General features: G+C 38.2%; 1 protein-coding gene and 1 pseudogene across 6 annotated transcripts; both read left to right on the plus strand.

Moving 5' to 3' along the window:
* The first annotated feature begins 11146 nt into the window (after positions 1 to 11146).
* On the plus strand, positions 11147 to 136386 carry EMCN (endomucin). Of its 6 annotated transcripts, none has more exons than XM_045998366.1 (12): positions 11148 to 11385; positions 50281 to 50400; positions 56765 to 56842; positions 67111 to 67221; positions 79565 to 79603; positions 89804 to 89896; positions 90318 to 90371; positions 92040 to 92135; positions 95463 to 95487; positions 96866 to 96927; positions 102083 to 102156; positions 135638 to 136386. In XM_045998366.1, exons 1-11 carry the CDS (start codon positions 11316 to 11318, stop codon positions 102115 to 102117), a joined length of 783 nt encoding a protein of 260 aa, XP_045854322.1. In that variant the 5' UTR covers positions 11148 to 11315; the 3' UTR covers positions 102118 to 102156; positions 135638 to 136386. The 6 variants fall into 6 exon arrangements, with proteins under 6 accessions (XP_045854326.1, XP_045854322.1, XP_045854324.1 ...); XM_045998368.1 differs by lacking the exon at positions 135638 to 136386 and adding an exon at positions 131572 to 131591; XM_045998367.1 differs by lacking the exon at positions 135638 to 136386 and adding an exon at positions 117809 to 118475.
* A 43016-nt stretch (positions 136387 to 179402) lies between these two features.
* On the plus strand, positions 179403 to 180591 carry LOC123936875 (annotated as a pseudogene).
* The last annotated feature ends 107767 nt before the right edge of the window (positions 180592 to 288358 follow it).

Consider the following 288358-nt stretch of genomic DNA (forward strand, 5'->3'; position numbering starts at 1 on the left):
GTCTTTCTCCGATTGACTTATTTCACTAACCATAATACCTTCTAGTTCCATCCACGTCGTTGCAAATGCAAGATTTCATTTCTTTTGATGGCTGCATAGTATTCCATTGTATATATATACCACTCTTCTTTATCCATTCATCTGTTGATGGACATCTAGGTTCTTTCCATAGTTTGGCTATTGTAGACATTGCTGCTATAAACATTCGGGTGCACGTGCCCCTTCAGATCACTACGTTTGTATCTTTAGGGTAAAGACCCAGTAGTGCAATTGCTGGGTCATAGGGTAGTTCTATTTTCAACATTTTGAGGAACCTGCATGCTGTTTTCCAGAGTGGCTGCACCAGCTTGCATTCCCACCAACAGTGTAGAAGTGTTCCCCTTTCTCCACATCCTCTCCAGCATCTGTCATTTCCTGACTTTTTAATTTTAGCCATTCTGACTGGTATGAGGTGATATCTCATTGTGGTTTTGATTTGTATTTCCATGATGCCAAGTGATGTAGAGCACTTTTTCAAATGTCTGTTGACCATCTGGATGTCTTCTTTACAGAAATGTCAGTTCATGTTTTCTGCCCATTTCATGATTGGATTATTTGTTCTTTAGGTGTTGAGTTTGCTAAATTCCTTATAGATTTTGGATACTAGCCCTTTATCTGATATGTCTTTTGCAAATATCTTCTCCCATTCTGTCAGTTGTCTTTTGGTTTTGTTAACTGTTTCCTTTGCTATGCAAAAGCTTTTGATCTTGATGAAATCCCAATAGTTCATTTTTGCCCTTGCTTCCCTTGCCTTTGCCGATGTTCCTAGGAAGATGTTGCTGAGGCTGAGGTCAAAGAAGTTGCTGCCCGTGTTCTCCTCAAGGATTTTGATGGATTCCTTTCTCACATTGAGGTCCTTCATCCATTTGGAGTCTATTTTCGTGTGTGGTGTAAGGAAGTGGTCCATTTTCAGTTTTCTGCATGTGGCTGTCCAATTTTCCCCACACCATTTATTGAAGAGGCTGTCTTTTTCCATTGGACATTCTTTCCTGCTTTGTCGAAGATTAGTTGACCATAGAGTTGAGGGTCTATTTCTGGGCTCTCTATTCTGTTCCATTGATCTATGTGTCTGTTTTTGTGCCAGTACCATGCTGTCTTGATGATGACAGCTTTGTAATAGAGCTTGAAGTCCGGAACTGTGATGCCACCAACTTTGGCTTTCTTTTTCAATATTCCTTTGGCTATTCGAGGTCTTTTCTGGTTCCATATAAATTTGAGGATTATTTGTTCCATTTCCTTGAAAAAAACTGGATGGTATTTTGATAGGGATTGCATTAAATGTGTAGATTGCTTTAGGTAGTATAGACATTTTCACAATATTTATTCTTCCAATCCAGGAACATGGAACATTTCTCCATTTCTTTGTGTTTTCCTCAATTTCTTTCATGAGTACTTTATAGTTTTCTGCATATAGATACTTAGCCTCTTTGGTTAGGTTTATTCCTAGGTATCTTATGGTTTTGGGTGCAATTGTAAATGGGATTGACTCCTTAATTTCTCTTTCTTCTGTCTTCTTGTTGGTGTAGAGAAATGCAACTGATATCTGTGCATTGATTTTATATCCTGACACTTTACTGAATTCCTGTACAAGTTCTAGCAGTTTTGGAGTGGAGTCTTGGGTTTTCCACATAGAGTATCATATCATCTGTGAAGAGTGATAGTTTGACTTCCTCTTTGCTGATTTGGATGCCTTTAATTTCCTTTTGCTGTCTGATTGCTGAGGCTAGGACTTCTAGTACTATGTTGAATAGCAGTGGTGATAATGGACATCCCTGCCATGTTCCTGACCTTAGTGGAAAAGCTTTCAGTTTTTCTCCATTGAGAATGATATTTGTGGTGGGTTTTTCATAGATGGCTTTGATAATATTGAGGTATGTGCCCTCTATCCCTACACTTGGAAGAGTTTTCATCAGGAAGGGATGCTGTACTTTGTCAAATGCTTTTTCAGCCTCTATTGAGAGTATCATATGGTTCTTGTTCTTTCATTTATTCATGTGTTGTATCACATTGATTGATTTGCGGATGTTGAACCAACCTTGCAGCCCTGGAATAAATCCCACTTGGTCGTGGTGAATAATCCTTTTAATGTACTGTTGAATCCTATTGGCTAGTATTTTCGTGAGAATTTTTGCATCTGTGTTCATCAAGGATATTGGTCTGTAGTTCTCTTTTTTCGTGGGATCCTTGTCTGGTTTTGGGATCAAGATGATCCTGGCCTCATAAAATGAGTTTGGAAGTTTTCCTTCCATTTCTATTTTTTGGAACAGTTTCAGGAGAATAGGAATTAGTTCTTCTTTAAATGTTTGAATTTCCCCTGGGAAGCCGTCTGGCCCTGGGCTTTTGTTTGTTTGGAGATTTTTGATGACTGTTTCAATCTCCTTACTGGTTATGGGTCTGTTAAGGTTTTCTATTTCTTCCTGGTTCAGTTGTGGTAGTTTATATGTCTCTAGGAATGCATCCATTTCTTCTAGATTGTCAAATTCATTGGCGCAGAGTTGCTCATAGTATGTTCTTATAATTGTCTGTATTTCTTTGGTGTTAGTTGTGATCTCTCCTCTTTCATTCATGATTTTATTTATTTGGGTCCTTTTTCTTTTCTTTTTGATAAGTCTGGCCAAGGGTTTATCAATCTTATTAATTCTTTCAAAGAACCAGCTCCTAGTTTCGTTGATTTGTTCTATTGTTTTGGTTTCTGTTTCATTGATTTCTGCTCTGATCTTTATGATTTCTCTTCTCCTGCTGGGTTTAGGGTTTCTTTCTTGTTCTTTCTCCAGCTCCTTTATGTGTAGGGTTAGGTTGTGTACTTGAGACCTTTCTTGTTTCTTGAGAAAGGCTTGTACCGCTATATATTTTCCTCTCAGGACTGCCTTTGCTGTGTCCCATAGATTTTGAACCGTTGTGTTTTCATTATCATTTGTTTCCATGAATTTTTTCAATTCTTCGTTAATTTCCTGGTTGACTCATTCATTCTTTAGAAGGATGCTGTTTAGTCTCCATGTATTTGGGTTCTTTCCAATTTTCCTCTTGTGATTGAGTTCTAGCTTCAGAGCATTGTGATCTGAAAATATACAGGGAACGATCCCAATCTTTTGATACCGGTTGAGACCTGATTTAGGACCCAGGATATGATCTATTCTGGAGAATGTTCCATGTGCACTAGAGAAGAATGTGTATTCTGTTGTTTTGGGATGAAATGTTCTGAATATATCTGTGATGTCCATCTGGTCCAGTGTGTCATTTAAGGCCTTTATTTCCTTGTTGATCTTTTGCTTGGATGATCTGTCCATTTCAGGGAGGGGAGTGTTCAAGTCCCCTACTATTATTGTATTATTATTGATGTGTTTCTTGGTTTTGTTATTAATTGGTTTATATAGCTGGCTGCCCCCACATTAGGGGCATAGATATTTAAAATTGTTAGATCTTCTTGTTGGACTGATCCTTTGAATAGGATATAGTGTCCTTCCTCATCTCTTATAATAGTCTTTGGCTTTAAGTCTAATTGATCTGATATAAGGATTGCCACCCCAGTTTTCTTCTGATGCCCATTAGCATGGTAAATTATTTTCCAGCCCCTCACTTTAAATCTGGAGGTGTTTTTGCGTCTAAAATGAGTTTCTTGTAGGCAACATATAGATGGGTTTTGTTTTTTTATTCATTCTGATACCCTGTGTCTTTTTTTTTTTTTTTTAAAAGAAATTGTAGGTTTTTTTTTTTAAGATTTTATTTATTTATTTGACAGAGAGAGATCACAGGTAGATAGAGAGGCAGGCAGAGAGAGAGAGAGGGAAGCAGGCTCCCCGCCGAGCAGAGAGCCCGATGCGGGACTCGATCCCAGGACCTGAGATCATGACCTGAGCTGAAGGCAGCGGCTTAATCCACTGAGCCACCCAGGCACCCTACCCTGTGTCTTTTGATTGGGGCATTTAGCCCATTAACATTCAGGGTAACTATTGAGAGATATGAATTTAGTGCCCTTGTATTGCCTGTAAGGTGACTGTTACTGTATATTGTCTCTGTTCCTTTCTGATCTACTACTTTTAGGCTCTCTCTTTGCTTAGAGGATCCCTTTCAATATTTCCTGTAGAGCTGGTTTGGTGTTTGCAAATTCTTTCAGTTTTTGTTTGTCCTGAGAGCTTTTTATCTCTCCTATTTTCAGTGATAGCCTAGCTGGATATAGTATTCTTGGCTGCATGTTTTTCTCATTTACTGCTCTGAACATATCATGCCAGCTCTTTCTGGCATGCCAGGTCTCTGTGGATAAGTCTGCTGCCAATCTAATATTTTTACCATTGTATGTTACAGACTTCTTGTCCCGGGCTGCTTTCAGGATTTTCTCTTTGTCACTAAGACTTGTAAATTTTACTATTAGGTGACGGGGTGTGGACCTATTCTTGTTGATTTTGAGGGGGGTTCTCTGCATCTCCTGGATTTTGATGCTTGTTCCCTTTGCCATATTAGGGAAATTCTCTCCAATAATTCTCTCCAATATACCTTCTGCTCCCCTCTCTCTTTGTTCTTCTGGAATCCCAATTATTCTAATGTTGTTTCGTCTTATGGTGTCACTTATCTCTCGAATTCTCTCCTCATGGTCCAGTAGCTATTTGTCCCTCTTTTGCTCTGCTTCTTTATTCTCTGTCATTTGGTCTTCTATATCACTAATTCTTTCTTCTGTCTCATTTATCTTAGCAGCGAGAGCCTCCATTTTTGATTTCACCTCATTAATAGCTTTTTTGATTTCAACTTGGTTAGATTTTAGTTCTTTTATTTCTCCAGAAAGGGCTTTTATATCTCCAGAGAGGGTTTCTCTAATATCTTCCATGCCTTTTTTGAGCCCGGCTAGAACCTTCAGAATCGTCATTCTGAACTCTAGATCTGACATATTACCAATGTCTGTGTTGATTAGGTCCCTAGCCTTTGGTACTGCCTCTTGTTCTTTTTTTTGTGGTGAATTTTTCTGCCTTGTCATTTTGTCCAAATAAGAGTATATGAAGGAGCAAGTAAATACTAAAAGGGTGGCAAAGACCCCAGAAAAATGCGCTGTAACCAAATCAGAAGAGATCCCAAATTATGGGGGGGGGGAGAAAGGGGATAAAAAGATGTCCAGAATAAAAAAAAAATTAAAAAAAGAAAACAAATAAGGAAAAAATATAAAAAAGAAAGAAAAAATATATATATTAGATAAACTAGTTTAAAAACGTTAAAAAAGAAAAGGTTAAAAGTTTAAAAAAGTTTAGCAGAAGAAGAAAAAAAATTCGCAAGACTAAAGAATCATGTGCAAAAAGCCATGAGTTCCGTGCTTTGCTTTCTCCTCCTCTTGAATTCCGCTGGAATTCTGCAATTCCTTGGTACTGAACCTGCTTTCCTTGGTAGATAAACTTGGTCCTGGCTGGATTTCTTATTGATCTTCTGGGGGAGGGGTCTGTTGTAGTGACTCTCAAGTGTCTTTGCCCAAGGCGTTATTGCACTGCCCTTACAGGGGGCCGGACTAAGTAATCCACTCGGTTTTGCTTTCAGGACCTTTTGTTCCCTGAACGCTTTCTGTAGAGTTCCAGAGGACGGGAATGAAAATGGTGGCCTCCCAGTCTCCAGCCCGGAGGAGCCGAGAGCCTGGGGCCCCACTCCTCAGTTTGCCCCCAGAGAACAGCACCCAATCACTCCCGTATCCCCGGCCTCCGGCCGCGCTCCAAGCTCACCCAGACTGGGACCGGTTCAAGGTAACCCCGAGCTGAGAGCTCAGTCCTCGGCTCTGTCTCTGTAGCCGGCTTCCCCGTTCTAATACCTGCGAGCTCTGTGATATTCCGACACCCCCGATCCTTCTGTGAACCTGCTGGACCTGGGGCCACGCTGATTCCGCGTGGGCTTCTCCCCGGTTTAGCCTCTGGAGCAATGTCCCTTAGTGGAACAGACTTTTAAAAGTTCTGATTTTGTGCTCTGGTGCTCCGCCCCTTGCCGGGAGCCGGCCTCTCCCCCTGCAGTCTATCTTCCCATCATTTTGGATTCAATTCTCTGCCAGTCCTGCCTTTCAGAAAGTGGTTGATTTTCTGTTTCTAGAATTGCTGTTCTTCTTCTCTTTGATCTCCCGTTGGATTTGTAGGTGTTTGCAATGTTTAGATAAGTTTTCTAGCTGATCTCCTGCTACCTGATGTAGTCTCAGCCTGCTACTTCTCCGGCATCTTGACTCCTCCCTTATTTTGTATTTTTTTACAAGGTTTTCATTTGCCTTTTTATCTTAGGATGTGTTGTTGTGCCAAAAATATTTTAATTTTTTTCAATTCAATTAGCCAACACATAGTAAATCATTAGTTTTTACTGAGTGTTCAGTGATTCGTTAGTTGCATATAACACCCAGTGGTCATCACATCATATCCTCCTTAATGTCCATCACCCAGTTACCTCATCCCAAACACAACTTCTCTTTCCACAACCTTTAGTTTGTTTTCCAGAGTCACGAGTCTCATGGTTTTTCTCCCTCTCTGATTTCTTCCCATTCCATTTCGTTTCCTTCCCCTACAAACATCTCAGCTCCTTCCACAGTTTAACTATTGTGGACATTGGTGTTATGAACATTGGGATGCAGGTGCACATTCTTTTCACTACATCTATTTCTTTGGGGTAAATACCCAGTAGTGCAATTGCTGGGTCGTAGGGTAGCTCTATTTTTAACTTTTGAGGGATATCCATACAATTTTCTAGAGTGGCTGTACCAGCTTGAATTTCCACCAACAGTGTAGGAGGGTTCCTCTTTCTCTACATCCTCACCAACATTTGTCATTCCCGGTCTTGTTAATTTTAGCCATTCTAACTGGTGTAAGGAGGTATCACATTGTGGTTTTAATTTGTATTTCCCTGATTGCAGGTGATGTGGAGAATTTTTTCCTGTGTCTGTTGGTCATTTATGTCTTCTTTGGAGAAGTGTCTATTCATGTCTTTTGTCCATTTCTTGACTGGCTTACTTGTTTTTTGGATGTTGAGTTTGATAAGTTCTTTATAGATCTTGGATACCAGCCCTTTATCTGATATGTCATTTGCAAATATCTTCTCCCATTCCATAGGTTGCCTTTTAGTTTTGTTGACTGTTTCCTTTGCTGTGCAGAAGGTTTTTATCTTGATGAAGTCCCAATAGTTCATTTTTGTTTTTGTTTCCCTTTCCTTTGGAGACGTGTCTAGTAAGAAGTTGCTGTGGCTGGTTGAAAAGGTTGCTGCCTATGTGTTCCTATGAGATTTTGATGGATTCCCATCTCACATTGAGGTCTTTCATCATTTTGAATCTATCTTTGTGTATGGTATAAGAGAATGGTCCAGTTTCATTCTTCTGCATGTGGTTGTCCAATTTTCCAAGCACCACTTATTGAAGAGACTGACTTATTTCCATTGATATTCTTTCCTGCTTTGTTGAAGATTAGTTGACCATAGAGTTGAGGGTCTATTTCTGGGCTCTCTATTCTGTTCCATTGATCCATGTGTCTATTTTTGCACCAGTACCATGCTGTTTTGATGATCACAGCTTTGTAATAAAGCTTGAAGTCAGGTATTGTGATGTCCTCAGCTTTGGTTTTCCTTTTCAACATTCCTCTGGCTCTTCAGGATCTTTTCTGGTTCCATACAAATTTTGCTCCAGCTCTGTGAAAAATGTTGATGGTATTTTGATAGGGATTGCGTTGAATGTGCAGATTGCTCTGGGCAGCATAGACATTTTAACAATGTTTCTTCTTCCAATCCATGAGCATGGAATGTTTTTCCATCTCTGTGTCTTCCTCAGTTTCTTTCATAAGTGTTTTGTGGTTCTTAGAGTACAGATCCTATACCTCTTTGGTTAGGTTTATTCCTAGGTATCTTATGGATTTTGGTGCAATTGTAAATGGGATTGACTCCTTAAATTCTCTTTCTTCATTCACATTGTTAGTATATAGAAATGCAACTGATTTCTGTGCATTAATTTTGTATCCTGCTACATTGCTGAATTGCTGTATAAGTTCTAGCAATTTTGGGGTGGAGTGTTTTGGATTTTTCACATTAAGTATCACATCATCTGTGAAGAGTGAGAATTTGACTTCTGCCTTCCAAATTTGAATGCTTTTTATTTCTTTTTGTTATCTGATTATGGAGGCTAGCACTTGTAGTACCATGCTGAACAACAGTGGTGAGAGTGAGCATCTCTGTCATGTTCCTGACCTAAAGGGAACAGATCAAATCTTCTGTTTGGTGTCATACATAAAATGTCCTCACCAACTCAGCTATATGCAAATAATCACCCATGTTTTCTTCTAGAATCTTGTTTTTGTTGGTCACATTTAATTTTTTAACATAGAAAAATTTTATTTTGGTATTTGAAGCAAAATAGGGACCTGATTCTATTTATTTTAATGATTAACAACTTGTCAAAATCTGCTTATTAAGTAATACATCCTACTCATCACATGTACTATATGTTCAATTTGCCTGTATCTAATATCTCTCACACATACACATATCTGCAAATATATCTAAGTATTAAATGTATGTGTGTGTGTGTATATATATATATATATATATATACACATATACTTCCTTTTTATGCAAATGATCTATCTCTTCGGGCAATCACCATTTTAATGAATTATTTTACTTTAAAAATACCTTCTGATCTGTTAACAAAACTGACCTACCATATCACTCTTATTTTTCTTTTTCTTTTTCTTTTTTGTTGCCTAAGCCATTTAAAAATGATTACTTTGGGCACCTGGGTGGTTCAGTTGGTTGAGCATTCAACTCTTGATTTCAGCTCAAGTCATGATCTCAGGGTTGTGAGATTGAGCCCCAAGTCTGGCTCTAAGCTCAGCAGAGAGTCTGTTTAATATTCTCTCTCTCTACCTCTGCCTCTCCCCTGGCTCATGCATGCTTTCTTGCTCTCTCTCTCTAAAACTCTCTCTTAAAAAAATTATTTTCTTCTCTTTCTGTCTTTTTGTTTTTATTTAAATTCCAGCTCATTAACATACAGTGTAATATTAGTTTCAGGTGTACAATTTAGTGATTCAACACTTAACACACCCAGTGCTCATTACAGCAAGTGCCCTCCTTAAATTCTCACTTATTTAACCCATTCTCTCACCTAACTCCCCTCTGGTAACAATCAGTTTGTTCCCCATAGTTAAGAATTTTTCTTGTGGTTTTCCTCATTCTTTTTTCCCCCTATGATCATTTGTGGTGTTTCTTAAATTCCACATATGAGTGAAATCACATGATATTTGTCTTTCTCTGATTGATTTATTTTGGTTAGCATTATATTCTCTAGCTTCATCCATGTCAGTGCAAATGGCAAGAGTTCATTCTTTATTATGGCTGAGTAATATTCCTTATACATATATACACCACACCTTCTTTACCCATTCATCAGTTGGTGGACATTTGGGCTCTTTCTATAATATGGCTATAGCAGATAATACTGCTATAAACATTGGGGTGCATGTATCCCTTCACATCAGTATTTTTGTATCTTTTGGGTAAATTCCTAATAGTGCAATTGCTGCATCATAAAGTAGTTGTATTTTTAACTTTTTGAGGAACCTCCATACTGTTAAAAATGAATTTTCTTAGTTTATGTTTTAATTTTAGGGTTTTTTTCTTTCACCTACAGGTCCTGTCTTTTAAATAGACATCATATTCTATTATCAAGCATTCTTGAAATATGAATCTAGACTTTTTTCATGGAAATACCTAGCTGGTAGGGTTGAGAAGTCAAAATGCTCTTGGGACCAGCATAGCAACAAGCATGGTCAATATTAGTGGTGATGCTGTGTGCTGAGAACTCCACAGTTATGGCAGAGCAAGGAGCAGGAAGTGAGGCAATGTGAGTGCTCCACTGTGAATTCATGGCCACACCTCAGTTTATTTCTGGTAAGCGCATGTGACAACTATTCACATACATTACTATCTTTATACTATCCAGGATATGCCAAATAAAGTAACAAGTCCAAAGGCGGTCTGTTTTAGAAAATTAATTAGAAGAGAGGGTTAAATCCAGTCTTGCTTATGCACAAAATATAAACTTGGAGCTTCTTCTGAGACTTGGTATAGTTTAGGAAGAAACAAGCTAGTGTTTGGGATATTTTGATCAGTTGACTTGCTCTAACCACTTTTGTAATGAGTTCTCCTCAGCATAGTGCAGCAGTTAAATGTGGAGGGTGAGTTTTCCTCGCTATTTGCAATTAGAGCATCCTATGAAAACGTCCCTAAGTGGAAATAGTGTAAAGTGAAGAAGCAATTATTAATTTATATGGAGAAATTTTTGAGCAGTCCCAGCCCACTCCCCCCAAAATAACCTTTCCTGAGCTTTTCTCATACCTTAGGATACATCATGTTAATGGAAGCATAAGATCAACTAAGATAAAGTCCAGACGCTCCCAGGATACAGTTCAAGGCTGCTGTGTTTGCCCAGGGCAGTCCTATAGTAGGAGCTGGGCGGGGCCAGTCTGGCTGCTCAGGGGCGCCTACTGTCCCTGCAACAGCTGGGCGACACAAACACCCAACGCTAGTTTTCAAAAGCAGGGGATTCTTGTGTAACTACTTTTTCTTTATTCTTCATCGAATTCCATCAATAAAAGCCAGGAATGAGCAGTGAACGGTCACATTGTTGCTTAATTCTATTAGACATAGCCTGAAAAACCTCCCTGGACATCCCTAAGAAGTCTTCGCTCACTCGAGAGCAAAGCAGGACCTATTTAATACGGTTTGGCACTGATCTCCAGAAGGTGGTCTTTGCTCTTCTGGCTTTCAAGTTGGAGAGAAGGAAGAAAAGTTGATTCCTTGTGCATTTTGCTCTAAACTTTAACCCTCGAGCGATTTAAGCCTCTTTATCCAAAGCGAGTCTCTTGTTAATAAGGCTCTTTTTGTAACTATTCCGAAACACACTTTCAAAACAAAAGTTAGAAAGCTGTATGATCCATTCTCAAGAAAGATCTGTTTCTGTTCAGAACCCGCCCTGACCTTTTTGTTGAAGAAGAACAAAATAATGGAGTAACAAAAACACAAGTGGCTGCCAAAGGAAGAGAAAAAAAAGTTCCTGTAAGGCACTGAAACAATAAATCTCCTCTCTGCTGAACTCCCAAAGGGAGTGTGTGTATTTCCTCCCGTTCTTTATCAGAGCCCCCGAAATAAGTAAGAATGGGCAGTGGCTGCTCACACTCCGCGCACCTTTTCCATTTGCTAATAAGGCCCGGCCAGGCTGGAAGGGAGTTGTCCCTGTCTGACTCTGGAGAAAAGCGCCACTGAGACCATCCACAAGACGATCCACGAGCACCATGAAACTCATTCAAGTGACCATCCTTTGTCTTCTTCTGCCCAGTCTTTGTAGCAGTAACAACGACACAGGTACCGTTTTCTCTTATTCCTCTGACAGGGTGGATCAGAAATCACTGGGAGGGGACTAAGCCTCAGTTTATCTTCAGGGACCTTCCCCTGAAACTTGGATGCAGCAATTCCTTTGCTGTGTCGGGTGCGTGGGTATTGACCTGGAGTGCATGGAGAAGGCTCTATGGAGAGGATGTTTGTTTGCACGGGAAGGAAATGTTTGCTGGTGCAGTTGGCCTTGCTGTGTATTTATTTGATGGCACCATAAAGGTACTGAGAATGCATGACAGCATTTTTGAATAATAAAAATCTGGGGGTAAAATGCTGGTTACAAATGTACTGTTTCTCAAAAATGTTCCTCTCAGGCGTTAAGCCTAGAAATAACAAGATTGTCGAGTATGGGTGAAAGGCTGTAATCAGAAATACTGCATTGCAGATGTTGGCCTATATTTGTCCCAACTATCTTTTGGTTCTGATAAATGGAGAGGCTGGATCAAGCTGCCTGGGGAAGTAAATATTAATATCTCGAGGGGGCAGGATGGGTTAAGAGGAGAGTCATTTGATTAAAGTTAATAACATTTGCTCTGGAAATAAGCACATACCTACACATATACACACAACATTTTGCACAACATTTCAGAAATTTGCAGACAGACCACAATTTCAGAAATTTGGTAGTAAAGGGTATATATATAAACCACTATAAGCTCTGACTATATTAATGACCAGTTGCAAGAAATTATTACATATGGCTGTAGCCCTTTCTGAGAGATTCTCTGTAAGCAATTAAATTTGATGAATATTTATTAGGATCTTAGTACTTACCAGTGCAAAGAATACATAAATGAGGGGCGCCTGGGTGGCTCAGTGGTTTAAGCCGCTGCCTTCGGCTCAGGTCATGATCTCAGGGTCCTGGGATCAAGTTCCGCATCGGGCTCTCTGCTCGGCAGGGAGCCTGCTTCCCTCTCACTCTCTCTGCCTGCCTCTCTGCCTACTTGTGATCTCTCTCTGTCCAATAAATAAATAAAATCTTTAAAAAAAAAGAATACATAAATGATTAAGATTACCAACGATGTCCTTACCAATGATTGTCCTTACCAACAGTGGTAAATGTACTGTTGGGAAAAAACAAATATGTAATCCTAATACAAGACAGATTTGGCAAGTGTGAAAACCAAAGTACCAACTATCATAAAAGAACACAGTTGGGAAATATTGATTCTGAGGGGCCCTGGAAAACAATCAGTTCAATTTCATTTTGTGTGTGCTCTTTTCAAAAGTTTGTTTCCTACAAAAATTCTAATTTAGAATAATAGTGTAGGAAAAATTAGACACAGTCTTTCAACAATCTTTGTCATTAATTTCCCAAAATACATATACAAACTTAGGATACATTCCCAAACATTTCAAAATCATGTATGATTTCTTATCACGCACCTTGGCATTTCCAGAGTTAAGTTGCCACAGGTCTCAAGACCAGAAAATCTAACTTAGAAGAGTTACCAAGCATCTGATTTTTTAAAATAAAGAGTATTTATGAAGGGCCACAGAAATCAGTACATAAGCATGTAAATAACTCTTCAGTATGCAAGGGAAATCCTGATGCCATGAAAAACTCTGCTCACAAACAGGTGTCAGGTCAATATAAATTTGAAAGTCTGGGTTAGGCTGCTTACCACGCCAGCTCTTCTACCTCACTGGTAATGAGCCCAGCCTGTTAATAGTGTCTTCTTTCTAAGGAATAGTTAGCCCAAGTAGGATAATTTCTCTTTGGAGCAGAGATAATAATTACATCATAACAACCCTATTTGTTAACTTAAAGAATGTGTCTGCAAAAACTACTCCATTTGTCTTAGAAAAGGAAGTTCTAGCACAAGAGCATAAACTGACCATCTGAGTGGAGCTTGGAAGGAGTTAGAAGAGATTTTCCATCCAGGTGTATGACTTTGTCACACCTGGCTCTGCCGGTTTTATGTTTCCCTTCCCAGATAGGGCACAGGAAATGAAGCATTTCCTAAGCTGATTTATTAAGTTCTTTCCCTAACCCCCTATACCGGAAACACATTGATTTTAAAGCTTTGTACTTTGCCCAAACTTAGAATGCTTACCATATTTCCTCAGCAGGGTTGATTATTAGGGATGAGGAGGGAGGCAATTCCTTGGCCTTAAATTCACAAGTTGTCAAGAATATCCATGCTTCTTTACATAGCAATTTATTCCTAAATAATGATATTTAGAGAAACTGACTACTTTTCTTTTTCCTTCTGGCATTTTTGTCAATCTCAGATTTAAATACATACAATGTAGTCTTATGTGCTCTTTGTGAAAATCGAGTGAATCTTTCTACACAGCAGCCAGTGACCTTCTATTACTTGGTTGGTGGTATAATATTTTACCATCTCCAATTTGGAAAGCTCTTCTGTTGAAATACACAGGGAAGGTTCCTGAAAAAGAATTGTCATTCTTTCCCAAGGTTTTCTGAATTGTATTTAAAAATGAACAGCCTTTCCTTTTGTGGCTTTTAAACCCCTCTGGCTTATAAGCATAGATGGAAGAGCCTTTGACTGTCAGGACCAAGAGAAGCTAAATGAAGAGAGATTCCAAGAGAGAGGAGGCCCAGGAAAAAATGTACTCTCCCAGCACCATTTGCTTTTTGAACTTTACACGAATTTAGGAAAGATTAAAATGTATTAGGCATTTGCGAACAGGAACAAACATCATTTTATTGATATCTGAAGAATCATTGCTTGGAGAAATTCATTTGTTTGGGATTAAACATTCAGTTTCATGGGGAAAAAATGGATCGTAAAGACTGTGAGACAGACATTATGCTAAATGCTATAGATTTATAGAGATCAGTAAGACTCCGCCATGACTCTTGAAATGGGAGAGAGAAGAGAAGTAAAGCAATTATAAGTTTGATTATATTGTAGGTCTTAAGTGGTAAATAAAGAATGGTCCAGAGCTTAGTTTTCAGTGTGGGATATCAGTAAAGGCTTCATATAAAAGTGGAAATTGTGATAAACTTCGAAATTTGAAAAACAGATTTCAAATTGATGAAATTTCTTGAGTGGAAACATGAAAACCTGAGGATATTCTAATGTACACATGTCAGAAGGTCAAAGATTGGACATAGGTTAAGTTTTGGAAAATAAGGTTGGAAATAGAGCCTCAAGACATAAGCTGACTACCAGGATGAGCCAGAGGGGTTAATAGTCAATAGTTAAAATTGAATAGTTATTTAGTTTAGAGCCTCTAAATACGTTTGAATGTGAGAGTTACATGATCGGGGATATAAATTGGGAAGATTAATCTGTCAACAGAATATAAATTAGACTATTGTATTCAAGAGAGACAAAAGATAAAGAAAATAGAGCAAATGTTAGAAATTCAAGTTTGAAAGCCTATCAATAAAATAAAAAGAAGGATCTGGGAAAGCACTAAAGGAAGTAGATAGTTGGTGATTTGACATATTCTTGACCAGCAATGAGGGAGAAAGTGACTGTGATGTACAGAGAGTATTATCTGAATACTAGGAGTAGGGAAACGGTTTGGGAAGAAAAGGAGGGAAAGAGAGGTGGAGACAGTTTAAGGAGAAAATTCATGTATTTGACTTTGAACATGCTGAGTTTGAAATCCTAGTAAGATATTTAAATAGAGATGCACAGGGTAAATTAAAATCCATGGGTAGCTGGAATGCCCCTGTAGCTGGATGAGGGGGTAAGTGTTCTTTATTCTTGAATCCCAGGATTTCTGAGTCCTGCTTTTTGTAGAATTAATAACATAGAAAGTCAATTTATTTCTCACCTAGATACTCATATTTCTAACTCTCTTATGGCACTTGTTTTTTAATTCTGTCATAATTATGTGTAGGCATATCTTATTTCCTCTACCAGACTACAAGCACCTTGAAAGCAGGGACCATATATATTACCATATGTAATTTGTCCAATAATAGTTATTTTTTAAAAAAGATTTTATTTATTTATTTGACAGAGAGAGAGAACATAAGCAGGGGGAGTGGCAAGCAGTGGAAAAAGGGGAAGTAGCCTCCCTGCTGAGCAGAGACCCAGACGTGGGACTCGATCCCAGGATCTTGGGACAATGTCCTGAGCCAAAGGCAGATGTTTAACCGACTGAGCTACCCAGACACCCTTGTTCAGTAACTGTTTTAAACATATAATAAGGGCATAGCTGAATGAACACTTAGATGAATGATACAATTGCCTTCATTTTCTTTCATTTTTGATTTCTTCCAATGACAATCACTTACTAGTTTACTGCCTTGTCCTTGTGAAAAGATTATGGACACATATGATACATAGCATAGAACATGGATACAAGTGGTGGATTACTTTGATCCCTGGCTATGAAAATGGGCACCAAATATAAGAAAAGGGACTCCTTATCAAAGGTAAGCCAATTCCCAAAGTCTAGCCGGAGGAGAAGGTGATAGGTATAGATGGACAATCTAGTACCAGGTGACAGTAATTGACAAAAAATCTGGAGATGGAAACTGCTCTGACTATGATTTTGCGGGGGAAGAATATCTAAAAAGAACAGGCTCTACCTTTCCTTTTGGGGATAATTTACATAATATTTTCTTATAGTTAGAAATATTCAAGGAGAAAATTTGCTCAACCAACTTCTTAAAAATACAAAATGGCTTTTTTGAAAAACAAAGTTCACAAAAAAGGAAATTTAAGAAAGTGAAATAAATACCACACATCCTTAATTGATGTGTTATTTTAGATCACATATGAGCTGCTCTAGAGCAGATCATTTTACTTATTACTTCTGTTTAGCTTCATCACTATCAGAAAATCTTACCTAAAATAAGTGATCTGTTGTGGAAGAATGAACCAATATGCAAACAAATCCAATGGGAAAGTATTTCGTCCCCAAACCATTCGTTTAACATTCATTTTTTTCCACGACTCATTTTTTTTAATAGTCTCTGCTTAAAAGTAGATGTGATTTCATTCTAGAATTCCTGTTCTCAAAAGACTCATAACAGCTGTCACCAGTAAGTTCTCTGGCGATTTTATCTTGCTAATTTTAATTATTTAGGTAACTCAGGGAAAAGGATGATGCACATTTGAGGGTTTCAGAAAGTTTTTATTTTACTGGATCATTGCCCGTCCTTTCGTTTTCATTGATGAAGGTACATTTCAAGCTTTTAACTTTAACAAATTTTAACAATTTTAACTTGTGAATAACTATCTAATTCAAGTAACTTTTATTTATTTATTTATTTATTTATTTTTTTAGTCATCTCTTTCCAACTTCCTCTTCATCTCTGAGAACAATTCGAGATGTACATTTCTAAACACTGAATGTCAAAGCAGGAATGTACTCTAAGGGACTTTCAATTCCTGTTAGTAAGTGCCTCCTTTCCTGTTACTGAATTCCTGTAGGTCATTATAGCTCTATCAGAGTAGGATAATAATGCCTGTTGGGTGTTAAAAGAAACTCTTTCAGTTAGCAAACAAGATCCTCTTTGTGCTGTTGCAGACACATCAGCATCCATGTGAAAAACATTAGTGATGTTAATTACATCTAGAAAGGCCACTATATGGGTCCCAAATTTGGGAAAACCATAAGAAAAATCATTTTAAAAAAAGAAAAGAAAAATCATTTTCTCAACTTAAATAGAAGTTTTGTGTCTTTTGGAAATATTAGCAGAGATAATCATAACTAATCTCTAAATAGAAGCAGCCCTTGTATAAAAGTATTAGATACCTGTTGTGTCTTTCCCTATACCCTCTCTGGCTGTGCTTACTCCAGCCATTGCTATGGCAACCTGCTATGCACAAGTGTAACCTCATGTGAACTTGTATCCTTTGCTTTCCTGTCTGCTGTTATTCTGACAACAAGGCATGTGTCACTTGCAGAGCCCCTGTTGACAGTGATGTATGTCTGAACTGGAAGAACAGGAGCAGTAGCCCTCTATGAGACGAGTCATGCCAAAAGGGGGATGGAGCTAGTGAGTGAATGCTTTCCTCCTCTATTCCTGCTCCATTTCACTGCCTTAGTCCTCTAAGCTTTTCCCTGACTTCACTCTCATTTATAGACTGTCTGCCCTCAAACCTTTGTCTCAGGCTCTGTTTTCTGGGGAAATCCAGAATTTATTATTTTTCTTGATGGGAACATTTTGGTTTGAATGACAGTGTATACAAAGATATAGATCATCACCATTTCTCTGATACTCCAATTATTTTTTTTTAAGATTTTATTTATTTATTTAACAGAGAGAGATCACAAGTAGGCAGAGGGGCAGGCAGAGAGAGAGAGGGAAGCAGGGTCCCTGCTGAGCAGAGAGCCCTATGCAGGGCTTGATCTCAGGACCCTGAGATCATGACCTGAGCTGAAGGCAGAGGCTTTAACCCACTGAGCCACCCAGGTGACCCTCTGATACTCTAATTATTATTCACTACCTTTCTTCCTCTTCATTTAAAAAGCAAACAAATGAAAGTTTTATCAACCTTTTGTTGAATACATTCAATCATGTTCTAAGCAGGCCCTGTTCTAAGGCAATCATTTGCCTATTTGTATAGAGTCAGTAATGAATTAAATTGTGAGGTTGATAGCCAAAAATGTTGGAGTCATTGATTTTATTCTTGGTGTGCTGCCCATCTGAAATACGAACTGCTTTTGACATCTGTCTACTCAGTCATGTTTTGGCTTGAACCCAAATTAGCTGGGTCAAAACCCAGACTCATTTGAATTGGGTCCAAGTGAACCCAGGTGAGTATCGTCACAACATCTGACATCGACCGTCATCGTGTCTGGCCCTTCATGTAGATTCCTTCCATCACAGCATTTAAGGCCAACTTTATGATTCCCACTTTAATGATTAGGAAACGAGGCTATAAAATTATACTAGAGCAATGTGGCTTAAAATCAAACGAGAGGATGCTATTCTTTGAAATCTTCCTTATAGCTTGCTGCCTTCCAGTGTGGTGAAACTGTAGCAAGTTGAGTTTTTCGGAAAGAAGAGAGGAAGGAGAGAGACTTGGCACTTGAGTAATTCAGAAGCCACTGCTGCCTCTCCTAATATCTTCCACACCTTTAAACCACAAACTAAGTGCCACAAACGAGTTTCTGCTTGATGTTAATGATCCTCTTCAGACGTTTGATTCAATTAACTAGTAGAGGATGCATTGAAAGGAGTTGTAGGTATTTGCCTACCTATCCCTTGTTAAGTTAGTTGAAAAAAATATATAATTTTTTTGTAATATAAATGTGAGTGCAGCTGATATGGGACTGGGAGGAGAAGAAAACAAGTAGAGGAAATAACTATTAGTGAATTAATCACTTAGTGTCACATTTATAATTCTTTTGGAGCCGGAATGTCTGGGTTCAAATTCCAGCTCTCCCACTTTACTATCTTGGGGAACGTGGGCAAGTTACTTCACCTTCAGTTTTCTCAGCTGTGAAGTGGGATAAGTGCAGTGTCTACCTCGTAGGAGTATTAGGGAGATCACGTGAAGAGATGTACACAAAGCACCCAACATAGTGTCATGCACGTGAGAACTCTAGAAGGTTTGCTGAGTTTTGGAACCCAGAGACCTATATTTTATTATATCCCATTCCTTAGATAAACTGCCTTATTTCCAAATTGATTCTAATGCAAAATCAGCAAATATTTAAATAATTATTATGTTAATTCTCACAAAATGAAAAGCCAACACATTAATATTTCTCAGGGAAGAATTGGTACAAGATACTAGAAAGGTGATTGCCAAGTGATATTTTAATCACATTATATAAGGCACTGTTTGCTATATACAGATTGTATACAGTGTTTTTCAGATTTGTAGGTTATTTAACTCACTAATCCCTGAAATTCATAAATAAAATTATGTTTATTTTTTAAATTTTTTTAAAATATTTTATTTATTTATGTGACAGATCGAGATCACAAGCAGGCAGAAAGGCAGGCAGAGAGAGAGAGAGAGGAGGAAGCAGGCTCCCTGCTGAGAGCCCGATGTGGGGATCGATCCCAGGACCCTGGGATCATGACCTGAGCCAAAGGTAGAGGCTTTAACCCACTGAGCCACCCAGGCGCCCCTAAAATTATGTTTATTTTTAATGAGGATTTTAACTCTGGAGTCTGGGAATTGTCAACATCCTCACATGTTATTACCTGTCTTCTAGCACTGAGCACTGCTTAATCTACTAATATGTTAGTAGAAGGAACCTTGATTTTATTTATTTATTTTAAAGATTTTACTTACTTATTTGACAGACAGAGATCACAAGTAGGCAGAGAGGCAGGCAGAGAGAGAGGGGGAAGCAGGCTCGCCGCAGAGCAGAGAGCCCAATGTGGGGCTCGATCCCAGGACCCTGGGATCATGACCTGAGCCAAAGGCAGAGGCTTTAACCCACTGAGCCATGCAGGTGCTCCAAGGAACTTTGATTTTAATGTGAGAAACAAGTTTGGATCTAGCTTCTTAGTATGCTGAAATTGATCAAGATATTAAGTACTTCTTAGCCTCTATTTATCTAAATATGAGACAAATGATATTTGTTGACACAGTATTAGAGTTACATGGAAATCAGAATACCTATTTTAAGTGCTTTGTAAGTCATAAATTACTATTTAAATATTAGTTATTGTTATGCAAGCTAACATTTAACTCACAGAATCAAGGGATAGGTAGGAAGGCATTTCATAAATTTGAGAATTTTTCCTTATTGGCTTGGTCTATAATGGCCGTTCCACCCTTGCTCTTTTGGCTCTAATACCTTTATATGTTTCTCTATGGCTGCTACATATTCAAAGAGCCGTGTGTTGAAATAATGCTTAAGTTATAAAAACCACACGCATAAAACACAGAAAACCATTTGTATCACACATTGAGCTTATTTTTTAACTAAATGGGAAAAGAAATTGTTTTCTTTGGTATGAATTGTGAAATCGTCCTCCCAAGGCATTCAGCAAGTGTGAGGACATAAACACTGAGCTCTTAGACACTGTCCCTAGGTTCAGAGGCCACTCCTGTACCTGTCAGCTCATGGCCATTGTGAGAACTCCTCTCTCCAACAGCGAAACATCCCGCAACTATCTCTCCCTGCAAATCCAGTTTTAAAAAACGAGACCCACTATTTTAAATGCACAGAATTAAGTAATTAAAGATTTATTAATAGTAATTGCATTTTGGAGATTACAATAATGAAATTATGCGAATCCATAAGCTTCTTATTATTTTTCTTTTCTTCTTTCTTTTCCCAACAGCCTCATTTGTTGAGTATGAGTTTTATACTAAAGTTTACAACTCTATAGATTTGCAAAGTAGAAAAAAAATGACAATGCTAAAACCATTTAAAAACCTGTTATTAGATTCCATTTATAGCCTAACTGAATGTAAATCTGTTGGCAACAAAGATAATGTCCAATTGATATCTTTTCCCCAGGACCTATCTTTGGACACATAGGTGATGCTTACTAACCAGCCCTTGCTTTAATTTGGAGAACTGTCAGCAGAGTTGAAATGTACAAGGTATTCCTGGATCTGTTTTCAGTAACTTGAGGACAATATTAATTTTTGTCCTTGGCCTGTATAGTGGAGAAAAATTGTGGGTGTCTTTTGGGATACTCTCTCAGTTTCCTGAACCAATTTGCTTTGTTTTATGAAACTGACCTTATTGCTGTATAAATAGTAGAATATGCCTGCATTTGGTTTATATGGACTGTTCAAATCATATAGGAATGGTGTATCAGAATGCAAGTGTTGAGTCATTCCTATCTTTTGTTCATGAGAAAAAAATGGTATCCTATAATTCTATGTATCAATCATGGGGTAATTCTGAAACAGGTAACACTATTCCTTATGCCTACCAAAATGCAAAGTTATGAAAATGCAATTGTAAAGATGCATTGATTAAAGATTTTACCACTCTGACTCTGAGGTCTTCATTCACTATGTTGAGTAATTAACTTTATTCTAATCCTGTCCAGAGGCAAAGGCATTAGATAATTCAGTTATTCCTAAGTTTTAAAAATTCCATTGATTGGTAAATAAACAAATGCCCTTTGAACAGTTGACAGGGAGTTCTCAGGTTTTTACTTTGCCAAATAAAGACAAAAAGCACCTACAATGTGTATACCATTTAATAGTGTATTACATAAAGTCTACTTTAGCTGTATGCATATATTTGGCAATTTAACAATTTTTTTTTTCACTGCCTTTGACCAGTATCACAGCCAGCCCTGTGCAATTGTGGAGTATACTGTTGGCTAAGTCAAGAGCTCGTGGTCTTAGTCATCAGGGGCCAGAAACTTGTTGTGTGACTGAACCAAGCAAATGTTTTAACCTCTAAAGTCTTTAATTTCCCCATCAATAATAAGAGTGCAGTTTGACTAAATGATATTGAAGTTTTTTCCAGATCTACAGTTGTATGATCTCTCTGTAACAAGCGATTTCTGTATATTTTGCCTCAAGTTATCTTTCTTCACTTTCATCCTGTTATTCCTAGATTTGTTCACTTTGGACCAAGATGCTCAATTCCATCCCCTAATGTTTGTTTCCTTTGGGAATTTTCAGATAGTTCTGTAAGATAGTAACCGATTCTCATGCAACGGGTCAGTTCTCTGCCATGAGAGACAATTCTCAGAGTACACATCAACACAAGACACCTTTTTCCATTTTCCATGTGGTATTATTTGTATATAAACTGGAGACATGTGATGGTGGGAGGGATTTTAAAAAAGAAAAAAAAAGGACAGAGAGAGAGAGAGAGAGAGAGAGAGAAATTCATTGATATCCAGAAAAAGATTGAGAGAAAAGATGAGATTAAAGGAGTCTGAGAAGGTACCACAGGCTAGGAGAAAGAGAGAAAGCTTCTCGAAGAGGTTTGGAATGGGGAAATACCAGGAATGAGAAGAGGAGGGAGAAGGATGTGTAACAAATGCTCCAATGGTTTAGAAAGAATGCTCCCCATAGGACTTCTAGCCACTCTTGCCACTCTAATAGACGTGGAATTCGGTAGGGTTCTTTCTTCTTTTTCTTTTTTTTAACAAATATTTTATTTATTTATTTGAAAGGGAGAGAGAGAGAGAGAGAGAGAGAGAAGGCAGGGGGCACAGGGAGAGGGAGAAAACCTCAAGCAGACTCTGTACTTAGGGTGCAGTTCAAGGTGGGGCTTGATCCCTTAACCCTGAGATCATGACCTGAGCCCAAACCAAGAGTCAGAGACTTTAACCAACGGAGTCACCCAGGCACTCCAGTTTCTTTCTTCTCATTATTAAATCTCTTGTTAGTCCTTCATTTCTCCATCCATTCTATTTGCAAAATACTTCACATTTTTCTTTCTTTTTTTTTTTTTTTGGTCTTTTTTTATTATTTGTTTTAATTTATTTATTTTTTTCAGCGTAACAGTATTCATTGTTTTTGCACAACAACCAGTGCTCCATGCAATACGTGCCCTCCCTATTACCCACCACCTGTTCCCTCAACCTCCCACCCCTGACTCTTCAAAACCCTCAGGTTGTTTCTCAGAGTCCATAGTCTCTTATGGTTCACCTCCCCTTCCAATTTTTTTTCTTTATAAACATATAATGTATTTTTATCCCCAGGGGTACAGGTCTGTGAATCGCCAGGTTTACACACTTCACAGCACTCACCATAGCACATACCCTCCCCAATGTCCATAACCCCATCCCCCTCTCCAAACCCCACCTCCCCCCAGAAACTCCCAGTTTGTTTTGTGAGATTAAGAGTCATTTATGGTTTGTCTCCCTCCCAATCCCATCTTGTTTCATTTATTCTTCTCCTATCCCCCTAACCCCCCATGTTGTATCTCCATGTCCTCATATCAGGGAGATCATATGATAGTTGTCTTTCCCCGATTGACTTATTTCACTAAGCATGATACCCTCTAGTTCCATCCATGTCGACGCAAAGGAATATTGAAAAAGAAAGCCAAAGTGGGTGGCATCACAATTCCAGACTTCAAGCTCTATTACAAAGCTGTCATCATCAAGACAGCATGGTACTGGCACAAAAACAGACACATAGATCAATGGAAGAGAATAGAGAGCCCAGAAATAGACCCTCAACTCTATGGTCAACTCATCTTCGACAAAGCAGGAAGGAATGTCCAATGGAAAAAAGACAGCCTCTTCAAGAAATGGTGCTGGGAAAATTGGACAGCCACATGCAGAAAAATGAAATTGGACCACTTCCTTACACCACACACGAAAATAGACTCCAAATGGATGAAGGACCTCAATGTGAGAAAGGAATCCATCAAAATCCTTGAGGAGAATGCAGGCAGCAACCTCTTCGACCTCAGCCACAGCAACATCTTCCTAGGAACATCGGCAAAGGCAAGGGAAGCAAGGGCAAAAATGAACTATTGGGATTTCATCAAGATCAAAAGCTTTTGCACAGCAAAGGAAACAGTTAACAAAACCAAAAGACTGACAGAATGGGAGAAGATATTTGCAAATGACATATCAGATAAAGGGCTAGTGTCCAAAATCTATAAGGAATTTAGCAAACTCAACACCCAAAGAACAAACAATCCAATCAAGAAATGGGCAGAGGACATGAACAGACATTTCTGCAAAGAAGACATCCAGATGGCCAACAGACACATGAAAAAGTGCTCTACTTCACTCGGCATCAGGGAAATATAAATCAAAACCATAATGAGATATCACCTCACACCAGTCAGAATGGCTAAAATTAACAAGTCAGGAAATGACAGATGCTGGCGAGGATGTGGAGAAAGGGGAACACTTCTACACTGTTGGTGGGAATGCAAGCTGGTGCAACCACTCTGGAAAACAGCATGGAGGTTCCTCAAAATGTTGAAAATAGAGCTACCCTATGACCCAGCAATTGCGCTACTGGGTATTTACCCTAAAGATACAAACGCAGTGATCCGAAGGAGCACGTGTACCCGAATGTTTATAGCAGCAATGTCTACAATAGCCAAACTATGGAAAGAACCTAGATGTACATCAACAGATGAATGGATAAAGAAGAGGTGGTATATATACACAATGGAATACTATGCAGCCATCAAAAGAAATGAAATCTTGCCATTTGCGTCGACTTCACATTTTTCAAAGTACTTTTTGATCAGTTATTTATTCCTTGCCATTGCCTAGGGGATTATACAGGCTGCTGTTATTGGGTTCATTGTCAGAGAAGAGCCCAAGTACACACACATTAGAACTGAGATCCGTAAGTCTTAACATTTATTACTCATAAGAATCACTTAAGGTGTCTGTTAAAAATAGATTTTCTGGGCACCTGGGTGGCTCAGTGGGTTAAGCTGTTGCCTTCGCCTCAGGTCATGATCTCAGGGTCCTGGGATCGAGTCCTGCATCGGGCTCTCTGCTCGGCAGGGAGCCTGCTTCCCTCTCTCTCCCTCTCTGCCTGCCTCTCTATCTACTTGTGATCTCTCTCTATCAAATAAATAAATAAATAAATAATCTAAAAAAAAAATAGATTTTCCTAGGGCTCACCCTGTGATCCCAAGACTTCTTCCAGTAAAATCCATAGAACTATGCTTCCAGCAATTACTACAAATAATTTTTATACACTGGTATATGGACATACATTCTGAGAAATCCTAGACTAGACTCCAATTCCCTGACTAGCCATCTGAATTCTTTTCATTGCCCTATACCCACAAAACGACCAGAGGTGTTTTCCTTTAAATACCTTTAAAGAAACTGCTAGGGTCTAGTGCTTTTAGAGAGAATTTGACATTAATTCAGTGTGATCGTTTTTTTGTTTTGTTTTTTGGTGTTTTTGTTGTTGTTGTTGTTGTTGTTGTTTTTGGCTTGTACTAGTTTGTATAATAGAAACTAGATTTGGCCAAGACATATATTATTTGAAGTGTTGAAATCTCCATAAGAACATAGATACTATTCTATTCTATGAAGTGAGATCTTTACAGTGTCTCTTTTTCTGCTTCCTTGTCCCCTCTCCAGCTTCCTTCTAATCACTGTATGTTGGAAACAGAGTGAGGAAGGAGTGAGAAAGTTGATTGAAAGGTATTACTTGACCTGGCACTATAAATTGTGCCCAGAGGTATAGAGTGGTGCATTTTCATGGGTTCCTCAAAGGTGTGCTTTTGGGCCTCTTTCCCCTTGCAGCTCTTTGGTTCCTGAGAATGGATCCTTATTCTGGGAGTTCACTGGTTGCTCATTCCACAGCCCTAGTAATCCTGTGTTAACCCAGAGTTTCAGATTCTAAAATGCCAAACTCTCTAAATAGCTCTGAGGAACAGGATTTAAAACAGCTCTAAGTCTACTCTCTCACTCTCTCCCTTCACTTGATCCACAGGAGATAGTCACGTGTCTCTTTCTGCAATAATCCCTGCTGGGACAGTCATTCTCAGCATAGTAATAACTCCCCTGGTCCTAGACCAAAGCAGCTAGCCAGCAGTCTTTCATTCTGTTGATTTTACCAGATGTGAGTCATTGTCCCTATGTCATTCAACTATAAGGACAACATATTTTAAGGGAGGTTTGAATAGCAGAACCAGACGAGCCTTGCTCATTTGGGATGAAGGAATTGGGTATTTCTTCAAAAGAAGTATTTTGCAATAGGCTTCTATAAAAACATATCTATGTATCTCTCTCCACATTTTTATGTTCCAGGGTGGAAAAAGGGATGCAAGTGCCACAGAGCAGATTTTAGATGTTTTATTTGAAAAATTATATGTGATTATTTATCTCACAACTTTGTGATTTCTCATACATTGGTAACCAAATAAAACTTTACTGTTCACATACTGTGCCAAATATCCTGTGTCAATCTTTCCTTTGAAACAGTTAAAAACTTGAATGTGTATTTTCTCAGTTTAATGTAGTTATGCTATAAATTAATATTATAATTAGAACAATAAAATTCTCTGTATGTTTAGAAATGAAAACATTTCCTTACAAATAACCTAGGGATTGTAGAAAAAAATCATGATGGAAATTAGAAAATATGTTGAATATGAAGAGAAATAAAATATTTTATATGAAAATGTGTATTATGGAGTTAAGTCAATGGTTACAGGGAACTCTATAGTCTTAAATATACACATTAGAAAGGAAGAAATAAAAAGACAAAGTAAACCCAAACAAAGTAGGTGGGAGAAGATAAGAAAAGCAAGAGTAAAATTAATGAAATAGAAAAAATATATATAAAACAGAGAATTTCTGTATGTAATAAAATTGCTAAACTTCTGCCAATATCAATCAAGAAAACGAAGAGAAGAAACAAAGAAAAATGAAAAAGATGACATCACTGTAGTTGCTGCTAAAAATTTAAGTGGTTATCATGAAAAACTTTATGTTGATAATTTTGAAAATTTATATCAAATGAACAAATTTCAAGAAAAATAAGCCTCTTAAACCTAACTCAAGAAGAAATACAAAAGTTTGGTAGACTTTAACCATTAGAGAATTACATTGGCAATTAATAATCTTTTCACAAAGAAAAATCTCAGATCAGCTGGTGTCACCAGAAAATTATACTAAAGATTCAAATAATAAATAAATCTAGTTTAACACAAATTCTCCCAGAGACCTAAAATAGAAGTTTTACTGCCCCATTTATCTTATGAAGCAAGCTTATGGCTAAAATCAAAACCTGACAGGAGTATTATAAGAGAGGAATACTGTTGACCAACTTCATTATGAAAAAAGATTTAAAATCCAACAAAACATTAATGTGCCCAGGTTGGGATTACATTAGCAATGTAAAGTTGGTTTAAAACCAGGAAATCAGTCAGGGCACCTGACTGCCTCAGACAGTAGAGCTTGTGCTTCTTGATCTCAGGATTGTGAGTTTGAGCTCCACATTAGGCATAGTGATTCCTGGAAACAAATGAACAGAACAAAACAAAACAAAAACCCACCCAATAACTAGGAAATCAATCAACAAATTCACTAGATAGAATAAGGAGAACCACATATAATCATCCGAACAAATGTCAAAAAAACCTCTTGTAACAATTCAATATTATTCTTTGTAAAAAACATTTACGGAATAAGACTATAAGGGATTTTTTTAATCTGACAGAATAACTTCAAAAACTACAGCAATCATCGTGCATAGTGGAGAATTATTAGCTTTTCCTCTGCGAATGACAAGATAATCTTGTCCAGTAATATTACTTTTTTTTAAAGATTTATTTATTTAGAGAGCACAAGTGGCGGTGGAGGAGGGCAGAGGGAGAGGGACAATCTCAAGCAGACTTTGAGCTAAGTGTGGAGTCCCACGTGGAGCTCGATCTCACGACCCTGAGATCATGACCTGAGCAGAAATCGAGAGTCGGAGGCTTAATGGACTGAGCCACCCAGGGAACCCCAGTAACATTACTTTTATAAAACATTGTACCAAATATGCTACCTACTTCTATAAAATAAGAAAAATAAATATTACAATAATTGGAAAAGAAAAAACAAAAGCTTATATGGTATGATTGCATAAGTAGAAAATCTACAAGAATTTACTGATACATTATTAGAATTAAATACCTAACTAAGGTTTCTTGATATAGAATTTATATATATTGATTGCATTTCTATCAACAGCTATTTAAAAAAAAAGGAAATTTAGCAAAATACAATTTACAAAAACATCAAAAAAAGAACACCAAGTATATATAAATAATTCTAATAAAAGGAATGCATGACATTTTAAAGATAGACATGATTCTTAAAAGTAGAAAAATAAAATTTATTGAATGAAATTAAAGATTAAAGAAAGCTTTAAAAGTTAGAAAAATGAGCTATGTTCATTGATTGGGTAACCCAGCATTTATTTAAATGATGTTAAGTTTCTCCAAACTGACCCAGAGAGTCAATATAATTACAATAAAGTCCCAATAAATTTTATTGTGAATATAAATTTTATATGGAAATGCATAATGTCGAGAAAATCTTGAAAGTAATTCTTTTTTTTTTTTTTTTTAAGATTTATTTATTTATTTATTTGACAGAGAGAGATCACAGGTAGATAGAGAGGCAGGCAGAGAGAGACAGAGGGAAGCAGGCTCCCTGCTGAGCAGAGAGCCCCATGCGGGACTCGATCGCAGGACCTGAGATCATGACCTGAGCTGAAGGCAGCGGCTTAACCCACTGAGCCACCCAGGCGCCCTTGAAAGTAATTCTTAAGGAAGGAAAACAAAAAAGGAGAACTTGCTCTACCAGTTATCAAGTCCCATAATAAGGACATAGTTATTAAAACTGTTGAATTGGTGCATGGTAGAAGGATCAAGCAATGGTGGTGTCATTGATACCACATACATCAGTGGATAAAATTGAAAGCGCTTAAACAGACCTACAGATATGTGGATCTTTGATATAGAACAAAGATGGTACAACGGAGCAATGGGAAAGGATTGGCCTTTTTCATAAATGTTGCTGGGAAAATCAGCTAGGCTCTAGGGAGAAATTAAAATCGATTCCATGTAACACCATACACAAAAGTGAAATCCAGATGAATTACATACTGATGTAAATGTAGAATTTAAACTTAAAACTTTAAGAAGAAAATATGAGAGAATATCTATGTAACCTTATTCTAGGAAAATACATACAAAAAGACACTAAACATAAATGAAGGACATATATTCTGTTGCATTAGAATTAATTATTATGTTTATCAAAAGAAATACCAGCAAAAGTGAAAAGACAGCCACAAAATGGGACACGTTATTTGACATGAATATAACTGACCAAAAAAAGATGCAACTAGAATATAAAGAAAAAACTACAAATCAGTAAGGAAAATTAAAACAACCCAATCCCAAAACAAAAACAAAAACAGTCTTAAATAGATACTTCATTTTTGTGGGAAAACAAAAAAGGAATACAAGTATGCTCATAGCAGCATATTTTTTATGATAGACAAAAACTAGTGACAGCTCAAAGGTCTATAAATTACAAAAGTGATAAATTATAGCTAGAAATAATTACCATAAATCAGATTAGTCACAAATTACCTCTAGAACAGTGGGAGAGGGATACAATTCATAGAATATTCTCTGGAAGTTTCTGCACTCCTGGGAATATTCTATTTCTTTTTTTAAATTAATGTATCATGTATTATTTGTTTCAGGGGTACAGGTCTGTGAATCATCAGTCTTACACCATTCACAGCTCTCACCATAGCACATACCCTCCCCAATGTCCATCACCCAGCTACCCCACCCCTCCCATCCCCCTACACTCCAGCTATTTCTTAATCTGGGTCATAATTAAACCTGGTTCTGACTAATATCTATTCATGATATGTATATTTATATTTTTGCACTTTTCCATTTATGTTACTCTTTTATAATCATAACAAAAGTTAGGAGGAATGCATAAGATATAGAACTTGAGCTTAAGAAACTTAAAATTGAAGTTGGGATCTATAAAAAGGGAAATTAGCTGTCTTATTGGGTAGATGATATGACTCCTTGAGGTTTTAAGAGTGATAAATTTATAACAGAAGCTGAATATATTTAATCAGAAAAACTTAAGAAATACCAAGGGGGAAAAAAAAGCCATGGAGAGAAATATCAACAGCCTTCTGAAGCATTTGATGACAAGACCAATCTCTTTTTACTAAATAAATCTCTATTGTCACTATTCATACAATATTTGTGATTCTCCATCTTCCCCTCCGCCTGCCCCCACCACATCTGTAGTACAAAACTCTTAAGAATAGGGAAGACGCTGTATGTTTTTGTTTTGTTTTGTTTTTTGAAACTGTATACTTTAAGCTTTTATTTAGATGTTATCATTTTCCCCCAATTTTATTCTGTTTTTCTCTTGAATTTTAGGTGGTCATTCATCCTTACTTATTTAGGGTCAGAAGCTTTCCATGTAGGACTTGACCCTGCTTGGGTTTGTCACCTTGTACTGAGCTAACTTTCTGTCTTTCTATAATTATTTTAGCACTCAGAGGCATTCATCCTCTTTAATTTAATATGCATTCATTTATTTGTAAGTCTTGCTCTACCTGACTAAATGTTGACCTGAGAACTCATGTCTAGCAATGCACCTCAAGATCTCTGATTTCAGATAAGACCTCCTTGAGGCTGAAACCTATCTTGCAAAGTCCTAATCAAAGCTTGCTTGCTATGCTGCTTGTGTTCAATACAGGCTTTCATTGGTTGGAATAATATTTAATCCTCCTAGGTCTTTAACTTCATTTAAATTCAACATTCTCCAATCTCCATCTAATTCAGGTAAGGAAGTACTATTTAAAGATATTTGTAGCCATTCTAAGAAATGATAAAGTATTCATTGAAAGTATTTATGAGCAGGGGCATCTGGGTGGCTCAGTTGATTAAACAAGTGTTTGTTTGCCTTTGGCTCTGGTGTGATCCCAGGATCCTGGGATGGAACATCCAACTGGGTTCCCTGCTCAGCAGGGAGTCTGCTCCCTCTCCCCTTCTGCCCCTCCCCCCAGCTTGTGCTCTCTCTCCCTCGCTCACTCTCTCGCTCTCAAATAAAAAAATAAAGTACTTATGAACAAAGTCAAGTGCTTTGATTTCTATTGAATCATTTTAATACAGAAGCACAATTGACCTTATGATTTAATAACAATAATGTCATATTTATGCATAAATTAGTTTACAAAGTACTTTTATATATTTGATCTCCACAAAATTCTAAAAGGCAGGCAAACTGGTATATGTTAAATATTTTCAATTTGTTAATAGAGTTTTACATATTTAAGGGAATTTAACCAAACATGTAAATAGTATTAAATGTTAAAAGGTCTCTAAAATGACTGTTTAAATTGAATAATAGCTGAATATATACTCCCAAACTGAATTAACATCTATAAAACATTTTCTGCACACAAAATGTATATTTGGGGACATTTTAAAAAAAAAGCTTATACTTACCAACTTGAAAATACACTTACAGAGTTAATATACTAAGTATTATTATCATGAATATAAGATATATAAGTAAATTCTTTGGATTGATAAGGGAAATAAATCATTAATTTTATGCCATCATTTAGTATAGCCCTAGTACATAGTGGGCATTCAGTTATTGTCTGTTAAGTAAATGAAAAGTACTCATTAAGTATTTAATTGTGTGGTTTAAGAATATAATATATAGAAATTCTAAGGAGATGATAGTCATTGTAGAAAGAACTAATAAATAAGGCTTCATGCAGATGGTACAACTTCAGCAGAATTTCGAAGAAAAGAATTATCCATGTTCTCTAAAATTTTTATTAAATTTTCTAAATAGGAGCAAAAATACAGAGTAGGAAATAAAAATGCCATATTTAAAAGATGGCAAAGAAATCTGCTTATCTGTGGGGGAAATAATGGGCAAGTTGAGTGGGTAGATTCAGGTTATAAATAAAACTTAGAAGATTTTTTTCTAAAATACAGAAATTCACTTTTTAATATCTAATAATTTCTATGCTTGTAATCCAACAAATTTCAAGTATTGTGGTAGCAAGTTTCAAAGATGGCCTCCAATGATCCTTGCTTCTTGGTATTCAAGCATTTCGGTGGAACATTCTCACACTTAATTAGGGCTGACTTGCCTGACTCATAGAATTCCGTGAAAGGGATGTTGTGTGATTTCCAAGGCCTAGGCAGTAAAAGACATTATAGCTTCTACCTCAGTCTCTCAGATTGCTTTCTCTGGGGGAAGCCTGCCATCATTGCATTGTGAGAAGAGTCAGGCGACGCTGTGGAGAGACCTATTGGAGTAAAACTGACAGCCAGCATCAACTTGCCAACAATGTGAATAAGCCACCTCACAAATGGATCTTCCAGACCCATCACACCCTGAGCTGATTGCTGCTCCAGCTGCAATCTCGGCAGACTGCTATCTTGTAAGAGACCCAAAGCCAGAATTGCTCAAACCTGCTCTCAAGTTACTTCCCCGCAAAAATTGTGAGAGATAATGAACAACTGTTGTCAGACATGTGTTTAAGGATGGTTTGTTGCCCAGCAATGTGTGGCTAATGTAAGTGCCATCATTCAAACTTGTAATAGGTTCTAGTGTTGGATACAACTTTGACTGACATTCAGATCAGAAAGAACACCTTGTATCAAGGGAATTTTTCTAGATTTCAAGTTAAATTATTTTCCCTCAAGCTATATCCACACAGTACATGTTTAATTATACTGACTGAACTCATTTAGCTGATCCATTATTACTTGCTCCATAAAGAGAAAAACATCTTTAGGATTATACGTCTTGCCTTATTACAGTCTTAAAGTTCAAAGCTTTAATTTACTGTTGAAGAACTGGTGCAGATAGAACAAGAATAATGCTTCATCACCTTGTTTATAATACTGAAATAATTATAGTAGCAATAAATTTTATAAGCAACATAATTTTTCTATAGTCCAACATAGATAACTTTTTTGAAGATTTTATTTATTTAGTTGAGAGAGAGAGAGAGAGAGAACATACAGAGGGAGAGGGAGAAACAGGTTCCCTGCTGAGCAAAGAGTTGGACATGGGGCTCAGTCCCCAGAACCCGAGTTCATGACCTAAGCTGAAGGCAGACATTTAACCTACTGTGCCACCCAGGTGCCCCCCAACATAGACAATTTAAAAATTATACACTGTAATTAATGGAAGTTATAATGCTGTTTTCCTTGCAAATATATTTTACTAATGAAGTTGGCTTAGTTATCATTTGCATTTCCTAAAAGAGAAATTGCTTATATAAGAATTGCTGTGAATGAATTGTATTTGTCCATTTACATCTCTGAATATTGGTAAAATAATTGGTAATTTTTTTCATCTAGTGAAACTTCAGAAATTTTAAGGTGAAATTCTTTTCACTGTCATACACATATTGGAAAATTAGGTTAGAGATACAAATGATATTACAGAAACAAATTCAGAGAGGATTAAATATAGTTTCAGACTTTTTTCTCAGATTAAACAGTAAATCATTCCAACTCCTTTTTCTTCTCTACTAGAATCCAATTTCCATCTTTACTCATGTTAGTTCCTCTTCTTTGACGATTTTGCTCCTACTTGCTCAAAACACAGAGATCAAATTGAATTAATGTAATAAGAATCTAACCACTATTGAGCAAAATAGCAGTTGTTACTTCTTAGTTATATAACCTGATCTATCACTACAGTTCCATTTGCAAATATGAATTTAAGATAAAATATTATATTAATTCATTCTTTTTTACTTGGAGTTTCCTTTGGCTTTACATCTTTTCTTTATACTATTCTATTAAATTTGTCTACTCTTTGCTTTTGCTCTTTTGTTGTTCACTTTATATTTATTGAAACTCAACTTTATCTATATATAAACAATGATTTATCTAATTATTTTCATATTATTCATTTCCTTATTATTTAATCCAAAATACTAAAAATGCAGTTCAAAATACTATCCTTTAAAAACTTGATTTGGATTATTTTTTAAAGTGCAAAGGTCAGACTCATTTGAAATGTTGTGCTAGTTTTGTTCATAAATTGATTCTATAGTTTGCTGCCTTATAGTTTGTCTAGTTTGTTGATGGCAATGTCATGAGACAAAAATCAGAAGCTTTTCTCAGGCCTAACTTGATTGCACTAGGCCTCTATGTAGGTCTATGGTATTTAAGACATTATGTCATTATTAACCACCAACTCAGCCTTTACTTTCTACCTGTATTATTATCCCTAAAACAATGCTGGCTTCAAGCTGATTTGACTTTGGTTGTTAAAAGCAGATGGGAACAATGTATGCTAGTATGAGGAGAAAAGAGAAGAACAAAATAATTAGGGCTGACTTTCTGCTATATAGAAAAGCTATAATTTGTTGCATTTCAAGGCACTTTATGACTATAAGGTGGCCTTAAGAAGCTTTCACCTAAAACAATATTTCCAGGGCATAATATGAATATAGCTGGCAGTGCTTGAGATAATTTGGGGGATAAATGTCAGAGAATTAAATAATTTGGACTCAAATCTATTGTACTTTTGGTTATCTCAGTGTATGTTTTGTGTTCTTATATTTTAGTTATGGCCTAACACTAATTTACTTTTCAAGACAGACCACGCAGGATCAAGCATAGGACCACCATAGTTAATGGTATCTTTATGGAATATGACTGTTTTTATGGTTTTTATTTTTCTGGTTAATGACAAGAGATCTTATTCTTCTTTTGTGGTACCCTTATAATATTTCTTTTTAAAAACTGGATTAAATTTTTATTTTTTTTAAAGATTTTATTTATTTATTTATTTGATAGACAGAGATCATAAGTAGGCAGAGAGGCAGGCAGAGAGAGAGGAGGAAGCAGGCTCCCCGCTGAGCAGAGAACCCGATGTGGGGCTCGATCCCAGGACTCGGATCATGACCCGAGCCGAAGGCAGAGGCTTTAACCCACTGAGCCACCCAGGTGCCCCTGGATTAAATTTTTAAAAGTGATTTTACTTTTAAGTAAAAGAGTAATGTAGAATAAAGTAATAGAGTAAAGTAGAGTAAAGCATGTGAACAAACTCACAAAGGTGGTAGAGGAGTGGATGAAATTTTGGACACATTTTCCTGGAGATTAAACGTCAGGAGAGAGCTCAAGCCAACTTTGGCATTTTCTTCACTCTCTCTTTTGTCCTTGCTAGTAGGTTGTTAAAATGAACAAGGGTTCTGAGGACACTCTGATAGTTGGTTAGTGACTCTTCTGAACTTAGCAAAAACATTTTACCTCAACCTTTGTCACCAGGAGAATATGAAGAATGTGTTTTCAAATGTTATAGAAGTCTTTCTGGAGGTAAGAAAAAAATGCCAAGAACATAGAGAAAATGCCCCACAAATGATTCCCAGATTTTGAAGTGACCCTATATCAGGAAAAATATTATAAATCCAAATTTATCCACTATTCAACGCTACTGAGTTTACATAAGAGCAGAGATATGTTTTTACAACTAGTAATAAAGTATAAGAAATAATGATTTACCATTAAATGGAGAAAGTTTATTTCAATATGAAGTTTCAACAATGAGTCATATGTTCACTATAAAATCAACCCAAGCTTTTGCTTTCTAGTTTTAGGCAGTAGTGCTTCTATTTAAAATGACAGTAGTAGTCCTATTTAAAATGACAGAATAATTATAATATTTTGAAAATTCTGGCTATTCAGGAAAAATTTACTCACATTTGTCATTTAATTAACATTTAATAAGGGTTTGTTGTCAAATACTATACTAGTAGTTGAAGATACACAGATAACTGTTAATGCTATTTGCTAGAATTGCTTGAAATTTTATCATTCTGGTATATTTTTCATAATGATTCTAAACTAATAACCATGTTTATACAGAGTACCGTATTTCTTAGGAATTCTCAATAAAAGAAACCAATTATATATTGATAATAGTGTGAAATTACACCTATTGGCTTTCCCTTATTAATATTTCTGTTACTTTGTCAGGAAAGTAAATTTAATTGTTTTGGCATGAATTTGTCATCAAAACCAGGAAAAAAAAAAAAAGCAGTTTACAGGTAAATGTCAACTGTGATCTAATGCTAGCCCTCACACTTAGGAAATACTTTTTTTTTTTCTCCAAAGATCTGTAATTTTATTTATTTATTTTTTTTTCCATTTTATTTACTTTTTCAGCGTAACAGTATTCATTCTTTTCGCACAACACCCAGTGCTCCATGCAAAACGTGCCCTCCCCATTACCCACCACCTGTTCCCCCAACCTCCTACCCCCGACCCTTCAAAACCCTCAGGTTTTTTGCTCAACATTGCTAAGTATTGATTTTGCATTGAAATCTTTTTTCTGTAGAGTCTATTTTTTCTGATAATCTCTCCTTCCACCTATGTGAAGCAAACAATTTAGGACCTACCCTGTCTGGAAGGATTTTCTATAGAACAAATTTATGATTATCCTCTTCTCAATAAATGCATTGTCATCATCATGAATTAGCAAATCTGATTCTCATTCTAGTAAACAGCATTTAATAAAATAAGGAAATCATTTTCTGTAACAGATGTCACCACGCTCAGATTCAACTTTCATGTAAAACCTTTAAAGTGAAAACAAAACAAAACAAAACACCTTTAAAGTAAAACCATGTTCAGATTCGACATATTCTTTCCTCTGGGTACAAGCCCAATGCCCCACGATTCTGCAAATCCTTCATGTCAGGGGAAGGAGTAGGTTCTCATGCTCCCACCTTTCTTTCCAACCTCCTGCATCCCCCAAATCAGGTACGACATTTGGTTTCTTATGACCTTTTCTTTAACTTCACTTTGGCAAAATCCAAAGGACAGCCCCCCTTTCTTTCATGCATGCCCTGAAATAGCTACTTAACTGAAGTCTTGATGGGTAATTGCCAACTTTCTGCGTAGTAGCTGATATTACTGAAAGGCCAGGTTTTACGTAAGAGCCATGCAAAGTTAAGAGGACTAGGTATCCTTGGTCTGAAAAGTCCTTTGGATACTTTACCTTCTTCCTTGCCTTTTCTCTCTACCTTCTTCCTTGGCCTTTTCTCTCTCCTCTTCCCCCAGGTCTTTCTCTTACTGTTAGGGGTAAAACACTGAGTTCATTTGGCAGAGCAATTCAGTACTCTCCAAACCTTTCTCTCACATCTATTATAGTTCTGAACAGCCTTTTGAATTTCCAAAACTGCCTCTTCCAAGGGTATGCCTGACAATTTGTTTTTAGCGAAGAGCAAGTTTTCTATCCTAGTTTCTGTCTTTGCATTTTAGGAAGGATCTTGGAGTAGCTCATTATTCTAGGTAAAATTGGACAATATCATGCAATGGGGCATTACTTTTAAATAATGAGGTAAATTTGAGTAATTGAGAAGTAAAAGTATTATAATTTACTTCTTGTTCTCCTTTACTTTATATATGGATTTTTTTTTCTCCTGCTGTCACAGAGCAGACACTTCCCAACCAGGCTTTGAGAGCATATTCTGGAAATGTGTCTGTTGCCTACTATTAAATACAAAAATCTGTTGCAATGTTCAGGGTAGGCTCCTTCTTTTTCCAAAGGCTGCATCTGTCCCACAACATGCAGAGTTATTTTTAAATGTGTTCGATTTAATTAACCCACCACAAGTGACTCCTTTGTTGACATCCTAATGGAATGTTCAAAATATTAATTTGGAAAATATACCATATAAAAGCTAGACCCTGAAATCGGAAAGTGGATACTTTGACTACTTACCTGTTCTTATATAAATACATGATGGACTCCTACTGAGCGTGTGGTTCATAACAGTTTTTCCATCTCCAATGTGGAGAAACTGTGGGGAGACAGATTCAGAGGAAGAAAAGATACGCTTTTGTTCTAGCACTCTGAATTGGCATATGCTATAACCAAAAGGGCTGTAAGTCCCCTGCTCTGTCGGGGTCTTTGCTTGTTTGTTTCTTATTAGTATTTGAAAAGTGTCCCTGGGGTGACTGGGTGGCTCAGTGAGTTAAAGCCTCTGCCTTTGGCTCAGGTCGTGATCCCAGGGTCCTGGGATCTAGCCCCGCATAGGGCTCTCTGCTCCGCAGGGAGCCTGCTTCCTCCTCTCTCTCTGCCTGCCTCTCTACCTAGTTGTGATTTCTGTCTGTCAAATAAATAAAATATTAAAAAAAAAAAAGAAAAGTGTCCCTAACTTTGTGTTGCAGTGGTAAGACAAGATTTCAAATTCTGGTTGTTTTGTGATGTCTTTGATGCCTTCAGCCAAATTTAAAAAATTTTACTGTTATTGAGATACTTAGATCCACAAAGAAGTGGTCCTCAAACTTTTTGAAAAGAAACACCTTATTTACATGGGAAAATTGCAAACTCCCCTCCCCATAGGTTAATATTTGCATCCACTATTTAAGGAAGCAGAATGCTGCTAAACACTAAGCAACTATTTAAAATTTGTATTTTATTAATAACAATATAAATTATATGTGTGATTCATCTTTTTCAATACACAGACAATAATTAGTGTGAATACAGATTTTTAAAGTTTTTATTTTATCTTAATTCCAGTGTAGTCAACATGCAGTGTTATGTAAGTTTGGGGTATACAATATAGTATTGTACAATAATATATAATTGACGTACTTGCGTACGTCAGCTGGTACTAGTGTGAGACTTAGTGATCCCCGCCAGAAACTCTGCAGATCCCAATAACTCCATGCCCACAGCATGGTAACAACCATGTGCCTAAGTACTACAGCATGAAAACCTCTTTCCTCTACTACATAAACCAACTTTCTAATTTTCTTTTTTCTATCCTGCAAGCTTTCTGTTCTGCTACTTATAATCAGGTTCTCATTAGAAAATGAGAATAATGAAAAAATAATTTATAAAGTCTGGCAAAGTGGTTGTCAAAGTTAGGACATAATTGGGAAAATGTGGTTATGATTTAGGACAGGGCTTCAGCATTTTCAGACTTTTCTAGCACGAATCTGCTGACTGTGTGGGACATGGCCCTGTAAGCAGTTAATCAAGTATTTAGGGGCAATGGCAGTCAGAAACATAATTTATATGACCTAATGGTAGAACTCTAAAAGGTGCTTCATTTCATGGAGTTTTTTTATCAGAATAAATTCAAGTGTAACCTAGTTATTAACTGCACCTCTCACCTTTCGAGGCGTATCAGTGGTTTGATCTGTACAGAAACCATATAGAGTAGGCTTCCAAAATTTTGAAAACTGGGGCTAAAGAGATGAAGCTATTTGCAGAAAGTCACATTACTGGTCAGTGGCGGGGCCTGGATTGGACAACATGGCCCCAGAATCCTGCTGTGATGACTCCCGACACTACACGGCCCCTTGCTTTATAACCTCGCTAAGAGATAATTTTCCTTTATTTAGTGTCTTTTCTTACATTCATATGGGGATACTGGATATATATATTAAAAAATATCTTGATGTGAATAAAATTAAGAGGGCAAAATAGTTTTTTGATGTGACTAAGGTAATGAGTGATTTTTGCTAAGTGAGACCAAGCAATAATATATTTACAATAATACGGTGACTTTACCCCTCAACAAGAAAATAAACATTTATTTATATAATATCACCCTAAATCCAGGACAAGTAACAAATAATGTGAAAAAGTCACTAAAAAAGTCACAGCTTCAAAAGCTGTTCAAAAATTTTCTGTGCGATTTGCTATTACAATAAAAGTTGACTTTCTTCCTTTTTAATTTTTTAGTAAAATTGTTTCACCCTAATGCTGTAGTCATGGGCAAGGTAAGATCAAACTTTGAGCTAAAAGATTTTGTTTTGATTTGATTTATTTAATAATCACTTATGGATCAGCCAAAAACAGATGAAATACTACTGATGATCACTGTTTTTTTTTATTTTTAGTATTTTACAACTGTTCATTAGTTACCCTTATTTTCATAACAATTATCAATAACATTAGAGAAAAATTAGGTACTCTAAAGTCATTAAAGTAGTGGCATAACAGTACCACAACTGCAAACGTGAACTTACAGTTCTGGGATTCTAGCCAATATTGAGGAAAAGAACATGATTAAGGGATTAGAACATCTGAGTTTAGGGAAGGCTCTAACACCTTCTAACTCTGCATCTTGATTAAGTCTCAGTCACTTACCAGGACCTCAGTTTCTTCATCAATAAAGTGTAGGTAACACTTGTGTCTGTTCAACTGTTTCACAAAATTGTTTTTAAAATCAACTGATGTATTCAAACGTAATTGTTACATGAGTTTGTGTCCTTGGGATATCTATCATTTAAAGGTTTGATTTTTTGGTTTTTTTGGTTTTTTGGTTGTTTTTTTGTTTTGGGTTTTTTGTTTTGGTTTGGGTTTTTTTTTTTTTTTTTTTTTGGTCCTGGGGCGCCTGGGTGGTTTAGTTGGTTGGCTAAGTGTCTGCCTTCAGCTCAAGTTCATGATTCCAGAGTCCTGGGATTGAGTCTCCCGTCGGGCTCCCTGCTCAGCGGGAAGCCAGCTTCTCCCTCTGCCCCTCTTCCCAGGCTCATGCTTGCACTTGCTCTCCCTCTCTCCTTCTCTCTCTGAAATAAATAAAAAAAATCTTCAAAAAGCATATTTTAAAGTTGCTTTGTACCTTCAAGCAACTCTCCTCAGAGCAAGAAAAGATTGACTTTTCATAAAAGAGAAATAACTCTTTTATTATTTTATTTTACTTCTTTATAACTAAAAGCATAGATTCTCAGCTGATAACAAACTAAACAGCATTTTAAATCAACCAGAGAGTTTTTCTTTACATTTAGAGAAGAAAAAAATAAAGTAGATGAAATTATTAATAAGATATCTAAAATTTAGCTAAATACTGTTTTCTGGCTTCAAATGCAATTCTGCAAACAATTTTTGGAAATACAGTTGTCACTAATCAAATATAGACATGAGCGTGTGGCGTGTGTGCTCTCTCTCTCTCACACACACACACACACACATTGGTGAGAGGGAGTTGACTACCTTATTTGCTATGGGCTCTATTCATTCATGTAGGAATTAATTCACCTATACAAAATATTTCTTCTTATGCTTGCTCTTCTATGTTGAAAAGAAAATCCCGTAACAAAATATTCCCAACACCTATTTGAAAGTTTGTCTTTCACATTTCCCTCTAGCTCTGGGTAGATCAACACCCTAAAGGGGACTACATTTAGTCCAGGTAACATTATCAGACTACAAATGAATGTAGTCACTGTTGCCTCTTGAAATACAGAATTCCCTTTTGGGCTCAGATTTCTTCCTGGTAGCAAGTTGATGACTCCATAAAGCCATTGTGTATGACTGCTAAAATACAAGTTTCCACTAGGTATATAGAAATGCAACTTACACTTAATGATTTGCCATAATGGATATTTACATAGCAACTTCATCTTAGAGGCAATACAATTTTATTGATGAAGTGAAGTTGTTCAACAGATACTTTTTATAGAGAGGAAACTGAGACGCAGAGAGGTAGAGTGGCTCACAGCACATTACACCGTCAGCTAATGTCAGAATTGCCAGGTTTGGGTCTTGCTTCCATCTCCTGTCATGTCATTTCATGGGTATAAGTTAAAATTCTAAATGAACGTGATCTGCTGGTCAACAGTGTCTAGTGAGACCTTCCCTTCTGAGAAAAAACTCTCAGGAGAGCCTATACTTAAGACCCAAGATCTCAAGTGACTACATTCTACATTCAGAGGAAAGTTGGAGGTGCCATTAGAGAGAGAACAGAGAATGCTCTCCTTTATTATCACTGCACCTCCCTGGAGCCCAGAGAAGGGACAAGGCAGTGAGGTTCCTCTCGGGACTGAAAGGGCCCCCCCAAATTCATCCTCTTCCTGAAGTCATGAGATGGGCCCCGGGGACTTGCTTGTGAAGTCTGCTGGTGCCTACAAGAATGCGTGAAGCCTAAGCATCTTGTTTCCTTGGAAGATGTTTTTTTTTGAGCTGCGAAACCACAGGTTCTCTCTGGCCTGTTTATAGACCAGAGAGAGGGGCAGTGCGACGACTGTCTAAAAGTCTGAGAGTATGGCCAAGTTGTTCCTTTTCCCTCCTACTCCCACCCCAATAAATATTAAATACAACCTTTTTCTTTTTATGCCTCGAAAAGTTGAAACTCTTAAAACCCAAAGTTCGCTTATAATGGAGTCCACAATCTAAAATATCTCATTATTATGGATGATTTTTTTAAAAAATCACAGTTATTTTTGTGAAGGCAAATAAATGCACTGCCCTGTCGTTTCCAGCCTGACATCTGGGTGAGTAAAGGAAATTTGCCTTGTACACTTCCATCCACTCGTGAGCCAAAATATCTTGAGTTCTCAGGTCCATTTTGTAGATATTGTTGTTTTCTGTTTAAGAAACTCACCAATGCGATGCTGCCTTCCTGTTCTCCGCAGAGGGGCCAGGTGGCTGAGAAACCTGTCCACCCGCTTGGAGCCTGCCAGGTTTGGCTCTCCCTCCCCATCTCACAGATGGCTGGCAACCTGAGGAGATTCCTCTTTCGGGCACAGCTTTCTCCCTCTTATCTGAATATTTTCCTCACTGTAAGAGATGAGATTTTCTTCTTATCTCCTTAATTCATTCTACCTAGGCAATGTAATAAGCATTTTCAAAACTTGGCTGTTTGGAAAAAAAAAAAAAAAACTTGGGTGTTTGCTACAGTATTTTGTGAGTCTTAATTGAAAATATACTTCCAATTTAAAACCTTTTTTTCAAGATCTTCCTCTATCTCTAGCATCTCCATTGGGAAATGGAGAAGAGAAGTGAGTTGGGGAAAATCAGAGGAGGAGAAAAACCATTAGAGACTGTGGACTCTGAGAAACAAACTGAGGGTTTGGGTGGGCATGGGCAGGTGAGCCTGGTGGTGGGTATTATGGAGGGTACATTTTCATTGAAAATGGGATTTTCCAATTTTCCTCTCCCAAAAGAATGTTCCCTTTCAAGGCCTCATATTATATGGCCTCTGTTTTACTTAGCAGTGTTGACTTTCTTCTTTTTCAATATCCTTTCTTTCTTTTCTTCCATGAAAAAAAATTTTCCCTTGATGTGTTCAATTATCTAATTATTCTTGAAATCTCTTCTCCCAAGAAAGTAATTCTGATTATTCCTGACACATCACCTTACTTTGACTTCACTTAACATTGTACAGAGCCAGCTATGCCTAGTAATAATGAGCACCAATTCATATGCTCCATTAGCATAATCTTACGGTTGTTTCACATATGCATAGCTTGAGTATCAACATAAACTTTAAGTTCCTCTGGGAAAAAGACACATCATCACATAATAATTGTTATTTTATTTTAATTGATAAAAAATTAACTGTATTTAATTTGGTTGGCAATAAACCAAAGTGAATTTTGCTGTGATAGAAGAGAAGCCTCGCTGATGAGATACTGATAATCAAAAGGAGTTGGAGTTAGTGTCTTCTCTTTCGTGAAGGTGCTGTTTTGATGGGAATATAGCAAGTAGTACTGTATTATATTTATTTATGCGTTTGTCTCTTTCATTAAATTAATATATAAATATATTTTATTTTTATATCATTTGCAGTATATTTTTATATATTTTCAATATATTTTAATATATATATTTTCTGATCAGTGAGGAAAAATTGAAATTTTCAATTTAAACTCCACTAAAAGTTATTTATTAACAAAGAAGATAATAGGGTATCAGTCAAACAAGATTATTATACCAGCAACTACTGACAAATTACTGTAAAAAAAAGCCCTCTCACCATTGATAACACCCCAATTATGCATTACTATCACATCCAAATTTAAGATGTGAATCTATGTTCGTTACAAACTGTGATGTATAGGGGATAAGCATCCCCAAGTGATAACCGAACAATTGATAGTTATTTTATTTCAATATAAAATCTATATAAAGTTTTTAAAAGCTTGAGGAAGTGGAAATGTATAAAAGGTGGCCTGTATGGAGACAACATGAATTAGTGGGAATAATAAAAGCTGTGATCACCAAGACAGCATGGTACTGGCACAAAAACAGACACATAGAACCAGTGTAACAGAGTAGAGAGCCCAGATATGGACCCACAACTCTATGGTCAACTAATCTTCGACAAAGCAGGAAAAAACATCCAGTGGAAAAAAGTCTCTTCAACAAATGGTGCTGGGAAAATTGAATAGCTATGTGTAGAAGAATGAAACTCGACCATTCTCTTACACCATACACAAAGATAAACCCGAAATGGATAAAAGACCTTAATGTGAGGCAAGAATCTATCAAAATTCCAGAGGAGAACACAGGCAGTAACCTCTTCTACAATGGCCACGCAAATTTTTTCAAGATATGTCTTCAAAGGCAGAGGAAACAAAAGTGAAAATGAATCAAGATCAAAAGCTTCTGCACGGCAAAGGAAACAGTCAACAAAACAAAGAGGCAACACAGAGAATGGGAGAAGATATTTGCAAATGACACTACAGACAGAGGGCTGATATCCGAGGTTTATAAAGAACTCCCCAAATTCAGCACACACAAAACAGATAATCACATCAAAAAAATGTGCAGAAGACATGAACAGACACTTCTCTAATGAAGACATACAAATGGCTATCAGACACATGAAAGGATGTTCATGATCACTAGCCATCAAGGAGATTCAAATCAAAACCACATGGAGATACCACCTTACACCAGTTAGAATGGCCAAAATTAACAAGACAGGAAACAACAAGTGTTGGAGAGGATGTGGAGAAAGGGGAACCCTCTTACACTGTTGGTGGGAATGGAAGTTGGTGAAGCCACTTTGGAAAACAGCGTGGAGATTCCTTAAGAAATTAAAAATAGATCTACCTTATGACCCTGCAATTGCACTAGTGGGTATTTACCCCAAAGGTACAGATGTAGTGAAAAGAAGGGCCATTTGTACCCCAGTGTTCATAGCAGCAATGGCCACAGTCACCAAACTGTGGAAAGAGCCAGGATGCCCTCCAACAGACGAATGGATAAAGAAGATATACAATGGAGTATTATGCCTCCATCAGAAAGGATGAATACCCAACATTTATATCAACACGGATGGGACTGGAAGAGATTATGGTGAGTGAAATAAGTCAAACAGAGAGAGTCAAGTATCATATGGTTTCACTTACTTGTGGAGCATAAGGAATAACATGGAAGACATTGAGAGATGGAGAAGAGAAGTGAGTTGGGGAAATCGGAGGGGTAGACAAACCATGAGAGACTGTGGACCCTGAGAAACAAACTGAGGGTTCTGGGGTAAGTGAAGGGGTGAACCTGGTGGTGGGTATTAAGGAGGGCACATATTGCATGGAGCACTGGGTGTGGTGCCTAAACAATAAATTTTGGAACACTGAAAAAAAAATTAAAAAAATAAGATATTAAAATGCAAAATTACTTACTTTGTCTTTAATTCCACAGATTAGTTCCTCTAGGTTATGAAATTATTACCTACTAATGGCACTTTATAAGACCATTTGGTAATTAACCTTTTCTATATACTCTATATATTTCTAAAGAAATCACTCCTTTATTTCCTTAGAGAGCTTAAAATTTCTTCTAAGATTTTGTCTATGTTTAAAACTCACAAAGTAAATATTTATTCCTATAGTTCAAAGGAAAACATAAGCATTGCTTCTGTCAGAAGTGTATTCCACATGCCCAGAAAGAATTGGGGGGAAAAAAGATTTTTCTACATTACATAATACAGAGTATTCATTTAGGAATTAAATACCTTTTTTAGTAATTTGTATTATGATCTTTTGAAACTAACTTAAACTCATACATTTTCTAAGTTATAAAATGTTGGGATTCTGTTACAGTGGGATATTTTTTACAGTTCTTTTCGGGTCTCAAGTTTTATGATTCTAAGTTACTGTCATTCAGTGTTTGTGTTGATCTAGAGAAACCAAGAGCTATTCTCTCTCATAGTGGTTGTCTAGGAGACCTTAAATGTAGACTTGGTAGGGGAAAAGATAACTAGAGAGCTAGCTTCTCATTATGAGGATGGATGAAACTCTAACTTCTAGAGACCACTTGGGAGTTACTTAGAAATGTAATTACAAAACATCTCAAGAAAATTGGAGTAGATGACCTAATCATTTGAGAGGAAAAAATATGATAGTTGGTTTTTCAGCCATATGCTGAATTTTCAAAGTTCTCGTGATTTCCGTAATTAAAGTAGTTATTTTTTTTTTAAATCCCAATCTTGCTTCATCCTTTCAAAGCATAGGAAACTAAGTGTCATAGTATCTCTTGTGCTCTCTCAGCTGGTGTCTGGGTATAGGGTGGAATCAGGACAAAATGCCATCTGTTTCTCTTACAACATCCGAGGAGCAGCACTATCTGGCTGGGCATAAACAAAGATGTGAAACACAGGTCTCCTTGTTAAATCTAGCTCTAACTACTTTGGAGAAAAAGGAAAGTGAAATGCTACCTCATAATGTCTTGTAATGAGAAAATATTTCAGAATAAACCACCTTCCTCAATAGTTTATTAAGAGATCAAACCAGACCTCAAAGAAATTTATAGAAAATGCTGTAAAAACATAACCAATGATTACGTGCATCACAGTCAATAAAACCTTCAACAGCGGTAGTTAGAATAATTCTTTCCCACTGTAGAGTAAGAGAATGTTACTATTTCTAGAATTTCCCAACTGAGTAAATCTCTTATTTTTATTTTTCAAACACGGATAGTTGTAATAGATTGGAAATTGCCTTCAGAGATCTAAGTCTAAACATTTTATCGACGTTTATGGATGGACACATTTTATATGTGTATATATGTAATGACTATGACAAAATGATAGTATGTTTCAAGAAAAAAAAAACAGTGAGGTATTTTGTCTGTTTCCTCATCCTATGTACATGAGGACAAAACATCAGTGTATCTAGTCACTTCTACCCCTTTAATATCATACCCCGTCAAAGGCAGAGAGCAGGCAGGGCAGGAGAATGTGGCTTTGCATGGAACCAATTTCCCATAGCAAAATCTGTGGTAGTTAAGAGTATCTTCTCTGGATTCCAAGGGGCCTGGATTAAAATTCCAGCTGTGTTACTTCCCACTGCATAATGTGGGCAAGTTGCTTTATCTTTTTTGAGCCCCAGTGTCTTCATCTGTACAATGATGAATCATATGAGTATGGGCAAGATGGTTTCTTCTTAGAATTAAAGGAGCTAATTCACAGAAAATGTTTACATGGACCTGGCACACACTCAGTATTTTCAGGGATGGTTTGTCAGTCCTTGCCAAAGGAGGGCATTCTCTCTGATGGACAATCTGAAGAACTATTAATGGAGACATTAATGAGCACTACTGGATTAAGATTTTACTCAGGGAAATCAGTGACCAAACGTGTAGCAGTCTGGTGAGGACAAGCCTTGCAGTACATCTCAATCTTACCTCACCAGCCGTTAAAAATGTGCCTGCTTCACCTGGGTAGCTCAGTTGATTAACCGTCTGCCTTTAGCTCACGTCATGATCTCAGGGTCCTAGGATTGAGCCCTGCATTGGACTCCCTGCTCACTGGGAAGTCTGTTTCTCTCTTTTCCTCTGCTCCTCCCTCTTGCTCACATTTTCTCTCTCTCTCAAATACATACATAAAATCTTTAAAAAAATTTTTTTTAATTTTTAAATTTTTAAATTAAAAAAAAATTTTTTTTAGATTTTGTTTACTTACTTGACAGAGAGAAACCCATCGAGAGAAGGAACAGAAGCAGAGGGAGTGGGAGAGCGAGAAGCAGGCTTCCCGCTGAGCAGGAGCCCGATGCAAGGCTCAAACCCAGGAGCCTGGGATCATGACCTGATACTAAGGCAGATGCTTAACAACTGAGACACCTGGGCATCCCTAAAAAAATTTTTTTTTAATTAAAAATGTGCCTACTTGTAGTTGGCCACAAATCACTTTATAGATGTAAACTCACCAATCTCATGTGATGACTTCAAGAGGCCAGAGACATCGGTAAACATAAAAATGGGGACTAGCTGTTCAGTTCAGCTGGTGTCCTCTTATTCCGCTGCACTGGCTTCCCCATCAATTTTCCTACAGTAGAATTTCTATTTGGTAACTCTCCAGGGCTCTCCACTGACTTGTTAATAAAGTCCCAAGTCCCTGGTTTGGTGTTCAAGGTCCTTTATCATCTAGCCTCCAGTATTGTGCCAGACAAGGCCTTCTATGTACTTTCATAGCTTAGAGCAATCCAGCCAAACACAACTGTTTTCAATTCTCTCACTTCCCCTCCAGACCTTTGACCATGCCTCTTCCTCTAGCCATGTGGACGTGCTCCTTACTCTTCAAACTCTAGCTCCTAAGTCCACTCTTCAGAAAGGAGTCCTGCTCATGCCAGCAGGGTGGTCATCCTTTATCTTGTAAACTCTTGCCCAATTTTTTATCCAGTAAAATTTTTAGCCAGAATCACAATAGGAAACGTATTTTGCATAGACGCATGTTTTACTCAAATACACATATACACATACACGTGCATGTGAACTTCATGAAACAATACTTACCCTCATTATTTGCAGTATCCCTCTGTTTCCTTTCTCTTTCATTTGGCCAAAGTTCTGACTGCAGTCTACTAACTAGATCTTAATTACTCTTTACTTGTACCATAAACTGCAGTTTGAAAAACAGTGATCCACCTGCCCCACACAGATAACTTTGTTATTTATTGTGTATAGGCATTGTGTTCCTTACCAGACTGAGAGATACTCACAGGTGACACCATGTAGTACGACACAGAGTCTTTCACTAGATCTAATTTTGACTTTCACATTAGTTGCCCAGTAAGTGTTTGTGGAAGAGAAAAAGGAAAAAAGGAAGGGCAGAAGGAACGAAAGGAAGAAAGAAATAAGAAAAAAGTCTTTGAAGATATTAATTATACCCAGAAATTGAGGTTGTTACTATGTAACAAGTCAGCAGATAGGGACCATTTAAGTTATTTATAGGTGAATTTTCCAGTCAAAGTGGTATGTGCTTCTTTGAATAACTTTCTTCAACTTCAGTTTAAACTGAGAAATCAGTGTTACATCACAAACTCTGGGATGCAAAGAAAGATAGCGAGAAAAAAATGACTAATACAGAAAAGATAACGTCATGCATGCTTGCTGTGTTCCGTCTCCCTGCTGGGGGAATTGGGGGGTAGTGGTGAGAGCAAGGGCGTGAAGTGTATCCAGAAGTGAAAAAAACCTTTTGACTTGATTTCTGTAAAGCCTGTGAAAAGGCACTCTGTCATTCCTGAATGTGCTGAACACATCCATATGTGTTGAATACATCAAACCATTTCCCTACACTGCCTATAAACAAAGTCAGTGCTAAGTGCTAGCATGTCCAAGCACCACAGTCTATAAAATGAAACAGGAAGTATGCTCTGTCTCCTCACATCTGAAATATTGCTTTTCCCTGATGTGCAAGAATATTGTTTTTTTCCAGATTCAAACAGGAAAATGTTGGATAAAATTTTAAATTTGAGAAGTTATACTAATGACATGTATTTACTCTAACGACATATCCAGTTTGACTTGGATCAAGACAAAGTCTTGATCTTAAAGTCCATCCTCTTAACTAACGTGCTATACTATATATATTCTCTATGGACGAAGAAACAACATGAACACAGTGCCTTCCATGGGCATGAATACATTGTCCAAGTCCTTCGTACATGTTTGTTTGTTATTTTCTGATCTCTGATACAACAGAATTAAAAGGACCAACAAACACAGAATTAAAAGGATTATTTCCATAAATCACTGAGAATTAAGTCCCATATACTTCACTTTGAAAAAAATAGTATTTTAAGATGAGTTTTAAGAATTATTAGTAAATATTTCAAAGAAGTATTATCAAAAATAAACATATAACAACAAAACAATGTATCATCTTCATTTTGGTGCCTTTGATTGTTACAATTTAGAGAACTAAATTATTTGAAAATGCATATTTATGGTGGTTCCATTGTCAAAAATTTAGGCATGTTGCAATGTTGAATTTCTTTAAAATTTATTGAATGTCTTAAAAAAATTAAAAAATAAGATTTATTGTCTTCCTTTGGCATATTCGTAGAAAGAAAAAGGAGGGAGAAATACTTTATATCAGGAAAAGATGTACTAATACTGAAATTTTCCTGCTTAATAATTTCAATGTGCTATGAAAATATTTAGTGAAACTAAATCCAGAGAACATCCATTTAATTATTTCATCTGACAATGTTAGGTTGGCTTAAAAATATTGTTAAATTTGAAATTTGTACTTGTATTTCTCACTAGTTTTGTCAGCTATAATTTTGTTTCAGAGCTATGGACTGTTCCTGATGGCTATCTTGAAAATTCATGCTGTTGGTGAGAAGCAGATAGAGTTCGTAAATGAATAGCGAACTGAAGGCTCAACTCATTACAATTAGAAAATTAATTTCAAATCCATGCCTTACTTACTGGCTTAGCAGGAGTACACATACAGTTGGCTTTGCTTAAATGTACTCGTCTGTATTTGGCAAAATAAATGTAAACTTTAAAGCAGCTACTTTAACACAGTTTCCCTTTTGCAGATGTTGGAAATAATCCTCAAGGATTATCATCAACAATGGTTCCTTCAGCAAATGCATCTGTACTAGCAACAACCACAATGTCAAATACTGTTATGGAATCAACAACTAAAACATCTATAGGTAGGATTAACTCTTAGTGAAATTTACTCTAACTTTAACAGATAAAATTAGTAGCATCTATATAATCTAATCACCGAAAAATAATTTGAGATCTTACATCTATTGTTATGAAGGTCTGTGCTATTTCACTATTTTGAAACTTACGTGTTATTTTGGTTTGCATACAGAACCCTGAGATCACAGTAGGCTTCTTTGATGATATCCCTCTGGATCATCTCCTGTTTGAGAATAATCCTATTGTGAATGTTACATACATAAAGTTTATTTTTAGAGAATAAAAAAAAATCCCCATTTCCTTAGTCATAAAAATATGTTTTTAAATATTCCAATTGTCCACTTAAATACCACCATTAACAGGGTGAAACCATATTAATAACACACGGATCTTGTTAGTTATATTGGGCTGATAATGAACTAATTTGTAAGGTTCGGTAGCAATGTCATCATTGTTATTACTGGACTGAGTGGCAACAGCATCATGTTTTATGGTTCTAGGTATTCTTACCATTCATGAAAAGTAAAATGAGCCATTGGGGTCATTTAATTAAAAACCCAAGAGGTTATCAATCCAATGCATACTGCCTTGTCCATCCTGCAACACACATAAAATGAGGCATATCATTCAGGTTCTATAATCAATGGAGAGAGAAATATAGAATTGCTTATTTATTGCTTATGGGCAGGAACTCTGGTTAGAATGCTAAAGTCACAAGAAGACCTGAAAATCATATACCCTAACGAGGAGATAGCTGGAATTCCTCCTGCTCTCTTCCTCTCCTCTCCACTTACTCCCTGTTTAATTTTTATTCTAAGACCAAGTTCAAATAAAATGTTGAGAACCGATGAGGGCTGGTTCATGAGACTTAACTGGGGTGGTGATCCTCAAAGAAAAAGGGTCTGATGAATATAGTCTGTTATTTCCAAAATGTGCAATTCTAAGATGAAACCAAACCAATTCCCCTAGAATTCCTGTACCAAACTGGAGAAAGCTTTACACAAAGAGGGTCGCACAGGGGATTTTGTTCCCAGAATGTGGTAGGACCAATATCACCAACCAAGGGAAATTTCAAATGACACAGTCAAAAAAAAGTCAAGGACAATGGAGCCTCCAGCCAACTCCTGCACTGTATATTTTCTTTTCTTTATTGTATTGTATTGTATTATATTGTATTTTATAAGATAGAAGTTTACTGAATATACTGTAAGGGAGCAAGCAGGCAGGATAGCAAAGGGGAGATTGTCTGCCCTTTATTTTTAAAAATGATTTCAACCCTATGATTTCAGGGTTGAAGCAGAGAGGCGTGCTCCTACTTTTACCAAGTATAAGCATTTGCGGCTCTCCTCTCTCTCTCTCTCTCTTTCACTCTCTCTGTGAGTTGCCAGTGGTGTTCCTGGCATAAAATTGCATTAATCTGGTAAAAGCATGTTACTTTTGTAATAAAAAACATCACCCCAAAAGAACCAATAAAGAGAAGGTAGGTACTGATATTGCATGCTGACTCAAAGGGTTGAAGTTTTGCAATTTCTATATTAATCCTTGGAACTTATGCATTCTCAGTGAGATGATTACTATCCCTGACCATAGTGACCTGTGGTGAATAACAATGTCAAATTAACACACACCCTAATTATTATGCTATGTGACCATGGGAGGGAGAGATGGAAGCTTCAGAGAAGGAATTCAGGCAGAATTGTCATTTCTGATACTGGGAATTCATCTTACCTGCCCAGCTTGGACGGGAAACTCTCTACCTACTCATATAAACTGAGGAGATAACCCTAACAACTTTACCACTGGTGGTTCCTAAAGTGGGTCACTGAAGCCCCTTATCTGAAACAAGTCTCTTCGGAAAACACTTGAAATCAGAGAACGTACACACATACACACACGCATAGCTTCTCTAAATTTCTTTTCCGGGCACTTCACTGTCTTATATAAATCAGTTAACAAAAACTAATAATCTCCAGTCTGTGTTCTTCAAAAGTTCTCCCAGATGAGTTTTAAACTACTCACATTCAATTATACAAATTGTAAGCCAGTGAAGCTTTACTTTTTATTAAAAAATGTCCAGATGTACTCACAATAGAGCACTGTAATTAATCCCCATATGCCCATCTCCCAGAATCAAAATTATCAAAATTTTACCATATTTGCTTTATTTTTCATTTTCTTTCTCCTCCCTCCCTCCGTTGTTCCCTTCCTTCCTTCCTTTTCCTTTTTCTCTTTCTCCATTTTGTTTGGTTGTCAAGTGATTTTTTAAAAATATTTATTTATTTATTTATTTGAGAGAAAGAGAGGGCAGCAGGAGGGGCAGAAGGAGAGGGAGAGAAATTCCAGCAGACTCCCTACTGAACTCTATGCAGGGCTAGATCTCATGACCCTGAAATCATGACCTGAGCCAAAATCAAGAGTTGGAAACTTTACTGACTGAGCCACACTGGTGTCCCAGACATCATGGTCATTAGACAAAATAAAAGTATTTGCAAAAAACAAAAACAAAAACAAAAACAAAACAAAACAAACAAACAAAACATGAAAAACATCTTTATTTTTCTTTTAAGGCTTTCCAACCAGATGTTCTTATTTTAAAGTCAAAAGATACTTGATTTAATAGTGCTTAGGTCTATCTAAAGCACGTAAATTTTCTTTCTCTTGACAATGGCAGAAATTCCGTCATCAGTAAAGTGGAAAATGTGCTACTGAGATGAGAACTCTTCTCATGTAGCAATGTAGCAACAGTGGCAGAAGTGACTGACACTTTGCTTGGAGTAGGTTTCGCTTTCAGAGGCTTACCCAATAAGAGAGAAGGGACCTGATCTCTTCCTAGCTATGTACCAAGTGCTCTGCCCATTCTGTTCAAAGGCCAAGTGGCCAGAGTTAATAGCAACACTTGGCAGACACTGAATGTCATCATCATGAGATTAAATTCTTTTTTTAATAAATATTTTATTTTATTTTTAAAGATTTTATTTATTTGACAGAGAGTGAGAGAGAGAAAAAACACAAGCAGGCAGAACAGGAGGCAGAAGCAGACACCCCAATGAGTAGAGAGACCAATGAAGGACTCTGGGATCATGACCTGAGCCGAAGGCAGATGCCTAACCAATGGAGCCACTCAGGTGCCCCATGAGATAAAATTCTCAGAGAGAAAAATAACCTGAAATATCATTCTTAAAACATAATTATTATTCAGCTTGATTTTTAAGCCATTTAATAATCAAACTTTTTTGAATTAGCTGAATTAATTTGTCAGCCCTGATATTTTGCATTTCTGATACTAAATAGATATTCAGTGTCTGCTGAGGTCAATAGAGGAAGGAGCCCAGTGTTTTTGGCCATCTCTTCCATATAGGGTGCCAGTCATGGTGATGTTTACAATGGACTTCGTCTTTGGAAACTGACAAAGATAAAACTGCAAAGAAGGGAGTTTTAAAAGGCAGTCTTGTAAATTTTCTCATATTAGTGAGAAAATAGGTTTGAGTACCACATTTTTCTCCATATCTTTCTTCTTTTTTTCACTGTCTTTATATACCTTAGTAAGTTTGAGAGTTGGCTTTTTGCTTTTAGTTTATACTCATAAGATATAAAATGTTTATAAATTGGGCAATTTCTTGAAACCCTGATGTCCTAAATGGAATAAACAAAGGTCCAAGAGATCATTTTGGAAAATGTTATGGATGATAGTTTACTAAAAATTTAACAGAGTACAATTATGATATTTTAATGACTTAATCTTCTATAAATATCTTAATCTTTTATAAACATCCATAAACATCTATAATATTTTATAAACAAGATTATATAATATCCCTAAGTACATATGGCTATAGTATTCTCTTATTGTTCATATTAAATTCAATCTATTTCTTTTTTTAACTAGAATAAGTTCTTAATCATTGTTTGCACATAAAATTAACAGAAATCACAATCCTCGTTAATTAGTATGACATTTTACTTTTGCACTAATAAGGATGCATTTATACCTCAGAATTTCAACATATTTAGCACATAAGAATTTTATTATAAGTTACATGTGGAATACTTATCCATATTGGAAAGTGAATATTCATACATTAAATATAAATCTTAAATAATTGTGTTCTGTTTCTGTTATAGATAGAGTAACATTGATTAGATACAATGATCATGGTCATGATTACAGGATCACTGTTCACACACAAGTTCAGGAACTCCAGAAATGGATAGCCATTCAGTTCTTCAGTTTTCCAAAGACCAAGACGGAAATTGAAGCCAAATAGATTTGGGCTGAATGCTCAGGCCAAAGCTCAATTTTGTTACCTATCTTTCCTCTGTCAAACATGAAGTCAGGATAGCTATAAAAGGAAAGGGTCAAGGGCTTCAGAAACTCAAGAACTGCACACACTTGATACTTTTTCTATTTATATTCATGATTATTGTTATATGCAACCTAATTATTTCCTATAATCATTACTATTCTTGAAATTTCAAGTGAAATAGGAGACATATCCCAGTGAAACATATGAAACAAGGTAATTATAAAAATTCAATTTAGCCTGTTCTTGGTACCAAGAATGCCAAGAGTCATGCTGAAGTGAAAACAAATTCACCACAGCTGGCTGGAAAGGACAGTTGATTTATATCATTACATCTTCACCTTAAGATAGCATTCTGGGAACGCCTGGGTGGATCAACCAGTAAAGCATCTAACTCTTGATTTGGGCTCAGGTCATGATCTCAGAGTCATGCTATTGAGCCAATGTTGAGCTCTGCACTGAGCATGGAGAGTGGGATTGGAATTCTCTCTCTCCCTTTCCCTCTGCCTTTCTCCCAGCTTGTGTGCTCCCACTCTCTCTCTCTCTCTCTCTCTCTCTCTCAGAAATAAAGAAAGAAAGATGGCATCCCTGTGATTGGGCAATGTAAAAATCTCAAATATAGTTTTTTTTTTTTTAAGATTTTTATTTATTTATTTGACAGACAGAGATCACAAGTAGACAGAGAGGTAGGCAGAGAGAGAGAGAGGAGGAAGCAGGCTCCCTGCTTGAGCAGAGAGCTCGATGCGGGGCTCGATCCCAGGACCCTGAAGTCAGGACCTGAGCTGAAGGCAGAGGCTTTAACCCACTGAGCCACCCAGGCGCCCCTCAAATCTAGTTTTTAGGAATAATGTGTCCTTTGTTGTTTTTTTCTTTTAAAATATAACCCCATATTGGGTAGAGAAGACTTTGAGAATGTCTTAAGTGCTTCAGCACTCTCCATATATTATAATTCCTAGTATCTACATGTTATGGCCACTTTCCATTTCTATAATAACCTATCTCCTCTAATAAGAAGTGAGGAGAGAGGAGCAGAAGAGAACACCTCCACCATCCGCTTGGAGGCATTTGTCCCCAGTGACCCTTTAAAGATCTTAACTTCCTTGTGATTCCTTAGTTTCTTCTGTTATACAGATCCAGCCAGATTACCTTTGAAAACTTTTTCTGGATGGGTTTTAAAGCATTAAACTGTGCAGAGCCGAATTGTTTCTCTCCTAATACATGCATACCTTTAAGAACCAGGATTTTATATATGTCACACAATAAAAATAGAACCTATGCCCTAATCACAAAAGGATATCCTAAAATGTTTTAAGAAGGGAATGTTGACTAGTGTGGCTATCATATCTGTAAGTTGTATTCACTACATAAAGCAAATCTTTGTCTTTTCTTGGTTCCCAAGTTCTACATGAGTCCCTGCTTATCGAAAACAACATTTACTACGTGCCTACCATATGCCAGGAGTGCCTTGATACTACTCAGATTACAAAGATGACCAAGAGTTTACACTGCCCTCAAGAGTCTAGAAAAGGGTCTTGCACAGACTGGGAACTCAGTGTACGGTTCATAAATGAACAAATTATCTAATTACAAGAATTTGCAAGTTCCTTTATAATTTATGTAATTTTGGAAGTTGCAGGGTCATAATCAAATCAACAAAATGAAGTGTAATTCTGGGGGGAGGGAGGTCATATTGACCAGGTTATTTTTCTCTTGGGAAAAATAATTTTAAATCATGTGGTTTTGCAATATATATTTTTTGCATGTTCAAAGATACCCAAGTAACAATTTGCAGTGAAAATTTGCTTTGGGGGCCTATCATAGAAAAAAATGTGTGTGTGTATGTGTGTGTGTGTGTGTGTGTTTTCCTTGGGTCACCCAAGCATTCAGTCCTTATGTTCCTTACTTTGCACAAAAGGAGATAGGAAATGAAAAAATTAAAGATTGACAAAAGCTGACAGTACCTCTGTAGAGAGACTCTAGTTTACCTCCAGATTTGACTGACATTTATTCTTTGGCAGGTGAGATGAAATTGTGATTAATAATAATGTCATCTATCTTATCAAACTAGGAACAACCAGTAAGAAAGTCTCAAGTACATCTTTGCAGCCAACACATTCTTCGTTAATGGCAACACTTAAAAGTGAAGGTGAGTAATGATCATTTGCAGTCATTTTTCTTTCATGTATATAATTCATATGCCATCATAATCACTCTTCAGGAGTGGACAACGCAGTGATTTTCAGTATATCAACAAGATTATGCAACCATCACACTATCTAATTCTGGAACATTTTCGTCACTCCAAAAAGAAACCCTGTATCTGTTACTAATCACTTCCCATTTCCTCCTCTCCCTACTTCCAGGGCACTAACCTACTCTCTGTCCCTCTGCCTATTTTAGAAATTTCATGTAAAAAAACTACATAAATAGGGTCATATTGTATATGATCTTTTGTATCCGACTTTCACTTAGCAGAATGTTCTTAGGTTCATCCATGCTCTAGCATTTATCTGTAGTTCATTTATTTTTATGAGTGAATAGTATTTCATGGTTTGGATGTACCATATTTTGTTTATTTTTTAGTTGATGGACATTTTAGTTGTTTCTACTTTTCAGTTGTTACAAAAAATGCTGCTATGAAGATTCTTATACAAATTTTTATGTGGCCATGTCCTTTCCTTTCTTTTGTGATATGTATCTTAATGTGGAATTGCTGAGGCACATGGTAACCCTGTGTTTAACTTTTTGAGGAACTGATTTCCCAAACAGCTGCACTATTTTACATTCCCACCAGAAAAGTCAGAGGATATTAATGGTCCACTTTCCAATCCCTACATGTTGCTATCTATCTGTTTAATCATAGCCATTCTAGTGGGCATGAAGTGGTATCATTGTGGTTTTGACTTACATTTCCCTAATGACGAATGCTACCAAGCATCTTCTCATGTGCTTGCTGACAATTGTATATCTTCTTTGGAAAACTGTCTATTTAATTCTTTCCATTTTTTAAAAATTGGGTTGTCTTTTATCATTGGGTTGTAAGTATTTTTTTAAATATATTTTGTAGACAAGAGCCTTATTGGACAGATATTTTGCAAGTATTTTCTCCCACTCTGTAGGTTGTCTTCCCATTTTCTTGATGGTAACTTTTGAAACACTATAATCTCTAATTCTGATGAAGCAAAGTATATCTATATTTTTTCTTTCATGTAGAGAAGGCAAAACTTTACTTCTACCCATTTCAGGTTTTCATCTGGGACACTAACAGGAGACAGATTAACAAAAAACAGCTTATTAACATGGGCAGTGCACAGCACACGAGAAACCTAAAACAAAGAGTAACTCAAAGCAGTGGTTTAGAATTTTGGCTTATATAACATCTAGAACAAAGAACAGTAAGTTTGTAGAAAAATGACTGGACAAAAGAAAGTAGTTTAGGCTTCCAAAGGCAGGAAACAAACTGAAGGAAAATATCTGGAAGGAAAACTAGTGGAGTGAGTTTTGTTTGCAGAGTCCACTAGTTTCTTCTCTGGGCTGGTAAGAGTCTGTCTCCAGTAAAAGGAGAATTTATATCCTGCCCTTAAGCAGAAAAGCTTTTCCTGCATTGGCTGCCTCTTAATTGGCTGAAGTCAAAATAATTTTTATGTCAAAGATATTTCAGGGTAACATTCTGGTTTCCTTCAGTCAGTGGGGTCAAAGCTAAGAAACCATGCTCAACTCAAGGTCACAAAGATTTTTTTTTAAATTTTTTTTTTATAAACATATAATGTATTTTTAGCCCCAGGGGTACAGGTCTGTGAATCTCCAGGTTTACACACTTCACAGCACTCACCATAACACATACCCTCCCCAATGTCCATAACCCCACCACCCTCTCCTGACACCCCTCCCCCCAGCAACCCTCAGTTTGTTCTGCGAGATTGAGTCTCTTATGGTTTGTCTCCCCCCCATCCCATCTTGTTTCATTTATTCTTTTCCTACCCCGAAGACCTCCCATGTTGCTTCCACTTCCTCATATCAGGGAGATCATATGATAGTTGTCTTTCTCCGATTGACTTATTTTGCTAAGCATAATACCCTCTAGTTCCATTCACGTCATGACAAATGGCAAGATTTCATTTCTTTTGGTGACTGCATAGTATTCCATTGTATATATATACCATGTCTTCTTTATCAATTTATGTATTGATGGACATCTAGGTTCTTTCCATAGTTTGGCTATTGTGGACATTGCTGCTATAAACATTTGGGTGCACGTGCCCTCAAGGTCACAAAGATTTATGCCAGTGGTCTCTTCTAAGAATTTTATAGTATTAGCTTTTCTATGTAAGTCTTTAATTTTTGTTTATGGTGTGAGTTAGATGTCCAGTTTCACTCTTCTGTGTATAATTATCTAGTTGTCCTAACACCTTTTGTTGAAAAGACTATTCTTTCCCTGTTTAAATTGTGTAGGTGGCCATAAATGTATGCGGTTCTTTTTTTTTTTTTTCCTGGACTCAAATATATTCCATTTATCTTTGTATCTATTTTTTTAATTTTTAATTAATTTATTTATTTTTTCAGTGTAACAGTATTTATTGTTTTTGCACAACACCCAGTGCTCCATGCAACACGTGCTCTCCCTATTACCCACCACCTGGTTCCCCCAACCTCCCACCCCCGCCCCTTCAAAACCCCCAGGTTGTTTCTCAGAGTCCATAGTCTCTCATGGTTCGCCTCCCCTTCCAATTTCACCCAACTTCCTTCTCCTCTCCATCTCCCAATGTCCTCCATGTCATTAGTTATGCTCCACAAATAAGTGAAACCATATGATACTTGACTCTCTCTGCTTGACTTATTTCACTCAGCATAATCACTTCCAGTCCCGTCCATGTTGCTACAAAAGTTGGGTATTCATCCTTTCTTTTTTTATGTCAGAATCATACACTCTGCATTACCTTTTGTGTTAAGTTTTAAAATCAGGAAATGTGAGTCCTCCACCTTTTCTCTTCCTTTTCAAATTTTTTCACTACCTTGGCTTGCTTGAGTTTTCATAGGAAATTTAGGATCAACTTGACAATTTCTGCAAAATAACAACTGGGATTGTGATAAGGACGGCATCACATCTGCAGATCAAGTTGGGAGTATTGCCATCTTAATTATCTTAAATATTCCAATCCATGAATATAGGACACCTTTCTGTTCATTTTAGGTCTTCTTTAACTTCTTTTTATAATGTTTGTAGTTTTCAGTGTAGAAGACTTGTAATTTTTGTCCAATTTATTCCTAATATTTTATCCATTTCAGGCTACTATAAGTGAAATCATTTTCTTAATTTTGTTTTTGGATTGTTCATTGCTACTGTATAGAAATACAATTTATCTTCGTATATTGATATTGTACCTTGCCATCTTGTTGAATCCATTTATTTGTTCTAATTTGTATTTGTGTGTTGTGTGCATCTGTGTGTGTGTGTGTGTTCCTTTGGATTTTCTGTATATAAGATTTATTTGCAATTATATATAGTTTAACTTCTTCCTCTTCAATCTAGATGCTTTTTGTTTTTTTATATTTTTAGATGATTTTTTAAAATTTTCTTACCATTTTGCTCTTGCTAGAACCTCCAGTACAGGACTGAACAGGAGTGGTAAGAGAAAATTTCCTTGTTTTGCTCCTAATTATAAAGGAATGCTTTCATTCTCTCACCATTAAAGTATGATGTTATTGTGCATCAAATATGCCCTTTATCAGGTTGAGGAAGTCCTCTTTTGTTACTAGTTTGTTAAATGTTTTTATCATGTAAAGGTGTTAGATTTTGCCATATGCCTTTTCTCAGCATATTGAGATTGCTGTGTGTTTTTTTTATCCCTTATTTTATCAATAAGACATATTACATTGATTTCTATATGTTGAACTAACTTTGCATTTCTGAGATAAATCTTACTTTGTCATGGCATATAATGCTCCTTATATGTTTCTGGATTTGATCTGTATTATTTTGTTCAGAATGTTTGTATCTATATTCATAAGAGAAAGTGTGCAATATTTTTGCCTAATTTTGGTATCAGAGTAAGACTAGCCTCCTAGGACAAATTAGGTAGTTCCTTCCTTTACTAATTTTTGGAAGAGTTTATGAAGAATAGATCGTAGTTATTTTTTAAATGTGTGGTAGATTTTACCAGCGAAGCCATCTGGTCCTGGATTTTTCATTGTGTGTGTGTGTGTGTTTCTCTGATTACTAAGTCAATCTCTTTGCACATTATAGTTCTATTCAGATTTTCTATTTCTTCTTGACTCAATTTTGGCTACAGTTGGTGATTTCCTGAGAATTTTCTCATTTCATATAGGTTATATAATTTGTTAACATACAATTATTCATTGTACTGCCGTATAACCCTTCTTCCTTCTATAAGGACGATAGAAATATGTTCATTTTCATTCATGATTTAGTAATTTGAGTCCTCCCTCTTTTTTCTTTGTCTGTCTAAGGGTTTGTCAATTTTGTCAATCTTGTCAAAGAAGTAACTTTTTATTTTATTAATTTCTCTATTGCTTTCCTATTACTTATTTTATTTCTCTTCTCTCTAGTCTTTATTATTTCCTTTTCCTTCTGTTGGCTTTGGGGTTTGTTCTCTCTTACTAAATTTTTAAGTTGGCACACTGGAATATTAATATGAGATCTTTTTTCCCTTATAAACTGGATGTTTACACCCACAAGTTTCCTTCAGTTCTGCTTTGTTACATCCCATAAATTTTGGTAGATTGCATTTCCATGTTTGTTCATCTCAAAGTATTTCCTAATATCCCTTGTTATTTATTCCTTGGACCATTGGTTATTTAGTTTATTTTTAAATTTCTACATGTTTATAAATTTCTCCTTATTACATTTAAAAAATTCTTTCCTCTTCAGTGTATTTACTACCTTCCAGAAGTTACCATGCTCAAGCATACAATTTTAAAATTTAATTTAATGTAATTTTAAAAATAAATGATTATGGAGGGCACATATTGCATGGAGCAGTGGGTGTGGTGCATAAACAATGAATTCTGGAACACTGAAAAGAAATAAAATAAAAAAATAAATGATATAGAGGCTATTCACAGTATATTGTAGATATCCTTGCCTCTGTTAGGCAGAACATAATAAGCATAACTTTCAAATGCTTTACAGTTTTTTTCAACGTACTATTTTTATGCACTATTTTTATAATAGTGCATTTGGCTCTTATTTTAAGAAATGTGTTATCATTTTTAAAGTTTATTTTTAAATTATTATTTGAAGATGGGAAAACTGGGTTTCAGAGAGGCTAAGTGACTTAACAAAAGAAGCAAAAAATTCATGGTAATTCATAGTAAAAATTTGCAATTTCAAACCTAATATTATTTCTTCCTACTCTGCCTTCTTCATCTTACTTTTAGTATGGATAGGCAAGGTTAACATTTTATGACCCTCCTTATAAAGTAAGACAATTGTTACCTGAATTCTTTTAATTGGAAAATACATTTCCATATAAAATTATATATATGTATGGAATATGTAAGTACTACTTGTTTGAAGCAATGTGGTGGTGGTGCGTGCATGTGGGCAAGGTGGACTTCTATCCTCTTCTCTCTCTTATTGCTAACAGTAGTCTTTGAGACTTCCACACTTGAGCCCTTAAGGCTTCAGTAGTGCAGTTTAAAATTGTTTAAATAAGGTACTATTATGTTATTTAAATGCCATTCACAATAAAATTTTAAAAAGTCATATGCATTCTACAACCAGAAAACAAACAAACAATTCTTTTTGCCCACCACCTGACGTGGGAGTAACCCCATGGTGGTTGTCATGAACTATAGTTTTCAAAAGGGGCAGCTCAAATGTTCCTAAAGCTTTTAAGATCCCCATAAGCACTGTTGCCAGTTATTCACTGATGTGTAAAAACATGTAGACAAATAAGATTGGTAGATCTAAGAAAATGAAGGAAACAACTCTACCAGTATTTGGTCTGGCTCCAGAAAACACTCTTAAAATAGATTTTTTTAAAAGTGGAAAGTCAATATTTACTTATTAATGAACTCTCTAAGGAAGAACAAGGACTTAAAAAGAATTCCAAATCACTACATCCCTCTGAGGTCACCAAACCACTGCAAACCACTTGATTTCTGGGGTATATAAGCAAAGAGTCACTGTAAATACAGGTAAAACTTTGTACCTGGCCTGGAATCAGTCCCAAATTCCTATATGAACTTGACTTGATAAACTGAGTTAGAAAATGGATAGATCTGAAGACACTTAGACACCCTGTTAGCCAAGACCAAAGTGTCAGGGAGCTCTTGGTAGTCTGTTCTGGCTCATTTGCCCTGGGGTTATAACCAGGTCCCAGTCAGTCTAGCAAAAGGGAGAATATTGGTAAATGCACAATTTCAAGGGGCCCTTCATTCTACCTTAACCTACTATCTAAATGGTACAGAAAAGGAAAAGGAAATACAAAATTCACATAGAAATAAAACTCCCTTCTCTTTGTATCTCCCAGTGAGAGCTATAGTCCTACTTTACCTAGACTGTCCTCCACCATCACAATTTTGTTTTCTTTAGGATCTTTGGAACTCCATTGTAGCCTTGTTCCATTATCTGAGTTGGAGGAGCCACAGTTCTGAATTCTTCTTGAGTTTTTCGGGTGATTGGCCTACACCCCTTCACTTTTTTTCCTCTTGTGCTTAACATTTGAATTTATTAACATTCCGATGTATTACTCTTCACTCCAAAAAAAAAGATTGGAAAATCTGAACAAAATTTTAAAAAAGATCAGAAAATCTGAGCAAAATTTTAAGAAGTATTTTTTTCTAGTTCTTGCCACTGCTTTGATGCATCTCTGTAAGCCCATTGGCATAAGTAAGTACTTAGGCTTCTCACTATCTTTCTATGAGTGGCTCTTTAATATTACCCCCAGAAGTCACTTAAATGAATCAGGACATTAATTAAGTTGTATCCATGTTGCCATAGACACAAAATTTCTATAGAGCACTAGTCCATAAAATGATCTTTGGAAATGGAGGTCCTTGGACAATTGCTTTAAAAAAGACTACCCTCGGGGTGCCCGGGTGGCTCAGTGGTTTAAAGCCTACGGCTCAGGTCATGATCTCAGGGTCCTGGGATCGAGCCCCGCGGCTGGCTCTCTGCTTGGTGGTGAACCTGCTTCCTTCTCTCTCCCTCTCTGCCTGCCTCTCTGCCTACTTGTGATCTCTGTCTGTCAAATAAATAAATAAAATCTTAAAAAAAAAAAAAAGGTTACCCTCTTGGGGTTCCACAATGCACAATAACGTTTCTTTTTATATTAGTAATCCTATCACAAAAATATCCACTTGGTTTTTTTACAATCTATGCAGCTCCAGTTAATTTCACTACAAAATGTCTTTTCTTAAACATAAAACCAATTTAACAGACCACAGTAATAGTATTTTTAGCATATGTTTTAGTAAATGCTAACTTTGTAAAAAAAAGTCACTTATCCCATATTCTATTTCTAAAGACAAAGTGATCACACAAGCAGCTTTTGCTTATGTGCATTAGCTAAAACAATACTGTAATTCAAATTACATAATTCCAAAGGAATAAAACTAGTTAATCCCATGACTTGCACAATTTAACTCCATAAACCCTCTCTTTCAAATCAATTGTCAATCTGTTATAAACACATCTCTGTTCCTAATATAAATAATACTCACATTTATTGCTTTCTCCCAAAAATTTAATTTCACGAAATATAGAAAATGAATCTCATATCAATAATTCCAAAGCAATTATAAAACAGCTCTTATCTCTTATTCTGCTCAGTTCTAGCCAATAGTTTTCACTTAAGGGTATGGATGCAGTGAAGTTGTCTGCTTTGCTCTCACACTCTGGTATTGATGAGGTTTTCCAAGCATCTCATATATTCGACTCTTCTTATCCCAAGTCAAATGTGGTTTTAAAATTCTTATATTTTGTCTTCAATTCATTCTACCTATACCAAAGTTCCAAGAACTTTGGTTCAAAAACATGAACTTCAAAAACACAAGTCCTAAAAGTAAAGTCAATACTATTTTGATGTCACAATTTAAATTAGTATTTCTCAAATAAAATAATGTTTGTCAAACCTAATATAATATTATATGTATAGGCTTACAGTTCAATTTGCACTTATATACCAAAGCAGATATGTAGTGTTATCTGGGGCGAAATGGCCAGACAGAACAACTGAAAGAGAGCAAACCACATAAGTTTAAAAAACAACTCTAAGATTGGTTTTATTTTTCTGAGATGTCAATCACTTCCTGGAAGGAGTCCAGAGTCTACTAAGTGTGAACCCAAAGTGTAATTGGGAATTTTTTTTTTTAAATATTTTATTTATTTGACAGAGAGAAATCACAACTAGGCAGAGAGGCAGGCAGAGAGAGAGGAGGAAGCAGGCTCCCTGCGGAGCAGAGAGCCCGATACGGGGCTCGATCCCAGGACCCTGGGATCATGACCTGAGCTGAAGGCAGAGGCTTTAACCCACTGAGCCACCCAGGTACCCCGTAATTGGGAAAATTTTTAAAACAAAATGTTAATACAAGATTAGGATCCTCATATCTTAATAAATGTATGTCACCCATTTTCTTCTTTCTTGAATCTAGGATTTGAAACACTCAGTATACTAGTAAAATTTCAAAATTTATGGCTGTGGCAATATTTGTCTCCATATCTTTCCTTCTGTTTGTTTTAGGTGCACTGTGCATGTATATTTAAAAATATAAAGCATTCAAGATTCCTTCCATTGCCTACAGGACACTGTGAAATTGACAACCTGTCCTGAGTTGACTATGGGCTCTCATTTTACCCTCATTTGTGAAGTATATTCCACATCAATAATAGGCAATTCTTGAAGGAAACTCTTTGGCATTGTATCCCCAGTTATTCCATTAATCCATTCTCATTCTTGGAGTTCTGGTGAAAAGCAAAATCTTTACCCCACATGTCCCTTGATCCTCAAATGTTGAGTTTCTACCTTTTGGGTGATCTTTCATACTTCCATGTTATCACGAGCATCAATGTCTGCTATGATAAAATATCTCTTTATTTTCTCAAATATTTCTCTTTCAATTTATTACTTCAAGATGCATCCAGGGGTGCCTGGGTGGCGCCATCTGTTAAGTGTCTGCCTTCGGCCCAGGTCATGATTTCAGGGTCCTGGGATCTAATCCTGCATCGGACTCTCTGTTTAGAAGGGAGTTTGTTTCCCCCTTTCTCTGTGCCTGCTTCTCTGCCTACTTGTGATCTCTCTCTCTCTCTGAAATAAATAAATAAAATCTTTTTAAAAAAAGATGCATTCAAAGTTTTGCTTATTTCAATTCTTTCCTTCTCATATACAGTGTTAATGCTACAGCCTACATTTGCGCTTATATTTATATTTTGCTGGCATATCAATTCCTCAAGGCTTTTTGTGTAAAGACATATTTACCTACTGTCTCTGAGGTCTTCTTGCAAACTCTCAGTTTCTCTGGCATCAATCTCTTAATTGCACTAAGAATTTGCGTTACAGTATAGATGCTTGTTGTCATAGAATGGAAGCTGATTGGCACTTCTGGAAAACACCAGCAATTCAGTCTTTCTGCCTACTGTGTGACAGAAATCTATTAAACTGGCTTCTTCCCATCTCCAGCTAGCATCATATGTAGCTAACATTAAGCATGCAGTACCCAGCATGCCTGTCTTTTCTTCACTAACCAATGATCTCCACATTAGACTTTGAAAAGAGTGAAAAACATTAATCATTTTTATAATATTTGTGCAAATATAAATTGTTTCAAGTAATCTTATTCCCGTGTTATTTCATAATCTCAGGTTATCTTTGTTGTTAATTTTCCTTCCCTCCCCTCCAAAAAATGAACTAAGTATAATTAAAAGTTTCTTTTCAGGAATTCCTATTATCCCTTTTCTGCTGTCTATTCCCCCTACCTGAAAATTCCTTCCCAGACAGCGTGGGAACCATGGTACCATCTTCAACTACTACCACTTTCTTACCACCCCTTTTCTAGGGCAGCTGAGTGATCGAATAACTTTTGCATCAGAAAGGCTTGGATTCAGATCCTAGCTCTCTCCTATTACAAGTTGTGTGACAATGGAGAAATTAAGTTTTCTGAGTCTTATACGATCACAATTATGACTTAATTAATAGGATCACTGGCTGCCCAAATGAGATAAACTATAGCAGACATATAAAAGAGTCAAATATGCCTTGTTATCTTAACAAAATTAACCGGATCACTAAAAAGTAAATATCAAAATGTTGGATTTCTAAAACTTGATCAGACAACTTTCAGCAACTAATATTCAAGTCATAATTGGATGTTAATATTAATACTAATCAGATAATAAGACTATCTATTTATTGGTTACACCCCTGATGGCTACTTTTGTTTTTACATAATTAGGAGCCACAACCAGTGCCATCACGAAGATCGAGGTAACTGTCACAAATGCAACAGTGACAAAGATTCCACTTTCAAATGTTTCTTCAACATTACAAAGTTCCCAACACAAGAGTAAGTATAAAAAGTTACGCTGAAATGTTTAACTTATGTGGTGGATGGCATTAAACTGGGAATGTTTTCCAGCCCATAGCTACCAAAGAACCATGCTCAATGTGTCTTCTCCAGTCTCTGTCAAACAGGACAACCTTTTGGCTACTTAGCTTTGTACCATGAAACTTTATCCCTCCATAGCCACAAATGGGTGAGTGCCAGGAAAGATCAATTCAGGGCCAAGAAGTAATCTATGATATCACCTGACACAAAAAGTGAGCTTGGCAAAAAATTAGAAAACTTTCATGAAGTGGGAAAATTCTTAGAAAGAAACAAATTGCTAAAACTGACTCAGGAAGATAAGTAATGTAAAAAGATATAAAAATAATCAAAGATATTACATTGCATTAGAAATTTTTAATGGTCCCATGAAGAAAATTTCCAGCAGGATGGCTTCAATTATGAATTCTACGTATTCTCTACATATTTTCAAAAGAAATGATACCAGTTCTTCTTAAACCCTTTCAGGAAGAGGAGGAGGGAAAACCGCACAAGGCATTATTTGAAACCAACATTATCCTGGTACCAAAGCTAGAAAAAAATGAAAAGGAAAAGCAAGTAAACTATAAACCAATATCCTTCATGAACATTGAGGCAACTATCCTTACCAAACTAACTGACAACATATAAAAAAGGGACAGAAAAATAAACAAGTGAAATTTATCCAGAAATGTATGACTGTTTTAATAAATGAAAATCAAGGACAGCAATGCACTATATTAGTAAAATCAGTAGATGCAGAAAAAGCATTTGACAAAATTTAACACCCACTTTTAATTAGAAATCTCAATAAACTAGAAATAAAATGTAACTTACTCAAATTGAAAAGGACATCTATGAAAAATGTATGGTAAGCATCATTCTTAATAGTTAAATTTATTTCATGCTTTCCTCTTCTTAAGATCTTGAACACAGCAAAGATGTCCATTCTCACCACTTCTATTCAAAATTATAACCAAAGGTTCTAGATAGTACAATAAGGTGATGAGAGGTAGTAGGTAGATAGATAGATTCATTCATGCAGAAATGAAAAAACAGAATAGTTTTTCTTAGCAGACTACATCTTTATGCAGGAAATTAAAAAATCAACAATAAAACGTAGAACTAATAGAGTATTTCCTATCACAAGCTATATGATATTCAAAAATAAATCATATTTCTGTATGTTAACAGTGACAGTCCAAAAATAAAATTAAACGAATAGTGATATTTACAAAAGTATCAGAAAGGATAAAATATTTAGGAAGATATTAATAGTCAAAGTATAAGATTTGCATACTGAACTACGAAATATTTCTGTGGGACATTAAATATCTCAATAAATGGAGAGACACTACATATTCATGGATTGAAAGACTCAATATTTTAAGATGGCAATTCTCCCCAAGTTGATAAATAATTGATTTATATATTAAATTGAATCCCTATCAGAATCACAGAATCATAACAAATCATTAGAATTTGAAAAGCTGATCCTAAATAACACATGGAAATGAAAAAAACCTCAAATAGCCAAGACTGCTTTGTCAAGGGAGAACAAAGTTGGAAGACTTGCATAAGCCAACTTCAAAACTTACTTTAAAGCTATAGTAATCAAGACAGGTGTTTTTGAAATAATATTCATAGTAACATTATTCATTGGAGTCACACTGGGAACAATCCAAATGCCCATTAACTGTTGAGGTGGAATATTCCATTGGATTTTCCATCTGAAATGGATTTGGAATATTCTAAAACATAGGTTATCTATACAATGGACTACTATTCAGCAATTTAAAGGGACAAATTAGTGATCCAGGTTATAACACTATGAAGCCCAAAGCCATTATGCTCAGTGAAGGAAGACTTTAATAAAACATCACATATTTTATGATTCAATTTAAATGAAATATCCAGAATGGACATTCCAATAGGGATAGAAACCATATAAGTAGTTGTCTAAAGCTGGAGGAGGAACCAGGGATTAACTGCAGAAAGTCCCACTGGAGTTTTTTGTGTTAAAAATGTTCTAAAACTGGCTTATAGTGATGGTTGTACAATTCTATAAATTTACCAAAAATTATTGACTTGTATACTTAAAATGAGTACATTCTGTGAATTTCTTTATAAAGCTTGGTTTAAAAACAAAAAGAGATTAAGCTAGACCAATCAAATTTCCTTTCTGTGTAATGTGAACTAGGAAACCCAAACAAAAGGGTGATTAGCTGTGAAACCGGAAGCAGCAAGGTTTCAGTAGAATGAGTCTGACACAGCCATGGTGACTCCTGGGCATACCTGTGGCACGAGCAAACAGATATTATGAGGAAGTAAAATTGATGGGAAGAATGGAGAGAAAGAATGTGAGGAGATGAAGAGATCTCATGAGCGAGATGAAGCTATTCATGAGAGAGAGAGCAGTAGGACCTAGAGATCCCCTGAGCACAGACAACTTTCTATCTCCAACCATGCATATCATCACTATAAGCACTTCCTAAATCCTGATCTTTATGATATGAAGTAATCAGTACTTTTAGTCCAAATATACCCTGACTAGAAAAGCTAGTCATCTGCCCTAACAGCCTTATCATATACCATTCATTATAAACAACAGAGGCATTCTTGGCATATCCATAGTCCTTAATAAGGAGCAGCTATCAATGACTTACAGTCCCCAGGTCTTTTCTTGGGAGACCTTTAGAGTAGAAGGAGATGGCAGGTGGGAACTGCTGATGTTCCAGGCCTACCTTTATCTAGAGACACTCATCGAGCACCCATTTCCCCTGTTTCTCCTTCAGATGTAGGACATTTCCTTGTGGGAGTGTTTTGGCTTCTGATAAGTAGAATATTTTTAGGCAAAATACATCTGAAAGGCATCTTTAGCAGACCAAAACCCCATCCATTTCATACCATGATTATCCTGCATATAAACAAAGTTAAAGTAAATATGCATCTGAAAAATGTAGAGCAGTCGAAGGTTAAACTCAAATAATTTGCATTCTGCACTAATACCCACTTGCTAAGTGACTGATTAGGAATGTTATTCAGGGACCATAGTTTATTAAAATTAGCACTTATACAGAAGTGTGTGGTCAGCGCCATGTGTCAATTAGGACTCCTAATTTTCCTTTGATTTATGTATTAAAATGCCCACTGCATCTCTGTTCTGGGGACTATTGTATTTATTTAGCTTCAAAACACAGTTTGAAGTGGATTTCTTCTAAGTAGTTTTTTTTAAACACACCCACAAAGCCATTTCTTGAAATTAAGGCACCCCAGAAAGCAAGATAATGCAATAAGAGTATTTAGTGCTACCCTTTGCACTTGCCATTTGATTAACCAGTTCTATACTAAGTCCTTCAGATATGTTGTTATAAAACTCCTATTCTGGGGTAGCCGTTCCTCCCTGGATCTCTCTTGTTCCTTAAGATTCATGCTGCTTAGTATGGAATCCACTTGATATAATGACTTGGCACACATTTCCATTTGTGCCCAATGAAACCAGGAGCTAACCCAGATTCCCAGTTAGCAGAGCAATGTTCCCTTTCCATCTCCACCCATCACACACATAAGCATTCAGAAGTAGCGAAGCCAAGACAGAGAGACAGAAAGAAAACAAAGTGATCGTGGGGAAGGTTGAACAGCTGAATCTTCATCTCTCCCTTAAACACATGGCAATGGGCCCTTGGATAGTGACTAAAAGTGTTGTGGGTATTTCATCTCAAGTGCAGATTTGATTTAGAGTAGAGTTAATGAGGTTTATTGCTTTACTCCCTAGAAAGGAAGGGTATAGATCAAAAGCAAGCATGTCTTCAAAGCATTTCTCTCTAATCATTTCCTATTATCTTTTTAAAGATCTATTTATTTATTTTAGAGAGAGAGAGCACACCAGGGGAAGGACTAGAAGGAGAGGGAGAGAGAGAATCTCAAGTAGACTCTGCGCTAAGCATGGAGCCTGACTTGGGACTCGATCCCAAGACCCTGAGACCATGACCCAAGCCAAAAAAACCAAGAGCCAGACACCTAACTGACTGTGCCACCCAGGCGCCCTTCATTTTCCATTCTATTAAATTTCTGTGTATTTCTGTTTAACTATTTTATTCTGCCTGGAGAAGCCATGTTCCCAGAATCCTAGAACTTTTAAGATAGAAATTGTCACAAATTTAATGCTCTGACTTTACAGTTAAATAAATGAGGGCCTATTGAATGAATTAATAAATTAGTGCATTCACTTCAAGTCTTTTGAAGGGCATCTGTGTGCCTGGAATGCCTCTTTGCTTCTGGGAATGACCAGCAATCTTTTGCATTCCTTGGCTTGTAGATGCACCCCTATAATCTTAGACTCTGTCTTTACATGACCTTTTTCTCTTTGTCTTCCATGGACTTCCCCTCTGTGTCTCCTCTTCTGTCTGTGCATTCTGTCCTTACACAGATACCTGGAATTACCAAGATCCTTAACTTCATTACAAAAAGATCCATTCCATTAAGGTCATATTTACAGGTTCTGGGTACACATGTTTTAGGGTCAGCGGGTCTCCATTTAACCTACTCTGGAGAAGATCATTTTTTCTTTTAAGATTTTATTTATTTATTTATTTTTGAGAGAGAGAGAGAGAGAGAGAGAGAGAGAGAGAGAGAATGAGAGAGAGAGCAGCGGGGAGGGTCAGAAGGAGAAGCAGACTCCCTGCTGATCTGGGAGCCCAATGTAATACTCAATCCTAGGACTCCAGGATCATGACCTGAGCCAAAGGCAGTCACTTAACCAACTGAGCCACCCAGGCACCCAGATCAGATTTTGAACTACCTTTGCCACACCTAGATTCTGTTGTCCATGCATTTGTCATTGTGTATCTGCAGGAGTACCTTGTAGGACACTGAGGTGGGATTCAAAGGAAATGTCCATTATAGCAGTCCCTACTTCCCAACAGCTACCCTGTGGCGGGATCACATGTAAAGCTCTATTGTACAAGTACAAAACTTGCCCTCCTCCTGAGTTCCCTATTTCTGCTAAGTGCTTGAAAATGTGGCATCCTCTCTGACTCCTTTTGTCCATTTCCTGTGCCAGCACATCCTGTTGGTTTCTGAGGACAGAAGAGAAAAGTAAGAGGAAGATGGAGAGGAGAGGGCAAATGGGTGATTTTCTTGCTGGTGATTTAGTGATTCAGGTATCTGTAACCAGATTTGAAAGCAGGCATGGTACACATGGTAAGAGGCTGGTGGGAAGGGAGGACCATGGCTCTTTTTCTCTCCAGTGAATTCTCACTTGGCTGAGAACAGAAAGTGGAATAAGTGATAGGTAGAATACACATTGAAATGGGCGCTATGCCAATACATTATTTTACTGAGCAAGGACTTGGAGGAAGTACCTCTAAGGGTTTTTCCCAGCCAGAATTTTTGCTACATCAGCATATATAATATTACTGATTTAAAATCTGAAGGGAAAGCCTGGCTTTTGTCAAGTGGAAATGAGTAATATCTATGTCATCAGTAGGTTATTAAGTAAGAGTTAATAGCATTTATATATAGTAACTAGTTTATCAAATATATATCCTTCTTGTATAATTTATTCAAATACAGTATGGAATTTATTTTTACATGAAAAGCACAGATAACTGTACAATAACCAAATAGATATTTTAGATACACTGGTGGCTAAACATGAGAACAGCTTATGCCTAAGCCTTGTTTTTTAAAGCCCACAGCCCTTTTTTTTAAATTAATATATAATATATTATTTGTTTCAGGGGTACAGGTCTGTGATTCATCAGTCTTACACAATTCACAGTGCTCACCATAGCACATATCCACCCCAAGTCCATCACCCAGCCACCCCATCCCTCCCATCCCCCTCCACTCCAACAACCCTCAGTTTGTTTCCTGAGATTAAGAGTCTCTTATGGTTTGTCTCCCTCTCTGGTTTTGTCTTGTTTCATTTTCCCCTCCCTTCCCCTATGATCCTCTGTCTTGTTTCTTAAATTCCTCGTATCAGGGAGATCATATGATAATTGTCTTTCCATGATTGAATTATTTCGTTCAGCGTAATACCCTCTAGTTCCATCCACGTCATTGCAGATGGCTAGATTTCATTTCTTTTGATGGCTACATAGTATTCCATTGTATATATATATATATCACATCTTCTTTATCTAGTCATCTGTTGATGGATATCTAGGCTCTTTCCATAGCTTGACTTTTGTGGACATTGCTACTATACACATTCAGGTGCATGTGCACCTTTGGATCATTACATTTTTATTTTTAGGGTAAATACCCAGTAGAAGGCACACTGCCTTCCTGAAATAAAAATTAGGCACTTCAATCACACCAAGAGGAAGTTGGCTTATTGACTATGAAGCATGATTCTGCAGCAGGATTGCTTAGGTTCAAATAATAGCACAACCATTTATTTGTCCTGTGGCCTTTGGTAAGCTACTTAACTTCTCCGTGCCTCAATTCCCTCATCTATAAAAGAACTGTAAGATTATAACCTCATGGTATTCTTTTTAAGAATAAAATAGGGCGCCTGGGTGGCTCAGTTGGTTGAGTGTCTGCCCAGGATCCCAAGGTCCTGGGATCCAGCCCCGCATTGGGCTCCCTACTCAGCAGAGAGCCTACTTCTCCCTATCCCTCTGCCTGCCGCTCCCTCTACTTGTGCTCTCTCTGTCAAATAAATAAATAAAATCTTAAAAAAGAGTAAAAGAGATAAAATAGACAAAGCTTAGAACTGTGTCTGGCAAGTAAACACAACAAACATTAGCTATTATATTATTAATAACAATCCTCACACAAGCCAGGCAAGGTTGGTATTCGACACCAGTTTCACAAACAAGGAAACGGGTTCAGAAAGACTAAATGACTTGGCTAGGGTTAAACTAAAAGGATGAAATTCCAATGCTGTTTTTCTTGCCACGAGCCCTATAAACTCTTCACTACACCACACTTGCTCTCATTACAGCTATTTTACATAAAGTATCTAAAGGTAGTAGAAAACAACTTGCTTTTAATTGGGTGTATCATATGCTTGACAAGTAAGTGTTCAATAATTATAACGCAAATTGGCTGACTGGCTGGCTCCCTGAACACAAGCCTGTGATTCTAAGAAAGGTGATTCTCTAGCTGCCGCCCACCAGGCCAGATTTATTCTTGACTGTGGTTTTTCTCATCCTGCCCTCCTCGTTTGCATGATCCTATTCTTTCTTCCCCTCTTCTTTCCTCCACTGCTTCTTCCAATTCTACACATCCATCAAGGACCTCTACAAGATTTTGCCTCAGTATTTCCCACAACTTTATTAGTGTCACAAGATACGTAAACCATCGGCACTATTATTTATTTAGTGCTTTCTTTCAACTGATGCACTTTTTATTCTTAAATTGCTTGAAAAGAAAACCATCATAAATGAAAAACTGTTTCACTAAGCATCCACAGGAGCTGTAAAATCACTGATATAAACAAAATATAATTAAATTATAGCTAGATTTTGTTGCTTGCCAAAGGCTCTTAGTTTGAAGCTTGCTCATTCTTGTTTAAAAAAATAAATCAAGGGACGCCTGGGTGGCTCAGTTGGTTAAGCGGCTGCCTTCGGCTCAGGTCATGATCCCAGTGTCCTGGTATCGAGTCCCACATCAGGCTCCGTGCTCGGCGGGGAGCCTGCTTCTCTCTCTGTCTCTGCCTGCCACTCTGTCTTCCTGTGCTCGCTCTCGCTCTCTCTCTCTGACAAATAAATAAATAAAATCTTAAAAAAATAAAAAATAAATCAAGATAAGCACATTAGATATTAATGACACATTTGCTTTAGATTGTGATTTTGAGAGTTCCTCATTGAAATAACCAAATAAACTGAACAAAGGCTGAAAAGCAAATAGCGTTCTCGTTGAATGTTTCAATCTTATTTAATGTCGCTTTCCAGTACTGCCATAACGACCTCTCATACAATGCTATGCACCTCAGCCTTTGGGAAACAGTCATTCACCAGATCGTTCAGCCTCATTATTTCTTTTGTAAATTGCACCATTTGCCTATGCCACTTATTTGGGAACTTGTCAGAACATTTCTTATGTGGTATTTAATTCATTTGTATCATTTCATGTGGGCAGATACAAGAGGAATTATCAGGGTAACACAGTCTTAGTCACACACGAGTCACAGTTTAGCCAAACCAGAAATATATGTTGACCCTTGACCAACATGGGTGTAGTGGCGCTGACCCCCTTAATAGTAGAAAATACACATAGAACTTTTGACTTACCAAAAAGTTAATTACTAATAGCTTTCTGTTGACCTTACCAGTAACATAAACAGTCAAATAACACGTTTCTGTGTCGTATGCATCACATACTGTATCCTGACAATAAAGTAAGTTAGAGAAGAGCAAATGTTATTAAGGAAATCATAAGGAAGAGAAAATATATTTATAGTACAGTAATATATTGAAAAACAACCTGAGGGTTTTGAAGGGGCGGGGGTGGGAGGTTGGGGGAACAGGTGGTGGGTAATAGGGAGGGCACGTATTGCATGGAGCACTGGGTGTGGTGCAAAAACAATGAATACTGTTACGCTGAAAAAAATAAATAAATTTAAATATATATATATATATATATATATATATATATATATATATAAAAATCCATGTTTAAGTGGGAACACAGAGTTCAAACCTATGCTGTTCAGGGTCAGCCAACTCTTAGACAGTTATAATGAGTCAGCCAATGTGGTATACATGTGAATGATAAGGAAAACCTGAGGGATGCCTGGGTGGCTCAGTCGGTGAAGTGTCTGCTTTCAGCTTGGGTCATGATTCTGGAGTCCTGGGATCAAGTCCAGTGTCGGGCTCCTTGCTCAGTGGGAAGCCTGCTTCTTTTTCTGCCTGCTGCTCCCCCTGCTTTGCAGCTCTCTGACAGATGACGTCTTAAAAAAAAAAAAAAAAAGGAAGATTGAATTTTCATAGGAAATTATTTTTAGGCAAATCGATAAAGAATTATATATGGAATATATATGGGAATGGCCATATATATATTCTTTCTCCTTGCCTGTTAATGATATTTTCTACAGATAACTCTACATAGTCATATATGCATTTATAGCTAGAAACACAATATCCTTTATAAGATCTTTTAAGTAAATCCTATTTATCAAAATTTTTTGTCATATTGCTGTTTAAGCTTTCTGTTTTAAAAGCTAATTGAATAAAGTTTAGCTTTGGATTAATGTGGATGAAAGTTTAGACATTTTCAAGTTCATTTGCATTTCGTAAGACTTCCATATCATATTTTAAATCAAACTCAACTCACAGATTTTAAGTCACCAACCACCTTGACTAAGGTTTTGGTCTTTACTAAATATCTAAGTTTGAGAATAGCTTAACAGAATGCACTATATTCATTTGCTATCTGACTTTACTCATATCGCTATAGATCAGAGTTTGGACTTTTCTCAAAACATGTGCATTATGAAAATTATAAGAAAACCTGAGGAATAACTGCAAATGACTTCACATTTCATTAATTCACACTTAAACCATGTTCCATAGCATTCATCTTTAGTAAGCTTTTATATAAACACAACTGAGTCCAAATTGGAAGTGCTGTATGAAAACACTTTATTGTCTTCAATATAGTATCTCTTTGATTTCAGACCTTAAAAAGGCATATATTCCAGTTTTGATTAAATATTTAAAACTTGAGCAGAATTTTGTCCTCAGAATAACAATGTATATATTATCATATAAATGTCTGGATTTCTCAGTACACTCAATACAAAATGTACTATGTAGGGTTGTGAATTGGTATATATTATTTTTTTAAGATTCATCTAAACCTTATGGCACAGTTATTTTTCTTTAAATGACATGCCTCTCTAAAATTATTACACATTTCTGAAGGCCGATTTTAAAAAAACTCAAATAAAGAATAGTCAGAAAGTTTTGTCTGATACAAGCTTCAAATTTTTTCACTCTTAATGAAGTCTATCAGCAAGAAAGGTTATGACCTGATATTAATACCAAGAGGAACAAAGGGTTTTGATTTTCTTTGTATCCTAATCCTTTAGCAGCTGATAAATACTTTAAGTGTCTTCCAAATTCAGCATTATATCATTTTCAAAAGTATTTTAACTAGTTATCAAAATAGAAATTAATTCCATAGGCTTTCTATGCAGAGTGGTTTATTGGATAGAAAAATCTGTCTTTTTTAGAAGAAGAGGATGAAAAAAAGAAAAGAAAAAAAAAAAAGAAGAAGAAGAGGATGGACATTAAAATGGCCAGACCTGATTTATAGTCATTGTCCCCATCTTGAGAAAGTAGTTTCACTTTTCTCAGCTAATATTTGTAGATTTGCAGAGTGGAATGATGTCTCCTTTGCAGACACCAGCAAATAATATATGGAACTGATCCTAAGAGTCTCCTTTAAAAATGGTAGCTATCATTATCCAACTAGCAAATTTTAAATAAATCATTCTTTTTTTTCCTTAAAAATTGAATTCAGGTAAGCAGAATTTGTCTTATTTATTATTATTTTTGTTTTCTGTTCTCACTCATTCATCCCACATTTTTACTAGAGACCTGGTGGTAGGTACTAGAACTGTGTCTCTGAATAAAACAAGTAATATCTGTCCTCATGGATTTACATTCCACTGACAATAAACACATTTAAAAAAATTAAATGTCACTGACAACAAACACATTTTAGAAAAATTAAATAATTGTCACTGTAATAATAAAACACTGTCGAGCAAATGAAGCCACATAGTAGTTGGAAGAGAAATAAGGAGATGACTTTAGGTGAGGGGGTTAGAGAAGACCTCTTAACTGGTGACATCTGAGCAGAGTTACAAAAGATAGAAGGAAGACAGCATGTAGCCTGAGAGAACACCAAGGCATAGGGAAGAGCCAGCAGAGAAGCCTGAGGCATGAAGAGCCCCATAAAGTTATCTACCAAACAAGGTGAAATGGGGCTGAATGGTTGGAAATGAATTGAGCAAGGCAGAGGCCATGTCATGTAAAGATTTATCAGCCATAGTAAGAGGTATAGGGAGCCATTAGAGCACTGAAGTTTAAATTTAAATAGATTTTTCCAGGTGACCATTGCAGGGAGAGAGGTGGGTGCTAGATGAACAATAACCAATTAAATAGTATATTTGAATATATTTTGAAACTAGAGCCCACAGGGTGAAAAAATAGGAACATCAAGAAAGGCTGCTGTTCTTTGGCTTGTGCAGCTGGAGACAATGGAACCATGCATTGAACAAAGAAAGCATGGGGAAAGGCAGATTTAAGGATACCAATCAGGAGTTCTGTTTTAAGCATGTTTAATTTCAGATGCCGACAGACAGTCAAGTGAACAAACAACGGAGGCATGGATTCTGTTTTTTTGTTTTTGTTTTTGTTTTTTGTTTTTTGTTTTTTTTTTGAGAGAGAGAGAGTTCAGGGGCAGAGGGGCAGAGGGAGATAGAGAGATAGAGAATCTTAAACAGCATGGAGCCCAACCCAGGGCTCAATCTCACTACTCTGAGATCATGACCTGAGCTGAAATCAAGAGTCAGATGCTTAACCCTAACTGAACCACCCAGGTGCACCAGCAAATGGATATTTTAAACTATCGTTAATGAGCTTCTCTTTGTTTTAAAATCATTTTCTGTATTTTTCACATGACAGATTTTGTTCATGGTGCATATATGCAAAGTTGTTAAAGTGATCTTTTCATTAAAATTTTCTCAAGTAATTTTATGGTAGAAAGGTCATCTGAACTATATTTACTTTTCCCTAAGTTTGAGAGGTATCTGTCTGAACCTTCCTGAAACTTCCTCGAGTCAGGAGATATGTCATATCCTAGTGAGAATATGACACACGGCAGTGTCACTCATGAAGTCCTCTCCAAAGATAGGTAGTTGTCTGCAATATCCTGGTTTATTGAGGATGTGAAGTTGGACCAGATGCTCTAAAAGAGGATTCAGCAAACTATGGCCTACAGGCCCAATCTAGCACCCCACCTATTTTTCTACGTAAAGTTTCTTTGGAATACAGCCGTACTTACTCTTTAAGTATTACGTGTATGGTTGCATTCACAGTACAAGGGCAAAGTTGAATAGTTGCAAGAGAGACTTAAGACCCACAAAGCCTAAAATATTTACTATTTGGCTCTTTTAAGAAAAAAATTGGACCCATGCTCTGAAGTTTTTCTAACATGAAGCCTGTGTGATTTTATGATTTAAAGAAAAGTGAATTAAAAATGAAGTAGGATCTATACCCATTTACCACCCATAACAATTGGGAGAGTAAATCTGATATTCAATATCTACTTTCAGTGATTGTCTTTTCTTTTATTTCCTCTAAAGCTGAGAATCAGAGTTCAATCAAAACAGCAGGAACACCAGGTAAGTTCATTATCTTCTCTCTGAGAATATTCATGAGTAAAATCCCAGAAATGAGATAAAGAAGATCAGTCAGTGTGGGAGCATGGAAAAATAGTACAAGGGAAAAGATTACATAGCAACTAAAATGTTTAGGACAACTTGCATTTAAAAAAAAAAAAAAAGTGCAGACCAGACCATAGGATATGCCTGAATGCTCTGTGGCAAGAGTAAGTGGAACCAGCCCTGGTAAATGCATGAAGCCTGTGCAAGTGTCCTCTACCCAGAACCCACTGTTCTGGTCTGTTTCTGCGGTTGGCCTGCCCTGTCCCAGAAGTACAGTGTGTCTGTGACTGTCTTCTCTGTGTTTCCCAACACAGCCTGATCCTGGCAGCCCGAGAGTTGATGTTACAAACCACAGTTAACAGCCTAAAATATTATCACTCCAAGAAGAGCTTGTGTTTTTTTTTATCCTAAGTTTTAAACTGAATAAATTGAGGAGGATGATGCAATAGGAATTGGAAAAGATTGCTGGGCAGGGGGAGATGGAACTGTTGTTGAGTCTTTCTGTTGTTTCGAAATCGTAATTACCTGGGAAACTTCTATCTTCCTACATCCTACCTCATAGTTTCGTAAATGACAAATTTCTTAGGTTCTCATTCTTGGTTACTTTTGGTATATATAAAAATGAGAAATATGTGAAATTAACTTAGAAGCTTACGTAACTTAAAAAACTGTCAAAAAATAAAGTCATGAAAACTATGACTGAGTCTCTTTTCACAGTAAACATACTAAACGATAAGCACAGTCTACCTTCCCCATCATGTGTTCAAGGAACTCAGAACTGAAGTGTTTATGATGTTAACTTTTAATTATCTTCTACACAATATTTCTCATGAGTAAAAGTTATTTTGATATTAATCCTCTTTATTTCACCTCATCACTATATTTTTTTATTCTTATTTCCATCTACATAACCTAGAAATGCACTAGAAAAAGCACTGGGAAAAACAAAGCAAAACAAAACATAAAAGCAATGCATCCAAACAAACAGGGCAACTTTGCATTGGCTGATGGTTTGCACTGCTCTGGAGAAGTCCTTACTTTCTGTTTCATGCACTGGTCATCCAGGAGAAGTTACATATGGGAGAGAATTGAGAAGCTGCCAAAATCATCAGTTCCTTAAAAGGAGTGATTGAAGCATCCTTTAAGAGAAGAATTTACAAAATGCCAGCTTTACCTATAGTTGATTTTTAACTATAATAAAAAGTCCAACTACAGTACTTAAATTTTGAGTTATAGAAAATAGTTCCCCTAACATAGATAATAAATACGTCATTGATTTGAACAGTGGATTAAAAAAAAGTGAGACTGATTTAATAAACTATGAGAAAAATCAGTCTTAACTTCAAAGATATTTGTTATGGGTAGATTAAATCCAGACTCACTCAAAAAAAAAAAAGTGTAATGAAAGGCATTTGTTACACATGTGTTAACAACTGTAATCATTTGTTTGTCCAGTTATTTGTTTATCAAAAATTTTCAATCATTAAATTTGTGAAAGTCACTCATATGATCAAGAATAGTCATCTTACTTGAAATAATTAACATTTTTTAAGTAGAAATTGAGGGAGAATTCTAGTCTGCAGAATTATTATTGTGCTTCCTTTTTATAAATATGAGATAACATGTGTTTAGTCTTTGATTAGATCATATGTCATACATTTCACATTATGCATCCAGCTTTCATTTTCTTGGAAAAAATATGTTTTTACCACTGACTTCAAAAGTTATTATTTAGAGTATAGAAATTGACGCGTGTTTTTACATAAAAATCTTTTTGGGAATTCAAAATAAGCAAGGCAACTGTACATAAAGCATCAGTTATAAAAAATTGTACATAGATATAACATAGTCATAGTAATAGGGAAATGATTGATCAAGGTCTGAAAACATGGCCATTTATTCCACTCAATAGAGGAAACACAGCAAGATGTGGATCATTATGTTTTAACAATGCTGAGAATGGTTTGGTGTCTGAAGTATGTGAGAAAGTCAAACTTCACCTACCAACTATAACATATATGGTAAGACCACAAATTTAGTATGATACTCTACTAAATACACAGAACCATATATTTGATCAACCACCACTAACCCAGGCATTTAATAAATAGTTCTTCTGTTTCTTCACATGTAACTCTAGCTAAGAGTTATGAGTGATACTGGAGCCTGCCATTAAGGGTTACCATGAAGACTAGTCTGCATGGTAAAAAATAAATAAATACTGTAATAAATCTAGTGGCCATACAGGTCTACAATGATGTGTCATAGACAAACTTCAGACTTCTTAACCTCAGGTTAAGACTGGAGAAAGGAGAGATTTTTTTTCTCTCCCTTTAGCTGTGGTTGTGGTATACTTCAGATTTAGGAAAGCAGTGTAAGGAAGATGAGGAAAAGGTTCATGAAAGAAGTGACTGGGTATCTTCCAGATTATTCTGCCTCCTCATTTTTCTAGCTCTGAGTTCAGAGCTAATGAGGAAATGCAAAGAAAAAGTGATGCAGGACTATTTATTCCTAAGAGTTAAATGCAGGAATCATATGGCCATGACAACAATTTTAAGCAGCGACAAAATTCACTTTTCTTTAGCCTTATCATTTTTGCCACAGACGAGCAGAGATAATAATGTGCCCTTGAAAACGAAACTTGATTTCTTTGATAAGGGACCTTAGATCTGAAGAAAAATGGACCAATATGCCTCCATGGGTTGGGAAAGAAATAAATGACTAGCCCTCAATTTTCTGGAAAATACAACTATATTACTCAGGGTTCTCCAGAGAAACTGTATGTGTATGTATGTATGTATATATATATATATATACATATATATATATATATCTGTACAGAGATTTATTATAAGGAATTGGCTCATGCATTTTGAAAACTGAGAAGTCCCAAGATCTGTATCCAGGAAGCCTAGATACCCAGGAGAATGAATTGTATAGTTCCAGTCCAAGGCCTGAGAACCAAGAGAGCCAATGGTGTATGTTCCAGACTGAAAGCCAGCAGGCTTGAGACCCAGAAAGACCCAATATTTCAGTTTGAGTCCAAATGTAAGGATTTATGTCCCAGCTCAAGGCAGTGAGGCAGAAGATATCCTTCTTTTACTCCTTATTTCTTACTGAGGGGTTATCAGCATGTTTATTCTATTCAGGTCTTCCACTGATTGGATGAGAGGCATATAGTTTATTCAGTCTACTGATTCACATGTTAATAGCATCCAAAAAATATACTCACAGACATAGCCAGACTAATGCTTGACCAAATATCTGGGAACCCCATGACCAAGTCAAGTTGACACATAAAATTAGGCATTACAACCACATTCCCATAATGATCAGTACAACTTGAAAATGGTCTCATTGTACCCATCTTCTTTCCTTTTTTAACTATGTTTCACAAACTCAATTGCATTGTAGACATTAATTTTGATGGAAAATTAGAAGCCAGAACAGACATTACTAGTCCTACAAAACCTGACCACTGGCCTTTTGGAAAGGAGAATGCTCCAGCTGGGCATTTTCATTGTGCTCAACATCCTGTGAAATGCTTGAGAATTGGTTGCTGACCTCTAGGAATTCATATAACGTGAAGCATCAATCCCTCTATGCAGAAGGTTACTTACCTGAGTATTCTAACTTTGAATAACAGAATCTTGACACAATTATTCAGGTAGAATCCACTCAAGCTAAAAATATACCTATAGTAAAGCAGTATCCAGAGGTTTATTGTGTTTTGTTTTTTAACTTAGAAATTTTATAAATGTTTTAAAGATTAGTTGAGAATGAAAGGACTTACTAATGGAAAATGTCAATATTGAGGTTATAAGGTCTGCCATTAACTTTCACTTAGGAAACTATATAAATTTGGATATAGCTGAGTGGTTTCTCTTCTGATTCAGAAATCTGTGGAGTCTCTGAGAAGTGCTTGTGCCTCTCTAGTCTACACGGAAAGTCATAAGAACTCATAGTCTCAACTGATTAGCTACCCAGCATTCACTTTAAGAGCCAATACATTTCAATGTTATTACTAATGGTGTGTGCCTTATAAACTCTACAATGTGCTTTATGTAATATACTAGGAATAATTCTCTCTATCTTCTTGTATGTATCTGCGTGGTCTGGTTTGTCTTGTTGAAGGAAGGAGGTGTTTACTTTGCCTTGATGGAAACAAGTTTGTCTTGATTGGGGTCTAAATTGAAATACACTATATTTAATGTAACAAAAATAAGAGGCATAAACTCTTATCTCATTCCTGCCGAAATGCAACAGCAAGCAGCATGGATTGGTGTTTGACAGCACAGACTCAAGAGCCTACATTCAAATCCTGACTGACACCTGCTTGCTGTGTAACATTGGGCAAACCACTTAATCTCTCTGGGCTTCAGTTTCCACTTTGTAAAATGCAAATATTTATAATGTGATAGTTGAATGAGTTAATATTTGAAAACACTTAGAACAGTGCCTGAAACATAGGACCCTGAAAGGGTTTGAAAATAAAAATCTTATTTAATATTTTTCATGTCCATATTTTGAAATGCTTACTCTCTTATTAGAAAACATAACATTGGCACAGTTATATATTGTAAATCTTTTCAATGTTTTCAGGTCATGTTATTCAAATTGTGAATTTAAGATAAAATAATGTTTCTATGTTAGGGGAAGGGTAAGAACACTCTAAACCTTTAGAATGCTGAGAAAAAATTTCATTGATTTCACTGATAATGATGCTGTTAACAAATAAGTTGAACTTAACTCACTTAAAATCTGTTGGTTACCTGGTATAATGAAAAGGGAAAAGAAAGACGTTCAAGTCCTACTTGGTTTATGTTTTAGTTTCAAGCCACAGTATCTCTCATGATTAAAGCACAAGATTAAAAATATCTCAGAATGAGATGATTAACACAGTGCCTCATTCATTCTCTGTATACTGTATACAGCTTTCTGGAAATTAATGACTATTCACATTCAAATAACAAAAAAAAAAATACATGCTTCTTCAACATATAATCTACAAAGTTATGTAAAGTAAATAAATCTCCATTCACAGTTATCACTGGGTTAGAAGATTATGTTAACCAAGGTTAGTCACACTGATGACCCAAAGCAAAGTGAAAGAAATTTGAGGTAATCTTTTTTTTTTTTTTTTTTTTTTTTGCATTGTTTTAAGAGTACACCAAGTTTGGGTCACCTGGGTAATTTAAGTCCATTAAACATCTGCCTTTGGCTCAGGTCATGATCTACTAGAATATTAGCTCCTTAAATGCAATAACTACCTCCTGTATTCCACTCCATTTCTTTCAATATCTCCTATTGAACTGGAGTAGGTGTCTATTTGTTCTTATTGTAGAATAAATTAAAATATTGATGATACAATTATCTTAAACATGTGTCTGTCCAAATATGAAGACACAAATGGTACGCCCATTAATACCTTTAATCTTTAAAAGTAGTCACTTCTGCCAAAGAATTTGTTTACCCATAAAGCAAAGACTTAGAGACCCTACTTCCAGACACTGTTCTAACATTTGGGAAACATGAGTGACCAAAATATTATCCTTGTTCTCAAGGGTCTTAGTTAGAAGCTGGTCAACGTGAGGAGAAAGAGAGAATTCACAGCAGCGTAGGAAGGAGAGCTCACTAGGTGAAGAAAGGTGGGGACCAGTTTGCAGGACCGAAAAAAGTGATCAAGGTAAGCTTACCTAAAAAGATTTGAGTAAATGCGGGCAAGTAAGCTAACCCTTCCATGAGAGAAGAGCACCCAGGCAGAGGTAGAACTTGAGGAGAGATCCCGTGTGTTTCAGCACCTGTACTGAGTAAATGGGGTAGGAGATTTGCCAGGCATATTGCCTAGGCTTTGGAGGGTTATCGCAAGGACTTTGGCTTTTTCCATAAGTGGCATGGGGAAACATTGGGTGTCTGGAGCAAAGTAGTGACATGATCTGACTCATATCTTATAAATGTAAATCTGAGAACTAAGGAGAGCCTGTTAGATGAAGCAAAAATACTTTGGAAATTTTCCAGGAGAAGAATGCTGTTAGCGTGGACCAAGGTAGTCACAGGGTAGGTTGCATGAAGTCTCCAACTCTGTATATATTTTGGAGGTGAAAGCAATAGAGATTCCTGCTGATCCTGCATATGGGCTAGGATGCAAAAGATGAGGCAAAAATAGCTGTGAGGTCTTTGGCCTGAAAGATTGGAAGAAATGATTGCCAGATGGGAAGGCTGCAGATGAAGTAGAAGTTCAAGTTTGAATGTGTTGAATTTAAGATGTTTGTTATTTGCTGAATAAGCATGTGGCTTTATGAATCTGGAGTTTAAGAATGAGATCTGGGCTGGGAATATAAATTCAGGGATCAGTGGGATTGATGTTGTATTTAAGCCTTGAAAATGAATGAGATCGTCAAAGAAATTATTGTAGTTCGAGATGAGGACAAGTACTAAGCTCCAGGACCCTCAAAGATTGTGAGTCAGACAAAGAAAGGGGAAGCAGCTGGAGACCAAGAAGAATAAGCCATAAGCTCTGTTCCTGCTGCAAGCCACACGAAGATGGGGGTTAAGGAAGAGTGAATGATTTATTGTGTTAAATACTGAAAAGTTATTTTTAAAAATGAGACATGAATCCATCAAATTGCAATTAAACACTAGTCCCAATTATTTACAAGTAATGGGAAAAAATCATTGAATTTAATTGAGTTTAGCCTCTTGGATACTTAACTTTAAGTGTCCACATTTTAGAAAGAAGTGTAGGCAACATACAAGAAATAAAAATAGAATATATAATTTTACTTTCTTTTTCATGTAGAATGTCTTCTCCTCTACTGCCAATCACACTTTTCTCCCATTAACATCTATGTATCTTATATACCCCCTCTTAGAGGGCAACAGGGACTTCTCCAGTCTGAGTCTCTCCTCAGAGGAGTTTCTGACTCCCAGGAACAAGCCTGCTTCCTTATCTTTGCTAGGCTCAGTCACAGACTGGGAGCAGCCTGGGGGACGCATGGCATCAGCAAGAACACAACAGTGAATTTCAGAAAGCAGGTGGGGAAGCTTGGTCAATTACACGGCCTGTAGTTGATTTTTCTGGCTTGCAAACTGGTTTTAAATTGTGACCCAGCAGGGGCACCTGGGTTGCTTAGTAGGGTAAGCATCTGTCTTCAGCTCAGGTCTTGATCCCAGAGTCCTGGGATCAAGCCCCACATTGGGCTCCGTGCTCAGCAGGGGAGTCTGCTTCTTCCACTCCCTCTGCTGCTCTCCCTGCTTGTACTCTTTCTGTCAAACAAATAAATAAAGCCTTAAAAAATTATGACACAGCATATTTGCAATTAAATAATCATTATAATCACCAAAAGTCAGGGTCCCACAGTAAATCTATGTCGTCTAAGAGTGCTATTACTCCAGTCATTCCAGTTCCTGGTTAGAAAAAAGAAGTATCCCAAAACATGGAGGTGTCTGAATAGTCTATTGCATATATTTTTACATCAAGAATTTTTGAAGAAATGGGACAAGTTGACTGTGGTTGAAAAGTACAACTCTTTAGAGGCCTAATCACAATATAATAAAAATATTATAAAATAATATAATAATAAAATATTATTATAAAATAACATAATATAAATATCTTAGTATCAAGTACTTTTCTAAGTCATTTAAATTTAATTTTACCCATTTAACTTTACAACACTATGATATAGAACTATTAAAATCACCACTTGTCCATGTGGAAACTCAAGCACAAAGAAGTTATGTGATTTGCCCAACATTCTACGGAATGATTTGAACCTACCTACTCTGACTTAAGAATCACGCCTTTAACTACTCCACTATACTTCTCCTGTATCTCCTCTGTCAGTGCTATTTTAGTAGGAATGGAGCATAACTGAGTCTCAACAAAATCCACAAACATCATCAGCTCTGAACACATCATGGATCCCTTAGTCTTATCTTATCTTATCTTATCTTAGTCACAGAAAAAATTCCATTAGGGCCACAATCTACGAATTAAGCCAAAAATAATAATTTCATCGATATGAGCATGATAATAGACAAGTTTCCTCAAACTGTGAGTTAGTTTCCACAAGTGGGTTATGGCCAGTATTGGAAAAAATCAAATAAAAGACAATAGAAAACAAAATACCAGAAGGCATTACATGTAATAGAGGCAAAGTAAGTGTGTGTGTAGGTGTACAAGATTCAGAATTTTTTTTTAGTATTTATTTATTTATTTGAGAGAGAGCGAGAATAAGAGCATGAGTGGGGGAAGGGCAGAGAGATAGGGAGAGAGAATCTGAATCAGAGTTACTGCTGAGAGCTTAGCCCAACTCAGGGCTTGATCCCACCACCCATGAGATTACGACCTGAGCCAGAATCAGAGACATTCAACCAGTTGAGCCAGCAGATGCCCCAAGAAATGATTTATCAACTGAAGGTTGAGGTTAAAAGAAAAACAAAAATTTTAAAGTCTTTGTCCAAGGAGACAATAAATTCTTCTTTTGAGAAGGTTAACTCTATTGCCAAGCCTATGGATCATAAATAATAACAGACGGCACTGGACAATCAACGTGTGCTAAGTAGGGCAGTTTGGAGTTTTATCTAAACCACAGGGTAATAATCTGAATTGTAACCACTTAGCTTGTCTATGAGAAGAGAGTATGATAGGGTATGGAATCTTGAAAATTAACCGTTGGGAAATCCCAGGGAGCTTAATACTATTGGTAATTTAATCGGCCATCTTGTTCTCTACCAACACAATGAAAAAGGCAACATTCTCACTAAAACACTTGACACAGGAAAAAGCAGCTAAAAGTACCACGGTTTCAGCTAGTTCCCACTCTTTCCATTTAATATTTCTTTTTCTGCCTGTGTAGTGCACTAGCCTGACATTTTTCTTTGTTCTTATGGGCATATATCTAGCTTCCTCCCACAGATCTCTTGCACGGCAAGAACGGTACAGACTCTAAACATTATTCTTCCCCCACAGATGTCAAAAAAGCTTGAGCATGCAGGGCGTGCTGGGCTGTGGGTGGCAAAAAGGGAAAGATCCAAGGCAGTCATAGGCAATATCAATTTCTCTGATGCAATTATACACGTCCTCAGTACTCCTAAGGGGGCCGTAATTATAAGAAATGTCTCTTGCTTCAGCCAAGCAGCCAGCTCCATTTCACAGCACACCCACCGCCGTTAGAGCCCCATGTGGAGTATGGTGGCAGTTACGGCCTTCACACTGCAGGAACTTAAACTTCAGTGGTGAGAAAAGGCAAACAGGTGTGATCAAAGGAAATTACTTGAAACTACATTCTTTGAAAAATAATTCTTTTTCAAAATCATTCTAAATACAAACAGTGCTTCATCCCAAATTCACAAGAACAGATACTACAAATTTTTAAACATTTACATATTGGTATTTCTTTGCAACTTGTTGAGATTAGTAGATGTTAAATAATGCACTTTTATTTAGAACTTTTGTTTCAGTCCTTCTGATGAAAGGTGGCAGATGTTGAATTAAACAAATTAATAATAATAATAATGATAAACTTCAAATTCACAATTTCTTTGGAAGAAAAGAGCATGAAACAGTGGTGAAAATGCAAGCAAGCAGCAGTTATTCTAGAAAAGGCACATACGTGTAAAGAACCACTGAGTTTTAAAGGTGAAAATGAAGCAATCTTCCTTGCTATCTTCCTCAATCCTTTTAACCAAAGCTTCAGTGGCAATCTTTTATTCAGTCATTAAGAAACAGGATAAAATCTGAAGTCTTGTGCATTTATGTCTTTTTTAAGTAAGTGTGTTGGAAAAAAAAAATGTCTATCCCCCAAAGTTGTAATATCTGAAATGTGACTACTGCTTCTGAATAGATTTGCATCCCACAAGAATTTCATGCAGCGGGTGATACAGACTGCAGCCTAGGATAAGAGACTTATTCCAGCTTTCTTGGCCAATCCTTAAAGATGTGATACTGATACCCAGCTTTTGTGATCCCAACTTAAATCATCTTTGCAGGAGGAATAGAGGAACTTAAGATTTAATGTATGATTGTGTGTATCCTATGATTCCACAATAAACAGTTTTTACAGGTCCTCAGAAATGCAAACTGTAAAATCTGCAAAGAAATTCAGTAAGAAGAATTAATACTCTCATCTGACTGGATTTGTGATTTCCCTACAGGTAGCTCTCTACCTCCAGAGGGGTCAACTTCTCATACCAGTACATCACCCTCAGTCTCAGTAACAATGCCAGGAAACAACTCCCAGTTTCAAGGTATGACTTCTGTGTGCATGAGTGGACATGTGCTTTCCTTGATCCCTTCTCACCAAGAAAACCTTATGAATCTTTTTTTAACAGATTTATCGAGGTATAATTGAAATACAAAACAAAACTGCATATCCGTGGTAAAGCAAGGACACAAGGAAACTTTGAAAGTGTCTATTAACCTTGATTGTGGTGATAGTTTCACAGGTATAGGCATTTGTCCAAACTCATCAAATTGTATATATTAACTCCCTACCAATCTTGATTTACAAAACAGAGTTCTTTCAGAATGAGGGTTTTTGTTTTGTTTCCACTTGAAAACTAGAAATCACAGAGGCTTAGTTAAATGGGGTGGTTGGGGGTAGGGATTGTGAGGATTGGCATACATTAACCAAAGGTGACCTATTGTTTTTCTTTTTTAAAATAATAGGTACTGAAGATGCAAAAAACGCAAGCTCTTCTTCAGCCAACTCTTCTTACTCCAGTGAGTAAAAGACGTTTCTTCATTTGTGGCAACAAATATTCAAAATGTTTTAATGTGGCTGATAACAGAGAGGATTTGATCTTAGACAGTCTTTTGTCAACTTTGCTGAACCTGCAATTTCATTATAATCCTACCTAATTACTGCCTGTTTTGAGAATTTCCTGCTGTTGGGTCTGGTTTTAATGAGCACGCCTTTGGGATTTTTTTCTTACCCCACCGTTAAGCGATTACCACCAAGGGTTAAGGTGAATGGATGAGACTAGTCTCAAATAATCCAAAGTGCATAGGCAGAGAGCACCATAGAACTTTGAAGCTCCATAGAAGCTCCAGAGAGCTTCACAGAACTTTACCTTATGTTAAAAATGGACTTTAAAGAAATGTTCCATTTTAGCCAAAACATAAATATATCATGTAACATATGTGTGTATTCTAGGACTAAATAGAAAAAAAATCCACTCATTTCCCTAGAAATTAAGAACGAGATGAATGTATATGAAGCCAACGACAAAAGATGATCTAGATTTAGGTAAAGCCATCCCATTCAATAAGTCACCACTGAATTTATCAACCTGCTAATTCACAGCATCTTCATTTTTGGAGGCACACATGATCTCACTCAAGGCCTAATATGAAGCAAATATTTAACTATAAAATTGGAAGTAGAAGCCATCCTACAGAAAACTGGATAAATACGAGGAGGACATAAGCAAGCCAATGAGAATACTCAGCTAAACTATCACTATCACTACGGCCTCTGCATCTCTGGTTGTATGACTATGACAGCTCTTTTCATCACCGTTGTTTTAACCTGGGCAATGACTGTCACAAAAGAAGACAGATGCTAAAAGCCAAACCAAAACAGAAAGACCCTCTTCTGAATAAAAACTCACCCCAATTTACTGTCACAACACAACTCCCTTATATGTGCATGCACATACACACATACATCATTCTTGAACCATGTGCTCATTTTAGAAATCATATCCACCCTGATATGATTATTCTATTTTATGCCTTTTCTAGTTCTAAGTTATTATTATGGAAAAATAAAAATGAACGGTTCACCTTCACAGAACTTAACCTTATGTTAAAAATGGGCTTTAAAGAAATGCTCCATTTTAGCCAAAACATATATATCATATACCATGTATGTGTATTCTACAACTGAATAGAAAAAAATCCACTCATTTCCCAAGAAATTAAGAATTTCTGAGTTTTTTAGGAAGCCAACATCACACACAGCTAGAGCAGTTCCAGTATGTGATAGATGATAGATAGATCGATAGACTGATTGATTGATTCTGGTAACCGTATTATAAAGTAGTAAAGAATATAATGTGTGAATGTGGGTCTATAGTCTAGAGGACATCTTCTGCTTCTCCAGTCTTCCATCTCCTCACTTCTCCAGTCTCTAAGAAGGTGAGGAAACCAGCTCCCTTATGTTTGGAACTTTATTTCAAAAGGCTGCAAGACTGACATCAAGTGGATACATCAGAAATGACAACTAGAGGAAAATCTGAATCAGATACATCTTATTCGCTGAAAATATAGTATGTTTAATAGAGTGATGTTTAAAGAAGGAAAGATGCATGTCTGCTTTTGTTTTGTAAATTCTTTACTGTTAAATTCAATAGCCACTCTAATTGCCAATGTCTTCAATACTTTTAGGTATTATTTTGCCTGTGGTGATTGCTTTGATTGTAGTGACACTTTCTGCATTTGTTCTTGTGGGTTTGTATCGAATGTGCTGGAAGACAGACCCGGGTAGGTAACAGGGTTTTGTTTCATTTTGTTTTTTCAAAGGCGAATGTACGTTCAGTCTAAACTTGAATTTAAACTCTTAAGGGGAGAGAAGGATTACAGAAAGAAATAAAATGCCACATTGCTTGATCACAGAAATAGAGGGGAAGGGACAGAGAAATCCATTGAATGCTGATGAATGGATTAATGAGGATTACGTGCTGGTGGCAGATATTATCAGGTATGGACAGATTCTTTTTAATGAAAGAACCCCCATTTTGTGAGTGGCCAGGGGATTATGGCAGTTAACAGAGGCATAAAATGACATACCTTATCTGTAGTGAAGAATTTTTCCACTTCCATGTGATAGAGAATAGAGGTAAGCATTGTAAGAATTTAGGTGAGGGCCCCACACTCTCATGAAGGGCATTCTGTGACATAGACCGTCCTGGGGAGCAGAGCTTCCTTCCAGGGATCGTTGTTTGTGACTATGTGTTCTGCCGATTAATTCAGCTCCTCAGAATTAAACATGATTGCGATTTTTAGTGAGTTTTAAGCTTGACAATTCTTTCTTATCCTCCTTAATCTCTCCCATGGCATTTAAAGTCTTTCTTCACTTCTTTAAAAGTCTTTCCTTCTCTTCTTTACTGCTGCTCTCAACTATAGAGAACACACGGAGAGATGCTGGAGGGGAGGTGGGTGAAATGCGTGTGGGGATTAAGGAGAGCACGTGTGAGGAACATCGGGTGATGTATGGAAGTAATGAATCTCTAAATTTTCCTGAAACCAAATTTATTTTTTTAATGTTTATTTATTTGAGAAAGAGAGAGCATGAGTGAAAGGGCAGAGGGAAAGGGAGAGAGAATCTCAAGCAGACTCCGTACTGAGTGAGGAGCCTATTGCTGGACTCATTCTCACCACCCTAAAGCCATGACCTGGGCTGAAACCAAGAGTCAGATGCTTAACAGATCAAGTGCATCATGCAGGCACCCCAAAATTGATTATTTTTATAAGATATGCAAGCCATACTATTCTTTACCCCATAAAGAGTGTGCCCCTAGGGCATTAAGGGATGCTGTTCCTGCAGCCAGTCTCTGCCATGCACCACACAGAGAGTTCAGGGCACGAGCGTGACAACACAAGGCAAAGTTAACACACACACACACAAAATTAGTGTTCATTTTAGCTCTTATTGGAAAATGAGCAGAAAACAAATAAATGTCTTTCCTTTTGGGAGTTAGTGAATAAACTTCTTGATAATGTCTGAAATATGTTTCCTTAGTCTATTTCCAGAGGGAAAATAGCAATTTTATAAATCAGTTTAATTTCTCTAAGTTTCTAAACCACCAGTCCTATCTTTTATGGAAAATTGACCATCCAAGTTGAAGCCTTTGGGTGTTGAGTATGTAGGATAGGTAAAAAATTAATGTGCTAGATCCATTTGTAAAAATACCTTACACTGAAAGACTGCCTTACATAAGAAGATTTGCAAATAAGTTATTTGAAAAGTTGACATTTTCTAATGAAGAAGATGAATTGGGTGAATTGGATCATTCAGAGAAAATAAGTATAAAATTCCTATAGCTATGGAGAGTTATTGTAGAGGCATATAATACTTTATAACAAAGTTCAGCAATTGTACAATTAGCCAAATCTATTTGGTTATTGTTAACTTTGTTTTCCAAACAGAATTTTCACAGCATTGTTATTAAATTAGCACCATTAAACACCTATAGTTAATCTCTCTTTAAGTATGTGGGTGAGACTTCATCAAGTTCAGAAAATTTGTAAACCCTCTCTGCTCTGTGGAAGACAACATGAATCAGAGATTTCAGTATGAAATTAAGCTTATCTAGATAATGTTGACAGCAGTCTGAGCTTTAACCCAAGGAAGAACAGCCTATATGCAGAAGGTAATCTTTTGGTATGCATCTATCTGCTAATGAAACTACATTACAGTATTCTGAGGAAAAGTATTAAAACAGGCATGCAAAAAAGTATCAACTCATTCTGAAATAGGGTTATGAGCATCACAAGTGATATCATACATAACTCTTAAAATAGGAATAAAAAAATGCTGTTAAAATCCTACTGATGTTGGGAAGACAAAGTGAGATCGACTTAAAGAATAGCATATGGTGCCATGAGTTGAATCCTAGGGATTAAGAGTCATGATGGCATATCTTAGCCAAGGTGACAGAAATAGAAGTAGCCAAAATATCAGTGGAAATCAAACTTTTTATAGAACAATGATGGTCGGAGCACCTGAGTGGCTCAGTGGGTTAAAGCCTCTGCCTTCGGCTCAGGTCATGATGCCAGGGTCCTGGGATCGAGTCCCACATCGGGCTCTCTGCTCAGTGAGGAAGCTGCTTCGCCCTCTCTCTCTGCCTGCCTCTCTGCCTACTTGGGATTTCTGTCTGTCAGATAAATAAATAAAATCTTTAAAACAAAAACAAAAACAATGATGGTCACCGCCAGGAGAATTGTATTTAAAGGGCACATCCCAAAGACAAGGACTACATTAGAGGTGAAAGGAAATCCAAGAGACAAAAGCTGAGTACCCATGAAATAAAACCACAAAAAATTGGGAGCAAAACAAGGGGGACCCTAAGCAATTACATTAGTTTGCGTAAGGCGTCACAGATTAATGATGCAGGGTTTGACCACCAACAAATCCTCCCTAACATCCAAGGCTTTGTGCAGAATGAATCATTCCGAATTCTCACTCTACACCCCAAATGTCTTCTGTCACACCCTGGTGGAGCAGCCCAACAAAACAAAAAAAGATTAGTTACAGTTAGTAGCCTCAGTGACATTTTGCAGAGCACTTTTGAGAAGCCAAATCAGTGGGCTCCAGATGCAATTAGAAGCAAAGTCTACATTGTTGTTCACCACAAATACAGTGATTTGTGTCCCCAGAAAGAGCAGTGTATGAAGGAGAGCCAAAAATTCAACTCTCTGGTCTACAAAGGTAAAGCGATACTTTGAGGAAAATTTTTTTTCAGAGATACTGAAATTAACTGAGACATTTTCTAGTGTCTGTGGGATGTGTGATAATGGATAGTAGTTTCACATAACAATATGAAACTATAAGATTGAAATTAGTCCAGAACTAAATTCAGTGGAGTTGGCCTACTTAGGACTATCTCAGGAATGTATCAGCCGTACCTGAGGAATAATAGGAACCATATCTGAGAAAAAGACTAGTGGGGCTGGAGGGGAGACAAAAAAGTTACAAAATGGCATTATAAACATCTCTGCACAGAAAGTAGCAGAGGACTTGGGATTGTTTTTGTTTGTTTTTATAGTCAAGCTCCTCACAGCTCTAATAACCATTCTTTCCTTCCCTAGGCACACCGGAAAATGGAAATGACCAGTAAGTAGCAACATCATTTTTTTTTCCCCAGAAGCTCTGACCCTGCCTTTTACATAAGGAAAAAAAAATTAATCTACTTACACTTTTTGGTTTATTCTTTTAAAATAATTTGTGTAAAAAGCCCAAGAAACAAGGTTTGGCTCTTTGTCAGAACTCTCTGAATCAACAGAGAAATTCTAACAACTAAAAGGGGACATTGTTATCAATCTTGGATAAGGTAGTAAAATGGGAAATCAAAAGTTAAAATGCAGGGGCGCCTGCCTGGGAGGCTCAGTCGGTTAAGCGTCTGACTCTTGATTTCAGCTCAGGTCACGATCTTAATGTTGAGAGATCTAGCCCTGTGGGCTCCATGCTCAACAGGGAATCTGCGTGGGGTTCTCTCTCCCCATCTTTCTCTGCTGCTTTCCCCACTTGTGCTCCCTCTCTCTCTTTTTCTCCAAAATAAATAAATAAAAATAAAAATAGAGATGAAATGCAAAGATAGAAGAATGAATATAAGTAACTATAAGGAAAAATCTCATAGAAAATATACTTAGAGTTTTAAAAGAGCTTTTCCAGTGAAATTTTCAGTATGTTTATCACAGGGGATAACCATGACTGCACCTTGAGACAGCTCCGCGTGGCTTTATCTTAGCAGTAGATGGTTATTCTATTTTGAGTTTATCAGAACAAAAAAAAAGCAGTTGTCACCAATCAAGTCAGCTGTTACAGTCAAGGTTCTATAAAGAAATAAATTGTTTTAATGTCAAAAACAAGTTTTGTAGTTAAGACTTCTTTGTTGACCTGAAGCCTGCCTTCACGTAGTCGTTTTTGTATGTTCATCAAATAGTGGACTTTAAAAATAATATCTTTAGGTCACCTATCCTTCTTATTTATTTGAAATGGTGTATCTTGAGATGTCCAAGAAACTAATCTGGGTTTGAAACTGTTTAGAATGTGGGAAAGGATAGGTGGGAACTCTTGGTCAGAATAGATACTTTACTGCAGTAGCCACAGCTTCAGGAAAAGGGATGTCCCCAGACCTCAGCATGGGCCCAAAAGGCTGAGAAATGCCCCTATGTCTTCCCTTTCATAATGCAGGACTGGAGACCTGTGCAATATGGACCTTGTGAGCAATGTTTCACCCGGTTTTGTGTTTGATTTACCTATCATTGCTTAACAGTATGACAGAGATTTATTGGCTTGATTCTAGAAGTAGAAAGTGCTATAAAGGTAGATGTACGTCTGTATGTAAAAAGACACAGGTTTGTCATAGAAACACATAAAAATATATATTCTTGCATATCTTCTTCATTCTGTTTGTATCATGTATGTTTTCTTTCACAGACATGCAATGTTAATTACTGTGGTATTGACTTATATTTTCTGTTCCAAATAGACCTCAGTCCGATAAGGAGAGTGTGAAGCTTCTCACTGTTAAGACGATTTCTCATGAGTCTGGTAAGGTCCCAGATTGCTGATTAGCTGCAAATGGTTATTTCAAAATCTATCTTGGGTTATGTTCAAGTGAAACACGACCAAAAAGCATAATTTCTTAAGAAGAGATAATAAGTAACTCCCCACAAAGCAAAATTCTCCTATACGGAAATGATGAGTCCTAGAAATACCGTTTTTAGTAAGATCATTGGACTATTGTACTTTAAGAGGTTGCTTTTTATAATATATATGAATATGTTCCAAAGAAGGGGTAATGACTCGACAGATTTTCTCTGTGGTAGTAGCACAAAGAACTTTAATGTGCCACATGGTTTTTATTATTGCTATTGCTTTGTTTCATTTTTGGTAATGACTATGTATAGTCAACTAGAACCCGGATTCATCATGTAAAATAAAATGCTACTTTGTGTAATTTTATATAATTTTAATTGAGCTTCCCAATGAGGAGAAAATACAATCTCCTTTTGAAAAAATTTATATTTATTTTTCCCAATCTCCTACATTTAAATTGGATTTGAAATGTATAAATTTTCAAAATATAAGTGTGATTTGTATTAATTATATTTGCATCAAGAATAATGAAAAATGAGGTGCTAAGTAGCTTTCAAACATGAAAAAGCATAGATTTTTTTTCTTGTTTTGAGTAGACCATAGATTTAAAACCTCAATATTATAAAACAGATATATAAAAAATAATTATTCTCTCTACAAAACAATCCATGTGGATCTAATTTAAATAGCAAGTTACATGAATACATTCACAATATTCCACTCCCCATTTTACCTATACAAAATAGTGAAAGAATACAGATACTTGGTCAAGTGAAAGCTATGGAATAATAAACTCCATTGTATATATGTAGCAAATACAATTTTGTCAAACAAAAAGCAATCAATATTGTCCCAGTTCAAGAGCAAGATACCAATGGTTGAATATGGTCCCAACTTTAGGTGGAAAATTCTAACGAGAATAAACGACAACATGCATACAGAGAAGCCTTTAAATTTGAAGGTGCCTGGAATCTGCAGAGACATGCCCAGACTTCCCTCATGGGGGTCAATTTCTCTTATGAGAAACATTCTTCATTCTTATATCTCCTCTACTCTTTCTATGCACACATTTCTTTTAGTCCCACGCAGTTCTCTTAGAGGTAGCTATCTGAATGGGCAAAGGAGTAAAATTCATTCATAAAATAATTGGAAATCACTTACAGGTTTATCCTGGTTATTCACCAGTCTTGACTAAGTTGCCAAGCCTATTTTACCAGGTCAGGGAAGAGCAACCTACATGTGAACTAATCCTAAGTAAGGATCCTGAATGTGACCACCCATTTCCCAAGAAAAGCTCTCAGAATCTGCCTATAGCTTGCAAGAAAGCATAACAATAATTTCACATGCTCTCCTTATTTCCGTGGGGATTTAACAAAACACATGGCAGCCTCAGGGCTCTCCAAGCTATGGGAGACCCCAGCTCCATCTAAGAGGCCCTGGCTATCCTGTCAGGAGAGGCCTGGGATCAGGGCCACCTGTCCTACCTCCCATTTCTACCAGGGAAATGACAATGGACACCAGAATTGAGGCTTGGGGGTGGGGAAATTCCAGAGAACCTTGTTTTTTGGTTGCAAATTTAATATCTGACTCTTCTTTAAGGCCCAGGGAAAATTAGACATAAACTGGTTTCTCCCACTCCCATAATCACTGCAGTAACAAGTGAATAATCCATGGGGGGATAGTTAAGAAGACCCTTAGTTCTCCAAGATTCCTTTTCCTCATAAGTAAATTTTCAGGTCACAGGTCTAAGGAGGAAATATCATCGTGGCAATAATAAAATCTACTCTCTGGTCTTTTTGTTTCTGCCAATCTTAACTTAGGAATCATACCTCTTTTAATGAAATAACCTCTCAATGGTCAACCTGCCTGATTAACATGGAAGATATTTGGTGATAGGACAAAACTGAAATTGCTCATTCAGAGTCGATTTCAATAGCCTAGAATTAATAATCTAAAACATAAGATCTCCAAATGCTGTTTGTACTACAATTTTTATTAAAGTCTGCTTCCTGAAACACTCATCAACAAATCTCTTTTCACTTCCTTTTAAATGTATTCAAATATGCTTTTTTAATAAAACTATGCTCACTACACTCAACAGAAGTTACGTTGTTATAATTATTTTACCTAAACATCTTTTGTGTGACCATGACATTTTTCCTAAAATATAACTAGAATAAAATCTGAAATGAGAAGTTTGATATAAATTCAGGCTTAGTTCAATTTTCCACTATCTCCTATATAAAAATTTTTTAAAATGTAAAAAAGAATTTGATAGAATAAATATCTGACTACCCAGGACTCTGAATTGATGATTGTTACATTTTATGTTATTTGCTTGTGGCTAACAAATGAAATGTTAATGTGCCTCAGTGGTAACAAAATGAAATTTGAGCTTCAGTGGCCAAAAGAACTCATTGGCTTGGTCAGTACTTTAATTTATAAGTTCTGGTTTTATATCTCAGAATAAATTATGCCATTTTGAAGATCAATAAATCATGTTTCTAAGGAAACAGTGCTCTGCAGCAACCCACCTTCAGTGGAAATGCCAGTGGGTGCTGAAGTATCTGGGTTTCCAGAAGCCTCCAAGAACCATGATTGTTGTTCAGGTCATTTTTTCCTAATAAGACAGTTCCTTATTCCAAAGCCTCCTCTAAAGAGGCCATGGTATTTATCCATCAACATTTCTTGCTTTCTTCTAGTATGTTCTTTCTTAAGCGGGTTCTTCTGCTAAAAATGTAACCCATAAATGTTTAAAATTTGATTATTTCTTTTCTTTAATGTGAAAGAAAACATTTGCTAGAGATAATAGGAATCTGCTTTCAGAAACAAATGAGCACCAAACATGGCAGATCAAGGAGTCCTTTATGAGAACATACAAGATCCCACTCAACTTTAGTAAGAAATCTTGCTCAGTTAAACATCATCATGATGTTGATACCAAATGTCATGTGACAAGGATGCATTTTAAACATGAAGCCCACTTAACGCATATCTCAGAAGGTGAATATACATGGTCTTATTTTTAATATCAAAAACTTTAAGAATTATGAAGAAAAATTGCTCAAATTAATGAAAGAATATCTGACTTCACAGAAGAAACAAAGCATAATATCTTTGAATTTAGTTTTAAAGCACTACTTGATTTTGAACAATTTGGAAGAAGAAAAAGCAGATCTGAATTCATTATAATATTCCTCTGCTTAGAAAACTGGTAAGTTTGTATTATCTAAGATGAAGTTCAAACACTTTAGTATGTCTACAAAGGCCTTTTGTGATGCACCAAGACTTCTCTTGCTCAGTCTGTGACCACTTACTAACTCATATTCTCCAGACACCATGCATCTCCTGCCCCCATCTTTCTTGCTGAATTCAAGCTCTTTTGAAGGAGAAGATGGTCCCTTGCTCCCTTTTGTCACCCCTTCCCTTCTACTACTTCACCATTATGGCAATTACACATTATTAGTATATTACTAGTATGCCAATACTAATTAGTATGTTATAGTAATTATTAAATATACAGTCACTGTTTTGCTTATTTATTTTTACAAACAAAGAAATGTGAAGTGTGAAGATGAGCAAAAAGATCAAAAGATTTAGGAAGTCATTCACAGATTCAGCTTCTGTCTTCTCAGCTCTTCAATGTTTGGCCATTCCCTTCATTTCCACCAAAGCTTCCTTGACTGTCCTTAGTGTACGTAGTCTTTCCCACTTCTGAACTTTTTTTTTTTCACTTGGCAAATCAACATGTATCATTGCCTTGTAATATCTCTTCATGGCTTACACTGCCATTTTAATATTAGACCACATTATGCATAATAGAGAATAGGAAGAACTAGAGAATAGAAAAGACTTAAAAATTCTTCATGAAATCCAACAAAATGCAATCACTATTGGCATTGGTGTATTTCTTTCTAGTTGTTTTTTTTTTTTCTAGGTAGGTGTTTCATTCATTCACTTTTACTGTAGACATCATTATTATAACTTATTGGATTCATATTGTGATTGAATCTTTCTCATATTTTCTATTACCAATTAGACAGCACTTAGAAGGAGATATTAAGAATTGGATTGATTTTCATATGATTTGCTTTAGATGACCTTGACAAACAGTAGGGGTTCAATAAATGGTTATTTTTTTCACTTCTCATTCCTTTCCTTCATAGCCATGGATTCCAGGAAGTGCTGTGCTTTCTGCAAAATAATGATATGAGCAAAGAGTTGTTCTGGAAGGTGGCTGGGAGGGCTGTCACTCTGTGACTGGCATCTCTCAGAGCACAGCACCTAAGGGGTTCTTCAGGGGGTCCCGAGTTTGTTCTCCTCAGTCTCTGGCACTATTATCACCTCAATAGTGCTGGTGACAGGTAACATCAACAGAGTTCCCAGAAACAGGTTTCTAAGTGACAGATAAAAGCTGGAGCAAAACAATGACATTTATTCTCAAAGCCAGAAACTTTGACCCATACTGCTTTTGTATAGTATGACTGATGTTGATAGTTGAATCTACCTGAAAGACACAGGTAGTGTGAATGTGTTGATCATGGAATCAGGGGCATATAAAAACACTTGGGATCTTCAGCTTCCCATCAGCCTTGGTCAATATTTATATTGGCTGATGGAATAACATGTTATTTTGAATAATATGTCCTGTGCTGCTCTGTATATCACCAAAGGGTTTATGTTGGCCTCGAAATTCATTTTTACAAAAGTCACTCAATTATTTAAACAGAGGAACCATTCTAATGGCTTCTTGATAAAATGTCACTTTAAACATATAACATAGTTTTGCTTAGGCTCAGGGAAGAAACAAAAATCTATACCTCATTCCCTAGGGTGCCTCTCTTGTTAACTCACACCGCCCCCCCAACTCCCAGGGAGTTAGTTAGCATTGCTCCTTTAAGGATGATGTTGATGGTGGAAAAAAGCTCATAAATCTTGCTGAACAGTGTCCAAGCAATACCAAGAGAAAAGCTGTGACTCTAATGACATCCTTGTAGGAAAATTGGACTTTCCTGGAAAAACTAAAAAAAAACAAGCCAAGAAACTTTTATTTTTATCCTTATTCACTCTCTGAGCTCATAGATCAAAACACATTTTCTGTTTGTAGGTGAGCACTCTGCACAAGGAAAATCCAAGAACTGACAGCTTGATGAATCCTCCCCACACGTGAGCAATAAATATGTAAGTTTTTTTTAATTTTATTCACTGAGATGCTCATTAGTATCTGCTTTGTTAGAATGCTGCAACTTAGATTATTTCAAAGGACTTTTACAAGCTGAAAAGTTAATGGTTTGTGTCAATGAAACCATCCTTGTCTATTTGTCTAAAAACAAACTCTAAGAAGCCTTGCCGGAGGAGTGCACATATTGGAGGCTATAGAAGATTCTTCCAGTTGCCTTGCCTACCTCAGAAATGACACAGTTCACTCGGCCTGTTGGCAATGTTTTCATATAAAAGCAATTTGCCTTTACATCAGTCAGTATTTGCACGCTAAGAGTGGTGGATAGAAAGGGATCTATAGCTAACAGAGGATCCAGAACGAGAATGCTTACAAATTTTCAGTTCATTGCAGGAAAAAGATATGACACAGCAGCTGCACAAGTAAAGATATGCATCATGGCCAAAGGCTGGTTCAGGGCAAGGGTTTCTGAGAAGGCAGGTGGGAGTCCCATCTGTCCTCACACTGTAAAGACTATACCAGGATATACTTTCTCTGTGGATGCAGGAACTGTGGATGTGTACACAAGACATGTCAAACAAGGTGACCCAAAAAGGTAGTCTCAGCTGGGGTTTCTTATACCCAGCTGGTCACAAGGGCATATTGTTGCTGTATAACTAGCTGAGGGACAGAGTCTGCCAGTGTCTCTATGAGAACAGATGCAAATGAACAATCTCATTATAGCAATTGTGAATCAATAAATAATTGAAGTCTTCTGAAACTATGGTTATGAGCAACACTGTTATTCTGCATGTCCTCTGCTTTGTCCAGGAATTAGTGCAATGAAGATTCACTTCTTATTTCAGTAAAATGTCTCCGGCCACATTCTTGCATTGTGAAATTAACCCTCTCAGTTTAGCATGAGATTGTATTTTTCTTTCCTAGAATTGGGTAAAGAGGTCTTCTTCTGGTATTAATTTAGTTTTCACAAGAAGCATTGATTAAGTGCCCTCACAATTAGTGTTTGTTGCTTTTTAGAACCTGCAGAAAAAATTATCCTTTGGTAACGATGAGTAAAAGAGCAAAATACCAAATAAATATGTATATGCCCAGAATTGACCTGACCACTATTGTAGGTACTCTGGGTAGTGTCCAGAGGGAGGACCATTATTGTTGTGTTCACTCTGCATACTTAATATCCAGCCACTAACACAGGACTGTTAAAGACACATAGAGAGTGCTTGCTGAGTAAATAATGCCTGCCAATATTTCTCTGGCCAATAGCAGGAGATAGAGACAAAGCATCACCATCCAGTAGTGAGTACCAGTATCACAATGATATCTCTTTCTAGCTACCAAAGTGGATTAGAAAAAGAGGAATCAGAGTCTTACCTATCCTTTTGCATTGGGCAATTTAAGATGCAGAGTTTGGGAATTTGAGAAATTTAAGTTTGTTCAAATAGGTGGTCCAAACCTTCCTAGGGCATGGAAAGCTTCCTTGCATACCCAATATGGTTTCTTGGCAACCTTGTGGCTAGTAAAAAGATGCTTTCTAAATTATCAAAATGCTTAACTCTTTGTGACTAATGATCCAATTTAGAGGAAGACAAAGTCTTCTTTCTAGTCAGAAAGAAAAACTATACAGAGATAAGGAATATTGCTGACCCAAATAAGCTTGACAAAATAAATTATTGTCCAGTTCCCATTCCTTTCCAATTTTTTGTAATTAAAAAAAATTGCCTACCTTTAATTCTCTTTCAATTTGGAGAAATAAGTAGCTTTTGTTACTCTTCTATGTAATTTTGGAATTATGTAACAATGTTCTGAAGAATAAAGATCAGAAAATAAAGAGAAGAAACAAGTTTGACATGTCAATCCTACAATGCATCTTACTTTTTTTCAGTATGTTTTTCTTGGCAATCATTGTACTTTTAATGTAGTAACCAGTGAGAATGACCTTCTAGGTTATTAATGAGAAATCAGATTTCAACTCAGAGATTCAGAATAAATAGGAATATAGTAATCAGAACTAGGAGATTTGGGAATAAAAGTTGAGAAGTCTGGATCTGTATGCAACAGCAAACACTGATATGGAAAGTTCACAGTGTTAAAAATTTTCATCTCAAAATCCAATTCCAGAATAGTTTAATGCTCAGTGCTTCATATATTGATCCTCTATTTTGTGCAGAGCATTATATTTAATGTGATTTGGCAAGGTAGGCAAGACTTCCAAAATACCTATAATCTTTGATCCTTGCCCTCTGCAAAGCTTTGTCTAGTGGGAACATGGAATCACATTTAAGAAATAAGATAATAATAAAGAAAAAAATTAAAAGCTATGTGAGCATGATTGATACTGATTGATAAGGGTTTCAAAAATGTTATCCTTTCACTGCAGATGCACTGCTCTACTTAGGGATCATAACTTTTTAAGAATAAGAAAGGGATTAGTTTAGCCTGAACTTTGCCAGTATAATTCACTTTGGTCTCAACTACTAGCTGGTACCACCTTCAAAATAGCTATTAATGCAAAAATAATTTGTGTTGTTTTGGAGACCACCAGAATCAAAGATTAGAAATATATTAGTGATATGCATGTCCATGTATATATAGATATATCTCTCTATATATGATATAGATATATATATATATATCCTCATTTATAGTGCAAATGTGCTGTTATTTTCTTCTGAGATTAATTCTTTGATGAAAAGGAGTGGTAAGAATAACATAGCTAAAGGAATTCATTTGCTGTCACAAAGAACTTACACTAAGGCCAGACTTTGTATGCAAAAATGTGGAGCAGTCAAACTACATTCTTTTTTTTTCACTGATGCCAATAAATGAAGAAATTGGTCCATAATGATTATGGAACTGGGGACATTAGCTAATAATGTCTATATGTGGGAAGATGTATAAAGAACTAAATATTAAAAAAGAGAGTAAAAGAAAAATTATGTATATGTTAATAAATGATTAAAATTTTTAAAAATATAAACAACAGAAGGAAATTCAATGGAAAAGATAGAAATTCTATCACATCATGACTTAAAACATTCAAACAAAAAGAAATTATCATAAAGAAAATTATGAAACAAAAAAAAAAAGAAAATTATGAAACAAAAAAACAGGGGTGCCAGGTGGCTCAGTGGGGTTAGCCTCTGCCTTTGGCTCAGGTCATGATTTCAGGGTCCTGGGATTGAATCCCCCATTGGGCTCTCTGATCAGCAGGGAACCTCTTTCCCCCTCCCCCTCTGCCTGCCTCTGCCTCCTTGTGATCTCTCTCTCTGGCAAATAAAAATAAAATCTTAAAAAAAAACAAACTGGGAAAATGTTTGCAATAAATATGAGACCAGTTAACTAATATCTTAAATATACCATATACCAAAGACATTTATACAGATTCAGAAGTAGAAAAATGAGCAAAGGCCAGGAACAAGCAATTCATGGAGAAAGAAATAGAAATGGTAATATAAAATTATAAAAGAGTTACAATAATACTGAAAAAATGTGAATTAAGATAAAAAAAATTATAACCTTCAATTTACTTAAACTTTTTTCCTTAATTTTTAAAAGTCATACTGGTGAAGCAAATAATATCATATGCTGCATTTGAAAGTATAAATTAATCTTTCTGAAGAACAGTTTCTTAGTATTTTCACCAAAGGACTTAAAATATTCACAGTTGTTGCCTAGTAACTTCACTTCTAGGAAATTTTCATAAGGACATTATTTGAAATGTGATTAAAGGTTAATATACAAAGAATAGTGAACATTTAGAAAGAGTTTATGTGTCTAATGGCATGGAAATTTCAAGTAAATTATACTTTGTCTAATTGAAGACATTATTTAAGTTAGCAAAAGTAATTCTCAAGATAGTTTTTTAATTACATGCAAACATGATTAAGGTATATGTTAAATGGGTGAGAGGACAATTTTAAAACTGAAGAAAGCATTCGATTGTTCCACAACAGATTCTGTGCTATAGAAAGGGAGAGAACTAGAGTAACTTGCTTGCTCCCTCACCAGTAGGCTCTCTCTCCATTCTGTTTCAAGCCTCCTGACAGTTAAAGTAGAAAAGGGAGCTTCAGATCAAGAACCAATGATGTGGACAGACCAGTGGCTTATACGAAGGTCTCTTTCCACCGACCCTCAGCAATGTTACCCATTTTCACTCTCCTCCAAAATACAATTCACTCTACTTCTGCCATTTCTCGATGGTACCATAATGACCTAAAAGCATCTTTATGAACTTTCAGAAGAGCTTAACATGTTTCTCTACTATTTTTCTTACATTTTAAGACAAAATAGTAGGGCACATAAAGAAAACATCATGAAAAAGACCTATTTTCTCATCCTAGATATGACCCCAAACAAAATTATTTTTAATATGTATTTCTTATTATGTGCAGTTAGCTGGCATATAGTATATCATTATGATGATATTTTGATATCATTCATTTTGATGTAGTGTTCAATGATTCATTAGTTGCATATAACACTCAGTGTTCATCTCAACACATGTCTAAACAGAATTCTTAATAATGCTTTGTACTGGGCTTCACATCTGTAAGGTCTTACATTTAAAACCATTTTGCTTCTTTGCTTATAAAGTGTTGTCAGTGTTCAAGAATCCATTATGATACTTTATTATAAAAGTGATCATTTATTCTTTTTTTAAATTATTTTTATTAACATATAATGCATTATTTGCCCCAGGGTACAAGTCTATGAATCATCAGACTTACACATTTCACAGCACTTACCATATACCCTCCCCAATATCCATAACCCAACCACCCTATCCCTCCCGCACAACCCCTCCACAACTCTCAGTTTGTTTTGTGAGATTAAGAGTCTCTTATGGTTTGTCTCCCTCTCAATCCTATTTTTTTCATTTTTTCCTTCCTTACCTTCCACAACCCCCACCCTGCCTCTCAAATTCCTCATGTCAGAGAGATTATATGATAATTGTCTTTCTCTGATTGACTTATTTCACTCAGCATAATACCCTCTAGTTCCCTCCATGTCATTGCAAATGGCAAGATTCCATTTCTTTTGATGGCTGCATAGTATTCCATCATATATATATATATCTCACATCTTCTTTATCAATTCCTCTGTTGATGGACATCTATGTTCTTTCCATAGTTTGGCTATTGTGGACATTGCTGCTATAAACATTCTGGTGCATGTGCCCCTTCAGATCACTACATTTATATCTTTAGGGTAAATACCCAGTAGTGCAATGGCTGGGTCATAAGTTAGCTCTATTTTCAACTTTCTGAGGAACCTCCATGCTGTTTTTCAGAGTGGCTGCACCAGCTTGCATTCCCACCAACAGTGTAGGAGGGGTCCCCTTTCTCCATGTCCTCACCAACATCTGTCATTTCCTGACTTGTTAATTTTAGCCATTCTGACTGGTGGGAGGTGGTAACTCATTGTGGTTTTGATTTGTATTCTCCTGATGCCAAGGGACGTTGAGCACTTTTTCATGTGTGTTGGCCATCTGGACGTCTTCTTTGCGGAAATATCTGCTCATGTCTTCTGCCCTTTCTTGATTGGATTATTTCTTCTTTGGATGTTGAGTTTGATAAGTTCGTTATAGATTTTGGATACTAGCCATTTTTCTGATGTGTCATTTGTGAATATCTTCTCCTGTCTCTCAGTTGTCTTTGGTTTTTTTGACTGTTTCCTTTGCTGTGCAAAAACTTTTGATCTTGATGAAGTCCCAATACTTCATTTTTGCCCTTGCTTCCCTTGCCTTTGGCAATGTTTCTAGGAAGAAGTTGCTGTGGCTGAGGTCAAAGAGGTTGCTATCTATGTTCTCCTCAAGGATTTTGATGGATTCCTGTCTCACATTGAGGTCTTTCATCCATTTTGAGTCTATTTTTGTGTGTGGTGTAAAGAAATGGTCCAGGTTCATTTTTCTGCATGTGACTGTCCAATTTTCCCAACACCATTTGTTGAATGGACTGTCTTTTTTCCATTGGACATTCTTTCCTGCTTTGTCAAAGATTAGTTGACCATAGAGTTAAGGGTCTATTTCTGGGCTCTTTATTCTATTCCATTGATCTATGTGTCTGTTTTTGTGCCAGTACCATACTGTCTTGATGTTTGCAGCTTTCTAATAGAGCTTGAAGTCTGAAATTGTGATGCCACCAATTTTGGCTTTCTTATTCAACATTCCAAATAACACTGGTTATTTGGGGTCTTTTCTGGTTCCATATAAATTTTAGGAGTATTTGTTCCATTTCTTTGAATAAAATTGATGGTATTTTGATAGGGATTGCATTAAATGTGTAGATTGCTTTAGATAGCATAGACATTTTCACAATATTTGTTCTTCCAATCCATAGGCATGGAACGTTTTTCCATTTCTTTGCATCTTCCTTAATTTCTTTCATGAGTATTTTCTAGTTTTCTGGTTACAGGTTCTTTGCCTCTTTGGTTACATTTATTCCTAGGTATCTTATGGTTTGGGGTGCAGTTGTAAATGGGATCAACTCCTTAATTTTTCTTACTTTTACTTTATTGTTGGTGTATAGAAATGCAACTGATTTCTGTGCATTGATTTTATATCCTGACACTTTACTGAATCCCTGTACAAGTTCTAGCAGTTTTTGAGTGGAGTCTTTTGGGTCTTCCACATAAAGTATTATATTATCTGGAAAGAGTGGGAGTTTGACTTCTTCTTTGCTGATTCAGGTGCCTTTAATTTCTTTTTGTTGTCTGATTGCTGAGGCTTGGACTTCTAGTACTCTGCGGAATAGCAGTGGTGATAATGGACATCCCTGCTATGTTCCTGATCTTAGCAGAAAAGCTCTCAGTATTTCCCCATGAGAATGATACCTGCTGAGGGTTTTTCATAGATGGCTTTGATGATATTGAGGAGTTACCCTCTATCCCTACACTTTGAAGAGTTTTGATTAAGAAAGGATTCTGTACTTTGTCAAATGCTTTTTCAGCATCTATTGAGAGTAACATATGGTTTTGTTCTTTCTTTTGTTAATGTATTATGTCACATTGATTTATTTGTGGATGTTGAACCAACCTAGCAGCCCTGGAATAAATCCTACTTGGTCGTGAATAATCCTTTTAATGTACTGTTGGATCCTATTGGCTAGTATTTTAGTGAGAATTTTCGCATCTGTGTTCATCAAGGATATTGGTCTGTAATTCTGCTTTTTGATAGGGTCTTTGTCTGGTTTTGGGATCAAGGTAATGCTGCCCCATAAGATGAGTTTGGAAGTTTTCCTTCCATTTCTATTTTTTGGAACAGTTTCAGGAGAATAGGTATTAATTCTTCTTTAAATGTTTGGTAGAATTCTTAATGTTTGGTAGAATTCCCCTGGGGAGCCATCTGGCCCTGGGCTCTTGTTTGTTGGGAGATTTTTGATGACTTCTTCAATATCCTACTGGTTATGAATCTATTCAAGTTTTCTATTTCTTCCTGGTTCAGTTTTGGTAGTTTATATGTCTCTAGGAATGCATCCATTTCTTCCAGATTGTCAAATTTGCTGGTGTATAGTTGCTCATAATATGTTCTTATAATTATTTGTATTTCTTTAGTGTTGGTTGTGATCTCTCCTCTTTCATTCAAGATTTTATTAAATTGGGTCTGTTCTCTTTTCTTTTTGATAAGTCTGGACAGGGATTTATCAATCTTATTAATTCTTTTAAAGAACCAGCTCCTAGTTTTGTTGATTTGTTCTACTGTTTTTCTGCTTTCTATTTCATTGATTTCTGCTCTGATTTTTAACGTTTCTCTTCTCCTGCTAGGTTTAGGGTTTGTTTGCTGTTCTTTCTCCAGATCCTTCAGCTGTAGGGTTAGGTTGTGTGCTTGAGACCTTTCTTATTTCTGGAGAAAGGCTTGTATCACTATATACTTTCCTCTCAGGACCACCTTTGCTGTGTTCCAAAGACTTCAAACAGTTGTGTTTTCAATTTCATTTGTTTTCATGATTTTTTTCAATTCTTCTTTAATTTCCTGGTTGATCTAAAGTCATTCTTTAGAAGGATGCTCTTTAGTCTCCATGTGTTTGGGTTCTTTCCAACTTTCCTCTTGTGATTGAGTTTTAGCTTCAGAGCATTGTGGTCTGAAAATATGCAGGGAAAGATCCTAATCTTTTGGTATCATTTGAGACCTGATTTGTGACCCAGGATGTGATCTATTCTGGAGAATGTTCCATGTGCACTAGAGAAGAATGTGTATACTGTTGCTTTGGGATGGAATGTTCTGAATATGTCCGTGATGTCCATCTGGTCCAGTGTGTCATTTAAAGCTTTTATTTCCTTGTTAATCCTTTGCTTAGATGATCTGTCCATTTCAGTGAAGGAGGTGTTAAAGTTCCCTACTATTATTGTATTATTGTCGATGTGTTTCTTTGATTTTGTCATTAATTGGTTTATATAATTGGCTTCTCCCATGTCAGGGCATAAATATTTAAAATTGTTAGATAAGCTTGTTGGACAGACCCTTTAAGTATGATATAGTGTCTTTTCTCATTTCTTATTGTACTCTTTGGCTTGAAATCTAATTTATCTGAAATGAGGATTGCCACCCCAGCTTTCTTTTGATGTCCATTAGCATGGTAAATTGTTTTCCAACCCTCACTTTAAATCTGGAGTTGTCTTTTGGTCTAAAATGAGTTTCTTATAGACAGCATATCAATGGGTCTTTTTTTTTATGCATTCTGATATCCTGTGTCTTTTGATTGGGGCATTTACCCCCTTTACATTCAGGGTAACTATTCAAAGATATGAATTTAGTGCCATTGTATTGTATGCAAGGAGACTATTACTGTATATTGTCTCTGTTCCCTTCTGGTCTATTACTTTTAGGCTTTCTCTTTGCTTAGAGGACTCCTTTCAATATTTCCTGTGGGGCTGGTTTGGTGTTTGAAATTCTTTTAATTTTTGTTTGTCCTGGAAGCTTTTTATCTCTCCTTCTATTTTCAATGATAGCTTAGCTGGATATAGTATTCTTGGCTACATATTTTTTTGTTTAGTGCTCTGAATATATCATGCCAGTCCTTTCTGGCCTGCCAGGTCCCTGTGGATAAGTCTTTTGTCAATCTAATATTGTATTAGTAACCATTGTATGTTATAAACCTCTTGTCATGAGCTACTTTCAGGATTTTCTCTTTGTCACTAAGACTTGTAAGTTTTACTATTAGATGATGGGGTGTGGATCTATTTTTATTGATTTTGAGGGAGTTCTCTGTGCCTCCTGGATCAAAATAATAGGGAAATTCTCTATTATAATTTACTCCGATATATCTTCTGCCCTCTTTCTCTCTCTTTTTCTAGGATCCCAATTATTCTAATATTGTTTCCTTTTATGATATCACTCATCTCTCAAATTCTCCCCTCGTGGTCCAGTAGTTATTTGTCCCTCTTTTGCTCAGCTTCTTTATTCTCCATCATTTGGTCTTCTATATCACTAATTCTCTCTTCTGCCTCATTTAACCTAGCAGTAAGAGCCTCCATCTTTTTATTGCACCTCATTAATAGCTTTTTTTATTTCAACTTGGTTGGATTTTAGTTCTTTTATTTCTCCATGAAAGGGTTTCTCTAATATCCTCCATGCCTTTTTCAAGCCTAGCTAGAACATTGAGAATTGTCATTCTGAACTCTAGTTCTGACATATTACTAATGTCCGTATTGATTATGTCCCTAGCCATTGGTACTGCCTCTTGTTCTTTTTTTTGTGTGTGTAGTGAGTTTTTCCACCTTGTCATTTTATCCAGATAAGAATATATGAATGAGAGAGTAAAATTCTAAAAGAGTGGCAAAGACCCCAGAAAAATATATGCTAACCAAATCAGAAGGGACATGAAACCGGAGGAAGAGGAAAGGATATATGTAAAGGAGATACACACACACACACACACACACACACACTGGTGAATAGAACAGAGCCACCCATTTGATTTTGGGTGTATTCTGGTCTCTTAGAAGAAACTACCTCCCTAAATTTTAAAGAAAGAAAAACGTACATATGTACAAAAATAAGGGTAAACACAATGAAGGGATGGAATATGCCTGTAAAGATGAAAATTTAAAAAGATTCTAAAAAAGGAAGTGATAAGATAAGTTGGTTGGGAGGAGGAAAAAAAAAGAGAAGATCAGGCTAGAGCTATATTTAAGGTATATTTTGATCTATTAAAAGAAATTATATCCCAAAATTGTAAAGGAAAAATCCCCACATGTATACAAAAAATAAGGTTAAATGCAATGAAGGGGTAAAACATGACATAACAATGAACATTTTAAAAGGTATTGATAAGATAAAACAGTTTAAAAATGTTAAAAGAGGAAAGAGGAAAAGTTAAAAAAATAGAATAAGAAAAAAATAAAATTAAAAAAATTTATCTTTGCAAGACTAAAGGATCGTGGGGTAAAACCATGAATTCTATGTCTTGCTTTCCCCTAGCTCTGGAGTTCTGCAGTTTCTGTTACTCGATGAACTTGGTCCTAGCTGGATGTTCTTGCTGATCTTCTGGAGGAGGGGCTTGTCGAGGTGATTCTTAAATTTCTTTGCCTGAGGTGGAATTGCACTGTCCTTGCCAGGGGCCAGGCTAAGTAATCTGCTCGGGTTCGCCTTAGAAGATTTTGTTCCCTAAATGCTTTCCATAGAGCTTTGGAGGACAGAAATGAAAATGGCAGCCTCCCAGTCCCTGGCCCCAGAGGAGCTGAAAGCTGGAGGCTGCTTTCATCAGTGCACCCTCAGAGAAAACCAGTCAATCCCTCCCATCTCCCTGGTCTCCAGCTGCACTCTGTGCTCACCCAGCCTGTGACCGAGCATTTCTATCTCTGGTGTGCAGCCCCGTTTGGAGTCTCCAAACCCAACAGATTCCCACCACGCACTCCTCTGCCACTCCTCCCAGAGGAGGAAGGAGGGGGTCTCTCCAGTTCTGCCACTTGTGGGGTCGCTGCTCAAAGAGCAGTGGTCCGATTGTGCCTTGGATCACAGTTTAAGGTAACTCCAAGCTGAGAGCCCCCACCTCAGCTCCATCTCTGTAGCCAGCTTCCCTGCTCCAATACCTGGCAGTTCTGCTACAGTCAGACACCCCCACTCTTTCTGTGTCCCCATGGGTCCTGTCCCCATGATGGCTCCACACTTGCTTAACTTCTGGAGCAGTGTCCCTCAGTGGAGCAGACTTCTAAAAGTTCTGATTTTGTGCTTTGCTGCTCCACCACTTGCTGGGAGATGATGCCTCCCCCCCACGGTCTATCTTCTTCCAGTCTCTTCGGATTCACTTCTCCACATGTCCTACCTTCCCAAAACTGGTTGATTTTCTGTTCCTAGAATTGTTGCTCTTCTTCTCTTCTATCTCCTGTTGAGTTTGTAGGTGTTCAGAATGGTTAGATAACTATCTAGCTCAACTCCTGGGACCCAGTGTTATTTCAGTTTCCTACTCCTCTGCCATCTTGCTTCCTCTCAAGTGTGATCATTTTTTCCTTATAAGCATCATAAATTTATAAGATTTTAGGGTTGTGAGACCTTTAGTGACCATAAAGTCATGCATTGTTATTACTGAAGAAAACACACTAAATTTAGAGAGATTATAACATTGGAATAGAAGCAAATACTGATTACTGGTATATTCAAATTGAAACTTCCAACTGAGGAAAAAAAATTCATTAATGTAGCAAAATCCATGTCTTGAAAAAAGATTATCAATGTGAAGAGTACTCTAATGAAAATATCAGTTTGTTCCCATATTACTTGATGATCCTTGAAAAATATAATCAATACAGTATTAATCAAGAGCATAATCCTATTCACATAAGCCCTGGTGTTTACCTAGTTGGTCTGTGCTCCAAACTCTTGACTGCACCTGAAAACTCACCTACAGAAGAGTCTGGGTCAGTTGAACAAAAAGTGACAGAGACCCTGCTCTTTGCCAAGTATGAGACCAGGTGTAAACAGGGACATGGCATGTTGCCATGAAGAGAAGAGAAATACACATAAGGAAGATAATTTTACTTTAATATGGTGAATAATAAGATAGTGGTATGTAAAGTTAGACATGGTACCTTGAACTTAATGGCTAATTGCTTAGAAAGATGGCATTTGAGCTGAGACTTTTAGGATAAGTAACTGTAGGTATATGAAAGAAATTAGAAATAACTGGTTATCCTAGGACTATGCTATGCACATCTGCTGCTAGGTCAGTGAGCTGTTGATACTGTTCTATGGTGGGATTAATTATAGAAACTGAGTATGAGTCTTTAAAAATTATTATAGCAATTTGATATCATTGCAACATTCTATTCATGTTATTATATTTTTTAGTATCATTTTGCTGCTGATTAGAAATTGAAAAAAATATATCCGGTCCTCACCATTCATAGTTTGAGATGCACTGGCCTAGAGGATATAATTCAATATCAGAAAGGTTGGAAAATGGGGCTGAAGCAGTAGAGGACACCAGATAATGGGAGGTCTTGTTTTCCACAGTAAATGGGCAAGGACTGCAGAAAGCAAGAATAAAATATATTTTCTACACAGAATAAAATGAGGTTCTTTCCTTTTCATTAACACCATGTAGATATTTACTCATTTCAGTAGACCCCCTTATCCTGCAAACTTGGATATAAAATATCCAGGGAATCAGTTCCAAATTTTAGAGGGAGGTTCTGTTCTGCAGTCATGCCTATGATCACTGTGCTTCTATTAGAGCTATACCATGCTCTAGCATAAACTCGACCCTCTGTCTATTGCAGATACTCTGGGAGGACATCAGAAATACTCTGTTCTATGATCTTTTCCATAGACTAAAGTTTGACATGGATCCTGTGGCCATTCACTGCTCTCCAAACCATTCCCCATCATGGCAGCCATGGTTCAGTTTTCCTCCAAGTGAGGCAGAAGTATGACTAACCATCCCTACCAAAGTCCCAGCAGTCACCAACCATGCTATGAAGGAGCAGGGTGCAGGTTTTTACCCCCGGTACCAGGGCCCACCCCATCCAGATGTTTGGGAACTGCCAGTCCTGCCATCAACAACACGACAATATCTAACATTTGCCAGGTCAGACCACTTACCCTTTTACACTTAGGCACAGAAGTCTCCATCTCCTGCTCCTTGTGGGACCAACAGAGAAAGCTGTTTCTGCACTGCAAAGAAGCAAACCCCAAAGTCACAAAGAAAGCTCTGGCTCTCCTTCTCTCCTTATGAAGAAGAAGTAGAGATTTGTCTGTTCATGCTTCCCCCTGATAAGCACACAGCAGCAAAGCTTAAAAGTTGCTAATAAATGTCTCCATTTTTCACATTGTCACCCTAAGGAACAAACCTTGAACTGTGTCCTGTTAATGATAGGGTAGAGTCAAGGACTTTAATCAGAAGAGCAATATGATGATATTTGTGCTGAAGACACATCACCAAGTGTTTAATAAAGATTAATTCAAGAGAAATAAGACTGGAAGCAGAGAAGTTAAAAAAACTGTTGCAATATTCATTGCCTAAGTAAAGCTCAAGGGCTTCACCAGTTCTGCAGGTACAGTAGGGATGGAGATGAAGAGGCAGAATGGAATAGAGAAATGTCTGGAAGGTAAATGTCTCCAGAGGTCATGACTGATTGAATGTGGGCACTGGGGAATGAGGAAGATTGGGAATATAGATATGTCCATATTTCCAACATGAGTGCCTGGGTGGACCATGGAGGTTACAGCAAAGATTAGAATTGTGTGGTGAGAGGGAACAGGTTTGGCAGGCAGTACACATGTTCCAAGATGCCCAATGGATGCCTGAAACCATGGATAGTACTAAACCCTGTACATACTATGTTTTTTCCTGTACATACATACCTAAGATAGGGTTTAATTTACAAATAAGGCACAGGAAGAGATTAACAACAATAACTGATACCAAAATACAAGTTTTAAAAATAAATTGTAATAAAAGTTATGTGAATGCAGTTTTTCTCTCTCTCCAAATATCTTATTATACAGTACTCACCCTTCTTATGATGATGTGAGATGACAAAATGTCTGTTTGATGAGATGAAGGTGACCAACGTAGGTGTTGTGACGTAGCCTCGAGCTACTATTGACCTTCTGAACAATAGATCAGAAGGAGGATAGCTGCTTCCAGACTGAGTTTGACTGCAAGTAGCTGAAATCATGAGAAACAAAGCCATGGATTGGGATGGGACTGAGGTAATGTGTTTTGTTGACATGTTGAGTTTGGAAGTGCTTATGAGATAGTCAAGTGATTCCACTGGGTGGAAAAAATTCAGCAAGTTATTAACATTTCTTAACAAGAGATGGCCCCTCCAGCATCTCTACTTTCCTCCCTTTCTTGGAATCTGAACTTTCTTTTTCCACCCCCACAGGCTTAATCTTCAGCTTCTATGCTCCAGGGATAAGAAGGGATATTCAATTTGTGGACTCAATTCTGACTTCCATTCCTGCTCTCCAGTCTATGCCAGTCACCTGTCCCAATAAAGTGATGTCCAGATGACATGCAATAATTTTTGAGAATCCCAAAGAAGCTTGGGCCTCTCCTGTCATTTGAGAAGTGAAAAAGCACATTCTTACATTTTACAGGAATATTCTTAGGAGATCGAGTTTTAGGAAGGACATTTGTGAGCAGTTATCCTGACAGCCTAGGCAGGTGGGTTCATGATGACATGACCTTGGAGTTTAAAGTTTCCAGAGCCAGCAGTTCTTATCCATGGAGACTTTCTATTTTCTTGGTGTTCTTCTATTACCTGATGTTTGTATTTATTGTTTTGTACTATGTTAATGCAGGGATAATTTGCAAGTGTATTATTAAATATTAGGTAGATATCATGCCATGCCACTTTGTACATAAAGATACTTTATTTGTATTTTCATGTGTTACTTTTAATAAATAATTACTATATTCAACTCACTAAAAATAACATACTGTGACTGTGAAAATGGCAATGGTATTGTCTTCCCATAATTATGAATATTTGGGGGCTGATTATTTGAATATGAGAACTCACTAATGAAAGGCATCTGTAATAAGTGAGAAAGGAGCAAAGGATTCACAAATCAGACTCCATGAAAGGAAAGTCAGTTTACCATTTATTTGGTCTTTCTATTTGTAATTCACACTGTGACAAGGATGTAAGGGCATTTATGACACTCTGTACTGCATTCATTAAGATGATAACAGGATTGAGATTTTTCATAATCAATTTGGTTGACAGTATGAGCATTTTTATTTTTTTTCTTTAATTTTTTTAGGACTGTAATGATTTGTTCTAGCAGTTATCATCAAATCCCCAGTTTGTAGAAACCAACACTTCATAAATGTATAATTATGATATTATTTTTCAGTGTATCACTTTCCTAAAAATACCATACAATTACAACTGCCCCTCCATCAAGAACAAATTCTTCTGCTGAAAGTTGACTGATCAACCTTGACCACTTCCTGGACACAAGGGATCAAAATGTCATGTTGGCTGAAGTTCTGTGGAAAGCCTTGGAACTAATAAGCTGCCAGTGGCAGACAGCTCTTTAAGTTAATGATTACCTAAAATGTTTTCACTGCTAAATTATCTTAGTGATGTGAGAGCAGTGTAGTGGAGACAGAATGGTAGATTCAAAACTGCTTTTTAAAATTTCTTTTTTTGCACGGCATTTCAAAACTTCCAGCTTAAAGAATTCTTTAATCATCTTGGTTTTAGGTTCCTGATGTCTGGACTATTTCTAATTAAGGACACACCAAGCAAGCATGTCTGTATTACTGAACAGTATCCCGTTGTGTTTCTTTGAGAAGAGAGAAGGGAGATAGGGGCGTGGGAGAAAAGCAAACAAGAAGGTAGAGAAAAAAGCAAGGCTAGCCAATACATACACTTCCCTTGAGGGATGATTTACCTATGATCAACTCTAACCTAGAAGCCTCCAAATGGGAAGAACAAAGGCTGGAGCAGGCCAACCACAGAACATTTGTCTCCAGAAGTAAAATACTCCTTCTAAAAAGTGAAGTAAAAGTAAAAGTAAAGTGAAAACATGCCTAGAATGCTGTACTGAGCTGAGCTCCTCAATGGAAGTCTTGTTACACAGAACGTACTGCAAAGAAGCAAACTTTCCTGTAGTTTAAGTTACTACAAGTGATACATTATTCTGGCTTCTAGAAAAACCATTTACTTGACTTTTCATGAGTATTATTGGAAGAGAGTTTACAAGGATCAGAAGAGGGAAAGCTTTTTGATGGTCATAAAAGAATGCAACATGTTCTAGTTCAAGATTTTTCCATAAAGAATATGCTTTATACTAATAAATATAGCATTAAATCTTTAAAACAGTCCAAGTGAAAAGAGTATTGAGGACTTGGTGGAGATATTAGTGGCATTTTGTAATGCTAATGTCTGCATTTTTATAAATCAACTTTAAACTTCTGTTGAAGTAGCGTATTTTGTTTTCAACCAGAATTATTATTAATCAGATGGTTTTTTAAATTATCTGACTTAGGTGATCTACTTTTTATGCCTGACTTATTATAATCTTTTTATTCTGATATAGAGCTCAAAGGTCACTGCAGCAGTAGAAAGGCTGTAATTAGATCAAAGCTAAATCTTTTTATGTATTTATTCTGCATGACAATATGAATATAATTTAAGTCTATCAATAGGCAAAACATAAACAAGAGCTAATTAACTGGCATTGTTGTCATCTGAGAATAAGCAGATGCTGTTGGCCAACACAGTGGCTGTGATCAGCTAGCAGAGAAAGACTTCTAAATTCCCCTTGCTGAGCTGAAATATTCCATTACACATCTGACAAATCTATGTCTTATTTCTTGTCTACCTGCCATCATGAGGATTAACTTAAGACATCAACAAACCTTCATCAATGAACATGCTAGCTTCCCTTGATTTTCCTCTGTTGAGCCCTACTTGTGATTATTCCAAATTTTGTGAGGTTCTAAAAAGAAAACTGGATATGTCCTTTAAAACTTATGCTTTGGATGACACATATTCAAAAATATGAAAGTGTTTATTATTACCCATATTCAAGATATCCATCATTGTGGTTAATTAAATAATAATTATCCTGAGCTAAGAATTAATGGTGAATTATGCACAGATCTTCCCTTAAAAATTTCCCCACCAACACAAACTAGATTTCTCATGTTTTATTAAATGAGTATACTTTGTCATTGCTTCAGGGAGATTTGTCCTGCAGGTGGACCTGAATATATTTTCCTGTTCTGGATACTTAAAAAAAAAAACAAAAACAGTTTTGATAAATAATAGAAAAACATCTATCATGTCCATCAATGTTACATTCCTGAACTTGAAGTCAGAATTCTACTAAAGTGATCATGGACAATATCATTAGTTTCCTAACACCATATCCAAGATTCACTACATGCCAGGCATTATGTTAAACACTTCATATTCCTTATTTCAGTTAACCATCACAATAATGGTAAGAAATGATTTCTAATATTATATTATTTTTATTGTTGTTATCATCATAAACATAAACATAAGCATATCCATTCTAAAGATATGGAAGCCAAGACAGAAAGTTATAGAACTTACCCAGGTTGTACAACTAGTAAACAGCAAAAATTTGGATTCCAACCTAAATCCCAAATCTCTGTTCCTCATCACTGTACTACTTAGTCTTTTTAATCTAAGTTAATTTATCTAAAAAAAAAATGGGTGAAAGCATTATTTTCCTGGCCATAGTTAAAAACAGGGACTGCATTTATCATACCCCTATAAACAATTAAAAAACTAAACAACTGTTTCAGAGAATGAACAAAAGGCAGAACAAGACCATGATTCATGAAAAGAGAGAAACAAAATTGTTAGCCCTATGAGGGCCTGACTTTGACACATTTCAGACCAGCTGCATAGAAGAGGATCCCTAAGTAGAACCTGAAAGTCACACTGGGTTGAGGAGACATAGATTGGAGCAAGGGGCCTACAGTAGCTGGAATTCGTGGAGCAGAGTACCAGACAGGAAGGAGTTACACAATGACCTCCAAAAAATCTGCATATAGGTGACTTTCTATCTGTTGATAATGGGATATTAAACTGTGCAAACACTTAGGGTAAATCTTCATGAAACCAGGCAAAAAAGAGCTGTATGCTGAAAATTCCTAGACATCATTTAGGGCAGAAAGACATTCAGGGTCTGACTAGCTATATTGGAAAATCCTTATTCATCACCTCAACTGATGATCTCACAAGAGTCACACTTCAGTAGTTATGCTAAAATACCCCTAGAGTGAAGGTGACTCTAGATAAACCCTAGCACAGCCTAAAAATAAGCCCTGAAAAAAATGAAAAAAAAAAAAAAAAACATATTTAAAGGCTTCCCAGGACAAGGTCTGATAATCTTTGATAAAGACAGCAAAATATAACAAAGCAACACATCAACAACATAAAGTACCAAATAGTCATCATCCAATCTAAAATGATATAGATGTCCCCAAAGAAGTAAGCTGTGGATTATAATCATGAGGAAAAATTGGTTAATAAAGAGGGACTCAAAAATGTTAAAAATGGATGGATACTCACAACTAGTTCCAACTGGATAGTATTACCCTGATAAAAAAAACAGCCAAAGACATTACAATAAAAAAAAAAAAAAACAAAAAAAAAAAAACCCATGGGTCAATAGCCCTCATGAACATAAATACAAAACAAAACAAAAAACTTTTAACTAAATATTAGCAACTAAAATTCAGCAATATAAAAAATATTAAGTGAAATTTATCCTGAATCCAAGGTTTTCTGACATTTGGAAATCAGTTATTGTAATGCAACACATTATCAGAATAAAGGAAAAAAACTCATATGCTTACCTCAATAGATACAGAAAAAGCATTTGATAAAATTCAATATTCATTGATGATAAAATATCTCATGAAATTAGGATTAAAAGAGAATTTCCTCAGTCTGATAAAGTGCATTTATGAAAAGCTAACCCATATAAATGGTGAAAATAAATATTTTTCTCTAAAATTCTAAACAAACTAAACTTTCTCTCATCACTTTTATTCAACATTGTTCCAGGCTAGAGTAAGGGAGGGGGTTAAGTCCTAGCCAATGCAATAATGCAAGAGATAAAAACATACACAGACTGGTTGGGGGAACAAGGTGGTGGGTAATACGGAGGGCACGTATTGCATGGAGCACTGGGTGTGGTGCAAAAACGATGAATACTGTTACGCTGAAAAGAAATAAAAAAAAAAACTTTAAAAGGAAAAAAAAACATACACAGACTGGAAAGAAGGATGACAGAACCTGCATAAATCCTATGAAACCCACAAAAAAGCTCCTAGAATTAATAATCAGATTTGTTTTGATTATAGAATGTAAGCTCAATAGACAGAATCAATTGATTTCTCTAGTAACAAAAAAAATTGAAAAGATAGACCATTTACAAAAAAATAAAGTTGTCAGGATAAATTTTACAAAATATGTACACTCCTTATACATTAGAAACTGTTAAACTTCTGTGTGAAATTAAGGTACATCAGATCATAGTTTAAACTACTCAATATTAAGATGTAATTCTACTTAAATTGACAGATTTATCAAAATTCCATTCTAAATCAAGTTTTCATTTTTTATAGAAATTGATAATTCAAAAGTTTATTTGAAAATAAACTTAGAATTGCTAAAAAATGTTTTAAGGATAAACTTGGACTACTCACACTCCTGGATTGGAAGACTTACTATAAAGCTTCAGTAATCAAAATGGTGTAGTATTAACCTAAGATTAGAATTTAATCAATGAAACAAAATAGATATCCCAGAAATAAATAAATATATGATGTTGCCTTATACACACATGCATATATACTCAAATGACTTTTGGCGAGGGTGCCATATTAATTCAACAGAAAAAAGAATGGCTCTGGAACAGTAGTTTACTCATGTGCATAAAAAAACTAAGGTCAACACTCATCTCATATTATACACATACCAACTTGAAATGTATCATAAACTTAAACATTAAATCCAGATCTATAACATTTGCTTTCTATAGAGTCAGTAAAGATTCCCTAAATAGGAGATCAAAGGGTAAAACTAAAAGCAAAATGATAAGTTGAACTTAATAAACTAAAAATTCTGCTCTTAAAATGAGCACTAATAAACCCAGAATTCAAGCTAAAGAATAGAAGAAAATATTGGAATTACATATGTCTGACAAATGACTTTTATCTAGAATTCATGAGGAGCTCAAAAAACTTAAAAATAAGTCAACCCACTAAAAACTGGAAAAATATTTTAAAAGACAATTCACAAAAGAAGATATATGATTTTCCCATAAGCACATGGAAAGATACTTAATATCATTTAGTCATCATGAAAATGCATATTTAAAACTACAACAACATACCACTTCATATCCACAGAAAAGGCTAACGACCAATAATACCAAGTGTTGGAGGGGATATAGAAGATCTAGAACTCTCATACACTGCTAGTGCGAGTGCAAAATAATACAATCATTTGGAAAACAATGTAGCAGAGTCTTCTTAGAAAAAAACTTTTTTCAAAGTTAAATGCATACTTCTCATATGACACAGTATTCCACTTTTATATATTTACCCAAGAGAAATGAAAACACATGTCCTGGCTATACAAAGACGGATAACCAAAGGCTCATTTTAGCTCTTTTCATAATAGCCTGAAACTATAAACAATAAACAAATGGTGGTAGAGTCATACAACGGATTACCACGTAGTAATCAAATAGAACAGACTGCTGATACACCCAAAAAATGGATGAATCTCAAAACATTATGCATCATGTGGTAAAAAAGAAGCCAGGGATAGTGGTGTGCATACTTTACGACTCCATTTTTATGAAACACTAGAAAAGAAATCAGACCAGTAGCTTTCTTGAGCCAGGGATGAAGGGGGAGTGCCAGGAAATAAGCACAAGGCCATTTTTTTGAGATGATAGAAATTTTTACAGTTTGATTGTGGCGTCAGTTAGATGGTGTACATATTTGCCCAAACTCAAGCTGTACACTTAAAATGGGTATCATTTTAAGTGTAAAATAGGCTTTAGGGCGCCTGGGTGGCTCAGTGGGTTAAGCCGCTACCTTCAGCTCAGGTCATGATCTCAGGGTCCTGGGATCGAGTCCCACATCGGGCTCTCCGCTCAGCGGAGAGCCTGCTTCCCTTCCTCTCTCTCTGCCTGCCTCTCTTGTGATTTCTCTCTGTCAAATAAATAAATAAAATCTTTTTTAAAAAATAGGCTTCAATAAAATTGACTTTTAGAAAGATTTTATAAACTTTTTAATTTTTTTTTCTTTCTTAAACCTTTACTTTAAGACATTATGGAAAAATTCTACAAGTACACACGGAAAAATAAGACACGGTCACACTTAAAAGTGAAGACAATTTAACCAGAAAGCTTTAACGCCTGTCAGCTACTGTTGAAGCTAAAGTTGTGAGTCTAACATGCTCTAGTGCTGAAAAGAATGGTAATTAGTGTTCCTCTCTTTCTTCCTCATGCTCTTCTTCAACAGAATCCATACCAACCTCTTCATAACCCTTTTGCAAGGCAGCTGTTCTCAAAAGCCTCAGAACACTCTCCTTTCAGGGCATCTGGATAGCTCAGTCAGTTCAACATCCAACTCTTGATTTCAGCTCAGGTCATGATCTCAAGGTTATGAGCTTAGGGTCATGAGACCGAGCCCCACATTGGGCTCTACACTCAGTGGGGAGTCTGATTAAGCTTCTATCTCTCCTTCTCCCTCTGAGAGAAAACTCTCCTTCTTCCATGCTCTCCCCCATGGGCCAGTGAAGGCACGCTTGGCATATATACATGAGGTCAAATTTGTGGTCCAGGTGAGCCCAGAACTTAGCAATGGCTGTGGTACTCATGCACATAGTTCATTGTAGTTTGCTCACAGCATGCACACAGCTCATTGTAGTTTGGCCAGGTCTCCACCACATACCTCAGGGGGAGGCTGGTAATTAATACCAACCTTGAAGTCAGTGGAGTACCAGTCCACAAATGGGATACTTGGTCTTAATGGTGACAGCATTAACATTAACATCTTCCAGAATGATATCTCCATGGTACAAGGTAAATACCATGTATTTACCTTGGCCACATTTTACTATCTGGTTGTCTAGGTCAAAGCACATGATGATCTCTGCTACAGAGTACTGTTGATGGTGGGATTTCTCAGCAGAGATGACAGGGGCATATGTGGCCAGAGGGAAATGGATGTGGGGATAGGATACCAGGTGGGTCTGGGATTCTGTCAGATCAAATTCAGGGCTCCAGTGAATCTGAGGAAAACAGGGATGGAAGACATAATCTGGCTAATGAAGCAGATTAGTGTAGTTTGGGCATTCAAGATCAAGGTTTCTACAACAGATGGCCTCTTGTCTACCATGGAGGCACAATCAGAGTGTTCCGCTGTGATGTGGCTGGTGAGGAGATGCAAGGCTCAGTTACAGCTGTAGAAAACTGAAGGCGGGGCGGGGAGGGGAGGTGTTTGGTAAATGGAAAACAACAGTTTGGTTTTCTTGCCATTATCAATAGAGTTCCATTAGCAGGGAAATGAACCCAGAAACAGTTCACCCTCCAAAACTGTGGAAAACCAAGACATCCTGAACACCTGTGAACTGGTGGGCCAGTTTCTGAATTTAGTACAAGATATGCTCAATCTTTCCAGTGGTGTAGTGCCCTTGGATACAATTGTTGGCAGCATTTTCCTTGCCTGTGATGAGGTTCTCAAAGTGGAATAGCTGGAAATAGGTACTAGTGTAAACTTCATCCATGACCATGGATTCCAGGTGTACAAACACTGTCCTGAGCACATGCTTGTCAGGATCCATCTCACTAGGTTTTGAAGGGGTCATCTCCTCCCCCAAAAGTCTTTTGCCTTGGCATGTGGCTATTGGGCTGGCTGCCATATTCCAGGCAATGGAACTCCCAGCAGGTATTATTGATATGAACAGCAGACTGGCCAACATGATAGTGAAGCACTTGTGCATAATAGCTACCGGTTAGCAGGTACAGATGACAGAAGCAGAGAGCAGGTCCCAGTTACCATCCCTGACAAGCTGAGTTGAGGTAAGTAATGCACTGACTGTATAATTTTTTTTTTTTAAGGAGGGGTTATATTACTAAATTTCTGTTATGGGCTGAATTGTGCTCCCCAAAGTTTATATGTTGAAGTCCTTGGAGACAGGGTCATTAAAGTGATAAAGTGATGATGTTATTAAGATGGACCCTAGTCCAAAAGAGTAGTGTCCTCAAGAAGAGGAAATTAGGAGACAACACACATACAGGGTAAACCATGTGAAAATGCAATTTATAAGACACGGAAAGAAATCTCAGAATGAAATCAGCCCTGTTGACCCCTCAATTTTGGATTTCTTCCCTCCAGAATGGTGGGAAAATAAATTTCTCTCATTGAAGCCACTTGATCTGTGGTGCTTTATTATGATACCCCTAGTAAGTTAGTACAGTCCGACAGAGCTACTGAGATAATTAAAATGAGATTATGATGCACGGGGACACAAGATACAATAACCTTTCCCCTCCTTGATTTTTCTAGTGACAGCCAGGGTTAGAACTACTCATATTTGTATTCAAAGTTAATTAGTAAGACTGAGATCCCTTTCCAACACCTGGGAGAATTTCTAAACCCTTCTAGTCTACCACTAGACTAAAACTTTCTCTGTTTCCAAGTGTCATGATTCTAGGATTACCTATCAATATAAATGAGCTCTTACCAATGTTAACATTTATCTGGTAAGCTGTTAAAATATTGAAATGTTTCAATATCATTGATAAATAGCTGCTATCCTAACCTTACTCCCTCCCTAGAGCCCCCACCGCAGCCCTCTTTGTCCCTCCCTGAGAACCTCAGATCTCTCTCAGATCCAGCTCCTGAATGGATAATGTCTGGCAAAAGTGAGGCCATCTGTTCTTATGAGTTGATGCCCCATGCCACACCTGTGATTAGATATTTTGACGATCACTCATTTTAGGGATGTGATAATGAGTAAAAAGGCAATAAGGATAAGTAATTTGGAAAAAAGATTTAAATACAGATTTGTTTTATTTCTGGAACACCTTTATTTTGTTGGCCAGATGTAGGCTTGGACCACGTCAATTTAAGCAGACTTAAACAAGATCATGTTTGCAATGTTTTAAGGTACAACACCTTTACTTGTACATTCAAATTTAGGGTCAAGCCTTCATTAACCTCCTCTAGGACTGAAAGTTTGTGATAGCCATGCACTTCCTTGCTCACAAATATAAACCAAGCCTGGATGTGTGCATGTGCATATGTGTGCATGTGTGTGTGTATGTGTGTGTGAGAGAGAGAGAGAGAAGAGAGAGAGACAGAGCGCGTGCACGTGCACTCTGATAAGGGAGGAGATTTTTGGTGTGTTTGCAATATATTGGCAGAGTAAGGGCTATCTTTTGCCAGCACTGCACTGCAATATAATAATGCTGCATATAAATTTTAAGTGTAAGCACTATGCAGGATTTAGAGCATTTTGCTTAGAACTTAAACTAAAGCAAATGAAAGCATTTAAAATAAAAACTGGCAGCCAGGACCCTACTGCTCCCACTGCAATTCCACTTAGTTATCTCAAAGAGCTTAGATGATCTGATAGATCAGAGGAGGCCCAGATGAGGTTTTCCCTGGCTTTGCAGTAAAGCCCACTTACTTGCCAAGTGCTGTACAACTGTTTGTCATGTGTGTGCCACAAGAAGCAGTTTTTAATTCATGCCTCTATTACCCAAGACTAATGGTTCAGTGAAATATCAGATGAAACTCTGGCATCTGAGAATATGTGCTCAGTCTCAGCTCCATCCTGCTACTGGGATCTGGCCTACTCCCTAGAACTGGTGTGAATTTTTATTTCAAAAGAAGAACAGTTCTGATAGCTGTGCTTCCCACTCTGAGGAGGTTTGGAGTGTGAAGTATGGATCTGAAGTCTAACTGTCTGGATAGAGAAGTGTGGGAAGATTTCAAAGGTTGAAGCTTTAAGAAATGTGTGTGGGAAGGGAACAGAAATTGAAATCTGCTATTAATACCAAATGTTAATAGTTATTATCATTATTATGATCAATAAAGTTTTATTACCACCTACTAGTCCAAAGTATTATTTTAGGCACAGGAGTTATGAAAAGACATCCTAGGTGATAATTCCCTCTGAGAATGTATTGTCTGGTGCAAGAGAAGACAGATACCTTAAAGGGGAGGGCATTTCTTGACCTATGGCTACTATAGGCAGGTGAGAAGAAGTGAGGACCTGAGCATAACATTTACTGTTATGTGACACTGTTTTGTTCTCCAAGTGGCGTACGGTGGGTGCAGGACATAGGAGCAAATGAACAATGAACTCCGAGTTAGACGGGAGCTCAAGTCTAGCTTCCACATGTTAGCCTCTCAATGCTAAAATGGCGATATTAAGGTTTTGAGAGGACTTAGTAAAATAATGCATGCAAATCATTTAGGACAATGCCTACTCCATAAACCAAACATGAACAACAATCACTTCAAAACATCAACAATAACAACAAAAATTAAATGTAGCAGAGAGTTAATACAGACAAGTGAGTAGTTATACAAGGTTGGAGCATAAATATAAGCTGTACCCCAGAATTTTTTGCCTCTTTTTCTATAGGTATTGAGGAAACTCTAAAAGTATTTCAGCCAAATAGTATGGGGAAGAAACAGTTAAGGGAAGATACAACCATAGATTTCTTTTTTTTTAATTTTGCTTTTTGACTTTTTTTTTAAATGCAGGTAGGGAAAACACACAAGCAAGATTATTCCCAAAAGAATATATATGATTTGATGTTGGGAATAGCAAGCTTCAAGAGAAACAATTTAATGAAACAGAATTATATTTCCTACTCTTAATGTCTTGGTCTATTTTAGAGGGTAGTTTTGGCCAAAGATCGATAGGATTCCTTTCCTTGCTGAGCCCGATTAATGAATAAAGTATTTTACCAAAGCAATAAAATATTCACACCCATAATACACAAACATTAATCTAAATATTTCCCAAAAAATCCCTTTATTTGCTACTCAACTTAGTTAGTAATCAACTATCACCCATACTGGGTTCTCAAACTCCACTCACCTGTGTCTCTTTCCTTAATTATTTCAAAGGTCTGAGATTTTTGATAACTCCCTCCACTCTTTTCCTATCTTAAAAAGGTTAGATTTTTTAAAACTAATTAATTCAGGGTCAAGGTCTACAGATCACTGGATCTGTCCTTAGAAGTAATCTGCCTGCTTCTTTTAACCCAAGGTGATGCACAGCAATAATAACCAATTATAATCTGTACTTTCCTATTATGGACATTGGGAGGCAGGTTTCCACTATTCTCTAGAAGACATTGCAAAGTTTCACATAGGCAAAAATTCCCATGAAAGTGCAAGCTCCGATGACTTAACTAGATCTCGTACTTAATGATCACCTGATACATAAGCTCTCTCTTGGACTAGAAGAGCACACTGCTTTCTCTCTCCTAGAATGACTTTTAAGTCCACAAGGAGGAAGCCTCCACAAAATGGTGCAAAGACCCTTTGAGGTAAAGAAAACCTTACTTCTGGATTCTGCTGTGAATACAGTTTATCTAATCATAATAATGTAAGATATGCTCACAGGTTCTCAATTTTGGAATTATTCAGTAGACAGAATTTAAGGTTGAACCCAAACTTAGAAGATCCAAAATAATGGCAGAGTTGAAAGAAGTTATGGGATGAGAAAAGGCGGAGAGGTGAGAGATCCAGTAGGAACACTAATGCCTATATTTCACACAAGGAGAAAGAGACACTGTTGAAGCTAATGGAAAAAAGAATGGGTTTAATTATATCAAAGGTTAAAATAAAAACATTGAAGAGTAATACAGGCTATTTAACTTGGGAGGTAGTGTTCTTTAGTTAAATTCTCTTTTACTCATAGAACGGGGTCAATTAGCCACTACCTACAGAAAAAAACATAGATTTATTATTTGCAATTATAGTGATGAACCCCATAACAGCTGAAAACAGAAATAGTTAAGGTCATTATCTCTAGCTGGAATCTGGGACAGAGAGTAAATGTAAATCTCACTTTGGGCACTGTACTTTATCAAATAAATACTACATGTGTATTTTTCTCCTTCAAAAACCATAATAAAACAAATATACATATAGTTTTATTGTCCATATGTTAAAAGGTAACAAAATCATACCTTATATATGTAATAACAATTTACAAAAAATTTTACTGAAATTTGATTCCATTTGCCACAACAACCTCATGGATAAGTTGGGCCCCTATTATTAATTTTCCCCTTCTTAAAGATATGAAAACACATTATTGGCTTTCAACAAGATAATTTATTACTAGAGAACATGCAAACCATTTATAACTGGCCAAGAAAGCTTTGGCTTTAACCCAGGACTTCTGATGTTAGTTCAAAGCCATGTCCATCAGGGAAGCTGACATTTTTTGCTTTCCCTAGACTTGAAAAATTATGGCCTACCAGCCTTGCCTGAAACTGACAAAAATTGTCATTATGTTAACAAGAAGTCAATCAGTCACCCAAAAGTTAGGAACAAGTTATTGTTTTCAACATCCTAGCTTCATGAGAAAATAAAAAAGAATTTAATAGGTATATATTTGAAGACACATGATCAGAATATTTTGTGCTAATGGAATTATTAAAGCTTACATATTCACTGCCTAAGCAAATTATGTCACTAGACCACAATCCTATGACAATTTTTCTAAAGTCTAAGCAATGTTATTCAATAGTAATAAGTGAGCCATGTATGTAATTTAAATTTTCCTGGTAGTCACATCAAAAATTAGAAAGAAGTAGAAAAAAAATAATTATTTTAACATATACACAAAATATATATTTTTTATGAACTACAGAAGAAATACATTCTTTTTTTTTCAAATGAAGTCTTTGAAATCTGGTATGCATTTTATACTTATAACCTACCTCAGGTCAAATTCACCACATTTCCAATGCTTGAGATTCATATGCTCAAATGAGGGAGATTTCCTGACCTAGACATAGCCACTGTGTTTAATGGCTACCAACTAGGTCCAAATAGTGTAGGGACCCCAGATCTGGGATTTAGTAACTCCAATACCCAAAACTGAAAAAGCAGAATAGGAAGATAGAGCAATATCTTAAAATATCAAGAGTTCAGAGCCAGTCCTTAATGATGAGATCAAATGTTTGTCAAAACTATCCAATTCTTCAAAATGAAGTGTCACCTTTATCATCATTTTTTTAATATTTTATTTATTTATTTGACAGAGAGAGAGAAGTCACAAGTAGTCAGAGAGGCAGGCAGAGAGAAAGGGAGAAACAGGCTCCTCACTGAGCCGAGAGCCCGATGCGGGGCTCGATCCCAGGACTCTGAGATCATGACCTGAGCCGAAGGCAGAGGCTTAAACCACTGAGCCACCCAGGCGCCCCTATCATCATTTTTTAAATTTTATTTTTTCAGTGTTCCAAGATTCCTTGGTTATACACCACACCCCATGTTCCATGCAATATGTGCCCCCAGGCTTACCTATCCCCCCATCCGCCTCCCTCCAAAACCCCTCATTTTGTTTCTCAGGGTCACAGTCTCTCATGGTTCATCCCCCCCTCCTATTTCCCCCAATTCACTTTTCCTTTCCTTCTCTTAATGCCCTCCATGTTATTCCTTATGCTCCACAAGTAAGTGAAACCCTATGATATTGACTCTCTCTGCTTGATTTATTTCACTCAGCATAATCTCCTCCAGTCCCCTCCATGTTGATACAAAACTTGGGTGTTCATCCCTTCTGATGGAGGCATAATACTCCATTGAATACATGGACCTTATCTTCTTTATCCATTTGTCTGTTGAAGGGCATCTTGGCTCTTTCCACAATTTGGTGACTGTGGCCATTGCTGCTATGAATATTGAGGTACAGATGGCCTTTCTTTTCACTGCATCAGTATCTTTGTGGTAAATACTCAGTAATGCAATTGCAGGGTCATAGGGAAGCTCTATTTTTAATTTCTTAAGGAATCTCCACACCAACTTGCATTCCCACCAACAGTGTACAAAAATTCCCCTTTCTCCACATCCTCTCCAACACTTGCTGTTTACTGTCTTAATTTTGGTCATTCTAACTGGTATAAGGTGGTATCTCAATGTGGTTTTGATTTAAATCTCCCTGATGGCTAATGATAATGAACATTTTTTCATGTGTCTGTTAGCCATTTGTATGTCTTCATTGAAGTGTCTGTTCATGTCTTCTGCCCATTTTTTGATGTGATTATCTGTTTTGTGTGTGTTGAGTTTGAGGAGTTATTCATAGACCTTGGATATCAACCTGTTGTGTTTGTTAGAAGTCCTAGAAACAGCAATCAGAAAATAAATAAATAAATAAATGGTATTCAAATTGGTAAAGAAGAAATCAAACTCTCTCTCTTTTTGCAGATGACATGATTCTTTATATGGAAAACCCGAAAGACCCCACCCCCAAACTACTAGAACTCATACAGCAATTCAGTAATGTGGCAGGATACAAAATCAATGCACAGAAATCAGTTGCTTTCTTATACACTAACAATGAAAATATAGGAAGGGAAATTAGAGAATCGATTCCATTCACTATAGCACCAAGAACCATAGATACCTGGGAATAAACCCAATCAAAGAGGTAAAGGATCTGTACTCGAGGAACTACAGAACGCTCATGAAAAAAATTGAAGAAGACACAAAAAGATGGAAGAGCATTCCATGCTCATGTATCAGAAGAATAAACATTGTTAAAATGTCTATACTGCCCAAAGCAATCTACGCTTTCAATGCCATCCTGATCAAAATTCCACCAGCATTTTTCAAAGTGCTGGAACAAACAATCCTAAAATTCATATGGAATCAGAAAAGACTCCGAATTCCTAAGGAAATGTTGGAAAAGAAAAACAAAACTGGGGGCATCACGTTACCTGATTTCAAGCTTTACTACAAAACTATGATCACCAAGACAGCGTGGTATTGGCACAAAAGCAGACACACAGACCAGTGTGACAGAGTAGAGAGCCCAGATATGGACCTTCAACTCTATGGTCAAATAATCTTCGACAAAGCAGGAAAAAATATACAGTGGAAAAAAGACATTCTCTTCAATAAATGGTGCTGGGAAAATTGGACAGTTATGTATAGAAGAATGAAACTTGACTATTCTCTTACACCATACACAAAGATAAACACTGGATGGATAAAAGACCTCAATCTATCAAAATCCTAGAGGAGAACATAGGCAGTAACCTCTTCAACATCAGCCACAGCAACTTCTTTCAAGACATGTCTGCAAAAGCAAATGAAGCAAAAGCCAAAATGAACTTTTGGGACTTCATCCAGACAAAAAGCTTTGCACAACAAAGGAAACAGTCAACAAAACAAAGAAGCAACCCACAGAATGGGAGAAGATATTTGCAAATGATACTACAGACAAAGGGCTGATAGCCAAGATCTATAAAGAACTCTTCAAACTCAACACTGTATCATCTTTATCAATAAAAACTGCCTTAAATTATCTGTCAGTTTCCCTGCTAGACATTCCCTCTCTAATTTTCTTTTTGCAAAAGATTACCACCACATTTTTAATTTTAATATGCTACACATAAACTCAGCAGCTATTTGTGCTTGGTATGCATAGTGAGATTAATATTAAGAACACAGTTAAGGATGAAGTAGGACAATTTTACCTACCACTCATCAGGTTGCAAATACGTAAAGAGGAACCACCTGTGATTCAAATAGGGTCATCACTCCCTTGATCATACGCTATTAATATTTCCTTGAAGCTATTTTCTAATAAAACTGCTCAAAGAACAGGAATAAGCTTATTAAGAGGGAAAAAAAGTTAATTGGTTATGATGTGAAAATCAGGCTTAGGTTTTAAAGTCCCCAATCTACAGCATATATTTAAGTAGTTACCAGGTGACTGGATGATATCTGCTAGAGCAATCATTCTTTGTTAAATTAATAAGTTCTACTCTTATAACAAGGAGGGGCATTAAAGATAACTATACATATTAGCAGAACATTATCCATAACAAAATGTATACATGCTCACAATGCTCCATACCAACTACATTAAAACTGAAATAATTGTATTTGTAAATACAATTTAATTGGAAAATATTAAGTAGTCTCATCAAACAGATCAATGTATTCAATGCTTTGGCACACATTTGCATATGAGTTTATTTTAATAGGCTCATCATAATATAGTTCTATTAAAGCACCTTTACTGTTATGAAATAATTATCACCTGATCTTACAAATTTGCAAATCAAAACTGCCCCTTCTAAGTCAAACGCCACAAAATTCTCTTGTTATGACGTATTACCTGGGATAGCTGCAGTAATTCTAATGGTGATATGAAATACCCTCTACCCAGATGACAATGCTGGCCAGGCTCTTACCCATTCATTCATTCATTCACTCACTCACTCATTTGTGTATTATGTGTTTCATTTGCATTGTATCTGCATTGAATCTGTGACTTTTTGTCAAGGTAGATGCACAATTAGGCAACCAAAAAGTCATTATGAATTATATTTTTCAGATCTCTTTTCTCCTACTTATATTTCTCAACTTGAAGGAGATTTCCTCACCACAGCAACATATTCTGAAAACTCTCTTTTCTGTCCCATCCATTTTATTCATAAAATAAACTTACCTTTCTCAAATCTTCTCTAAATGTTCTCTGAGGGATTCTTCTGCAAGCCCTATCTGAAAACCTCCCTTCACACTCTCCTTCTTATCTTAATTCCCTATTACAAAAATCCCAGAGAACCAGGCAAAAATCTGCAAAGAAGCCAAGCAAAGAGAAATAAATGAGATGACAAGGCCTCTAACCTCTTTTAAAAATAGGAAAGATAGGGACTTTTTTTTTTTTTAAGATTTAGCTATTTATTTTAGAGAGAGAGCATGAGGGCAGGGGGAGGGGCAGAGGGAGGGCATCTCAAACAGACTCCCTACTGAGCAAGGGGCTCAATCAGGGCTCAATCTTACAACCTTGAGATCACAACCAAAGCCAGTATCAAGAGTTGGATGCTCAATGGACTGAGCCACCCAGGAGCCCCAAAATAGGGACATTTATAATTCAATTACTTTTTGTCCCATTTAATAAGCATTTAACAACTAGAAATAAGTGCCAAAAAGCAAAAATGAAATAAAGATCCATGCTTTTAAGGGGCTTCAGTCTAGTGTTGTATATATGTATATGGGGGAAAAGGTGAGTGTTATTAAAATAATTTCATCTAAATTTTATTAGTATCTGTATGAATGCAATTACTGCAAAGGAAGAAGAATGGGAAAATTGACAGCATTCTGTAATGTAAGATATGAAAGAGGAGCAAAGGAGATACAACCTAGATGATTCCCAGATGGATGCCTCTCTTTATGACTGGTTGAATAGTGGTATCAGTCGAAGAAACATAAATGTGAGAGTGAATCTGTTTAGTTTTGAAGAAGCAGAGCTGGTAATATATATTTATACATATGTATAGCCACATGGAGATGCAGTACGATTTAGAAGCTTGACTCTCAGAAGAGATATCTCAAATGGAAACTTCGCCTGAGACATCATCAGCATAGGCATAGTGGTTAAAGAGAGTGAACACACTGTCGCAGGAAGAGCTCACACAGTAGGAATAAAACAGTGGATAATTGTAGGAAAGAAACTGAGTGTTGCTGAAGGGAAGAAGGATGGAGGGATGGGATAACTCGGTGATGGACATTAAAGAGGGCATGTGATGTCATGAGCACTGGGTGTTATACAAGACTGATGAACCACTGACCTCTACCTATGAAACCAATAATACATTATATGTTAACTTAAAAGAAAAGAATAAAACGGTGAAGAGCGCCCACAGGTAAAGAATGGGCAGAAGGAAAATCAAGATTGAATAGCCACAGGTGACAAGCCAAGAGAGAGAAATGTCACAGAGGCAGAGGGAGGTGCCTATCACTAGAATGCTCAATTCCTGAATCAAACACGAGAGCTCCAGTCTAACAGATAAATACTATTTATTTGATAGGAGCTCTACTCCAAGCTCTCATGAGATAAATACCAAAAACCAGTTCTGAGCATTTGTGAAGGGATCATTTTAAGCACCTGAAATGTTGGAGAAATAACATAATGGGCATTTTATCTAGGCATTTCCCTAGATTCTAATGCCTGCATTAAGAACGTTAATGCCCGCATTAAGAACATTAATCCCTGCATTACTACTATTAGGAAGCAATATTCCTGAATCCATCTCATTTTCCTGCAGAAATGCCTTCTTTGAGTGATTCTTTATTGTTACTTCCTCAACCTTTGTAGATAATAGATATACAGAACTCCATTTTGAACAATATAGATGTGTTCTTTGCCAGATATGTTGTCCCATAGCCCTTATATAAAGACCCACACAATGGATGCCTTTTTGAATTTGTGCCATTAAAGTTTGTTTCTGCTGATGATCTGATATTATTTCCTTTATAGGACAACATGAAACCAACATATCTTCCATTTTGCTGAAATTATCAGGACACTCAGGATTAAATCTACATTAATCCATTAATTTGATGTCTGGTAACAAAAAGATTTACCTTGCTATTTTTGTTTCTTTTTAAATTGTGTTTACATGTTTAAAGCAAACTTAAATACTTCTTAGATTAAAAAAAAATCAGCTCCTGGGGCACCTGGGTGGCTCAGTGGGTTAAGCCGCTGCCTTTGGCTCGGGTCATGATCTCGGGGTCCTGGGATCAAGTCCCGCATCGGGGGTCTCTGCTCAGCAGGGAGCCTGCTTCCCTCTCTCTCTCTCTGCCTGCCTCTCTCTTAAAAAAAAAAAAAAATCCGCTCCGATTTCCCCTACCCTCTTATTCTCCCCCACATCTCTACCCCAACAAAGCTAGGGCACCTTTCCACGGTGGCTCCTAGCAATTGTTATAATGCAGTGAGTGCTTGTCTTTCTTGAAAGAAGTCCAGATATTAAACTACATTAAGGAAAGATTCTGAGCATTATCATGTCCTTGGTCCCTTTCACTATGTCCAGTGGCAAATAACTACTACCCGGGATAATGATGAATCCTTATCATCATTGAGAGATCTATCTCAGCACCATAAATAGTCCCTTTGGGTTGTTCAAGTCATTTGCATAACTAAAAGATATGGCAAAATAGTGCAATTGTTTTTTATCTCCACCCATAGGATATTTGAACACTTATCAAATAAAATCTCAAGAACATTCTTGAGCATACTATATTTCTTGATTTAAATATAAAAGTTATTTTAAAATTACCTCTGTGTGTGTGTGTGCGTGCATGCATGTGTGTGATACCAACATTTAAATTGTTGTAGGTTGCAGCAATGGATGCCACTGCTAGATGACAGTATGAAAAAATAAAGGTGTAGAAAACCTAGATTATGCCAAAGGGCACATGCAGGGGATGCAAGAAATAAAACCAACATTGGTGGGGTGGAATTCGATTTTGAGGAAAAGTGAATTGGGGTAAATCAGAGGAGGAGACGAACCATGAAAAACTGTGGATTCTGAGAAACAGAGCGTTTCAGAGAGGCGGGGGGTGGGAGGTTGGGTGAGCCTAGTGGTGGGTATTAAGGAGGGCACATATTGAATGGAGCACTGGGCGTAGTGCATAAACAAGGAATCTTGGAACACAGAAAAAAATTTTTTTAAATAAAAAAATTTAAAAATTTAAATTAAAAAACAAATAAAGTGGGGAAGGTTTGGTACGGTCAATGATGGGGTTTATATAAGTTTCTAGAGGTAAGGCCTGCATTTTGAATAAAAGTGAATGCCCATTCTTTATGATTTTAATATCCTAATCCTCACATCCTGCTTGTCTGGACTTACTCTTCTTCTACACCCTTTACTTAATAGTTTTCCAATTATATTTACTAATTAAGGTTATATGTTCCCTCAATATATCCCTCTTCTGACATCAGCTCAGAGTCCTTGAAAATCTGTGGTGATGTTTCCCCAGCAATTTCCCTGGTGGTTCATTTTGTTCTATTCTCCAAGTATTCTTAGTTTATGATTTAATTTTATCTGTACTTTTCCTCTCTTGGAGTTGAGCCAGTGTTTTAAGCCATGACTCCAAGAGATACCAAACAAATGCTGGCTGAGTGAAGCAGCAACAACACTGCTCAAACTCTAAGTTACGTGTGCTTCTGATCGCACGTGCCCGCGCGCGCACACACATACACACACACACACACACTTCTCTTTCCATAAGTACACAATAATTCCCTCAGCACTCTCTTCTAACATATCCAAGGCTATTTTAAATCCATTTCCTTGAAGGAAGTTTTATCCAATTATATAACTCTTACCCACATGTACTTCTCACAACCTCACATTCACATAGCTAACTCTGTCATTATCGCTCTGGTTTATGGTCCACCACCCTTCTGAATCTAGTATCATCCATGCATTCTAGGGAAAACTATCCTCAGTGACCCATAGATAACTGCATTTTCAAGACCTTTCCAGATAGCCTTCACCCTCTTTTTTCAGTCACATGTAACTACATCTAATTCCCTGACTGTTCTAGACTCTGGATATTACTACCTTCCCCAGAAATGCTCTTCCTCTTAGATCTTCATCCTTCAAAACTCTTAGTCTTATGATCTTCTCTAAAGACCCCATAACATAACTCAAGTGTCACTCCTTCTGTAGCTCATCGCACATTTTACATTACTTTATTATAACTCACTGCATGTTGTAATTACTCTTAATATAAAAATGTATTTTTATATTGAACCTATGCTCTTCATATTTATATAGCCACCCACAAATCCCTACCTGAAAAGAATTCTATCACGCCATAGTGATAACCTATGTAGACAAGTAATAAATGTTTGTGAAAAAAAATGATTGATCTTAATACAATTTCTTACATATCAAAATTGCCAAATCAAGTTATTAGCTTCTGTTATTTTTTTAAAGATTGCATTTATTTATTTATTTATTTGAGAAAGGGAGAGAATGAGAGAGCACAAGTCAGGGGGAGGGTAGAGAGAGAGGTAGAAACAGACTTTCTACCGAGCAGGGACTCTGAAGTGGGGCTCAATCCCAGGATCCTGAGAATGTTACCTGTGCTGAACGTAGATGCTTAACCAGATGAGCCACCCAGGCACCCCATTAGCTTCTGTTATTACTCACACTACTAAGTAGGAAGAAAATAAAACTAGCACTAGAATTTAATGAAACCAACCATAATCATGAAGCCTCATTTAAAAATTTATTCTAATTGTCCCAATAACCCAGTCATATAACAATGGTGACATTCATCCATTTATGAAGTGAATTGTTTGTTGAACACCTAGGGTATTCCAGACACTGTGAATATGTCAGAAGCAAAATGACAAACCCAACTGCCACTTAGAAATCAAAGAAAAAGATGAAAACTCATACAATTAGCTAAAGCTAGAGTTAAAATGATTAAATGGGACTGGGAAATACACCTATTATCCCACATGTATTTTGCTTCTGAAAAGAAAGCAGATATGTTCTGCAAAAGTTAGATAACAGAAAGGAAAAAATTTTTTAATTTCCTCACTCTTTGTCCCACTCCGAAGGAGGATACGAACCAACCAACACATTGAGCATGAAACCTGCTGCTGTGTGGATTCTATTTTTTTGAGGCAAACAAGATGATATTGTCATGCTTCTCCTTCCCCCAGGACATCATACTGCTCTTTCTATATCCATCTAGAGGATACAACACTCAGAAAATAACTGGCCAGAAAGTAGGAACAGGTCTTAAGCACAGGCATGTGCTTATTAATATTATTAATATCTATATTAATTATTAATATTATTAATATTAATATTAATTACTAATATTATTAATATTAATATTAATTATTAATATTCTGAGTACTACTCTTTTTCATCCAGTTCACCAATTCAATTCATTATAAAAGGAAGTTGGGTGGGGAAGTTCAAGAAGGGATATCACGTGTTGAACTTCAGTAGGGTTGCATTAGGCAAAAGGCTTTCAAACTCCAGAAATGGAAATAAAGACTATGTGCAACAATTTGCTCTTCTCTTGTCATGCATCTAAGATGGAACCAACAGAACAAATACCCAAGTGGTTGGTGAGTGAGGTCAAAGGCAATCATTATACTGTATTTGTTTATAAACTCCAGGTATAGATCTATTCCTTCAAGGAAGAGACAACAACAAGCAAGTTAAAGATATCCTATGCAGTTCAGGAGAACATAGCATAATGATGAAGACTCAGAAGAAGAACATAAGTCTGAAAGAAATCCACCACAGGAATCAGGGATAAGCTTGGAAAGAATGTAATCTCTATATCATGGAGAAACCCATATGACCCCACAGGTTAAGAGGAGAGGATGACAGCATGTGAGAGCAAGTGATTTGAAGATTCCAAGGGAATCAAATACAATAGAAGGATTAATTTTTCTTTGGAGGCAATAAAGAGTAGGGAAAAAAGAGGAAGAAGACAAAATATGAAAAAATGTCTATAATGAATACAGAAGATGTATTATTTTAATTAGAAAAGAAAAACCCATACAATTAAAGACACTAATAAATTTTAAAATCTTGATAAAATGAGTGACTTTATAGAGAACTATAAGTAGCTCAGACTTACTCAAGAAGGAATAAAAACCTGAAACTGCCAAGAATATCATTTTCTTTTTTTATATACTATCCTCTAGCATAACCAGCCAGGGGCTAAAACAGGTGCGAATTCACTGCAAGGAAAGAAGCCCTCATCCTACTCCCTCACCCAGCAGACCAGAGTTCTCTAATATTCCACACCAAGCCATACTTAACCACCCACCACGCATTGTAGACGTGCTCTTGGCTCATCTCTTCCTGAGTGCCTTGGGAAGAAGAGTGTTGTGGTTTGAGAGAGAATTTAGCTTCTCCTGAGCCTCCCTAAACTATACTAATCGCCCAATCTTGCTGTAAGTTTTTAAGGACACTCCTGTGCATCCTTTCTCCTTCATTTGTAATTATTTTTCTGAATCCCCTCTTCTCTTCTCTCATCAAGATGTATTAGTTTGCTAGAGCTTCCATAACAAGGTGCTACAAACAGGGAGTCTTACACAATAGAAATTTCTTTCCTGGTTCTGAAGGTTGGAAGTCCAAGATCAAGGTGCTGGCAGGGTTGGCGTCCTCTGAGTGCTTGCTCCTTGGCTTGCAGATGGCCACCTTCCTGCCACATTTTTTGAGTCTCTTTCTGTATATCCCAGTCTTTTGCTATAAAGACATCAGATTGGATGAGGTCTACTTAAAGCCTCTTGTAACCATATTTACCTCTTTAAAGACCCCATATCCAAATACAGTTATATTCTGAGATACTAGGGATTAGGGCTTCAACATGTGAATTTTGAGAGGACACGAGTCAGCTCAATGTACCACAGATGATCATAGCAAGTTTAGGTTCCCCAGCTGCTTAGCCCATGACCTTCCTCTGCAGTGTCTACTCCATTTACTCTGTTTTGTCTTTGTCTACATGTGACTAAGAAAACGTTGCCTCTTACCTCTATGGATATCAAATTTCCTCTTTTACCAAATAAAAATTTGTCTTGATAAAATTTGTGGTGTCCTAAAGCCTTAACAGAATCAAGACCCTAAGTCATTGTGTATAAATTCAATCAGATGTTACAGTGAGAGGGTAACATGCTGAAGAAGAAAGTGTGAAAGCTCAAAACAAAGAGGGCAGGGGCCATCATGGCACCAACCCCTTGTCTTCCAGGTTACAAAGGCTGCAGGTTGATACTCATAATGGCAGCTTGAGGGAGCTGTGCCCAGCACTTGCAGCTTTGCTTTGGTAGGTTGAGGGAATTTCCTCTGGATCTTTCTTTTTTAGCCAACCACCTATGCCATCTCCCAAGTTTCCCTCACATGCAAAAATGCTTTGTGTTGCAAGAACTCTGTCTTAATTTACCAGTTTGAAAAGTCTGCTGTCCAGTTGATGCATTAAAAGCCCAACCCTTAAGGAAAGTTCTATTATGTTTATACATCGGTCTATTTTGAAGCCGCTGTCTTTTCGATCAGCCTATTATTTTTAAATTGTCTAATGCCCAAACAAGATACCTTGGTATAAAAAGCAATGCCTTTAAAATACAGATTATTTTTTCAGCCAAGCAGATTAATCTTTGAATAATATGAGTGTTCTAAGAAATTTAAAATATCATATGCATTATCCTCCGTATCAACCATTTACATTTGACTGCCGTCCAGTGTTAGTCTGATTGATGTGCTTATGTAGATTCCGTCTCCACAACAGTAGCAAAAACAACCATAATAAGGTGGATGGTTAATTTTGTCTAACAACTTGACTGGGCCGTGGAGTACCTACCTATTTGGTTAAACATTGTCATAGTCCATTCAGGCTGCTAGAACAAAAATGCCATAAAGTGAGTGGCTTATAAACAACAGAAATTTACTTCCTGCTCTTCTGAAGGCTGTTAGTCTAAGATCAAGGCACCAACAGATTCTGTGTCTGTTGAGGACCTGCTTCCGCTGTCTTTTTGCTGTAAGCTAATGGGGTGGAAAGGGCAAGGGTTCTTTCTCTTTGGGGTCTCTTTTATAAGGGCACTAATCCCATCCACAAGGATTCCACCCTCATGACCTAATCACCTTAAAAAAAAAAACCACCTCCTAAACTATCATCTTGGTTTTAGGTATTTAACATATGAATTTTGGAGGGACATAAACATTCAGTCCTACATGTGTGTGTCTGGATGAAATTCACATCTGAACAGACAAGCAGAGCAAATCAGATCACCCTCCCTGATGTGACTGGTGCTCATTGAAGCCTGAATAGAACAAAAGGCTGAATAAGAAGAAGTGTTTCTGCTTGACTCTCTTTGAGCTGGGACATAGAACTTCTGCCTTTGGACTCAGACACAGATTATAATTCACACTACTGGTTCTCTTGGTTCTCCAGCTTGCTGATTGCAGATACTGGACTTACTTCTCAGTCTTTATAGTTGCATCAGGCAATGCTGCATAGTAAATATATATGTGTAACCTATATGTATATATATATGTATGTGTGTACACATATATGTGTGTAATACACACACACACACACACACACACACACACACACACACACACACATCTTGTTTGCTCTGTTTTCCAGGCTACTTCAAAAGCTACCAGAATAGAGCCCTTAGTAAGTCCCAGGCATCATATTACGGTCTTTACATTAAGTCCAGGTAGCCTGGTAAGCAGCTATAATGTAAGTACTCTTACTATCTCCATTTTTGCAGTTACATAGAAAACGAATCTCAGAAAGATCGGGCAAATTTCCTTAGGTCAGAGTAGAGATTCCAACCAACCCTGGTGGTCTGACTCCAGGATTCTGAGCTTAAACACTTGTCCAAACCAGCAGAAGCCAGATTAGCCAACAATTTCCATTCTGTGAATTCTCAGTTTTAGGCCCTTGGTTGAATCACGTCCTCAGAATCAAACTCCGCAACTTAACTTTCTCATCTGTAGAATGGCAACTACAGACGATGCTGTGAAAAGCAAGGAGATGACACACATTTCATTACTATTGAGGTAGTCATTGTGGTCACCCTAGATCCCTTGCTTAGTAACTCTTATTGTTATTATTGCTAATGATTTGTGTTTGTTATACCCTGTGTTATCACTAATTTAATGGTTAACCCTCACAACTCTGGACGCTTCATTAAAACTATTGCACGCTGTCATCATCTTAAGCAGCTCCATTGTAAATGAAGCTTTATCACCTATTGCTTATTTCGCAGCCTTGGCTCTGCCTGAGTCCTCAACTAGAGCAAAGAAGGAGGGGAGGACAGAGGATCAGGGTGAAGTGCCAAGTGACAGAGGGATAGCTTGGAAAATGCTTCGGAGTCAAAGAGCTCTCTCAGGAAGTAGAGCCAAGGTTTACGTTGCCACCAGACCACATCTAAGAACGGAGGCAATTATATTCCATTCTGTCTTAGAGTTTGGAGGAAGTGGCAAAGGCAACCCAAACAGGCCCAGTGCCCCCATCTAAATCTTTTCTTTGAGAATGGTACAATCCAAGTAGGCCATCCAAGCAGGGATATTAATGAAGCCACAGTAAGCATTTAAACATTAATCACAGAATGTCCATGTTCACCACCAATTAAGCATGATCAGTGAGGTAAAAATCTTTCCATCTCACCTGTAGCTTCAGAGTACTTGGCTGTTTGACTGACGGACTTCCTACCTGGGTTCGTTCTCAGGCTTGCTTAGAACAGCGCTGCTGTTTTATCAGCTCTGCTTCCTTTCCCCCCACTCCCATGCCTCTGGGAAAAGGTGGGGGGTATTTTTCTAGCTAAAGTCAAAACCTCAGTTGGCTGCGTGCAACACTTTTTTTTTTCTCATCAGCTCCCACTCCAAAATGCTTTAATCCAAAAAACTGTGAGTTGCCATGGTGACTCCTATTGTAGTTGCTAGAAGCTTTTATAAGATGCAGTCATGCTCTTATTATATTTCAGTTTTTAAAATTTCCAGCAACAACAACAACAACAAAATAAAGCTTCATTTGCTACAGTAGGAAGCGGAGTGCTTAGCAATTTGCAAGCAAAATGAAAAAGAGCTGAAAAGCGGGAAACATAGGGCCCCCCCGCAAGACCCTCAGGGAAGAAAACCTTCAGTGCAGACTGCAGAGGGGAGGTATTTCTAAAAGAGCAGATGCCAACACAGAACACAGATCCTCCTGTTCTCTCTAGCTTAAAAGATCTTCTCAATTTCCAGAGGTCTAAATAACCGACAGAGTAAGTCAGACAAAGGAAATCTCTGATGTGCACTTGAAAGACCAGCGGTCGGCAAACTACAGCCCAGGGGCCAAATATGCCCTGCCACCTGTTTTTTTAAATAATTACAGCACACAGACACATCCATTCCTTTATGTATGGCCTATGGTATCTTTCATGCTACAGTAGAAGAGTTGAGTGGCTGTGCAGAGACCTTATCACCCATAAGCATAAAACATTTACTATATTGCCCTTTACGACAAAGTGGGCTGATCCCTGCTCCAGGGCTGGGGAGTGGTAAAAGAATTAGGGAAAGAGAAGGTGGCCAAGCACATTTTGGAATCCCATTTGGATATCTGCCTTGCTTTTCCATAACACCTTATTTTAACTTGGATTTCGAGCTCTAAGAAAGTCAACTTCCCTCCTGTGTTCGCTCAGGTCCTCTAAGGAGCAGATGCCAAGATAGGGTTAGACTGCAAGAGATTTGCTGGAGAATAATCCTGTGAGGGGCAGAGTGGGGGAAGCTGGAGGAGGCAGGGGAAGGCTTTGGAGAGGGCTGCAGGTGGGACTCCAGCAGAAGGAGGGGGAAAGGAAAGAGAGTCTCATACTGCAACACAGCTCTAAAGGTTTCAGCCAGGCCTCCAGAGTCTGCAAACCAAAGTCACCCACGAGAGGAGTCCTGCCCTTACAGGAATGGATTTGCCCCAGACCAGAAACAAGTTCAGAAGGCAGCAGCAAGACCTCCAGCACTTATGCGTCCCACAGCAGTTCCAAGAGAAGGGTTCACCTGGTCCTCACCTCCCTTCCAGACCATTACTTCAAATTTAACTTACATCCAACTCGCTCCTGACTGCTGAGAGGCGGATGTGTGTGCAGAGTGCTACGTTAAGTACAGTAATGAGGAAGAAGAGGACAAAGGATAAAAAATTCACTAAGAAGTTCAAAGAGGGTGAAGATAACTTTGGAATTGTTGACCAGGGAACTGTGACCTCTGACTTTTCTCTGTGATCGTTTGGTAGGATCTCGGAGCAAAGGTAAACCTGGAAGACGCTCCTCCTGACTTCATTCTAAGCCGTCTGACTAGACAGCCCACAGAAGGGTCTACCGTGTGCTGGTTCTCAAGTTCCTGTCCCATGGGCTTCCTCTGTACGTGCTGTCTAGAGAGCTGGCCCACTGAGGGAGAGCAGATATTCTACACATGAAGTGGGACAGATGTCAAACTGCTTTCGAGTTTCCAACTATTATTCCTGCTTTACAATGGAAACAGGCAATGATGAAAAAGGGATTTCAAAAAGAGGGATTCATATATTATTTCACACAGTACAAAGGTTTGCCTCCTTTCTTTTCTTTCTTTCTCTTTTCAACCTCCTTATGTTAAAATCTGACTGAGGAGTCACTATGACCGTTAACTGATAAATCATATAGCCCAGCATCACTCCAAGAGTGCCAAAATATTGTAAAATAAATAAGGCAATGAATTGGGGTTGAAACCGATCATGCATGCTTTCTCTCTGTTCTAGCAACTTGAAAGGATGACCTGGAATCTCAAGAACATTTTGGCTCTTGCTTAAAAAGTGGAATTCTTCTAAAATAGCTACTTGAGTTTCAGAATTAAAAGACAACTTTCTTCCATGAAGGAAAATCAGCAAGTTAGCCTTCTCCTTCCACTGTTTTCTTACTGATACTTTAAAGATCAAACCATCAGACCCAGATATTTGTTCATCTGGAACCTAGGTCACTTTTCTCGTGCCCTTGTTCCTCACTGCCATGTAACAAGGTACTGCCACACTTGTCCTCCCCCCTTCAATTCTAGTTGGTATTAGGAAGGAAATAGAAAAAGGACAAATAGCTTTCTGCTGCTCTTCAAAAGTTAAAAGCTGGTAGCTTTCAGGGTCTCCCACCATAATATTCTTTCCTTAGTAATGACTTTCTTAATGAGAGCTTGCTGGTAGAAATTCTTGTTAATACTACAGAAAGATACCCAAATATCCAAACTTTCATTTTTCATCCATTATACAAACAGCAGTAAGAACAATATTAATAAGCATCGTATTCACAGATATACTTTTCAGGTCAACCACTCATACCTTATGTAAGACCCAGAACTTACTGATGAGAGTAATTTGGTAAAAATGCATTCTGAAGTTGAGCCTCCCACGATCTCACCACCTACAGAACCCATTCCAGGAAGAGCAAGGGTGTGGAATTCAAATTTACTGGAGATTAATCAAACATGAATAATTTTAAAAGATCATAATTAAAATTAATAAATGATTATGCCATCAATATATGAAGAACTCTATCCTTAATAGATTTCTCTTTCTTCAGTCCTACCTATTATAGAACAAAATACAAACCTGTACACACACATATATATAATACATATTATATACAAATGTTCACACATATATAGAGAACTCTATTTATAGATATGACTATCAGTAAGAAAGTTATTGATTAAGGAAAAATCAACAGATATTTTCCTGTGCTGAAACCTACTTCATTTGAGGTCAGTAGTTTCCAAACAATTTAGTTCCATATGCCTTTTAATTGTTTGGTTTTTTTTTCTATGAGTCCCAGGTTTTGAAATAGTTCTTCAAATGACTGGCCCTAATTAAACAGAAATTCATGCTTTCCATTTCTATTCATCAAGGAACACGTAAGTGTTCTTCAGAGCTTCCACAACAGCTTACAATAGTTACCTTATCACCGTGAGTTGATATAATTTTAGCTTGAAGACAAGAGACACAGTTTCAGCCAGCAGCTAGAGCAGCTTTATTGAAGGTAGATATAAGGTTGTTTTAAAAAATAATGAGCATCGCCTGCAGGTTTCCATTACTAACTTCACAAATCCTGGAAAAGCCAGAGACACTGTATAGAAATGATACTCCAAAACAACAGAGCTCTTTCTCAAACTCTTCTCCACCCCAGTATTTGAGAGATACAACCCACTCTTAAAAGTTACTATTGATCACAGTGGCAGATGCTATCCATGCCACCCCACAGGCAAGAAGGTGCTAGAATCTGGGGGAGAAAATGGGGCCTATTGGGGGGAGAGAGTGTGTGAGTTGAAAAAGTGTCACAGGTGACTTTGATTCAACCTTCATTTCATCTTCTTGGTTGAAAAATGACTGCTGGAAGTTATATAATTCCTGAAGAGAAAGGGAGTTTATTCAGTTATGAAACTTAAAACCTTTTCTATGAACCTGAGATGTAGCTAGATTACTAGAGAAATTCTCACGATCTGAAAAATTTTCATTAGTTTCTCTGAACTTTGGAAAAGACAAATCAAACCTTCAGTCACTCCTGAAGTCCAATCACTCTGGGAAGAGTACAGTGTGGCTCCAAAATCCTAAACACTGAGTCTGGTGGGTAGAACATCAATCACATTATGAGCACTCAAAGATGACCCAACACTCTCAAAAAATACAGGAAGAGGGGCTTTCAGGGACTGTGGCCAATTTCACCACAAATTCCTCTACATGCTCTTTTCATTCCAGCTCCTGGGTGGCCTCTTGCTTTGGAGGAAGCTACTTTGAATTTCAGATGCTAAGATAAAACAGCATGAGGATACACACTGAATGTGGGAGGCAGACCTTATTGTCCCCTTCCCTGTGATTATGAAAAATGCCTCCCACACTCCCAAACTTAACATTCCAAATGAAACAATAAACCTAAAATCCACGAATCTATTTTGGAAAATGGTAGTCTTAGATGTGCATGAAGTTGATTTTTATTGAACTTTGATAATCTGCCAGTGTCTTCATCATATTTTCCAGGGAGCTTATTATTAGCTGTACTCAAAACACATGGACACCTTGAATACATTAGAGTAATCCCCATAGCTTTATCTTTCAAAAGATTTTGAGCTAGAGCTTTGGCTAATTTTATTTTCCAGTGGAAGTCCAATCCTGCCAAGGATTCAAAATTGGAAACATTCCCAAAACCAAACCCATTTATTTTCAATACATTATCTTCCTCCTTAGAGTGTTGCCAAACATAAGAATTGTGCAATTTTTAAGCTTGTAGCTTAGGAAGTTAGTTTCAGGTAGTTGATAATTTGTATTTATGGAGCTAAGAAAGATAAAGCATAGAAGAAGCTAAAGACATAAATAGAAGGTAGCATAAACAACTGATTTCCAAATTGAACAAGCAGGTAAATTATATCTAAATAACAGAAGGGATATAGTCTACAACCACCCAACTTTTTTTTTTTTACATTGGAATTCCCTGCATAGACAACATAATTATACAGAGATGTGCTAGAATAATTGACTCACTCAACAAAATACATAGTGCATCAAAGCTTCCTTACTCTGAGACTCTATTTCACACATGAGGGAATAAAGACAAAGAATGCTTAAATGCATATTTCAGGTCACACCATGTCAGACTCAGGCCTTTGGGATTTAATTTCTTTCCATTACCATATCTAATTCCATCTGAAGATCCAAAAATGCATTTGATTCTTTATCAAAAAGTACAGAAGTGAAATGAGGAGTAGTGATTCTGGATGCAGAGGTGACCAAAGAACATGACAAGTAATGATATAGGAAAGACGAAGTGTTTATTGTATGGGCTGTGGTTGTGCTGTTAGGTAGAGGTCATTACTTAGTGGGGAAAACTTCTGGAACTAAAGCTCGTTAAAGCAAAGTATCAATTATTAGCCATCAGTAGAAGATTGACTGCATGTGTTATGTTACAGAATAAAAATGACATTGGCTACTCTGCATCTGCCTGGATGCTATTCCTCCACTTTGGAAAGACAGAATTGAGAAGAGCTTTCTCCAAAATCAGACATTTCCAATGCAACGTAAAGTTCTCTACATGGTTACATTTTAAAGATACGGTAAAATCTTAATAAATTTTGTTTCATTTCATGACATGTGATATAAATAAACTTAATTCCAATGTTGGTACAATTGTATCTGAGCTTCTGGCAACCCTCTAATGAATGATACTTCATTAAAATATTGGAAGAATAGGGACACTGGGGTGGCTCAGTCAGCTAAGCAGCTGACTCTCGGTTTCCACTCAGGTCATGATCTCAGGATTGTGGGCTCCAGCACCACGTTGTTCTGCATCAGGCCCCACATCGGCTGGGTGCTGCGTGCAGAGTCTGCATGAGATTCTTTCCCCCTCCCTTTCCCTGCCCCTACGCTCCTCCCCGTGCTTGCACTTTCTCACTCTCTCTCTCCCCCTCTAAAATAAATCAATAAATAAAATATTCAAAAATATATATAAGAAGAATAAACTTCTAGCACTCTTAAAAGCAACTAGCACTTACTACATTGTATTGAATTGAGTTTTATTAGAATATATTCCCTATGAGTTCCCTAAGGACCCTAACAGTGTCGTAGTCACAGAATTTAACATTGAAACTCAACAACATCAAATCTCTCTAATATTTAGGACAATGATTTTTATTCAGTTGAGCTGAATATAATCATCTTTTTCTAAATGCAGAGGATTGGGTATAGATTAGATGTTTGCATTTCAATGTGGAAATTATCAAGAAAAGTAAATCAAAAGAGGATCCGTTGCTATTTTCTGAGGACAGTGATGGCTCATGTGGAAGAGTTAACTGCCGCCTGCCCCCCCTAAATTACCAGAGTCTAGAGATGACATTGAGAAATGGCATCACAGTCACAGATTACATTTTCCAGCCTCCACTGCAAATGGGGTGAACATATGACTAATCCTCATTGGATTACTACATCAGTGAGAAATAACGTCCCTCATGTTGACCTAGACCACAAAATATCCCTAAGCCTACCAATTCTGTTTATGAAACTCTATACACAAACATTGTTTTCCCCTGGATACACCGAGTAGGGCTCACAACCTGTCACAACCTGTCACTCACAAATACTGCTTTCGAAGTACTATATTTAAGCAACAGGATCTGCTACTTTCAGGTGAATCCATTATCAAAGTGACTCTGTTGACATTTTTGCTGGTGGCAGATTTTTGAAGTGTTTATTCAAATCTTTATAAAATCATTATTTTTTCTCTCCAGTCAAGTAAAGGTAGATAAGTAAAAGTTGACTTTTCTCGCCCCCCACTCTTCATTCTCCTCCTGCCATCTCCTTCAACTTAGATCCTCTAAATATTTAGAGGTTTTTTTAATCCAAACAACTTAAATTTTAACTGCATTTTTATAATAATAAAATCAGTACTTTTTCCATACCTGATACATTGTTGACAACTGAAGAAGTAGGTATTAGCTTGGGTGGGATTTATGATTATGTCGCATTCTCCACTGTCTTTATTACATAGGGAACTCCAACCTGTCAGTGAAATCGACTTTTAGAAAATATGGCTCTGGTGCTGATCCTTTAATGAGACGGTAAATAGGCTGCCTTTGGAAACTAGAGTAAGTCTTTGATGTTATAAAGATGTACAAATCAAATCTCCTTTGTACATATTCCGCACAAGTTCAGATTTATGCCTTTAATAAAGCCCAGCAGTGATCTGGTTGCATGTCTGAGAACTGACAATGTGTAGTAGAATTTTCCCTGTGGGCACTATTTGCTTGCAAGCCATGAGAATAGAAGGCTACATGGTCCCAATAGAGTAAAAACATTTTCCAAAACCCTGCTGGGTAAATCAACAGTGAAATGGACTTCTAATAACGAACTGGGTGTTTAAAAACTCTGGAATAACTCAGCGATCATTTCTATCTGCAAACATTTGTTGTTGGCTAAGTACTATCATATTTCAAGAAATGGTAATATCTTGACGATTTGAATGAAATTTGGCTCCACTTACGTTCTGGAATTCTATCTGGCAAAGAGTTACCACCTAGCCCTCTAATCAATGAACTATGCCTAGTACCTACACCTGTAATACTACTAGTGGGATCTAAGGCCCCAAACTCCTCAAGGTGGATTATAAATTCCTTTATGATTTAGGTAAGTGTGTTTTCTAGCTCTTTCTCTCATACTGTCAGGCCTTCCCATCATCACTTTACTTTAGCATGCATACATATGCACACACCTTCTACTCCCCAGCCATATGAGCTGTTGGTACTAAGTGCATATATTCTTATATACACCTACTTTAGTTCTCAGCTTGAATAACATTTCTTCCAGAAAGCCATCTCTCATAGGTTTAATTCCCTGAGAAGAACAATACAGAGATTATCCCACTAGGGGACTTTTAGGGAACTCTTAAGATCCATACCTGTGGGAGTAAAAAGAAGAACACAAGATTGGACAGAAGTATAGCTATGAAATTTCAACACAAACCTGAGCTAACTCCAGAGGAAATTTTGAATCTGACTATTGGGGAGAGAGGGTCAGGAATTCATACCCACGTGAGTCTGGCACTGGGTATAGAGTGCCCAAAGAAGGAAGCATAATCATGAGCAAGGCACACTCTCATCAGTCAAGGCAGTATATGAAGGGGGGGTCTCGAGCTGCAGGCCTTCTGCCAAGGAGGACTCTCAGCCACGAAGGGATCAGTGATTCCTTCTGGAAGGGTGGTTGGGAAATTTGTCCCAGCATTTACTACAGCCCACGTCTTGCTCTGCTCTGATCCACTTCTTTCTAAAATACTTCATATCAAATACTGAAAATATTTCATATCAAATTCACAAGATGCAATTAAATCATTCTGTACAGAGAATTATATAGCCTCAAATAAAGGAGTGAGAATCCCTCACAAGAAGTGTGAAGAAAATAATTTCAAAGAAGGAGAAGATGTTAGCAAAATGGAAAACAAATACACAATAGAGAGGTTTACAAGTAACTGAAAAGACTATTAAAATTAATAGGCTTATAGAAAAAGAGAGAAAGTAGCCAGTTTAATAGTAAAAAAGCATGGCATCATTATAGAGGCCACAGACAAAAATTTTTAATTTGTATAAAATAAATTCTTAAGACATTTTAATGTTAAATTAATGAGGTCAGCAAAGTAAAACTTCCCACCACCAAACTCCAGGTCCCGATTATTTCACTGCTGTTCTACTGAATATTTAAGGAAAGATAATTCTAACTGTACACAGGCTCCTCCAAAGTCTTGAAAAAGTTTTCTGTTTCTGAACAGATTCAACTGATTTTAAGAATTAGTATTTCCTGGTCCCCACAATGTCAGTAAAAGGGAAGGAAGTTAGAGGCCAATCTTACTCATAAATATAAATAGAAACTTTCTAAATTATTAGCAACTCAGAAACACCAATGTATGTAAAGAATACTCTATCATGACAAAATTGGGTTTATATGCAAATTATTAGTTTGGTTTAATATTTAAAAATCTATCAGTTTAAGTTTATTAAGTCAAATGACCAGCAGACATATAATACATAACTTCTAAACTAATTAATTTTATGATCTTGATAAATACAAGAAGACAGAAAAAAAATGGAGGGGGGAAAACAATGGCGAAAAAGAACACAGAATAAGATTGTAGAAATCATTCCAGGTATATCAGCAATCATTACACATACAAATGCTCAAACTTGCCAGGTAAAGCAGTTTGTCAGATTAGAAAAAAATCAAGACCCAGAAGTAACCAGCACATTATTTAAATATATCAAAGTCAGATTCCCGCCTCACGTTGAGGTCTTTTATCCATTTCGTGTATATCTTTGTGTATGGTGTAAGAGAATGGTCGAGTTTCATTCTTCTACATATAGCTGTCCAATTTTCCCAGCACCATTAATTGAAGAGACTGTCTTTTTTCCACTGTACATTTTTCCCTGCTTTGTTGAAGATTATTTGACCATAGAGTTGAGGGTCCATATCTGGGCTCTCTACTCTGTTCCACTGGTAGGAATCTGTCAGAATCATGGAGGAGAACATAGGCAGTAACCTCTTTGATATCAGCCACAGCAACTTCTTTCAAGATATGTCTCCAAAGGCAGAGGAAACAAAAGCGAAAATGAATTTTTGGGACTTCATCAATATCAAATCTTCTGCACGGCAAAGGAGACAGTAAACAAAACGAAGAGACAACCCACGGAATAGAAGATATTTGCAAATGACAATACAGACAAAAAGCTGATATCAAGGATCTATAAAGAACTCCTCAAGCTCAACACACACACAAAACAGATAATCATGTCAAAAAATGGGCAGAAGACATGAACAGACACTTCTCCAATGAAGACATACAAATGGGTATCAGACACATGAAAAAATATTCATCATCACTAGCCATCAGGGAGATTCAAATCAAAACCACATTGAGATACACCTTACAACAGTTAGAATGGCCAAAATTAACAAGACAGTAAATAACGTGTGTTGGAGAGGATGTGGAGAAAAGGGAACCCTCTTACACTGTTGGTGGGAATGCAAATAGGTACAGCCACTTTGGAAAACAGTGTGGAGATTCCTTAAGAAATTAAAAATAGAGCTTCCCTATGACCCTGCAATTGCACTACTGGGTATTCATCCCAAAGATACAGATGTAGTGAAAAGAAGGGGTATCTGTAACCCAATGTTCATAGCAGCAATGGACATAGTCGCCAAACTGTGGAAAGAACCAAGATGCCCTTCGACAGATGAATGGATAAGGAAGATGTGGTCCATATAAACTCTGGAGTATTATGCCTCCATCAGAAAGGATGAAAACCCAACTTTTGTAGCAACATGGACGGGACTGGAAGAGATTATGCTGAGTGGAATAAGTCAAGCAGAGGGAGTAAATTATCATAAGGTTTCACTTATTTGTGGAGCATAAGAAATAACACAGAGGACATGGGGAGATGGAGAGGAGAAGGGAGTTTGGGGAAATTTGAGGGGAGACGAACCATAAAAGACTACGGCCTCTGAAAAACAATCTGAGTGTTTTGAAGGGGTGGGGGTGGGAGGTTGGGTGAGCCTGGTGGTGGGTATTATGGAGGGAACATATTGCATGGAACACTGGGTGTGGTACATAAACAGTGAATTCTGGTACACTTAAAAGAAATTAAAAAAAAATACATCGAAGTAACAACAGCAGTAAGAACTGAAAAATAAAAGTTGCTGCCTCTGAGGAGCTTGATTAGGACAAAGGAGCAATGGAGCTAGGAGTTTTCTTCTGATTTAAAATTTTTAAATATTAGGGGCACCTGGTGGCTCAGTCCTTAAGCCTCTGCCTTCAGCTCAGGTCATGATCCTAGGGTCCTGGGACTGAGCCCAGCGTCCTGCTCCCTGCTCAGCAGGAAGCCTGCTTCTCCCACTCCCACTCCACCTGCTTGTGTTCCCTCTCAAGAAGTCTCTCTTTCTGTCAAATAAATAAAATCTTTTAAAAAAATAAATAAAATAAAAATTGTAAATGTTAGAAATATCTTCATGTCACTACTAGTATTTATCAATACCTCGGTCTCATTTACTTCCAAATATTCCAATGATTCTCTCATTTTAAAAGTTTGCTTAAAAGTTTTTTTGCTTATCTGATTTTTAATGAGTTTGAGTTTTGGTTCTTCTGTATTGCCTTATAACTATGGAAACAAATTCTGTTCCAAGGAGTTTTAGAACAACTAAAGTTAGATTCTCGCTCCCAGCAATTTTTCTTTTCTTTTATTTTCTTTTATTTTATTTTAATTTTTTGCTCCCAGCAATTTTTGAAATGAGAGTGACTATGGTGGACTGTTGTCTAACATATAAGCTTTCTTCATTTGCTGACCAGAATCATAGCATGTCAAAGACACCCAGAAAATTCTGGAGTTTCTGAGACTCCAGCAAAAATAAGCCAAATATCTCAGTTTAAGCCCAGTGGTAATCACCAAACCTCAGATTTGTGTGAGTGCCTATATATCATATAAATCTATTGGTGTGGCTAACTGCATATAAGAAACTTTCCAAGAAATAAGATCTAATGAAAGTCTGAGTAGAGCAGGGACTGTGCATAAAATACATAAACTTACCAGTAAGTTTTCCTGAGTTGTGTGGAATTGGTATATATGTGTCAGAGGGACCAAGTGATTTGATGAATCAACTTATACATTCTTTTTATCAAAAAAAAAAAAAAAAGATGCAGGGGCACCTAGGTGGCTCAGTGGGTTAAAGCCTCTGCCTTTGGCTCAGGTCATGATCTCAGGGTCCTGGGATCGAGCCCCGCCTCGGGCTCTCTGCTCAGCAGGAAGCCTGCTTCCCCCTCTCTCTCTTTGCCTGCCTCTCTGCCTACTTGTAATCTGTCTGTCAAATAAATAAATAAAATCTTAAAAAAAAAGATGCAGTGTTTCTATCAATAGAAAAGACATTATAAATGAGATAAGATAAATTATTTTAAACAATAATAAATAGCAAACACTTCTCTAATGTTTGCCATATGCCATATCCTCCCATCTATGTGATTTTTATACGTTAATTCATTAAATCTTCACAACCTCTGAGAGAGTTGCTAAATTTATACTCATTTCATAATTTATACTCACTTCAGAACTTGTCCAAATTTACCCAGGTAAGAGGTGGAGCCAGCTTTGAATACAGGCATGTGACTGCAGCATTTGTGCTCTGAACCACCGTGACAGATAGATAACACATAAACATTATGGAAAGTTGGGAAAGTGGAGGAAAAAGTCACCCATGACCCCTTCAGTCTTATGTAACCACTGCATATTGGATACTTTTTGATACTCATGATTTTGTATCATGGTTATTTTTTTTAATATTTTATTTATTTATTTGACAGAGAGAGAGGTCACAAGTAGGCAGAGAGTCAGGCAGAGAGAGAGGGAGAAACAGGCTCCCCACTGAGCAGAGAGCCCGATGCGGGGCTCGATCCCAGGACCCTGAGATCATGACCTGAGCCAAAGGCAGAGACTTAAACCACTGAGCCACCCAGGCGCCCCTGTATCATGGTTATTATAGGACATATTCTGCACTTGGAATTCATCAATTAACATATTATAACTATTCTTTCCATGTTTTTGTATAATCATTATAATATGGTTTATGTCTTCATATTATCCAATCCTGCAGATGGAATGATTCACTTAACTGCTCTATTATTGGACATTAGGCTGCTCCACTATTTTCCTCTTGTATGTGTGTATATAACCCTATCCTCAGCATCTTCACGAACACAACTTTTACCATGTGTCTAATTGTTTCCTCAGGAAACATATTCAAAACTGGAATTGTCAAGTGATCAAAAGTTTTTATAATCCACTTCTTTTCTTTTTTTTTTCCACTTCTTTCCTTTAAAACACCTGAAATGCTTCTATTTTTCCCAAGCATTGTGTGTTACTAGGTTGTTAGTCCTCAAAATTAGTCAAATACTAAACCCCTCCGTTACAACTGCTTCATGTCAGTCCTACCTGGGGATAGCAGATTAGAAGCTCTAATTTGTAACCTTATTGAAAATCACTAATCTTTCTTTTTAAGCTGGCAATAATGTTATCCAGTTCCTTTATTTGGCACACAGAATTTTATACAGAAGAATACAATCTCTGCCAGCATAGCAGAGTCCTTTTGTTTTGCCAAAGGAAGATTGAAACTGATGATTTTCATAGTTGAAGAAGATTCTGTGGAGACATTTCCTTGCCACAGCAGGATCAAGCAAAGCTGCCATGAAACCATACCCATTTTAATTGTACTTGCTCTGCCCTAAAAGCTGACAAGTAAAGCTCCAGAGAGCTAAGAATTTCAACTTCTCCTTTTTACTGGATCAACGCATACTCACATAATAACCTTTTTGTTCTGGGCCCAGTATTTTGTAAAATTACAGAGAAGACAATTTTAGAACTGAAAAAAAAAAACTTGTCCAACTCCTTATTTTATAGATGAAGAACACGAGGCCCAGAAAATTGAACATAAATTTTTAGACATACACAGAGAATTAATGGCAAATTCAGGCTGGAACTGAATGTCTTCACTCTTATTTCTTCTGTCTCCACTTTGAGAATTGGTACCAACAAAGTCCAGGAAGACCTAATTCCAGAAAAAGTAAGGACCTGCAATTGAGGAATCAGGCTCAATCTTATATCAAGAATACATGATATTAAACAAAATTTTCTGTAAAGGAGGAAAGGTAAGTCAATAAACTTGTTGGTGTATCTTGGTTATCACATGGCAAAGGGCATATGGACATGATATTAATTAATTTAGATCACAGAATTTATTATCAGGATGACCCACTATAACAGAGAAATAATTGGTCTTCCTGAAATATGTAAGATAGAGCCTATGATGAAATTATTTTTAAGTAATTATTACATCCCCAAAGGAATAATTCACTAACATAGGCATAAGCTGATTCTCAATTTTTAATTACTACAAGTTAAGCAGTATTAGTACAGGTGAAGAGCTTTCTGAAAGTTCAGAGACGCTGCACCATCACCGTACTACCGTGCTACAGAGAGCAGTGTTTAAACCTGTAACATCAGCTCCACCTGGCAACTTGTTTAAAAACACAAAATCAGCCTCTTCGAAGCCTATCTGCAAAGAGAACCCAAGACTGTGTTTTAACAAGGTCTCCAGGTGATTCCTATGCATGTTAAAGTTTAAGAAGCATTGTTATAAAGGCAACCTTCTCAACTGTTTTGCACAGGGTGACTGCATGGGGAACTTTTAAAAATAGTTATGCCTGAGTCTCATCCCAGGTTCATATTTAATTGTCTGGAGTGTAGCCTGAACATTGTCATGGTTGAAAAACAATACTCCCATTAATTCATTTAGAGACTTTGTGCTTGGTTTCTTTTTATAAAATTACTGAGAATAGCCTTCAACCTACCCAGCTCCCCTAAGGTTTAGAACAGGGGTGTCCAAAGTGAGTGAATACAACACAACCATTAGAATATAGAATAAATATCAGAACTTCTAATTTTATTTCTTTTAAATTTCAATGTTTTAACATTTATTTTTGCCTGTGTTTATGCTCTCTATAGCATTAATATAGTAACACATACCTAAAATTTATAAATACAGAGGATGCCTTCTTTAATTATCAGAACTCATAACATAAACTTGAATGTGCATGAAAATCACCTGGGAAATGTACTAAACTACAGATTCCTGGGACCTACCTGCCAGAGATAAATTCAATTAGCCTGAGCTTGTGTCCAGACATCTACACTACAAGACATTTCCCGGATAACTCTAACGTAAATGCTCCATAGGCCACTGTTCAAGAAACACTCATTTAGAACCAGCTCCTGTTTAAGTTACAGCAAAAATAGAGCTGTCTGAGAAGGCAGAACACCCATTTAGGACCTCCAAGCGTGGTAGTATCTCAGGGGGTTAATCACGTTCGAAGGTACAAACCTCAGCTATGAAGAACAGCAGCACACTCCAAGGGATTAGTTTCCTTGGGCTGACCCTGATTATAAAGACAGCTGTGTAATCAGGAATATCAAATAGATAGCTTTCTGATGAGAAATGTAACTTTGAGTCATGGATCTTGTTAGTTGTCAATACATTATGGTGCTGCGGAAAACCAATGAAATGCAAAATTATAACAATAAATTTGCTTCTTCAGCCTAGAATCAGAGTAAGGAGAAATAATTATACTGTGAAGTTTTAACAGTTGTTGCCCTCAAAATATGATACATGGTATACTGCTAAAGGAGAGGAGGAATTTGACCAAAATAAATCTAAATGATACAAACACACCAATTTAAAGATAAAGATTGTCAAATTGTACTAAACAAAACCAACTGTAGGTTTCCTATAAGAAATCTACTTGAAATATATTAAAAGTAAAAAGATATAAAAGGAAGTACATGTTAACAGTAATCAAAAGAAAGCTGGAGTGGCTATATTAATACCTGAGCATATATTTTGGATATTAACCCTTTATGTAATAGATGATTTACAAATGTTTTCTTTTGTTTTATAAGTTGCCTTTTCTTTGGTTGGTTTTTTGTTTGTTGGTTTGGTTTGGTTTGGTTGGTTTTTTCCTGTGCATAGCTTTGTAGTTTAATATAGTCCCATATGTTGTTGTTTTAAGATTAATAATGTTGATAAATCTTTAGCCAGTCTTCTCAAGAAAGAAAGAGGGGCTGGGGGTGGTGGGGTATGACAAAAATTCAAATACCTAGAATTGAAGAGGAGACATCACTACAGAAGCTAGAGAAATAAAAAAGATAATAAGGGAATATTATAAACAACTATATACCAATAAATATGACAACTTAAGTGAAATAAACAAAAATCTTGAAAATTACCAACTGTCAAGCTTTCTCAAGAAGAAATAGCTCTATAGCTATCGAAGAAAATAATTATGTGCTTATAAATCTTTTTCGCACAAAGAAAACTCAGGGCTTAGATGGCTTTACTGATGAACACTACCAATATTGAGGGAAGAAAAAAAATCCCAATTCTACAGAAAATAAAGAAGAAAACACTTCACAAAACATTTCACGAGGCTTTCATTGTCCTATAGCCAAAACAGACAAAGATATGGCAAAAAAGAAAACTATTAATTAACATCTCTCATGAATACAGATACATAAATCCTTAAGATTTTAGCAAATCAATTTCATGTATAATACATCCTGGCAAAGAATGATTTATTTCAGGGATACAATACTATACATATGCAAAATCAAATATTCACCATATAATCAGACTAACAAAGAAAGACTCACATGAACATCTCAACCGATGCAGAAAATGCACATTTCAAAATTCAATATCCAGGGGCGCCTGGGTGGCTCAGTGGGTTAAGCCTCTGCCTTCGGCTCAGGTTATGATCTCAGGGTCCTGGGATCGAGCCCCACATCGGGCTCTCTGCTCAGTGAGGAGCCTGCTTCCTCCTGTCTCTCTGCCTGCCTCTCTGCCTACTTGCGATCTCTCTCTCTCTGTCAAATAAATAAATTAATTAAATATTTTTAAAAAATCAATATCCATTTACTGAAAAACTTCAAACAAGCTAGGAATAGAAGAAGTTCTCCTCAACTTGATAAAAAAAACATCTGTGTAAACCTATAGCCAATACCGTACCTAATGGTAAAAACCTGAATGCTTCTCTAAGATTGAGAATGAGGCAAAGATATCTACATCATCATTTCTAATAAGCATTGTTTTAGGTGTCCTAACAAGAGCATTACATCAAGAAAAAGAAATAAAAGGCATACAGATTGGAAAGGAAGATAACATGAATGTCCAAGAGGTAAATCCTATGTAATTTATGAAAATATTTTAAAGTTTAATATCTGAGTTAGCAAGATCACAGGATACATAGTTAACACAAATATTTTGTATAGTTCTATTTATTAGTAATGAACAACCAGAAATTAAAAATTTTAAATGTATCATTTATAATAGTATAAAAATTTAAAATACTAAGGATATAGCTAACAAAATGTGTATTAAGACCTTACCCTAAAAAATTCCAAAGCAATGCTGAGAGAAATTTGGAACGAAAATAGGGGTGTCTGGGTGGTGCGATAGGTTAAGGGTCCAGCTCTTGTCTTCCGCTCAGGTCATGATCTCAGGGTCGTGAGATTGAGCACCACTTTGGGCCCTACGTTCAGCTCAGAGTCTGCCTGAGATTCTCTCTCTCCCTCTCTCTCTGCCCCTCCTGCTCATGTTCTCTCTCTCTCAAATAAATGAATGATGGGCATTAAAGAGGGCACCTGATGTGATGAGCACTTGGTGTTGTATGTCTTATGTACAATGAATTATTGAACTCTACATCTGAAATTAATGATGTACTATATGTTGGCTAATTGAATTTAAATAATTTTAAAAATAAGATAATATAAATGGAAGAAATCAATCATGCTTATGAATCAGAAGTTTGTATTTTTAAGATGTCAATTCTCCTCTAAATCCTAACAGATTTTAGCAGAAATTATCAAACTGATTCTGGAATTCATATGTAAATTAAAAGATCAAAAATAGCTAAAATAATGTTATAAACAAGAATAACCTGGGAGGACTTACACCACCTCATTATAAAACTTAATTAAAAACTCAGAGTTAGGGGCGCCTGGGTGGCTCAGTGGGTTAAAGCCTCTGCCTTTCGCTCAGGTCATGATCCCAGGATACTGGGATCAAGTCCCACATCGGGCTCTCTGCTTGGCAGGGGGCCTGCTTCCCCCCCCCCCCCGCCTGCCTCTCTCCCTACTTGTGATCTCTGTCAAATAAATAAATAAAATCTTAAAAAAAAATTAAAAAAAAAAACTCAAAGTTAATCAAGAGTATGATATTGACACAAATACAGATGAACACATTTAACATAGTGGAATCAAGAAGTAGACATAGACACATATATAGCAAATTAATTTCCAAGGTAGAGGTTAGCATAATTCAGTAGAGAATAATTATATTTCAGCAAATAATGTTGGGACCCTGTTTTACTATATGCAATAAAATCAACCTGTACCTTTATCTCACACCACATACAAATAACTCACAACAGATTATAGATGTAAACATAATGGATAAAATTTTAAAACTGCTAAAATAAAATAGAGTAGAAAATCCGTGTGACCTTGAAGAAAAAACAGACTTATTTGATGAAATATAAAATGCATAAAATATTTTAAATGATAACTAATATTAAATTAAACAAATTTACTCTTCAAGAAACGCCATTAAGAAGATAAAAGACAAACCAGGGAAGCAGGAAAAATTTGCAAAACCTATATCTGATAAAGAGCTTGTATTCTAAGCATATGTAGAATATTTAATAGTTGATAATAGGAAGATATACAACCCAGTTTTTTAAAAGAGCAAAAATGCAAACAGAATAAGGATATTGTAAGATGCTTAGCCCCATTATTTATTACAGAAATGCAAATGAAGACCACAATTACACATCCCTACACACCCAACCCAATAGCTAAAACTTCAAAAAAAATGGCCATTCCAAGTATGGGCAAGGATGAGCACCAACTATCATTAGTTAGAAGCAAAAATGATAGAAGTACTTTGGAAAACAGCCCAACAGATTCATATTAAATTAAACATGTACTTACTATATGACCAAGAAATGTCACTCTTGGGTGTTTCCTCTTCCCCCCCCCCAAGAAAACCACGCATCTATACCAAGACTTGTAATGAAAATTCATACTAGTTTTATTCATAATAGGCAAACACTGGAAACACCCCAAATTCCTCAGATGGTGATGGAGAAGCAAACTGGGCTGTATCTATACAATAGATTACTACTAAGAAAAAGAAATGAAGTACTTACATAGGCAGCAGCATGGATGAATCTGAAAAGCATTTAGCATTCTAAATAAACGAAGACATTTCAGTCAATTCATGTAAAATTCTAAGAAATGATCAAACTATAGTGACAGCAAGTAGATCCTAGGTTGCCAGAGGCTGGGACTAAGGAAGAGCTTGACTTTGACTGTAAGAGGCACAGAGGAATTTGTTGAGGTGATGGGAATGTGTTATACCTGGATCTGGTTGTGGTTCCCCATTAAGATACATTCATCAGGGTGCCTGACTGGCTCAGTCATTAAGCATCTGCCATTGGCTCAGGTCATGATCCCAGGGTCATGGGATCGAGCCCCACATGGGGCTCCCTGCTCAGTGGGAAGCCGCTTCTTCCTCTCTGACTCCCCCTGCTTATGTTCCCTCTCTTGCTGTGTCTCTTTCTGTCAAATAAATGAAATCTTTTTTTTTAAAAAAAAGATACATTCATCAAAACTCATCAAATGGTACACATAAAATGGGTGAACTTGATCATGTGTAGATTACATTTCAGTACAGTTTTAAAGAACAAATCCTTTTAAAAAATAGGAGGCAAGAGACCCTGGCCATTTCATCTGTTCCTTCCCTCTGGCCACAGAGATTGTTTTGTGGAGTGTATGTTTGATCATGAGTATCATCCTTTGTCTTTTGTAGTTCTCTTTCTTTGAGTTATTTAACCAGTCAGGTGTAAGTCTGGAGCTACCTCTAGTCCTCTTACCACCACAGCATCAAGCCACCCAAAGATGGAAGACGTACTCCACATTTTCATACTCAATCCTTGTAATCACCCTTGTAACCAGATATAGGTATCAGTGCTCCACTTTATATATAAGAAAATTGAGGGCTAGAAAGTTGGCTTTCCCAAAGTCACACAACTGGCAAAGGGCAAAGCAGTGCCCTGGATCTATATGATGCCAAATCTCATGCTCATAACTACTTCAAGGTAAAAAAGAACACGGCAAAGACCTGTACATTTAGATTTTTCCATATGCCACTGAAAAACATGACATTGTGGCAGCCAAGGAATTCAATTCCTATATTCTCAATATATCTGATTTAAAAAAAATTTTGAAATCACATGACTCTAAAACCATAGTATACATTGATACAAATTGTTATCATTACTGTTCATATATGCATATTTACTAGGCTTTTAAATATTATTTAAATTGCATCAATAAGAATACAAATTGAGAAAATAATTTCAGTAAGAGTCAAACCAAATCAGGAAAACAGATTCTTTTGTCTTAAATAAGAATCTCATATGTACAAACAAGCTCACACATACATAATCATGTGAGATGTCCTATACAGATACTGACATGAAAAAAGTAGATAAACAAGAGCCTCATTAGGTATGTTCAGGAGAAAAGGACCACAGTATGTTACATTAAACTAGGACACCTGACCCGGTTAGTTTACTCCTTTTTCTTGAGCGGCATAATCATTTGAATGTCATTGTTATGCAAAAGAAAATGTTTTAAGTTTAGCTGTTACTGTGGCCATTATGCAAATATGATCCTTCTGTGTCTAGCCTCGTCTGGTTTGCAAAATTAGATATGCCCAGACATGTTTCAGAAGCTTGCTACAATAAATACAAACCCAGAATAACTGAGAGAGATAGTTAGCAAAAAATCTAATGATGAAGTCTGAGAAAACAAAATATCCAATATGGAAATACATTTAGTGGCGAAATTGAAAATAATCACATGCAAAAAAATACTGCTAAGCTAACAGATTACAATATATGGGTTTATATATGGATGCATCTGACCTAACGAAACCAACCTATTATGTTCCCAAGGCAAAGAGCTTTTGTTCTTTCACATTTAGGACCTTAGGACTTCCCATTAGAAATTCTTTATTTCAGACTGTACAGGAAGATGTACCTACCAAAGTCACTTTGATCTATTCAATTCATTTAAGAAGAAAAGTATCACATTTTATGCATTCTCAAATTGTAAGAATAGTTACCATTTCTGGAACACTTATTTTGTTCCAGCCATTACTCTAAGCACTCTAGTTACTCAAGCAATCCTCACAACAATCTTATGAGGTACACAGTGTTTCTATCCCTATTTTACAGATCAGGAGGCTGAAGCTGGGAGAGGCTAAGTTGTCGAGGATCACACCATTCTTGGATGCTAGAGGTAGGAGTCGAGCCTAGGCGGCCTGGTTCCAGTGACTGCACACTATACCACCACCCCTTGATAGCCAGTACTGGTACTATGCCTTTTTTGGCTGTTAGGAAAAATGCCACTCTGCATGGGGGGAAGGGAGGACATCTTGAAAATCCTGCTTTCAATTCTTTTGGATATATACCCAGAAGTGGAATTGATGGATCATGCGGTAATTCTATTTTTAATTTCTCGAAGAGTACTCATACTGTCTTCCCTAGCAGCCACACCATTTTACATTCCTACCAACAAGGCACAAGGGTTCCAATTTCTCCACAACCTCACCCACACGTGTTATTTACCGGGTTTCTTTTTTTTTTTTTTTTTAAAGATTTTATTTATTTGACAGACAGGGATCACAAGTGGCAGAAAGGCAGGTAGAGAATGAGGAGGAAGGAGGCTCCCTGATGAGCAGAGGGCCTGATGCGGGGCTCGATCCCAGGACCCTGGGATCATGACCTGAGCTGAAGGCAGAGGCTTAACCCACTGAGCCACCCAGGCGCCCCTACCGGGTTTCTTTTTTAACATCAGCTTTCTTACTGGCTGTGAAATACCATACGTGTTTTAAGTTCCTGAAAGGTTCTAGATTCTGTATTTTGATTTAATGACATATATTGTAGAGGACTCCGTCTTGTTTTGAATGTTTACCATGACAATGTCCTCTACTTAGAAAAGACATAAAAGGACACCATCGTTTATACCAGATGGCCCCTCAGGCATGTGATCTCATGCTCTGTCTAGGTGACCCTGCTCTTCTGGCCCACGGCTGATTAGAACAAAGGATATCCGCACCATCCCCTACCCCCCACCCCAAGCCAGAGGTGGACCAGGTGTTTTGATGCGTAAGAAGTTTTCATAAAGGGCATCAAACCATATCTCCTCTGTTTCTGTCCCACAGTCTGTCTCTGTGGTTGTCTCCCTTTACAGGATTAAACTTACGAAGTTTGAATTCCACATTAAGTCATTTGGTCCTTAATGGCAGGAGAGGTTGAAGCAGTTGAAACAGAGATGAAATGTCTGACACATTATAGCGATAGAACATTTATAGACACCAGCGGCTGATACTTGCTGAACAACCAGGTCATCAGAGCTCCTCTGCTTTCCCTAACGATGTTCTAAAGATTTTATGCACTCTTCTTTATATGCTCCCTGAGAACACTGACCTTTGGTACCTGGAGTATGCCTCTGTTCTTTACAACCTCAAAATGTCTCACATGGAGGTTTTATATATATTTTTTTAAGATTTTATTTATTTATTTGACAGAGAGAGACACAGCAAGAGAGGGAACACAAGTAGAGGGAGTGGGACTGGGAGAATCAAGCCTCCCGCTGAGCAAGGAACCCGATGTGGGGCTCTGATCCCAGGACCCTGGGATCATGACTTGAGCCAAAGGTGGATGCTTAACAACTGAGCCACCTAGGCAACCCCCGCATATAGGTTTTAAATAAAGAAATACATTGACTAATTAAAACCATTTTTTGAGTTTTAAAAGTCATTCTTGATTTCTTAAAGTAACTTGTCAAAAAGTAACTTAAATGAGATACTTCTGCTTTGCAGAATTATGTTCCTGTTTGCTGTTGCTTTAACGTACATCTCAAGATATCCTTTTACATAACTAGGAAAATCGGAAAGTAGCTACAAATGTAAGATAACTGAGAAGAAAATGAGAACAGGATACTTTGCTCTGAATTAGAATTAGCAAAAAGCAAACAGAAATTTTCCAAAATGAATACATCCACAAATACCAGTCATCATGTACTTTGTCTGGTTAAAAAATGATCAAGAAGATGGGACAGGGGAGGGAGACAAACCGTAAGAGACTCTTAATCTCAGGAAACGAACTGAGAGTTGCTGGGGGAAGTTGGGGGAGAGGGATAACGTGACTGACTTATGAATATTGGGGAGGGTATGTCCTATGGTGAGTGATGTGAATTGTGTATGACTGATGATTCAAATAATACCTTATATGTTAATTTTTAGAAATGATCGAGAAAAACATGTTTTTTCTTTGTTTTTTTTTTTTTAAAGATTATATTTATTTATTTGAGAGAGAGAACATGAGAGGGAACAAGCAGGGGAGCAGCAGGCAGAGGGAGAAGCAGGCTTCCCTCTGAGCAAGAGACCTGATGCAGGACTTGATTCCAGGATCCTGGGATCATGACCTGAGCAGAAGGACCATGCTTTACTGCCACCCAGGCAACCAAGAAAAGCAGTTTCTACATTGGATTCTAATTCCGGCTTTCAGAATATGATTTCTGTAAGCCAAGTTTTAAACTGGGTAACAAGCTAAAGGCATCCAATAACCATAAGGAAAATATAATTTGTTGTAATCATTTTTTTAATTAATTTATTTATTTTCAGCGTAACAGTACTCATTGTTTTTGCACCACACCCAGTGCTCCATGCAATACGTGCCCTCTCTATTACCCTCCACCTGGTTCCCCAACCTCCCACCCCCCACCCCTTCAAAACCCTCAGGTTGTTTTTCAGAGTCCATAGTCTCTCATGGTTCATCTCCCCTTCCAATTTCCCTCAACTTCCTTCTCCTCTCCACCTCCCCATGTCCTCCATGTTATTTGTTATGCTCCACAAATAAGTGAAACCATATGATACTTGACTCTCTCTGCTTCACTTATTTCGCTCAGCATAATCTCTTCTAGTCCTGTCCATGTTGCTACAAAAGTTGGGTATTCATCCTTTCTGATGGAGGCGTGATACTCCATCGTGTATATGTACTACATCTTCCTTATCCATTCGTCTGTTGAAGGGCATCTTGGTTCTTTCCACAGTTTGGCGACCGTGGCCATTGCTGCTATAAACATTGGGGTACAGATGGCTCTTCTTGTCACTACATCTGTATCTTTGGGGTAAATACCCAGCAGTGCAATTGCAGGGTCATAGGGAAACTCTATTTTTAATTTCTTGAAGAATCTCCACACTGTTCTCCAGAGTGGCTGCACCAACTTGCATTCCCACCAATAGTGTAAGAGGGTTCCCCTTTCTCCACAACTTCTCCAACACACATTCTTTCCTGTCTTGCTAATTTTGGCCATTCTAACTGGTGTAAGGTGATACCTCAATGAGGTTTTACTTTGAATCTCCCTGATGGCTAGTGATGATGAGCATTTTTTCATGTGTCTGATAGCCATTTGTATGTCCTCATTGGAGAAGTGTCTGTTCATGTCTTCTGCCCATTTTTTGATATGATTATCTGTTTTGTGTGTGTTGAGTTTGAGGAGTTCTTTATAGATCCTTGATATCAACCTTTTGTCTGTACTGTCATTTGCAAATATCTTCTCCCATTCCGTGGGTTGCCTTTTTGTTTTGTTGACTGTTTCCTTTGCTGTGCTTAAGATACCTGGGAATAAACCTAACCAAAGAGGTAAAGGAGCTGTACTCGAGGAACTACAGAACACTCATGAAAGAAATTGAAGAAGACACAAAAAGATGGAAGACTATTCCATGCTCTTGGATCGGAAGAATAAACATTGTTAAAATGTCTATACTGCCTAGAGCAATCTATACTTTTAATGCCATTCCGATCAAAATTCCACCGGTATTTTTCAAAGAGCTGGAGCAAATAATCCTAAAATTTGTATGGAATCAGAAGAGACCCAGAATTGCTAAGGAAATGTTGAAAAACAAAAACAAAACTGGCGGCATCACGTTACCTAATTTCAAGCTTTACTACAAAGCTGTGATCACCAAGACAGTGTGGTACTGGCATAAAAACAGACACATAGACCAGTGGAACAGAGTGGAGAGCCCAAATATGGACCCTCAACTCTATGGTGAAATAATCTTCGACAAAACAGGAAAAAATATACAATGGATAAAAGACAATCTCTTCAATAAATGGTTCTGGGAAAACTGGACAGCTATATGTAGAAGAATGAAACTCAACCATTCTCTTACACCATACATAAAGATAAACTCGAAATGGATAAAAGACCTCAACGTGAGACAGGAATCCATCAGAATCCTAGAGAACATAGGCAGTAACCTCTTCGATATCAGCCACAGCAACTTCTTTCAAGATATGTCTCCAAAGGCCAAGGAAACAAAAGCAAAAATGGACTTTTGGGACTTCATCAAGATCAAAAGCTTCTGTTGTAATCATTTTTTAAAATAATCTGCATAAAAGTTAAAAAGACACTTGCCCTTAACTCACACCTGCCCCCTGCTGGCGCACTTGCTGTAGCACCATTCTCCGAGTTCACTCACTCCCATAAAACAGAACAGATAAATGCCATTGAAGTGTACCTCTCTCACCAATCTGCTAATGTAAAAACAAAAAGCTCTCTACCAGCAGCTTTAACTGGTGGCAAAACGAGGGGAGATCCAGAGGTCATATTACATTGACATTTAAATACACAATGAAGATAATGGAGCTATTGAAATGTATGGGAACAAGATCATGGTGTAGAGCAGAAATTTCTAACATCTGGATTTGCAGATCTCAGCAGAGGTAAGTTATGTCCCCTCCAATGCATTGTGTGAGGCATATGCCACCTTGAGATCCCCATGGAGGATTAAACCAGACCACAGAAAAACCACAAACCCCTTCCTTGACTAGGCTGAAAAGTCTGAGATGGTGAATCTTCACATGTTCCATTTGTTTAAATAATTTAAAATAGGGTAGTGGGTAGGAGTAAATATTGACATACACGTCAACTAACTATAACTATGATGCTGCTTTGGTTTTAGCAGATCTTTCCTGATTAAGGGATTGGTAGTAAGAGCAGCCATTTGTTGAGTGATAATTGGGCCACCACTTTGTACTCAGGATACAATGTAAGATCTACAAAAATCCTGAGAGCTAGGAATTGTGTGTTGTGTTGTATGCATGAAGTTCAGATATTTGGCTCAAAGCACAAAACTAGTAAGCGACAGAACAGGTATTTAAAACCTATCTTGCAGGACAAAAAAAAAAAAGAAAAAACCCACAAAACTATTTTTCCACTTTTCCACTATCTCACACTCATTTTCAGAGTAGGTACTAAATACATAATAATAAATGAAGAATTTAACAAACATCTATTGAGCAAAACATGCCAAATGCTCCAGTCACAGAATGTTATCTGTTCCGTGAAAGATGCAGTGTGTATTTCTACAGTACTTTGGCTCCTGGTTCCATGTATGCAAACAAGAATCTAAAAGGCAAATGAATTCTGTCTACTATTTCTCAGCATATATTATTCTGTTTTCAGCACAGAGCAGTTTCTTTACTTTGTCTTACTTTCTCTCCAGTAAACTGTGAATTCCCTAGTCTAGACCCCAGGCACTTCTGTCGTAGGCAGCTATAACATCAGTCTACCAACAGCAAAGCCAAGGCTGTCTCTCATGCCTGCCACTCTCACATTGTGCTTCAATAAGAAATCCCACAGGTTTCCTGAGGCTCTACTAAGTATGCAGATGGGGGCTGTTCCCTTCCGGAGCTCACTCCACCCTACCTGTCTGTTCCCTCTGCTGCTATAATCCAGCTGTATCATGCATTATGTACTATGGAAGGTGAAACACACCCACCATTCCAGACAAGCTTGTTCCCTTACATCCACCATCATTCCAAAAATTCAAGCAAACTGTTTCAAGTCATATTTACACCACGGTTGCCAAAGAAGAAACACAAAGTTGGCAAAGGGCTTTCTTGCCTTTTATGAAGTCTTTTGAACAGTTCTACTTCACGGTTCACCCAAGGGAATCCCTCTTTACAATATTATTGAATTTGGCAACCCAACTGAGGCTGAGAGGCCATTCGAAATGGATTTGCTAAATCAGCTTTTATTCTGAGGCAGACAAGTGACACTGTATTCTAGCAAGATGAGCATTCCAGTTAAAAAAGAAGCTGTCCTTTGGTTTGCTCTATACCCTCTCCTATCAATATTCTTCTGTTTTTAAATCTATACTTCAAAGAGGATCAGTTCCAATGGAGGACTGGGAGACGGATCCCTTCTGAGCCAGGCAATGTTCTTTTTTATTCACAGTCGCTCCTCTGCCAAACTGCAGTGAGTTTGTTAATTTATTCTATGTGAGTGCCAACATGACAGCCAGGGAAGCAGTCTCAAGTACATCCAACAGTGCGCCATTGAAATCACATCACGGCGTATGTTAGGACACTTGCAGTATCTCTCATGCTCTTTTTCCTAAGATTGCAATCTGTAAAGACACCGTTAGCCAGAACAGCCAGTGTCCATATTTGTCACTTTGTGGAAAGGACTTGCCTAAAATGGAAAGCAACGCAAAGTAGAGCCAGGAGAGGGGGAGAACCCTGCCAACATCATGTGAGCTCTTGGAATCCACCATGCCTAAACACAGAATTATCCCTTGGACTTTCTAGTGATGCAAGCTAATAAATCCTTAGCTTTATTCAACTTAAGCAAGGTTAGTTGGAATATTTTTGTCACTTGAAAATACATGAGCTCTAAATAATGAAACAGCATACAGTTAAGAGGAAAGAAGACTGCCTGGGGTGTATTTCCCAATAGGAAACAGATGGCACTCTCAAATTGGAAAATCTTAGAGGATTTTTTTAATTAAGGTTCTATTTCCAAAGGTGTAGGTACAGTGGATCAGAACCCAACGGTTGTGCAGTAACTCAGAGCTGGTTAGAACAGTACTATAATTTCCCATAGGCCTAAGAGGACAAGAGAAAGGACCAGCTATCAGAACACAAAAGGAAAGAGTCATACAGAAAAAAAGTTACCTTGGAATAAACAATGATATTGAATCAAGGGACACAGGTGGTTTAAAGTGAATTCACAAGAGAAGAGGCATGGGAATAAACACTTGCTCTAGTTCCAATCTCCTGGCTGAGATCCCTACTGGCCATACCCAGCTAAAATTCAGAGAAGCCCAGGATGTAGCCCACACAAACCATTCTCCCAGGACAGAGATCAAAGTTGAGCAGGGTGAAAGTTGACCTGCAATTTCAAATGGAAGATATTCAACAAATCCTACATGCTTCGCCCCTCACCATTCATTCTTTTCCTTGTTCCAGCTGAAAAATACTTGTTTTCATCTCGGGGGACATATGAAATCCCATCAGTTGTGGTATTTTCATGGAGCGATAGTGACTCCATCATACTGTCACCTGTCTTTCAAGGTCACCACAGAGTGTGATTGTTGTGTAGTATCTGTCCTTCTTCATCTGGTACCAGCAAATCGTGGAGGTCTATCCATAAATCAAGCCCCTGCTTTGCCTCCACAATTAAGTAGTTATTTTGAACTCTCTGTGCAGTCATAAGTGTGGATGAGGAAAAGATGACAAAGCAAGAGAAGCAGATACAATATGAATCTGAGCCACCAGACCCTGTAACTGGTGAACATGCTCAGGACCGGATGTGTATATACTATTTCGATTTCATCGTTTATGTTCAGCTTTAAATTCTGTAGGTCAGTTGATAACCATATACACAGTGTTCAGATTGCAAGGTCATTTTCTATCCCATGGTCAAGTGGTTAGTGTCTCTCAGAACCTGTTAGCAAGCAAGGAGCTGTTTTTCAAATGGAAAATAGTTGCCAGTAAAGGACATGGCCTCATTCCAGATCCCTGTGCTGTGATTTTCCTACTGAATTTGCCAGAGGCTCAATGAATATCTTGTCTGCCACAAATGCTTCCTTTATTTATAGTGTCCCGTATCATTAGGCCCAGATAACAGAGCAACCTGTGTTGCAACCCAGACCTGCTACCGAGCCCATTCTTCCTAGAGGTTCCACTCAAAAATTGTAGCCTTACGAATTGCCAATAAATGGTAAGAGGCTCATCCCCAGATAGAAGTGTTGTCTACAAAATCCTGACTGGTTTTCGATGTATACCATTTTCTAAGTGGTGAGTGTTGGGTAAAATGTAGCAGCTTCTTCCTCACTTCAGAAAAAAGATGACATTATGCTCACTCATATTTTAGACCCTGAAATGTCATACTTTTTATTCCTAATGGTCTAGAATGCATACATCTTATTAAGGTAACTTGAGAACTTGAAAGTTCCTACTTACCAGACCCAGTTAACAATGTCATCATTATGTAGTAGACAGGTGAGATGTTTGGTGAAATAACAGAATGATTACGGTCCATCTAGGTTGCAACATAGAGTAAGAGAGTTGACATAGCCCTTGGGCAAAATAGTGGAAGTATGCTGTACTCTCTGCCGCGTTTACATGGCACCACTGATAGCACCATTCTGATAGAATGATAGCACCACTGCAAATATGATCACCACACAATCAGATTTGCTACAGTCTACTATTATTCTCCATAATACATCTGAATTTTTTTATCAACCCAAAAAGGTAATGTTAAGTAATATACGGCAAGTATAACCATTTTGTTTCTCAAAATTTTGATAATGACAGTAATCTCTGCAATATCTCCAGGAATTGAATATTCCTTTTGGTGTTATGGAAGGAAGAGCAGGTAGGGTTGGAGGCAGTTTCTGGGATTTCTACTTGATCTTTTCTACTATAACATCCCTCCCCTGCCCCCTACTTCATAGGTCAGCAGGTCAATACAAGGATTTTGTCTCTTCCTAAAACTATTAATTATGTTAAACTTTCTGGATAAGGGAATTAATTGCAGTATTTTTCCTCACCCTTCTGCTCATTAGAACACGGAACTATCTGGGCATTTACGCATTTCTCCGTGAATGGTCACCACAATAAATGGCTTCAGGTCTCCCAGGGAAGTCTTGGGGAAAGATTCATAGGACCGATAGTTCCATACTGTAATGTCTGTCTTTAAAGAGACCCGGACTACTCCTTAGCTAAGAGACTGCAGGTATATGAACCAACTTAGATTTAGACATTGTATCAAAGACATGAAGTCTACTGTAACAATCTGAGTTAGGTTTCTGTACTGTGGACCAAAACTTTTCCCTCTTACATATGTCAAACAGCCTGTACATAGGCTACCATTTATTTTATTACTAGGAATTCCCTCATCAATTAAGCATTGTCACAGATTCCTCAAATGCAAATTCCATGACTACCATTTAAATCCTGTGGCTTATTATAGTAATAGCACCCACTCCTTCTCTGACAATGAATTGTTATTAAATGTCCTCTACAAATCTGAGATTCCCATTATTCATAGCAAGATCAGTATACCCAATTACATTGCATCATCCCCTCCATTACCTGCAGTGCAAGAGGAACCATCATAGTTACTTTCATTCTGATGTGAAACAATGCATTTCTTAATGCTATGATAAATGATGAGTTCTTTGAGTACTCCCGAATGATATCACCAGGGAGTGACTAAGCAATTTTATTTATAATATATTTATTCCAATACTTATCCATTGGAATAAACATAATTATAAGACTCGTTCCTCTGCAATATACAGTGAGTTCTACATATCAGCCTAAAATTTAGTTAAGGAACCTTATAGACTATTACTGCCATTTCCAGATCCTAGAGATAACGCTTTCCATCTAACTGCCAGTTAAATGGGCCCACGTGATGATGCTGACCTGATGCAGCCTTACAGTTTTCTCCCCTGCTCTAGAACCTTTAAAATCCATTCTCACATAACCTCTTCAGGCAACTGGTGATACGGATTAGTCAATTCTTCGGTCCTTTTCTGTATGCACTTTCCTCACAGAGGCAGGTCTTAAGCTTCTCAAACTGTGCTATGTTATAAAGTAACTCTCATTTTAGGTCTAGAAAGAGTGACAGGTGGCGATGTTGGGTTGTGAGGAAAATTAACATCAGGTTATGAGACGACCACTTTCCACCGAATCACTTCAAAGCTTTTCTGCAGAGAAGGATTACTTAGAGGAAGAGAATGAGGCAGAAACTACCTCCCTAGGCAAGAAAATTTCAGGATAATTTTGAGAGTCAAAATTTTCAACCCAGTGTCTGCTCACATGTCCCAATCCCCTGACTCAGGGTGCAACTCCTTTTCTACCAGTTACCTTAGAAGAGAAACCTGACAGACCTGAGTATTTAACTCTGCAATACCTCACCCTTTACAACTACATTTTGGGCTTGTGCCTACACCAAATATATCCTGCAAGAGTAGGAGTAGAGGAATTCCTTCAAATTTTCCATAGAGGCCATCTGGTTCTCCACATGTGTTATGTAAGTTTGTATCTCTCATTTTCCCCTTAAGTAAGCTATGGAGAGAGAGAGAAGTCAGTACACTCACAGTCTTTATAATCCCTACTGTTGCATAGTGACCTTCCACTGCCACACCCTCCATCTGCATATCATTATTATACCATCAGTGATGATCTGGGTAATAGTAATGCCTCTTCACTCCACGAAGTGCCTATGTCCCACCTTCTCCTGGCAAGATAAGTATCCCTGTGCTCTATGAATTTAGGAGAAACTCGTCATAATCCTAATTTATAGGCCTATTCCTAATGCCCACTTACAGTACCAGTGAATGCTAAATACAATATTAATTATTGTGTCACTCAGGGCCATAGCAGGATGGTATATTCAAATTAGGACAATCGAGGGAAGGCTTATTACAAAAGGACAATTGGCTAAGATGTGGTATAAGAGAACCACAAGTAACAGTGCATTATCCCAAGTTTTCTGACCATCCATAATCCAAAGATGGCAATGAAGGGAGGAAGCAATTATCTGAATCTGAATGTTGACAGACAAGCATAAAAGTCCACCACGATCTAATGAATGAGCATTCCAGGGAAAAGAAACAAAAAAAAAAAATGCAGAGGACCCAAGATTACAGAGTACCTGGCATTATGGAGGAAGAGCGAGTAGGCTAGCATCTGGGACAGAATACAAGAAAGACTGTTAGGAGGTGAGGGAGGTTGTAGGCACTGCAGAATTTGTAAGTCATTTTAAGGGCTTTTGTTTTACTGTCCTTATGTTGGGAAGATTCCAGAAGGTTTCAGTAGAAGGGTGACATAATCTGACTTCCATTTTAAAAGGATCCAAAAGGATCGCACAGGAAATTCTATGGTGTTAACAGACATGAGGACTACTTAGAATATTACTATAATAATTCAGAGGAAAGGTGACAGGGATTGGGGCCAGCCTGGTGGTGGGAGGGTGGCAAAAAGTGGTCAGGTTCCACTTTTGAAACTTTTGAAAACTCAATCTAATAGAAATTGCTGAGGAGCTGAATATGGGCTGTGAGATAAGAAGGAATAAAGAATCACCCCAACTGTTTGGGCTGAGTAACTTAAGAATGCTGTTGCCATTCAGAATTGGAGAAGCCTTTGGAAAGGACAGGTTTGGTGGGGGGAAACAGGAATTTTGTTGTGGACATGTTAGGCTTGAGGAGATTTTAGACACCACGTGGAGGTGTGAGGCAGGGAACTGGTTATATTACCTGGAGTTCAGAGGAAAGGTCTAGGCCAGAGATGTAAACATGGGAGTGTCAGCACGTAGATGTAGATGGTATTTAAAGCCACGATACCAGATGAGATCACCTATGGGGTGAAAATCAATAGGGAAGAGCACCATAAATTTGAAATACGAATTAGTGTCTGAGCAAATTTTATCCTAAAATAATTATTCAAAGGATCTTTAAAATCGTGGAAGGTCGAGAGACTACTTTGTTTCTCAAGGAAATTATATAAAATCCTTATTTAAGGGTGTAAAGCATCATGGCCAAGCTGATGAAGAAATACATGGATAGGAAAGAAATACAATCTCTTTAGACTTACATTTCTTGATTCCCTCAAGTTTCACACATTTAAAATATGCCTGAAACACCTCATCGAATCATAACCAGTGCTCGACTATAGGCCTTTTGTAAGAAAACCTTTCATCTGAGTAGAATCCGAAGTCATTTCTCAAGATTTTCTTCCACAATCTCTTGGAGGCCACAAGAGGATAATTAACATGCATCTATCAGAGACAGTAGCTATGCTCACAGTATGTCCCTTAAAAAATCACCAAGCCCCATGGGGCGCCTGGGTGGCTCAGTGGGTTAAAGCCTCTGCCTTCGGCTCAGGTCATGATCCAAGGGTCCTGGGATGGAGCCCCGAATCGGGCTCTCTGCTTGGCAGGGAACCTGCTTCCTCTTCTTTCTCTGCCTGCCTCTCTGCCTACTTGTGATCTCTGTCAGATAAATAAATAAAATCTTAAAAAAAAATCACCAAGCCCCAAAGCAGCCAGTGAATACAAACTGGTGTACAACACCCCAAATCAATGCCTTCAATGGTATTCCCTAAGGGGATCTGAACCGTGAGCCTGTTCATCTGTCCATCATTCTGATACGTATAAGGAAAAGTTGCTCCCACACCAATAATTTCAGAATCTGTCAGATACATGATAGCTGGTCATCACAATGCCCCATGTCCCCCCTACCCTGGTGTTTCCCCTAGTTTGCATTTAGGAGATAACAAGGTATGAATATTAAATGACTTGTCAAGAGTCACAGAGCAAGCCAAAAATTGGCTGTCCTGATTCTTCTCCTGGATTTACCACTTTGTCTTTTCACTTCAACAAGGGATAACTTCAAAACCCCACACAATCACCACCCAATGTCAGTTTTACACACACTAATAAAACTGAAAGCAGTTTTGAAGCCAGTTTTATTTTGAACCCTTGGTCCCAGGGGCCCTTTAGCCTTAAAATTTTGAGGATTATTTTCCCAATTTTGAAAGATAAGGGAGAAAGAGCACAGAAATAAACTCTGGCTGAAACTAAAAAATTTTAAGTATATCAAGCAATATACAGCTGCAAAATCTTTTACTGGAGGCTTGTCAGAGCATACCTTATATTATTTTGTTCCCACTCTGAAATGACATAGAAATAATCATTCTTCTTGGACAAGGCTACTCACAAATTACAGACAGCATTCAACAAAGCAGCTGAGGAATATGGGGGCTCTCTGTGTGCATTCGTATCACCATAGCCAAATTCTACTTTGCTAGCCCAACAAGGTTATCGCACCTGCTCTGTCAGCCTTGTGAGCATCTGTGAACACCAGGCAAGATACTGCATGTGAAAATGTAATCACTAATAACACAAATAAAAGTAATCATAGACAATATCATAAGTGCTTATCTCTCCATCCTAACAGCCCCACAACACATCCAAGTATTATTTTGCTTGCATTAATCTATGTCATAGCTAACATGTTAGGACATTGGGAATGAGTGACTCTTGATGCTGTCCTTACTTGGATGTTAAAATTGCATCATAACCACCTTTCTCAACCATCTGGACACTGTTCAGAGATAATCCAGTTCTAAAGAGGCTCAGGAAGCATCAACAGCCTCTACCCTACAAGCTGGCTGTGACTGGAACCAAGGCCAACCCAGGAGTGCACACAGGAACTCAGGATTATTGGTCGCAATGTGGATATAGTAAAGCAGCTGGTAAAGGTAGGCAGTCAGAAACTCAGTTCCAAAGCTGCATGTGTATAACAATCACAGCTCATTTGTGTCCAATGAAGAATACATGTATAATAAATGAAATGTATACTTAATGTAAATTATATATACATAATGCAGAAGGTACAGAGAACGCAAATCAAATGCAGCCAAATTTTCTTAAAATGTTTTTATTCACACTCTCCAAAAATGACCGTTATCCATGTCAAAAATCTCTCTTTGGGAGGTAAAGGTTGATAGTGATTTTAGAGAGCTATCATGCACCTTGACCCACCCTCCTCGCATGACTATCAGGTTGGACTGTTTAAGCAGGTGGTGTGCAGGGATAAACCTTCCCATTTCTTTCTCTTCTCTTTGTTTTTCCCCCTCTAATCTTTTTTCTCTTCTTTCTTCTTCCCTCTCTTTCATTTTCATTTGTCTCCTCTTTTCATTCTCTTCTTTCCTCTTTCAGTATTTCTGCCTTCTCTTCTCTCTCTTCTCTCTCAACTAGCCTCTCTACTTTCTCATTTCCCTTTCCTGTCTCCCTTCCTCCTTCTCTCTCTTTCTCCTCCTCCTCCTACCCTTTCTTCACCTGCACCATATTGTTTGGGCTTCTGCCTCAACCTGCTAACCCAACTTCATTTTTTACTAATCTGGAAGCATTTTTTCACACTCTACCTAAATATTACCAGAGCCTTCACTACTCCTACAGCCTGACTGACTTCCTCTTAGGAGAGCATTATTTAACTGGACCCACAACAAATGGGTCCTATGGCCCAGAGTCCCTTCACATCATCCCATTCCACACAGCAGATTGGTCTCCCTGATCCCAGCATAGGCATAAGTCACCTCTCATCTCCCCATATAGCCGGGACCTCGAGCACTGGCCAGCCCCAAGACCCCTAAGAGCCCTTCATAGACAGTTCAACTTCTCCCCATTCATTTCTGACCTTGTTCTGCCATTCCCATCCTTTGCCCTCTTGTGGCTTATGTCACTGTGTTCCCCACATGTTCCGACTTTAGGCATTCCCAAGTGAAAACACCCACCCTAGAGAAGCTGATAATCCTACTGAAAAGACAGCATAGGTGTGTAGAAAGAAACTGATGACACAAAAGAAAGATAAGAACCAGTTTGGGAGTCTAGAAACAAAGAAGAGGACAAAAGAGAGGGGATTAATATGAGCTTTTGTGGTTAAAGAAACTTCACAAAGGAGATAGAACCTGAAATAAAATTTGGATTTATAGGGTTTAATTAAACAGAGAAGCTAGTGGAGAGCATTCCAGAAAGACGCAATATAAAAGTAGGTACAAAGATAGGAAAATTTATGGCATTTGGAGGTTTGTCTTATAATTTACATGTCTCTGACCAGGTCTGCTGGGCATTCAACAATGGGCCCATGAAGATGTGGAAGTCATCCAGAAATAAATGGATGCAGGCCACAGAGACAAACCAAAGGAAAGTCTCTCACAGTAACCCTAACTCCCTTCCAGAAAGGTCCTGGCATACCATAACATTCATGAGGCAATGGTAAAGCTGGATCTTCTCTACTCTGGCCCCATTCTGCATAGTCTGATTTGAGGGGTAAGTCCATAAGGATTCGTGGCCAATGAGCAAGACTCATGGTTCCAGAAAAGGTTTTCTAGACTGATAAAGACCCCAGCTAGTGACTAGGGATCCAGGAAGCATTCAGTCATCCAGCAGACATTTATTGAGAGTCCAACAATATCTTAGAGTGTTGACCATGCAAAGATGAATGCTTTGGTTCTTATCTTGAGCAATTTCACAGACTATGAGGGTGGGAATGAGATGGGACAGAAGCAGGATCTTATTAGAAACATATATACAAACAGGAAATTACAGTGGGAGTGAAGAGGTAGCTGGGTTGTTCCTGGGTCCCTTGCTGCTTTGGTTTCCCTGTCAGGTTTCCTTGCAGTGGCCTTGTGGAAAAATAATATGTCTGAATATATTCAGGTAACTGAAGATGAGAATGATGAATCCACTGAAGCATCATCAGAAGACAATGAGACAGTGTTGCTTTCTGTTACCCCCTTCTTCCCAGGGACATGTGGGCTGTGCTCCAGGAGTGTCTCAGTATAGGGAGGTGGCCGGCTGATAGAAGAAATTCTGCATGCCCCTGAGACTGGCTGGAGAAAACTAATATATGTTGTCAACTGTCCCAAAGATAACAAAGGAAAAAATGGGTGAGACTGATACTTCATCAGCCATGAAAATGAAAAGCTGTCCAGAAAGCACCTGACTTAATAATGGAAAACAACGGAACAGATCCAAAAGAATATTTTAGTACCTTTGGAAACATTGTTATGGTTCAGACCAAGAAAGGTACTAAAAATGGTCACTAAAAAGGGTTTAGCTTTGCTTTACTGAATATGAAGCCCAGCTGAAAGGAAAGTCACAGAAACTGGGATCGATGAATGATGGTGGCACTGGGAAAGTTCCTAATTCTAAGCAGCACCCAGGTGAGACTTTGAGAAGAAGGAGGGCCTTTGTTGGGCATTGTACCGAGGACATGACTGCCGAGGGATGCAGCATTTCTTTTGCCAAGATAGGGAAGTAATCATTGTCTTTATTCCCAGACCATTCCTGTCATCTGCCTTTGTTACATTTGCAGGTGATTCAGTCACCCAGTCTCTCTTTGGACAGGACTTGATCGCTAAAGGAATCGGCATTCACGTATCCAATGTTGAACCTAAGTAGGATAGCAATAGACAGAAAGAGGTGAAAGACTTGGTGGTAACCTAAGGGGCTTTGGGAATCAGGGCGGATTTGGTAAAAGTAAAAGTCAGGGAGCTGGTTTGAAAACAATCAAGGTAGTAATATGGGTGGAGGGGTGAACTTTGGTGCTAGGCATGATTCGGGCTGTAGCCCAAGCAGCACTGCAGAGCAGCTGGGGTTCAAGGGGCATATGAGCCAGTCACAGAACCAGCCAGCTCCATCAGGCAATAACCAAATCCAAGGTAACCTGCACGGGGAGTCAAATCGGGCCTTTGGTTCTGGAAATAACTCCGACTGCAGTTCTAATTCAGGTACAGCAATGCGTTAGGGATCCTTTTCAAATGCAAGGTCAGGCAGTCGTATTAATGGAGGCTTTAGCTCAAGTGTGGATTCTAAATATTCTGTCTAGAGAATGTAGACAGTAGGGTTGATATAGACTAGTGGGAATTCAAATTTTTCTAAACACGTGGTAAGTATATTATAAAATACATATGTACAAGGAATTTTCAAGATTGGTTTGTTCAGGGACGCCTGGGTGTCTCAGTCCATTAAGCATCTGCCTTCAGCACAGGTCATGATCTCAGGTCCTGGGATCCAGCCCCACACTGGGTTCTCCTCTTAGCAGGGAGCCTGCTTCTCCCTCTCCCTCTGCCTCTCCCCCTGCTTGTGTGCTCTCTCTGTCAAATAAATAAATAAAATCTTTAATTAAAAAACAATTATGAGCTGTCATTCATTTAAAAAAATGGTTTATTCAGTGTGGAGTATATTCAGCAGTATTTTGGGCCTTTTTCTTTAGAAAAAAAAAGAGGAAACACTAAAGAAATTTTATAAGTTTTGTTACATAAAGGATAGGAATATGTTTAAAAGTGAACTGCTGTTCGCCTGACTAGTAAAAACCAACACACTACAATTGCTAACAAAAAGTTTCTCCCATGGGGATGCCTGGGGGACTAGTTGGTTAAGCATCTGCCTTTGGCTCAAGGTCATGATCCCAGCTTCCTGGGAGTGAATACCACATCGGGCTCCCTGATTAACAAGGAGCCTGCTTCTCCCTCTGCCTGCTGCTCCCCCTGCCTGTGCATGCTCTCTCTGTCTCTATGACAAATAAATAAATAAAACTTTTTTAAAAAGTTTCTCCTGTAAGAGTTTATACCTGCAGGTGTCAAGTGGATTCTTTGCATGTTTAAAATAGAAATCATTGATTAGAACTACATTCTTTTCTCTTTGTTCTTTTTTAAAAGATTTTATTTATTTATTTATTTATTTATTTATTTATGGGGGTGGGGGGAGGGAATGCACCTGCAAGGAGGGGGAGGGGCAAAAGGAGAAAGAGAGAATCTCAAGCAGACACAGGCTGAGTGCAGAGCTGATGTGGGACAGGATCTCACAATGCTGAGTTCATGACCTGAGCCATGACCCGAGCCAAAAGTATAAGAGTCAAACTCTTAACTAACTGAGCCATCCAGGCACCCCATCTTTTCTCCTTGACTTAATTTGAACCCTATCATATGCATTTTTCCTTAGGATGATTCTCCATTTTCAGAGATCATGGCAACACAGTGTTCAGTTCTTTTGGTTTTGCTTTTGTTTTTTAACACTTGTCTCTCTTCATATGCAAAAATGCACTATGAAGCCTCATTTACTCTGCAATTCATCTCGTTTCAAATGTTTATGGAAGAAGCACTTCATTGAAAGTAGTGCTGTGAATACTCTGCCATAGGAATATTTCTGTCTACATGCTTTCTCATTCAAGAATTTGTCAGCACGCTGCAGAGGCTGTGTTTTTGACAGTGGCTGTCCCATTTTTATCCCCTACTCTTTATTTCATGGAGTTGTACCAATGCTATGAACACAAGCCTGTGCTATGGAACCAGAAGGCTGTTGGAACTTTTGAAATTTTGTGTGGGACTGATGGTAGCACCAAGGCATGAAAGGTTAGTATGAGCAAAAAAAGGAGAAAGGCCATGCAGAGACATGGTAGTGCATAATGGATATTTTTCAACTTGGCAAGGTGTGTCTCTCAGTCCTGTGGCTTTGGTGAGAGAGTGTGCAGATGGCAAAGATACCAAATAATGTACAAATGTTCTTTTGGCAGTTGAAGGACATCCACATCTTTTGGAAAAATTTAAGTGGGTTTTGTTCTTTGATAGCCCATGTTAGCTGAATGTATTAAACGAAACAATACTTGTATTCCCCCTACCCCTTTGTCAACTACCATGAATGCTATATGGTGTGCGTTCTTTTCTACTACTGCACTGTAAGTGTGATCATGTGAACGGAAGCTGGTGGGTTGAGAACATGAACTGAGCTTGTGGTGGACTTTGCAGGAGTATTCAAAAGCAGAGTCCACCAGTAAGTTTGGGGGTATCACAAAGAAGGGTGAAAGTTCGAATGTCTGTTAGGGACACATACCAATGCTGCTTGATGCAGTTCTGTGTCCTGTGCTTAGATGCTTTTCTAGAAGAGTTGTTAATGGTGAAAATTATTAAACAAAACTTATTTAAATAATACGAAACAGGAAATTACAATTCAATTTACCTTGGAAGAATAAAAGAAGAAAATTTACCTAGTCTGGGGACTGAGGAAGTGATCCTGAAGGAAATGACGTCTGACTTGGGTCTTCAAAGAAGTGGGAGTTTGATTGGCTCGGACATTCCAAGCCAAAGTGCAACATGAGCAAAGTTCAAAAGATGAGAAAAATGCATAAACAAGTAGCTGTATCTTGCTAGGATGAATTTTGAGGCAGAAAATTGAGGAAGATGATCAGGACAAATCACAAACAGAAGGAGCAAAATCCAAAGACCAGGCAGAAGACATTGGCTGGAAAAGGATGGGTTCTAAGTTGGCTCCAGAGCAAAAGGAATATGCAGGGCAGATTCTCGAGGGGCGTGAAGAGACAGATGCTTGTGAACACCCCGGCACCCAGGGGCCCACACCAGGCACCTAAGGCTTAGAAGAACAGAATAATTCCTATTCCAGGAGAATGATGTTCCTTATGTACCCACCAAACTTCATACTTACGATGGGAGCAAGAACAATGCAGTGCCCAAGCTTTTCAATTCCACCTGCCACGCTGCTAATGGGGGGTCTGCAGAACTAACAGTGTATATGTTTTATACATTTATTTAAATAAAAAGAGTCAATACCCAAAAAACCAGATTGGAAGTATAGGGGATGCCCTGATTTTGAAAAATATTGTTGGACGGATGAGAAGCTTTGTTTTTTCTATAGACAAATGGAAGGTCAGTCACCACTGACATCTCGACAAGGAACCCCAGACTGAAGCTTCTACTAACAACTCTAGTCTAAGAATACAGTTTAGGCAGGTCATATTTCTTTAGGCCAAATGTACAAAAAGCTGAATTTCTAATTAAAAAATAAATGGAGAGATGTTATGTTTTGTTAGGATTTCCACTATAGAATTTCTTTGCCTTCCAAGCTATATCATCACTGTCAGCGTCTGGATTTGTAAGCATCTAACTTCAGTGCCATTTTTTAGGAATAGAGCTATAGCAAGAGGTAAGGTCACCTGTGCTCAGGCTGCTCCATTTAGTAGGCAAGAAAACTACTGCTTCCCTGCTAAGAGGGGAGCCTGCTTCTCCCTCTTCCTCTGCACTCTGGCCCCACTCATTGTTCTCTCGCTGTCTCAAACAAATTTTAAAAAATCTTTAAAAAAAAAAGAAGAAGAAGAATGCAGAACTGCCACTGCTAATGCAGATATCAACATAACAACAAAAAACAACCATCAGGCAGGTCTGCTGTATTCCTGCAGGAATGCTGACCGAGAAGCTGGTGATGCTCCCGAGCTGTATAACCATCTGCAGAAAGGGGCATCCTCAGTTTTGGAACATGGGCTATAACCAGTAACTACCTCACAGGATTGTAAAACACATGCAAATCCAATGTAAATACTTTTATCGTTTATGTACTTTTGTAAATAATGATGTGTTTAGAAGCATAATGTCTACCTTTAGGCAAGAATGTAATCTACATGAAAGCAGAAGTCAAATTCAGTATCATCAGCATTACCTTCTACTTTCCAGTATAACACCTGAGACACAGCAGGTTCTCGGTGCATATTGGTTCAGTGACACCCTGGCCCCCTGTGTAAGAACATCACATCCTCATTCGAGAATGAATAAACAAAAAAATCATCAATTTAAAATTGATGTATTAAATCATATAGTTAGATCCTATCCTGGGCCCTGGGAATGCCAGGAAATAACAGGCACCAGAACAAGTTTTATGGTTTGTCTGGAACTCCGTGAGATCCCAGATCATCTTTCGCTTGCAACAATTAACATGCTCCCTGAATTTGGTAAATGCTCCCTACCTCTCCTATCAAGTCAGGCAAACTTGAATCTCTGAAAGATAGACGTAATGTTGTTTGATAGAAATAACAACAAAATAAGAATCACAAATGCTGGCTTAAATTTTAACTCTGGATCCATGAAGCTAGGCATGTATTTAGACTTTCTGGTCCTTATTTTTTCTCATTAGCTCAGGATATAACCTTTAAATGCCTTTTATTTTTATAGCTTCTTGAAATGTTCCTATTAATCAGAATTTGTTTGGATTTGTAGCCGGAGGAAGAGAGAGACCAAAAAAAATTATGTATGTGTGTATGTATGTTCTATGTACATATGTAAATGGATGTGTATACATCATATTGTAGAGTTGATGTTTCAGAAAAATGATTACTGTCAGTAGAAATGTATGTCCTTCAACCAGAATAAATTTTTCTCTCCTGACAGCAATATGTCATTCCTGGCAAAAGATTTTCATTGGCCTTCCTTGAGTCATGAGCACTAGTCAGAAGCATCCTTTAGTTTAGGATATAAGAATCGTCCAAACCCGGGTCACATTTTCATCACCATGGCAGGAAGGGAGCTAAGGGTGTTGGCACTTGGATGCCAAAGGAGTTGATTGAAAATATGTCCAGACCCACGTGGAGAGTAGGGTAATTTCCTAAAGGAAGAGATGCTAAGCAAACAAAAATAACACATGACATTTGCCATTGCTCTATAATCCCCTTTTTATGCTAATAAAGCTACATTATTTAAAGTTTGTTAACACTTATTTTTTCATGAGTATTTGGTTCAAGTTCATATTTCAGTTAATGAGAGCTTTGGCTAAATGTATAAGGTATCAGGTAGCTAGAAAAGAAGTATTGCTAATCATCTTAGTTACAGGATTTAAGGCAATAGTTATGTTCACTAAAATAAACATTATGATATAATGATAACATGGAACAGTAGGAGAACATGAGCTTTAAACTGGGCCTTACCGCTTATTAGCTGATGACCTTGGGCAGCTTGCATAACGTCTCTGACCTTGTTCCACATCTGTAAGTTATGGTAATATCCATTTCACAGGATTTTTTCAGGTGTTGAAGGCATAGGATGCAAAGTAACAGAATCGTCCAAGTCTGGGTCGTATTCCCCTCCATGTGGCAGGAAGGGAGCTGGTAATTTGTATATTACACACACACACACACACACACACACACACACACACACACGTGAGAGAAAGAGAATTGACTCACTCATTTGTGGAGGCTGAGAAGTCCTGTGATCTGCCTCCTGCAAGCTGAAGGTCCACAAATTCAGTGGCATAGTTTCAGGCCAAGTCCAAAGGCCTGGGAACAGGAGACCCAATGATAGAAGTTCCAGGCTGAGAACAGAAGACCAATACGCCTGCTCAAGCAGTCAGGCAGAGAGTAAATTCTCCTTTCCTCCACCTTTGTGCTTTATTCAGGCCCTCAGTGGCTTGGGTAAAGCCCACCCACATTAGGAAGAACAGTCTGCTTTCTGGGTCTGTAGATTCAAACGCTAATCTCATCCAGAAACACTTTCAGACACACGCTGGAACAATGTTTAACAAGATACCTGGGCATCCTGTGGCCCAATCATGTTGACACATAAAATTAACCATCACGGACACCCACTCACTAATGGCTTCTCAGTCCATGTTGAAAAGTGCAATTGGAAAGGTTTATAGGAAAAAGTGGGTACAGCCACCCTTGGCATATATGACCTCCCAAGTATTTTTGAGAAACAATTAAATGGAATTCATGATGAGGTTAAGACAAAGCCAGGTAGCTGTGTATGTCTAGAAAGTGTAACCACAAAGACTGAGACATGGCTGAAGAAGCAGGAGCAGTTTAGACGCCTCTGGGTTACGGCAACGGAATAGTATTTTGTCACAAATGTCATATTATAAAGGTAGCACAGCCTGAATGTTACCGTCTCAGAGAGGCCTTCTCCAAGCAGCTCATTTAAAGAAGGCCTCCTAGTTTTTCATTGCTGTATCCCTAGGACCTAGAACAGTGTCACACCAGTAACAGACCCTCAGGAAATACATGTTAAATGAAAGGAAGAAAGAAAAGCACAGAGGAGGGAGGAGGGAGACAGAAAGAGAAATGTTGCTGGTTCAAATTAGAATACCAGCAGAGAAGCAAAATGACATATGATGGAGATTTCAACTATATACTCGAAGCAGAGAAGCACTGTTCAGCTAGAAAGAAAAAAAAAATCTAATAAATCACTGACTCACTTTGGTGGCAGTTAATTTTTAAGGCTGAGGGTACAATAAAAGTCCAGTTTTAGGTAAGAAAGAAACCATTGGTAGATACCATTTAAAGACAAATTTATTAAGGTGATAAGCTAAATTGCACAATCGTTCCTAGTGAATTCTTACTTCAAGTCCAAAAGAAAAATAATATATGGTACCCCACAACTGGCAGGACTGGATTCTGTCTCATCTCCTAATAGAAAGCCACCTGTTACCGTTTGTCCCGTGCCTCCTGGGAGCTAGAGGGGGTTGAGCTCTAATCCCAGGAAGTGCCCTCACCTTACAGGTGAAAAGCCAAGGCTCAAAGAGGTGAAATGACTCATCCAATATCACTCAGCTAAGGGGCGGCATGAAATTAAAGTCCAAGGCTCCCTAGTTTAAGGCCTAGACATCTTCCTTTATGAAACACAGAGGTGTGCTCCCTCTGTGCAGTATGGGTGCTCTCTCAAAACTACAACTTACCTCACTAATGTTAAAAGCCTAAAAACTTTATCAAGGCCTGAGACACAGTATTATTGAAAGGTTGCTTTCAAAATGAAGTGTTTTTATTTTAATCCTGTTTTCCAATAGACTTCTATTACAATGCTGAAAGCACATTTCCATAGAAAAACAAGGCCTAGGGCATAATAAAAACATACTTATTCAAACAGAACTCTTTAAAAAATCATGTTCCAGATAAAGTTAATGTATAATGATAAAATATTCATGTAAACCAAGCCACCTAATTCAAACAAAGTGCAGAAATCACATTTATGCTTGACAATGGTTCAGCGGGCTAAAAAGAAAACAAAGGACAGAAGGGCACAGCCTTAAAAGTTATTCTTCTATGAAATTCCCTTACTTATATATCACATACAGCTCTCAGTGGCTGATATAGCTTTGTTGTGAAGCACCTATAGGATGTGGAATAGGACAACAGGGGGAAAGGAGACAGAAAAAATTCAAAGGCCGAATTTCAAAATCAGTTGAAAGAGGACTAATGAGGAAATTGATTTCTAGAAACCCATAGCCAGGAGCATCTGAAATGTGAGTCTTAGGAGTCCTCAGGCAACAAGCCAAGCTTGTTCTTTATTTTAGAAATGCATAGAATTGTTGCATGTTAAGGGCAGGAGGCAAGTGGAATCTTCCACTCCTTATTTGTGATGCAGAATAGAAGCCTGGAAAGGCCTGCTCAGTCAGGAGGGAGAGCACAGCTAGCGGGAAGGACAGGCGTTTGAGCCGTTCTGTTAAGGTATCTCTTGATCAGATTTACTTTTTTAAACCCAAAACTGTATTTCAACTAGCCTCAACGCGGTAGGCGACATTAACAAACTAGCCTTAATTCTTGATGACTATCTTTTTATCAAATTGTTCAAACGGAATGTTATCTAACAAAAAAGAAAACTTTCGGAAAACATTTAAACTCTTTGGAACAAAGATGTTTGGTAAATCTATACATAAGCTAAAAATGGTAAGGCTAAACCATCTCGCACTAGCAAGATTCAGTGGCAGGATTCAGAGCAAAGGACAGTGTACCCAGACAGGGCAGAGAAACCGTGGAGGAGAAGTCAGAGCAGCTAGGATATTATTAGCAAAGTACTTCTTTAACAGAAGCATGCCAATTGGCACAGGACATACAGGGACCAATTGGGAGTGGAAAAGGAGAAAGGATCAAAGGGCCACAGAAAATAGGAGCAAATGAGAAGGAGGGAGAGAGGAATCCGCACAGCAGAACACATTTCCCTACTTTGGCAGCTTCCCAGGACCAGCAGAAGATGGTTCTGTCAATGGTTGCGGCCTGCAAGGGTTTAAGAAATAAAACACTCCGCAGCCCTGCCAAGCTACACTTTTTTTTTTTTTTTTTTAATTTAGAAACCACTCCGACAATTCTCTTGAGAACATGAGGTTCCAAGAGTTAAGAAAGCACAGACACGAGGTTTCTGCTTCATATCTCCCTCCCTTTGCTGGGTTTCCTCCACAGACCAGACACACAGAGCTGAGAGATTACCCGACAAAACCAAGATGCTCTACACTATGTTCCTTAAGTTTTGAGCATTTTTTTTTAAATACCATTGGCAGCATTTTTTATTATTATTTTAATGGTCTGCAATTTCATGTTGGATGTTAGCATAAGCCATTTTCCACTTTCGTTGCCAGCAGCAGAACTTGGTTGGCTGCCACTCTGAACTAGTCGCACACTATCTCTCCCCACTATCTGTAACGTGACCCAGTTTTGGTGAGACGAAAGCGCTCCTGACCCTTAAGTGTAGCAGCTTGGGGGAAACTCTTTGCCAGATGTGGGAAGTATCTGACCCTCCGGGAATCACACAATGTGTAGGTCAAGTGCCAGCTCCGGGAGTAGCCGAGTATTGGGCGTAGTGAATAACAGAGGGCTGCACGTAAAGGAGGGTGTCTTAGAAGGTCAAATGAAATGAAGGAGAGCATGGCCCATGCTTATTAGTGCACAGACTGGGACTCCACATGAGGACATGACTTACGGTGCCGCTGGGGCGTCATTAGAGAGATGGAGGGGTGTGGGGCCAACACAACGGGACTACGCTCAGGGCCCCAGCAACACCACTCACTTGCCTTGTGTGTACAAGGGAGTGAATCTCAATGAGACTGAATTGTAGCATCTAAACATGGGAATGAACATTGACCTTTTCAAGACTGCTGTTTCATAGGAAGGGGTCTGTGAAAAATCCTTTGTAAACTCCAATATGGCTTGTGGAGATTAGCTTTTGTTTTGTTTTGTTTTTGTTTTTGTTGTTTTAAAACAAAGTTTATTTATTTGACACAGAGAGAGAGCACACACACACAAGCAGGGGAGAAGCAGAATGAGAGGGAGAAGCAGATTCTCCATTGAGCAGGGAGCCTGATATAGGACTCGATCCAGGATCATGACCTGAGCAGAAGGCAGATGTCTGACCAACCGAGCCACCCAGGCACCCCTGGAGATTAGCTATTAATGTTACCAAGCAAAAGCCTTTCCTTTATGAGAATATACACAACACACACACTCAAGAGGGAATACTTTCAGTTAGTGTATTATTTCAATATATTTTTATATCCTTGGCTCCAAGAACTTAAAAGTATTCTCATATGAGTATATATATTCTATCATCTGGTAGTATGTGAGATGAATTTGTTTTCCATGAAGTTAATTGAAGCATACCCTTACTGGGATAATGGGGAAACCCTCACGGGTCTCTGACCATATTCTGCTGACTGGAAAATGAAGGAGCCATTTTTGGGGTCCAAGTCATCTCCTTCATGCTGAAATATTATTCCAAAAGGGAAAATTTACAGAAAAGGACAAATATTGTAGGATTCCAGTTATATGAAGTACCTAGAATAGTCAAAGTCATAGGGACAGAATATACAATAGTTGTGAGCGGGGGCTGGGCCGGGAAGATGGCCAAGTTATGGTTTAGTAAGTTCAGAGTTTCAGTTTGGGATGGTGAAAAGTTCTGGAGATGGACGGTGGTGATGGTTTCACACAGCGTGAATGTACTAGTGCCGCCAAACCATTCACTTAAAAACGGTTCATTCGGTCAATTTTATGTGACATATATTTTACCACAATAAAATAAAAAGGAAAATTCGTTCAAAATGTTTGGGTCACTTCATATTGAATAATGATTTGAGTGAGGTTTTTGAGGAATTGTCAAATGCACAGAACTAAAAGGAATAGATCATGTTTTGTCACAAGTCTCTGAGAAAAGAAAAACAGTTATTGATGAAGATTTTTTATTTCATGGCCACTTCTGGATTGGCATGAAGCCAAACAAAGTTCAACAAGAGAAAGAGTTCACACTGATCCAATGGTCCATATTTTATTAAAACATGGCACATTGCTACATCTAAGCATACTCTGTTCCCTAACAGAGAACAGGGACAATGTTATCAGCTATAAGCGAGTTCCACAATACTAGAAAACTGATAGAAAACAAAAATCCTGAGTAGGACAAATAAAGACCATAAAGAATACCTACACTACACTGCATATATCCAAGATAAATATATGCACAAAGAACACCAGGCTGGACCCATTATGAAAAAGTTCCATATATCTCTTCAATAAATGGTGCAGGGAAAATTGGACAACCACATGCAGAAAAATGAAATTGGACCACTTCCTTACACCACACACGAAAATAGACTCCAAATGGATGAAGGACCTCAATGTGAGAAAGGAATCCATCAAAATCCTTGAGGAGAACGCAGGCAGCAACCTCTTCGACCTCAGCCGCAGCAACATCTTCCTAGGAACAACGGCAAAAGCAAGGGAAGCAAGGGCAAAAATGAACTATTAGGATTTCATCAAGATCAAAAGCTTTTGCACAGCAAAGGAAACAGTTAACAAAACCAAAAGACAACTGATAGAATGGGAGAAGATATTTGCAAACGACATATCAGATAAAGGGCTAGTATCCAAAATCTATAAGGAACTTAGCAAACTCAACACCCAAAGAACAAACAATCCAATCAAGAAATGGGCAGAGGACATGAACAGACATTTCTGCAAAGAAGACATCCAGATGGCCAACAGACACATGAAAAAGTGCTCCACATCACTCAGCATCAGGGAAATACAAATCAAAACCACAATGAGATATCGCCTCACACCAGTCAGAATGGCTAAAATTAACAAGTCAGGAAATGACAGATGCTGGCGAGGATGCAGAGAAAGGGGAACCCTCCTCCACTGTTGGTGGGAATGCACGCTGGTGCAACCACTCTGGAAAACAGTATGCAGGTTCCTCAAAATGTTGAAAATAGAACTACCCTATGACCCAGCAATTGCACTACTGGGTATTTACCCTAAAGATACAAACATAGTGATCCGAAGGGGCACGTGTACCCGAATGTTTATAGCAGCAATGTCTACCATAGCCAAACTATGGAAAGAACCTAGATGTCCATCAACAGATGAATGGATAAAGAAGATATGGTATATATATACAATGGAACACTATGCAGCCATCAAAAGAAATGAAATCTTGCCATTTGCGACGACGTGGATGGAACTAGAGGGTATCATGCTTAGTGAAATAAGTCAAACGGAGAAAGACAACTATCATATGATCTCCCTGATATGAGGACATGGAGAAGCAACATGGGGGGTTAGGGGGATAGGAGAAGAATAAGTGAAACAAGAAGGGATTGGGAGGGAGACAAACCATAAATGACTCTTAATCTCACAAAACAAACTGGGGGTTGCTGGGGGGAGGTGGGGTTGGGAGAGGGGGAGGGGGTTATGGACATTGGGGAGGGTATGTGCTATCGTGAGTGCTGTGAAGTGTGCAAACCTGGCGATTCACAGACCTGTACCCCTGGGGATAAAAATACATTATATGTTTATAAAAAAAAAAAAATGGAAGGGGAGGCGAACCATTAGAGACTATGGACTCTGAAAAACAACCTGAGGGTTTTGAAGGGTCAGGAGTGGGAGGTTGGGGGAACAGGTGGTTGGTAATAGGGAGGGCACGTTTTGCATGGAGCACTGGGTGTTGTGCAAAAACAATGAATACTGTTATGCTGAAAAAAAATAAATAAATTAACAAAAAAAGTTCCATATAAAGCAAAGGGAATTTTTGCTACATATAAAGACAGAAAATATAAAATGAATTTCAAAACCATATGAAGAAAATTATTAACTTTGTATCATCATCACTAGAAAGGAGATGATTGGGAAAACAAAGAAGGCAGTCTTTCTACTATTTAAAGAGGTATGGCATTTGAACTGAGTTAGTACAGTCTGTTTCAAAACAGGATATTGGTGAAATCATAGGTATGATGTTCTAACTGGAAGGGGAAAAAAGGACGGAATTAATTCAGATTAAGTCAATTCCTTGAAAAGGAGTCACTCACTATGCCCATAAAAGCAAGCTCATTCCCAATCTGAGTCATCCCAGTAGATTTTGTGAAATACTGGAATTCTCCAATGCCCTCACTGAACAAATGGAAGTGTCAAATTACTTCTTTTCTTAAAACAGATACTCTGGCATAATTTCCATATAAACTATTTGTTTATTTCAACCCCTACCTTGAAGGATTTTCTTTTAAATAAACAATACCTGGTCCAAATATCTCTATTTTTTTGTCTGGTAAATTGGGCAGAAAGTTTTAAGCTGTTTTATTCAAGCACCTAAGACCCCAGCTAAACTCTGAAAGAATGTGGCAACACAGAAGAAAGAAATTGTATCTTTGAGCCTTTGGAGGCCTTAAAGCTCCTTGGGGCACCAAGAGTAATTAAGATACACGAGGCCCATGGGGCGAGTGCTTCAGGGACAAACTCCTAGGGAACAGATGGACTTTCTCCAGTTCTTCTCAATATATATGTCTCTGCCATCTGAATTCTATTTCCCTTCTTCTCTTTTACCTTTGCTCTACAAACATGGTAGCTTGGTCTCAGAAGAGCAAAATTTCATTTCTTTCCTAATCTTTTTTCCCCTCCGTTTACACCTTTTTCTGCTTGTTACTGAGACAACTACGCTAGTTCTAGTTCTTTGGTTGTTTTCCTCTTTGTTATCTCCCCTTGGGAATTGGATTTATTGATCCGGTGACTACCCAAAAGCCAGACAAAAAAACACACTTCTACTGGTTTTCTATTTTCTTCTACTATAAATAGAGATTGCTTTTTCTTCCATTAAGAATTTAAAATTCAGAAATCAATCCATCTTATTTACTGTCTTACCAGAACGACATTAAGTCCAAAATGCTTTCTATATATTTGATCATTTTCATTTTCACAACTGTTGACTTTTTCACTCGATCTAATTAGATGTGTATTATTATGTCTTATCTGAGATACACATGCTCATCTCACAGACACACACACACACGTCCATGAGCACACACAACACACACCCATCTTGGTTTGAGTTCTTAGCATGCTCTCAGGAAATTCTAACAAGACTTTCCCATAAATCTAACCCCAGTAACTCATACCTAACAAAAGACAATGTGTTGATGTAAATACACATCTACAAAGTGTTATAAACCCACTTATGGGGCATTCTCAATCATAAACAACCATATCCTTTTTTTTTAATTTGTTTATTTACAGCATAACAGTGTTCATTGTTTTGGCATCACACCCAGTGCTCCATGCAGTACGTGCCCTCCCTATTACCCACCACCTGGTTCCTCAACCTCCCACCACCCCCGCCCCTTCAAAACCCTCTGGTTGTTTTTCAGAGTCCATAGTCTCTCATGGTTCATCTCCCCTTCCAGTTTCCCTCAACTCCCTCTCCTCTCCATCTCCCCATGTCCTCCATGTTATTTGTTATGCTCCACAAATAAGTGAGACCATAGGATACTTGACTCTCTCTGCTTGACTTATTTCGCTCAGCATAATTTCTTCCAGTCCCGTCCATGTTGCTACAAAAGTTGGGTATTCATCCTTTCTGATGGAGGCATAATACTCCATTGTGTATATGGACCACATCTTCCTTATCCATTCATCCGTTGAAGGGCATCTTGGTTCTTTCCACAGTTTGGCGACCGTAGCCATTGCTGCAATAAACATTGGGGTACAGATGGCCCTTCTTTTCACTACATCTGTATCTTTGGGGTAAATACCCAGCAGTGCAATTGCAGGGTCATAGGGAAGCTCTATTCTTAATTTCTTCAGGAATCTCCACACTGTTCTCCAAAGTGGCTGCACTAACTTGCATTCCCACCAACAGTGGAAGAGGGTTCCCCTTTCTCCACATCCTCTCCAACACACGTTGTTTCCTGTCTTGCTAATTTTGGCCATTCTAACTGGTGTCAGGTGGTATCTCAATGTGGTTTTAATTTGAATCTCCCTGATGGCTAGTGATGATGAACATTTTCTCATGTGTCTGATAGCCATTTGTATGTCTTCGTTGGAGAAGTGTCTGTTCATATCTTCTGCCCATTTGTTGATATGATTATCTGTTTTGTGTGTGTTGAGTTTGAGAAGTTCTTTATAGATCCTGGATATCAAACTTTTGTCTGTACTGTCATTTGCAAATATCTTCTCCCATTCCGTGGGTTGCCTTTTTGTTTTGTTGACTGTTTCCTTTGCTGTGCAGAAGCTTTTGATCTTGATGAAGTCCCAAAAGTTCATTTTTGCTTTTGTTTCCTTGGCCTTTGGAGACATATCTTGAAAGAAGTTGCTGTGGCTGATATCGAAGAGGTTACTGCCTATGTTCTCCTCTAGGATTCTGAGAGATTCCTGTCTCACGTTGAGGTCTTTTATCCATTTCGAGTTTATCTTTGTGTACGGTGTAAGAGAATGGTCGAGTTTCATTCTTCTACATATTGCTGTCCAGTTTTCCCAGCACCATTGATTGAAGAGACTGTCTTTTTTCCATTGAATATTTTTTCCTGTTTTGTCGAAGATTATTTCACCATAGAGTTGAGGGTCCATATCTGGGCTCTCCACTCTGTTCCACTGGTCTATGTGTCTGTTTTTATGCCAGTACCACGCTGTTTTGGTGATCACAGCTTTGTAGTAAAACTTGAAATCGGGTAACATGATGCTGCCAGTTTTGTTTTTGTTTTTCAACATTTCCTTAGCAATTCTGGGTCTCTTCTGATTCCATACAAATTTTAGGATTATTTGCTCTAGCTCTTTGAAAAATACCGGTGGAATTTTGATCGGAATGGCATTAAAAGTATAGATTGCTCTAGGCAGTATAGACATTTTAACAATGTTTATTCTTCCAATCCAAGAGCATGGAACAGTCTTCCATCTTTTTGTGTCTTCTTCAATTTCTTTGATGAGTGTTCTGTAGTTCCTCGAGTACAGCTCCTTTACCTCTTTGGTTAGGTTTATTCCCAGGTATCTTATGGTTCTTGGTGCTATAGTAAATGGAATCGATTCTCTAATTTCCCTTTCTGTATTTTCATTGTTAGTGTATAAGAAAGCCACTGATTTCTGTACATTGACTTTGTATCCTGCCATGTTACTGAATTGCTGTATGAGTTCTAGTAGTTTGGGGGTGGAGTCTTTGGGGTTTTCCATATAAAGAATCATGTCATCTGCGAAGAGAGAGAGTTTGACTTCTTCCTTGCCAATTTGGATACCTTTTATTTCTCTTTGTTGTCTGATTGCCGTTGCTAGAACTTCTAATACTATGTTGAACAAGAGTGATGAGAGTGGGCATCCTTGTCTTGTTCCTGATCTCAACGGGAAAGCTGCAAGCTTTTTCCCATTGAGGATGATATTTGCTGTGGGTCTTTCATAGATAGATTTTATGAAGTTCAGGAATGTTCCCTCTATCCTTATACTTTGAAGCGTTTTCATCAGGAACGGATGCTGGATTTTGTCAAATGCTTTTTCTGCATCAATTGAGAGGACCATGTGGTTCTTCTCTCTTCTCTTATTGATTCTTTCTATCACATTGATTGATTTGCGAATGTTGAACCAACCTTGCAACCCAGGGATGAATCCCACCTGGTCATGGTGGATAATCTTTTTAATGTGCTGCTGGATCCTGTTTGCTAGGATCTTGTTGAGAATCTTTGCATCCATATTCATCAGTGATATTGGTCTGAAATTCTCCTTTTTGGTAGGGTCTTTGCCTGGTTTGGGGATCAGGGTAATGCTGACTTCATGAAAAGAGTCTGGAAGTTTTCCTTCTGCTTCAATTTTTTGGAACAGCTTCAGGAGAATTGGTGTTATTTCCTCTTTGAAAGTTTGGTAGAATTCCCCAGGGAATCCGTCAGGTCCTGGGCTCTTGTTTTTTTGGAGGTTTTTGATCACTGCTTCAATCTCGTTACTAGATATTGGTCTATTCAGGTTGTCAATTTCTTCCTGGTTCAATTTTGGGAGTTTGTAGTTTTCCAGGAATGCATCCATTTCATCTAGGTTGCTTAGCTTATTGGCATATAACTGTTGGTAATAATTTCTGGTGATTGTTTCTATTTCCTTGGTGTTAGTTGTGATCTCTCCCTTTTCATTCATAATTTTATTAATTTGGGCTTTCTCTCTTTTCTTTTGGATTAGTGTGGCCAATGGTTTATTGATCTTATTGATTCTTTCAAAAAAACAGCTTCTAGTTTCATTGATACATTCTCCTGTATCTCTCGTTTCTACCTCATTGATCTCTGCTCTAATCTTAATTATTTCCCTTCTTGCATGTGGAGTTGGTTTGATTTGTTGTTGATTCTCCAGTTCTTTAAGGTGTAGAGACAGCTGGTGTATTCTGGATTTTTCAATTTTTTTGAGGGAGGCTTGGATGGCTATGTATTTCCCCTTTAGCACCGCCTTTGCTGTATCCCATAGGTTTTGGACCGAAGTGTCTTCATTCTCATTGGTTTCCATGAATTGTTTCAGTTCATCTTTGATCTCCTGGTTGATCCAAGCATTCTTAAGCAAGGTGGTCTTTAGCTTCCAGGTGTTTGAATTCCTTCTGAACTTTTCTTTGTGATTGAGTTCCAGTTTCAAAGCATTGTGATCTGAGAATATGCAGGGAATAATGTCAGTCTTTTGGTATCAGTTGAGTCCTGCTTTGTGACCCAGTATGTGGTCTATTCTGGAGAAGGTTCCATGTGCACTTGAGAAGAATGAGTATTCTGTTGTTTTAGGGTGGAATGTTCTGTATATGTCTATGAGGTCCATCTTGTCCAATGTTTCATTCAATGCTCTTATTTCTTTATTAAATTTCTGCTTCGATGAACTGTCTATTTCTGAGAGAGGCATATTAAGATCTCCTACTATTATTGTATTCATATCAATATGACTCTTTTTCTTGATTAATAGTTTTCTTATGTAATTGGGTGCTCCCATATTGGGGGCATAGATATTCACAATTGTTAGATCATCTTGGCGGATAGTCCCTTTAAGAATGATGTAGTGTCCTTCTGTATCTCTGACTACAGTCTTTAGTTTAAAATCTAATTTATCTGATATGAGAATAGCTACCCCGGCCTTCTTTTGAGGCCCATTGGCATGAAAGATGCTTCTCCATCCCTTCACTTTCCGACCATATCCTTTTTAGCATTTCTTGCTGAAATGCACAATAGTAGCAGACACAACACATGAGGCCTAAAGGAATGAGAACATTTGGCTCACATAAAAAGTAAACAGATTTTTCAAATATATTGTTTCTCAAAGAAATAACCTGGAATGTGAGAAATGAATGGAAAGAAGCATGGTTATTAATGCATTTTCTTTTTTTCAAAATCCTGAAAACCAGCCATATGTTCCACATTATGAATATGCAGATGGTCTCAATGCAGTTATTTTTCTCTAATTAAAACCATCAGGGTAAAATAATGCAGTAGTTTAGGAAGTTGATACAGCTGGGTCTCTTTCTTGCCTTCCCCAGAAGTGTACCAAAATCTCTACATGTCTATATAATTTGGGGATCCGTGCTGGTAAATGAAAAAGAGAGACAAGCCAAGCAACAGGAAGGGTAGCTTTATTCTTGCATGCTTTATGGTGAATTGTGTGCTTTGTGAAGAAAATGCATCTCACAGAGGGATCTATCTTAGATATTTTTGTGTAGAACCCACCTCTGGCATTTTGTAAGCAATAAGTTCTCTGAATTCATCACCCTTGCTATGTCTGTCCTTGATCCAATGATGATGTTGAAATCAAGTGTATCAAGTTAACCTGTCTGCCTATCTTCATGTTCCCTGAATGACAACTCAAGCTGAGCATGTCAGCTGGGGCTGGCTGAACTGCTCAAGGTCAAGCTTTGACATTCTAGTACAAGGTGCCTTACACTCCTCTTTGACTGGGATGGATGATGGATGACAAGTATATGAGCTATTACTGTACTTGTTCTTCATCTGCCAACAACTCAAACAAAGCGATTCTGTCCCAGACCTTCTCTCTTCCCTCTACACGTTAGGTAACTGTGGTTCTTTAGCTACCATAGTCCTATCTGATTTTTAAAGGCATTGGAGGATAAGCCTAAGTTTAAATTCATATGGTTACCTTGCCTGACATCATTATTCTGATGAAACCTTTTCCTTTTAACACATGCGTGTGTTGGGAAACAAGGTACTTAATCCTCACCCAAGGACTTGTTAAAAAAAAAAAAAGTATAGCCTTACATAAAATGTCCAGAATAAGGCAATATATAGAGAGAAGGTAGACGAGTGGTTACTGAGGCCTGGGGTAAGGGGTGCTGAAAAGATTGGAGGGTGCTAAGTAAAGGAAAGGGGTTGTTTTTTGAAGTGATGGAAATGTTCTAAAATCGTGGCGATGGTTGTACAACTCAGCAAATTTACTATCAAGCAATGATTGTATACTTAAAAAAAAAAAAGGATGTAGGAAAAAAATGTGTGGTGAGAAAGCAGCTCTTGTAAAGTAACATCACAGAACCTGATTTTCATTAACTCTCCAAAGCTATTACAGCTGAACTGCTCATTACGGCTCCAGGGGCTGAGGCAGGATGCGAGTCCCCCTCCCCCGGAAGAGCTTGAGGAGATGGAGTGGAGAAGCAAACACACCCACCCACTAGCCTGGAGGGTGGCCTCTACTATAGCAACTTTGAATCCTTATATGCAAAAGATGTCATTTAAAATGAAGTAATAATCCTCCCTTTTCCCGAGTACAGTGAAAAGAACAACCACCCCCACAGTAAGATGGTACTAGATGTAAACTGCACATTTCTCAGATTTCACCCAGGCATGGGAACAAACACAACTCGGAACCTGAGAAAAGACGAAGGCAGAAACATAATGTCTGATGCTTACTTCAAATGTTTCTTCCAGGAAGCACTCAGCGGCAAAGACACTCTTCTGCACGACAAAGGATTACGTACCTTTTTCAAGCACATGGGCATCTATCTGAAGACTCTACCGGTCTGAACCAGAATGATTGCATGATTTATCATAAAGTTTTCGGGGCAAAGTGCAGCCACAAATACTTTGAGAAGGTCGTGTTGGCTGGTTCATTGAGCCCTGCGAAGTTCTGCCTAAACAGGTTCAAGAGAGGCTACGGCAAAGGCAGCTGGGAGAACAGAGATTTGAGACATTTTGTACATGTCTCCTAGTGTCTAACTGCTGGTGAAAGTGACAAAGCTCTCCCTTCACACTCACTTTCTGTCTTTATTTATGACTCCAGGTCTAAGTCTGCAGTCCAAGGGGATGCTTTCTCAGCTCCGTGCCTGTTAAACTCTGCCAGTGGGGGACAAAGGGAAATTGGAAAGACTGGAAAAGGGAGAAGGCATTGGCTCCTCTTTCCTACTTCCTGGATCTCTTTTGTTTCCTGCCCCACTTAGGCTGTGGCTTTATTAGCATCCTTGAACAATACTTCTTCAGACCAGTCTGAGGTTCTAAAACTCAAGAAAGTAGCCTCATGGTATCACCTCAGGCATTCTAGAACGAGCTTTGGCATGTCCCTTCCTGACTGACACCCACTCTCAGTGTCCTGGTCTGAGGGTCACCTCTTTTGGGAGTCAGAGATATTAGTACCAGGTACCATCCACACTTCAGAGGCCCGCTTCTCTAATATTTTCTGTTGAATAATGTCAACCTCTTCTGGTTGTCTCCTTACCCTTAAGAATGGTAGCTGCTTCCTCCAGGTGGATCCAAATGCATAATTTACAGAGTCCACTAAAAAAATGAAAATGTGGACCACTTGTTCAAAAATTTCAAGATGGTGACAGCAGAGTATTAAATCACTCATGGGGCCTTTTACATTTGAGACCCTGTGCAAACACAGGGGTTACACACACACACATGAAGATAGCCCTACCAATAAGGGACTACCTCTGGGACACAATAATGTTCATTTTTGAGATTTTCAGTTCATTAATACAAAATTAACAGTTGTTCCCATTAAATTCTCTCTGTTAAAATTATTAGTGTAGTTTCTGTCTCAAGACTGGATCCTTGCTAAGACCCTATTTTTCTCTGCTTCCTGGTGAAGTAGCAATGAGAGGGTGTCTCCAGAGTGACAGGAGGCCTCTTTTTCTGCACCATCTCCTAACAGGAAAGAGAACTCAGAATTCAAGTTCCAAACCTCATCTTGGGGTTCTTGGGAGCAATATCCAAGAGGCCGTAGTTCAAACCATCCTGACACATTTCATTCATGTCTGTTTCCTAGCAATATGGCCACCAGTGTTCTGAACATTCATGATCCCTGAAATATAGTAGTACATGGTCCTGAGTTAATACACACAAAAGTAATCTAATTACATACGGTATTTACTTCCCCCAATAATTACTTAAATAGAAAAAATCTAATAGGTGGAAACTACTTAGAAGTTTAAATTCTTCAAACTCTTTGGCAAGTTGAGAATCAAATCATGCAGTAGTAAGCATTACCTTCAATAATCATTTCCTGATAAAACATTGCATCTGTCTCTTTTACCTCTTTTGGGAGCAGAGAGAAATTCCTTTGGGCAGCAGAGACTAACAGAAAGGCTATCAACTATTAACTTGAGCTCTCTCAAGGAGGGAAGCCCTTCAGTCAAGCATTCTCAACTGAAGACTACAGAATGGCGTATCCTCAAGTCCCAGTTTTATTAAAAATAAAACTTACTTTACTGAGAAGTAATAAGACAGAAAAGCATCAAAAAATCATGCCACAGTTACCATGTGATTTAGTGCAATTATACTACACAATCTCAAAGTTCTGTCAATAAATCCAAGTATCTGATACCAACCTTCAGCTACCAATTATTGAACACCTATTATGCACGGTCTTGGATTAGCATTTTTTTAAAAGATTATGTTTATTTAGTTGACAGACAGAGATCACAAGTGAGCAGAGAGGCAGGCAGAGAGAGAGGAAGAAGCAGGCCCCCCGCCGAGCAGAGAGCCCAATACCCAGATACCTGATGCAGGGCTCGATCCCAGGACCTGGGATCATGACCCGAGCCGAAGGCAGAGACCTTAACCCACTGAGTCACCTAGGTGCCCCTTAGATTAGCATTTTAACACAAATATTCTTACTTACCCTCATAACAATTCCAAAATTGATATAGTTATGCCCCCTTACTTGGGAAGGAACCAAGGATCAGATTGGTTAAGAAACATTCATGTGGTCACGATTAGTGGTGACTCCAGGTAATGCAACACAAAATTTTTCCTGATTTCTTTTAGAAACAAAGCCAAATTTCCCCAGATGTTTTTATATCATTTCTAAATTATTCAAATTATTATCAAATTACTTTCGGAAAGCAGCTTATCATCTGTGATGAATTAACTTAGTAGATCACTAAGATCCATTCTTCAAGGTGGTATCATTCCAAGCTAAGTAGATAAGCAGAGACCACCTAGTGCATAATGTAGGTAAGTCTCTAATTCTCCAATAGCTCCTCAGGTCACACACACAGAAGAAAGCACTAGAGACCTCCAAGAATTAATGTAACCCTTCAGAGTCAGGTCTACCTCTAAATGACATCAGTGTCAGATAGAATCTACTTCATTATGCACATATTTTCATGCTTCTGGATATCTGCTATTGTGTAGACAAGACATGTGAATATCTATATGAAGTCTTTGGTGTTTATTTAGGTATTTGGCATTAACCTATATACTTTCCCAGACAAGTCCTTGCCAGGCTCTTTAGTCATGCCACAACTTCCAATGGCTCTCTCTCTCTATATATAAACACATAGAGAGAGATAAGATAGATAGATACAGATATATATTATATACACCTCATTTCCTCTTACCCTTGTCTTGCCTTCTACAGTTTCTATGAACAAAGGATTCACAATATTTTTTCTGTAATTGATAATACTAAAAATAATGGCAAACGTAAGGTTTGGAATTTGTACATATGAATTAGCATGGAAAACATAACTGCGGAGTTTGGTGAGTGCTGAATTATCTGGCTAAAGGGGCCATAGGTAGTCCATTAAGGAAGGCATAGAGCAGCTTTACCACTGCAGATTCCTAAATCTGCAAATCTGTTTAAAACTCAAAGTGGAAAAGCTCTGCACCCAATCAAGCACGGTGAGCACAATTTGGAGCCTTTCTCTACTAAACACATACATTTTAGAAATGTAAAGAGGTAAGAAAAAAACCTGCAGTCTCAGAACTCAGGGAAAATACTTATGAAGGTTAATCTTATTATGCAGACTGATGGCAAGCAACGGGATCATTAAAACCATCTCAAAGCATCCAGGAGGCCTTTTTTCCCAAAGAGCTGTAAATAATATCAATCAGATGGAACAAGATATTGGGCTGAGTCAGCAAACACTTTTCCCCCATGGTTCACCCATTAACTGCATATATTTGCACTTTTTTAACATCAGCAAACTTCTCAGTCTAGAATGGTTTTTTGAGATATACAGCTCTACTCATACTTTAATAGTACACTAAAGTTGCCTGTGGTAAAGCCCATGCTATATTATCTGAAAATTTATTTAATGCAGTGACTGCATTTCTAATCACTCTTCCATATATTCTACTCTCAGTTTTGAACAAAGCCATTAACACCTTCATAAAACCCTTGGTGTAAGAACGCTCTCATGCCATTAATGGCTACTCTACAAAAGGGTGTATGCAGTGTTCTTTGCAGTGTGTATGTCTGTGTTTACTCATGTATGTCTCAGCCATAAAACTAATGCTCAAGAACGTATCCAAGAGCACGTGGAGGGGTGGGGGGGGGTAGAAAAAAGAAAATGAAAAGAGGGTACTAGAATAAAATAACAACTAGTACCTATGAAACTGGAACTTAGAACTAGTATCAGGTACCATTCTAAGTACTTTACATGTTACTTCATTTTGGTTTTCATAGCACCTCTACGAGGTAAGTACCATTATTACCCCATTTTATAGTCAAGGAAACAGAGAGTTAAAATAACTTGCCCTCACTTACACAACTAAGAAGTAGAATTGTGACTCAAATACAGGTAGCCTAACTCCAAAGTTCATGCATTTGATTATAATGTCATGTGGTCTTTTGTTACAAGTAAAAAAACAAAAAAAAATTTTTTTTAAGATTTAGTTATTTTTTTTGAGAGGGAGAGAGAGAGCATGCACATGGGTGGGGGGTGGAGCAGGTGGAGAGAGAGAGGGAGAGAGAGAGGAAAAGAAATCTCAAGCAAGTTCCCTGATGAGTGGGGAGCCTGACGCAAGGTTCAGTCTCAGGATCCTGAGATCATGACCTGAGCCAAAAATCAAGAGTCAAATGTTTAACCAACTGAACCAACCAGACTCCCCAATTAAAATTATTTTGAAAGATTATTCTAGCAGGCCCAACAACATGGGTGACTCTTCCTCTACTAAAGTCTATAATCGAGCAGAAACCAAAACGACAATCCTTTCAAACCTGCTCCCATCTTACAGAGACAGACAGATAGGTGAATAGATCAAAAGTATTGTATATATTTATATACAGAAAATAATTTAACTATCAATACCTTCATAATTTCTAGAAAAAACAAGCCAGGAAAACAGTTTGAGAATTTTTTAAATAAAAAAGAATTTTTATTTCTAATCATGCAATTATATATCCACTGAGACGTGCTAATCCAAAAAGAATAAAAAACTGGGAAGAATGTTAACAGAGAACTGCAGAAGCAGGCTGAACAACTCAAGTCCTACACACTCAAAATTGAGGTAAAATTTTCCATAGTGTTCAATTCCTTGAATTTGGAATATCCCTACATTTACCTATAAATATAAAATTCAAGGGGCACCTGAGTGGCTCAGTCAGTTAAGCAGCTGGCTCTTGATTTCGGCTCAGGTTATGATCCCAGTGTTGTGAGATCAAGCCCCAAGTGGGGCTCCACGCTCAGCAAGGAGTGTGCTTCTTTCCCTCTCCCTTGCCCCTGCCCTGCTTCTCTCTCAAACAAATTAATAAATCTTAAAAATTCCAAAGCCCCATGCACTCTCATAATTGGGTTATCTCTACTGACCATCTTGGACCTCTACTGTCACATGTAATCAAAACTTGAAAGTAAGACTATTTCAATATATTTATACAATTCTATTGGACTAACTGTTTGGGGGCCTTGGGTATGGGCAGGGATTTAACCAAAGATATAAATATGAATATTTTCCAGATCTCAACAATTCACAACTGAGAAGGAAGGCAATAGATACATGTAACTAACATGAATAACAGGCAATCTCAGACAAGTGCTCATTGGAGAAATAGCAGAAGGAAGACAAGAGCAGAAGGGCATCTGAAAATGGGAACAGTTGAGATGCTTGGGTATCAGTGGCAAGAGACACAGGAAGAGGGCATCCAGAGAAGAGTCTGCACCAGTCAAGACATGTGGGGCTCAGGGGGAGGGAAGAGGTCAGCATAGGACCCTGAAAAGCTGGTGTGTCAGGTGGGTGGATCATGGAGTTGTCTGCAGACTGAAGAGGCAATGCAAGAGCAGACTGGAGGAACTCACGTCCTTAGTTGAGAAAGCTGGACTTTTCCCAACAGTCAGATAGGACAGGCCAAGTTATAAAACCATGTGGTAACTTCTAACCATCCAACTCCTTTTTGACCGTGGAGAAGATCTAAACAAAAACAACAATAACTATAGAGTCCTTTATTCACTGATTACACAGAATTTTTGAGTGTGAAACATAGATTCCTAATGCACAATGCAATGGATCCAGAGTCAGTAAAATCAAGTTTTAGCCGTAATTACTCAAGTTATTTATGACGTGACCTTGGATAATCACCGTGGAGCTCCTCGGAGCTACAGTTACCTTGGCAATAAAGCCTGCGAACTAGACCTGCAGAATGATCCTGCCCAACCTCTCCAGTTCAAGGAAAGGGCCTCAGGGAAGGTTAGGAAAGACAGCCCTCACCCTGCCTTCCTAAGATTTACTCTATCTGTACATTGGGCTTCCAAGTAACTCTTGAGTTGAAGAAAGCATTCTAAGATTAAAAATCATTTAAGAAACACCTGACTGTCTCATTCCTTGATATCTCTTTGTATATTTTTTTTTGTTTTTGTTTTTGTTTTTCCATTTTATTTTTTTTTTCAGCGTAACAATATTCATTCTTTTTGCACAACACCCAGTGCTCCATTCAAAACGTGCCCTCCCCATTACCCACCACCTGTTCCCCCAACCTCCCACCCCTGACCCTTCAAAACCCTCAGGTTGTTTTTCAGAGTCCATAGTCTCTTATGGTTCCCCTCCCCTCCCCAATGTCCATAGCCCGCTCCCCCTCTCCCAATCCCACCTCCCCCCAGCAACCCCCAGTTTGTTTTGTGAGATTAAGAGTCATTTATGGTTTGTCTCCCTCCCAATCCCATCTTGTTTCATTTATTCTTCTCCTATCCCCCTACCCCCCCCATGTTGCTTCTCCATGTCCTCATATCAGGGAGATCATATGATAGTTGTCTTTCTCCGATTGACTTATTTCACTAAGCATGATACGCTCTAGTTCCATCCACGTCGTCACAAATGGCAAGATTTCATTTCTTTTGATGGCTGCATAGTATTCCATTGTGTATATATACCACATCTTCTTTATCCATTCATCTGTTGATGGACATCTAGGTTCTTTCCATAGTCTGGCTATTGTAGACATTGCTGCTATAAACATTCGGGTACACGTGCCCCTTCGGATCACTATGTTTGTATCTTTAGGGTAAATACCCAGTAGTGCAATTGCTGGGTCATAGGGTAGTTCTATTTTCAACATTTTGAGGAACCTCCATGCTGTTTTCCAGAGTGGTTGGACCAGCTTGCATTCCCACCAACAGTGGAGGAGGGTTCCCCTTTCTCCACATCCTCTCCAGCATCTGTCATTTCCTGACTTGTTCATTTTAGCCATTCTGACTGGTGTGAGGTGATATCTCATTGTGGTTTTGATTTGTATTTCCCTGATGCCGAGTGACGTGGAGCACTTTTTCATGTGTCTGTTGGCCATCTGGATGTCTTCTTTGCAGAAATGTCTGTTCATATCCTCTGCCCATTTCTTGATTGGATTGTTTGTTCTTTGGGTGTTGAGTTTGCTAAGTTCCTTATAGATTTTGGATACTAGCCCTTTATCTGATATGTCGTTTGCAAATATCTTCTCCCATTCTGTCAGCTGTCTTTTGGTTTTGTTAACTGTTTCCTTTGCTGTGCAAAAGCTTTTGATCTTGATGAAATCCCAATAGTTCATTTTTGCCCTTGCTTCCCTTGCCTTTGCCGTTGTTCCTAGGAAGATGTTGCTGCGGCTGAGGTCGAAGAGGTTGCTGCCTGCATTCTCCTCAAGGATTTTGATGGATTCCTTTCTCACATTGAGGTCCTTCATCCATTTGGAGTCTATTTTCGTGTGTGGTGTAAGGAAGTGGTTCATTTTTCTGCATGTGGCTGTCCAAAGAGACTAAGAATCTATACACAGAAAATTATAAAGTACTCATGAAAGAAATTGAGGAAGACACAAAAACATGGAAAAATGTTCCATGCTCCTGGATTGGAAGAATAAATATTGTGAAAATGTCTATGCTACCTAAAGCAATCTACACATTTAATGCAATCCCTATCAAAATACCATCCATTTTTTTCAAAGAAATGGAACAAATAATCCTAAAATTTATATGGAACCAGAAAAGACCTCGAATAGCCAAAGGAATATTGAAGAACAAAGCCAAAGTTGGTGGCATCACAATTCCGGACTTCAAGCTCTATTACAAAGCTGTCATCATCAAGACAGCATGGTACTGGCACAAAAACAGACACATAGATCAGTGGAACAGAATAGAGAGCCCAGAAATCGACCCCCAACTCTATGGCCAACTCATCTTCGACAAAGCAGGAAAGAATGTCCAATGGAAAAAAGACAGCCTCTTCAATAAATGGTGCTGGGAAAATTGGACATCTCTTTGTATATTTAAGGATGCATTTCTTGTTACTATCTAACTGTGCCCCTTACATATATCTGCTTGCTTTCATGAATGCATTTAATAAGGCCTAACAGGAGTTCCAGTTTTGTTTCTTTGTCAAACAAGCTTTGTGATACCTTTTCTCGTATCTGGTTCATGGGCATCTAGGTAGGCAAATAAACACTCCACAAACACAGGGCATGGTGAGTGGCATAAAATAACAAAAAGCAAGTAGAATTCTGTGGAAGATGAACTTCTGGCTTAGTTACTGTCCCAACAGTGCTCAACTCCCTGGAAAACACAGACTATTCACAGGGAGCCAAATTTGCCAAATCCTCTGTCTTGCTCTATTAATCCTCAACATCCTAGGGAGCATGGTTCACAGCGAGTTGCCTAGTCAGTAAAATGGCCAGCATACAGGGAATGAGCTGTAAACATTAACTGACAAGGATGAATAATTCTGCTTGACTTCCTGAGCAATTTAGGGACTTGGGCAAGGTCTAAAGGGACAATAGCTGGGTTTTGTAATTATGGAGGATAGATTGATTTGAGTCCAGGAGTAGCGGTGGAGATCTTCTCCCCCTGCAGCTAAGAAGGACACCCAAGGCCACTTAGAAGTGACTGATTGCTTAGAATCAGTCTTAGATTAGACTTAAGAAGTCTAATCTTAGAAGGAGTGATTGTTCCACACATGTGCACATCCCCTCTTACCAGTGCAAAATCCACCTAGGCTAGGTCCTGCTTGCTTAGGACTGTTCTTTGCTAGCTTTCAGATAGGAAATATGACCAGTTTATCTGTGTTCATGTTTTAAGGTGTTACTCAAAACTTGTACCAGATCCAGGAAGGAATTAACTCGACTAAGATAGCAACATGTGGGCAGTTCTGCTAACTGGGTCTGCTCCCCCTGCAGATACCAGAATCTTAACTGTGATAGCCAGCAGGACACTGATAAAATCTGGAGGTTCTCTTTATCCCAGACTTAGTGGGTATGAAAATAAAAATGGATTTCTTTAAAAGATTGAACCAAAACTAAAATTAGATATATTATTTTATTACACAGTTAACTTAAGCACTCAAAAAATTATAAAAGATTGGGTGTGGGTGACTCTGCCTTTGGCTCAGTTAAGCATTTGCCTTTGGCTCAGGTCATGATCTCAGAGTCCTGGGATCGAGTCCCACTCACATCAGGCTCCCTGCTTGGTGGGAAATCTCTTTCTCCCTCTGCCTCTACAACTCTGTGTGTGTGTGTGTGTGTGAAAGAAATAAACAAAATATTAAAAGAAATTATAAAGGATGTACAGTGGGAATTCTGACAGAAATTTCTAGCTCCTCATCACCACAAGTTGGTGAAAATCCTTTGTTAGATAGGGCTGAGAGAATGGTTTTTGTTCTGATGTGGTGTGAATTCGGCTTCCCCTTGTATTGCATATCCTGCTAATCTGCCCAACATGTACTCCAGTTCTACATTGCTCCGCTATGGAATGAGGTGCATTTTTATATTTGTATTACTAGGCATCATCTCTGTATTTGCTCAAAGTTCCATTTTTAACAGCAATATCTTCAGCAGTCTCATTAAGAAGTTTTCTTGACTTCTGCTAGACAATCTTTGCTGTGACCTGCTTTCCCAGGAACGATGCAAGCTTGCTTCCAGCGCACGCACACACACCTGCAATTTTTAATCTTTCAGAAGAGCATGGCCTGCTTCCTCCATATTCTTCCTAATTTACATTACTGCCATTCTGAGGTGGTGATGCAAATTATAGCCTACTTGCTTTGATAAGAATTGAAACTTTCAACGTCAAGGCATACGTTTGAAAAAATGGATTCTCCTCTAGAGCAGAATGTTGAAACTATGAAAGTTCAATGGTGATGTTATTGAATCTGGCTGCCCAGCTTCTGTTTCAAGTGGACAACCCCCAAGCTCCTGAGTCCACATGCAATTGCTTCCTGAATGCTCCAGATGGAGATCTAAAAGAAACTCAAATTCGTATTTCAAATGAAAATTCTTGAATTCCAGCTCACTTCTCAAGACCAGTTCCTCCCTCAGTCCTTCCCCAACTCTGTAAAATGACACAGATTCCAACAGTAACTGAAGTAAAAAATATAGAAGTCATCCTCCTTTCCTTCCTTTCCTGTTTTCCACTCCTAAGCCACCATAAGAGTTACAGGCTCAGCCCCCAAAATGTTTCCCACCCAACTCCCTCCTCTCCATCCCTGCAGCCACCATGCTCACCCCAGGAGCCACAGCCACTGGACAGCACCGTGCTATGACCTCCCCACTGCCCTCCCTACTCCCACATCTACACCAGCTCCGGATTACCCTGATAAAAACAGAGTCACATGGCCAAGGCCAGACTATCTACTGTAACATAACTTCAATTTGGGTTAGCCGGTCAAATTTCCTCATCTTTTCAACTCATTGGAATAGGTGCAAGAGGTTTAATCAAAGAAAACTAAGAAAGCTACAATAGTAGTAGTAGTCACAGTAAACACATGCTGCTCTCTAGACACATGCTAGGCACTACTCCAACCATCATGCATGCATTAATTCATTTCATCTTCACAGTAAACCTATGAAGTAGGGATCTTAATACCAACATATTATTGTATGTTGAACATGTGTTACATGATTGGCTTGTGTTCTCCATTGTGTGGGATACAAACGAGAGATACTGTACATTTCCTGACCTCAAAGGTGAGTTTTCTTTTTGTGGAAAGTTATGTAGAAATATAACAAATAAAATTTTTTAAAAGCCCAGAGTGACATGTATAAAACACAGATCAGATCACTTGACTCTCCTGTGGAAAACTCTTTCCATTTCACTTTGAATAAACTCACTCTTACCATGATTATATAGGATGGCCTTGCCCCGTTTCTTTCCCTTGCACAACTCTTTCCCCAGCTCCAGTCAGAAGAAACATGCTCTTCCCTCGTCCTTTCTCATAGAACTTTGGATAGGCAGCATTTTCCCACTCTTCAAGTCCTGTTTAACTGTCACCTCCTTCCCTGCCTTGTTATCTCTAGTAGCCACACTCCTCCTTTAACCTGGTCAGACCTTATCACCTTTCCTTAGATAGTTGCTTCATTCCTTTTATCATTGTCTGATTTATCATATTTATTTATTGGCTTACAGCCTGTCATCCACTTCTAGAATAAAAGCTCCATGAAGACAGAAACGTGTCCGTTTCATGTATCACTCTATTTCTCGGCACATCGTAGTATGAGGTATAGAGCAGATCCTCAGTAAATACTTGATGACGTTGGGCAGCTACTGGGCCGGGATACCAGCTCTGCCGCTTTCTGTATCATCTTCGTAAAGTTGTTTCATGTGCATTAGCCTCAGTTTCCTTGTCTGTAAAATGAGGACATCAGTAGTATCTATCACACTAGGTGGTTGTGAAGACTAATTAAAATAAAATATATAAAGCCCTTAGGAAAGCACTATCAAGTGTTTTTTATTTTTACTGGAAAAATAACTGACCCACATCATGTAAGCTCTATTACCAGTAACTGCTGTCAGGAAATGTATGAAATTTAAAAGGAATCTTGTGAAGATCATGCTAATAAAATTCTTAAAAAGGACATTTCTGAATTCATGACAAATGGTACGTGATATAGATATAATTAGGGAGTTTCATGACTCTCATTAAACTTTTCTTCAGAATTTGCTCCTCTTCCTAAACACAGATCTGAAACTAGCTCTTCAAGGCAAAGCATAATATTTGCTACCAAGGAAGGAAGGAAAGGAGGGAGGAAAGATGGGTGGAAGGAAAAAGAAAAGAAAAGAGAAAAGAAGAGAAGAGAAAGGAAAGGAAAAGAAAAAAATGGAATTCAAGTCTAGAAGATGCCCTTATTAACAATGCAAGCTAGTCATTTAACCACTCAGCCTCCACTGTTTCATCTGTCAAATAGTAACATAAAAATATCTAAAAAGGCACAGCAAGGGAATACAGTCAATGATGTTATAGTAGTCTTCTATGGTGACGGATGGTAGCTACACCTGTGGTGAGCATGGCGTAACATACAGAGGAGTTGAATCACTGTGTTGTATGACTGAAACGAATGTAACATTGTGTGTCACTATCCCCGTATAATTTCTTTAGAGAATAATTCATAAAGCTGGATGAGTTTCATAACAACCTATATAAAAACACACTGCTTCTGTAAAGACTAGCAGGGAATTGGGATTGTGAGCGATGTCTCTTCATTTGCCCTCAATTGATTGAGTCCCTTCTCTCCTAAGTGCTAGAAAAGTATTAGATGCTGAAGACACCTGGGGCCACTGAGCATAAAACGAAGCCTCACTCTCAAGGAGTTCAGAGCATGGAGGGAAGACAGCCTGCACACAAAACGAACAATGTGGTGACTGCAGTGAGGGAAGTAAGAGTTGCAGAGGCTGCTGGGGCAGGGAAATTATTAACTCCATCTGGAGTGGAGTTAATGCTGGGGAGGGCTTCCTGATCTCCTCAGCTGCTCAGACCCGAAGACTGGTCTTGTGGTCAGGAGCATTTCCAGGAGATCAGGAACACGCTGAAACTAATCTAGAGTTTGGCTCTGCTCGAGGAACACCGAAGCTGGCCTTGACACACTCAAACCTCAGAGAAACTCAAACCCCATGTGTTGTATTCCAACGTGTAAGCTGATACTGGGGCTGCCTGTACTTCTCGGAAGTTCTCTAAATTGGACATCTACAGCCAGAATAAACCACTTGGTTTTCTTGGAATGCCCCCTTTCCCTGCAATCACCTTTTATCTGTCTGCAGAAATGCTATGCATCATTCAGGGCCCGGCCCAAATCTCCTCATCCCCAAGAATCCTTCTAATGCCCTATCTGTGTTGATCTCCCTCAGCCAGTCACTCCTTGCCCTGATGCATTTTTAAGCCCCCAAATTCGTCATATCTTTCTTGTACTAAATATATATGTTGTCACATGTTTCTTGCAATTGACAGTATAAGCTACTATAATGGAAATGTGTTCCTTTCGTTTGTTTTTATTCTGCCTTGTTTTAATGTTTAGCACAATGTGGATGCTCTATCCCCAATTCCAAACTCATATTCTGGAAACAAGACCCTAAAAATAGAATGAATGCAATATTTTAAATGAAACACGTTTAGTATTTAGAAGACAGGAAGGCAACAGGCAAAACACAGGTACATCTCTATGTAAATAATTCAAAGAAGGATTTCCAACAGATACTGTCACCATGATCTGCCTAAAATTCTTTCTACGGAGTACTCACCTGATTAGATACTCATTCTGCTCAAAACCAAAAACAAACAACAACAAAAAAAGCAAATATCACTTGGTAGGATATCAGTTGCTCTTAGAAGTTACAAAGTTATTTTCAAAGACAAGCTGGATGCTAAGGATAACACAGGCTAAGTAGAGAAGCAACAAAACATTTGCCCTTTTCAATTATTAACTGAATAATCTTGGAAATAACCTTCCTCAATTCTTGGACCCTCAGAAACCTTACTACAAAACAGGCGTAATGAAGGTTTTTTTTCAGAGGACTGAGTTAAGTTTTATGTGAAAGTGTCTGGAATAGTAGGACCTCAAATTTGGTCCTCTGTTCCCCTCCCCTTACATCTAGCTGGTTTACTATTCATTAATTCATTAGCTAATAAATATTTTATTACACACTTGCTAGATACCAAGCGCTGTGGAAACTGCAGTGAGCAGGAAAGAAGGGTTCCTATCTTCATAGTGGGCAAGATGAATATTTAGCAAATAATAGCATGATTAAATACTCACTTCTATGACATGTGTGTGTTATGAGAGGAGAATGATAGAGCACCAGAAAAGTGAATAGCAGGGGGAGCCCACTCTAGCCATTGGGGATTGGTTAGAAAGGACTTCAAGAATGGTAAAGCAAGGAGCTCCTGGGTGGCTCAGTGGGTTTAAAGGCTCTGCCTTCAGCTCAGGTCATGATCCCAGGATCCTGGGATCAAGCCCCGCATTGGGCTCTCTGCTCAGCAGGGATCCTGCTTCCCTTCCTCTCTCTCTTCGCCTGTCTCTCTGCCTACTTGTGATCTCTGTCAAATAAATAAATAAAATCTTTAAAAAAAAAAAAAAGAAGAAGAAGAATGGGAAAGCATGCGTGTGGAAAGAAATTTTAGAGCATGAGGATTTTTGGTTGTCCAGCCAAAGAATTACTTAAGATCAAAAGAGTGTAAAGGTGGCATGACTGTGTTCAGAGGCACAAACAGCAGCATAGACAAGGAAAGTGTCTAAATTATAAGTGGAAGATGAGGTATTGTTGCCAAGCATTATCCAAGTGTAGTCAACTGTGAGCTCTTATATAGCAATAGGAAGCTACCAAGGTTCAATCATATTTTTGAAATGTTAGTCAACACTATTTTTTCCTAAAAATTTCCTCACTGTCGCTTCTCTGCATTTTACATACCTCACCCTCACCCCAATTCCTACGAACCCTGCACTTCTTGCCCTAGGGGAAGGATATATCACAACAAAAGAGCAAAGAACAAGAAATACCTCCCTGGGTATTGTTTCCAAAGACAAGGTCTTTAGATACAGAAAGGACTGGTGACAGAGAGAACTCTTCAGGAGCAAGAGAAGTGAGGAATGTTGGATTGCCCAACCCAGGAAGGTTGAGGACAGTAGAGTTCCTCACATTGTCTCACCTCTATCTCAAATGTAAAAAATGTCCCCCTGACCAGGGGCAGAGAAAGACAGCTGGTGGCGAAATGAAGTGCCCCTCTAGAGAGGGCACTTACTCTGTCCCTGAAATGTGGCCAAACTGAAAAATTTAGGAAAACTCCGGAAGCAGAAGAATAGATGTCTCACCTGGTAGAGCCTCGAGGAAGTGGCTCGACCCTGGGGAGGTACTGGCTGAATGGCTGGTCCAGACCCATAGTGAGCCTCACATGCCCTGTGTCAAGTGGCCTAACTTCTTGAACGATTCTTGTGTCCCAAACTCTACAGTGGAAGTCTTAAACAAAGCTGCTGGAACCAGTGGGGTTAGGTAGGTACAGAAGCATCAAGATAGTAGCAAGTCATTTAGGCACATGGCCAAGTCCCAACAGCATCACGGGTACTCCAAAACTTCCTATTTGAGCCATTTGTACAGATGATCTTGAGTCATCATCAGGATTTGAGGACATTGAAAAGACTGAGATCAAGTTACTCCACCTTCATAGCATGGGATCTAGAGATTAAAAATGGTTGTTATAGAAATACAAAAATGTATATGTAGGCACACCTTAGTTTGCAAACCGACATTCACAACAGCTATACCTGACCCATGACCAGTTCTTAGATTACAGAATTGCTTTTCCATCATCTGAGCTACTCCTGAAGTCCTTTGTTACAATTTAAGCCCCAGTTTCACTGCAAAGATTTTTTTTTTTAAGGAACATCAAACCATTATAAACTTTGCTCTTATTATTGTGAACCTATGGGTCCTGCTGTGAAGTGGCCTCCATTTGACAGGCTGCAAAGAAGATTAAAAGGACAGCAATTATGATCCTCCTCAGATGCAGGAACGGAGTTCAGGCCCCAGTGACTAGAAATCCGTATGTCCTGGTGCCGGTGGAGCTTTTAGCAGTTCTGCCTGGAGTCCCTCTTTGAAGTGTGTCCAAATGGGACTTTGAATCGCAAACACTAGCCACTCCATACTCAACTCCAGGACTGAGAAACGGGCTTTGTTTGATGGCATTTCATCTAAGGTGGTTTTTAGCTTTTAAATAAAAGAGATTACTCCAACTTCAAAGCTAGTTGTTCCCTGGCAAAGGTAATACAAATTCTTGAGGGAAGAATGGATGAAAATTCAGTTCTTTCTGGTTCCTTTCTGGGGTTCCCTTTTTTAGGTCACTTTCACCAATTATGTCCAAAAGATTCTTACTGACAGCAATTTATAGATAAAAATCCAAACCAAATGAGGTCCAGCTGCAGGGCAGAAGCTTCCGTGGTAAAGCAAGGAACAGATTAGAAGCTGGCTCCGTAAAATACACTAAGTGTGGGAATTTAGCTAAGGAACCTCAAGGAGATTTGGGCTCCAGGGAATAAGTTCTGAGTCACTCCAGCTATTTCCCGTCTCTATCCCTGTATTTATTTATTTATTTTGAATACAGGCTGGCATGAGCCCAGACCCTAGCTTCATCTCTCTGCATGCTATGTTGAGTCACCTTGGCCTTGAAGACTGAGCATGGCTTTAAGAGTTAAGGCTCATTCTAAGGTCTGTTTCTACCAACCTCCTACCACCTGGATAAGTACACTTCTATTTTATCCTTGTAAAAAGGAGATGGAGAATGTCACAGGCAGAACTTGGAAGGAAAATTCAAGCAAATAAAATGCTAAACTTCATAATAAATTAAAAGTGCTTTCAGAGTGTGTCTTAGGCAAGGCTATTCATTGTTTTGGAAGAACCAATTTTTTAATAGACAGAGTGTTGTACTCTACATGTTTTTTAAAATGCCTGGTTAACCCCATGATGACCAGCTTTTTGGCTAGCAGAGAATAATGGTCTTCATGGGAATTTGCCAGTAGTTAATATTCATAAAAATGATACTTTGCTACAGTATCTGAGAGCAGACCCGAAGAATTTTTCTAAATAGCAAAAGGACCACAAGGTACTTGCAGTATCTAGAGAACCTGAGAGAAGTGGAAATTGAAAAAACAAGTTTATATCCAGTCCATATGAATTTGCTAGGGCTGCCATAAGGCAATACCAAGACTGAGCAGCTTAAATGACAAATGTATATTTCCCCCAGTTGTGGAGACTGGACATCCACAATCAAGGAGTCGACAGCCTGGCTTTCTCCTGAGGCCTCTTTCCTTGACTTGAAGGAGGCTCCTTTCTCCCTGTCTCCTCATTCAGTCTCCTCTGTGGGCACAGGTCTGGTATCTCTTTTTGCATCCTAAAATCTTCTTCCTCTTAGGACACCAGTTAGATTAGAGTAGGACCCCCCAATGTTAACTTACTCACCTCTTCACCTCCTTAAAGGCCCTATCTCCAAATACAGTCACATTCTGAGGTACCAGAAGGTTTGGGAGAGGGGCCACAATTCAGCTCATAATATGCACACTCACATTTGATATTGCTGAATATTTTAGCAGGAATCTGCAAGGTTGAGTCTTGAGAGAAAGTAGGCCACACAAGTAGCAATATTCAGATAATGAATACTTACAACCTCTAATGTTATTAAATCAAGATATTTTCCCTCTATACTGCAGAATATGCTCTCATTCACTGCCCCAAGCCCCTCCCCAGAAAGAAAAAAAAAATATGGTAAAAATCTGTGACACTCTGAGGCTCTCAGCCAACAGGCTCTATTGTCATCTGGGGGAAGTATCATTAGTATTAGTACTGATATTTTTAAAAGGCTAATAATTCCATCATATCAGTGCTCTGCCCTCATGACCTCATTTAACTTTATTTTTTTAGATGGCCACTGTCTAAATTCGCCCACCCTGGTGGATAGGGCTTCAACATATGAATTTGAGGAGGATGCAAACCTTCTGTCCATTAAAGAAGCATCCTAAGCAAGAGAGCTTGTTTTTGTTGTTGCTGTTGTTGTTGCTGTTGTTGCTTGGGGTTTTGTTTTTTGTTTTTTTTCCCCACTCAAATGCAAAAGAAAAGATAGAGACATGGATTGAACACAACACCTTGGAAAGGTTGGGACTTCCTGAACACCCTAACACAGTGCCTGGCACACAAGAGAAGCTCAGCAAGTCTTAGTGAAAGAAAGGACAAATGAGTTATTCTATTACTTTTAGGCTGGGGTCTCAAAGTCTTAAACAGATGCTTCCAGGACAGTTTCATGGGTAATATCATCTCTCAGAGAAGGGTATTCGAACTGATTCTCTTTGAAATAGGCTAAGAGTTCCTAAAGGCCACCTATGATTACATGCTGTGCTAAAATACAGGAAAATGTAATATGTTCAGTAGGTGTTAATACAGAATCAACAATGTGAGTGGAGGAGGAGGGATAAGGAAAGAAGAGGTCCAAGCAAAACAGGAAAGGAAAGGCAGCGCTCAAATCTGTATGATAAGATTATATATATGTGTTTATATAAAACAATATATTACAATTTTTCATATTTTTTAAATGACAAGGGCCACCCATCCAGAAAGAATAGTTTAAAAGAAATGATTCCTTACAAATATAAGTCACAAAACAAACAAAGATAAGATGTCACCATGATGGAGAAGATCAAATCTTCAAATTGCAAAGAGTAAACCTGACCTCAAAACAGAATTAATAAAAGATGGCTTGTGAGCTCATCTAATGGCCTTGTGAAGAGCCAACACAGGCTTATCTAATAAAATTATGCCAAACTGGCCTCATTTTCTCTTTTGGTAAAAATGCTAGACTGGCAGCTCAACAAAATCCAACAGGCACAGGACATGTGGATTTCAGCCAAGCATCTGAAAAAGGATTCAGTAACATTTTTGTGGGCAAGATTAAGAAATAGCCAGCTTAAACCTATATATTCTAAGAATTAAACAGATACTGTTACTATGGAAATAAAGGTATATAAGTGTTTGGCACAGATTTTTGCCATGGACTCTGTCCAGAAAACTTTATCAATACCTTGACAATCTTTTTTTCTGTAAATATACTACAATTCTGGATTGAGACCTTGACAGGTCAAAATAATGGATCTAAACAGAAAAGATAAATTTCATAGAAAAAAATATGAGAGTCATACACATATGGTTAAAAGAATAGGATTTAGCAAATTTTGTGTGTGTGGTTCATGTGAAAAAAATAAATAAAAGTAGCCTGTGGCTTGGCTGATAGCAGCCTCGATCTGAGTCATGTGTCATTTAACCCTGGAAAGCTAACGATCTCTTTGGCTACACTGCTGAACGTATAGGTTCAGGCAGAGGGAGATGAGGACCGACTACATTAATGGGCTGCTGGTCTGAGGGTATCTGGAACACTGTATTTCATTTTGAGCACCATATTTTTTAAAAAGGATTCCAACAAACTAAAATGTATGCAAAGGAGAAAATCAAAGTAGTAGAGATTCTGCAAGCAACACCATAAGAATTGGGAACCGACTAAGTTTCCAGGGCTTTGGGGTAACTGACATATGTCAAACCCACCTCTACAACATAAAACAAAGCTCCACCATCTTGGGCTTGTCTGTGATCCTCGTCCTGGACCATTTGCTCACCTTCTCTCCTCCTCGTGATAACCTTCCCCCTGGTAAAGGAAAGCATTTATGCATTCACTCATTTAATATGTCCATCATCAACTGCATACCAAGCAATTCTTCTAAATATTTTAAGCATCAGGGAGCAAGACAGACAAATGTCTGTGCCTCTGCGGGGCTGACATTCCAGAAAGTAACAGACAATAAACAATAGATATTACAAATGAGTCGATTACATGGTATGTTGAAGTTGATAAATATTATGGGGGAAAGGAATAAATACAACAGTGTAATGGGATTCCAGAGTGCTGGGGGATAAGAATGTGCTATAATTTTAAGAGGTGCTTCCAGGGTAGGTCTCCCTGAAGAGAGAATGTTTGAATAAATCTTGAAAGAGTGAAGAAGTTAGCTACAGGGCTGTTTAAGAAAAAAGTGTTCCAGGGCAAAAGCCCTAAGGACTGTGTGCCTAGAAAGGAATGAGAGAAGAAAGGATAGCAGGAAATGAGCTCTGAGAGGAAGGATTTCAGGTTTTACTCTACATAAGGTGGGAATTCACCGGAGGGTTTTGAGCACAGGAGAAACATGATCTGGATTGCGGACATAAATTGGAAATTTTTAAGATATAGGTCACACTGTAAGCCATGAGACTGAATTACAGCACCAAGGGAGTCAGTGAAGAGGAGACAGAGAAGAGGAGAGGATCAAGGTTGAATGCTGGTGTTCTCTGTAGGAGGTCAAGAACAAAAGAAAGAAGAAGCAAGACAGAAAAGGAGAGTCTAACCCGTAAGACGAACCACTAGGAGACTATGGTACCTTAGAAATCAAGCGAAGAAGGTATTTCAGAGGAAGGAATGCAACCAGCTCTATCACCTGGTACTGGTGGGTGAAGATGGAAACTGAAAACTGACCATGGGTATTGGCACCATGGAGGTCATGGGTGACCTTGGCAAGAGCAGTCTCAGTAGTGTGGTCCAGGACAAAGTCAAATTGGAGTGGGTTGGAAATAGAATTGGAAGAAAGGAAATTCTCAGTATTTGCTACAAGGGGACAGTTGCTAAAAGAGAAAAGAGTCAAGGGAAGATTTTTCTAAAACGAGGACAATAACAGAACGTGTGATGGCTTTTAGAAACCACTAGAGAGTGAAAACTTGATCCAAGATAGAAGAAAGAATTGCTGGAGGGATGTCCTTTGAGAGACCATTGATGGGATCTAGTGAGAAAGTGGAGAGCTTGGTCGTACTGAAGGCACAGAAATTCAGGAAAGCTGATTATGACAGTACAGATGCTGATTGCACTTGGATGAGGTAGTGTGCATCTGGGCAAGGTCCCTTCTGCTTATTTCAATTTTCCTCAGATGGCTCTGTCTTACTCCTAACCCATGATATGAATTCTCTCACCTTGAATGTTCTTACTGTCATTGGCAAAGACCTCAGTGATTCCATCTGGCCTGAGGACCTGACACATCCACGCAGGCCCTTTGAGCGACACCCTTGCCTGGCCCATCCCAACCACCACGAGTGGGACCCAGAACATACGGATAGCTGAGAAAAGAGAAAATACCTATGAAGAGTCACTCGCTATATTTCAGTATTTGCAGCATCCGTATTTTGTGCCACTTTAATACAACAGAGTGAATGTGGAAAACCCAAGCTGTGAAATTAAAAAGTACGTGACCCAAAAACTAATTCTTCTCTCTTTTTGGGAGACATGGGGGTGAGTAAGTTCATCTGCTTAATCCCATTTCTTCATCTGTAGGTAACAGAAGGATACACTTCCCCCATCCTTTCTGGCCTCCCCAAGTGCAGAGATTTGAGCTTCTCTTAGAGCCCATCATGACCGAAGACCCTTCAGGATCTGAATATTGCAGAGATGCATGTTCCAGAAAATGTCAAACCGGAGGCAAAGAGCAGATCTGTCCTCATAGCAAAGCAGTCAAACACAGGGAGTCACCCAGGACTCCTGCGTCCAGCCCTTGCTCTTGGCGTTTGCCAGATACCCTCACCACAGGACTTTTCCCACTCTCTGGCTTCAGCTATTCCCCAGCCCAAAACCAGTTCTTGAATGGTTTCAGGAGGGCCACATCCCTCTACTGTCTGAGCCACGGCCTGCTTGTTTTTCTCCTCCTCAGTCTCCTCGCCTTTATTCTCCCTTATTCCGTCCAGCTCTCAATAGCATTACCTCACCCACAGAACGACTTGCCTTGAAAGGCAAAAGTCGTTTAAAAAACGACTTGCCTCCCTACTAAACTGCCAGGGGAGAGCATCAGTGAGCATCACTAAGAAAATCACAAGATCGGGCACACCACCCTCCTCACCTCCTCACCCTGATGCTTCCCCTCTTCTTTCTTCATTGCGTCCTGTGAATTAGTCACCGTTTCTTCAGGTCTCTGCACTACAAATTACAATAAAAGAGTTGGAACCTAGAAAACATCCTAAAGCTAAATCATCGGATTACACCCATCATTAATTGAAATGCAACAATACTAAAAATGGGCCATGACTTTATCTCTGCTCAAGCTATACCAGAATGGCATTCAGTTATGATTCCCCACACAGAGTGCAGAGGACAAGTTGCTGATCAGTGAAGTGGTATAATGAAAAGGAGGTCTGAAGTCTTCTCAGATTATCTCCTCCACCCTCCTGAACATTATTCTGTTAACAACAGTTATTTGGGTTAATGCTTTATGTCTCTGGAAGGTCTGCATTAACAGGAAAATATATAACCTAGGAAAAAGCCCATTGAGATGGCCACTCCCTATAACATATTCCAGTGAGTAGCTACTCAAATTAGTAGTCCGTCACGAATGCCAGTGAGCGGTCAGGTACATGACAACGTGCACAACACTTCCAAAGAGATGGAAAGGAAGGGTCAGAGCATGAAGAGAAATGGAGGTTGCTGCAGAGGGCACTTGAGGACGCTGGGCCAGTAAAGGAAATGCAGTAGAACCTTGTGAATTCAGGCCCTGGACACGTGAGGCTCCATAACTTAACTCCACAATTCCAATTTACTGTACAGTCAGAGGAGATGTTTTACCGATGGTGGTGAGATTGCTTAGCCGCAGAAAATAAAAGATCGAGTGGCCTTCTCTAGTGTAAATTGCAAGATCTCCAAAGAACTGGCCTTACTGAATAATTTACTAGATATGCTGAAAGAGGAACGTGTTCTAAACTCTCCAAATCAGAGAAAGGTCCCTGGGTCTTTAGTCGCAGTAAATACGAACTGACAGACCGGTTCAGCGGAGGAATGAAAGGAGATTATTATTCTGGATGAGATCACTCTGGTTAGTGTTGCTTTCAGAAGAGGGGTGAGTTCTATTTTCACAGAGAAGAATGGTATTTAACACACTCCTGTTTAATGCTGTCTCTCCTAAGACAATCACATGCATCCCTGTGACTCCTCTCAGGCGCTCTGTCCATAATTCCTGCAGCCACCAGCAGGCTGATGGTGGGCCATTAGGTGAGCATTTCTCTGCCACGGAGTCCCAGGATCCTAACCTACTGCAGTGTGAAGCCAGAAAAAGAGAAAGTAAGTGGTGTTCTGACTTCCGCTCTGGGAACGTGACATATAACCAGCCTATTTTATCCATCGAGCGGCCTTGGCAAAACTTCAAAACTAATGAGTGTCTTACCTGTGAACCTGGGAGGAGGTGGGAAACAGCATGGACAAGAAGCTCAGTTGGACCTTTTAAGTGAAGAGTCTGCTAGTTAGGTTTCTCTGAGGTCTGGAAACTGAGAAGCAAGATAACTGACCATGACCTAATCAAGAACAACTTTACTTAAAAATATAACCAATACATAAAGACTGTAGTAAACTCACCTCTAACTGATAAGCATAGCCCAAATGGAATAAATAAAGTTTAGAACTATAAACTTTCAAATAAAAATTAAGATTTTTTTTCCAGTAAGTGCTACTGTTATTCTGGTTTTCATTTTTACATTAAGGAAAACTTGAAACTTTAACTTTCATCTTGAGTGTTTACACATTCCTGACCTTGTAACCATGTGCTACTTTTTTTTTTTTTAACCAAAGCTTAACTGTTTCAGAATAATAGCAAAGACATCTAAGCACCAAGAAGTGGGCATCAGATTGCCTCCTTACACTTTTAATTACCTCTGCAAAATCCAAACAGCTCTTCACAAGCTAACATGACAGCACTGTCTACTTGAATGCCAGAAATTCTTCCCATCAGGTTCATTCTTTGCCCAAACTCCAGTTTCCACTTTCTTGAGTGTCCCTTTCAGTTCCGATCGCTATCCCTAGCTAATGCTGTCCAAACTGCACCCGTTTGCCGATGATGCCGAAATATGTAAATCACATCAGGATTCCCACTGTCCAGACCCTCATAGCCAATTGCCTCTGAACATCTCCCACTGGGCAGCCCATCTTTATCTCAAGCTTAAAATACTTCCAAAGGAAATCATCACATCTATTCCAAAATATGTTCTTGTGTGACACCATTTTCCAAGAAAATCACTCTCAAAATCTTGATACCACCTTTGTGTCATCTTCTTCTTTTCCATACCAAGTAAGTTTTCATGGCCAAAATTTTTTTTCTCTTTCCAAATCTCTCTTGTGTAAGAATCCAACTTTTCACCTATATAGACCCTCCCCAGGTTCAGGCTCCTGCTTCTCTCATTGGGACTACTGTTACACACAGTAACTGATTTCTGACATCCTGTGTCTATTACTTTCTGAATCCTCTTTCCCCCTACTCTCTCAGAATTAATTTTCTTCCTCACCCCCACTAAAATTCCCACCCATAAATTTCAAACCCACTCTTTGCCATCTGGCATGTGTTGGCTCCAGTCTTTTCTTCCAGGTTTTCCTCTTATTACGGTCCTGTTTTCTCCTCAACTGTTGCCAATATAACCACATCTATGTCAGCCAGCATGGACTCAGTTACGCTGCAGGAAAAAACACTCAAAATCTCATTTGCTTTCAACAGAAGTTTACTTGTTGCTTATGATACCAGTTCTTCTCAGTGGTCTTTGTATCTCCTCCATGGCGTCCTCATTCAAGGTTCCAGGTGAAGAAGTCCTTTCTGGAACTTGAGTCTTGTGACAGAAGGGAAAGAAGTGCTCTGTATGTTTGTATGTTTATTTCATTGGTTGACAAGGCAAATGGCCATGCCTGGTATTTAACGGAGTAGGTTGTATAATTCTTCCACATGGATGGTCCCAAAAGGGAGCATCGGCAAGTATTTTGAACAAATAATACAATTTTTCCCACCACCTTTAAAACTACAGCATAAATCCCACCATGTTTCAGGGTCATGCTTCTAGCCCACAGTTGACATATTAGGGCCAGAAAATTCTTTGTTGTAGGGTTTTGTCTGTACATTCTAGGACATTAATGACATCCCTGGCCTTAACCCACTAGGCACCACACATACTCACCCAATCTGCCAATTCATAAAGTCTCCAGACCTTGCAAAATGTTCCCTGGATGGGGCAAAATCACCCCTAGTCAACAAGATTGCTCTGGCCTGAGTCTTTCTCATTATTCTCATCACCAACAACTACAAATGATATACATTTACTGATTGCTACAAAATAGAACAGAAATGACAGAACAAAATTTTCTTTATTAAAAAAGTCAAGGGGCAGCATTGTGTCCACTGTTTCTCTGGGGGAAAAAGATCTAAAGTTTAGACACAGAAAGTCCGAAGGTTAAAACCCTGGCTTCACCACTCCCTAAGATTGTAGGTAAATTACTTAACCTCAGTTTCTTCATCTTCAAAATGTGTTCTAGAGCATTTCCCTTGCAGCATGGAGGTGATGCATCAGGGCAAACTGGTTGGTGTATGGAACCTGCTGGATAAAATGGTACGGCTGCTGCTGGCGATGGGGACGGCTAACCCCTCCCTCCAGGACACCCATTTAATAGGAGATGCTTAAAAACTCTTTGCCCTTTTGCGTGGAAATGCCAAATGTTGCTCCCAGAAAAAGAACAGCATGGCCCCACAAAATACTGCCTACGTCTGTTCCTCCATAAATAAGCCTTGTCGTCAAGAAACTTGAGCTCAGCGCCGGTGGATTTGCCATGAAACACATAAGCTTGGATATGAGCAACAGGTTTTTGCGGCACTTTCCTGGATGTCAGCAGAATCTCACAAATTAGGCAAGAAAAGTCCAAAACATATGCCCTCAGCAACTTGCCAAAAACCAATAAAAGGAATCGGTAGCAGAGCCAAAATCAAGGAGGCGGACAGGCGCCATGGAGGGCTGCAAATCCCAATAAATTCGCATGGAAATGCATTTCATTCGAGGAACAGCCTAACACAAAACCATCTCAAACGATGAAAAGAGCCCTCAGAAAGCTACACACCGTGCTGTCAGAAACATCAAAACGACAAACCTCCTCCAGATTGTTTTTGAATCCAGCCATTTGGAGCTAGATTTGTTGACAACTCAGTGGTTTCGCACTTTGGAAGTGTAACTCAACATCACAGAGCGGGCATTTTGTGGGACAGTAGCAGCTTGCCACATTATCGAACTTACGGCATTTATATCCAGGTGCAAAAAGAACTCTTCTGTTTTCTGGTTACGAAATTCATGGCATGGCGATCCCAAGTTTAAAATATGAGACAAAAAGCACCGAAGTCTCTCTCAGTTTACGAAGCAGGCTGTGCGGTCTGTTTTCCAATTAGCATGATTCCCTGTCCAGCAAAACTAGATGTGAAGGGCCTGTGGCTTTGTGTGTGGCTTTTTTTTTTTTTTCTTTCTTTCTTTCTTTCTTTTAACAACTCCGTGAGACTTTCAAGCTGGTAGAATGATTTAGATCCAGAGGCCGCGGAGACCGAGACGCTGGAATCCCCCGCATTAGCAGCCAACACCGCCAAGGCAGCAACGGAAAAGGGTTCGTGTTCCCCTGGAGCTTAGATTTCAATCCAAAGGCCGTGGTGATTCAAACTGTTCCTTTGGCGGCGAAGCTGGGGTCAGCCAGCTCAAAAGATGAAGTTTGGGTGACCCTGAGCATCAGCAGTGGGAACCCCGCTGTCCCTGCCCCGCTCGCTGCCCCCAGCTCCCAGGGCGCTGCGTCCCGGAGCTGTGAGCCAATCTCTTCCTCAGACCCGGAACTGCGGGTCTGTAGTGCTCCCAGGATACCTGCCTGCCATCTGGCCCCAAGGCTGTTTCCTCTTCGCAAGCCCTGTTGTAGTAACCAAATGGCTTTTCAGCAACAACAGGCTTGACTCAAAAATGTATTTTCTCACACTTGCAACACTTCTAACTCTGCTGGGTTAATGAGCCCCATAGGGCTCTGCCTCTGCATAGCTTACTGAATCCTAATTAGATAGTTAAAACGGATAGCAGAAAAAAAAATCTTTATTTCTGTAGCTATTATATTATGTGCAACTAAAATTCCCCAAGCAAAGCATTCCCACTTTTCAAAATAGATCATTTAGTTCCAGACTCAGAAAGTCACACTTGCTCTGGTCAAGGTGCTGGGGCTGTCATATGATATTTTTTAAGGACTGGGAAAGAATAAATACAGAGATCCTCATTCATGCATGCATTTGGTCAGTAAATATTTATTCAGCACCCACTTTGTGCCCACCACTTTTCTGGATACCCAGTAGTAAAAAGATTCTAAGGCCTGCTTGAAGTGGTGATTTAAATATTCGAGACAAACCAATGATAATGACAACAAATACTTATGTCTCTAATTAGACTAAAAAATAGAAACCAATTTGCATTTATTTTCATGTTGATTTATCCTAACCTCACTGATTCCATCATGGGTAACCAGCCAGACACATCCACTTCCTTGTATACTTTTCGGTTTATGCGCTGTTTGACTTGTTCGACTGTGAATAGAATTGTGAAGTAGAATAAAAATTATTTTTCAGGAAGTAGCTTTGACATGCAAAGCAAAAGCAAAGGCTTATCAATGTGGCTGTTTCTTCAGCGAGGATGCACTTGAATAAAAAAGACTTCTAACTGAAGGTAAAAATCACAGAGAGGAACTCATCTCATTGCTATTCTAGGACATTTTTAGAGAAAATGGGAGGAGTTTCTAAAACCACAAAAAGACGTAAAACATTCTGAAGGAAGTAAAACTGGTTTATTTGTTTATCTCCTTTCTTCCATGCACTCTAAAAAAGGCATATTCAGTTTTCCTATTTCTTCTGTATAGATATTTAAGATTGCTCAAATTACCTTACCTATTTTTAATTTGCCCTTATTTTCTTTCTTCGTTGCCAAATCTGTGTCATTCGTTCTCTTTGGAAAGAAGATTAATAATATTTCAGATGAGAAAATGAGTCAGGATTAGACATTACGTTTTCTTCTTCTCTCCCGTCTTCTTTCCTAATTGACTTCAGGGGATCAACGGATCCTACTAACATTCCCAAGCAAAATTTTGGCAAGCCAATGCTAACCAAAAGTATCACAGAACAATGGCAAACACCAGGTGGGAAAGTGAAACACTGAAACATCTGGAAATTTCACGAATATCATTTCACCTGAACAAATTCCATGAATTTTATTAGAAATCAAGTTTTTACTTTTCACCTGGATGTGTGTTTTTTAAATAGCTATAGGGCTAGACACAAAATCTTGGTGATCCAACAGCTCCTTCTTCAGTTTAGCTTTCCCCAAAAGGAAGGCATTTTTAAAAATTATTTTTATTAACATATAATGTATTATTAGCCCCAGGGGTACAGGTCTGTGAGTCATCAGGCTTACACATTTTACAGCACTCACCATAGCACATACGCTCCCTAATGTCCATAATCCAACCACCCTCTCCCTAGCCCCCCACCCCAGCAACCCTCAGTTTGTTTTGTGAGATTAAGAGTCTCTTATGTTTGTCTCCCTTCCGATCCCATCTTGTTTCATTTTTTCCTTTCCTACCCCCCAAACCTCCCACTTTGCCTCTCAAATTCCTCATATCAGGGAGATCATATGATTATTGTCTTTCTCTGATTGACTTATTTCACTCCGCATAATGCCCTCTAGTTCCATCCACGTAGTTGCAAATGGCAAGATTTCATTTCTTTGGATGGCTACATAGTATTTCATTGTATATATATATACCACATTTTCTTTATCCATTCTTTTGTTGATGAACGTCTAGGTTCTTTCCATAGTTTGGCTATTGTGGACATTGCTGCTATAAACATTCAGGTGTGTGTGCCGCTTCGGATCCCTACATATGTATCTTTAGGGTAAATACCCAGTAGTGTGATTGCTGGGTCGTAGGGAAACTCTATTTTCAACTTTTCCAGGAACCTCCATGCTGTTTTCCAGAGTGGCTGCACCAGTTTGCATTCCTAACAGTGTAGGAGTGTTCCCCTTTTTCCACATCCTTGCCAACATCTATCATTTCCTGACATGTTAGTTTTAGCCATTCTGACTGGTGTGAGGTGGTATCTCACTGTGGTTTTGATTTGTATTTCCCTGATGCTGAGTGATGTGGAGCACTTTTCCATGTGTGTGTTGGCCATCTGGATATCTTCTTTGCAGAAATGTCTGTTCATTTCTTCTACCCATTTCTTGGTTGGATTATTTGTTCTTTAGGTATTGAGTTTGATAAGTTTTTATGGATTTTGGATACTAGCCCTTTTTCTGATATGTCATTTGTGAATATCTTCTCCCATCTGTCAGTTGTCTTTTAGTTTTGTTGACTGTTACCTTTGCTGTGCAAAAACTTTTGATCTTGATGAGGTCCCAATAGTTCATTTTTGCCTTTGCTTCCCTTGCCTTTGACTATGTTTCTAGAAAGAAGTTGTTGCAGCTGAGGTCAAAGAGGTTGCTGCTTGTGTTCTCCTCAAGGATTTTGATGGATTCCTGTCTCACATTGAGGTCTTTTGAGTCTTTTTGTGCATGTGGTGTAAGGAAATGGTCCAGTTTCATTCTTCTGCATGTGCATTTTTTTGAAAAAAAATTTTTTTTTAAGATTTTACTTATTTATTTTGACAGAGAGAGATCACAAGTAGGCAGAGAGGCAGTCAGAGAGAGAGAGGGAAGCAGGCTCCCTGTCGAGCAGAGAGCCCGATGCGGGACTCAATCCCAGGACCCTGAGATCATGACCTGAGCCGAAGGCAGCGGCCCAAACCACTGAGCCACCCAGGCGCCCCTGCATGTGCATTTTTAATCAAGGTCAACTGGGACCATAACATTATAACATCGACCATCTTGATGTTTTTCCTTACAGCAGGCTGGAAAGAGAATGGAGATTCAAGGATGAACATGATAAATACCCTTCCTTGGGTCATTCTGTCTTGTATCCTTTTCCCTAATTATCTATCATTAGCAATTTTCTAGGAACACACACACACACACACACACACACACACACACACACACACTTCTCAGAGATAAGTTTGAGTCAAATGTCAAGAATAGAACATTATCTTATTATATTTAATGGCAGTGTCTGCTGTGGAATTTACCAAAGTTATCTTTTGAACTGTATGTCAGCCTCAATGGGGCAAATTTTGCTTTAGAACATAAGAGTTTGCTATGCTTATGGTTTAATTTTATAGACAGCAGAACTTCCTCTATGATGATGAGAATCCAAACTTGGAAGCGCTCCAGGAAAGACCCCATATCCAAATTCCGGAGTCTGAGGGGCAGAAAGAACACAGCACAGGCCTGGGGTGAGCAAGTGCTGAAATTGGAGCCCTGAGTCCTAGATGGGCTGCGGATTGGAGTCAGTGTAAGTGATACAGGAAACCAGATGCGGTCCCAGGGAAAGGGGCTGATAGAAACAAAAGGAAAGCAGATTGCTTAATTGGGTTTAGAATTGATGGCCAGGAGGGAAAATGCAGTGAGAATGAGAAACACAGGAGAAGGCAAGTGAGGCAGCTGGCTGTGAATGTAAAGAGTTGCAACACCACGATGCAAATGTCACAGGGTCAGCAGAAGAAGCGTTCAAACCAGAGACCAGAAACGTACATTTCCAACTGTTTCCAGAACCCACCACTGATGAGAACATGCCATGAAGGTCCTGCCAGCCCAGTTCCTCAATGGTTCCAAGAGCAGGCAGGGCTCTGTCTGTGGCAGCAGACTTTCAGGGCAGCTCAACAACCCCTTATCCAAAACCTCTGGGCTAGAAGCATTTTGGAGTTCAGAATTTTCAGATATTAAAAAGCATGCAGCAACTTACACGAATTTCCCAAAACATCATCCTGAGTAAATAACGCCAATCGCAGACAGTCCCATAATGATTCCATTTATCTAGCATTGTTGAAATAATAAAATTACAGAGGACAGATGAGTGTTTACCAATGGTTAGCAGAGGGGGAGTGCTGTGACTCTAACAGGGTAGCCCTGAAAGATCCGTGGGATGAACTCTTCCACCTCCAACTGTGGTGATGGTCATGCAAACCTACATGGGACAAGGTTACAAGGAACTAAATACACAGACGCACAGGCCAGAAAGTGAGTGTATATAAAACTGACTAAACCCAAATAAGGTCAATGACTTGGATCAATGTCAATGTCTTGGTTGTACTACTGTCCTAAAGATATGCCAGATGTTACCACGGGGTGAAATTAGGTGAAAGGTGTACTGCATCAATTATTTCTTACAACTGCACATGAATCTATAAGTCTCAAAATAAATTTTTTAAGGGCAATGTTTTAAAAGGCAATAAAGTGCATATTTGATGTCTTATGTGACCGTACAAGCCGCATCAAACATATTAATACTTCTTCAGCAAAGCATGAGAGTCTTCACTCCAACTGAAAAGCAGATTATAAAATAACGTTTCATCACCTCGGATCAGATTTTGTGGTGACGTGCGTTCAGAGTTAGTCAGGTATTGCTGACAAATGAGCCATTGAAAATACTTCAGTTTTTCAGAGCTTTTTGGATTGGAAACTGCAAATAAAAAATGACAAATTCACATAGAGGAAGGCATGGATGGATATCACTGACCAATATGTTTGATAGCTCCTGTTTCTCTTCTTCATTTCAAATTCTGCAGAGTAAAATGCGGGGATTGCAATTTTTTACTAGAATACTTCCATCTGGAAGGTTTGTGGAAAAGGTGTTTTGTGCATCTTTTTGAGAAGGTAGTGGGCAATGCCCAGAATGGAATATAGTGGAGGGAGATTATGGACAGAAAGGCAAGATCAGCGTGGAATAGGAGAACACTTCCTGAGGCTCTCCCAGTGTTTCTGCATAGCACTGTTTGTTTTCTGGGAATATATTTTCATGATATTAGAAATTCCTAAAATAGAATTATCAAGATAGAATTATCAAAAACAGAATTAGCTAGTTGAAGTTATCTCCCACTTTGTATTATACACTTCTCTGTTTCTCCTCACTAGGGTGGAAAATAGAAATTTGACCCTATTTGAAATATTCAACCATAATGCAGATACTTCATGGGCTTATAAACTTTCAGAATTAGAAGAGGAGTCAAGATGGCGGAGAAGTAGCAGGCTGAGACTACATCAGGTAGCAGGAGATCAGCTCGATAGCTTATCTAAACATTGCAAACACCTACAAATCCAATGGAAGATCGAAGAGAAGAAGAACAGCAATTCTAGAAACAGAAAATCGACCACTTTCTGAAAGTTTATCTAAATACATATATTTTTTCTTTCTTTTTTATATTTTTTCTTTATTTGTTTTATTTTTTAAATTTTTTTCTTTTTTTTTTCTGAACCTCTTTTTATCCCCTTTCTCCCCCCCCCCCAAACTGGGGTCTCTTCTGATTTGGTTACAGCGCATTTTTCTGGGGTCTTTGCCACCCTTTTAGTATTTTATTGGATCCTTCATATCCTCTTATCTGGACAAAATGACAAGGTGGAAAAAATCACCACAAACGAAAGAACAAGAGACAGTACCGAAGGCTAGGGACCTAATCAACACTGACATTGGTAATATGTCAGATCAAGAGTTCAGAATGACGATTCTGAATGTTCTAGCCGGGCTCGAAAAAGGCATGGAAGATATTAGAGAAACCCTCTCTGGAGATATAAAAGCCCTTTCTGGAGAAATTAAAGAACTAAAATCTAACCAAGTAGAAATCAAAAAAGCTATTACTGAGATGCAATCAAAAATGGAGGCTCTCACTGCTAGGATCAATGAGGCAGAAGAAATAATTAGTGATATACAAGACCAAATGACAGAGAATAAAGAAGCCAAGCAAAAGAGGCACAAACAGCTATTGGACCATGAGGGGAGAATTCGAGAGATAAGTGACACCATAAGACGAAACAACATTAGAATAATTGGGATTCCAGAAGAAGAAGAAACAGAGAGGGGGCAGAAGGTCTATTGGAGAGAATTATTGGAGAGAATTTCCCTAATATGGCAAAGGGAACAAGCATCAAAATCCAGGAGATGCAGAGAACCCCCCTCAAAGTCAACAAGAATAGATCCACACCCTGTCACCTAACAGTAAAATTTACAAGTCTTAGTGACAAAGAGAAAATCCTGAAAGCAGCCCAGGAAAAGAAGTCTGTAATGTACAATGGTAAAAATATTAGATTGGCAGCAGACTTATCCACAGAGACCTGGCAGGCCAGAAAGAGCTGGCATGATATATTCAGAGCACTCAACGAGAAAAACATGCAGCCAAGAATACTCTATCCAGCTAGGCTATCATTGGAAATAGAAGGAGAGATAAAAAGCTTCCAGGACAAACAAAAACTGAAAGAATTTGCAAACACCAAACCAGCTCTCCAGGAAATATTGAAAGGGGTCCTCTAAGCAAAGAGAGAGCCTAAAAGTAGTAGATCAGAAAGGTATAGAGACAATATACAGTAACAGTCATCTTACAGGTTAATAATGGCACTAAATTCATATCTCTCAATAGTTACCCTGAATGTTAATGGACTAAATGCCCCAATCAAAAGACACAGGGTATCAGAATGGATAAAAAAACAAAACCCATCAATATGTTGCCTACAAGAAACTCATTTTAGACACGAAGATACCTCCAGATTTAAAGTGAGGGGGTGGAAAAATTTACCATGTTAGTCGGCATCAGAAGAAAGCTGGGGTGGCAATCCTTATATCAGATCAATTAGATTTTAAGCCAAAGACTATAATAAGAGATGAGGAAGGACACTATATCCTATTCAAAGCGTCTGTCCAACAAGAAGATCTAACCATTTTAAATATCTATGCCCCTAACGTGGGAGCAGCCAACTATATCAACCAATTAATAACAAAATCAAAGAAACACATCAATAATAATACAATAATAGTAGGGGACTTTAACACTCCCCTCACTGAAATGGACAGATCATCCAAGCAAAAGATCAACAAGGAAATAAAGGCCTTAAATGACACACTGGACCAGATGGACATCACAGATATATTCAGAACATTTCATCCCAAAGCAACAGAATACACATTCTTCTCTAGTGCACATGGAACCTTCCCCAGAATAGATCACCTCCTGGGTCACAAATCAGGTCTCAACCAGTATCAAAAGATTAGGATCATTCCCTGCATATTTTCAGACCATAATGCTCTGAAGCTAGAACTCAATCACAAGAGGAAAGCTGGAAAGAACCCAAATACATGGAGACTAAACAGCATCCTTCTAAAGAATGAATGGGTCAACCAGGAAATTAAAGAAGAATTGGAAAAAATTCATGGAAAAAAATGATAATGAAAACACAATGGTTCAAAATCTGTGGGACACAGCAAAGGCAGTCCTGAGAGGAAAATATATAGCAGTACAAGCCTTTCTCAAGAAACAAGAAAGGTCTCAAGTACACAACCTAACCCTACACGTAAAGGAGCTGGAGAAAGAACAAGAAAGAAACCCTAAACCCAGCAGGAGAAGAGAAATCATAAAGATCAGAGCAGAAATCAATGAAACAGAAACCAAAACAATAGAATCAATGAAACTAGGAGCTGGTTCTTTGAAAGAATTAATAAGACTGATAAACCCTTGGCCAGACTTATCAAAAAGAAAAGAAAAAGGACCCAAATAAATAAAATCATGAATGGAAGAGGAGAGATCACAACTAACACCAAAGAAATACAGACAATTATAAGAAAATACTATGAGCAACTCTACACCAACAAATTTGACAATCTGGAAGAAATGGATGCATTCCTAGAGACATATAAACTACCACAACTGAACCAGGAAGAAATAGAAAACCTGAACAGGCCCATAACCAGTAAGGAGATTGAAACAGTCATCAAAAATCTCCAAACAAACAAAAGCCCAGGGCCAGACGGCTTCCCAGGGGAATTCTACCAAACATTTAAAGAAGAACTAATTCCTACTCTCCTGAAACTGTTCCAAAAAATAGAAATGGAAGGAAAACTTCCAAACTCATTTTATGAGGCCAGCATCATCTTGATCCCAAAACCAGACAAGGATCCCACCAAAAAAGAGAACTACAAACCAATATCCTTGATGAACACAGATGCAAAAATTCTCGCCAAAATACTAGCCAATAGGATTCAACAGTACATTAAAAGGATTATTCACCACGACCAAGTGGGATTTATTCCAGGGCTGCAAGGTTGGTTCAACAACCGCAAATCAATCAATGTGATACAACACATTAATAAAAGAAAGAACAAGAACCATATGATACTCTCAATAGATGCTGAAAAGGCATTTGACAAAGTACAGCATCCCTTCCTGATGAAAACTCTTCCAAGTGTAGGGATAGAGGGCACATACCTCAATATTATCAAAGCCATCTATGAAAAACCCACTGCAAATATCATTCTCAATGGAGAAAAACTGAGAACTTTTCCAGTAAGGTCAGGAACACTGCAGGGATGTCCATTATCACCACTGTTATTCAACATAGTACTAGAAGTCCTAGCCTCAGCAATCAGACAACAAAAGGAAATTAAAAGCATCCAAATTGGCAAAGAAGTCAAACTATCACTCTTCGCAGATGATATGATACTATATGTGGAAAACCCAAAAGACTCCACTCCAAAACTGCTAGAACTTGTACAGGAATTCAGTAAAGTGTCAGGATATAAAATCAATGCACAGAAATCAGTTGCATTTCTGTACACCAACAACAAGACAGAAGAAAGAGAAATTAAGGAGTCAATCCCATTTACAATTGCACCCAAAACTATAAGATACCTAGGAATAAACCTAACCAAAGAGGTTAAGAATCTATACGCAGAAAATTATAAAGTACTCATGAAAGAAATTGAGGAAGACACAAAGAAATGGAAAAATGTTCCATGCTCCTGGATTGGAGGAATAAATATTGTGAAAATGTCCATGCTACCTAAAGCAATCTACACATTTAATGCAATCCCTATCAAAATACCATCCATTTTTTTAAAGAAATGGAACAAATAATCCTAAATTTGGATGGAACCAGAAAAGACCTCGAATAGCCAAAGGAATATTGAAAAAGAAAGCCAAAGTTGGTGGCATCACAATTCCGGACTTCAAGCTCTATTACAAAGCTGTCATCATCAAGACAGCATGGTACTGGCACAAAAACAGACACAGATCAATGGAACAGAATAGAGAGCCCAGAAATAGACCCTCAACTCTATGATCAACTCATCTTCGACAAAGCAGGAAAGAATGTCCAATGGAAAAAAGACAGCCTCTTCAAGAAATGGTGCTGGGAAAATTGGACAGCCACATGCAGAAAAATGAAATTGGACCACTTCCTTACACCACACACGAAAATAGACTCAAAATGCATGAAGGACCTCAATGTGAGAAAGGAATCCATCAAAATCCTTGAAGAGAATGCAGGCAGCAACCTCTTCGACCTCAGCCGCAGCAACATCTTCCTAGGAACAACGGCAAAAGCAAGGGAAGCAAGGGCAAAAATGAACTATTGGGATTTCATCAGGATCAAAAGCTTTTGCACAGCAAAGGAAACAGTTAACAAAACCAAAAGACAACTGACAGAATGGGAGAAGATATTTGCAAACAACACATCAGATAAAGGGCTAGTATCCAAAATCTATAAGGAACTTAGCAAACTCAACACCCAAAGAACAAACAATCCAATCAAGAAATGGGCAGAGGACATGAACAGACATTTCTGCAAAGAAGACATCCAGATGGCCAACAGACACATGAAAAAGTGCGCCACATCACTCAGCATCAGGGAAATACAAATCAAAACCATAATGAGATATCACCTCACACCAGTCAGAATGGCTAAAATTAACAAGTCAGGAAATGACAGATGCTGGCGAGGATGTGGAGAAAGGGGAACCCTCCTCCACTGTTGGTGGGAATGCAAACTGGTGCAACCACTCTGGAAAACAGCATGGAGGTTCCTCAAAATGTTGAAAATAGAACTACCCTATGACCCAGCAATTGCACTACTGGGTATTTACCCTAAAGATACAAACATAGTGATCTGAAGGGGCACGTGTACCCGAATGTTTATAGCAGCAATGTCTACAATAGCCAAACTATGGAAAGAACCTAGATGCCCATCAACAGATGAATGGATAAAGAAGAGTGGTATATATACACAATGGAATACTATGCAGCCATCAAAAGAAATGAAATCTTGCCATTTGCGATGACGTGGATGGAACTAGAGGGTATCATGCTTAGTGAAATGAGTCAATCGGAGAAAGACAACTATCATATGATCTCCCTGATATGAGGACATGGAGAAGCAACATGGGGGGTTAGGGGGATAGGAGAAGAATAAGTGAAACAAGATGGGATTGGGAGGGAGACAAACCATAAATGACTCTTAATCTCACAAAACAAACTGGGGGTTGCTGGGGGGAGGTGGGGTTGGGAGAGGGGGAGGGGGTTATGGACATTGGGGAGGGTATGTGCTATCGTGAGTGCTGTGAAGTGTGCAAACCTGGCGATTCACAGACCTGTACCCCTGGGGATAAAAATACATTATATGTTTATAAAAAAAAAAAATTGGAAGGGGAGGCGAACCATTAGAGACTATGGACTCTGAAAAACAACCTGAGGGTTTTGAAGGGTCAGGGGTGGGAGGCTGGGGGAACAGGTGGTTGGTAATAGGGAGGGCACGTTTTGCATGGAGCACTGGGTGTTGTGCAAAAACAATGAATACTGTTACACTGAAAAAATAAATAAATTAAAAAAAAAACTTTCAGAATTAAATGGGGATCGACTTTCAAAATTTACAGGAGATCTTGTTTCAATTAAATTTGAATTCAAACAATATGGCGGGATCCTAATTCATTCACCCTTACCTGAGTCTTCAGGAGTTATTCTGTGCTATTCTCCACACTGCAGGTAGTTATGCTACTGAACTAGATAGGTAACTACAGCACTCTTTTTTTTTGGTTTCGTTGGTACAAATAAAATAATATCTGAGCTCTCTTGGGTGAAGGAAGCCCTCAATGACCTGGCCACTCCTGATCGCCTTTGAGAGTCACATGTCTCTCCATTTTGTCCACTCCAGGCTGTACCTCCACCACATTCATTACATTTTGTTTTCTGGAATAAGCCATGCTTCATTACCTTCATGTTTTTACACACTCTGTCCTTGGTATGGAACACTCCATTCTCCCTGTTCTTTATCTGGCCAAATCTGAAAGTCTTGTAATTTTCTAACATTGCCCTGTTTCCTGGAAGCCTCTGGGATCTCTCCTTTCCTCTACCCAAACTCATTGAGATGGATAGCTCAGGTATACTCTCTATCAAAGTACATGCTGCACTGTACTATATATATATCTTAATGGAGGAAACGAAATATTTCTACTTCCCCAGAGCTTAGCACAGTGTCCGGCAGGTAGTGTTCTACCTTCATGACTTCTAGCCTCCAAGTCAAAAAATTCAATAAGCAAACAGACAATAATTTGTGTTTGACAAATGGATAAACATATGACTGAATATACACATTCCTAAAAATATCAAATACAATATAAAGACCAGCAAGTTACCTAAGCTTTCTGTAACTTCTTTTTCTCAACTATAGAGTGGGAAAAACATAGTTCTTGCTTCGTTGGTAAGATTACAACTGCCAGTGCATGTAAAGCAATTGTAACTGAGTTCAATATGTAGGAAGCATTCAGCAAAGATTAAAGCTAAAAAGTACAGGTGTACATTGTGGGAAAGTTTTAATATGCTTTCTTTTTCTAAGCCATGAAGAGTGTGGAATGCTCTTAAGTGAAGGCACATTAAAGAAATGTTATTATTATTATAGTTAAGTTCATAAATATCAAATTCAAATTTCTTACAAATTATCAAATGTCAAACTATATTGTGTTTTTTTTTTAAAGATTTATTTATTTTAAAGAAAGAGTGCACGCATGCGTGAGTTGGGGGAGGGGCAGAAGGAAAGAATCTTCACATTCCCTGATAAGCGCAGAGCTGGACACAGGGCTCAGTTCCAAGACCCATAAGATCATGATCTGAACTGAAACCACGAGACAGATGCTTAACTGACTGAGCCACCCAGGGGTCCCACAACTATACTGTGTTTTAATGTTAAACATTATTTTTTTCCTTATTCCAAAAAACCTACAACTACATATAGTATTTATTGGCCTTTAGGTAAGCAGGATATTCAATTAAACACCGAGAGATTGGCTCTCTGATCATTTTACAATTGCTAATTCTTTTTAATATAACTTGTATTTGAAGAAAGTATGTGTTATTACTAATGCATTTACACATCAGTTATTTATTTAGCCAACTACTCCATGTCAGGCAATGCATTAGACAAAGGAAAAACTGTGGAATAGTCACATTTTGTGCCTTCATGGAGAGTACACGGTCTTAGAGAAAAGTGGATGTGAGATTCCTTCTTGAAAGTAAAAGAAAAAGAAAAAGGTATCACATGAATTAGCATATAATAAAAGAATCCAGGAGAAACCAGAGCTGAATAACCCATGTACTGCTAGGAATTACATTTAGCTTCAAATAATAGAAACCAGACTATAGAAGCTTAAACATATTACGACTTTATTGTTTTACTTGCTTGAAGGGTAGCTCTATTAGGTTCAGCAGAGACCAGGGGCCTATCTATCTTTCTGCTCTACCTTCATGACTTCTAGCCTCCAAGTCACAAATGATTCCTGAAATTCCAGCCATCACATCCTGCATCCTCCATCCCACACCATGTATCCTACAGGAAGGGGAAAAGTATCCAATGTGTATCTTACCCAGTGACCAGTTAGTGGCCATTAAGAAAGAAAAAAAAATGAAATGTTGGACAAACAGCTAGCAGTCTCTACCATAGCTCAAGAATTAAGGGCCAGACTATTTACAGGGGCCCCAGAGAGTTCATGGACCTGTCAGTAAAAATTAGATGGGAGCAAAGTAAATCTCTCAAAAAAGAAAGCAAAAGAGAGAAAGAAAGAGAAAAAGAGAAGAAAAGAGAATGAGGGAAAGAAGAAAGGGTATGGGGGGGGGAGGAGGGAAGGAAGGACAGGGGTCAGGGGTAAGGAGAAGGAAAGAGGGGTACCTAGGGTTCAGCATCTGCCTTTGGCTCCGGTATTGATCCCAGGACCCCAGCTGGGATCAAGCCCTGCTTCTGGGCTCCCTGCTCAGTGGGGAACCTGCTTCTCCCTCTCCCTTTGCCACTCCCACTTGCACACTCTTTCTTGAATACATAAAATCTTTTTTAAAAAAACAATAGAAAGAGAGAAGGATAGACGGGAGTAAGGAGGAAGGTAGAAAAAAAGGAGGAAAGTGAATGTATGTGTGGCTTAAGTCATGAAAATTTGGGGGGTTTTATGAGGAAAGAGTTTTTGATTCCTGTCCAGTGACAAAACAAAATTCTCTATTAGCCCTGCTTCTGAAATCAGCAAGTCAAAATGATGCCCAAAAGTCATGCAAGTGATGGATAAGCTTTGAGTAAGGGGAGAAAGAAAATAAGCAAGATGCTTATAAAACTGTATCAGTCCTTCGTGTGTAGAGAAAGATTGGTCGGCTTGCTGACTCTCTCTCCTCCCACGCCCCTGGCCAGTCTGCTAATTATATAACACGCACTCAATAAGTATGTGTTGAATGAATTAGTCACAGGGCACTTTCCCACCAAGACTGGCCATGCCCTCAGATTCCCTCTCACACATGTCTCCAGACAGCCACTACCAATGGATGAGAGATGTGGTGAGAGGGGAAACAAATCTGCCATCCTCACACAGAGTGAGACTATGCTCAGCAACCCGTCTGTTCCTTGGGAGCTGCAATATTTACCTCAGTTTTTCCATATTACAGAGAAAATGCTTTTTAGGGGGAAAATGTCAACAGGGTTAAGAGTAAATAGAGGAAGGGAATGTTTTCCTCTTGGCACAAAATATAAAGAGGGATGGTGGTAGTTAATGCCTCAGAACCAAGTATGGTAGGGGAAACACATTCCTCCTGTGAGAAAATCCCAAATGAAATTAAAACTTCAGTGAAAACATCTGCCTTCCCCACATGTACTTTCCTTCTCGCAGAGTGTGTGTGTTGCTTGTTTTAAGAGAGATCAAGATTTCTTTACAATCAAAAAACCCCATTTGCCATTTCTTCTAGATAAATGAGGGTCTACTGAAGATGATTCTCTGGGGGGAAAAAGAAGGTCACCTAAAAACATCAGAAATGCTAAAAAGAACATTTAATTAACATGTATTAAGTGCCTACTATGTGCACAGAACTGATGCACAGTTGCTATGATAAGCAAAACTGTCATTGTTTTTGCCTAACAGGGAACTAAGGAAGATAGCCATTAGTCAAATTACTGCATTTATGATTATCTAGTTACAAACTGAAGCAAGTCCTCTGAAGGAAAGGGACATAGTTCTCTGAGATCCTAGAATAACATCAAAAACAGATCTTCATTTTATTTTCATTTAAATGTATATGTGTTCCAGGGTAAGAAGGAGGGGAGGGAGTAGCAATGGGGGAATAGCACATACAAGGGCCCTGAGGCAGGAAGCAGCATAGCAGGTCCCACAAACTGATGATCTATGTGGAGAACAAGATGGCAGTGGTTCAAAATTAGGTTGAAAAACAAGCAGGGGGAGCAGCAGGTGCTTGAGGGTCATAAATGATTTTAAATTTTCGTCCTAGCTGTCATCAGAATGCATTAGAGGGTCTTAGGAAGTGACATAATCATGCTTGTGCTACAGGGTACCAAAAGGGCTTGATTCTAAGAGAGCACTCAAGTGTCAGTGTGTTAAACTGGGGTTACTAAAAACATGATACAAATAAATGAAGCAAATGAAGGAGTGAAGAGTGTTGTCAGATAAATTACTCTAGCAACAACAGGAATGATAGGATTGATAGGGGCGAAACTGGATGCTGGAGAAACATATTTGAAAAATACATACGGAAACACAGAGAATGGGCTGAACGTAAGATGCATTTAGGTAGTGAAATAGAGAGGATGGTGAAGCAAAGGATCTAGAGGGACTCCAGGTTTCTGGTCTGGATAAGTGAGTAGATGGTGTTACTGTTTCCTGTGATCAGAAACACAGGAGGAAGTCCCAGTTATAAAAAGCATGTGAGTGATCCTATCAGAATGGTTCATTTTAAAGTGTTCAAGAAACATCCAAATGTATATATCCAGAAAGAATCGGCATGAATCTGCACTTTAGAGGAAATTTCACAAATATATATAGGGATTTGGGAAGGATTAATATAGATAATAGTTAAAATGGAAAACATGAACGGATCACACAGGAAGTGTCTTCACCATGAACTACACATGAACCATTGGCATCATCACCTACAGGAGAAGTTTGAGGTAAGGGAAGATCAAAGAAAAATTCTATTAATATATTAGAGTATTTTCAGAAACTACCTTATTAATAGGAGCCTAAGAGGAAAGGGTAGAAAAATCCACTGGGTTTAGCCAGGGGGCACTTTGGGCAAAGCTGTGTAAGTCAGTGGGGTGAGCACCAGAGTGCAGTGGGAAGGAAGGATACAGGTAGGGTGACTACAGGCTGTTCTCCAAAGAATCTTGGCTAGAAAGAATGTAATGAGAAAAAATGAAAGCAAGGGAATGATATAACTCAAGAATGCAGGAGTTTGGGCACCTGGGTGGCTCAGTGGGTTAAGCTTCTGCTTTCGGCTCAGGTCATGATCTCAGGGTCCTGGGATCAAGCCCCACATCAGGCTCTCTGCTCAACAGGGAGCCTGCTTCCCCCTCTCTCTCTGCCTGCTCTCTGCCTACTTATGATCTCTCTCTCTGTCAAATAAATAAATAAATAAAAATCTTAAAAAAAAAAAAGAATGCAGGGGTTTTAGGGTGTGTGGGTGACTCGGTTGAGTGTCCAACACTTGGTTTGAGCTCAGGTGATGAAGTCTGGCTGTGATCTCAGGGTCCTGAGATCTAGTTCTGGGTCAGGCTCTGCACTCAGCAGGGAGTCTGTTTGAGAATTCTCTCCCTCTGCCCCTCCCCCCACTCATGCATATGCGAGCTCTCTTTCCCTCTCTCTAAAATGAATACATAAATCTTAAAAAAAAAAAAAAAAAAAAAGAATGCAGGAGTCCTCACAGTGAGATAGCACCTCACACCCGTGAGAATGGCTTTTAACAGAAAGATAAGAAATAAGTGTTAGCAAGGATGTGGAAAAAAGAAAAACTGCACACCACTACTGGGAATGTAAATCGGTGCAACCACTATGGAAAACAGTGTGGAAATTCCTCAAAAAATTAAAAATCAAACTACCACATATTACAGCCATTCCACTTCTGGGTATTTATATCAAGAAAACAAGAACACTTATTTGAAAAGATGTATGTTTGTGTTATATTATTTACAACAGCCAATACATGGAAAGAATCTAAACGTCCATTGATGGATGAATGGGTATAAAGAAGATGTGGTACACACCTACTCATCATTCAACCATAAAAAAAAAAATCTTAAAAAAAGAAAGAAAGAAAAGAAAAAGAAAGAAGCTATCCAAAAAATCACCAAAGTTCAAACTATGGAGTGACACTCCCAGATTTCCTGATGGTTCAAAGGTAAGCAGAGATACCATTCAGCAGCTTACATTCTGAGTTTCTTATGAAGAATTCTTTTTTTTTTAAAGATTTATTTATTTGACAGAGAGAAATCACAAGAGAGGCAGGAAGAGAGAGAGGAAGGGAAGCAGGCTCTCCGCTGAGCAGAGAGCCCGATGCGGGACTCGATCCCAGGACCTCGAGATCATGACCTGAGCTGAAGGCAGCGGCTTAACCCACTGAGCCACCCAGGCGCCCCTCTTGTGAAGAATTCTAAACAGAGGGCATCTGGGTGGCTCAGTAGGTTAAGCGTCTGCCTTCAACTCAGGTCATGATCCCAGGGTCCTCAGATGGAGTCCCACACCGGGGTCCCTACTCAGTGGGGAGTCTGCTTCTCCCTCTGCTCTCACCCTGCTCTCATGTTCTCTCTCTCTCTCTCTCTGTCAAAGAAAGAAATAAAATATTGAAAAAAATATAACTAAACAGATTGGCATCCAATAAATGTTTCTTGAATACATCAATGAATGCAGTATGGTGGCTCAGTTCTTGCACGAAATCCACTGCGTCTACTTCTTTTTATTCATGATGTAGATGGCATTTACATCCTGGCCTTCTGAGTGCACTTGTGAGTTCTGCAAAATAAATTACATCTATTAGGAAAATAAGCTCAAAATAAGACCTTTTTACCTTTCCTCCTCCCCCTCTAACATCAATGGAAACTGAAGTTTGAGGCTATCATAACATTTTAAGCTTACATTTTTGATTACCTAATTAGAGGTATTCCACACTTTTCCTGAGTTGGAAAGAAACATAATCTAAAGAATAAGGCAATAACCTTCTTAAAAATAAATCCTAAAAACAAAACAAAACTGCAGCTAAAAAAAAAAAAGATTGCTTTTCATACATATAATTTACTTGTTGGATTTTGAAAGAATTTGACCACTACCAATTCAAGGAACTGAACTATCGTACTATGTGTGGTGCAGGGTAGCATAATGTATTAGATGATGTAAGAGTAAAGGTTTGGGAATCAGACCATTGACCATTACTTCCAAATCTCAGCTCTACCTCTCTCTCCCTCTCTGCGACTTGACAATTGATAACTTTCTTTGCTTTGGTTTTATCGTCTTTAAAATGGGAACAAAATCTTTGCCTTGGGGGATTATTTAAATATTAAATACACATAAAGTGGTTTGCACATATCAAGTTCTCATTAAATAGAAGTTATGTGGACAAGGTTCCTCTTCTTACAAAGCTCACAATCTACTGGACAGAAAAGTGGGCAACACACAGTCCGAGCGACACTGCAAGTGAACGTGGGCTCTCCTCTGGGAGCCAACAAGATGGGATGAGTAATCCTACACAGAGAACTCAAAACCAGTATCAGAGAAGAGATGACATTTTACTCTTCTACTAAGGCTGTGTCCATTGTTTCTACAGAATTACTTAGACACATAATTCCACATGAATAATGCTTATTTAATGTTCATATACTGTATTATAATATTTAGTTACTGTTTGATTATAAACATATGATCAATTCCATCAAAATGGCTATAAAAGTGGTGCCTCAGTGTCTCAGTCGGTTAAGTGTCTGACTCACGATTTCAGCTCAGGTCACGACCTCAGGGCATGAGATTGAGCCTCGATCAGGGTCCACGTTCAACGGGGAGTCTGCCTGAGATTCTCTCTCTCCCTCTGCCTCTGCCCCTCCCACTGCTTGTGCTCTGCACTCTCTCTCTTTCTAAAATAAATAAATAAAATGTTTAAAATTGGCTAAAATTTCTGGTCTAAGTATGGAAATCTGCTGTGCCTTGTACATTTTCTCATCTCTCTCATGGGTCTTACTCCTCCCTGTCCTCTCTTTCCCTCTTCTCTCTTTCTCTCCCTTGTCCCCTTCCTACCCTTTTCCTCCTCCACAGGACACTTAATGGCCTAGATCCTTCAACATGGGTCTAGGATTGCCTTGAAGATGTTTCCCACACCAAGGAGGCAGCAGTGTGATCACAGAACAGAAATGAACAATAGAGCCACAAGCAAAGACAGCAAGCACCAGAAGCCACCCTGAGCCTCCAAAGCGAGCACAGCCCGACTGACACCTTGCTTTCACCCCGGTGAAACTGATTTCAACTTCTAGCATTCTGAGTTTTGAGAGACAAAATGTCTGTTGTTTGAAGCCATGATCTGTGGTGATTATGGTTACAGCCAGCCACAAGAAACTAATACACTGGGTTGCAAGGGACCCAGAACATACCCTAGACATGATTTTAAATCTCCAGGCTACCACTTTTAGCAGTGGATTTAGAAGGTATTAATAGTCATTAAAAAGTGGATATTAAGCAAAATATTTTTGCTTAAAAAATTGGGCAAAATTAAAAATCCTGAATCACTTGCTCTTACTTCCTTTACATTGTGAAGATACTCCTACTTCTAATGTTATTGTTCCTTTTCCTATTTGTAACCCCCTATCTGTACAGCTGTATAACCCCTGTTAAGTGTGATCTGGGTTCCCCTCTGCCTATTTTGTCTTGTTGTTGTTTAAAGAGTTTATTTATTTATTTATTTGAGAGAGACAGAAAACGAGAGATGGAGCAAGAGTGGGGGTGGGGCAGAGGGAGAGGGAGGAGCAGGATCCTCACTGAGCAGGGAGCCAAATGCAGGGCTCCATCCCAGGACCCTGGGATCATGACCTGAGCTGAAAGCAGACGCTTAACCTCCTGAGTCACCCAGGCACCACTTACCTTGCCTATTTTGGCAAGTATCTCTGAATAGAATTCTGGCTCATTGGGATGCCTGGGTGGCTCAGTCAGTTAAGCTACTGCCTTCAGCTCAGATCATGATCCTGGAGTCCCAGGATTGAGTCCCACATTGGACTCCTTGCTCAGTGGGAAGTCTGCTCCTCCCTCTGATCCTCCCCCCTCTCATGCTCTCTCTCTCCCACTCCCATTCTGTGTCTCAAACAAATAAATAAAATCTTAATAAAAAATAAAATAAAATCTTAAAAAAATAAAAGAATCCTGGTTCTTGCACTTCCAAATTAAATAAGGCCTATGGTCACTTGAAGGTTAATGTGGCATCATATTTTTCTAACCTTCTAACTTGAAGCAAAATGAATGAAGAACTGAAGTCTTTGTGCAATCTGGTAAAGCACCTGTGGTAAGTCATCCAAAATAATGAACCCAGCTGTAAGAATTATGTGGGAATTCCTGTTGCTTTAAGGGCTAGGTGGGCTCAGAGTAGACACTTCATAATTTGTTGATGAACAAATGCACCATTGAGTGCCTAAATTTTAACAAGTTATTTACTTCACTGGACTAAGTATTTAAAATCCAGATCACATTTTTATTAAAATTTACCTCAGAAAACGACCCCTGTAACTTCTGCAAAGGACCACTCGTGTTCTTTGACATTTAATATCAAGAATTAAAGTAGACCCTTTAGTTCTCACTAAAATTGTAAAGGCAGGTCTTAAAAGTAGAGGGGAAAAATAATTTGTGAAAGAGAAGGTGAGACTGCCCTGAAAGGTTCAAATCCATTCCTATCTCCCCTTTGCCCTACCATGAACATGCACACCGTAGCCTATAGGTGCCATTTGCTTTTTAATAGTCTGAGCCTTAATGATGATGGACACACTGAAGAAATAATCACATGGTTCTGTCTATACTCAGTTAATTGAAGGTAACTATTCTGCTGGTTTGGAATTTGCAGAACAAACAACCAGTTCTCTGATTGCACTTTTCATTAGCAGACAGTGAATCTAGGGTTGTAGAAAACATCTTGAGGCTACATCCAATGAGGGAATTACCTAAGGCAAGATGGCTATCCAGAGGTAGAAACAGTAATAAATCAGGCTTGGAATTTGGATTTAACTTCTTAAATAATTTTTAATTGAAATTAATAATGCCATACAGATGAGAAAAGTCTTGAGAAAAAACTTTCTAAATCTTAAAATTATTTTGGAAAACAAAGGTGAAACATTATTTGAACAGGCAAGAGGAAGATTCCTTGCTTAGTAAAAAATTACTCCACATTTCTCTGTAAATCAAGATGGAAAAGCACAGTATATTACCTTCAGCAATAAATATGGGCTAATCGCTCCTAAGACCATATTTCCCCCAGTAAGGTCTTCTTACTGAGACCCAGTAAGGTCTTCTCAATAAATACCAATGGTCCAAAGTTAAGTTCTTTTAAACTACAATTTGTCTTTCTGAAAACAGCAAACACATTACAAAGAATCCAAAGATCAGTGGCTCAGTGCGACCTTGTCAGTAGAGGTCGTTATATGTATCCAGCATCAGAATTATGAAGCTCTAGGGCCAAGATAATAGGCCTGCAGCTTCCAAAAGTAATTTCTGTTGTCTCTGCCCTCCCAGCTTCTGAGAAGAAATGGTCACCTACTTCTCATCTCCCTTGCGTTATAAGTGCAAATTCTGGCCTTCCTTAAAGTGAATTTTCCAAAGCAAATAGTGGAGTGGGGAAGATGAAAAGCCAGACAACAGACATACTGTCCAACAGCTTCTAACGCAGCAGGACTTCAGAGCAAAGTGGAAGGCTTCTGGTGTTTTCCTTCACATTCTAAAATCTGAATATCTGAGGATCATATGTGCAAATTTTGCCTTTGACTATTTTCTACCAAAGTCCCTGACTTTTCTCTCAAGTCACAACAGTTCTGTGTCATTCATTGAACAGAATTAATATTAACGACAACCAAAATGCCTGAAAAGGTCTTCAGTGATCATTTTAATTGGACTCCCTCCATTTAGAGATGAATTACTAGCCTCAGGTCATATAGTGAGTTTGTTGGTAACATATTCATAACTAGAGCTGGGATACATTAAGTGATTCTGGCCATCCCTCCCAAATCTTTCAAAAAGCGTAATTTGTCCTTGCCAATATGCCAGAAGCACAAGGGCCACAGAGGGAATTATCACTCCATCTCTGGATCCTTCCAGCCCAGGTCAACGGGCAGTCCCCCTCAGTCTTTTTAACAAGGCGTTTCTCCTTCCCGCACCTCCTCTGTTTCCGAAGCCACTCCCCCACCAATACCTCAACAGAGCTCTGGTTAGGAAGAGGGAGGTTTTCCAACACAGGAAACTTCCATTGTGACCTCCATCTTGTCTGGTTTTCTCTTGGCTTTTTGTTAAAAAAAAAAAAACAAAAAAAAAACAAAAAACTGTAACTGAGGTCATAGTTGTACCACACAGTTTCAACAAAAATATTGGGCACATTTGATACTTCCATACCAGAAAATTCAAAATACTAGCCATTGTGTTCAATACCGAGCACCCTAGATTTTGCAGATACTTTGCCTATAAAAGAGGAATTTTCTTCGTGTTGGTACTAAATGCCAATGAGGTCATGATATAAGTCAAAGAGGGCTCTTAGAAACCAGCGCCAACTGCATCGATAACACCATTGCTGAAGTGAGTGGGGAAATTACACAAAATCCAATAAAAAAATAATTCAGATGGACTATTGTGTCTTTAAAGAAGAATCCCTCAGGGGAAAAATAACACACAAACACTCACACAAACAACCCAGGCTTAATTAAAGTTTGTTCTCTGTCAGCGTTGTGTCTAAAGTTTTCACTTTAAATGTAGCAAAATGACCCAAAAAGTCTTTTCTCATTTTCATGTAATTTTCTTCCAGCTATTCTGTCGATAAGCAAACTGGGTCTTCAATCTGTTTACCCTCCCACAGTCTGACCAACTGAGGGCTAAAAAAACTCCACACAACATGTTTTTACCACTTCCACCCCTACCATTTTACTGCTTTGTGCAATGAACCTCCCATTGGTTCTTGTCTCGATAAGTGTCCCTCTACTTCCTACACATCAACCTTTAAAATGATTTAGTCATTCTGTTCTTTAGGCATCCTAAATTATCCACACTCTGCTCCTTCCTTCCTTTCTTCCTTCCTTCCTTTCTTTCTTTTTTTAAAAATTTATTTATTTATTTTAGAGAGGAAGAGAGAGTATGGGAAGGGGAGGCACAGAAGGAGAGAGAGGATTCTCAAGCAATTTCTCAAGGGAAAAATAACACACACATGCTTGCACGACCAACCCAGGCTTAAGAGCACTGAGCCCAACATGGGGCTCAATCTCAAGACCCTGAGAACATGACCTGAGCTGAAATCAAGAGTCAGACATTCAACTGATTGAGCCACTCAGGCACCCCTCACTCTGTTCATTTTTAAGTAATTCCCAAGCACATCCTTGCTGTCTCATCTCCCCTTTCCCAAACTAACAACTTAAGGTATTTCTTTCATAAAACATACACAAACAATGTTACCATATGTGATGGGCCACTCTGACTAGCCCTGGAAGGAACAGCCATGTCAATTTACAGATCTAGAATGGAAAACCAAAATGTGAGAGTTAAATAGCCTTTCTTTGGTGACTAGGGTAAAAATATCTAGTAACACTGCTTTCAGAATAATTTGAATAGCTCTAGGGACTTTTTTTTTTAAGATTTTATTTATTTATTTGACACAGAGAGAGAGAGATCACAAGTAGACAGAGAGGCAGGCAGAGAGAGAGGGAAGCAGGCTCTGCACTCAGCAGAGAGCCCGATGTGGGGCTTGATCCCAGGACACTGAGATCATGATCTGAGCCGAAGGCAGAGGCTTAACCCACTGAGCCACCCAGGCACCCCAGCTCTAGGAACTTTTTATCTATAAAGGCTGTTATAAATTACAATATGCTTCTCATTTTAGTCAATTAATATAACATCTATTATACAGAATTCCCCAAAACAAATATTAAAATTTTACAGAACAATGTGGTAAATAGTAACCATTTATTTAGCCCCTGCTATATACAAAAACCAAGCAATGTAAATGTCAGTTTTTTTCCCTGACATTCATCCTGGAACACAGGTATTATTGGCCGCATTTTACAAGATTTAGGTAGATTAAGGGGTAGCCAAAAGCCTCAAGTCTAGTGAATGACAGAATAGAGATGTGACTCTCATTGTCTCAGATGCTAAATCTCAAACTCTTTTAACTAACCTCAGTACTTCCCAAAAGTGTCCTACATCTTTGAATGAAGGAGAAGGAAGTCTTGGCAGAGGAATGATATTAGGATATCTACCTCTTCTTTATAAACAACATGAGATCCTACCTATGTCAAAACCCTGCAAACCTAAAATTCTCACACATTTTACAAATTCAAACATGATCTATCCTATGTGTGTGATCCTGCTTTAGTAACTCGGAGATGCCTAAAGATTTAGTGTAGATCTCTGCCAGATCCCAATATAAGTTGTTTCATGGCTTTAAAAAAAAGTCATCATACTTCAACTACAGTAAAACTGTGAATGACTGATACAGATCTCAAGCCGTTCAGTCTGGTGGAGGAAATCAATGTGTCTCAGAGAAAGTCAAGATGTTTCAATTCTACGAAGCGCATTTTCTTGACTGTTTGTAGACATCTTTGGCTAAGAAAGATGTATCAAGTCCTGGAGGAAAAAAAAAATGCTTGTTCTAGAAAACAAACATTTAGGGGGATACAGTGGATGGATGGAAGGAAAGTCAGGCGATGAAAATGGGAACCAAACCAGTGTCGTGGAGTTGACACTTTATGTATAATACCAATTTCCACGAGGTAGACTGAAGAAAGTCTTGTCTAATAGAAAAGTTTCTAGCCTAATAGACCATGAAGAAGAGCTGAATTGCTTCTCTTGGGAGCTGGTGATTTTTGTTGACTTATCTGGCCCTCTGAGGCATCAGAACACTGAATTTGAAAGACTAATTTTGTCCTGGTCTCAAGGAGATCACTCTAATCACACTTTTTTTCTCCTCAAATTCTGATTTTGCATTTAGAAACGTAAATGTTACCATGGCCCTATAATAATGTATCACCCAGAGAAAAAAAAAACATGTTTATGCAGCAACTTCCTCCGGGTCTTAAAAAATAAAAGGTGGTTTGATCCAAAAGGAACATTTGAACATCTTTAGTGAGAGCTGCAATTTCTCTCATGAAATTACTTACCATTTTCTTAATTGACTGTATTTACCCTCGTATGCAAGCCCCATGTTTGAATGGTTTCCTGTGACTCTTCAGAGGGACACTCGAGCAACAAGATCCTGTGTGTGTCACTTTATATTTGGGGAGAGAATTGCTCTTGCTCTAATTATATTGTAAAGGAGACAGCTTCATTAACCAAAGTGGCAGAAATAACAAAAGCATCTAATACTTATTCCACTTCAACATTTTACAAAACCAAATGACTCTTGCCTATTCAAAAATGCCTCTCTGGTACATTTATTAAAATGAGCTTTCAACAAAACCATTGACTGAATAGAGAAGGTAGCTTCAGCTGGACTAAAGCCTGATTTCCTGAGAGCTGAACAGCTTCATAACCTTTAGAAATTAGGAAGTATGGCAGTGTCTGCAGATTTAGAAATAGCCACAAATGAGTCATGGCAATTCAGACTTAGAGAGCACTTTCTGTATACTAGGTATTGTCGGTGCTGGTCATGCAAAAATGAGCAAATAGTTTAAACCTTCAAGAGTCCATGAGGCTCCTGGGTATGATAAGCATGGGAGTAACATTTTATTTATTTTTTTAAGATTTTATTTATTTATTTGACAGAGATCACAAGTAGGCAGAGAGGCAGGCAGGCAGGGGGCATGGGTGCGGGGAGTGGGGGAAGCAGGCTCTCCACCCAACAGAGAGCCCGATGCGGTGCTCAGTCCCAGGAACCTGAGATCATGACCGGAGCCAAAGGCAGAGGCCTAAACCAATGAGCCATCAAGGCACCCCGGGAGTAACATTTTAAAGATATGGCAGTAATACATAAATAAACTAGGGATGGTAGTAACTTAAATATCATCTGAATTTAACTCCTCATTGGATTGACCAAGAAACTATAATCCAAGTTCATACCCTTTACGAAAAGGGTAAAATCCTCTATTCGTTCTACGGCGAAGTTAGGCAAGTAGAGAGGGATCATACCTGGTGGTTTTCCTCTGCTAGCCTATTCCTGAGGAAGCCCCAACTCGTCCCCCCATAGGCATAAATAAGAGGGGAGAACTAGATAACTAGCCACGAGTTTGAGTGCTAACAGCAGAATCCATTTTGAGCCTTTTCTCAGCTCCATCATTGGAAAAACTAGCTATAAGGCATGATTTCCTTCCTTTCCTTTTTTCTTTTCTTCCTTCCTTCCTTCTTTCTAATAGTCATAAATCTAAGTATAAATATTCATTTATTGATTTCTTTGATAGTAATATTTGCATACATATAGTTCTAAGCACTTTGTGAATATTTTATCTTTAATCCTCCCAGGAATCCTATAAATATTTTTACTTTTTTTAGCTCTATTGACATATAACTGACAGAAATGTAATATATTGAAAGTAGTGTATAACATGATGATCTGATACATGTGTGCATTGTGGAAGGATTCCCTCCAGAGTTAATCACTATATCCAGCACCTCCATATTTTTTCTTCTTCTTTTTTTTTCTTTATGAGAACACTTAGTTTCTACTCTTAGCATATTTTGTATAATTTGTATAACATATTTGTATAATTTGTATAATTTCAATTATACAATACAGTTATAATCCACTGTTATCATCAAGTTATACACTACTAGATCTTCAGATCTTCACTATAGAACTGAAAGTTTATACCTCTTCACCAACCTCTCTCATTTTCCCCAACCACACCAATCTCTGACAATCACCCTTCTATTTTTTCAATAAGTTCAACTTTTCAAATTTCTTTTGGATTCCACATATAAATGATATCATGCAGTATTTGTCTTTCTCCGTCTGGCTTTTTTCACTTAACAGAACACCCTCCAGTTTCACCTATGTTGTTGCAAATGACAGGATTTCCTTCTTTGTTGGGGCTGAATAATACTCCGTTGTATACATGTCCCCCATTTTCTTCATCATTCATCCATCAACTGGCACTTAGGTTATTTCCATAACTTGATTATTGTAAACTATGTTGCAATGAACATGAAAGTATATATATATATATATATATATATATAAAAATATATCTGTCCAAATACTGATTTTATTTCTTTTGGATTCAATATCGGAAGTAGGATTACTGGATCATACTTAGTTCTATTTTTAACTTCTTGAGGAAACTGCGTATTGTTTTCCATAATAGCTTACCATTTTATGTTCCCATTAACAGTGTGCAAGGGTTCCCTCTTCTCCACATTCTCACCAACATTTGTTATGCCTTGGCTTTTTGATAATAGACATCCTAACAGATGTAAGATGGCATCTCATTGTGGTTTTGATTTGCATTTGATGACTAATAATGTTAAGCATCTTTCTATGCATCTACCTCTTCGCTATTTGTATGCCTTCTATGGAAAAGTGTTTATAGGTCCTTTGCCCATTTTTTAATTGGTTTATTTGTGGAGGATTTTACTATTGGATAGTATAAAATTTTGTATATTTTAGATATTAACCCCTTATCACATATATGGTTTGCAAATATTTTCTCCCACTCCATAGGTTGACTTTTCATATTGTTGATGTTTTCCTTTGCTGTGCAGAAGTATTTATTTTCTTTTTTTTTTCTTTTTTTTTTTTCCCTTTTTATTTATTTATTTTTTTTTCAGCGTAACAGTATTCATTCTTTTTGCACAACACCCAGTGCTCCATGCAAAACGTGCCCTCCCCATCACCCACCACCTGTTCCCCCAACCTCCCACCCCTGACCCTTCAAAACCCTCAGGTTGTTTTTCAGAGTCCATAGTCTCTTATGGTTCGCCTCCCCTCCCCAATGTCCATAGCCCGCACCCCCTCTCCCAATCCCACCTCCCCCCAGCAACCCCCAGTTTGTTTTGTGAGATTAAGAGTCATTTATGGTTTGTCTCCCTCCCAATCCCATCTTGTTTCATTTATTCTTCTCCTATCCCCCTACCCCCCCATGTTGCTTCTCCATGTCCTCATATCAGGGAGATCATATGATATTTTTTTTTTCTTAAGTAGGTTCCATGCCTAGTGTAGAATCCAAAGTGGGGAAGAACATGGACAGATCCAGCAGAGATGTAATATTAGGGACTGGCATTTTCTTCAGCAGATGGTTCTTAATAGATGACTTCCCCATAATGATGAGAGATTGCAAACAATTGTGCGAGCTTGCCAAAGAGATGAATCGCCCAGAAAAAAGAAATGCATAGCCTGTGGACTATGCTTTTCCTTGGTGTGTGCAAACATTACAGAATGGATCTACATAAAAACACAAACATCCCATTAAGATAATTCATCGAGCAGCTATCTTGCTGAAAATTGTTGAAAAAATTAAAAGAAAATAGACTGATTTTTTAAAACTTTTTAATTGCTAATTTTGGTGTCATGTAAACTTAGTTTCAAAACCAATCTAATTCTTGCTGTCGCTTCTGGGCATACAAAATGTATTGACTTGTCCTCCAACCACAAAATATCCCATGCGATTGGTCATTGATGGTACACAGAGCTCTTGTCTGACTAAAGAATTGGAAGTGTAGATCCAAGCACTCTCAGGTCCCAATTCTGAGTTCTGTTATGCATGTTAAATAATTCCCTAGAACCTATTGTCCCTTTATTTATAATAGGGATTTATTTAATTTTGACTTTGTATTTCTATATTATTATCTTATTATTCATACCATTGTTTTTTTAAAAGATTATTTATTTATTTATTTGACAGACAGAGATCACAAGTAGGCCGAGAGGCAGGCAGAGAGAGGGGGAAGCAGGCTCTCCGCTGAGCAAGGAGCCTGATGTGGGGCTCGATCCCAGGACCCTGGGATCATGACCTGAGCGGAAGGCAGAGGCTTAACGCACTGAGTCACCCAGGTGCCCCTCATACCATTGTTTTAATCCACTTCAGATCCTTGTGGAATTATTGATGAATAAATATCTGAAGAGAGAAGCATTGAGATAGAAGTGATAAATTGGACATACGGGGCCACAAAGAATACAGATGTTTAAATTGAACTTTCTGAGTTTCTTTGAAAATCCTGACCTAAGGAATTTAAAATTACATGATAAATATAATTTTGTTACTAATATTCACCAACTCCCCCCAAAAGTGTGATCATCTGAAGCGGGAACACACTCACACTTTAAGGCTCTCACATAACCGATTTCTGGAGACAAAAGACAGAAAAATCATCTATGGTTTCTACACACACAATGTTAAATTAACACTCTGAATTTTAAGAATCTTCTATAAAAATATATTTTTCAAAATAAATATATACATTTTATTTTTCTTATGCTTACAGGACGCTGTCTACTATAGGCATCAAAGACAAGAAAATGTATCAACACACACAAACACCTTGATAGTCAATTACACTGCAGAGTGGACTCATCAACAGCTCAACGTCACAGAACCTGTTCAATACCCACTCTGAAAACATGTGTCCCATCATTGGTTGTGATTGAAACCATTTGTTCCATGATTGTGTGTCATCCAGCTTGTACCTGAGTTTATCTTACAATCTTCAGACTTGGTCTATCTAACAGGTTTGGCTAAAAAAAAATGCCTGCTGCACCTGTCCTCATGCAAGTGATAGGTATGTGCTTCTGCCGTGTGTTACTTGAAGCATTGCCTCAGGAAGAAACCCCTTGCAGCTCCTCTTTTATCTAACTCATCCTGGGGATAATCCCCCAGGAAGTGCCTGGATGGCTTGATTGAGCTATGGAAAACTAAAATCTTATGCTGTGTTAACTGAGCTCCAACCTTATTATCGGAAGCAAGTCTCACCTGGCATTTGATATGAATCATGGACACCAGAGAAATAGCTCAGCGAGCAGAATTGTCTTCTGTGGCCAATCAAGTCTCACTGGACACAACCCATTGCTCAGTGTTCCTTTAACTCGTTTTCCTGAGATGTCACACCTGTCAACCAACACACACATCTTTCCAAGGACTTGCTAGGTTTAGTTTTCTCCCTGTCTATAAAGGTAACATATGTTAGCAACACTCATTGACAGATTTCAGCAGTATTTTTCCCCTAGTCGAGCTGTTAGTTCAGTTGTCAAATGCAGGCTTTTCCCTTTAGTCTTCAAAGAATTCAAAACCACAATCAGAGTTCAAGGAAAATAGCAGAGGAGATGGATAGCATATCCATCAAGATTTTCCAGCAGTTGCTTGGTTATTTACATACACTGCTTGCCCTCCCGCCATCTCTCCAGCAAGTAGGATACTGAAGACTATATAGACAGAAACATCTAGAAGACACCAATACAGATGAAGCAGTGGCCAAATGGAACTTAATTGTAAACTGTCTGTTTAATTGGGTTAGTAATTTCCTAGGGTTCATAGCCTCTTCAATGACCCCCACATTATGTCTGGGCTCTGCCCAAGAGGCCAGAAAGGTGGGGTGGTGAGCAGAGGCAGCATAAAGCTAATGACCAGATGGAGGCAGAAATGGCCCCCAAGAGGCCTCCTTCCAATTCCTAAAAACACGTAGGAAAATGCAAGCAATGGTGAAAACTGTGTTGAAAGGGAGACATTAAAGAGGAAAGTCTGAGTAGTTAGTATTTTAGAAAGTAGCAAGAATGGAGTGAGAAAAAATGGAGACAGGGCAAAACGAGGTGATCAAGGAGTTAGAGCCAAGAGTGCTGGACCTGGAGCTGAGTGTTCTTCTTATGTGGCTCCTGATGCGTCTCTGAAACAGTGTCTTCAACAACGTAAGTATATACAGTGTTGGAAACATTGACAGTCATGCAAGAGGAAAGGAAATATACTCTTCAGGACTCCAGCAGGAATATGATCTAAGAAGGGTCACTTTTATTTGACATAGAAGATTATTAGCTCCTTGCTAAAGAGGAATTTCTCTATTTATGAGAAAGTGAGGCCCTGTTTGGGGTCTGGTGAGGCCAAGGTCAGTCGTGCATCCAGAGCAGTCCGGAGTCCCATGTCCTTGATCATCAGGTTCAGGATTTGTTTTGGGCTTCCTACTGCAGCGGAATCAATTCATACTCCTCTTGCTTTTTTTAAGATTTCACTCATTCATTCATTCATTCATTTGCTTTTAAGATTTTTATTTATTTATTTGAGAGAGAAATAGAGAGAGAGAGCACAATTCGGGGGAGGGACAGAAGGAGACACAGACTCCGCATTGAGCTGGTTGTCCGACACGGGACTTGATCCCAGGCTGGGATCATGACCTAAGCTAAAGGCAGAGGTCCAACCAACTGAGCCACCCAGGTGACCCTAGATTTTATTTATTTGTTTTAGAGAGAGAGAGAGCGTGCACACAAGAGAGCAAGGAGTGGGGGACGAGGGGTTTGCGGAACAGGAGGGAGGGAGAGAGAATCTGAAGCCGACTCAGTGCGCAGCAGGAGCCAGTTGTACGGCTCGGTCCCAGGGCTCGATCCCAGAACTGTGAGATCTTGACACCAGTCAAAATCAAGAGTCCAGCACTTAACCAACTGAGTCACCCAGGCTTCCCCAATTCATACTCTTTTTTAAAAACACTGCTAATCGTGAACATGGCCATATGAGATCCTACCTGTGTTAAATCAAGAACAGAAGAAAGATTTAAAAGTTTTCTCTCCACCTCAAGAGAGTCAGAAGTGCTCACTTCATTGTAATATCAACTCATGTCCTGACACAAAGTAAAAAATTGAGGGTTTTTAAATTTTCTTTTCATAAAAATGTAAATTAAAAAAGATACGGTTAATGAAAAGCTACTATTTATATAAGGTACATTTTTATGTGCTTTTAACTCCCAGGTTAAACCAAGGGATGAAAATCCTAACTCGCCATCATTTTAAAGAAAACCATTATTGATCCACATAGTTGGTAGAAAACTGGACATGAATTACATTATGCTAGGTCCTTCGAGGAGCATAATAACTTGATAAGTCTTTGTGGGAGGCATTGCCTCATGTTCTTTGTATAGAATTTTGTACCCTTGTCTACTATTAACACCTACCTGAAATAGAAGGAGTAAAGTTCATCTCTTGATGAATGACTGTGCTCGTCCAAGTTCCCTAGGATCCTGTATCTGGCCAGTCCCCGAGTCCACATGTCCTCAGCCTGTTCATGTCTGGCAGGCTAGCAGAGCATGTTTCCTTCACACAGGGAGTGGCTGCAAACCCTCAAGGACAGCGTGCCCATTGCGATGTCCCTCTTACTTTTGAAACGTATCCATCACTGGAGTACGAAAGGTAGCATGACTAATGGTTATTAGGAGGCCACATGGTAGGATGGAAAAAGAATCAGATTTGGAACCAGAAGGCAAGTAGTCTTGTTCCAAATCTAACCCTATTAGCTAACATGACCTCAGGCACTTCTCTTCAAGTCCCCTGTCCTCAGTTTCTCATTTGTAAATGTGAGGAATGATACTGTACCATGCCAGGTTGTTCTTAAATAAAATAATAAGTGAAAGCACTTTGTAAACAATGAAACAATATACACATGTAAGAGATAATGTGTAATTAGTAATCAACATTTAATATTTTGTGGTTACAGTTTATCAACTAATTAGCTGAGTCCCATAGAGTTATATGAACTTATTCTCCAAAAGAGGCCAATTAAACAAAGACCCTGGTCTCCTTGGGCAAAAGTGCCTTAACAGAATGTTTATTCTTACAATATGGTAGTAATTATCTTGAGACTCCAGCATATACTTGAACCAAGTAATACCGTCAAGATTTTGTATCTACATTGATTTATGCATATTCCCATGTCTCTCATGGCCCATACAGAAGAATGAGTAATGACAAAAATAAATGCTGCTCCCTTGACAATTTCTGGTTTTAGAGGCCTCTTTCAGCCACATTTGACTGTGAGCCATGAATCTCAGAAACAAGACCTTCACCTCGACCTTCCCTTGGAAAGTAGGTGAGGAAAGTGGATAGGTAAGGCTCAAATATAATCTTACCTGAAGCTGATGTGGGAAGACTCCTGGTTAAGGAGCCAGAAAACCAAGGGTGTGTCCCAGCTGTGGGGGAAGCACTTGTTACACCAATGTAATACCTAATCTTTATGGAATCTGTTTCTCCATCTATTAAATGGAGGAAAGACAGGATTAGAGTTCAACTGTTCTCAACATTTTGGTGGGTCGTGGGTCTCTTTAAATATTAAAAATCACAACCACTGTATGAGAAGATATTAATATTATCTCCACCTTATTAATAGGCCCCTGAAGCTTAGACTATGTAAGTAGCACAAAATAAAATTTGCACCCAAGTTCGGGGAATTCAAGAACCACATGGATGATCTATAGAAAACTTCAGGTTAAGAGTGCCAGATTTAGAGCATGTAATCTTTCTATCTGTGCATTTCTTTTCTCAAAGTGCAAGTACATATTCTACTTGGGTCACACACAATCCCATGGCCTGATGTGATCCATTCCCTTCTAATAATAGATGGAAAATTACCTGCCAGTGGATATGCAACATTACTACCCAGTAAGATAACAACAAACCATCATCTTTTCATGTAATGCCAATTATCTCTAAGTAATAAAAATGAATTCACTTTGTTCTGTTGATATCCAGAGAAGCTGCTGCCAGTAGGCCCTGAATTTGCCCTCAGGCCACTCTCTTCCTAAATGCAAATGAGATCGGACAGTTTTGTCAGGGACCATGGATTTTTACCATTTGAGTTCTCCCCTATAGAGAGCACAACTTTTTCAAACCCAAACCAGTATCAATCAAACATTAGACTAGAATAAACACATTTTCAGACATCCAAACTCTCCAAAGATGTGCTCCATCAAAACAAAGAATTAAATCCAAAAGATCAAGACATAAAATCCAAGAAGCAGGAGCTATAATGCTAGAGAAGATCTCTTTGAATGACAGCAGAGTCCAAGGACCATAGCTAAGCAGAAAGGAAGAAACAGATTGAAGGTTAGTTTACAGAACCATTGGAGGATGTAGGAAGTCTTAACCAGAAACTTGAAGAAAGATGAGCAAAAGAAAAAAAGAAAGAAGGGGGCAATATATTCATAACAAAAATAAAAGTTTGCACCAGAAGTACAGTTAATATTTACAAAGACAAAATAATGAAGACCCTGATGATGGACTTAACCATGACGCTATTTTATAAGTTTTCAGGAAGAACAAAGGTGTCTGTGAGTGAAGAGAGGTGTAAGAAAGCAAAATCTTCACCGTCTACAGCCAAGAGGTAATATCTAAAACATAACATGGGTGGGAGCAGTAGTGTAAATAAACATGCTGTTAGAACTATTTAGGTAATTACCAGAATCAATAGCTGAAAGAGTTGAAAATGATTGTCCCTGGGGACTGGAAAAGGAGATGATGAGACGATAAAGTGAACCCCGTGCTATCATTTGACTTTTAAAATTGTATACAATAAATCCTTTGGCAAAAATAAAAAGTTAACATTGACAAGATAATAAAAGAGACTATAAAATAGACAACAGTCCTATCTGCCCAGATCTGGAAGGATTTCTGTGCTGCCCCTACTCCTCCCCACAGATCATTACACTGCCTAGTAAGCAATTCACACAACTTCTGAATTTATATGTTGTGAATTAAAAACAAAATGGCACCCGAATTAGGAAATCCTTACTAGAGATATGTTGAAAGGAGCATCCCCAAGGCAGTTTGTTGCTAAAAGGAAATGTCCAGAGTCGCTACTGCCAAATCAAGGCTTAAATACACTCTTTCCACTTTTGCCACTGTGATGGAGTATTTCCACCTTAGAAAGGATATCGAAGAGCGTGACTTCCAAGTGGCTCTCTTATTGTAAACACGGTTTTTGTCCACTCTGTCCATTTCGCAGCTAAAAAAATACTGGAATTGAGCATGTAATAAATGAAACCAAAATAACAGACTTATTTTAGGAGGAATCGTTTTGGTTTCTCCAACCGCAGACCCCAACCCCTATGACAAACATCCCATTAGTTCATGGTATGAACACTGAGGAAACCAAAGAAGACAGGGCTTGTGGATTACTCTCATTGTTACTACGAAAACAACTCTAAGTACAAAGCCTATTAAAATGCATGAGTTTCCAGATCAATGTTCTCTAGTCTACAAAGTGTGTTTATACACATATTTCACTGTTGAAAGGAATTTTAAAGCTAGCCCACCACACATCTAATGCACATTTCTACTCTACCTCTGCCAATTAAGCAACACAGCTACAGAGATCTCATTTCTTCCAAAAGCAACCCTATTCTGTACACCCCTGAGAGTTAGTAAGATCCTTCTTTGATCTATGGCTCAGTGACTCCCACCCAAAATCCTTTTATTTCCTTTGGAGTCATTAAGAAAAAGAGAGAGAGAGAGAATCTAACCTCTCCTCCACATTACAGCCCTTAAAATATTTGACGACAGCCTCCATTCCTTCCACAAGCTTCCTTTTCCCTCCACTCTTCCCCAACAGGCCTCTCAATAGTTTTTCAGCATTTCCTCGTACACTGTGCCCTGATTCCTTTCACTCGCCAGGGTGCTGTGAAGAGTAAGGCCCCATGGGCCTCTGAGCAGGAGTATCAAAGTCACGAAAACCAGGGTTTTCACTTGCATCTACCCTGTAGGTATATGACTTTGATCAAGCAGAGTCTTGGAGCTTTGGTCTCCTAATCTGTAAAAAATGGTAACAATAATACTTATCTCTTAATGATATATAACATGGATCAAGACTGATCAAGGTGCCTGCACCAAAGTAGATATTAAGAAACTGTTACATTGTTGCTGGGGTAGTCCAGCACGAATCTGTGCTATATTGTTGATTCTCTGTAAAGGGATATGCTCTATTCTCAAGATACGCTTTTGAGCCTAATCTAACCACAATTGAGCAGTATCATAATCTTGGACTCCTGGGCAGAGCCTTCATGATTGGCAGGTCTCTGTCATTTATTTACTGACCCCTCCACCTGCCAGAAGATACTACTTTCTACTAAGACCATGGAGCCCCATAATCCTCTGCAAATATCCAGCTCTGACACTAAGCAAGACTACACATAAAGGAAACCCTAGAACATGCTTTTAATTCAAAAGGTCTCTCCTGCTAGTCCCACAGGGAAGATGACAGTCTCTCAGTCATAAAAATAGAAGGAAAATGGGATAATAAAAACTGTCAGACTCTCCTTTATGGTCCATTTCTAGCAATTTAGAAGGTATCAGATGCCTACACAACCCTGAGAATATGAGTTAGGATATCCAAGATGGAGCAGTTACAAATTGCACAACAGTGCTACCCAAAACTGGACTCTACATGATTTGATGGCATATTTGGATGTCAGAGGAAATCTGTTTAAGGAAGAACTCTTGCCAGTCTTTAGGAAAATAACCAATTTGAATTGGATTCTGTTTAATTTCCTCAAAAAGGTCAAAAACAGCAGGTGACCAACAACCAAATGAATAAACATGTCCACGGGTTCTTTTTTGCATTCTTTGGTTATAACCTCTCAGGGAAGAGAAATTCATGAGGTATCTGACTTGATGGAATAAGAAACCACAATAAAAGATAGCAAGACTAAAAGCATGACTGTTAGATTAGGATAAACATCAGTGTTACATCAATTATTTGAAATGAAGGCATTGGTTTTTTGTAGACTTGAGACCACTCGATTTTTTAAAATATAATTGTTTTTTATTTGTGTGTTTTGAGGGGGTGGGGAGAAAAATTAGAAAACACAGAGAGGCAGAAAGAATGTGAAAATCTCCCATATTGCTACCACCAGAGATTAATCACAATTTTAAAACTCTGAGTATATAAGATATTTTTTACATCAATTTCAAAAGGAGTATTTTGAAAAGTTGGGTTCCATAAGGCTAGCTTATTTCTAACCATCACTGGGAAAATACTTATAAAATTATCTCTGGAATCTAGGAGCCAGAACACTAAGCATGGATTCTTGTATCTTTCTACTTAATTTTTCCTAATAATTGCATCATGAGAATGATGATGAAGAAGAAAAAGGAGGAGGGGTGGGGTGAGGAGAGGAGGAGGAGGAGGAAGAGGAAGAAAAAGATGAAGAAGAAATTTTTTCTAGATGTTCTCAGACACATAATAAGTACCCTTTGTGGAAATCAGGCAAACCATTTTAGCCTGCTCTTTGTGTTTACACAGAAGAATCATAATGTCAACCCAAGAGTAAAATTCTAATTGTTGAATAGTGAGTAGGTTCTGGAGAAAGAAAAAAGGGATGTATCCAGTGAAACCAGTTTGTTGCAAAGGAAGCTGTCTGGTAAACTCAATTATTTTTACATGATGAAAGATATACACTCAATGAAAGATATATTTAAAAAATAATGGAATGCAAGCAATGTCAGAAAAGCTAAAATTTTAGTCAAAAGAGCTAAATATAATAAAAGGGACCTTTTAAGTTAGATTTAAAGCAAGTAGAATCAGAAAGGTAAAATATCCCTGATTGCAGAAGATGGTGTTAACAGATGTCTGAATGAAGATAGAAGTCTTTCATTTGCATTCATCTTCTCCAGGGAGAGGGAGTGTGGTCTTTATATTAGAAAGCAAAAATGATCATTCGCATCCTCTCCAACTCAAGCAGAAGGGATTCTAAGGATGTTTCGCTTTTCAGCAGATTGCTGGCCTTCAGGGTAAATACCACCAGACGTGTGTTCGCAAATCCAAAAAACTTCTTGGAAGTTTCATAACGAAGAGGCAACTTTTCACAGAATGGTGTATTTGACGTCAAAAGATGGAAAACATTATATTAGTGTTAACTTTAAACAGAGCAAAGAGCAATTTTATTTAAGTTAAAAAACGAGTTTATTCGGGAACAGCAAAAGGATAGCAATGTGGGCCAAGTGAGCTATGGCAGACCATAGGCAAGTTTGAAGAAACAAAAGGAGGAGCAGCTTTTACTAGGTTTTAGGAGGACATTGGGGTGGGTTGTTCTGAACAAAAGTTTAGTGGAAAACATGATTGAGGACGTGGCAGTTTCTCACTGGCTGCCAGCAGTGGCTAGTGCTTTGTTGCTGGGGCAGGGAGGGACCTTCCTTCCTTTTCTTAATAGCAGCCGTCAAAATTCCTATGTGATCAATGTTTTCTCTTACCGAAATAATCCTTACCTTCCATCTTTCTGCTGGTCATGCAGGCTGCAATGAATGGTACATGCATGAGAGCGCCCCCTTCAGGGCTTCTGACTCCATTTTAAATCAAGTTTTGTTTATTTTCAGATTAGAAATAGAGATATGTGTACCCATAATATGAAAAATGTATGCAAAGAATTGCATTGTTACCTACAACTGGAAATAAAAAACTTTAAATCAGAAGGCCAGTGTTAGGGATGCCTGGATGGCTTAGTTAAGCATCTGCCTTTGGCTCAGGTCATGATCCCAGAATCCTGCGATCAGGTCCCGCTTCTGGCTCCTTGTTCAGAAGGGAGTCTGCTTCTCCCTCTCCCTCTGCCTGCCACTCTCCCTGCTTGTACTCTCTTTTTCTCTCTAACAAATACATAAATACAATCTTAAGAGAAAAAAAAAAAGAAGGCCAATGTTAAGGAGTATAACTTTCAGCATTTCAGCAACAGTCATGTTTACTTCTCAAATATCTAAAATCACAGATTGCTCACACAAATATGATTGATTTCATTTCAGAAAGTTTGCTTAAAAGTCAGGAAATTCAGATCAGGTTCTGAGTTACATTCAGAAGGATGAACCAAACTTCTTTTTCACTCAAAAAAAACCAATAATTCTCCATATTAGTCAGTGTGCTATGATTATTTAGAATTCAATGATGAACAAGCATTAATTTCCTGAAAGATACCAGGACAAGGTTAAAGATCATTTAACTAACATTAAGAGGAAACAATTTACAATTCTCAAAGCTGTAAATGTAATCTGGGATCCATGTTCTCTTTTCATCAGTCAAATAAAGAACAACCAAAAAAAAAAAACTTTTTAAAGTAAGTGATTAAAAATTTAAATCTATGGTATATATATATATATAGAGAGAGAGAGAGAGAGAGATGTCTATGTATATACACGGCTGTTTTGTTCTATTTATTTATTTATTTTTTGGTAGAGGATATTGAGTCACAGGATTTTTCCCAAGAAACATGCTTTTTAAAAAAATATATACATATATATATATTTATTTATTTATTTATTTGACACAGAGAGAGAGAGAGAGATCACAAGTAGGCATAGAGGCAGGCAGAGAGAAAGGAGGAAGCAGGATCCCTGCCAAGCAGAGAGCCTGATGCAGGGCTTATCTCAGGACCCTGAGATCATGACCTGAGCCAAAGGAAGAGGTTTAACGCACTGAGCCAACCAGGCGCCCCCCAAGAAACTTACTTCTGACCTGAAACGATTATCTGTCTTTAAGAATGGTCAGTTCAACCTTAGCAGTACCCCAGTGCTGTTGTTCTATGACCTAAGGGACACTCAGACTGAAATAAATTTATGGAAATAACTGTATATGGGATTTGAGATAAGGCGTGCAGGACTGTGTAATGAATGCAATGTTTTAAAAATTAGTATATATTCTACTCATTTTAAGTACATTTCCTAAAACATTTGGTTTTCTGTTGTTGGGTGGGGGAGACGGTGTGGCTAGTGATTAAAAAGGCAAAGAAACAGCGTAAATGCTGATGCTTAGCCTAGGATAAGGCAGAAAGACCCAGCTCCTGTCTTGAGATGATTTTCTAAATAATTGAATCCTGACCTCTTTTGACAAATCAGTCACCAAGTCAAGAGGAATCAGACCTATCATCTTTCTAAAGTATGGAGAGGATAACCTTGTCGTCCAATAAAATAAGCCTTGCTTAGAATCAAGAGGGAAAACAAGATCAAAGGGAAGTAAAGGAAAATTATTCCCCTTTGAGACCCAGTGATGGTGGAAAGAAGAAACCGAGGGAAAAGTGAGAAAGTAATGTGACCTGATGTGGGCCCTCAGATCTCCCTCTATAGGTTCATCTCAGATAGGAAGAATAGTGTCATATCATCAAGGGCAAACTTAGGTCAGAAACAATCTATTGTCCCCACTCCCTATTAGGAATCAGGTAAGTAAGAGATGGCTTGTTCTCAGATCTCATGAAGAAGTAACTAGTTCTGGGGTGAGGGTCTAGGGGGAGGGAATGGGAAGTGCTTCTCGGCAGACTCATCACAAAAGACTCTGTAGAGAGAACTCTAGAGCAGACCGCCAAATTCAAGGCCAAACGCCATTTCTCACCAGACCTGAGAGATCACACTAGCTCTAGCAAGGGCTTAGGTGATGCTAAGCCAGCTTCATCTCCAAAGCTGCAGGAGCCCAACCCAAGTGACGTTACACAGGTCACAAACTTCAGCTGTGTATGAGAGCAGACAAGCAACATCAGGTCAACAAGGAACATCCATTGTGGAGACCCTGCATCATCTCCACCTCCACAAGACCGCATTAAGCACACCCCTTGCCGGTGCACTTTAGGGCACAAAGCAGGGAGAGCGGGAAACTACCCAGCTGAGCTGCTTAAATTACTATATCTGATTAAGCTTTAAACCACACAGGACATTTACATTTTTATTTGCTAATTAGTAAATAGAGATTTTGGAGGAAGGCCAATTAATTATGGATACAATAAAGAAATTGCATTTTCCTTGTACCTTCTAATCGTGAGAAGAATTACATTTGTGAATCTGCTACCCCTGGTTCTGCCCAGTGCCAAAATATTTTGGTTCAAATTCTCAGTAAGTTCTACCCCAACAATGTTCCTATATACCAAGATGTCGTGGCTACTTCCTAAGGACTGCTGAAAAAGAGTGAATCCATACACTACAAAAGTAACCATAGAGGGTACCTGGGTGGCTCAGTGGGTTAAAGCCTCTGCCTTAGGCTCAGGTCATGATCCCAGGGTCCTAGGATTGAGTCCCACATCGGGCTCTCTGCTCAGCAGGGAGCCTGCTTCCTCTCTCTCTGCCTGCCTCTCTGCCTACTTGAGATCTCTCTCTCTCTCTGTTAAATAAATACATAAAGTCTTAAAAAAAAAAAAAAAAAGGAACCATAGAGTTCCCCTAGGTATAAATCTATATAAATTTCTCCAAAGACGCAACTTTAGGCTCTCAAACTTCATTTTCTCCTCCAAAGAAGCAGGGAAAACATTTAGTTCCAGCTCTCGGCCTTGTCTCCATTCTGGTGAAGTCTTGCTTCTTCCTCCTGTTTCTAGGTGTCTCCTCTGCATGTCTCAGGCTTGCTTGCCTCAAGTCCTAGATGTTGTTTCCTTTCGTCGGGGCCCTTTCTTTTTGTCCCTGCTAACATACAGGCCACTAAGATGAATCTCAGGGACATCTGGGTATCCAGTGTGTTAAGCATCTGACTCTTGGTTTCAGTTCAAGTCATGATCTCAGGGTCATGAGATCCAGCTCCGCGTTGGGCTCCATGGTCTGCTTGAGATTGTCTCCCTCTGTCCCTCCCCTCTCTTGCTATAAATAAAATAAGTAAACAAATAAATAACATCTTTAAAGAATGTATCTTAAACAGTCACTGTACATTTTCCTGGGATTTATGCTTATCATTACATTTTTGTCAGTAGTAGTTTCTGCATTTATTATTTGTTGCATTGGATGAATTACTGCTCTTTTAGTATTTTTCATTACTCTTCTTCTGAATATCTTAAACTTTTGTACTTACATGAGTACATTGCCTTTGGCTAGTTAAATTATAGTTTAGAACTTTAAAAAGTTGTATTTAATGAGCTCATAGGAAAATTTGGCTTGGGGACATTTCATAGTCTGATAATAAAGATTTTTATTCCTCTGTGAAATCCAGTGATAATCTCTCTCAAATGCAGTGAAATTTGCATAAAAAATAAAAGGAGCAGTGTCTTTTCCATTCTGTTCTTATCTAAACAAACTTTTTAAACACCAAAAATTAAATGGAGAATGGGAAAATAAATATTTCCATGAGATGGACACTGAAACCAATAAGCAATACATTAGAGAAATCAAAACTGTGTGTGTTTTCTTGTCTCATGGCCTGGATGTGGCTTCCTTTTATCAGGGCCCGTATTGGCAAGCCTCTGGCTGGCAGGCCCTAGATGCAAGAGAGAGCCCAGAACTTCCCACCTCCCTGCCGTGTAGGCTCCTTTGGAATCCGAGGTGAAAGGAAGAGAGGCAGACTGAGGGAATGCAATTTGCTCATGTAAGTGCATGTTCCCCAAGTAACATTCATGCACTCAAAAAAAATTTGGTCTCCTATTTTGTATAAGGTATTGGCCTATGTACTCTAGCATTTCCACCTTCCAGGGCCTCCCAGGCTAGGAGAAGGAGATAAGAGGTGCAGAAATTATCCTAGGGATAAGGAAGAATAAACGGCTACCATAGGCACACTCCCAACAGCAATGCCAGAGAAGACCGGAGGAACAAAGAGGCTTCCAGGGAGGTGTCTGAGAAAGGGCTCACACGGAAGATGGCTTTCGCGCTGAGCCTTGAAGGATGGGTATGATTTCCCGAAGTAGATGTGAGGATGGTGGCTTTTACAGGTGGAGAGTGAAACAAAAATAAAGACTGGGAAGACACTAAATCTGTTCGTGGCGCAGAAGTTACCAAAACATCCAAAGATAGGAGGAGAACAATGAGAAGAGCAGCAGCAGAGGGAAGGCAGAGAAAGTTCTGGGGAAGAGAAGGAAAGGTAGATTGTTGGTCTTCTCTCTTGGCCCTGCTCCGGACTCCCAAGGTGCTGTCAGGACAGCAGGACCATCTTCAAGAACCACACAACTCTGGAAGATGGGTTTGTTCAACAAACAGTAAAGTGACTGTTTAAGAACATAATCGCCTGGCCCAGGAGAAGCTGACTGTGTTAGAGTGCGTTGCCTTTCAGCTGTATTAGTTCGAGTCGGCTGATTTAAGAATCTGTGCCTCATTAGAAGTAGATCTTGTAAACAAGATCAGACAAAATTTACATGAAATGTTTTATGCAGCTGAGTTTTCCCTGAAATTCAAAGGGACTGGATTAAAAACAAAAACAATGAAAGACTGTTAGCGAGGTCAAATTTTTGTAAGAGATCTGTATATTTCACCCATGATTTTGCAGTCAGACTGTAAGCTAGGAGAAGAAGTCATCTGCTTATAGTCCATCAAAATTATGCCATTGTCTAGAACAAAGTCATTGTGCGGCCAATTAGACTTCTAAAAGGAGTATTCCAAGGAATTTGAAGAACTGCTTGTATTACCGTTTAGAAATAAGTTTGTGATTAATGTGAAAGCAAAGGATGATTTTCTGGGAACAAAGCGGTATAGTCGTTGTTTATCAAGACTGCACACAACACCACTACCCTATGTTATACCTGTGAAAAGAGAATACCCATGGAGATGATTATTCAGCAGATACGGTCCTGCTCCAACAAGACTTAGGTATCCACAGAGAAAGCGCAGAATCAGAGACCAACAGGAAGAAAGGGCAGCATACTACAGCTAGACTTTGCAAATCATCCTGATTGTCCTGTGCTACATGGCTTAGTGCAAGACTGAACCACACACTTTCTTCAGCAAATGTAGTTTAAACAGCTGTTGAGAAAGAAAAAAATCGCAAGGCCAGTACATATTAAAAGAGGACCTAGGGGCACCTGGGTGGCTCAGTGGGTTAAGCCGCTGCCTTCGACTCAGGTCATGATCTCAGGGTCCTGGGATCGAGTCCCGCATCGGGCTCTCTGCTCCACAGGGAGCCTGCTTCCCTCTCACTCTCTCTCTGCCTGCCTCTCTGCCTACTTGTGATCTCTCTCTGTCAAATAAATAAATAAAATCTTAAAAAAAAAAGAGGACCTAAATTTTCCTCTTAATGATTTAAAAAGTGCTTGACTAGAAACAGGGAGGGGGGAAAAAAGACTTCAAGGGAAAAGATGAAGTAGAAACTTATCATACTTCAGGAAATTGGCACTGAGAGAAAATGTCCATTTTATCTTCTTTACACGTGCTTGGTCAAATGCAAAATTACTACACGGTCAATGTAAGTACGGATTAGGAAAATGAATATTTGGGGAGTGCCTGGGTGGTTCAGATGGTTAAGCATCTGCTTTTGGCTCAGGTCATGACCCCAGGGTCCTTGGATCGAGCCCAAGTCAGGCTTCCTGCTCAGCGGGGAGTCTGCTTCTCCTCTCCCTCTGCCATTCCCTCCGCTTGTTCTCTCTGGCTCTATCTCTCTGTTAGATAAAGAAATAAAATCTTGGGTGCCTAGGTGGCTCAGTTGGTTAAGTGACTGCCTTCAGTTCAGGTCATGATCCTGGAGTCCCGTGACTGAGTCCCACATGGAGCTCTCTGCTCCATGGGGAGTCTGCTTCATCCCTCTGACATTCTCCCCTCTCATGCTCTCTCTCACAATCTCAAATAAATAAATAAAATATTTTTTTATTTTATTTTAAGAAATAAAATCTTTAAAAAAAAAGAAATGAATATTTTTTAAGTGATGCCAAACAGCAACAACAAAAAACTTTCCAATTCTATCTGCCTTTAGGAAAACAAACTTATTTTACAGGTGCTCTCATCATTAGGGACACAGACTGACCTAAACCAACATGGAATGACAGATCCAGAAGAGGAATGAATTTTTATCTGTGACTTTAGGCAAGATAGTCCCATAGGATACAGTGTTCTTTAATAATTCTGTTGCCAAAAAAAAATAACAAATTTGGGCCTTACAGATCTGCTCTTTTTTAAAGACAATGCACACAACCAATCAAGTCAGCCACCAATTTTTGAGGTATTTATTGAACGCTTATTACTTCCCAGATATTGTTTAGACCATGTGGAGTTTGGTGACACAAAACTGAGTTAGACACATTCCATCGCCTCAAAACTCACCCTCCTGAAAGTAAGAGGAAAGAATAGGAACAGGTAAACTGAAAAGCTAAAGTACATTATGGAAAGTTCAATTTTAAAAAGAAGAAGAAGAAGAAGAAGAATGTGGAATAAGTGCTGGTAAGGTGTAGATGTCGGGAAACCTAATTCTGCTTCCTTTTTTTTTTCCTCCGCCTTAAATCAAAATCTTTCAAATTCTTCTCTCATTCAACATACCCCAGGATTGACCTAAATGTTATCCCTGATATTCTGAAGAACATCAACCAACAGGAGAAGTCTATCTTTTCATTCAAGGAAGGAGGGTGAGAGCATCTTGCTTCTTAAACAGAAAATCAAGAATAAGACTTCTTGGCTATGATTATTTCAGCTTCTCATAGAGTGAACAAGCAGGTCTCATTTTCCCCAAGTGTCTTTTCCAAGATACAGGTCTTCCAAGAGCCTTCATCTTGTCCCCCACTAGACAATTGGCAGGTTACCTAACCTCTCTGAATGTCAGTTTCTGTCTGTAAAATGGCCACAATAATAATCCCTGCCCCCCATAACTGCTGCCAGAATTAAATGAGGTGGCAATGCCAGAAGACCAAGTCAAGTGCCTGGAACCTTTAATAAATGCTTAATAAATATTCACTAAGATTAAATAACTCAATTCCTGAAGATTATACCTATTATAATGTCCATGATCTCCCAAAAGGCTTATTTACAAATAAGACAGGCAAAGAAATAGATTCCATTGGATTTTAAGTATATTATTTTGCTTGGTATCTAGTGTTTTGAAAGCTACATTGCCAAAATTCTTTTTTTTTAATTATTTATTTATTTTTTATTTTTTTATAAACATATAATGTATTTTTATCCCCAGGGGTACAGGTCTGTGAATCACCAGGTTTACACACTTCGCAGCACTCACCATAGCACATACCCTCCCCAGTGTCCATAACCCCCTCCCCCTCTCCCAACCCCACCTCCCCCCAGCAACCCCCAGTTTGTTTTGTGAGATTAAGAGTCACTTATGGTTTGTCTCCCTCCCAATCTCATCTTGTTTCATTTATTCTTCTCCTACTTCCCTAACCCCCCATGTTGCATCTCCACTTCCTCATATCAGGGAGATCATATGATAGTTGTCTTTCTCCGATTGACTTATTTCACTAAGCATGATACCCTCTAGTTCCATCCACGTCGTTGCAAATGGCAATATTTCATTTCTTTTGGTGGCTGCATAGTATTCCATTGTGTATATATACCACTCTTCTTTATCCATTCATCTGTTGATGGACATCTAGGTTCTTTCCATACTTTGGCTATTGTAGACATTGCTGCTATAAACATTCAGGTGCACGTGCCCCTTCAGATCACTATGTTTGTATCTTTAGGGTAAATACCCAGTAGTGCAATTGCTGGGTCATAGGGTAGTTCTATTTTCAACATTTTGAGGAAACTGCATGCTGTTTTCCAGAGTGGTTGCACCAGCTTGCATTCCCACCAACAGTGGAGGAGGGTTCCCCTTTCTCCACATCCTCGCCAGCATCTGTCATTTCCTGACATGTTAATTTTAGCCATTCTGACTTGTGTGAGGTGATATCTCATTGTGGTTTTGATTTGTATTTCCCTGATGCCGAGCGATGTGGAGCACTTTTTCATGTGTCTGTTGGCCATCTGGATGTCTTCTTCGCAGAAATGTCTGTTCATGTCTTCTGCCCATTTTTTGATTGGATTATTTGTTCTTTGGCTGTTGAGTTTGATAAGTTCCTTATAGATTTTGGACACTAGCCCTTTATCTGATATGTCATTTGCAAATATCTTCTTCCATTCTATCAGTTGTCTTTTGGTTTTGTTAACTGTTTCCTTTGCTGTGCAAAAGCTTTTGATCCTGATGAAATCCCAATAGTTCATTTTTGCCCTTGCTTCCCTTGCTTTTGCCGTTGTTCCTAGGAAGATGTTGCTGTGGCTGAGGTCAAAGAGGTTTCTGCCTTTGTTCTCCTCAAGGATTTTGATGGATTCCTTTCTCACATTGAGGTCCTTCATGCATTTTGAGTCTATTTTCGTGTGTGGTGTAAGGAAGTGGTCCAATTTCATTTTTCTGCATGTGGCTGTCCAATTTTCCCAGCACTATTTATTAAAGAGGCTGTCTTTTTTCCATTGGACATTCTTTCCTGCTTTGTCGAAGATGAGTTGATCATAGAGTTGAGGGTCTACTTCTGGGCTCTCTATTCTGTTCCATTGATCTATGTGTCTGTTTTTGTGCCAGTACCATGCTGTCTTGATGATGACAGCTTTGTAATAGAGCTTGAAGTCCGGGATTGTGATGCCACCAACTTTGGCTTTCTTTTTCAATATTCCTTTGGCTATTCGAGGTCTTTTCTGGTTCCATATAAATTTGAGGATTATTTGTTCCATTTTTTTGAAAAAAATGGGTGGGATTTTGATAGGGATTGCATTAAATGTGTAGATTGCTTTAGGTAGCATAGACATTTTCACAATATTTATTCTTCCAATCCAGGAGCATGGAACATTTTTCCATTTCTTTGTATCTTCCTCAATTAATTTCATGAGTACTTTATAGTATTCTGCATATAGATTCTTAGCCTCTTTGGTTAGGTTTATTCCTAGGTATCTTATAGTTTTGGGTGCAATTGTAAATGGGATTGACTCCTTAATTTCTCTTTCTTCTGTCTTGTTGTTGGTGTACAGAAATGCAACTGATTTCTGTGCATTGATTTTATATCCTGACACTTTACTGAATTCCTGTACAAGTTCTAGCAGTTTTGGAGTGGAGTCTTTTGGGTTTTCCACATATAGTATCATATCATCTGCGAAGAGTGATAGTTTGACTTCTTTGCCAATTTGGATGCTTTTAATTTCCTTTTGTTGTCTGATTGCTGAGGCTAGGACTTCTAGTACTATGTTGAATAGCAGTGGTGATAATGGACATCCCTGCCGTGCTCCTGACCTTACTGGAAAAGTTCTCATTTTTTCTCCATTGAGAATGATATTTGCAGTGGGTTTTTCATAGATGGCTTTGAAAATATTGAGGTATGTGCCCTCTATCCCTACACTTGGAAGAGTTTTCATCAGGAAGGGATGCTGTACTTTGTCAAATGCTTTTTCAACATCTATTGAGAGTATCATATGGTTCTTGTTCTTTCTTTTATTAATGTGTTGTATCACATTGATTGATTTGCAGATGTTGAACCAACCTTGCAGCCCTGGAATAAATACCACTTGGTCGTGGTGAATAATCCTTTTAATGTACTGTTGAATCCTATCGGCTAGTATTTTGGTGAGAATTTTTACATCTGTGTTCATCAAGGATATTGGTTTGTAGTTCTCTTTTTTGGTGGGATCCTTGTCTGGTTTTGGGATCAAGATGATGCTGGCCTCATAAAATGAGTTTGGAAGTTTTCCTTCCATTTCTATTTTTTGGAACAGTTTCAGGAGAGTAGGAATTAGTTCTTCTTTAAATGTTTGGTAGAATTCCCCTGGGAAGCCGTCTGGCCCTGGGCTTTTGTTTGTTTGGAGATTTTTGATGACCGTTTCAATCTCCTTACTGGTTATGGGCCTGTTCAGGTTTTCTATTTCTTCCTGGTTCAGTTGTGGTAGTTTTTATGTCTCTAGGAATGCATCTATTTCTTCCAGATTGTCAAATTTGTTGGCGTAGAGTTGCTCATAGTATGTTCTTATAATTGTCTGTATTTCTTTGGTGTTAGTTGTGATCTCTCCTCTTTCATTCATGATTTTATTTATTTGGGTCCTTTCTCTTTTCTTTTTGATAAGTCTGGCCAAGGGTTTATCAGTCTTATTAATTCTTTCAAAGAACCAGCTCCTAGTTTCGTTGATTCTATTGTTTTGGTTTCTGTTTCATTGATTTCTGCTCTGATCTTTATGATTTCTCTTCTCCTGCTGGGTTTAGGGTTTCTTTCTTGTTCTTTCTCCAGCTCCTTTACGTGTAGGGTTAGGTTGTGTACTTGAGACCTTTCTTGTTTCTTGAGAAAGGCTTGTACCCCTATATATTTTCCTCTCAGGACTGCCTTTGCTGTGTCCCACAGATTTTGAACTGTTGTGTTTTCATTATCATTTTTTTCCATGAATTTTTTCAATTCTTCGTTAATTTCCTGGTTGACCCATTCATTCTTTAGAAGGATGCTGTTTAGTCTCCATGTATTTGGGTTCTTTCCAGCTTTCCTCTTGTGATTGAGTTCTAGCTTCAGAGCATTGTGGTCTGAAAATATGCAGGGAACGATCCCAATCTTTTGATACCAGTTGAGACCTGATTTAGGACCCAGGATGTGATCTATTCTGGAGAAGGTTCCATGTGTACTAGAGAAGAATGTGTATTCTGTTGCTTTGGGATGAAATGTTCTGAATATATCTGTGATGTCCATCTGGTCCAGTGTGTCATTTAAGGCCTTTTTTTCTTGTTGATCTTTTGCTTGGATGATCTGTCCATTTCAGTGAGGGTAGTGTTAAAGTCTCCTACTATTATTGTATTATTACTGATGTGTTTCTTTGATTTTGCTATTAATTGGTTTATATAACTGGCTGCTCCCACGTTAGGGGCATAGGTATTTAAAATTGTTAGATCTTCTTGTTGGACGGACCCTTTGAATATGATATAGTGTCCTTCCTCATCTCTTATTATAGTCTTTGGCTTTAAGTCTAATTGATCTGATATAAGGATTGCCACCCCAGCTTTCTTCTGATGCCCATTAACATGGTAAATTGTTTTCCACCCCCTCACTTTAAATCTGGAGGTGTCTTCGTGTCTAAAATGAGTTTCTTGTAGGCAACATATAGATGGGTTTTGTTTTTTTATCCATTCTGATACCCTGTGTCTTTTGATTGGGGCATTTAGCCCATTAACATTCAGGGTAACTATTGAGAGATATGAATTTAGTGCCATTGTATTGCCTGTAAGGTGACTGTTACTGAGTATTGTCTCTGTTCCTTTCTGATCTACTACTTTTAGGCTCTCTTTTTGCTTAGAGGACCCCTTTCAATATTTCCTGTAGAGCTGGTTTGGTGTTTGCAAATTCTTTCAGTTTTTGTTTGTCCTGAGAGCTTTTTATCTCTCCTTCTATTTTCGGTGATAGCCTAGCTGGATATAGTATTCTTGGTTGCATGTTTTTCTCGTTTAGTGCTCTGAATATATCATGCCAGCTCTTTCTGGCATGCCAGGTCTCTGTGGATAAGTCTGCTGCCAATCTAATATTTTTACCATTGTACATTACAGACTTCTTTTCCTGGGCTGCTTTCAGGATTTTCTCTTTGTCACTAGGACTTGTAAATTTTACTATTAGGTGACGAGGTGTGGACCTATTCTTGTTGCTTTTGAGTGGGGTTCTCTGCATCCCCTGAATTTTGATGCTTGTTCCCTTTGCCATATTAGGGAAATTCTCTCCAATAATTCTCTCCAATAGACCTTCTGCCCCCTCTCTGTTTCTTCTTCTTCTGGAATCCCAATTATTCTAATGTTGTTTCATCTTATGGTGTCACTTATCTCTCGAATTCTCTCCACATGGTCCAGTAGCTGTTTGTCCCTCTTTTCCTCGGCTTCTTTATTCTCTGTCATTTGGTCTTCTATATCACTAATTCTTTCTTCTGCCTCATTGATCCTAGCAGTGAGAGCCTCCATTTTTGATTTCACCCATTCTGATTGCACCTCATTAATAGCTTTTTTGATTTCAACTTGGTTAGATTTTAGTTCTTTTATTTCTCCAGAAAGGGCTTTTATATCTCTAGAGAGCGTTTCTCTAGTATCTTCCATGCCTTTTTCGAGCCTGGCTAGAACCTTGAGAATTGTCATTCTGAACTCTAGATCTGACATATTACCAGTGTCTGTATTGATTAGGTCCCTAGCCTTTGGTACTGCCTCTTTTTTTTTTTTTTTTTGGTAGTGAATTTTTCCGCCTTGTCATTTTGTCCAGATAAGAGTATATGAAGGATCAAGTAAAATACTAAAAGGAAGGCAAGGACCCCAGAAAAATGTGCTTTAACCAAGTCAGAAGAGACCCCAAATCATGGGGGGGAGAAAGGGGATAAAAAGAGGTTCAGAAAAAATTAAAAAAAGAAAATAAATAAAGAAAAAATATAAAAAAGAAAGAAAAAATATATATTAGATAAACTCGTTTAAAAACGTTAAAAAAGAAAAGGGTAAAAGTTTAAAAAAATTTAGCAGAAGAAGAAAAAAATTGAAAAAAAAATTAATTTAACCGCAAGACTAAAGAATCATGGGGAGAAAACCATGAGTTCCGTGCTTTGCTTTCTCTTCCTCTGGAATTCCGCTGCTGTCCTTGGTATTGAACCTGCTTTCCTTGGTAGGGGAACTTCGTCCTGGCTGGATTTTTGTTGATTTTCTGGGGGAGGGGCCTGTTGTGGTGACTCTCAAGTGTATTTGCCCGAGGCGGAATTGAACCGCCCTTACCAGGGGCCTGACTAAGTAATCCGCTCAGGTTCGCTTTCGGGGGCTTTTGTTCCCTGAATGCTTTCTGTAGAGTTCCAGAGGACGGGAATGAAAATGGCAGCCTCCTATTCTCTGGCCCAGAGGAGAAGAGAGCCCGGGGCCCCACTCCTCAGTGTGCCCCCAGAGAACAGCGCCCAACCACTCCCATATCCCCAGCCTCTGGCTGTGCTCCGAGCTCACCCAGCCTGCGACCAGTTCAAGGTAACCCCGAGCTGAGAGCTCACTCCTTGGCTCTGTCTCTGTAGCTGGCTTCTCTGTTCTAATACCTGCGAGCTCTGCGACATTCCGACACCCCCGATCCTTCTGTGACCCTGTGGGACCTGGGGCCATGCTGACCCTGCGTGGGCTTCACCCCGGTTTAGCCTCTGGAGCAATGTCCCTCAGTGGAACAGGCTTTTAAAAGTCCTGATTTTGTGCTCCATAGGTCCGCCACTTGCCGGGAGCCGGCCCCTCCCCTCACGGTCTATCTTCCCGTTTTAGATTCACTTCTCCGCCAGCCAGTCCTACCTTTCAGAAATTGGTTGATTTTCTGTTTCTAGAATTGCTGTTCTTCTTCACTCCTTCTACTGGATAAGGATGTTCAAATGAGAAACTGAAAGACACATTAGAAAAATAATATAGGGGGGCGCCTGGGTGGCTCAGTGGGTTAAGCCTCTGCCTTCAGCTCAGGTCATGATCTCAGGGTCCTGGGATCAAGCCCCGTATCAGGCTCTCTGCTTGGCAGGGAGCCTGCTTCCTCCCCTTTCTGGCTGCTGCTCTGCCTACTTGTAATATCTCTCTCTCTCTCTGTAAAAAAAAAAAAAAAAAAGAAAGAAAAAAATTTAAAAAAATAATATAGGGGCGCCTGGGTGGCTCAGTGGGTTAAGCCGCTGCCTTCGGCTCAGGTCATGATCTCAGGGTCCTGGGATCGAGTCCCGCATCGGGCTCTCTGCTCAGCAGCGAGCCTGCTTCCCTCTCTCTCTCTCTGCCTGCCTCTCTGTCTGCTTGTGATCTCTCTCTGTCAAGTAAATAAATAAAATCTTTAAAAAAAAAAAAAAGAAAAATAATATAAAGAAAATCTAGTCCTTCCAACACAGTGCCATGGCCTTGCTGATACAAAAGCTCACATTTTGGAAGTGAGAAGATTGTGAGAGAATCCTTTGGTTCCAGGGTCTATGGTCTGAAAACATCTGCCTCATAACAGCTATAAGCCATTCCTTTCCAAAAACGTGCTTGTGATCACAGAATGTACACTTATCTACAGTTTTGGCAGCCTCTCCTCCCTACTGCCATGCTCTTACTCTTTCTAATCCTGGGAATGCTTCCCCCATCTACTCTTTCTGACTGTCTCATCCATGAAGACCCACACAGATGCCATGCTCTCCCTGGAACCCCCTGGGGGGCTTCAGTTGTGACTTCTTGGTCCTTTGTGTTTTCATGACATTGAGTTTCTATCCTGATTCCACCTAACTGCACACTAGGAAGAAATGCCATCCACGTCTGCCTCTTCTAGATGTGAGCTTTCCAGGTTTCCAGATTCTTCCTTCCATAGCGTTCTATGTTGCACCCTGCCCTTTAGATGCATTGGACCATTGCTCTGAAACAGTGAGTAAAATGAAGGCTGCATTACTTCAAGTTAAACTGCACACTGCTCAGCCTCACACAACAGGAAAGACGGCGAATCCTGTGCTGGCCGGACAGCCATCTCTTTTTGGATAGCCTCCTTCGTTCATTTGCACTGCCAGAGAAACCTCGAGAAATTATTGAACCATAACCCAGCTCCTGAGCTTAAGATGACCTACTTTTAAACTTATGACCAGTGAACCAGTTCACAAATGGGATGGGCAAAACTGTTTTCAGATTCTGCTCCTGGATGCAGCCTTCCTTGGAAGGACATGTGCGGGGTGCCCTCGGGACTGCTGGGTTCATGCCGTGTTTGGAGATTCTTTCACCAAAGGTTAGCATTTAGGAGGAAAACAGGAATACACACAACTTGTGTCTGCTTCCTAAATATATTATACTTACATGTACACATGTGTGCAAATACATAAGATGTGCATTGCATAAATAGTTTATTTCAACTCATAAAGACTACTACTCTTATTAGAATGCATTCTCCCTTCACTCTGTAAATGTCTAATTGAACTAATGCTGTATCTTAATTTTTTTATGTGAAATTCTGTTGAGAAGACCATTAATTTGTTCAGTTGGTAGATTCTTCACACTTGAGTTTGGGCCTGTCATCCCAAGGACTTTGTCGTAGATCGTAATTGAGGTTGATTGGCAAAACTGGGCAACTTTTGCATGGTGCCGCTTACTATATCTGAACTCAGCACCTCATTTCTGTGGGAATTGTAATACACACAGTTTAAAAAAAAAAGGTATAAATGAGAAAAATATTTGAAGGTGTCTTTTTTCTAATAAGAGGAATGCATGTTACATTTTGTTTATTGTGGTATGATGCCTTTTCCCTTACACCTACTAACTATTCAAATTAATGTACTTACTTATTAGTTTGAGAATGTTAATTTATTTTAAGTAGTCATAGTTTTTCATAACTTCAAAGATACTTGTTTGCTGTGTCTATGTTGTTTTGAACATAATTCCATTTCCTATATACAGAGAATCACGTGTATGGAATTGTGCACACCAAAAATAAACCACTTTAAAACTAAAAACTAAAAGAAAAAAGAATACACGTGACCATTGCCTCCCTGTTTCACCTCTGCGCTTAATGTCCCTTTGTCAGTGAGCTCGGCCTAATCCTGCCCCGCGTCTGCTCTGTCTTTGCTGCCTTACCTTCTTCTTCTCTTTTTATTTAAAATATTAAAAATATGTTGCTGAAAATTTCCCACTGTAATTATATGTTAATAAAAATAATTTTTTAAAAAGCATTAAAAAATTTCCCAGCATATTATTATATCCCTTATAGATCTATTATGTTTATTGTGTATTGTCTTTACTGTCTGTTTTCCTCACTAGTAGGTAAGCTAGAAGTCTTTGCTTTGTTCATTGATGTACGGATGTGTCTGAGGGGTCTACCAAGTGTCTTGTATACAGTTGGCCCTCAATAAACTTGTTGAAGAAACAACTAAATTAGTGATTTAAGGAGGCTCTCTCTCTCTTTTTTTTTTTAAGATTTCCCCCCAGCAACCCCCAGTTTGTTTTGTGAGATTAAGAGTCATTTATGGTTTGTCTCCCTCCCAATCCCATCTTGTTTCATTTATTCTTCTCCTATCCCCCTACCCCCCCATGTTGCTTCTCCATGTCCTCACATCAGGGAGATCATATGATAGTTGTCTTTCTCCGATTGACTTATTTCACTAAGCATGATACGCTCTAGTTCCATCCACGTCGTCGCAAATGGCAAGATTTCATTTCTTTTCATCGCTGCATAGTATTCCATTGTGTATATATACCACATCTTCTTGATCCATTCATCTGTTGATGGACATCTAGGTTCTTTCCATAGTCTGGCTATTGTAGAATATTTTATTTATTCATTTGAAACAGAGATACAGAGAAATAGGGAGAGAGAGAGAAAGAGCATGAGCCAGGGCAGGAGCAGAAGGAGAGGGAGAAGCAGACTCCCCACTGAGTGGGAACCATGATGCGGGGCTCCAGCCTAGGACCCGGAGATCATGACCTGAGCCAAAGGCAGACACTTAACCATCTGAGCCACCCCGGCACCCCTAAGGAGAGCTCTCTTAACAAGTATCTCTCCGCCGGTGAGTTGGGTAAGGGTCAAAAGTAGAAATGCCAAAGATATAACATACAAAGATAAAAGAGATTTAACATGCCAAGAAAAAACTCTCTATACTTGTGTTTATATGGAGTCTCAGTTCGGTAAGGAATGGTGGGCGGGAACCCAGTGGAAAACCTCAGGCTTGCCTGCAATGTCTGAGGGCTGGTAGGTGCCCGGCTTTACCAGGAAGAAACCGGCCTACAATTGGCTGACCATGAACACCAGTGCAAAGAGGTGCACAGCATTACTTTTCCCATCTAGTCCTTTCTTGGTTGGTTTAGAGTGGGTTCTCAGCCACAGCCCTACTGACATAATGAGCTGGAAAAATCTCTGTCGTGGCGGCTGTCCTATACATCATGGGACAGTTAGCAGCATCCCTGGCTTTATTCCTGAAATATCAGCACAAATCCCACATTGTAGCAACCAATTATGACTCCAGGAATGGCCCAATGTCACCCACTGACAAATGAAGGTGAGCCAAAGTCAGCCCCTTTTTTAACAGTGTTTTAGAACCTGTTCTGGGATGAGTCTCTTTCAGTCCTTCCCTCTCTGGCCTCCCTGCCTCTTTTTTTCCTCCCTCTTTATTTCATGTCTGTTACTTGCAACTTCTCTGAACTCCCCCAACGACCCAGTTCCATCCTCGGGGATTCTCGAGCTCACAATGGTCGCCCGTCCTGGCTTTGCCTGAAAACCTGGCCATTGCGAAAGTAAGTTTAGGTCAGTCAGACTCTTCGTAGGAAAACAAGTTCATCTTGCAAATACTGATCACCTTTCATAGAGTAACTTCTGAGCACTCTAAGACAAAGTTTCTGTTTTTGTACTTCCCAGCTGCAGGGAGTAGAAAGAGAGAAGAAGAAAAAGGAACAGAGAAACTCCTTTGCTACAGAATGTCTCTTCCATCCCATTTATCTCAGAAGTGGGAAAACAGGGTTTCCTCAATGATAAGCACCCCAGAACTGCACAATCCTTTCAATATTGGATTTAAATCAGACTGACTTTCACTCTGATATTTTTGAGAAAGAAACTAAAATTACCCTCAGCCATTGATAAGGGAGCAAGATGCTGTATCTTATTTGTCCTGATGTTTTTCTATTAATTCTTAAGCATCAAAATCCTTGTCAGTGTCTAGCAGAGGCAAGAAGGGGTAGGAAAAAAAGTTAAGAAATAGTGCTGCCTTCAATCTTGATTCTTGCCTAAAAGAATTTAAAAAAAAAGCCTGCTTTAGCCTTTAAATAGTTTTGCAAGTCACATTACATGACAACACCAACTAGAAAAATACACTGTGAGCCCAAGGCATCAGCACAGAATCAAAACATCCACTATAAATATCATGGTGAATCAGATTGCACTAGGGAGAAATAAACTCGCAAGAAACAAGTTTGAGATTTTCCAGGAAGCCTTAATTCTTTCAGGGCATAATAAGGATCATTTACCGTGCAAACGCTCGGAAGATCTCCCAGCATTCAGCCACATGGACGCACACCCGCAGCACAAAGAAATGGGGAGTTCATTTTCCTGAATTCACAGCAAGGATATAAAAAGCAGAGACAGGAGGTTGATTTAAGTTGGATGCTGTTTCCCTTTTGCTTTTAAAAATCTTGTACTTTTGTCCCCCCTTACAACCAGCTCTCCATACCTCCAGACTACTTCCTTACAGATCTTTTTTGGCTTGAATATATTCTAAGTAATAGATAGCAGTCTCCCTTCAGCCACGTCCTCTGGAAGACAAGATGAAGTTGCTGTTCATTTCAATCAGCCCTGAGAATGCTTGGCTTAATCCCCACTACAACTGTGGAAAGAAGGTAGAGAAAACAGGATGGGAAAGAAAAATCAGAAGAACTTGGGCATCAGCAATTCAGAACATCCATTGGGATGCCAGGGGCAAGAAGAAGGATGCTTACTTATGAGGAAAATAAGACCAATAAACTAGACACCATAACTTTCTTTTTAAATAAATGAAAGCATGCTACACATAAACACACTGAAAATCTTTTCCTAAAGGCAGGTGAGATGTCAAGTCAAGTAAGTTTGGAGCAAGGTAATCAGACACATTTTCTTTCAGGAAGGTGAATTTGAATTAGATTTAAAAGGAAATGAGAGATACAGCTTAGGAGGAGAAATGGGACAGAATGGTTTTAGAAGAATCTTCTTCATAACATGACATATAAAGCCCCAGGGTTTAAAATAACATTTAAAACGATCTCTATTGAAATCAAATATATCATATCAGTTATATGAAAACTATGTTGTGACTCCCATTTTGCAAGTAACTAATCTCTCTGACCTTATAAACTAGACACAGTAACACTGTGTCCTATTTTCTAACTGTTTAAGTAAGAGAATGAGTCTAGATTATATCTTGAAGTCTACTAAAATGAACAGACAAAAACAATGTAGCCTCTGGGACCCTTTCCACCCTAAAGACTTACGTGGAGCACGTGTAAAGGCAAAATTTCTTCCTTTCTTCTTTATTTTGAAAACTCTCAAACTGTTTAAATTATAGTTTCTTTAAAATGTCTTGAAGAGGGGAGCCTGGGTGGCTCAGTGGGTTGAGCCTCTGCCTTCGGCTCAGGTCATGATCTCAGGGTCCTGGGATCGATCAAGCCCTTCATTGGGCTCTCTGCTCCGCAGGGAGCCTGCTTCCCCCCCACCCCCGCCTGCTTCTCTGCCTATTTGTGATCTCTGTCTGTCAAATAAATAAATAAAATCTTAAAAAAATTCTCTTGAAGAAGAAAAGAAACATAAACACATTCACAAAATGAGTTCTAGGTGTTTGAAGAATAGGCAATTATTAAAAGAATGTGAAATTAACAGGCTGTGAAGGCCCTCCCTCCCTATTTGTTTGTTAAAATGTTCTAATTCTCTACATTTTTAACTAGATGAAGACATCATATTATCCAAGAAAGATAAAAATATAGGCAATCTCCTGTATTAACAAGAATTACAAAATATCCGATACGTAGTGCCCACTCATTAATGCCTACAAACAAGAGTACTTAGAAACTGGAAGTAAGCCAGGTAGTTGTTAAAGGGGTATTAGAAGAAAGGGGAAAGGCCTAGAGCAGGAGGCACTGCTAGGAGGGAAAAACTTGCCCCAGTGAGGAAGCCAGCGCTGTCAGGCTTAGTATCTCCAAAAGCCAAAAGATGCTACTGTGCCCACAGTGGGAACCAGGAAAAAGTGCTCAGGTGGCGTAGAGAGAAAGGGTAGCAGTCCCTGAAGATAAAATTCACCTATTTTGGTTTTACCAAGGGCTCTCCTTGTTGAGATGCAGAATATTTGTTTAAGAACATAGCCATCTGTAAAGGGACTGACTGTCCAGTTCTTTTTGTCCCTAAGAGAACAGGCACGAACCCACAGTACGAGCAAACTCTTCCGTATCTCATGGACTTGAAGGTGCACATGAGGAGGCCCATTGTGCTATGTCAGACCAAAGCTCGCCTGTTCAAAAAGGAGACAAAGTCCAGGGCCGACCTACTTTTACCACTTCAAATTCTAGAAAAAATCTAATTATCAAATGGGTGACCTAGTTGCTGAGTCAACTAGTCCTGTTAGACTGTCAATCATTGATTAATTTTTCTTTTCACTTTTAATGTTTTTAAATGACAACTCTTGTGCATAAGAGAATGAATGTGTCAGCTTAATTAGTATCAGGATGCCTTGACTCTTGTGGCCCCTTCACAAATTCTGGAGCGAAATAAATGCCTAACGCATAAAAGGAGACTGACTCTCTTCTTTTTCTCCTTGTCTACTCTCCCACTCACTTTATAGAATTCCATAAAGTACAGTTTCTCCTTTTTCCTAAATTTAAGGAGTTGACAATAAGATAGGACTGAAGGAGATTTTCCTTAAGCCTAAATCAGCAAACCAAAATTTAGAATTTGTTGCATTCCTCGTACAAAGGTCAAGTCTCCTGAGCAGGGACTCCAGCCAACACAAAACCAAGAATTCCACTTCCTTCCAGAGGGGCCTGCTGTGACAAATTTTTTTTGAAGTAATCTAAAGAAGCCTTTATCCCACGAAAAATCTCCATCTGAACATGTTTACTTTTTAAAAAGTGGATATACAAAGGCTGATTCATTTTCTAAGACACATTTTATAAGCAATACATATCTCAAATGTTATTAACCAGAGAAAGTAGATTCATACAACTCTAATAATCATGCAGGTCATAGAGATCTATAAAGTCTCTGATCCTCTGCTGCCAAAAAAAAAAAAATTTAGATTTTATATCGTTCTGCTGTTAGATATCCCCAGTTTTACTCATAAAATGTTGCGCTATGAGCCCAATGTTCTGAAAATACGTGAATTTAGAAATCAATTCACAATAAGATCTTCCTAATAATGAGTTGTAATTCTTTGTCTACATATCCTTTCAATATTTCCAAAGAGGACACAACTGACCTATCATTGAAGAGACATGTGTTTGCTCTGTTCTCTATAGGAGAAAATAGCTTGGTCATGTAATTGTGTTGAGCAACACTATTTCCAGGCTTCTTTTGGTGTAAAATGATTAGCTAGGGTTAAGAATCTCCTGTAGCAACCAACTCATGCCTGAGTTAAATGAGGGACTCCTAGGACCAGCACAATTCAGGCCAATTGATGATCCGCCTTAATATACCCAACAGTGTGATTTGCATGCACAGAACACCTCCAAACGCAATGGCATGCATAAAAAAACAACTCCCCTTCCTCTCCCACTCATAAAGAAGAACCTAATACAATAATTACGCATTTAAAAAATTTGAATCTGAGTTAATTTATTTTTTAAAAAATTAAAATAATTCGCAAAATGCAATGACTCATATTTTTTGACAGATTATTTGTGATATACGCTTAAAATAGAAAAGGACACCCCACTGTGTCTGGCAGCATACAAATTAATAATCTGTAATAAATGATTCTGATCCAAAGACAAAAATAAAAGAAATACATTTCAGGAAAGAAAACCATAGACAATGAACACAGTTTGTCAGGAAGCTGTAAATTCACGTAAGAAAGATTTCTCTGATTATTTTACTCTGAGGTGGAAAAAACTCTCCTCAAGCAAAACAATCTTCCACTAGTATATAGTCTTTTCCATATTTATGTCATGTCACCTGAGTCAGGACCATATTCTTCATTCCACCAAGTAAGATGAAAGAGCTCAAGAACTACTTGGAGGTAAGAATTTAAATTGTGAGAGAAAATGGCTAACATTTAAGTGACATTCAATTTGCTTCTTTATGGGGCTTGCAAAACCCCCTCAGAACCTGATCCTTACCTCCATCCTTTTCCCTGTCATTCCCTGACAAGGCTCATTCACTCACTTCCCCTACCAACAACCTCCCCCTGTCGGCATTATACACTCGTTATTCTGAACTTCCTTTCTGCCAACGGTCGCACATAGAGCAACATGATTCTGACCTTGGTTCTATCATGTCCTACCTGTGTCAGCTGAGCCAAGTTTCCAAACTATCTCTATTCTGGAATCCCCATCCTTCTTCCTCAGTTAGAAACAATAACACCCAATCCATAGAGTCCTTGCAAAAACCAAATGAAATTGTCCCTGTGGAACACTTAGTAAGTGCCCACTAAGTATGTTGTTATGAATAGTCTTAATTCTGCTACTTATAGTGCTCATTCCACTTCTCTCCCTGCTTCATGTACTTAGTTCCCACATATCTTTCAACTCTCAGCTCAAACAGGAAATCTTCCTAGCATAGCCCCACCCCTGACTAGGTTAATACTCCTCCCATGTACTAGCACTGGTCATTAAAGGACTTAACATGACCTACTGTTACTTCTTGTTACACTGTCTGAGTCCTCCACTAAACCAGAAGCTCTACGAAGACATTCCACATCATGGCGCTCTCCAATTGATCCCCACCCCTACCAAGTCTTGGTACATATTAGTTCCTCAAAATACATTTGTTGAAAGAGGGAAAGAACTAATGAATGGAAGTTGACTGGCCAGGGAAAATCACTTCTGCTTGAACTCAGATTTTATGTTTGGAACGTATTTATGGATTCTTGTATAACATGTTTAAATAGCTAACCATAGGCTTCACTTCTCTTCCATTCTCCTAAGTTGCTGCCGCTGCTGGCAAAAAAAAAAAAAAAAAAAAAAAAAAAAAAAAAAAAAAGCAGATGTTTAACTGAGAACAAGGCAAAAGATTATTTTAAATGGAAGCCACTGAAATTGTAAATGCTTCCCTGAACATTCCTCTTTATAAGTCTCAGCAGATAAGGCAGCTTCCATGCCCCTAAATAATCTGGACCACATGCTCTGGGGCTTCCTGCTCTTACCAACTTGCTATTTGTTTTAACCAAAATATATTCGCTGGTTTTACTAAAAAAAAAAAAAGAAGAAGAAGAAGAAGAAGAAGGAGGAGGAGAAAAGAAAAAGAAAGAAAGAAAAGAAAATTAGCTAATATTCAAAATATTATAAAACATACATAACATTGAATTCTTTACTTAAATTTATTATATTTACTCTTTAAAAGCTAAGTAACTAAAATGTAATTTCCACTAAATTCTCTTTTTCTCAGGCTAAAACCAAACATGAGTTCTAACAGTTCACAAAATTTTAGTTTGTCAATTCACATTTATCATGATCAAGTTGATTTATGGAAATTCTAATTCCACGTTATAAATCATTATGTTGGCAATTATCTACTTCTGTTACGATATTATGTTTTTTAATACCCACTAAAATTGTGTTGTGTCTAAAGTACTTTCCTGCTCATTGTAGGAAGTTTACATGAATACAAAGCAAGCAATTATAGGTTTAATGTTTATAATTAGAATGATGAATGATGAATAAGGACATTCATTAAATCCTCAGGATTCGTGTATCTATTCAGCCAATTATTTATTAAACACCTATTAGATGTCAAACACTATGCTAAGCATGGACATAATGGTAAACAGTACAGATAGGGAATAGCCTCTTGGAACAGAATGCAAACATTAAAGGAATTTACCTCCAATAAATACATAATTATAAATTTGATAAAATCTATAAAGACAGTAAGAGGGTTAATAACAGAAGAAACCTAATTTAGATTGGGGTGTTAGGAAAATCTCCTCCAAGAATGTGATATTTAAAATGAAATTTAAAACAAATTTGACATCAATTCTACACAAACTCTTCCAGAAAATACAAAACGAGAAGTGCCACATTAATCATGTAATAAGACCAAAGTTACCTTGATACCCAAACCAGACAAAGATATTACAAGAAAGAAAGAAAATGTCAGAAAATGTCCCTCATAAAATAAAAGCAAAAGCCCTCAGCAAAATATTAGTGAACTGAATCCAAGAATATAAAAACAGTGATGCATCATAAGAAAACTTAAGGCTCAGGGTGCCTGGGTGACTCAGTCAGTTAAGTGTCTGACTCTTGATTTTGACTCATGTCATGATCTCTCTTTCCATATGCCCCTCCCCCATACATTCTCTCTCCCTCCCTCTCTCTCTCTCTGTCTCTCTTGCTCTCTCAAATAAATAAATAAATACCCAAATAAATCTTAAAAAAAGAAAGAAAATGTAAGGTTCATTCAACATTCTAAAATCAAAAAATGTGATTCATCACATCAATAGATTAAAACAGAAAGCTATGTAACTATCTCAAAAGATGTTGAAAAAAATATTTGACAAAATTTAACATCCATTCATAATTAAACCTTTTAGCAAACAGGGAGCAGTAGAGAATGTGCTCAGTCTGATAGAAAGCATCTCTAAAACACCTACAGCTAACCTCACAGTTAGTGATGAAAGGCTGAATCCTTTCCCCCCCACCAGTGGGAATGAGGCAAGGATGTCCTCTCTCACCTCATCCATTCAGCCTCACACTTAAGGATCTCGTCAATGCAATAAAGGAAAAAATCATAATAAAGACATACAGATTGGAATGAATGAACTAAAACTGTCTATTTGCAGATTGTGGAGAAAATCTCAAAGAATTTATTTAAAAATAAATTAATAAGTGAGTTTAGCTAGAGTGAAGGGAACAGGTCAATATATTTTTCTTTGGTAAACTGTATTCCTGCATTTTTATGTAGTATTTCTGTTCTTCTGTTATATTTTTGTCTGTTAGCAACGAACAATTGGAAATTGAAATTTT

The sequence above is a fragment of the Meles meles genome, chromosome 2 (assembly GCF_922984935.1).
Source record: "Meles meles chromosome 2, mMelMel3.1 paternal haplotype, whole genome shotgun sequence".
Lineage (NCBI taxonomy): Eukaryota > Metazoa > Chordata > Mammalia > Carnivora > Mustelidae > Meles > Meles meles.

What these genes read in the sequence shown, in the direction of transcription:
- EMCN (XM_045998366.1), top strand. Translation starts at nt 11,316, where the DNA reads ATGAAACTCATTCAAGTGACCATCCTTTGTCTTCTTCTGCCCAGTCTT. An exon ending in GGCAACACTTAAAAGTGAAG is followed by an intron (nt 56,843 to 67,110) that starts GTGAGTAATGAT and finishes TTACATAATTAG; the next exon opens with GAGCCACAACCAGTGCCATC. An exon ending in ACAAAGTTCCCAACACAAGA is followed by an intron (nt 67,222 to 79,564) that starts GTAAGTATAAAA and finishes TTTCCTCTAAAG; the next exon opens with CTGAGAATCAGAGTTCAATC.